Raw genomic sequence first — 288,358 nt, 5'->3', positions numbered from 1 at the left:
TGGAAGCCTGTCTTAAATTTTCATCCACCCCCAAGTTGACTATGCTTTAAATATGCTACATGATCAGGCATCATTCATTCGTTTATTCATTAAGTCAGCCAGTTCACAAACACTCATGCTGTTCTTACTACACAGCTGGTACCATGTTAGATGCTAGGAATTCAGACACGAATAAGACAGAATGCATCTTCTCAGGGACCATCTATGAGAAAAGGACATGTTTAAGCCTGGACTCAGAAGGAAGTCTGTCTGAAGTTTGCTGAGATCGAATCTGCCCACTTAGAAGGACTAGTGTCAACAAAGTGTTAAGGATTTTTCATGGTATCTACAAGGGATTTTTTTTGCGTTATTGAGTACATACTAGGGCCTGGCATTATCCAGGTCTATTACACTCATTAATCTCCAAAGCAACCGTGAGAGAAAAAACACATTATCCCTGTTTCATTGATGAGAAGATCAGAACTCAGAAAATTTAGAACATGTCCAATATTACACAGCTAATAATTAAGTTGCAATGGTGTTTTTTTGTTGTTGTTTTTAAACTTTTTATTATGAACATTTCAAACACAATTTAGCACCTCTCACTGGTCTTCATTAAATATCAACATCCTTCCACTCTTCTTTCATCCATCACCCTCCTTCCAACCCGCCCCCCCATTTTTTTGGCAGAAAAGTATTTTAAGCAAATCCAGGTTGTCATATCACTTCACCTTTATACACTTCTATATGCCCCTGTAATAGATATAAACTCTAAAAAAAGATAAATTCAATATTATTATCATAACAAACAAAATTAACAAATTTCCTTAATAATTGCTTAGTATCATCTAACACTCAACAGGTTCTCACTTTCTCCTGATCATCTTTTTGGAGTGGTTTTTTTTTTTTTTTTTTTTAGCAATTAAGATCTAAAACAGGCTCACACATTGCATTTGGTTATATTATAACTATTAAGGCTCTTTTTCCCTTTGACAATTTTCCTTTCCTCCCTTTTCTCTCATGCCTACTATTTGTTGAGGACATTTTGTTGTTTCTTGTATGGAATTTCCCACATTCTGGTGGGCTGATTACTTCCACTTGATTTTGTTTAACATGTTTCTCTGTCTGCCGTTTGTTTTATAAACTGGCAGGTTAATCTAGGGTGTCATCAGATTCATGTTAATGTGTTTTCTTTACACAACACTTTTCCTTCACAGGTGGTGCCTGTACCTCCTAGTGCACAGAATGTCCAGTCATCTCCTTTCTACAGAAGTCACAGTTGGGAACTGGGGTCAGGTATTGTCAATTGGAGCCATACATGGTAAAAGTTCCCATGAACCTTTCACTGATGAGTTTTTAAGCCATTGATAACCATTGTCCAGTTGATTATTTCATTAGGTGTCACAAACTGCTGATTTCTACGATTCTATCCTTCCTGCTACATCCATTAGTTAGCATTCGTCTATAATAAGAATTTCCCCTTCATCAATGATTTGGTTATCCTGAAATATGTTTCATATCCAAAAGGTAGGCTAAATGCTTGATTCTGACCTGTTATTTATCAAGTTGCAGAGTATTGAGTTGGTACACTACAAAGATGGAACCCAAGACCATGGGACTCTAAACCTTTTAACTTTCCATTTAATTGGAGAATTTAAAATGCTTTAAGGATAAAAGTAAAGTCGGAAAGTCTTAGTTCTTTTTGGCAGTCAGGTGGTTAAAGAGCCAGGATCCTTGAGACTCTTTTGTGTTGCTGTTTCAGGAGAAATGTCAGGGGTCACAAAATGTCACCTGGTTGCACTTCATAGCAGTTACTACCTTTTGCAGGCTGATTAACCAGAGTAATCACCATACACTCTCAGCACTTAGGTGGTCCGCAGTTATGTTTAATTAACAGCTTGGTGTCTGAGGAATATCCATTCATTCCCTCATTCCCTTCACCCATGCTCATGGCCACAAGGGCTAAAATAGCCAGAGAGTGTGTTTGCTTGCGGCATCTGCTTCCAACTCACTTGTGGCAGCAGTAAGGCACTTTTGAAAGAAGAGGGGAATGATATGAGTAAATACAGTATTTCCTCTCCAGTCCCGAGGGGTTTGCCTTTGTCAGCATAAGCAGAAGGTCATAGATTAGAAGTGACTCCATGTTTCTACTGAACTAGGCCGGGCACAGCAGCTGGAACCAAACATGTTTCTGTGCGCCCATGTGAATACCTGAAAATTATTTGTTTTTCCCTGTGCTTCGAAAATGAAAATGATTTAAAAAGCCAGCCACCATTGCCTTTGGAAGGGTTGGGCCCTTCTCCAAACCCTCTTTTCCCCTATATATGCAATGTTTTTACTAATGCTAGATGGGAGGATTGAGTCTGATCCTTGGTCTTCTCAAAGGGATGGCATTGGGTAAGAGAGATATTTAGGATTATAATATTCTAACCTCCCCTACCCCCTTACTGGGAAGCTTAAAGGGAAGAGAAGATTCCTGCCCACAAGTACCTTGAAGAGGAGGAGAGATGGGGTCACTAGAGCAGCCTTAGAAGCTGGCTAATGCCTGCTCTCAGCGTGGTCCTATGGTCTGATCTAGTGGCCCCATATTCTCTGTGGGAGAAAATGTCTTCCCACTAGTGGTGGGTGGGGAGAGATGGGACATGTAGAATCTGCATTATCCAGGCGAGGAGCTCAAAGCTCTTCCCCCACGAACATGCACAGGGAACAGGAGGCCTTGGCCTTGGCACACAGCAGCTACGCCACCTTCAATATTCAGTTACTTCTGTGAAAAATTTTATTCTATATTAGTAAACTTCTCTGTTCTAAAAACACTTATTTTGTTAGTTAATGTTACATAGACTGCCATATTTTTAAAAAATCTGCATATCTGGGATATAGTATTATTTAGTGAGTGTTTGTTGATTGAATGAGTAAAAGAAGCAGTGACAAAAATTAAAACAGGAAACAATCCCAGTTACAGAATAAATGGATTAAATCTCAGTGCTTCTTTTCTAAGGCTTTCCTCTCCCCACAAGGATGTCAGGTTGGGTGGTTTTGGTGGGGGTCCAGGAGAGAGAGAGGGTCACTTTTTGGTCATGTTCTGTGTGCTGTTACTTCTTTGCTAATTCTGTGCTATCTTCCTGGGCCTGACCCCTGTTTCCACCATACACTTAATTTGTATTTGGGCTCAGGCTCCATCTCTACAAATTGAGATTTGGTGGGGCTGTGAGGCTGACTGGTTGGTGGCTATCAGCTCATTCGGCCTCCTGGTTTTTGGTTCTTCAACCATTGCTAAGTTCTGCTTCTAGTTCTATTCTCTGAGTCCCTCCCGCCCACTGTTCCAATGCATAAGGACTAGTTCAGCACTCAATCCTTTATGGAACACAGCAAGCTGGGTCATAGGTGCTCTGTCAACAGAAGACAAGGTGAGCGTGAAGGTTTTTATCTGTTCTATCTAACAAGACCTTCTGGAAAAATCAGTCAGAAACTACTCCCCAGTGGATATTCTGCTGTGATCCCTGTCTGAACCACTGTGGGGCAGACAGTAGAAGATGGAGACATGGGCCAAGTTTAGAATGAAAAGGGGAAATTGGCGGGCACATGAGTACCGACAGTGAGTGGTACCAGGCAGAATACAAGGGAACACTGAACCAGGCCTCTCAGAGCAGACTCCCTGGATCTGAAACAGATTAAAATGCAAATTCACAGCCTGATCCAGCCCTACTCAGGCATCTATATCTAGAAGACAGAACCCAGGCATGCAGGCTTTATTATTACTTTTTAAAATTGATTAACTTTATTTTTTAGAGCAGTTTTAAGTTGACAAAAAATATAAGTGGAAAGTACAGAGTCCCCATATATCCTCTCTTCCTCTGAATTTCCTCTGTTATGAATATCCTGCATTTGTGTGGTGCTTTTGTTCAGATTGATGAGCTAATATTGATATATTATTATAACTAAAGTCTATAGTTTACATTAGAATTGCCTCTTGGTTATACATTCTATAGGTTTTAACAAATTCATAATGTTGTGTATCCACCATTAAATATCATACAGAACAGTTTCACTGCCCTAAAAATCCCCTGTGCTCTGCCTATTCATCTCTCCACTGCCTGCCTCATGCAACCCCTGGCAATGATGGATATTTTTACTATCTCCATAGTTTTGCCTTTTTCAGAATGTCATATAATTGTAATTACATGGTATGTAATACCTTTTCCTACTTAGCAATGTGTATTTGTTTCTTCTGTGTCTTTTTGTGGCCTGATAGCTCATTTCCTTTTATCTATGAATAATATTATGCTGCATGGATGTTAAATACAATATTCACTTATTGAGGAAAGATTGGTTGCTTCCAAGTTTTGGCAATTATGAATAAAGCTGCTATAAACACTTGTGTGCAGGTTTTTGTGTGGATGTAAGTTTTCAACTCATTTGGATAAATAGCTAGGAGTATAATTGCTAGATTGTATAGTAAGAGTATTTTTTGCTTTGTAAGAAACTGCCAAATTATCTTCCAAAGTAGCTGTACTATTTTGCATTTCTACCAGCAATAAATGAGAGTTCCTGTTGATCCACATTCTTGCCAGCATTTGGTATTGTCAGTGTTTTGGATTTTAGCCATTCTAACAGGTGTGTAGTGGTATCTCATTGTTGTTTTAATTTGTAATTCCCTAATAATATTTGATATTGAGCATCTTTTCATATGCTGATTTGTCATCTGCATATCTTTTTTGGTGAGGCATCTGCTCAGATATTCTGCCCACTTTTTAATTTTTTTTTGTTTGTTTTCTTATTGTCAAATTTTGAGTCCTTTGTATATTTTTAATACAAGGTCTTCATTAGATGTGTATTTTGTAAATATTTTCTCCCAGCATATAGCTTGTTTTTTCATTCTCTTAAAGGCTTTAAGAGATTTTTTAGGTGTTTGTGAAGCACTAGGCTGAAGTACTAGGTGCTGCAGGGCTTTAGAACAAAGGGGCAGAGTCATCAAAGATGACATCATAGAGTTGGTACTTTTAGCCACTTGGAACAGTCCTGGCACTCCATAAAACTTATAAAAGTGTTTGTAAGAGGAAATAAAATAGATTAAAACTAAAGAACTAAATCAGGGATATTGTAAGTAGATGGTACTTTAACTGAAACAAAGATGGAGAAGGTATTAGAGATAGGTAGGATGGGATGGAATTCAACTGATTAAGAAAATGTGAGCAAAAGTCACTGCATGAATATAATCAAGGATGTTCTTGGGGCAGGAAGGAAATTATAGGTAAAGTAAAGGAAACTGTTCTTCAGTAGAGAGAAAGAAGGCAAACAGAAAAACAATCAAAACTAAGACCCATGACATATATATGTATATATACTTTATATAGCATGCTTTAAAACTTCAGATGGCTTTTGAAAAACATGAAATTACTTCTTTATTTTGGTATCTATTTTGGTAATTGGCCTAGCACTTTTATCAAGATTATCCCTACCCCTCCACCCTCCAGAGCCGTGAGAATCATGTACTCCTGGAATCACCAGAGTAACACAGAGAAGACAAGGACTGGAGTGGCTTTCAGAACCATCACTGGCATCACAGGACCAAGAACTGTATTATTTCAAGGCCAGCTGAAGGAACAAACATCCAAAGGGTTATAAAGCCATTATGCCTCCATTCCCCAACTTAGTGCCAATTGCCACACACATTCAGCTGCTTTTCAATCTCATAATAAGTTACAATCAATGATAAAAAGGCCATTGTCAAGACTGTCTGAGAGATATTTCTAATGAGTCCTTTGATGCCCATTCATACTTTTTAAAAGCCTCCTGGCAAGGTAAGGTATGTGGGACCTGTTAAAGAGTCCAGTGATAGTTCCCAGATGGATCTTTGTACTGTGAATACCTTGATGCCACTTAAATCTACATGTGTATCTTAACATCCAACATCTCTCATATCAAAATAAGATGTGTGCTGAAGTTCCATAAATGGCATCAAGAAAATGTAGGGAAGGTGAAGGATCTCATCCCTAATTATAGTACACGGAGTTACACAAACCTGAAAAATGAGGACAGGGGATTCAAGCATCACGATACCCCAGACAGGGAAAGGCAGGAAGAAGGAAAAAGCATTAAGTAGTACAGAGGATTTCACTTGAACACATGGGAAAAAGATTATAAACCTGGGTGGTTGAGTGTGGACTCTGTCTGTTAGTCTGGATGTCTCTCAGGGCCCGTTCCAATTCTGTGTGAATATTTCCCCCATCCACCTGACCTTTGCTTTAGAAACTTGTAAGAAATGAAGGAGGAGCAGGGTGCCTTTACTGCACTCTGGAGGTACACACAGAACATTTGGGAGCACACATTGGGAACATTTGTCACATTATTAACAGCTAAGTTTAAAGAAAAGTGAATGTTGTGTTGGAGAAATAAAGTGCCTGCTGATTGCATTTTCTTTCCCATTAATGCCAAATGAACATTTTCCATTTCTCTTGGCTGCTATGAATTCCAAGCTGCGTGTCCTTTTTAAGATCCACAATTAATCACCTGACCCAAAGAGGGCAGGGGGTGAGGGTGGGGAATGAGCAAACCAAGTTGGTAGGAGAACTGAAGCAACAAAGTCTGCAGGGAAACACACCATTACAGCTGTGTGAGATGCATGCCCCATGGGCAGTAATTTCCATTACTTATAGATCTCCATTCTGCTGAGTGGAAACAGCAGGAAAACAAGCAGATGGACTGATATGATTACACGCATTCCTTCACCTGTGCTGACCACAATTTGGGAGACTGAAGTCAGAGAAAGCACACCGTTAGGAATGTGAGTTTCCAAATGATGAAATGTTCATCTGGTTCTTGAAAGAGAAACATGTGTGCCTGGAAGAAGATAAGCACATGTGGATATAGCCCATGGACAACCCTCCATCGCATCATTTAATGCCTCATTATCACATGTCAGCACGGAATGCTAGCACCTGGAAGCATCTCGCCAGTCCCAGCGCATAAAAACTCTATTGGCTTCTTGCTCTTCCTGCTTTCTTCTTTTGCTTCTACCTGTGAAGAGTGGATTGATAGGCATGTATTCAAAGTACTTGTTTAGGGAAACAAAAAAGCCACTTTTTATTTTATTCTATTTTGTCAATATACAATGTGGTTGATTATTGTGGCCAATTACCGAAAACTAACTTCCTCTTCCTTCTCCCCTCTCCCTCCCAACAACCTCCTATCTGTTTGCTTGTCGTATCAATTTCAAGGAATTGTTATTGTTATGTCTTTTTCCCTCCCCCCCCGTTTTTTTGTGTATTTATTTATTTTCAGCTCCCACAAATAGGTGAGAACATGTGATGTTTCTCTTTCTGTGCCTGACTTGTTTCACTTAATATAATTTTCTCTAGGTCCATCCATGTTGTTGCAAATGGCAGTATTTCATTCGTTTTTATAGCTGAGTAGTATTCCATTGTGTAGATATACCACATTTTCCGTATCCACTCATCTGATGATGGGCATTTGGCCTGGTTCCAACTCTTAGCTATTGTAAAGAGTGCTGCAATGAACATTGGAGAACAGGTATACCTTCGACTTGATGATTTCCATTCCTCTGGGTATATTCCCAACAGTGGGATGGCTGGGTCATATGGTAGATCTATCTGCAATTGTTTGAAGAACCTCCATACCATTTTCCATAGAGGCTGCACCATTTTGCAGTCCCACCAACAATGTATGAGATTTACTTTTCCTCCGCAACCTTGCCAGCATTTATTGTTCAGAGTCTTTTGGATATTAGCCTTCCTATCTGGGGTGAGATGGTATCTCAGTGTGGTTTTGATTTGCATTTCCCGGATGCTGAGTGATGTTGAGCATTTTTTCATATGTCTGTTGGCCATTTGTATATCTTCCTTTGAGAAATGCCTATTGAGCTGTTTTGCCCATTTTTTAATTGGGTTGCTTGTTTTCTTCTTGTAAAGTTGTTTGAGTTCCTTATATATTCTGGATATTAATCCTTTGTCAGATATATATTTTGCAAATATTTTCTCCCACTCTGTTGGTTGTCTTTTAACTCTGTTAATTGTTTCTTTTGCTTTGCATAAGCTTTTTAGTTTGATATAATCCCATTTGTTTATTTTTCCTTTGGTTGCCTGTGCTTTTGGGGTCATATTCATGAAGTCTGTGTCCAGTCCTACTTCCTGAAGTGTTTCTCCTATGTTTTCTTTAAGAATTTTTATTGTTTTAGGGTGTATATTTAATTCTTTAATCCATTTTGAGTTGACTTTAGTATATGGTGAAAGGTATGGGTCTAGTTTCATTCTCCTGCATATGGATATCCAGTTATCCCAGCACCATTTGCTGAAGAGGCAGTCTCTTCCCCAGTGTATAGGCTTGGTGCCTTTGTCAAAGATCAGATGGCTGTAGGTGTGTGGGTTGACTTCTGGATTCTCTATACTATTCCATTGATCAGTGTGTCTGTTTTTATGCCACTACCATGCTGTTTTGGTTATTATAGCTTTGTAGTACAGTTTAAAGTCAGGTAGTGTTATGCCTCCAGCTTTATTTTTTTTGCTAAGAATTGCTTTGGCTATGCGTGGTCTTTTGTCATTCCATATAAATGTCTGGATAGTACTTTCCATTTCTCATGAAAATGTCATTGGAATTTTGATGGGGATTGCATTGAATTTGTATATCACTTTGGGTAGTATGGACATTTTCACAATGTTAATTCTTCCAATCCAAGAGCATGGGATATCTTTCCATCTTCTTGTGTCCTCTTTAATTTCTCTCAGCAGTGGTTTGTAGTTCTCATTATAGAGATCTTTCACATCCTTGGTTAACTCAATTCCTAAATATTTTGTTTTTTTGGTGGCTATTGTAAACGGTCAAGCTTTCTTGATTTCTCTTTATGCATGTTCACTATTGGAGAATAGAAATGCTACTGATTTTTGTGTGTTGATTTTGTATCCTGCTACCGTGCTGAAATCATTTATCAACTCCAAGAGTTTTTTTGTAGAGGCTTTAGGCTGTTCGATATACAGGATCATGTCATCTGCAAACAGGGACAGTTTGACTTCATCTCTTCCAATCTGGATGCCCTTTATTTCCTTTTCTTCTCTGATTGCTCTGGCTAGTACGTCCAACACTATGTTGAATAGGAGTGGTGAGAGTGGGCATCCTTGTCTAGTTCCTGTTCTTAAAGGAAAAGCTTTCAGCTTTTCTCCGTTCAGGATGATATTGGCAGTGGGTTTATCATATATGGCTTTAATTATGTTGAGATAATTTCCATCTAAACCTAACTTGAAGAGGGTCTTTATCATGAATGAATGTTGAATTTTATCAAATGCTTTTTCAGCATCTATAGAGATGATCATATGATCCTTGTGTTTGATTTTATTAATATGGTGTATCACATTTATTGATTTGCATATGATGAACCAACCTTGCATCCCTGGGATGAATCCCACTTGACTGTGGTGAATAATTTTGTGTATGTGTTGCTGTATTCTGTTAGCTAGTATTTTATTGAGGATTTTTGCATCTATATTCATCAAGGCCTGTAGTTTTCTTTTTTAGTTGTATCTTTACCTGGTTTTGGTATCAGGATGATGTTTGCTTCATAGAATGAGTTTGGGAGGTTTGCCTCTGTTTCAATCTTTTGGAATAGTTTGTAAGGAATTGGTGTCAATTACTCTTTGAATGTTTGGTATAATTCTGCTGTGAACCCATCTGGTCTTGGGCTTTTCTTTGTTGGGAGCCTTCTGATAACAGCTTCAATCTCCTTTATTGTTATTGGTCTGTTCAGATTTTCTACGTCTTCTTGCCTCAGTTTTGGGAGCTTGTGTGTGTCCAGAAATTTATCCATTTCCTCCAGATTTTCAAATTTGTTGGCATATAGTTGTTTATAGTAGTCTCAAATGATTATATCTGATAAAATAGACTTTAAACTAAAAACCATAAAAAGAGATAATGAGGGACATTACATAATGATAAAAGGATTGATTCATCAAGAAGACATAACAATCATAAATATATACGCACCTAATGTCAGAGCAGCCAGATTTATAAAACAAACTCTATTAGACCTAAAGAAGGAAATAGACACTAATACCATAATAGCAGGGGACCTGAACACTCCACTGTCAATATTGGAAAGATCATCTAGGGAAAGAATCAGCAGAGAAACACAAGATCTAAACAACGTACTAGACCAATTGGACTTGGCAGATATCTACAGAACATTCCATCCAACAACCTCAAAATATTCATTCTTCTCATCAGCACATGGATCATTCTCCATGATAGATCACATACTAGGTCACAAATCAAGTCTCCACAAATTCAAAAAAATTGGAATTATCCCTGTATTTTCTTAGACCACAATGGATTCAAATTAGAAATCAATAACAAATGAAATTCTGGAAACTATACAAACACATGGAAATTAAACAACATTCTACTTTATGACATATGGGTCCAAGAAGAAATCAAACAGGAAATCAAAAAAATTATTGAAACTAATGAAAATAATGATACATCATACCAAATCCTGTGGGATACTGAAAGAGCAGTACTAAGGGGAAATTAATCACATTAAATGCTTACTTCAGAAGAACAGAAGGATGGCAAGTGAACAACCTAACACTTCACCTTAAAGAATTAGAAAAACAAGAACAATCCAAACCCAAAGTTAGCAGATGGAAAGAAATTGTTACGATCAGAGCAGAACTTAATGAAATTGAAACCCAAAAAACAATACAAAAGATCAATGAATCAAAAAGTTGGTTTATTGAAAAGATAAATAAAATTAACAAACCATTTGCATGGCTAACTAAAAAAAGAAGAGAGAAGATCTCAATAACACAAATTAGAAATGAAAAAGGTGATATTACAATTGATACATCTGATAAAAGCCACTTTTGAATTCTAAGTTCACCATTTACTAACACAACTGTGTATCTTAGGGGGAACTTTTTAAAAAAGCACTTTCTTCTTTCTCCTTTTATAAACAGTGTCAGGAAGGATGTTTAAGTTTCTTTTGCTTGCCTTCTAATTAATAATCAACAATATTTTACAATATTTTATTGGGCATCTATTATGGGCAAGTCATTTTGCTAGACCTGGGATATAAAGATAATTAAGGCATAGTTGCTGCACTCAAGGAGCTCCAAATCTAGAGGGAAAGACTAGCCATAGGACCTGACATTAACAAGAGAAGCTGTACTGAAGCTTTTGAGAATGATTTCATAGCCTATTATTCATCCCATAACATACAATAAATAAAAACTGAAAAATTAATCTCATTCAGATCCTTTGTAATGCCTAAAGAGTCACTAATTCATTAAGCAATTAATCAATTCAACAAACACTTATTGAGCATCTACCAAGAGTCAGGACCTCTCATGGAGCTTACATTTATGTTAGTGATAAAGGCGATGAAAAAAAAAGTAGGCTAAGGGGATAGAGAGAGACCGGAGAGAGAGCTATTTTCTATAAAATGATCAGGAAAGGCCTCTTTAATAAGGTGGCACTTGAACAGAGACAGAGTGAAGTGTACAGATATCTGGGGAAACAGCAAGTACAGAGGGTCTGAGGCAGGAATGAGCCAGCCACATTGAAGGGGCAACCAGGAGGCCAGCCCGGCTGTAGAGTAAGGATAAATAAGTAAGGAGGGGAGTGGAAGTGAAGACCTACTGTGCGTGAATGCATGGTCCCATAGGTCCTGGTAAAGATGTTGGATTATATAGAGTGACTAAGAAGCCTGGAAGCAGATGGCAACATACTAAACATTATTTAATATAATGTACAGTAACCACAATAAAATAATACAATTTATGTTTCCAGACCTTATGGTCACGTCGTATAAGAAAAGAGGTTGGCATTTCATGGGGGGTCTTTAAGGGAAGCATGGTCTGATTTTTAATTTACGAAATTACTCCATGTGTTATGTTGGCAATAACCTGGAAAGTGTCAAGGGCAAAGCAGGAAAAGCAGCTAATGAGCCATGGAAACAGTTTTGGTGGAAGATGTTGGTAGCTTGAACTAGAATGGAGACAGTGAGAAGGGCAGATTCCAGATATATTATATAACAGGCAGAGCTGGCAGGACCTGATGATGGACTGTGAGGTGGGATGAGACATAAAAAGAACAATGACTCCAGGCTTTTGTACTGAGAGGCTAGCAGCCGAAAGTGGGCATTTACTGAGATGGGGAGGACAAGGGGAAGGGAGTGTTGGTGGTAGGGTGCTGGGGAGGACGGAAGAATGGGTTTAGGCTCGTATTTTAGAATAGGAAACAAGTGGCATTGTGAGTGGGCAGTTGGATGTATGAGTCTGAAGTCTGAGGCGGGGTGGGGGAACACGAGGATCTGAGAGACCTCAGTGTGGGGTGTTATTTGCAGCCTCAGGGCAGGCTGAGATCCCCTGGGACATAAGTGTAGGTAGAGGAGAGGAATGGGAACTGAGCTCTGGACCACTCCGAAGGGTACGTGTTAGAAAGGTGAGGAGAAATCTGGAAAGATGACTGAGAAGGAGTGAATAGTAAGATAGAAGGACCTCCAAGAGAAAATGGGCTCCTGGATGCTGAGTGTATTAGGTCATATGAGAACCCTTTCGGCCACGCCCCATCATGGCGCTGGCTACCCTTCTCTTCCGCCTTCTCCTTCCAACCAGCGCCACAATACCTTCCTGCAGGCGCGAATCGCACGCCAATCAGCACAGGCTCCCTGCTCCTGGCCCCTTAGCAACGCAATCCATCCAATCCCCGAAAGCCCCGTGTCCTCAGCAAACCTATCAGCTCTCTTCTAACTCTGTAAAAGCAGATGTACCCACTGAATTAAAAAAACCTTCTCCGGCGAGCTGCCTTGCGTTTGCGTCTCATCCTTTAACTGGTGCTGAATTTTATTCAATTCAGAGTGAAGAAAATGTTTCAGGGAGAAAGCATGCAATCTTGGCATGCTGCTGAGAGGCTGACTTAAGTGAAGACTTCACTTTCTTTTTTACCAGCCCTAAAAGTTGGCTTTTATGCCTGAATGTATTATCAGCACCACACTCTGCTGAGTGAGCTAATGGGCCAGCCCCCTGCATGTGTTAAGAGCTAGTGGTAGCTTTCTTTTCTTTCTTTTTTTTAAGAATCAATATTTTCAGTTCTTCATAAAATATTTCATGCTATCTTAGTCTGTTTGGGCTGCTTTAACAAAACACCTTAGACTGGATAATTTATAAACAATAGAAATTTATTTTCTTACAGTTCTGGAAGTCCAAGATCAAAGCACCAGCAGACTCAATGTCTAGTGAGGACTCTCTGCTTCAAAGATGGAGCCTCTTGCTGCTTCCTCATGTGGCAAAAAACAGCTGCCTCATGCCTCTCTTGTAAGGACACTAATACCATTCATGAAGACTCTGCACTCATGACCTAATCACCTCCTAAAGATCCCACCGTTTTATAATATCACATTGGTGATTAATTTTCAACACGTGAACCTTGGAGCAACACAAACATTCAGACCATAGCACATTAAATAGAGAACAAAAAAAGACGAGGTTTGTGTCGAGATAGACTGCTGGGCTGTGGCTAGGCTGTCTCACAAATTACAATGATCTTACAACATTTGTATTTCACATTTATACCTCAGCAAAAAGACAATTTTCTTTATGTCATTGACCTTTGGGTCTGATAACATATAATTGAAAATGCAAAAGTTAAACTCATAAATGCCAGGAACAGACAACAAAGAATTGCAGGGGTTGTGATAGAATAACATGCACAACTTGGGCACAAAAAAATAGAAATAGTCAATTTTACTCTCTATGTGGCTTGTTTATTTATAACTTGCCCTGTTCCAAACTGTAATCTTCCAGCAGGTAAAATCTATGTCTAAAATGCCTATTGTTTGCAGAAACTTAGTCTAAGTGCCTGGGGGTGGAACAAAGATTAAAAAATAAATGGAGGCAGAAAGCTTCTGGTTGACTCACTTTGGTCAATGTGTAGACATTGCACATCTCTCAAGTTTTTAGTTTTTCACTCATATGGTCATTTATATTTTAAACCCTCAGGACAAATCCAGCCCACAGGCAACTTTGTTTGGTGCACACAATGTTGGCTCACATTGAAAAATTGGGAGATTTCACATATACATTCACATTCCTGGTTCCTTTAAAAAAAAAAAACTGGTCTAATAATAGTTTCAAGTATTCTGTTTATTGATTTAAGTTACCTGAGTGTCATTTTATTGATTTAAATTACCCGAGTGAGACTTATAGACAATCGAGTTTTCAATCATTGACTCACAGGATTAATTTATCATATAAATCATTATAACTTGAGTCTCCTTTCGATATGAACCCATGTGGCTCACCCATAAACATTTTTCAAGATTAAAAATTAAGTCTATTTCTGTGTGCTACATTGTTTTGGATGTTAATTTGGATGCTGTAAAAAATCACTTAAATTATTTTTGATATGTCAAAATGAAATGCATATGGCTCTGATAGAGTTAATAAATATTTGTTGCCATATTTTCTAATGTCAAAGAATTGTAAAGAATTGATGTTGACTCACTTTGGTAATATGTCACTCCCATGTTGGACCAACCTTCTAAACCCACCATGCTCCAATCTCTGAAATGTCTTTCATTAGTTAGTTTTGAAGGGGTCCAGAATATGACACACTCAAAATGTGCCCCTTTGGCATGAGGATTATTTTGAGCTGAAGGCAATTGAGAAAAAAGCAGACACACAAACAGCTCTCTGCCCTTTCCCTCTGCCTAAAAGCATAGCATAAATTCCCCTTGTGAAGGTGTCTCTCTTTCCTCTTATGTCAAGAAGAAAACAACTATTATCACTGGAGACAGAGATGCACCAAGATGAGTGTCCATATACAGACCTTACTAAATAAACTTTTTCTACCATTAGTTCTCCCCATATATTTATTTTCCCACAATTTCTACCACCCCTAGAAGCCTAAACCTCTTTTTTCTTTGTCTAGTCACTTCTCCACAATTTATCATCCTTTGGTAAAGTGGTATATAAGCCCCAAGTTTAACCACTTCTTTGAGGTTTTTACTTTTTTCTGTGAAGCCTCCCCCCATGCATGTAAAACATACTAACATCAAATAAAATGTTATCCTTTTCTCCTGTTAACCTGTCCTTTGTCAGTTTAATTCACAGTCCCCAGTGAAAAATCTAAAAGAGTAGAGGAAAAGTTTTTCCTCCCCTAAAGTTCACTCATTCATTTACTCTTGCATTGATGTCTTTTATGTGACAGATGCTTCTAGGGGATGGTAATTAGAAGGAAGTGAATTTTCTTACTTGCCATCATGAATATGATGAATACAAAAGCACGTGATCAAGATTCAGTGGGATAAATCCCTGGAGAGATGTCTGCACAAGGTGAAATGGGATCACAGAGGACAGTGGCTACTAACTTCATTAAATAAAGAGTTATCCAATGTGAATAACTCCTGAGTAGGTTTTTCTTAACTGTTCAATGAATATCATGTACCTTATTTAACTTTCTTACTCTATCCTGTGGTGTGTAGTAGGTCTGCAACACACATTATTCAAGGATATACTTTCTCTCTGCCTATTTCTCTCTCTCTCTCTCTGAATTGTGCAGGAAAAAGGGAGGAGAAAAAGAGGTTGAAAGGATTTATTTTAAGTTGGTTCCCAGAGATGGCTTTATATAATAGCACTAGGGGCTAGTTAGCATAGGACTTACCTGTCTTTAGCTTTGGCATATGCCATAGATCGATCAAGTCATTTTTATTCTATAAATTCAGTATGCATATCTATTAATGAAGTTTTAGTTTAGATTAGCCTTTCTTAACTAGGGCTATTCATATGAATTACAGAACACAGAAAATGATCTGAGTGATGATTTTCTCAATTCTCCCAAGGATGGTATTAAGTTGTGCCATTCTAAATGTATGGGAGAGAAATTAATTTATTCCATATAATGGATGCCTTAAGGTATTAGGGCTTAATTCTCTCAAGAACTCTTCTGAGATCTGCTGTCACTTTTATTTGGTTCATTGCTGTGCTCACCCCCACCCCAGAAGTCCACATTATGAATGAGAAATCTAGGTCATAGGTGTAATTATATATATCACCTCTCTGTGATATAAGCCTCAGATAGTTATACAGTTTGGCCTGTATGGATTACTGCTGCTGAGATCAAGGTTGACATTGTCATAACTTGTGTAGGTTCTATCTCCTTGAAAATTGAAATCTCAGTGGTCTTAGAAGAGTGAGGAAGAACTCTGGTGATCTAATACGATTTTAGGGCTAGACCTCCTGATAGAGAAGTATAAACTTGAACTCAATCCACGCTGCTCTTGCTACACCAGGAAGTCATGGTTTCAAGAGAGCAAATAAAATGACAGTGACAAAGAAAATGGCAGCTACCCATTATTGAGAAATTCTTTTACATATTACCTCATTTAATCCTCGCCAGAACTCCCGAGCTAGTCTTTTTATTCTCCATTTAACAGGTGAGGAAACTCAGAGGAGTTGGGCCACTTGCCCAAGATCCAGGGCTAGTGAGTGGCAGAGGCACGTTGCAAACTAATGTCTCTATAAACTTCATAACCTTATACTGTGCAGCCATTCCTTCATGGCAAGTAGGAGTCAGGTTATACTTCCTAGAGAGGGGGAATGGCAAGAACCAAAGACTCCAGACCTGTCAAGTACTAAGAAGACTGGACAAGCATGGTGATGATGAGGCTGAAGCTTGGAGGGTACAGGAGTATCCAGGGGATATACTCCAGGCACCCTGAGCACAAAGCTTAAGGACAGATCCCCACTTACACCTCCAGCAGCTGATGGCACTGAGTCTGAGGACCGCCTGCTGCCTTGCCTGGAATTGATGCAATGGCCAAGGCAGATGGACAGAAACAGAAGGCTGCAGATCCAAACCCTTATTTGCAGGTTAGTTGGGGAGGGGTTGGCATTGGTGCTGCTGTGATTTTTACCTGTTGGAGAGTGAACCTGTGCTCATATTTTTGGTTTTAAGCATTCACTGAAATAGTATAATGGACCCCGTTGGTGCTCTGTACACCTCCTCACAGATCCATTTTAATGTTTCTACACAATTCGTCCCCAAATTTGGTGAGTTCTTGCCTTATTTTGAGGCTTGTCTTTGGGCCAGTGGAGCAATTCCTGAAGAGAGTCAGAGTGTCTGAAAGTCCACATCCTCCCAGGGCAGCCCAGCTCTCTCACCTTGGTGAGACCGTGCTGGTATAACCTTACATGCTTGAGTTCTCCTGAAGGATCAGCTGAAGCTGCTTCTGCAGGGTGATTGTCTACAATCATTCCTTTTTTTTCCCTAGTTCCTCCTTAATAAGCAGTTTATATGTTGTATGTTTATATATTCAGCCATTTTCAAAACTCATGGAAAGTAGTTTCATGGAAGGACGAGTCTAGGGTTTGGGTCTGGATGAATCTTGCACGAATGTAAACTGAACCACTGCTATGGAGGGCCTCTGGCAAGGTACATTCCCCCTCTGATTGCTTGTTTCATAATGTGTGAAATGCCAATAATGATACTTACATTGGAGGTGTCTGAATTTAATGGGCAAACTATTTAAAGCACCTGTTACTCAATGGTACCACTTTATTAAAACCCTGAACAAATTAGACATTCTAATTCTGGGGCAGTCATGGAGAAACCACATTTAAAATATCGTCTTCATTGTGGTATGTTTTTGCATAGATCTCTCTCATAGGAAAAAAGGAAAACAATCCTCACAGCTCTGGCCTTTACAGAGAGAGGCAGTGCACGCTTGGGGTACAATATTGTTGCTGCCAATTTGTTCTCACCCTCAGGAGGCACTGTGGTGTGTGGACAGAGAAATAAATATTTCTGTTTGTTTCTTCATTTAGTATATGTCAGTCCTGCATTGATCTTGGCTATTTCCCTCAAAGGGATGCATGTAGAAGCAGTTTTCACAGCACAGGTAAATATTAAAGGCATATTTAGTTTCCCACAGTGAGCAAGGCTGAGGAGACAAACGGGCCCATCACTGAAGGATGTGTTGGAAGGTACATTAAGGGCTGACCATCAAAGTGACCCGCATACCTGCCCTAAAAAGTGTGACTTTCAGGACACTCAATGGCCTCTCTTCCTTTGGGCCTTGGCAGTGTGGGTTGGACTGAGCTCCACATCCGTCCTGTTCCTCAAGCCAAAAATGTTTCTTCCCTGACTCGTTATTAAATATTCTACTCATAATAGCACATGGCCGTGATTTTCCTATGTTTTTTAAAGACTGAGAACTTCTTTCTCAGAAGTGGTATGGGCTTTGGGTTGGCACTTCTCTGCCCCAGAGAGAGGCTGTGAAAGCCTTGAGCATTTATTCAATAGGACCCCAACTTTGTCTTGGGATAAGGGATGATTTATTATCTTGTGATCATTCCAGACACCCCACCCTGCTCCCTCTGCCCCCCTGCCTTGGATCACACTATTTTCTCTGCCTGGAACTTCCACCTCTTCCCTTCCCCGTATACCTGTCTCCATTTACGTGGTGATTACCTACTCATATTCCAAGATCCAGTTCTAGCAGCATCTTTTCTAAGTAGGCTTTTCTGACTCCTCTAATTAGTCTCATCCCCCTTTTCTGCTGTCCCCCCAGTCCTTTCCACAGCAGCAACTGCAACCAGATAGTACTGGGGACTGTGATTTCCCAAGAACAAGAATCAAGACTTATTAAGTTTGTGTCATTCAGTGCTGAGCACATAATATGTACTCAATATACATAGGTTAGTAAAGGAAAGTTATAAAGCCATGGAGTATTTATTGAGACATGCTGTGCACAGAGCACTATGTTAGATACTAGAGAGGGCATTGAAGGGATAAAACATGACCCTATATTCCAGAGTTAGAAGCTCCCACAAACTATCATGCCAACTCCACGAGGAGATGGCATTTCTGTCTATTTTGTTCACTGACCTCTCCCTAGAATAGTGTCTAACACATGGTAGGCCCTCAGTGAATATTTTATGAATGAAAGAATGCACTCCGCTTGGTCATAGTTACAGCTCTCACGCGATAGATCCTGTTTTACATTATACCATGAGAAATTTATTGCTTTGGGGGAATCTTGCATGATACCACTACACCAGCGGTGCTGGCAGAAATTTATTGCTTTGGATTGCCGAATCAGGCATCCTCATTTAAAAGGTAAAGTTAGGCCAGCCCTTGGCTCACTCGGGAGAGTGTGGTGCTGATAATACCAAGGCCACGGGTTTGGATCCCTGTATAGGGATGGCCGGTTATCTCACTGGGTGAGTGTGGTGCTGACAACACCAAGTCAAGGGTTAAGATCCCCTTACCAGTCATCTTTAAAAAAAAAAAAATAAAATAAAAATAAATAAATAAGAAAGGTAAACTTCCATGGGAAAATGTGATGGAGATATTTTAAATCTTAGCCTAACCAAACAGAAACAAATAAACCCTTGTTTAAGTTGCTTTTCATAGGTTCTAGTTTGTTAGATGTTTAATAGTACCTGGAGGCTACGGAAAGCTGGTTGCTTTCGAGCTCAGGCACTTTTTGTGAGAAATGCTACCACATGTTAGGTTCTGGTCCATCTAACCATCAACAGCCACTGAAAATATGTGTTGATTGTTTTACTCCAAATTAGGGAGTTAAGTAGAAAATGTCTCCCTGGTTGTATGTCATTTCTGCTCCTTCTGGGTTGGCAGGTACTTTATCACAAGGGTATCCTTGTCTCTTCTTTCTTTGTGTAACCAGGGAGATTGAATAGAGGACACTGAAACCTGTAGTGCATGATGTCAACACAGACTGCCACTGGAATAATTCCTGAAAGGCATTGCAGTTGTCACCAGGGATTTTTCGTGGCAAAGTTTTATAATACTTGGTATCCTAGGACAGTTTTGACTCTAAGGAGCGGTGGTTAATGAATACAAAAGATAATTCTGTTCCACAACTAGGAATCTAACAGGATTAAATTTAGCTGTGATTGAGAACAGCTGAGAAGAAAAAAATAACAAAATGTAGAAACATTGAGACTCTGAGTCTATCTATCTTCCAATGTGCTATTTGTTAATATTACTGTTTAGTGTTATAGAGGTTTCTATTTAGACTTGCAGGGGAAAATTAGTTTTGTATTTTGATCTTAGAAAAAACTGCACTTCTCAGTTCAAACTAGGTGACTTAGATATCTTCGCTCTACAGTGGCAATTTTCTGGAAGAAAAGGAAGGAGAGGAGTTAGGAGAAGCAGGCAGCTGGCATGTGTGGCTGAAGAGGAGATGGAGTCACAGATGGGAGAGGGGCAGAGAGTAGAACCCTGGGACTCCTGAAGAAGAGAAGAGGACAGGTGTTGGCTAAGCATGTTCTGGCAAGTCCTGCCACCTAAACAGCAGAATTGTCACCAGTCTTATTTCCTTTCATGTCAAAAGGGGTATGCATTTAGAGGGGGTGGGTAGGGAGGACGCGACCAGAAAGGAAATTATGACTTAGGGAGTCCGATGGAGTGGCTCAGGCTGCCTAAAGGGCTGATGGGAGCAGGCAGCCCTATATATGCATTCCCAAGTGTCCTTCCTTCCTGCCTATTTCTCCAGCTGCCTGTGCCTGCCCCTGGGGTGTGCAGTTGCTTCCATTAGGATTTCTAGCCAGGAGGGCTATGTATCATTGTAAGATCCTGGAGATGATGGCTCGCAGTTAAGCTGGCCCTGGGGGCTTTGCAGATTTAGTGATTCGCCTTCCTGGAAAGTGTGAGTGTATTAATATTGATGCCCCTGGGAGAAGGTTTATTGAAAAAATGGAATTGTGGGACAGTCATATTTACTCTTCAGCCCATTTGAATCCATGCATTAGAGGATGCATAGGTTGTTTTATTTTTTTTAGCATTGCTTCTTTGTGAGCAAAAGAAAGGAAGTTATGTTCCCTGAAATGAGATCTTGATTTTTTCAGAGCAGAATCAATAGGCTGCCTCCTTTCAGGGGAGATACAAGATGCTGTGATTGGTTTGGACCCTGCTAATCACCAGCACAGTGGATTCACCTTTATCTCTCTCTCATTCTGTCCTGGTGAGGAAAGGCAGTCGTGAGGGGTGAGCCCCAAATCCTCTCTCACTAGCTAAGCCCTCTTCAATCTTTTCCTTCCATTCAAACCAAAAAGTGCTCAACCACCCAGCCCCTCAACAGGGTCTTTATATTGCCTAATGTGAACTCTAAGAGGTGGGGCTTTTTGTCCCTATCTATCTGACGACATGGTAAATCTTGACTTACAGAGCTGGTGAACAGTGAAGGTAGGATTTGAACCTGGGTTTTTCTTACTCAAGAGCCTGTACATTTAGCAAGTACTCTTTCTTGCCCATTTTAAAATTATCAATTCATAATTGATTAATCCAGCCAACTTTTCTGCTTCTGTACTGTACAAAGCAGTGGTTAGGACACAGCCGCAAAGGTTTATTATCCTTGTAGATAACCAGTCTACAGTGGGATATGTTCTTTGAGACAGGTGAGCAAAGAGGGCTGAGGATGTGGGTGTGGGGAGGATGGTTAGGAAGTGTTTCCTACAGGAGACACTGCCTGCTAATCCGTGGGAAGCTCAATGTTCCCTAAGCCTGGCAGACTCCATGACAGCATGTGACAAATTTTCAAAGTGGCAATGCTGTTCTTTCTCATTAGGTATCCAGGTGTTTCAGAGTCGTATTTGTGAGTACAGTGTCATCCTAGGGTCTAACATCCCTGCCTCTGTTTTAGGAGACAGCTTTAGGTGGTGGAAGGAGCATGGCCTTGGAGCAGAATTCCCGATCTTCTTCTGCAGTGGGACCAACAGTGGACATGCCATGGGAGCCAGCGCCTCACTGAGGGAGGCCCACCGCTTGTGCCTGAATTCTGGCTCTCTTACTTACTACAGATGTGACCTCAGGCATGTGCCTTACAAACTCTGTGGCCTCTGCTTCCTCGTTGGTAAAATGGGGCTAATACTATTATATTACAGTATATTTATCCATGTGGTTTATATGAGGAATAGGCTCACTTATATGTAAACTATTTTCAAGGATGCCTAGTGCATAATTATTTCTATATCAGGGTTCATCGTTTCTGTTATTTCTTCCCTGGTAAAACAAGCGTGATAATGCCTTTTTTCATTAGCAGGATTGCAATTGATTGCATACTTTATGGCAGTGATTTTCAACTAAGATCAGTTTTGACCTCAGGGGATCTTTGACGATGTCCAAAAAAATTTTTGATAGTTAAAACTGGGGGCTGGGGTGGTGCTACTGGCATCTAGTAGGTAGAGGCCAGGGAAAGTACTAAACATCCTTAAATGCACAGTATAGATCCTAGAGCAAAGAGTTACCCAGCTCAAATGCCAACAGTGCTGAGGCTGGAGCCGTGTCTTGCAGAATGCTTGTAGCTAAGCACCACTACGTCATAGCACAGAATATAATGGTGCTTTACCTCCTGTTCTCTTCAGTCTGTTCCACTGACTGTCATCTTTCTTCATCAGTGGGCATTCATAGTCAACAACCTCTACTTGGTGGCCCATCTTTTTCTATTTCTTCCTTTAGGAACACACCAGCTGTTGGGCTTTTGTGGTGATGTTGAGATAATGAGCTGCATCATCAAGTGATACTTTTTTCAGTGGCCCCACTTTACAGCTCTCTTTAGAGCTGCCAGAAGATGGATGAGAGCCAGTCCTGGTCTCAGAGTCCCAAGGTCTACATTCATTTAACAGTCATCGTGTCTATTTCTAAAATTCTGAGTTCACCAGGGCATGGGCCCTGCCAATAAGGGGATCCTGGGTGTTGGAGGGAAATCTCTGAAAAGGACAGTCCTTGGTCAGTGGTAGGGAGAGGTGCTCATTCGTGTCTCTTCTCTCCTTGATGAGGATCCCAGCAGTTGAGGGTAGTCGGCGTCATGGGTAGAAGAAAGGAAACAATGAAGACGGGGAGGATCACTTTAGAAACTTTGAGATCTACCTGGGAAAGCTTCCATAGTTACAAGTCCATTTATTATTTAGAGATATATGATTTATCTGAGTTATTATGACAATAGTTTTGGCTCCATTTAAACATCCCCTAAAGCCTGAAGGTTCTGAGATCTACATATGGTATGTTGATAAATGAAAAGAGAAATGATCTTGAGCATCATGATGTTATCCAAAAGTTTCTCAGTGGATCTTCGGTAATTAGATGTGGGTTCACAGGAGGCTTCATTGGCATCAAATATGCCAGTATTAATTGCTGAGTTTTCAAATGATGTCTTGAATTTGTGTGAAATGTAATACAGTCTTAATCCTTATTTTGATGTTTGACTGACCATTTTTTCATTTTCTCAAAGCTCTTTAACTGTCTCTCCTATTTAAAAAATGCCACATGCCTCTCATAGAAGATTTATGATTTTGGAATAAGAAATATAAGTAGGAAGGAATTTTCCTTAAAAGTAACCCAGTATTTTATTTTCAAGATTATAGAGTATTGAGAACTCAGTGTGCCTGTAACCTCATGGCACCTGCATTATATTAAAAAATGTACATTTGATAAAGCCTCGGATATGAACCATGAGTCAGGGCAATTTTTCAAAGCTATTGTGCAGAGTCTTATGACAGCTATAAAGACCTAAATATCAGATTAATAATTGGATTCTGACAAGTTTGCAGTCGCGGCCACACATCATCAGAACTGTTTATTCAGCACCTATCAGGAAAAAAAAAAAAATATCAGAGGATGCTTTCTGTGAGATGTTTGCAAGTAAAAAGAAAAAAAAAAAAAAACCAATCACAATAACAAAAGCAGAAAACAAATGAAGAGAATGTTAAAAGTCCAATTCCAAGTCTTTTGTTGATTGAATATGTTGCATTAGTCTCATTTAGGAAGCGGGAAGTGAGAGTGTCTTGTTTAGGATGTCAGACCTATGTTGAAATTTTGGTTCTGCTTCTTAATGCCTCTGTGACCTTGGGCATTTTATTTAACTTCTGGTTTTAAAACATTTTAAAAAAATATATAAAATGGGATAATAATACCTGTATTAGTCTGTTTCTGTTGCTTATAACAAAATATGCAGAACTGTGTAATTTGTAAAGAAACAATATTTATTGCTTACAGTGTCAGAGGCTGGAAAGTCTAAAGTCCAGGGAACACATCTAGTGAAGGCCTTGGTGGTGGTGTCAGAGTCACAGGGGTCTCACATGGCAGATGGAGCAGAGAGACAGAGAGTAATCTCCTCATTCATTCTCCTTTTAAAGCCACCAGAACTGCACCCATTATTCCAAGAACAGATCAATCCATTCAAAAGGGTACAGTCCTCACAATCTAATCATCTCTTCAAGGCCCCACCTTTCAATTACCATAATAGGATTTCCCACACTCAACAGTTACAGTGGAGATTAAGTTTCAATGAGTTTGGAGGGACATCCAATCCACTGCCATATCCCTGCAGGGATTTTGTAAAGATGAAATGAGATAGTACATGTAGACATCCTTGCACAGGTAACTGGAACATAATAGGTGGCACTTGAGAAATTGTACCAATAGCACCTCTGATGAAAGTAATGTATAATTTATGTGATATTTACAAACACGACATTTTGAAATTTTAATCTTCTTATTTCCTTTTTAGAAATCTTTGGAATTGGGAGAGATTGGAAAAAATTGGAAGTATGACAAATTTCTTGTCACACCCAGCTCAGGTCAATATAGATACTGAACTGTAGGGACTAAAGCTGTCCCAAGAAGACATTAAGGATGTAGTTGCCAGATTTTTAGGTACGTGGCCAGCTAGTGAGAATCTCAGTGTGAGCAGGTGAAACTTTGCTGACCTACCAAAATGCTGACGGATGGAAATGGCTCTACCAGGGAGATAACTTGCATAAATTATATGACCATTGCTCTTCTCTCTTCTTAATTTAAGTTTAAAGATGAAGAAGAAAAATCATATAGAGCATTTCAACTTCTTTGTTTATATTGGTCTTCAGTTCAAATTAAAGGTTGACTGTTGGGCCGAGCCCGTGGCGTACTTGGTAGAGTGCTGCGCTGGCAGCGTGGCGACGCTCCCGCCGCGGGTTCGGATCCTATATAGGACTGACCGGTGCACTCACTGGCTGAGTGCCGGTCACGAAAAAACGACAAAAAAAAAAAAAATAAAAAAAAAAAAAATAAAGGTTGACTGTTTTCAAGTCCTCTGTCACTTCTTACTAAGTGTGTTATTTAGGGTAAGTTACTTAATCCTCAATTACTTAATCTATAAAATGGTGTTAATCAGAGTATCTGTCCCTATGTGTGGTCACTGAAATTAAAGGAAATAATGCATAAGAAGTATGTTCTGACCATTATCACTTACTGTTATTATTATCTCTTCTCCCAGAATTCTTTTCTGTTTGCCCGGGCTCTTCTGGTCGAGTTTTCCTAGGGAGGAGCATTTGAATGGCAGGTGAGCTTGTAAGCCTCTGACTGCTGCTGTGTAATGTCTTAGGTTCAGGAATTCTGCCAGTTCTAGTGATGACCTTGGAGTAAGATAAATAATGAAAGTTTGAAACTGACAGGTGGAGAGACATCTGTAATTAAGCACCTTGTCTTTGAACTCTTGATTGCATCTCTCTCTATATATATATGCATATATATTTATTTATAAAGTATAATTAGGTTAAATATTTCTGGTGATTTTTTAAAACCCTTTGATAGCCATCTTGACTGCAGTTCTTTCTGGAACAAAACTTTTTTGCAACACTTTCTATGGAATTTTTAAAATTCGTGTATTTTAACTTTTGCTTTACGTTAAAAAAAGGTCTCACAATGAAAATACTCACTATGATTTATAGCAAAATGAAAACTTCAGGAATTATAGATGCTTTCATCCTGGGATAACATTTGCTATTTGCTGGGAATGAATGTCAGCCATAAAAAATAGATGGGAGCTCCTTATTTAGTGTTTTCATTTGTTGTAGCAAATCTATCTGTCAGGCGAATTTGACAACAAGATGAGCATTCGCAGTTTGATTCATACAGGAAGAACAGGAGGAACTCTGCAGAGATTGGACTTCAGCCTGGTGTATGAGGGAAATACAGGTTAATAAGGAAATCCAAATAAACCACACTGCCAGAAAACTTATGAGAGAAAAGGGAATGACACTTTAGCCTTCAGCCATGTGATAGTGACATGCATTTTAGAAGATCTCCAGCTTTAAATTTGTACCAGCATGGGACCCCTCTTCCAGTTTTGGTTTTAGGTTATACATTACTTTACATTACTCTGAAAGCTTAGTTTCTTTATGGAGTTCCTTAAAGGCAAAGACCAGTATGGAAGATATTTATTAATCTGTTCAAGGGGACTTCTTGAATACCTACTACATTCTAAGTAAATGCTAGTAGCTGGGAGAGAATAAGATAGTGTCTTTGCTTGAAGGAGTTAGGGATAGGAGACAGAGTAACTCATGTATAAACAAGCTAATGCAAAGAAATATCAGGAGTACTCCAGAAGTAATAGCTTCAGGGGCAGAAAGGAGGAAAGAGAAGGAAGTTGTCATTTCCACTTGTGGGTAAGCATTGTCTATATCAGAAAAGACTTCAGAGAAGAGATCAGATTAGAGTGAAGCTTGAAACATTAGCAGGTGCTGTTACCAAACTGAGGTTCGGCTGTCTGCCTGCTTCAGAAAGAAAGAAAAAAAAAAAAAAAAAGACTCAAAAGTCAAATTGTTGGTGTTAGAAAAGCATATGTAGTCAGCTGAAGGAGATGTCTGGTAGGCTATCCCATCTCAAAGGCTAAGATTTACTGAGATTTTTTAAGGGAGGGGTTGAGGGAATGGAACCTGAGAGGTGAAAAGCGAAAAGCAGGAGAGGAGAGGGTCCGTGTCTATGAGTCAGGTACAAGGTCTTACCAAGGCTGCTTCTACTTTCTGTTATCATCATTGCTGTTATCTCAGAGCCCTGCAAGATTTTGATTTGCTCTCTGGAGTAGAGTCAACTCTTCTGCAAAGTCTTTGCATAGTTTTTCTTCACAGAGCTCTGGTTGACTTGGCTGGTGCCCAAGGTCAAATTCCAGTCATTTGGTCTTTAATCACTTCTCAAAACTCTGTAAGTCTCGAAGAAAATACTGTTAGCTTTGACTAGGTTTGTCAGCCTTGTTCTTCTATTTAACAAACAAGATAAGAAAGTCAGGGGACGGGAAGAAAGAATGGAGAGGAAAAAAAAACTATCCTTTTTAAAATCCCCCCTCCGCTTGCAACCCAGGTGGTTGCAACATGGCCTCAGTCTTGCTCACTCCAACAGTGCTTGTCAGAGCAAAATGGGACAGGTATTCTAGAAAAAAAGGAACATTTGAGCAAAGACACAGGGGTGTGCAACCCATGACCCAAATATTAGGACCCACATTGACTTCATTTGGGCATTCTGATCATGCGCACCTGCTGTAAAATATGTAGAGACCATGTGAGCTTGAGGTGTCCTAGATTTTATTATTTTATTATTTTTATTTTTTTGAGTTGTGCGCATATGCACACAGATGCTTGTATTCTCTTATGCTAGCCCGGTAGCTCTAAATTTAAGCTTGCTTCAGAATAGCCTGGTGGACTTGTTAAAACTCAACACTCCAGAGTTTATGATTTAGTGGCCGCAGTGGAACCAGAGAATTTATATTTTTATTATTTTTTTTGTTTTTCATTTTTATTTATTTATTTATTTTTAATTTATCAATATACAATATAATTGATTTTCATGGCCCATTACCAATTCCTCCCTTTCCCTCTTCCCTCTCGCCCCACCACCCCATCAACATCATATCTGTTCACTTATCTTAACAAGTTCAAGGAATTATTATGATTGTTGTGTCTTTTTTTCCCCATTTATTTGTTTATTTATTTATTTATTTATTTATTTATTTATTTATTTATTTATTTATTTATATGAGCTCCCACATATAAGTGAGAACATGCGGTATTTCTCTTTCTGTTCCTGGCTTATTTCACTTAACTTTATTGTCTCTAGGTTTGTCCGTATTGCTATGAATAATAGTATTTCATTTATTTTTATAGCAGAGTAGCATTCCATTGTGCAGATATTCCACATTTTCCTTATCCACTCATCCAATGATGGGCATTTAGGTTGGCTCCAACTCTTTGCTACTATGAATAGTGCTACAATAAACATGGAAGTTCAGGTATCTCTTTGACATGATGATTTAATTTCCTTTGGGTATATACCCAGCAGTGAGATAGCTGGGTCATATGGCAGATCTATCTGTAGTTGTTTGAGGAACCTCCATACCATTTTCCGTAATGGCTGCACCATTTTACAGTCCCAACAACAGTGTAGGAGAGTTCCCTTTTCTCTGTATCCTTGTCAGCATTTATTATTCTCAGTCTTTTGGATATTAGCCAGACTAACTGGAGTGAGAATATATCTCAGTGTGGTTTTGATTTGCATTTCCTGAATGCCGAGTGATGCTGAGCATTTCTCATGTGTCTGTTAGCCGTTTGTATATCTTCCTTTGAGAAATGCCTACTCAGCTCCTTTGCCTATTTTTTAAATGGGTTCCTTTTTTTTTTTTCTTTCTGTTAAGCTCTTTGAGTTCCTTGTAAATTCTGGATATTAATTCTTTGTCAGAAGCATATTTTGCAAATATTTTCTCTCACTCTGTTTGTTGTCTTTTTGCTTTGTTAATTGTCTCTTTCACTATGCAAAAGCTTTTTAGTTTGATATAATCCCATTTGTTTATTTTTCCTTTGGTTGCCTATGCTTTTGGGGTCAAATTCAAAAAGTCTATGCCCAATTCTACTTCCCGAAGTGTTTCCTCTATGTTTTCTTTTAGGAGTTTTATTGTTTCAGGATGTATATCTAATTATTTAGTCCATTTTGAGTTGATTTTGGTATATGGTGAGAGGTATGGGTCTAGTTTCATTCTTCTGCATATAGATGTTCAATTTTCCCAGAACTATTTATTAAAGAGACAGCCTCTTCCATAGTGTGTGTTCTTGATGCCTTTGTCAAAGATCAGATGGCTGTAGGTGTATGGGCTGATTTCTGGGTTCTTTCTTCTGTCCCATTGGTCTCTGTGTCTGTTTTTATGCTAGTACCATGCTGTTTTGGTTACTATCATTTTGTAGTATAGTTTAAAGCCAGGTAGTGTTATCACTCTGGCTTTATTTTTTTTTTTGCTCAGGATTGCTTTGGCTATTCATGGTCTTTTCTTGTTCCATATGAATGTTAGAATTGTTTTTTCCATTTCTGTAGAGAATGTCATTAGTATTTTGATGAGGATTGTGTTGAATCTGTAGATCACTTTGGGTAGTATGGGCATTTTCACAATGTTAATTCTTCCAATCCAAGAGCATGGGATATCTTTCCATCTCGTGTCCTCTTTCATTTTCTCACCCGTGATATATAGTTCTCATCATAAAGATTTTTCACATCCTTGGTTATCTTTATTCTTAGATATTTTATTTTTTTGTGGCTATCGTAAATGGGCTAGCTTTCATGATTTCTTTTTCTGCTAGCTCATTGTTGGAGTATAAAAATGTTACTGATTTTTGCAAATTGATTTTGTGTCCTGGAGCTTTGCTGGAATCACTTTTCAACTCTTAGAGTTTTTTTGTAGAGTCTTTAGGCTATTCTATACATAGGTTTGTGTCATTTGCAAACAGGGACAATTTGACTTCATCTTTTCCAATCTGGATGCTTTTTATTTCTTTCTCTTTCCTGATTGCTCTGGCTAGTACTTCCAATACGATATTGAACAGGAGTGGCAATAGTGGGCATCCTTGTGTTGTTCCTGTTCTTAGGGAAAAAGCTTTTAAGTTTTCCCCATTCAGGATGATATTGACAGTGGGTTCGTCATATGTGGCTTTAATTATGTTGAGACACTTTTCTTCTATATCTAATTTGTTGAGAGTCTTTATCATGAATGTATGTTGAATTTTGTCAAGTGCTTTTTCAGGATCTATAGAAATAATCATATGATTTTTGTCTTTGATTTTGTTGATGTGGTGTATCACATTTATTAACTTGCATATGTTGAATCATCCTTGTATCCCTGGGATGAATCCCACTTGATCATGGTGTACAATTTTATGTATGTGTTGCTGTATTCTATTAGCTAGTATTTTATTGAGGATTTTTGCATCTATATTCATCAAGGATATTGGCCTGCAGTTTTCTTTTTTTTGTTGTATCTTAGTGTAGTTTTGATATCTGGGTGATGTTTGTTTCAGAGAATGAGTTTGGGAGAATGGCCTCTGTTTCAATTTTTTGGAATAGTTTGTAGAGAATTGGCATTAATTCTTCTTTAAAGGTTTGGTAGAATTCTGCATTGAAGCCATCTGGTCCTGGGCTTTTCTTTGATGGGAAACTGCTGATTAAAGCTTCAGCCTCTTTGATTGTTATTGGTTTTTTCAGGTTTTCTATGTCTTCTTGGTTCAGCTGTGGAGTTTGTGTGTGTCTAGAAATTTGTCCATTTCCTCTAGGTTTTCAAATTTGTTGGTGTATAGTTGTTTATAATAGTCTCTAATGATACTTTGTATTTCTGAGGTATCACTTGTAATATTTCCTTTTTCATTTCTAATTTTTGTCATTTGTGTCTTCTCTCTTCTTTTTTTTAATTGGCCTATCTAATGACTTGTAAATTTTATTAATCTTCTTGAAAAACCAACTTTTTGTTTATTTGATCTTTTGTTTTGTTTTTTGGGTTTCTATTTCACTTAATACTGCTCTGATCTCAATTATTTCTTTCTGCTTACTAATTTTGGGTTTGGATTGTTCTTGCTTTTCTCATTCTTTGAGGTGAAGTATTAGGTTGTTTACTTGCCATCTTTCCATTTTTCTGAAACAAGCATTTGTTGCAATAAATTTCCCTCTTAGTACTGCTTTTGCCCCATAGGTTTTGGTATGATGTGTCGTTTTCATTAGTTTCAATAAATTTTTTGATTTCTTTTTAATTTCTTCTTGGACCCATGTGTCATTAAGTAGAATGTTGTTTAATTTCCATGTATGTGTATAGTTTCCAGAGATTCATTATTTATTGATTTCTAGTTTTAATCCATTGTGGTCTGAAAAATACATGAAATAATTCCAATTTTTTTGAATTTGTTGATGCTTGATTTGTGACCTAACATGTGGTCTATTCTTCAAAATGTTCCATGTGCTGATGAGAAGAATGTACATTCTGTGGTTGTTGGATGAAATGTTCTGTAGATGTTTGCCATGTCCAATTGTCTAAAGCATTGTTTAGATCTTGTGTTTCTCTGTTGATGTTTTGTCTAGATGATCTGTCCAATGTTGAGAATGGAGTGTTCAGGTCCCCTGCTATTATGGTATTAGTGTCTTTCTCTTTCATTAGGTCTAATTGTGTTTGCTTCTTATATCTGGCTTCTCCAATGTTGGGTGCATATATATTTATGATTGTTATGTCTTCTTGCTGGATAGATCCCTTTATAATTATATAGTGGCTTTCTTTATCATTTTTTTATGGTTTTTGGCTTAAAATCTATTTTATCTGATATAAGAATAGCTACTCCAGCTCATTTTTCATTTCTATTTGCATAATGTATCTTTTTCCATTCTTTCACTCTTAGCCTTTGTGTGTCTTTACAGGTGAGGTGAGTCTCTTGAAGACAGCATATTGTTGGGTCCATCTTTTTAATCCAATCAGTCAGTCTGCTGCTGCTCCAGTGGGGCCTCTGCAGCATCTGGGTGGGCCTCTTGGGGGTGGGCTTCTCCTGTCTGGGGTCCCGTGGGGGCTGCCAGGCCTCTGTGGTGGCTAGGTCCTAAATTTTAAAATGCACTGAAAATAAGTAAGGAGTGGCTTGCCTTGCCTTGCATGATAATTATCCTATTTATCCCTTTACAAAATGCCTTTGGTTGGAAACTGCTTTATCAATCTCATAACAGCTTTCCTGAGTGGGGGAGGAGTGGAGGACTATGACATTTAACTGATTGCAAATCAATTGTAAGATGTACGTATTAACATGTGAATAGAAATACATGTCTTAGAGCTGTGGAAGCTTCTCATGCCACCTACCCCAAGTAGGATGCTACCTTGGATGTTTGGTCAGTGGGGCTGATTGCAAGTTTACTGAGTCACTCAGATGACATGGTCCATTTCTTATCAGCATCCCTGGCTTTATTCCTTACCAATTGTAGCAAACTGATCTCTACATCTTGTTTCAGATCTTGAGGTTGTCAGCACCCCCAGGTCTGCCTTTGCTCAGCACCTGCTCTGTGAGAACCCAGGCAGTCACAGCCCTGCACCTTTCCTTTGTTGCTAATCTTTACCTCCATGTTTTACATAGGAAGGCTTAGAGAGACTAAGAAACTCATTCAACACCACATGGCTGGGAAGTGGCAGGCCCACAATTTGGCCCCAGATTGGGAAACTGGTGTTCTTTCTCTCTTCCAGTACTCCTAATGGTGCTGTCCCAAGTAAGGCTACAATACAACCACTCAGTATCTCATTTGTCCTTAGTAATGAAGACATAGACCAGGTTGAAGATAGTCTACTTTTCAAAAAGAATTTTGCACCTGTAAAGCAGTAGCAAACTAGTGAAATATGGGCCGGCCCCATGGCTCACTCGGGAGAGTGCGGTGCTGGAAGCTCCAAGGCCATGGGTTCGGATCCTATATGGGGATGGCCAGTGTGCTCACTGGCTGAGTGCAGTGCAGGCGACACCAAGCCAAGGGTTACAATCCCCTTACCGGTCACAAACAAACAAACAAACAAACAAACAACAAAAAAAAAACAACTAGTGAAATAAACCTGGCAAAGACTAAATTCACAAAGTACATCTATATCAATGCTTTAATTAGGTGCACTCTGAAATACTACAAGGCATATTGTTTTTAAATTGAATTAGAGACAGCCACAAGGGGGAAACTCTTGTGTCTGAATTTGTGTTTGGGTCAAGCAGAACTAAGAAGCTGATAATGATTAACATCTCCTGGAAAAATGTTAACTTTCAGTGAGTTAATAATTAGAGTCTTTAGTAAGCTAGAAAATGTTTGCAATCCTGAGTTTGCATTGTAAAATCATATGTTTTTTCTCCCACTATCTCTCTCTCTGATCTTTCCAGTCTTAGTCCTTGAAACTGTTCTCTGGAACCCCCACTCTAGAGTTTTCAAAACATGTATAATTCTCCTATCCTGCTGGTTGTATTACACAGTCACCTCTTGCTTTTTCTTCTTTTTTTTCCACCTACCTGGTGAACAAAATGAATTTTTCAAAATAAATCTAAAACCTTACCTCTTCTGAGAAGTCTTTCCTGATCCCATCAGGGTAACAAAGCATTACCTGCTTTTCACTCCCCCAACATGACCTAAGGTGATGTTGGGATCATGACATTTAGACGTAAGACAATGCTATGGACTGAATATTTGTATTCTCCCAAATACATATGTTGAAACCCTAATCCTCAGTGTGATGGCATTTGGGGATGGGGCCTTTAGGGGTAATTAGACCATGAGGTGGAGCCCCTATGATGGGATTAGTGCCCTTATAAAAGAGACATGAGAGATGATCTCTCTTCCACTATTTGAGGGTACAGCAAGAAGGCAACTGTCTGCAAACCAGGAAGGAAGCTCTCAGCAGGAACAGAATCAGCTGGCATCTTGATCTTGGACTGTTATCCTCCAAAACTGTGAGAAATAAATTTTGTTGTTTAAGCCACCCAATCTATGGTATTATTATTATTATTTTTGACCGGTAAGGGGATCACAACCCTCAGCACGGTGTTGTCCGCACCATGCTCAGACAGTGAGCCCACCGGCCACCCCTATATAGGATCTGAACCCGCGACCTCGGCGCCACCAGCACCGCACTCTCCCGTGAGCCACAGGGTCGGCCCTATGGTATTTTTTTATGGCAGCCTGAGCTAAGACAGACAGGCTTCATAATATCTCAGAAAGAACTTTGGGTGTAGTGAGAGGCACATGAGTCAACTGGAATCAAATAGATCAAAACCTAAATGTATTGTTGAAGAAATTGTATTGCCAACAAACTATAATCATGGAAAATACAAAACAACACAAAATAATCTCCCTTCCCCAATTAAAAACCTGTTTTCCTGTTTGATCTTCAGGATACTTAATTTGCTGTAGCAAGGAGGATGCTGAGGAAGTTGTGTAGTTCCTAAAGAAGACATACCTTTCAAACCTCCTTTAGATATGGCAAGGAGAATGGTGGAAGGTGGACAGTGGTATTTCTCCTGCAAAATGAAATCAAAGCCTAATCAAGGAGTTACCCTCCCCTCTGAATTGGCTGGATTTCATAACTGGGCCAAAGTGTGTCCTCCATTCTTTCATGTTAAGACTAGGATTATTCTTTAATTTTCTTGACCCTGGTCCATGATTGCTCATTACGAGTGCCTGTGTCTGTGGTGGGTAGGTGACTCTCCACTGGACCGCAAGCCACACATCTCCAGGAGAGCCTGCACCTGGGATGAATGAAGGGCTGGGCTGGGTCTTGGCATTGTCTGCAATGGGAAGGGGTGGGTGTGCTCCGTTGCAATCAGACGGGTGAGCCATGAGGGATATAATGCTAGAAGCTCACCAAGTGCCTTTTCTTTTTCTCCTGGTCATCCAGGAAGACATTTCCTGGACCCCATCAACAAGTACATACTTGTTGAAGTTAGGTGGAACCTTGGGATTGAACTCTGGCCTCTGGAATGTGGGTGGAAGTGGCTGGCCTTTCAGGGCTGGCCCTACAACCTGCTTTCACAGGAGCTTCCACGCTTTCCCTCATCCCCATCTTGAAACTATATTAAAGTCCCATCTATACTAACTCTAATTCAATTGAAATTTAACCTGATGGTTGCTCTGATGATCATTCAACACATATTTATTGAGTACTTACTATGTACTAGGCACTGGAGAAGTATCTATGAAAAGTCACTTTTTCTTCCTTGTAACTACATAACTAATTCCTGTTAATAATCTCAGTACTTATCAGGGTGCCTGGAACATAGTAGGTGCTCAGTATACACGAGCTCATACTTGTTGAATGGATGAATGAAGTTATGTACTAAATTTAAGAAAGCAAGAATTTTTTTTTTCTTTTTTTTTGACTGGTAAGGGGATCACAACCCTCGGCATGGTGTTGTCCTCATCACGCTCAGCCAGTGAGTGCACCGGCCATCCCTATATAGGATCTGAACCAGCGGCGGAGCGCCGCACTCTCCTGAGTGAGCCACGGGGTGGGCCCAAGAAAGCAAGAATTTAATGATTATCTATTGTGTGACAAGAATTGAGCTAAGCACTGTAGGGAAATAATAACTATATTGTTTTAGTCCTCAAAGAGTTAAATATCTTTTTTAAAAAAAGTTCTATTTCACTTTATTCATTCACTTTGTTCCTCAATGGTTTTGAAGCATCTTACATTAAAAGTAAACATAATAGAATAAAATTCAATATCACTAAGAATAAGGATCAGGGAAATAGAAGTTTTAATTGTCAGTCAAGAACAAGAAGAAAACATGAGATCAATAGCAGGCTGTTAACTCTGCACCTGATTCCTGGAGTTGAGCAGCTCAGTCTTTGGGAAGACAAAGTGGAAAATATCCTTCGCTAGAAACCTAATTTTCATCATAAGAGAGGAAAAGCAAAAAGAAGCAAAGCTTTGCACACTGTGAAGTATAAGTAGCTTTTTTTTTTTCAATATCAAAAACTCCCTTTGAACACGAAACTGATACCATTCCATTTTCCATTAACAACTCATTAAAGTTGTATTTATTAGAATTGGGAAGTATATTAGCATTCTTCTTTTTTCAAGCTGAAGTTTATTTAAAATGTGACAAAAATGGCTCTGTAAAATGTTGGTGAAATACTACATGTTTAGGTACACTTGAATCCAATGCAAAATTTTAAGGTATTTACTCCATACTGTAAAAAGGGAAGAAAAAGTGACTTTTCATGGATGCTTCTCCAGTGCCTAGTACAGAGTAAGCACTGAATAGATATGTGTTGAATGATCATTGTAGCTACCATCAGGTTAAATTTCAGTTGAATTAGAGTTGGTTATTTTTTATAGATTGGACTTTATTAAAGTCCCTTTCAATAGGCCTTACATAATAAACTGCATTGATTTTAATAAAATGTGCATTGATTAAGTCAAAATGTCAGTTTTCTGCCCTGAACACAATCTTCCACAGTCATTAAATAACATTATAATTTTATTAAATCATTCTATTTATTTGCTTTAATTAAAAATAGATTTTTATTTGACTTTTTATGTAGGAGGGTACTTGATCAAAATTCAACAAAGAGTTAATCATTTTACTCAAATGTATTCTTTGGATTCTTAAAAAAAAAATCACCTGCAATTATGTTGTCTTGGTAGTCTTACCCAAAATTATAAGTAAAACATATCAATCACTTCACTTTAAATTCCAATTTGGAAAGAATGAAATTCTATTTGCAACAACATGGATGAGCTTGGAGAAACTTATGTTGAATGAAATAAGCAAAGCACAGACAGAAAAATACCGCATGTCCTCACACGTAAGTGGGAGCCAAGAGAGAACGAAGGAAGGAAAGAAAGATCACAGTGATGTGTTGGACTTGCAGAGGGAGAGAGCATTATCTAGGAATACAAAGTGGAGTGGAGGGAGGGGGTGGAGGAGGGTGGTTGGGGATAATTGGGTGAGTGACATGGGATATAATTGCAATTTGTGGTAATGGGCATGCTGCCAGTATGGATCTGGCCATCACATCTTGGGCACTAGTGGTGATAATCAGCTTTGTACCCCAGAATATTCATAACCAATAATAAAAAATTTATGTTTGAGCTGCTAAAAAAAAAAAAATCCAATTTGGGGGTAAGAATTACAAGTGTTTGAAAAGTTACTTTTTTGTGCCAAATCCTTCTTAGCTAGAGTCAGATTCTGAAGGCAAAGTTATAAAGCAGAAGAGGTTGGTCTTTGGAACCCCTTATCTTCCAGCAGTTTTCTTCCCCTTCTTTTTGCTTCTTTTTGCACTGTCAAATTTAATTTTTTTTTCACATGAGAGAATATATGCAAACAAGTATCCCCCAAGATGCTAATGACAGATGAAGTTTTATATGCCCCTTATCCAAGGGTTTTTGTATTTTAATAGGAGGAAATAGGGTTCTTCAGTTACAACCTCATTTCTAACTCTAGACTGGATATGGCTGCCTGACCCACAGTCATGGCACACACACCTGAGACTCGTTAAAACAAAATACTAATGAGCTTGTACCTATGACAGGAAGGCCAGTGGGGCTGACCCTGTCTCTCGTCACTGCTGTGTAGCTGATGGCACCCCAAATGTCATGCCTGCAGGCTTGGCTCAAAGACTAATTATATGATTGAAGCGTATTGTAACTAATTACCTAATTTTGATGAACTGTTTATGTTTAATTTTGTGAATATTCCATGATGAAATGGATGACCTTGTGAAGTGTTCCAGACAAAGGAGTCATAGGTGTGAAGAAATCCTCCAGGTGCTTATAGCCACTACTGGAGGTGAAAAACAAAACAAAATTGAATAATGGTATTTTAACCCTAAATAATAAAAATCTAATAATGAACACCGGTCCATTTCCTTGTTCCCTCCCTTCCCCTCACTTTGGTGTCCCTGTGCTGTTTTACAAGTTTTCTGATTCCTCTTCTCCCAACTAGACTGGGAGCATTTTGGAAATAAGGTCTGTCTTTTATCTTTATCCAATTTGTGCTTATCATAGTGTCTAATTCATGGTAAATGCTCAATCCATACATTTTGATAGATGAATGAATGAATGAATGAAAATCACTCTTCTTTGTGAAAATTTATGTAACATTTTACCCCTTCTGCAAAATAAAAAATATTCTCAGAGGAAGTCAATGTAGTAGAAGAAAAACTTATTCATAGTTAATCTATCTTAAAAAAACTTACGTGACTTACATGCAGTTTTCTTAAAATAAAATAAGACCTGTTACCTCTTCTTATTTTCAGCTGTTTATTGAAGGCTTGTTAGAAAGACAGCATCGAGCTAAGCGATGTGAAGAATTGATGAAAACCACACTACAACATTCTTGTCCAGAAGTGGTCTGTAATCTGGGACAATAAAGCTGGTTTTGGTAACAGTATGTGAAAGCACAAAAGATTCCTGAATATAAAAGTCTTCACAAGCAAGGCTCTGCTAAAAGCCAGATGCAAACCAAATGTGGGCTGGAAGAAGCTTGGGGGGAAACTTCATGAAGGGTGAGGCATTAATTTGTTTTTATCAATGGGTTTCTCATGGGCTCAGGAGAGAGGAGGAAAATAAGTATTGTAGCTGGGGAAAGCAGTATGTGTGAAGTCGATAATGGAAGAGGGCATCTCACTGTGATTGATGGCAACTGAAAACTGGTTTACTGAAAACTGCAGAGAACAATGAGGTTGGAATGTATATTGGAGAGTGTTTGGTTAAGATCATGGGCTTTGGAACATGATAGTCCTCAGTAGGGCCGTGCACAGGAACCAGGCAGATGTTTTTGTGGACTCTGGTCTGTATAAATAATTCGATTTAAAAATGTACCACACCCCAGTCCAATGATTAGAAAACATTAGGCAAACCAAAATTGAACATTCTACAAAATGAAAACAAAGATAGACTGAGCAACTGCCTCACATAGGAGGCTGAGGAGACACACCTAATTGCAATGTGGGGTCCTGGATCAGATCCTAGAACAGAAAAAGAACAGTAGTGGAAATACTCATGAAATCCAAATAAAGTCTGTAGCTTAAGTATATTATATCAATGTTAATTTCTTAGATGTGACAAATGTACCATGGCTCTGTAAGACATTAGGGGAAGTGGGGTGAATGTATCTTTGTAAATTTTCTATAAAACTTATTTGTTGGGAGAATAGAATAATTTAATCAGCCCCCCTCATCTTAGGTCTGGTTGAGGGTGGTGTGGCACATTCTTTGTAAGTAAATTGTGTGTGTGTGGGTGGAGTTAGTGCACATGGGCAGCACCACCACTTGTCTGGCATTGACTGCCTCGAGCGTCCACTCCACACGGCCATGCTCTTGAAACCTATGGCTCCAAGGACTTTTTGGTCAGTTACCTAGCTCATAGACCTGCGTGTGAGGTTTCTGGGGATCCAGCCTGGCATGTGAAGGGTTTGTGACCCAGTCTGGAATGGGCTTGAGGGGTCTGTGATCCCCAGACCCAGTGTTAGCTCAACGATTGGTGTAGTTGGCAGGATTCTGAGCAGGTACAAGCCAAAAGCCCTTGGAAGAAGGAGGAAATGTGGCTACTTTTGAATGTGCTGTGTTCTATGGCCACCTTCCTGTTGACTGGAGCCTGGCTATAGCTCACTATGCTGCAAACTGATCAAGATTTGCTGCAGAAAGCAGAGTTGTTGGAAGCAAGGATGATTATCCTGGAGGACCACATGCAGTGACTGGCCACTGCTGCTTCTCACACCAGGGAAGATGACCAACCCAGTGGTGAGTGAGGGGAGACTGTGTATCTCCAGACATGACCTGTTGTGCACAAGAAATTGAGACATGAGCAGCCTATGGGACCAGATGGACAACCAGTGGGCAATCCACAGGTGACCCAATTCATCACCTATGTCCCATCTACCCAGGATGAATTGGTTGGCTTGGGAAAACAGTAAAGCAGCAGAAACAGGGAGAGCCCCTGGCTGCTGCATCTATGGGACCTAGGGGTGGATGGTGTAATGTGCTTTGGAGAAAATGTAGTAAACACGTTGCATTTGTCTGAAGGCAGAAGGCTCACCAGATGCCACTTAAATCCGATGGCTGGCTGGGTGCTGTATAAACCCAAGAAAGCAGATGGCTCGATGGGTGCCATATAAACCCAAGAAAAGAGTAACTGAGTGAATGCAATTGTTTGAACTGTGGGTGAACACTGCAGAACTGCCCGAGACTGTAAGTGAATAGCCAGTGTAAGCCAAGCTGATTCAAGTAATTCAGGAGCTGAGGATAGGGCAGGTAGATGCTAATAGCCAAGACAATGAAAAGGCCCTGAGGGCATTTCAGAAGTTTGGGAAAATGCCCCTCCCATCACAGAGGCCTAGAGGAACTGAGTTTCTCTGGAAGACAGACCTGGGGCACTGCTGCCCTTGGCAAACTGCTCCCTGCATCCAAGCTGCTCTGGCTGGAGCAATCCTGCCTCAGCACCTCCAAAGAGCAAAAGCCAAAAACCTCGGTGGCATTCACATTGGGTTAAGTTTGCAGGCCAGCAGTATGTGAGGGCAGTGGAGGCATGGCAGCTTCCACCTAGATTTTGGAAGATCTATGAAAAGCCAGCGGACTCAGGTGGAGATGTGCTGCATGTTTGGAGCCACTGTGGAGGTCATCTACGGAGCAATGTGGAGAAGAAAAGTGGGGTCAGAGCTCCTACAGAGAACTCCCACTGAGGAAATGTCTAGTGGAACCAGAATGGTGGGACTGCCACCAGGAGCCCAGAACCGTGGGGCTGCTGGCAGTATGCAGCACCAGTCTGCAGAAGCTGCGGGCACAAGGCAGCTCAATGGGCTGCACTTGGCAGAGCTGTAGGAGTGAGGTTGCCCAATGCTTTAGGGGTCCAGGTGCCCCAGTGTGCTTAACGTTTGCCCTGTTTGGGCTTTGGATTTGTTTGGGGACTGTTTTTCCTTTCTATTCCTCCCTTCTGGAATGGGAATGTGCACCCAATGTCTGTCCCACTGTATCTTGGAAGTAGATAAACTTGTTTTTGATTCTTTACATGTTCACACCTGAAAGGAGTTTTGCCTTTACTCTCAGATGAGTCTTTGGACTTTTGAGTTGGTGCTGCAACAAGCTAAAGACTTTTGGGACTGGGATGGAATGTGTAATATGTGAATGTAAGGGTCATTTATCATTGCTAAGGGAATGTCATGGAATATTCTGAATGCGTAGATTGTATGGTGAGGGACCCTGAAGGGGTGGATTGTTGGGGAAACAGAGTAATTTAATCAGGCTCCCTTGCCTTAGGTCTGGTTTGGGGTGGTGTGGCACATTCTTTGTAAGCAAATTGTGTGTGTATGGGTGGAGTTAGAATGCATGGGCAGTACCGCAACTTGGCTGGTGTTGACTGCCTCGGGCATCTGCTCTGTGTGGCCATGCTTTCTAACCTACGGCTCCAAGGACCTTTTTCGCGGTTACCTAGCTCATAGACCTGCGTGTGAGGGATCTGGTAACTCAGCCTGGCGTGTGAGCGGTCTGGGGACCCAGCTTGGCATGTGAAGGGTTTGTGACCCAGTCTGAAATTGGCTTGAGGGGTATGTGAGCCCCAGACCCAGCACTAGCTCGACACTATTTCAAAGTAAAAAAGTTTATTTTAAAAAGCACATTGTTAGTGCAGTGAAACTATTCTGTATGATAGTATAATGGTGGACATGTGCCATTTTATATGAGAGTACTTCAAAAAGTTCGTGAAAAAACAGAGTGAAAGGATAACGCGAATCTTATTTTTGAATTTTTTGAAGTAAACTGGTATTTGTCAAATCCATAGAATGTACAACACAAAGAGTGCACCCTAATGTAAACTTAAAACTTTGGTTGCTAAGGATGTGCAGATGTTGGTTCAACAACTGCAACAAATGTATCACATTGGTGCAGAATACTGATGATGGGAAAGACTGCATGTATGTGAAGAGTGGGTGTGTGGGAACTCTACTTTCTGCTGAATTTTGCCTTGAACCTAAAATTGCTGTAACAAATAAGCCTATGAAAAACAAAACAAAACAAAACATATTATATTATCGCATATACGGGAGTCATAGATTTGTATGAAAACTCTGTTACATAGTGTGCACCTTACACTGGTAATCCTTACTCCTCCCACTTCCACACGAACTTTTCTGACACCAACCATTTCACTTCTGAATGCTTTTTTTCTCCTCAAGGGGGCGGGCAGCCAGACCCGAGTTTGGTAACAGCACTGGTGTTTGAGAAAAAGAAATGCTTTACTATGAGGTCAACCTGCAAGGAGACAGGAAGCAAGGCTTAAATCTTTCTCTCCAATCTAAGGTCTGGGAATGTTTTAGTGGGTGGGAAGGCAAGGAAGTTTTGAGTTGGCAGAGTTTGATTGGTCAGTGCACTGGAATTTCCTTATTGTAGGACCTCACTCTTCAGAATTAGCTTCGGCGGTTAAGTTTCCAGACTTCTGGTTCTGCTGGCTCGGAACTTTGTTCCTGTAGTTCCCAAGGTCACAAACTTCCTCCCTTGCACATGCTCAGTGGGTTTCCTGCCAAACAACGTGCTAGTACAAAGAAGTGAGAACGGCTGAAACCAGTTATGCAGTTCCACAGGAACTGAGAAACTCTTGAGGAGGGTGGCACTACAAAGCATGGGGTCCCTGAGGAGCCAGGGCTGGGACTGGGGCCCTGCTCTTGCTTGGGTCTAAGGTTGTGATACTGCACCTGTGCTTGTTCCCATCTGCCTCTCACTAGAAGTGAAACCCAGGCAGGTCTCAACCTCACTGGGACTTATTTTCCTCTTGTCTAAGATGGAGATAATAACCTCTCAGGGTTGTTGTGGAGACTGAATAAGATATTTATTGAGACCCTGTGATAAGCATTGGAGAAACAGCAGTGAACCAGTCCCATAGAACTTGCCATTGTAAGATTTATAATGTGTCCAGGAATATCTTACATTCTATGAAGTTAGAACTGTGCTGAGCTGATAATATGCTCTCAATAAATGTAGCACAGAATCGTTGTTGGTCCACCCCAGGGCATATCCCAGGACTGCCCAATTTCTTTTCCATGCTTCAGTGTGTGGCCATAACTTCTCTTATACTTTACCAGGGTGGGAGTGAAAGGATACAGTCCAGGCGAGAGGGGATTTTGCTTGTCTGGCTTAATTTAAGGATTTTAGAGGATCTAGATGAGAAGAACAAAAAAGACTACAAGGCCCTCAGGCAATCTTCCCTAAATATGTCTTTCTTCCAGCTGAGATTTTGTGAGTGATTGGGTAGCAGTGAGTTCAAGGTTTTCCTTGCTGGTGAGTGCTGCTCTTTGCTGTGGCTAGATAAATGACAATATCTCCTCTTGAACAGCATTGGGAGACTGGGGGAGGAGAAGCCATGGGACGAGTGTGTACTCTATATCAATATATATAGCAGCTTCACGTTCAATGAGGAATCCTCCTGGTGCCTTTAAAATAAATTCTATTGATAGAAAAAGCTACTTGAGTGATTTTTCTAGAATGCAAACATTTCTAAAAGCAATGCAAAATTTCATTCTTCTTTCAAGTCTGTTTTCCAGCTTTCCAATATTTTTGTAACCTGAAAAATATATTTAAAAAAATCTCTTCCCAGATATGCTTCTAAAAAGCTGTGTTGAACCCCAGATACTGGTCTTCCTTTGAACAAGTGCTTGCCATATATCCACATGTGATATAACACAATAATTAAATGACAACTGAGTCATAATAGGGGGTTAGCTTTATTTTCTGCTCAGTAGGAATTCTGTCTGAAATTCACTTCCTTCCACATGTAAATGAATATATCACATGCATTTTTATTGAATAACTGAGGCAGAAACCAATTATGTTTGCTCCAGCTATTTACCCATTGTTCCACCATAAAGCATTATCTCCAGGTAGAGAGAGTAAAATTGACATTTGTAGAATAAGTTTAAGTAGAGATGTTAACTTATTGGTGACCAACAGTCCAGTAGGAGTATAAAGCTATTATATGAACAAGATTTCTCTACTTTAATTCTTTGGAAGACAGAATTGTGAGTGGTGGTTGTTATTGGCTAAATTCTGTTCCTCCAAAATTCATATGTGAAGACACAGGTAGAAGGTGGCCATCTACAAGCCCAGGCATGAGTCCTCAGAAGGAAACAACCCTGTTAACAGCTTAATCTTGAACTTCTAATCTTCAGGGCTATGAGACAATAAACCTTTGTTTTCTAAGCCACCCAGACTTTTTTTATGGCAGCCCAAGCTGACAAGTACAATGAATCAGTACTTCATAGTCACACAATACAGTCACTCATTTGGAGACATGAGTGCACCTGGGAATTTCACCTCCTTGACACTTTAGTAGAATCACAAGAACCTGTTTCTTTCTGAGTATATTGCTGCAACAATAGTTACAATGACAACAGTAATGATGATAATCTCAATAGCAACCCCTGCATCTACTACCTATTATGCATTTACTAGGCATTATGCTCTGGGCTTTCCATCCATACCAGAGGAATATCATCATACCACAAAGACATCACAAAGCCTCTCAAAATAGCAGTGGCTCAACACAATGCCTGTCTGTTTCTTGCTCATGCATTGCCTAGGATGGGCTCTCTTGGCTGGGAGGATATCTTGGGAGGCTTCCGTTCAACAGGTCAATCAGAGGCCCCATAAGCTCTCCACCCTTTTTCTTCCCTGCCCTCTCAGAATCCATTTCATTCAGTCAATGGGGAGGGGAGAGGTAGGGGAGAGAGAGAGAGAAAGAGGATTTTGCTGCTCATAGGAGAGTCTTACAACCAGACTTGCAGGTGGAGTTTGCCACTAGCCACTGATCTTCCATTATCCAGAACTACTGAAGAGGCCCACCCAAATGCAAGGGAGCACAGGAAGTGCAGTTGTGGGAGAGGTGAGCAGATTGGGGAACAAACGGCAAGCCTGCCTCTGCCACAACCTCTGAAAGTTTCCTTTCTCTCCAGCTCCTATGCTATGATAACAGCTTGAAAAAGATGAATTTTATTATGCCCCTTTTGCAAATGGAATGAAAATGTAGGTTAGAGAAGGCAAGTAATATTCCTGAGTTCATACAGCTGGTATGTGATAGAGTTGGGAGGAAATCAAGGCCTGAATGTTTCCAAAACCTGTGTTCTTTTCACTATACTCATGTTTAACAAAGTGAATTTTATGGAATACTAATTCCAAGAGATGCTTTGAGAAAACAAAAGTTCTGTGTTTAAAGACAGTTAAAACAAATCACATACCATAGCCCCCTTTTGGATATTTAAAATGGACTTTTGTGTGTTGAAGGATCTGAGAACCCAGACCCAGCCCTTTGAAAGCCCTGGTCATCCCCCGGATATGACAACTAACGAGTTGCTGCACAGCACAGCGGCAGGCCACCAGGACCCTGCTCCAGCACTGAAGGTAGTAGTGTCTGTTCTGACTGATCATTTACAATTTCATTTACTTTTCAGAGCCCCACTTCTTGGACATCACTATTGGCTGTCCAGGGATCCCGATGGCCTGCTCCAAACCCTGCCCGTAGTCCTATCCATACTAATGGAGCCACAGGAATAGTCATGGCACCTGCCAGCCAATCCAGCTGAGCCCCTGACCAGGTGCCCATCCCTGTTGAGAGACGAGGCACCCTTGGTGGTATCCTTGTCACTCCAGTTGGAAATGTCTGGTGTCCACCTGGCCACATGCATCTGTGGCTACTCTCCACTGATACTGTTTCCCTCAAGAAACAATATTATGGCCATTTTTAGTGCTAAGGCTTCAGTATCAAGACAAAGACTTTTGCTCTGAGAGAGCCAAGGATGAACAAAAAGTAAGTGAGTGCGCAGTCTGGAGGCCTTGGCAGTACTGTCTAGGATTCATGAGCTCTACCACATGGGGAAGGGAAACCTCTAGGAGAGAAGGAAAAGAATGGTCGGGCCTGTGGAATGGTTTGTGATAAGGGGATGTGAAGGCTTTGGGTCTCTCTTTTAAGCAATCCTGTAGAAGTTCATCTCCATTTAATGGGAGGAATGCATTAAAACCCACCAAAAGCTGACTTATCACAGGTATTAAAAATACTAGGTTTATTAATAGAGTGAGAGTTAACACTGATATAACACTAGCTCTACGCCAGGCACTTTCTAGATTCATAATTAACTCAGTAGAATATTATAATAATCATCCTCATCCCCTTTTACAGGTGAAAAAAACTGAAGTAGAGAAAGATTATTTAGGACTTAATCATAGGCCCAGAATTTGAGCCCAGGTAGCTTACCATAGAGTCTATATTAATTGTCAAATAACTCTGACACTTCCCAGCCAGGAAGATTAGGCTTGACCTAAATATCAATGACATTCCAATAAATTATTTCTCTGACTTAGGCAATAGTAAAGATAAGGCACATATATAAAAAACTAAGACACTTTTTATTTTAAATTTTAGCCCGTTTGCTATGTTGGGCTATTGTTATTGGCCAGTTACCACTGGTTCAGCAGAAACTGAGAGGATCCAGTAGCAGAATGAATATTGACAGTTTTAAGAGAAAATTTTGACTTCTTAAGAATACATGTGACATAATAACTTAATTCAATGGGAAAGTCATTGCAGTAGTTTAATGTTATTTCCTACATAAAAATATGGTACAGACAATTGCCACCAGTCACAACACAAAAGATAGTGCCAATAGGATCAACATTTTGGAGATTTTTAGAATAATTTGATAAATGATTTATGCTTACACTAAATAGATATATTAGGAAATATTAGTATTATTTACTGTACCACTTGTTAAATATTTTGAATATATATCTATGAGTGCCAAATCTCACAGAAGTAGTTCTGGATGGTCCACACATTGAAAATCATAGTTCCATATCATCTGATGTATTAGGTTGAATAGTGTTCCCCCAATATTCATGTCCAACTGAAACCTCAGAATAGGATGAAGAAATAGGGTCTTTGCAGATGTAATTCGTTAAGATGATGTCATGCTGGATTAAAGTGGGCCCTAAATCCAATGGCTAGTGTCTTTATAAGAGAGACTCAGACACAGAGTGGGTAATACCCTGTGAAAATGGAGGCAGAATCTGGAGTTATAAACCAAGGAATTCCGAGGATTGCTGGCAACCACCAGAAGGTAGAAGAGGCAAGGAAGGAATCTTTGTTAGAGTGTTTGAAGGAAGCATGGTCCTGCTGCCACCTTAATTTTGAACTTAGCTTCCAGCTATGTGAGAGAACATATTCTTTTTTTTAGGCTACCAGTTGTTGTAATTTCTTATGGCTACCCCGGGAAGCTAATATAGCTGCCTCTGCACATCTTACTCATTCTTCAAGTCAAATTCAATTTCTTTCTCTTTTAGAAACCTTCCTACTCCATGCATATCACTTTTCTCTAAACCTTAAGAGGGCTTATTGTCTTAACCATTCCTACTCATCCTTCAAGATTCAGCACAAGCATTACCTTTCCATGAAAATCTTCCCTGAATGCTGTCAATACCTTAATAAGCAAGGGACTTTTGGTCTATGCTCCCGTGGCTCCCAGATTTTATCTTTATCATTGTTCTCAGCATGTTATTTTTATTGTTTGCTTATCTGGGAGCCACTCAAATGCAGAGATTGTGAGTTTCATTTGTGTCTAATGTCATAGACTCTCAGTTATGTGCTTATGTGGGAAGGAAGGCTAGAAGTCAAGGAACTTTGCTCAAATGCACTTGACAATGTTCTTGTGATTCTTGCTTTAAATACTTTTAGCCCTTTCCTTTATTTTCTCAGAGCCTGTGGGCATACAAGAACTATATACTTAATGCAATAATAGGTCATAACTCTGGTTCTTTTAATGCCTGCAGCATCTTCAGAGAAGTTGAAAATATCAGAAATGCTTGCAACATCCCTTTGAGTTTTCCGGTATGGTAATACCTTTCATTTTTATGCTTCTTTTAACTTTTATTTCTTAGTTTTTTGTTCTTTCATTGTTTTAAGTTGCAACATATTATTAAAATTGCATTAAATAATGCTTTCTTTTTTAAAAGTACATTTATTGTTCTTCTTTAACTATGCCTAAATGTCATGTATTATTTCTAAAATTTCTGGTTGCTCCCCCACATCCATACTTAATCTTTAAAAACTTAATCAAAATGTAATTACAATCTTGTTCTGTGTTTACAGTGATATCTGTTGCAGTTTTCTGCCTCTTCTCTGGTAGAGCTTCCTGTGGCTCTGCTGGGATGACTCTAACCCTAGCTCTAGGAATGGCTCCACACTTTCTGGAATTTTGAGCAAAGAAACAGACTGAATCTGTTTGGAGTATATTTGCTTGATCTTGGGTCTCGAATAAACAATCCATTCTTTCCTGTTACTTAGATTTAGCCATGCATTTATACAACAAATATCTGTTCACCACCTACTATGTGCCAGGTTCAGCCTTGGGAATGCTGGTTAAACAAAACAGAAATTCTATGCTCACATGAAACTTACTACAATTGGAGTGTGGGGAGGGAAAAGACACAAAAAATAATTAAGCAAATAAGTGAACAGATTATTTCACATGGTGATTAAGTACCATGAATGCAATAAAAATGTGATGTGCTGTGAAGAAAATAGAACACAGAGCTATGGTAGTTAGTATCTGGTGTGTGGGGGGAGAGGTTCATTTAGACTAGGTGGTTGGAAAGAGATTTCTTAGGGGGCAGCATTAAAGCTGAGACTAAATGATGAAAAAGAGCCAGACAAATAAAGATAGGGAGAACAGCAAGAGCAAAGGAACTAAAATAAGAAAGAAATGGGTATATCTGAAGAAAGGAAGAAAGTGGGGAGTGGTAGGAAACTAAGTTAGAGAAGAAGATGAAGTTAAACTCATGAGAGGGCCTTAAGCCCTGGTAAGGAGGTTAGATTTTATTCTAAGTGCACAGCAATGGAGGAAAATTGGGAAATTACAAACAAGGGAGTGACATGATCTGATTTATGAATAAAATAATTTTTATGTAAAAACTGGATTGGGAGGAGCAAATGTAGGAGCAGTGAGACCAGTTAGGAGGTAATTTCAGCAGTGGAGATGATAGATGATGATGGCCAAGACAGAGTGGTGGCAATAAAGACAGTGAGGAGTGTATAGATTCAGCGTGTTTTGAAATTAAGACTTATGGATGAATGGGCTAAAGTGGGAGAGGAAAAAAAAGAGGGAAAGAGAGAATTAAGGCTTGAAAATATCATTGGATGATGGTGACATTTTCTGAGATGAGAAAGAACAAAGGAAGGAACAGGTTGGGTGGTGAGTGAATTATAAGTTCTGTTTTTAGCCTGTTACATGCGAGATATCTATAAGATGGAGAATGAACAACTTAATGCATGAGTTCTTTGGGGAGATTGATACTGGGGATATAAATTTGTGAGTTTTCAGTATATACATGTTATTTAAAGCCACAAAACTGAATATGTTCACCTAAAGACAGTGTGTAGATAATAGAAAACAGTGAAAGAAACTGGGGTCCCTCTAGCATTTAAAGTGGATTGAGGTGGAGAAGTCAGGGTTAATGCATCAAGAACATATAACAATTATTAACATATAGGCACTTAACAGAAGAGTCCCAAAATGTGTGTGACAAAAAAAAAAAAAAAAAAAAATGGTAGAAATAAAGGGAGAAATAGACAATTGGACAATAATAGTTGGATACTTCAATACTTCACTTCCAATAATGAATAGAACAATTAGACAGAAGATTAACAAAGAAACAGAAGACTTGAACAACACTATAAACCAACTAGACCTGACAGTTATCTATAGAAGACTTGACCCAACAACAGCAGAATAAATTCTTCTTAAGTGTACATGTAATATTCTACAGGATAGACCATATGTTAAGCCATAAAACAAATCTCAATAAATTTAGAACTGACATACAGAGAATGTTCTTCCAGTGTCATAGAATAATATTGGAAATCAGGAACATAAGGAAATTTAGGAAATTCACATACTCATAAATGTGGAAATTAAACACATGCTTCTAAATAATGAGCAAAACAATAGAAACAAATCAACAAACAAAAAGTTCGTTCTTTGAAAAGATCAACAAAATTGACAGAACTTTAGCTAAGCTAGATTGACCAAAAAAAAAAAAAAAAAAAAGACTCAAATTACTAAAATTGGAATAAAAGAGTGGATATTACATAAACAAAAAGGAATTATAATGAAAAAAATGTGAAAAATAAATTGTATGTCAAAAAATTATGCAAACTAGATGAAATAGATAAATTCTAAGAAAGGCTCACACTATCAAAATTGACTTAAGAAGACAGGAAATCTGAATAGACATATAATGAGTAAAGTGGTTTAATTAGCAATAAAAAAAATTTCCACAAAGAAAAGTCTAGGAACAGATGGCTTCCCTGGTGAATTCTACAAAGCACTTAAAAAAGAATGAGTATCTGTCCTTCATGAACTCTTCGAAAAAATAAAATCAGAGAGCACACTTTCTAACTCATTCTATAAGGCCATTGTTACCCTGATATTAATATACACAAAAAAATCACAAGAAAAGAATAGCACTGACCAATATCCCTTATAAATATATATACAAAAATCCTCAACAAAATAATAGGAAACTATATTCAGCAGCATATAAAAAGTGTTGTATACCATAACTAAGTGGGAATTTTTTCCAGGAGTGCAAGTTTGATTTAAAATGCAAAAATCAATCAATGAAATACATGAAGTTAAGAGAACAAAGGGCAAAAACCACATGTTAATCTCAATTGACACAGATAAAGCATATGACAAAATCCAATACCCTTTCATGATAAAAACACCAAACAAACTAGGAATAGAATGAAACTTTGCCAACATGATAAAGAGCATATATGAAAAACCCACAGTTAACATCCTGCTCAGTCATGAGAAACTAAAAGCTTTCCCTGTAAGATCAGGAACCAGACAAGGATATCCATTCTTGCTACTTCAGTTCAATATTGTAGTAGAGGTTCTAGCCCAGGTATTTAGACAAGAATAAAAAAAGGTCCTCCATATTGAAAAGATGTAAAATTATCTGCATTCACAAATGATATGCTCTTGCATAGAGAAAATCCTAAAATAACAGCAATAACAAAAAATCCCATTAGATAAAATAAATGACTTCAGCAAGATTGGAGGACAGGAGATCAATATACAAAAATCAGTTGTATTTCTATATTCTAGCAATGAACAATATAAAAAGGAAACAATTCCACTGAAAGCATCATCAAAAAGAATAAAATGTATAGGAAAAAACTTATCAAAAGTACCATAATTATATACTGATAAAAGAAAATATGATTGGAAAGAATGAGTTCCTAAATAAAATGAGTTTAAAATCCCATATTTATATACTGGAATACTTAGTTAAGATGGAATACTCTTCAAATTCTTCTTCAAATTCAATGCAATCCCTGTCAAAACTTCAACTGGCTTTTTCCCCCTGAGTAATCGACAAGCTGATCCTAAAATTCATATGGAAATGCAAAGAGTACAGAATAGCAAAAGCAGTTTTGTCAGAGAACAAGGTGGAAGGATCACATTTCTCATTTCAAAACTTGCTGCAAAACTACAGTAATCAATACTGTGTTGTACTAGCATAAATGCAGTCATATAGATTGATTAAATAGAATGACTCCAGATATAAAACCTCTTACTTATAGTAAATTGGTTTTTGTCAAGAGTGCTAAAAGAATTAAGTGGCAAAAATAGCCTTTTCAGTAAAAGATGCTGAGACACTGGAATGACATTAGACTGCTACCTCACACCGTATAGAAAAATTAACTCAAGATGGTATTTTTTTAAAAAAACAGGAGGAGCCAAGGGCAGCCCCCTCCACCCAGAAACAGGCAAGAGAGCACACCTGAGGTCCTAGGCAGTAGCTGAGGAAAGACCTCTCCAACTGGAAGCAGGCAAAAGAGTATGTCAAAATACCACCTTTGTGCAGGTGGCCCACTATAGACACTGCCACAGCCACAGCTGTTGCAAAAGTGGCTCAACCCCACAGTAGTCACCACAGCCACTGTGAAGGTGGCTGACTAGATACTCAAATGTATTGACACAAAGAGTCATCAGCAGAGACCAGAAAAAGAAGAGGACATTACTCTCCTCAAAGCCCACTCAAGAGTAATAGAAGTAACTGATTTACCAGATGACCAAACATCAATGTAGAGATACTAGAAACATGAAAACCCAAGAAAATATGACATGACCAAAAGAATACATTTATTCTCAAACACCAGACCTAATAGAGCAGGTAACCCTTAAAATGACTGAAGAGGAATTCTGAGCAATAATCTTAAAGAAACTCACTGAGATACAAGAAGATTACATTAGATATTATAATGAAATGAGAAAAGGAAATCCAGGATATAAAGGAGAAAATTTATAAAGAGATTGATACCTTAGAAAAGAATGTAACTGAACTCATGGAACTGAAAAGATTCACCCTACAAAATAAACAACACAACCAATAGCTTAATCAGCAGGCTAGAACAAGCAGAAGAATTTCTGATCTTGAAGTTAGTCTTTTCAAAATAACTCAGGCAGACCAAAAAAAAAAAAAAAAAAACCCCAAACAAAAAAACCCCAAAATAATTTAAAAAATGAAGAAAATCTAAGAGAACTAGAAGAAAACCTCAAGCAGACAAACATTCAAATCGTTGAGTGTTCCAGAAGGGAAGGAGAAAGAAAAAGGCTTGGAAAACCTGCTCAACAAAATAATGATGGAAAACTTCTCAGGTATAGGGAGAGACATGGGCCTTCAGATCCAGGAGGCTCAAGGATCCCCAAACAGATTCAACCCAGAAAGATCCTCTCTAAGACACATTATAATCAAACTGGCAAAGCTCAAAGACAAAGACACAATCTTAAAATAAGAAAAAGAAAAGCATCAAGTCACTTATAAGGGAGCTTCTATCACACTAACAGCAGACTTCTCAACAGAAACTCTATAGGCCAGAAAAAAATAGGATGATATATTCAAAATACTAAAAGAAAAAAAGCTGCCAGCCAAGAATACTGTACCCAGCAAGGCTATCCTTCAGAAATGAGGGGAAAATAGTATATTTTCCAGACAGACAAAAACTGTGGGAGTTCACCACCACACAACCAGCCCTGCAAGAAATCCTCAAGGGAATCCTGCATCTGGAGGCTGAAAAACAGTAATCACTAAAACAAATACACAAGAAAGAGCAAAACCCACTGGTAGAACAAAAAATGCAAACAAGAAAGAAAGAAACTAAATCTTACCACCACCAAAAACCATAATGACAATGTAATAATGCCCCTGCTTTGTTTCTGATTTTAGTAATTTTAGTCTTCCCTCTTTTTTTCTTGGCCAATCTAGATAAAAGTTTGCAAATTTTGTTGATATTTTAAGGAGTGAACTTTTGGTTTTGTTGATTTCTCTATTGTTTTGAATCCCCTATTTCATACATTTCTCTTGTAACCTTTGTCATTTCATACTTATATTTGCTTCTGGTTTAGTTTCCTCTTTTTCTATTGTCTTAAGGTTCAAGTTTACATTACTGATTTGAGATTTTTCTTATTTTAATATAGGAGTTTACATGTATAAATTTTCCTCTAAGCACTGCATGAGCCCTGTATGCTATAAATTTTGATATGTTCTGCTTTGATTTTTATCACAAAGTACTCTCTAATTTCCCTGAGATTTTTCTTTTTGCACATTGTTTAATTAGAAGAGTGTTGTTTAATTTCCATACATTTGTGAATTTTCTAAATTTCCTTCTATTATTGTGGTCAGAGAGAGAACATATTTTCTATGATCTCAGTCTTTTTAAATGTAGTAAGACTTGTTTTGTGGCCCAAAATAAATAAATTTAAAAAAAAATCAAATCAGGAAAATAACTAATTTGCAAATAAGGTAAAATTTACATCAAGATTAAGAAAACAAGTGATCAGAAGTCTGTGAAAATGATATATAGATCATCAAAAGAAGTAGAAATTATGGGCTGTATTGGCTGGGCTGATGGGATCAGCAACATTTTATGGCCAAAATTGTATTTAATGAGTATGAGATTTTTTTTTCTTGTTTTTCTTAGCTCCTTTTATGAAGGTTCATGTTTTCTGTGCCTCTTCCACACTGTAGAGGAAGTGTTGCCAAATTTCTTTCTTTCTTTTTTTTTTTTTTTTTAAAAAGATGACCGGTAAGGGGATCTTAACCCTTGACTTGGTGTTGTGAGCACCACGCTCAGCCAGTGAGCGAACCGGCCATCCGTATATGGGATCCGAACCCGGGGCCTTGGTGTTATCAGCACCGTACTCTCCCGAGTGAGCCACGGGCCGGCCCGCCAAATTTCTTTCTGTAGGGGCCGGCGGGTGGCTCACTCGGGAGAGTGTGGTGCTGACAACACCAAGTCAAGGGATAAGATCCCCTTACCGGTCATCTTTTAGAAAAAAAAAAAAATTCTTTCTCTAAAGTCCAGGTTGTAAATATATTAGGTCTTCTGGGCCATAGAGTCTCACTCACAATTATTCAACTTTGTTCTTCTGTTGCAAAAGCAGCCATAGACATGTAAATAAATGGCAGTGTTCCGGTAAAACTTTATTGTAGATAGTTAAAAAAACTCCATATGCAAGAGATAATACTATAAAACTCTCATAGTTAATAGCTATGACACCAACAGCACATCCACTGAAGAAAAAAAATAGATAAATTAGACTTTGTAAAAATTTAACTTTTGTGCATCAAAGGCCCTACAAAATTGAAAGGACAACCCACAGAATGGGAAGTAATTTTTGCAAATTATACAACTAATCAGGTTATAGTCCATAATATGTAAAGGATACAACTATGGTAGACAGAATAATACTAAAGATGGCCATGTCCTCATCCCTGGAACCTGTGAATATGTTACATCCCATGGCAAATGGTACTTTGTGACATGAATAAATGAAGGATCTTGAGATGGGGAGATTATCTTGATTATCTGGGTAGATTCAATGTAATCACTATGGTCCTTCTAAGACGGAGGCAGAAATCATATTTGCACTCCTGTGTTTATTTTAGCACTATTTACAATTATCAAGATATGAAATTGGCCTATGTGTCCATCAATAGATTAAATGGATAAAGAAAATGCAGCATATATATATACATATATATATATATATATATGTATATATATACACACAATGGAATACTACTCAGCCATAAAAAAGAGTGAAATCATGTCATTTGTGGCAACGTGGATGAGACCTAAAGACATTATGTTTAATAAGTCAGGCACAAAAAGATAAATACCACACGTTCTCACTTATATGTAGGAGCTAAAAAAAAGTGAATTTATAGAAGTAGAGAATAGACTTGGGGTTACTAGAGGCTGGGAAGGGGAGCGTGGGACAGGACATAGGGAGAGGTTGGTTAGGTTAATGGATACGGAATTACATTTAGACAGAAAAAAAATAAGTTCTAGTATTCAATAGCAGTGCTGAGTGTCTATAATTAACAATGATTTATTATATATTTTCAAATTATTAGAAGAAAGGAGTTCAAATATCCTCATCACAAGTAAATTATAAATGTTTGCAGTGATGTATATGCTAATTAGCCTGATTTGATTCTCACACAGTGTATACATGAACTGAAATATTACTCTGTATCCCATAAATATGTACAATTATGTGACAATTAAAAAATAGAATTGCTAAGTAAAAGTATAAAAATATTCCTGCTAATGTTATACACCAAATCTAGGAGACCCTTAAAATACAGGTATAAGATACATAGACAAAGGAGAAAAAAACTGAAGCAAATACAATACTATTTTGAGACTTGATAAAAATGGGCAGAATTTACATGGATTTTCACTATATTATTTATTACCTCATTTGTTATATATTTTATAGATTTTACAATAGCACTGAATTTTTGAGAAGCATATGAAAATTTATTTGAAGTCAGAGAAACTAGTTCTGGTTCACTGTTCACAGTTTACTGACTATATAAACTTGGTAATATTGATATTTTTAGTATAAAAGGATAATAATATAAGGATTCATGAGGATTAAATGTTTGATATGTGTGAACATTCTGTGCAAACTGGAAAGCATGGATTTAGAATATTATGTATGTAGACACATAGGCAAGGAAAGATTTTGGACCTGGGTGTTTTTCTAATGCTCCAGATAGTGATAGAGACATCATTGCTGCTGCAGAAATGTTATAATAGCACCAAATACAATGCTATACAATCTTTGTTTGACCAACTTATGAACCTAAATATATCTATTCCAAAAAATAATTGAGACATATAGATGCTAATGGCTCTGTGGGTGAGGGCTACAGAATATCTGAATCATCACAGAGTGTTGGTAGAAATACGGATGCTGAAAGTGCTATTGGTGAGGTCTTAGAAAGAAACCAGGAACATATTATCGGAAAATGGAAGAAAAGGGATCCTTGTTATATGGTGACAATAAACTTAGTGGAATTTTATCTTACTATTATGTGAGAAGCAGAACTTGTAGGTGATGAACTGGGTATCTAGCTGAGGATATGTCCAAGCAAAGTGTTGATGGTATGACCTGATTTCTTCTTATTGCTTATATTAAAATGCAAGAGGAGAAAGGTACCTTGAGGTAAGAACTGTTAAGCAAAAAGTAACCAAGACTTGGTGACTCGAGAAATTCTCAGCCTACTCAGATTGCAAAAGACGCTGAAAATAGACAATTCGCTGTCAGGACAGAGTGCTATGCAGAGAAAGCCAAGCATATGGCTGGATAACTTTTTGCTAGCACCTAGAAAGGATTAAGAGGTCAGAGTATTAAAATCACACAGAGCTCTTTGAAGACATTGGGTGTGTGACTCAGACATCTAAACAGAAGCCAGAGATAGAGATAAGATTATCCAAGAGAAATCTGTGGAGGAACCTGTAGTCTAAGGAAGTGAATCTCCAGACACATACAGGAGACCCACGGAGTTCTTGAGAATGTTATACCAGCAGAAACACTGTCAGCTTGGACAAAAGAAGGACAGAGAGAGAATGAAATGAAAGAAGGTTGTCAGACTCCCAAAATTCTATACGCAGGAACCAGGCTGATAAACAACTCCTGATGAAAAATTAAAGATGCCTCATAAGGTGAAGCAACAGGCCCAGAGGGAAAATAGTGGCCTGTTCTTAAGCACCGGCAAAAAGGGATATAGGACTTTTATTTGAGAGTTACAGTATAATGAGTAAAAGCAACAGTAGCAACAGCAGTGGCAGAGAGAAGTGTCATTTACTGAGTGCCCTCCCCGTTCCAGGCACCGTTCATTGTATGTGTGCTTTATACATTGCCTTATTTGATCAAACTACCATTCTGTAAAGTAGGTATTCTCACGCCCATTTAAAAACATGTGTAAATTACAGATTGGAGAGACCAAGAAACTTGCTTACGGTCACAGAGCGGGGGTAAAGCAGGCCGCTTTCAGAAACTGGATTGGGTGCCACTCTGCTGTATTTTCTTCTCATCCTGTAACAGATTAGAGTGACATATTAAAAGTTGCCAAAAAAGTACTAACTCTCAGACCAAAGGGAGATTTGTCAGAAAACTGATTTATGGTATTAACATATGAGAAGGAAAAAAATTATTGACTTGAAGGCAAATTTTAGAAGTTCCTCCTATAAGCACCTCTGTACGGAAGAAATTTTAACTCGGGATTGTGAATATTTAGATTCTCTGCCCCTTCTTAGCTCTTGGACACTCTGTACTCCATAGTATTTAAATATTAGATGCAAAATATCAAATGCCATGCACACCAAAGAGCATGTAATATTAACATCTTCCTTGTAGATTAGCTCCAAACAGAAAACATGGAGAGCACATATGACTAAGGAAAGTGGTCTATAGGAAGATTCCATTTCTAATTCGAGTCACTAAAAATGAAAATCGTGGAATGATATTAGGTGATGTAATGTAGTGGTTAAAGATTTCAGAGGAGGACTGACTTAAGTTCGAATTATGGCTCCATCACTAATCAGCTGTGTAACTATGGGCAACTTGTCTGATATGATAATGAGAACAAATGTGATGTGCTTAGCACAGTATTTTATACATATTAAGCACTCAGTGTAGTTTAGCTATTGTTATTATGATATACCCTAATCACTGCAATTTGGTTAATTTCTGTGAGATGACAAATGAGGTTCTTAAGTTTATAAGATGGAAGAGAAGACCTGGGACTCTAGTAAAATCTTTCTAGGAGTAAACTGCTCTGAATCCCAGGGGACTTCATAAAACAGAATAATTTCAGAAAATAAAAGGAGGCGGGGGAGATGAAAAAGTACTGCTAACTTTTTATGTTATCAGGTAGGATTGTAAAAATTCCATCTAGCAAAACAAAACAAGCGACAAGTAGAATATGCAACCCCCTACTGTCACCTAACCTTACCATTATTTCATAAAAGAAAGGGCATTTCAACCTCAAAATGTAGTAAGAAACTAATCTTGGAATAAAGACTGGTTCTTTAAATGAATTTAGCTTTCTGAAAAACTCACTTAATTTACACTGGTTTTCTTGTTTGATAGAGACCAGTGAAAATGTCATCTTTTTTGGTGCCAGTATGTGGATGAGCATTTAAAAAAGATTGGTAGAGAGCACTTTGACAAGTCTGTTGTCAGCTGACTAGTTGATGTTGCTGGTAGACATGCCAAACTTGCTCCTCTATTTCTATGCAAGATTACACTAAAATTTCTACAGTGCTCTGTTTGTCTTCATATTTTTTGTGGACAAACATCATGTACATAATTTGACTATGCCAGATTGCAGAGAGTTATTGCCAATATTGGGATAGAACAGAATATCACATCAAGAATTTTAGTTTCTCCTTTTACATACCTAACACTTGTTCAGCATATATTATGATGTTCTAGATGCTGTTTCAGGGTTTTATATATATTATTTCATCAAAGCTCCACAGCATTCTCTTTAGTAGGTAAAATTATTATTCTCATTTACAGGTAAGGGGTTCAAGGTATACAGAGGTTAAGTGTCACAATCTAGTATTGAAGCTAGAATTCTATCCTCGATCATCTTACTCCATAACCCAGATCAACTAGTCATCTCTTCATCTGCAGAGCTTGTCATCTTGTGAGGGAGATGAACATGTAATCAGATTATTTCAACAAAATAAAATATTATTAAGACCGAGGCAAGCATAAATTACTTAGGAATGTAGGGAATTAATCCTTGGCCCCTCCTGAGGTTCAAGAAAGGCTTCTTTGAAGAGATTATGCTTGAGTCTAGTCTTGAAGGATGAAGAAAGGAGGAAGGGCATTCCTGAGAGAGGAAACAGAACCAGCGAAGGCATCAAGATATGTGAGGCATTTAGAAACCATGTGGCTATGGGGAGTTTCATGCAGTTCAAGGTTAATAAGCAAAAACAACTTGAAGCAGTTTTTCTTTTATATAACATTAATATTCATATGTAAGTCTTCTGTTATAATGGACTTTGAGGGCCAGGAAACTTTCAAACTTTGCTCTTTCCACTCTTTCCTATAGGGGAATACCTGTAAGCAGAAGGTTGGCTTTAAATGGGTAGATATCTACATAATAGCTTTTCTTTGCTCTTTTCTGTTTGGTTAATTAAGTCAAGCTTTTAACAAGCCTAACCCTAGAACCTAAACTGCCTATAGATGGAAAAGGTAAAAAATATATGTTTTGTCTTATCTGGAGTGTTTATATCAAGAATTTCAAGGTTGGGCATGGTACTTTTGGAACTTCCTGGAGTATAATTATTTCCTATTTGGAATATTAGAGGATGATACGATGCCACTGGAAAGAGCACAAAGCACTCAGTACAAGGGCTAGTGTCTCTCTTGATACTGAGCACCTCTTCCTCCCTTGGCACACCACTGGAAATGTTCACACTGTGGAATTGGGAAGTGTTTTGGACTTAATAAAATGGTTCTTGTGAAGGTATGTTAATATTGGAGCATATAATATATTAATGAAGTCTACTTTCTAGAATAAAGCTTGCTGGGGATTATTACTCTACTTTTATGGCATATGGGAGGTCATGCAGTCAATAACATCTGTTAAAATTCTGTCAAGCAGTAGATCTCTATTTGAACTTAATGAGCTTAGTAGTTAGGGGCCACAGCTAGAAAAAAAGTAAGGGAAATAAAGAAACAGAGCAAAAGAAAGCTAATTCATGCGTGGCTTTGTATGCTATGTTAAGGAGCACAGAAATGGCTGGGAATCATTGGTGGATTTTGAGAAACGGGTCTCAAATGAGCACTTCCAGTTACCTTAGCTCTTGGATACTCTCAGATATGAAACTTAGAATATTCATATGGGTGTGTGCTGGATGGATTAAGGTATCAAAGATGGGAGGAGAGCAGCTGGAAGGCCACTGTAATCATTAGATAATGAAAGAACCTGGACTATAGAGTCACCTAGACCAAGCCTCAAATCCCGAATCTACTCACTAATTGCTCCTTTGAAACCTGAAAAGTTATTTGAATCTTTCTAAGTTTCAGCTGTCTTCCGTATGGAGGAAGGTAAGGGGATCAGACTTGCAGGGTAGTTGTAGGATGTAAGAGATCATTTGAACAGAGTGCCCTATATAGCACCTGTCATATTAAATATATGGCATTATCATATTTTTAGGAAAAAGACACAAACCGTCAAAGTGTTTCTCCTCTACTCTTACTCAGGAGCAATCATCACAGAAGACCAAATTCTATGACAATGTGTGGGGACTTCTCCCTGCCAGCAAAAAGGCAATGAATTCTGCAGCAGACACCGACTGGGTGTTTGGGGTTCCCACAACCCTTTCCCTTGAGTTTGATTAGTTTCCTGAGTGGTTTACAGAACTCAGGAAAACACTTACATTTGCCCATTTATTATAAAGGATATTACAAAGGAGGCAGATGAAGAGACACATGGGGCGAGGTATAGGAGAAGGAGGGTGGAGCTTTTCTGCTTTCCCCGGGCATGCCACCCTCCTGGAGCCTCCACATGTTCAGCTATCTGGAAGCTCCCTGAACCCAGTCCTTTTCGTTTTTTTTTATGGGAGCTTCATTAAGTAGGCATGACTGAAGCATGAACAGCATGTAGGAATGTGATTGGACAAAAAGGATGTGCTCTAACATTAACAGAGTGTGTTGGGAAACCTAGCAAGGCCTGTTTGTTCAGATTCTTCTTGGCCTCTCTGTGCAGCATTCTTTGTGGGTATAGGGTAGGACCTCCTCTTGAATGGGTGTCTTACAATCTACAATCAGATGAGGTAGGTCAGAGAGTTTCTTTTTCTTTTAAAAATTAATTAATTATTTTTTATTGGAACATTGTTGACTCTGCATATCTGTGGGATACAGCATTGAGCATCAATACCTGTGTGCAATATGTGATGTTCAAATTAGCTTAATTAGTATATTCTTCATTATATGATGTAATCAATTTTCACGGCCCTTTACCATTTCCTTCCTCTCCTCCCTTCCCCTCCCTCATTCCCATCTCTGGTAATCTCAGTTCTGTTCTCTTCTTTTGAAAGTTCAATGTACGATTGTGACCATTGTATTTTCTTTCTTTTTAAAATTTATTTGTTATTATTACTTTTTTAGCTCCCCCTTATAAGTGAGGACATACTGTATTTCTCTTTCCGTGCTCCGCCTATTTCATTTAACATAATTTTTTCTATGTTCATCCATGTTGCTGTGAAAGGGAGTATTTCATCCTTTTTTACAGCAGAGTAGTATTGCATTGTATAAATGTAGCTCGTTTTCCTTATCTACTCGTCTGATGATAGACATTTAGGTTGGTTCCAACTCTTGGCTATTTTACATAGAATTGCAATAAACATGGGAGTACACATGTCCCTTTGACATGATGATTTCCATCCCTTTGGGTACATACCCAGCAGTGGGATTGCTGGATCATATGGCAGTTCTATCTGTAGCTGTCTGAGGAAACTCCATACCATTTTCCATAATGGCTGCACTAATTTACAGTCCTACCAACAGTGCAGAAGTGTTCCTCTTTCTCCCCATCCTCACCAGCATTTGTTATTCTCCGTCTTTTTGATAATAGCCAGTCTCACTGGAGTGAGATGATATCTCAATGTGGTTTTGATTTGCATTTCCCTGATGCTGAGCATCTTTTCATTTGTCTGTTGAACATTTGTAAATCTTCATATGAGAAATGCCTATTCAGCTCCTTTGCTCATTTTTTAATCTGGTTACTTATTTTTTTTACTGTTAAGTTGTTTGAGTTCCTTATATATTCTGCATATTAATTCTCTGTTGGATGCATAGTTTGTGAATATTTTTCCCACTCTGTAGGTTGTCTTCTTGCTCTGCTGTTTCTTTTGCTATGCAGAAGCTTTTTAGTTTGATATAATCCCATTTGTTTATTTTTCCTTTTGCTGTTCTTTTAGGGTTGTATTCATAAACTCTTTGTCCAGTCCTACTTCCTGAAATAGGAAGTATTTCCCTATATTTTCTTTTAGGAGTTTTATACTAGAAGGACATATATTTAAGTCTTTAATCCATTTTGAGTTGATTTTGGAATGTGGCAAGAGGTATGGGTCTAGTTTCATTCTTCTACGTATGGATGTCCAGTTTTCTTTATTGCTAGCTCCAAGACAGAAAGGTGGAAAAAGGTTAGAACAAGGCAGTAACCATGGATCAAAATGAAAATAAACATATATAGTATCACACATATCAGGTAAGTTTTTAGGTGTCTATCACACTTTTTTCTATTCATCTGCCATGCTAATGTTAGAAATTTCTTGGAAAACTAATGACATCTTCCTTCGTGCAACTCATATAAAACTCGGAATAAAAATCTCTCCATGTTGAGAGCTCACTGATTAAAATTAATCCTGATCAAGGTACAGATGATTGACAGATCATCTTAACCTGAAAGGGGAAGAGTAAGTCTCTTATGGGAGAGAAATGGGGAATGAACAAGTTTCAGAAATAAGAGGCTCGTTGATGGTGGGCGTGTTGAGAGAATGACAGGCAAACACTTTATGAAAAAGAGTGTCCCTGGTAATTAGATCCATCTGCAGTTTGGCTCAAGCTAAAAATTCTAGTTCTCTCTCCTCATTACCTTTTCTGAGTTTTCAGATTTTATTTCCCCATCAAACAGCACTTTGCACTGGAATGAAATTCTTTGAATGCAATTAAAAAGGGGGTTATGTTATTACTAAGTGATCCTCTGGCTATATTCTCCCCGCCCCCCCCCCCCCCCCACTAGTAGTTTGAAAGGATCCTTAGTCTTCCAGGTGCTTTGAAGTGGCTCTTTGGAGCCAGTAATACCCTTGCAGTCAATTGCATTTATTCAGCGGTGAAGCAATGAGGTCACTGCCATCCTCCAGAATAATGGGTTTATTTGACAGCCTCAGATGTCTATACTTGAACTGAAACACTGCTATTGCTCCATTCGGCAGTGGATTTAATAGGATACCTTTTGGTTAAAACTCTGGAAGAACAACTTTTGGAGATGGAGTGAAGCAGTACATAAGTTGGACTGAACTGATGAGATATGAATTCTTTGACCTCTTTTGTGATCAAAACGAAAATGGATTTTTTTGTATAGTTTTGGGCTGGGAAGCTTTGTTTCCTAAGCCATCAATTTCTTTTTCCTTTTTTCCAAAGTAATTTGGGCACGGAAAGATTTTCAGTGACAGCCACCCACTGGTAGCAGATATAGTTGAGATAAATATAATTTTTATATTTTACAAATTGAAACTGATGTCTTCTCACACTACTTTTATAAATGAAATGTTTCTGCTATGATTTATAATTATTTGAAAACAAAAAGAAGATTAATTTGAACAAAAGGCCAACTACTCATATATTGAGATAAATATATTATATATATATATTTTACAAACTGAAACTGATCTCGTCTCACATTACCTTTTTAAATGAAATGTTTCTGCTATGATTTATAATTATTTGAAAACAAAAAGAAGATTAATTTGAACAAAAGGCAAACTACTCAAATATGGTCAATTTCTCCACATCAGCACAATAGTTCTAATACATGAAAAGGTGGATTAAGAAGTATTTTATTAAAGAAAAGATTAATAAATGGTAATGCATAGGTAGAATGAGCTAAATTATTTCCCTTAAGAAATGTCCTGTGCATAGATAAAATTGGCAGCCACCTAATTCACAGTGAAATTTGAGATGCTCTGATAGATCCCTCTCAAAGGGATCAGAATCCTCAGTCTGTACCCGCCCTTCTCTTCCACAATGCCACAGATTCTCAAACTGGCACCTCTTTTGGGAGAAGGCTTTATGATGCGGGTCAGTGCTTCAACTCCAGCGTCTATTTAAAAACTGTCACCTTGTTGATAGAGACCCAGGCATGGCAGCACACCTCCACTTTTCATCCCCACTGTTCGTGGTAGGACCAAAGGTGGCCAGACACTGCATACCAGAGGTATATGACCCACGAGACCCAGCTCAAGTAGGTAAACTGGGCCCATCAGATTTTCTTGGTGCTCTGAATTGAGATGGGACACAGTGCTTATGAGCAGGACGTCAGGAAGTTTCGCTGGGACCCTGGTGGTTGAACTCCAACATGCAAGCTGAGGAAATAGATAAGGTATTGAACATAGAGGGAGGAAATGGGTAAAGTTGGAGCAGAAGGAGCAGCTATGCAGAGAGCAGCTGGGAATTAGCAAAGGGAGAGCGTACCACCCAGGGGGGAGGGCCAGCACCCAGCATGAGCGCTGTGTCTCCGCTGGGCGCCTGCCCCTATATCCTTCCAATAATCGCATGCTTTTTCTCCCATGACTTAAAATAGGTCTCGATTTTTCACAACATAAAAGCTGAACAAAAACAAATATGGAGTACCTCCAGTTCCAAATATGTTTAAGAAACGTTGACATATTTTGTAAGCGGCCGTTGGTTAATGCACTTAATTAATAAAATGAATGAACTGGTCCTGTAATGGGCCTGAGAGAACAGGGCAGGAGTTGAAAAGGTCCCATAGGAAGGGGAGGTTTGGGGGAGCTCTAATACCCTGCACAGGTTATTCTTCCCAGAGAGCTTTGGGCTGGGGGTCTAAGGAGAGGGGAAAGAAACCTTGAAAACAAAGCTTTTTCTTTTTTTTCCCCCTCAGTAAATTGACTTTCACTCAGTTATGCTTTGGAGTTGTGCTCTCAACTTTCACTGAGGCATCGGAAACTGCTTTCTGAGGCTCACACTTGCATTTCACATTGAGCTGTGGTTCATATTGCCACCTACGACACTGCTTGGGTTATTTTTAAGAAGTTCTATGTAAGAAATTTCTTTCAGAGCTAATGGCTAGGTAGAATTTTTCTCCTCCTTAGGAACTGTCATGATTTATCTTCATGGGCATTGAAAAGCCACTAAAATAATTCTGTTACTGTTTTTATTTTATTTTATTTTATTTTTTACATTGTTATTAATGATAGTCACTGTGCTGTACAAGAGCTGTTTTAATTTTGGTTGTCAGGTAGCTCAGAAGTAAAGCCCTGGAGGACCTTCTGGCTCATATATCTTTATTCTCTTTTTTTTCCCCCAGCGGTAGGCTCCTGGGTTTACTTCTATGTTCACTAGGTTTGACATCAACACATTAACGTTGTAATTCATATTTAAATATTTTATTGCTTGCATTTCTTAAAGCCATATCAGATTGTGAAACTCAGGCTCTTCCCACACTGATGTCTTTGTTCATGCTGCTCCTGCTTCTTCTGCCTGGAAAGGCTTTACCACCTCTCACCTCCATCCCCTCTAGGATAGCACATTTCCTTCAAGACTGACCGCAGGCACCACCACCCAGAATCCCTGTGGATGCCTTCAGAGCAGGCGCCCAGCCCTTCCAATGGCCTGCGCTCACCACGCTGCCTTGCAATACTTTCTTACCTCCCTACCTGCTCTCCCTCCAGACAGCCAGCTCATGGAGGGCAGGACCTGCTCTGCATGGCAAGCAGCCAGCAGCCCATATGTGTTCAGTGAGTGAACTGAACATGCAAAACTTGACAAATAACATGTCAGTTGAAGACTAGCTTCTTGTGAAAGATCATAATTGATGGTGATAGAGTGCTCCGTACAGTCAGGAGGTATTTATGTCTTTTTTACATATTAACTTATTTAATTATGCCCCCCAAAACAGAGAGTGAGTACTACTATTACCTCCTTTTTACGACAGTGGCCCAGAGAGGTTAAAAGACTTTCCCACGTTCACACAGCTAGTGGCAGAGGAGGTAACGGAGTGCAGGTGGTCCGCCACGAGCCTGCTTTCTGACTTGCTCTGCTGGGCTGCCTCTCTGTGTCATCATGTGTGGGTTTAAGCACCAATTTTGACTGCTGTTACCAGAAACTTAAATCCTTCTTTTGATTTGAGTGTTTTAGTCAAGAGACCCTTTTGTGCTCCACACATCATGCTCACTAAACATAGGTGCTAACACTGCCAAAGACTGAGGCCTTTCTCCTCTCTTTTGACTCACTTTGATGCTGCAGCCAAGTTTTTAGATGCAAAGAAAATATAAGTAGATAACCTAGCAGAGTTGCTAACTCAGATAACTGATAAATGAAAGCTGCTATCTTTGTTGTTGTTGTTGTTGTTGTTTTATTATTGTTATTATTATTGTCAGTTCTTTTCTTGCTAAACTGCCATTTTCTGTAGGGAAAGGATTTTTGTCTTACTTACCTCAAACATAGTTGGTGTTTATAAATGTTACCTTGGGTTAGTAGCTCCTGGCAGGTTAGGGGATAGCAAACTTTTATATCTGAGGCCACAGATAGGGTGGTTCTGCTCCTTTATCCAATCAAAAAATATTTATTGAGCAGCTGCTATGTGCCAGGCACTATTCTAGGCTGTGGGGGATCCAAGACAAAAATCCCCATTTTATGGTGTGTGTGTGCTAGTGGAAGGAGACAGAGAATGAAAAGCATAAACAGCTAAATATTCAATTTGTGAGATGTGCTATGGAGAGAACTAAGCAGAGCATGAGAAGAGGGAACACTGGAGGGGTCCCAGTTAAAAGGGGTGACAAAGGAAGAACTCATCAAGAAGGTGACATTTGAGTAACACATGGAGGAGGTAAGATGGGAGTAATGTGGAGTGGAAATCCCCAGTTGTCTTGGAGAGGAAACAGCAAGTAGCAAGTGCAAAGTCTCTGTTTTAGTCCATCTGGGCTGTTATTACAAAAATACTATAGACTGGGTGGCTTAAACAACAGAAATATATTTATCACAGTTCTGGAGGCTGAAGTCCAAGATCAAAGCACTGGCAGAATTGGTGTCTGGTGAAGGCCTGATTTCAGGTTCATAGATGACAACTTCTAGCTGTGTCCTTATATGGTAGAAGAAGCAGGCGCTTCTCTAGAGTTTCTTTCATAAGGGCAGTTTCTTTTCATGAGGGCTCCACCCTCATGATCTATTCACCTCCTAAAGACCCACCTTCTAATACCATCACACTGGGATTAGGTTTCAGTGTATGACTTTTGGGGGCACACAAACATTCAGACTATAGCAGGCTCTGAGGAAGGAGTGGGATGTGCAGGCTTGGAGAACAGCGAGCCAGCCAGTGTGGACCAGTAGAAGGTTTGAGGTATATAAGCAGACGTGAGGGTGGAGGGTGGGGAGTTGCTGGGGGTGGTGCAAATAGGACCTGGCAGGCCATTGTAATGGATTTTGCTTTCCCTTGAAATGACACAGGAGTGTAAAAGGGTAATTGAGGTGATATAACTTATTTCTTTCAACAGGAATAGTCTAACTGCAGTGTAAAGAAATGACTAAAAGATTGGATGGTAGGCAGATAAAGATGGCAAAGACAGAAGCAGAAAGACAAGTCAGAAGGCATTTCAATGACCCATGTCAGGGATGATGCTGGCTCCTTATAGGTTCATTGTGGATGTATTTCAACGGCAGCATGGGCATGCTGATAGATTTGATGTGGAACATAAGATCAAGGGAGGGGTCACAGCCAACTGGGCCTGAGAAACAGAAATGATGGAGTTATGAGATTGAGATGCAGAAGACTGGGAAGAGAGCTCTGTTTGGGACACATTAAGCTTAAGATGCTTATTGGATATTCATGTGAGATGTTAAGCAGGCAAGTGGAAATAGGAGTTCATGGATTTGCCTAGAGAGAAGAGTCATTTGGGAGACATCAGTTTATGAATGGATTTTAATGTTATGAGCCTGATGAGATCATGAAGGAAGGGACTGTACACTCATGTGTCCCTTAATGATGGGGATACATCCCGAGAAATGAGTCGTTAGGTGATTTCATCATTGTGAGAACATCATAGAGTGTACTTACACAAACCTAGATGGTACAGACTAGCACACCTAGGCTACATGGTATAGCTTATGGCTCCCAGGCTACAAACCTGTACAGCATGTTACTGTACTGAATATTGCAGGCAATTGCAATATGATCTTAAGTGTTCCTGAATCTAAACATACCTAAATATAGAAAAGATAATGCATCGCACTATGATATCAGGACGGCTATGACGTCTTTAGGTGATAGGAATTTTTCAGCTCTGTTATAATCTTATGGGACCATGCTGTCTGTCATTGACCAAAATATCATTATGTGGCACATAACTGTATTTAGAAAAGAGAAGATGTCTAAGACTGAGTCAAGGAGATGAGGTGAAATTAGTGAAGATGCAGAAGTTACAGCCAGTGTGGTAGGAGGAAAATCTGGAGAGGGTGGCACTCTGGAAATCAAACTAATTAGCAAAGGCTATCAAAGAGGAGGGAATGATCAACCAGGTAAAATGTGAATTCAGGATGAAGAATTGCCAATTACATTTATTATAGCAATAGAGGGTTCAATGGTGACCTTTGTGAGAACACTTTCTTCTTGACGGATTGTGGACAGAGCTGCTATCCATAAAGAAAGGAGATGGTTAAGTATTAGGAGATCAGGGATCAACACCATGTCTGGAAGGGCCGTACAGTCAAGAGGGAAGCCACCAATCCCAGATTTTGGAGTGTATGGAAACAGAATCTTAACTCGAACAGGTTTATAAACAAGCAAGGATTTCCTGAGAAATTACTTGGAGCATAGTCTGGTGTTTTTAGCTGATCTTTATAGGAAATGGGTGTATCATGTTTGAATGTTTGGAGCCAGTTTATGGGGTGATAGAATGAACACAATCTTTTTCCATTTGAAATGTACAAGCAAATGTGAATATATATATATATATATATATTTATATATATTACATGTGTATATATATATAGTTGTGGATATTTGATCCAAATTTATGTAAAAAATTTTTTTAAGTGATCAGATTAATTATATTGTTGCATTTTAAAATGTCTTAGGGATGCTGTCATTTTATCATTTTAAAAAAATATCCTTTTAGATTTTACCAATCCCCTGTGTTTATAGAAAGTCAATACTGTTTTTGGACTATACACTAATTTCATTTTACAGCATGATGAAATTCTGCTGAATGATTTCACTAGCCCTAAGAAGTGATTTGGTCATTTGGGGTCATTTAGCTGATCTTTATAGGAAATGGGTGTGTTGTGTCAGAAAATGAGCATTAGGCTGAAATACAACAAATCTCTCATTACTTCGTCTTAAACAAGTTAGAGAGTTTTCTGGTTTTACTGCATCTAGTGAACATTTGGGTAAAAAAAAAAGTGTCTGATCCATCCCTTGCAGTGCCAAATTTCATCGCCTTTCCTTCACTGCACAGCTTGTTAAATGTGAACAAGTGCCTTGGATTTCATGGCAGTGTTAAGATTCTCATTTAAATTGCCTTGGAATTTGGTGGCCTGTAATTAATCCAGTCATTGCTAGATATTTTGCACGATATTGTTTATAGAGTTGATACAATACACACATTTGGGCTGCAAGGGCTGCAGATATAGTGAAACGGAGACACAGACTTTTAAAGGTGGTAATGTAAAATCTCCCAGCACAGAACACAGTTTTTGTTATTGTTATTAATGTCATTATTTTTAAACGGCTTACAGAGGAGGAATGTGTTAAGACAGTTAAATACCAGGCTGACTTTGGACTTCATTCTCTGAACTTTGTTCATTATTTTAGGAATTTGAGCATGGAAACAGAATGTTCCTTCTACCCTGGTGGACCTTTGGAGTATTGACAGGAGGAGCTGAGACTGCTGACCAAGAACTGACCTAAGAGGTTTTTAATGTCATCCAGATCAAAACAATAGGCCTAGACCTAGGATAGAAGAAACAAGGGCAATGGCGATGATATAGTAGATGTTATGAGGTTATTTTGTATTTTGTTGTGTTTTTGATTCCGGAAAATAAAAGTATAGCCCAATTCTCTCTTCTCTGGTTTCCAATTCTAGCATTTGTTTTTTTGCTTTCTTTTGGTTAAGTGCTCCAATATTGAATGCATCGTCTGTTTCCTTGAGTTCACTAAATTGATGCTACTTCTCCTTTCTAAAGAGAGGGGCTTATCAACTAAAGCAGCTAGCCATTTCTTTATGCAATTCAGTAATCTGAAAGTTGTCTTAGGCAATCTTAGTTCATTGTATAAATCCATAACCCTTTTACCAAATCCTAGAAATGAGAGGAGACATCATCGAATTCTTTCCTGTGTACTAACTGTATGTGCCTTACTTCATCTGGCTCATCTTATGGTAAAATTGAGATGTCACAACTTTTACTTTGAAAGCTGACCTGGAATAATTGAATATAGCAGAATGAGGTATACAACAATTCCCAGCATACTATTGGCTTGTGTATTGAAAGTAGATATTTAAAATAGTTCTCAGAAAGTCTAAGCCTGAGAGCATTGGCTGGTGATGTATCTTCCACACAAATGTTTGCTTTAAGTAGAAATGGGATTTTGTAAATCAAATTTTTGCGACTACTATGTTAATCTTAAAAATCACATAACTAGATTCCAGTTATAGAAGCCTTGTTTCCTATGCTATGTTTTGCTTAATGTGCAAATAGGCAACAGAGGCGATTATTCCTCTGTAAGTGCTGTTAGCACATGGATAAATGCTCTCATTTTTGCATCTTCTGTCCTTTCTCTGTGCCTGGCCCTTAGGAGGCAGCCAATAAATTAGTGCTGAAACTGTATACTCTCAATAGCAGTCTAATTTGGTATATCAATATGCCATAGGAAAAAAAGCACTTAATGATGATTTACATATTAAGCAAACCATTCATATAGGAATGAAAAGTTCCACATGTACCCATCTATCATTTTCTGAGTCTACTGTGTATGGTAGGCAATAATTACTGCTGTGGTCTTCTGAAATGAATACTGCACTGCGCCCATCCTCCAGGAGTTCACAGCCTGATGGAAGTGACAACTTCATAAATTATTACAAAACATAAAGTGTCACAGTAGAGATGTCAAAGACTTACTGTGGTGTGTCTGGAGGGGGCCTCATCGAGCTTATTTTGATCTAGAAACACAAAAATATAGATTTTTTTTCTTAGAAGGTCATGATACAAACTTTTAGTATTTCTTCCCAGAGAAGTTAAATAAAACCATTCTTAAAATGAATCATAGCAGAGAACCTACACAAAGACAGTGTCATTTACTACCTTACATAAAAAATCATTTCTTCAACAAATAATTATTGAATGCCTACTATGGGCCAGATATTTCTTAAGAAATATTTCTTAAGTAATATTATTACTTGCATTCAGTATATTGAATATATGTTTATATATCTCAGTGTCTCATGTTCAGACTCTCCCACATTAATCAATTCTGGTTTTCAACTCTTACTTTTCCTCTCCCTCCCAAAATAGTATTTTCCACATTATCAGTTTCAACTTTGTATTGGAGCAGAACTTACCAGAATTCAAAAAGGGATGACTGTAAAGAAGGTACAGACTGGTGAATAGTTTATATTCTCAAAGATTTTCCAACCCAGAAATGATAATATTTTTTGGAATAGCAATGGTAGCTGAGCATTGATGAAAACCATAGAAACTCTAGATATCCAGGAACAGCCTCCAGATTCAATAAAGAGGACAATAGGCTCTTCTCATTAAGGGAAGGAGTGGCTATTTGGGAAAGTAAAGTAAAAGAGGTGCTTTGAATAAAACTTTTTGAATTTTTCCATTAACTTAGCTGGTAGCTACTGTCTCCAACAGCCACGAGAGGCCTGGGCAAAAGAGCACCAACAGGGTATCCATCTGCACGGTCCCTTGAGGGTGATTGTGGGCATGGCTTCAATGACACAAACACAATATGAAAGTTTAAGAGATTTTAGTACCTACAGACCCTGGGTGCTGGGAAGAGGAAGATACATGGCACTCTTGGAGGCCACACACATGGAGGCCAGGGAGCACAGGCAGGAAGAGAGAGGAGAAGATGGCAACTATTAGTATATATTGGGCAATAGGATGTCAGTCACTTTAAATTCACAGGCAAATTCCTGAATGGTCTGGGGAGCCCAGTCTGTTAGGCAGGAGAGGTGTCTCTAAGTTCTTATTCTGGCCACAAGCTGGAGCCACTTGGGTGTGATATAGACATGGAAACTGTGTCAAGGGTACAAGAAAGCTAAACCTGCATTCAAAATTGGTGCTGAGAGAAGGCTGGTTAGCACAGTTAGCTAGAGCTCTGTGTTATAACACCAAGGTCAAGGGCTCAGATCCCCATACTGGCCAGCTGCCAAATAAACCAAACCAAACCAAAGCAAAACAAAACAAAATGCAGGAGAAGGCTAATTAAATGTCATCTTTAAAAAAAGATTTAAAAAACCCCTCAAAATGGATGCTGAGATACTGTGAAAGTGTAACCATTCACTACTAGGGGCTGTTGAATTGCTGTAATAGTTACTTAAGAGGAGGGCAACACTGATTTTCAAAAAGTAAACATTTTTTCGTTTTCACAGCTTTCCCATACTCTTTGTTGATGGATAAGAAAAATAAGTTCTAGCTACTTTCTGCCATTTGGGGGAGGTAAAAGTAGGTTAGGCTCAGTAAATTGTAGCTATTATTATTAGAGCCACATTACTACATTTTGTTTGGGGACACTAGCAGAGAAAGAAACTCATATACTTTTGAGAGAAAATTAGTTCTTCCATATGTGGGAAGATGACTTTTCAGTGGAATTCAAGCATAGGAGGGATGGAAGAAAAAAACCCTGAAAACTCACATAAGAAATATGAGTTCTTGTAATGGCACCATAGCTTAGTTGGAGTAACTCTCCTATAAATAATAATTTTAAAATATAGAAAAATATTTGAAAATACAAGTACAGGTATTTGAAAGCTCTCAAGAGCAGACATGGAGAAAGGGGAGTGAGATTTGCAAGTTGGCAGCATTAGGCATGGAGGTGTCCCCACAACTTGCTGCCCTGTACTCAATTTGCATGCAGCTCCAGCTGTGGAAAACTGCTGCCTTATTGGTGTAAGGCATCAGAGGGTAGAGTTTAGGCTGACAGAACAATGACAGAGTTATGAGAGAGTACTTGGAAAATAGCCACAGAGTGTGAACTTCCTGATCTGCTAATAAAGTCCATCCAAATTCTTAGTTGACTGCTGAACTGTGTTTGTAAGGGAGAGACTTGGGCGGGGGCTTTTGTAAAAAATATAGTAGCCAGAGGAGATTTCAGCTGTTTCTCACCAAAGGGGAACCAAAATCTGAATCTAAAGTCCAGCCAAATAAACTATCTTCTAGAGCTAAAGTCATTCTTTAGAAGAACATTAAACATTCAAGGGTATTTACATGTATCATTTATAATGTTCAGATTCAATAAATCAATCACTCAAGATGTTGAGAGTAAGAAAAAAAAAACTCAATTTAAAGAAAAGTCAATAGAAATTGGCCCTGAGATACCCACATGTTACAATTATCAGAAAACAGTATTTGAAGTAGCTACTATAAGTATGTTCAAGAACTTAAGGAAGTTGTATATATAATAAACAAACAGATGGGTAATCTTAGCAGATAAATAGAAACTACAAAGAAAAATACCAAATTGAAATTCTAAAGCTGAAAACGCAGTAACTGAAATGAAAATTTTACTGAAAGGGATTTAACAGCAGAAGAAACTAGTGAACTTGAAGGCAGATCAAGAAAAAATTATCTAATGTAAGATATGAAAAGGAAAAAAAGTGAAGAAACATGAACAGACCATAGAAACCTGTGAGATTACCAAGCAGTGTAACATGTAATTGAATCCCAGAAAGAGAGGCAAAGGGAAATTTAAAAAAATAACAGTTGAAAACTTTTCAAAATAGGTAAAAGATGTCAACTTACAGGTTGACTTATGCTTAATGAATCCTAAACAAGATAAATACAAATAAAAACACCAGGGACATCATAGTTAAACTGCTGAAATCCAAAGATAACCTAACCTTGAAACCGGCTAAAGAAAACTGTCAGGTTACACACAGGAAAAATGATGCATATGATGGCTGACTTTTCATCTGAAACAATGGAGGATAGAAGTAAATGGAACACGTGTTAAAATGCTGAAAGACAAACACTGTCCACACAGAGTTCTATATTCAGCAAAACCACCTTTCAAAAATAAAGATAAAGTGAAGACATTTTCAGATAAACATACACTGAAGAAATTTATTGTCAGTAGATCTATTACATAAGAAATGCTAAAAGAAGTTCTATTCTTCACGCTAAGGAGAGATTACACCAGATGGCAACTTGAATTTGTGTGAGGAACCGAATCACTGCAAAGAGCAAATAGCCAAGCAAATATAAAAAACTAGGAAGTTTTTTGTTTCTTAATTTTTCATTAAAACATATGGCTGCTTAAAGTAACAACTATAACACTGGGGTTTATAATGTTTAAAAGTATAATATGTATGATAATCATAGCACAAAGGATCATGGTGGAAAACTGAACTATGATATTAGAAGGTTTCTACAATTTTTACATGAAGTAGTAACATATTAAGTCCACATAGATTGGCCTATGTTTAAGATACACAGTGTAACTTCTAGTGAAACCACTAAGAAATGATACAAAGAGATTATAGCTAAAATACCAATAAAGGAATCATCATAACATATAATGTATAATACTTGCATGATATAAAAATAACACTTATAAAATTGATAAGGAATGCACTAGAACCCAAGTAAATGAATGAACAAGAAGCATAAAGAAATAATCCACAAAAAAGAAAGTAAAATGGTCAATAAAAATAGGATAGAGGCAATTTATGAAGGAAAAAATTCAGAAGAACTTCCCGAAATCATTAATAACTATGCTGTTACTTGAAAAGATAGCCAGAAATAAATATCTTTGGGAGTCACTTTCTGAAAATCTCTAGAAAGAATAATACCTGACAATGAATTTGATTTTTTTCTTGATTTTTGACATAAATCTATCTTCAAACTTTCAATAAATTCTATTATAATCAAGAATCGTGTGTCAGTATTGTTGGGAGGAATAGTATCATAACTACCACTATCAATGTCATTTCTCCTATTACTTTTCTTAAACTTCTACTACTGTTACAAGTCAGTGCAAACTGAGAGTCTACTCTGTGCCAAGCACTACGCTATGCACTTGACATGTATTTTATTTTATAATCCAGATTCATACCCATTTCATGGATAAAAAAATATGGAGGCTTTGGGGGCTTAAGTGACTTATCCCAATCATACAACTAGTCAGTGGTAGGTGGACTAATTAATCCCTGGCTCTCTGACTTTAATCGTGGTACCAGCATGTGAAAAGTAGGCTAAAAAGAAAGAACAGCTGCCTTAGACTCAAGAGTTGATGATCAGAAGCAAGTGTTAGAAGTTAATGAGAAGGAAAGACCAATACAGACTGAAAGATGTTGAAATATCCAGGCAGCTGTTGTCTGGGTTACAAGAAGAGTTATGATAAATACTGGATACTGATAATTTAAAAAACAAAATTAAGGTAGTATACAAATGTAATTAACAAACCTATGTTTGATCTTACTCATATAAAAATAATTCTGGAATTCAAATTTAGATAGTAAAGCAACCTCTGTGTTTGGACAGAAGGATTACATAGATCTCTACTATTCTCTGGACTTTGTAATATTCAGATTTTCTACATTGAACATGTATTGTTTTATATGGGCAGAAACATATTTCTAAAAGAAATAAAATGAAAGCACCACCATTTCTACCGCTCCAGCAAGAACTGTAAAAGAATAAACATAATTTCATCAAGCTTTAAAGAGTATCTCTCATGGCAACTGCGTCTGAGAATCTGATATCTTCTCTGAGGGAAACTGCTCATTAAACAATTTCCAATAATGTGGTGAAGAAATACAGCAAAGTTATTAAAGAGATGATGGCTCTCTCAGGGTGCAAACACCACAGGGGGCAGAGCCACTCTTTAAATATATTTTCATTTGACTACTGCTCCTACAGACTGAAGCTGTACTACCATACCTAATTTTTAAAATTCCTTTTTAATGGGGGTCATTCTTCTTGCCTTGAAACTGGCTCATTTTATTACTTTGGAGCCTCTGTGGAGCCTGATGATTTTACCCTCTTTTGATACTCACATATGGTTTGGTTTTTGCTAAATCAAAGGATATGGTCTGCATGTGATGAATTTGGGGGCCTGCTAACACCTCATCTGCTTAGTGATTGTTAAAATTACCTACAAGTATATGCTTGTTAATTATACAAATTACAGATAAGGCTTAAAGTACAAAAAACTTGGAAGCAGTCATGCATGGCAGTAAAATCACATTAAAGAATAAATGTCTAACTGTCTACCATCTATCTATCTATCTTTTTATCTCTGTGTCATCTATCCATTTTTCTATCTATGTATGTATAATCTATCTATTATGTGTCTATCTAGAATCTATCTTCTATCCTTTAAACAATCAGAATTGAGGGATTTTAGGAAACCTCATGTTTCTGAAATGAAGATATGCTATGGATGTGGGGTGGGGAATAATAAAACCACAGAGTTTTAGTTATGGACAGAGTATTCTTGTCTCATTGAGTCTATTTGTTTATTAAACAGTTCTGCTCCAGTTTAACCCTAGCCAAAGGAGTTTGGCTTAGTTCAAAGACCATGTAGCCGTATGATTAAAGGCAAGGTATTTAGTCTTTCCCAAGTTCGGTCTCTGTACCTGTAAAATGAATGTCACTTGAACCAACTCTGCCAAGTACTGTGCTATGTATGCACTTGACATGTGTTTTATCCTTTAATCTGCATTCACTCCCATTTCCTAGATGAAAAAATAGGGAGGCTTATTGGTTTGTTACAGGGGTTGAATGAGGGAAGTCTTGTAAAGCACAAGGCACAGGGTCTCGTATCTCATAGGTACTTTGACAAGGTCTCGCACATCAAAACAGCTAACTCACATAATAAATTAGTGGCTGTAACTGTCTAAGTCCCTATTTATTTTCTGCCTGTAAAGATGTGTTCATCCCTTTTTCCCCAGAGAACTTTTACCCTATATTTCAGGTTCACATTTTATCTACTATATGAGTCTTCTACATTCACTTTATGAACACTGATTATTTCCTACCTTCTATTCTATATCTCAGAATTTATGCCCCTTGGTTTGGCTCCATAACATCACTCTATTAGAATTTTGGTCTATTTTGTAAACTTTAGAGTCCAAAGCTTATAGTCTAATTTTATAATTTACTACATGAAAATCCAAGGCACAATATTTAATCTTTGTGTTCTAGTTTCCTCATCTGCAAAGCAGGGAGGGCCTTAATTAAACATACCTTAAGGGCTAATGCAAGGATCAAATAACATGTGTGAAAATACAAAATGTATATATGCACACAGTGGATCATCCACAAGTGCTGGTTGCTATTCTAAATTGTCATCCAAAACTCATATTTTTGAAGCACAGATTATTTCTTATTTTTTGTTTAGATCTAATAGACACCCATTATTGTGAATTGTTTTGGTCATATGGAAACATCCAGTTTCCTACATGTGCTGTTCTTTCTAAGATAAGCATTTTGAAATTTTTTACCTAACTGACTCCTGACTCCACAGGCATCCCTTTCCTCCTTGAAGACTCCTGAGCTCCTTTAGGCTGGGTTTTCATCCACTCCCAAAGCACTAAGTGTTTCTATCATTGTCCTTAATATATTTCATTGCCTATGTACATATTTTCCTCTTCCAGTGAACCAAGAGCCTCTTGAGAAGTAATTTATTTGTCCTTTTATCCCTGGAGGATAGTTCAGGCCATGAAACACATGTGCCCAATGAATATTTGTTGAATGAATAAGTGAAGAAGTGGGAATGGAGAAAGACTCTGGGGAACTGAGTGCTGCCATTGGGCAAAACCTCATGCCACACCCTGAGGACATCTGATTGCCAATGAGTATGTTCAGCATTGAATTAGCCAACATACTGTTGGCATTTTTTCATGATTCTTTTATTCCTCAATTTGTGCCATGTCTCAAACTCTTAGATATGGCAAAAGACATGTCAATAGTTGACTCATTGGTCAGCCATCAAGATGACCTTTGGAAATTTAGCCACAAGAGATAACTTGCCTTTTTTTTGGGGGGGGGGGTAACTGGTTTATGTAACTTACAAATACTGTAATAGTTCGAATATCACTGTATTTGTATGCATGCAGTAGCTGATCTATAAGACATATGGCATTTTGAAATATTGATCTCTTCAGTGCCAGCAAGTAAGAGATATTAGTGTAGCCTGGGATTCCATTTGTAACCATGGGATTAGAGTCAGAGAAGTGGAAAATTGGAATAGACCAAAATTCATGTGAAGTGGAAAGTACAGCTGGCAGGAGTGCTAAAGAAGGAGAATAACAAATAAGGGAAGCATTATTTTAAAAGCTGACTCAACCATCAAATGGGGAAGAGCAGTCAAATGAATAGGCTTTAACTGCCTCATCTTCCTGAGCCTCCAGGTTGGTTTTGCAGACTTAAATTCAGCATAACAGCTGGAAAAGGCAAAACTAAATTGATTTGGAAGCTGGAAAAGGTGGCATCCTGGTGGGTTTACGTCAAGCAAGTAAATGGGAAGATGGATTCAGAAAGAAGTTAATTATGGTCAGGAAAGACTGAAAAAAATAAAAGAACATTTTCTGAAAAGCTTGGAATTATACCTAAACTGGAAATTCAGGTATAAGTTTCTTCCAATGTTATTTGCACTATAAAGTTTTTGTAGAGTCTTACTTTCATGTCCACCTGCAGAACCGATCCTCTTTTCTTTCATCACTTAACTCTTTAGAAGATTCCGTGATAATGCCTTGTACACGTGACTTCATGTGTTTACCGATTTCCTCTGCTTTGGGCAGGGACCAGGTTTTATTTGACTTTGTGCATCCAGAGTCAGAGCATCTAGTACAATAGCCAGGATGTAGGAGCCACTCCATGAATACTTTTTAACTGAGTGGTTGCTGAGTACATCTATAAGGAGTTTAGAAATATTTAGTTCATATCCTTTTCATTGGACCTTTCAAGAATCTTTATCCAAGGATTTATTCCCTATCTTCAGATGGGACTGATTCTTTCTTGATTTCAGGGAAAAAGTAAAACCCAAATATCTCTAAGAAAGAGGAAGTGTACTAGATGAAAGGGGGAAAAAGCTGACTGAAAGGAAATACTTTATGTAATACGTGTAAAATTAGGGAATGGTTTCTTGTAAGCAGTTCTCATCTCCGTGGTTCTGTTTTCTCTAGTAGCCTCTTACCGGTTAGGGTCTACCATGTTCCTGAAATCAAGCCATAAAAGATCATCTACAAGATTCTAAGGAAAGATTTTCATGCTACGTGGCAAAAACAGTAATAATCACCAAATATTTCATTTACTCGTCCACGTTCTCAATCACCTTTCAGGTAGAGAGGGCCATGTGGCTACTTCTGGTCAGTGAGCTATTGGGAGAAGCCCTTTCTCCCTTCCAGGCTGAAGCAGTAAGATGTTCATGTGCAATTTGCTAGTCTTTCTCTCTCCATGTGATAGCAGCAGAAGCAGCTGCATATTACAGATGGTGTTCTAAAATATGTGAGCCTCCCTCAGCCCAGGTCTTTTAGTGTAACGGAACCCCCATCAACTCAACTGGGAAATGCAGCATAAGTTAGAATTAACTTTGTGTGTTAAGTAACTGCAATTTTGGGGTTGCATGCTATAGCAGCATAACCAAGGCTATCCTGACTAATACTCATCAGTAACACATTTTCAGCAATTCTCTTTTACATATGCTTTTCATCTGTACTTTTCTTTTCTGTCAATGTGATCTTGTCTTTTCTATATCTTATATTCTGTAATGGTAAGGAGTTGTTTAAAAATATTATTTGTCATTTTTACGGATTTGGAGTGGGGAAGGTGGCAGGTATTTTTGCTCAGCCAGCAATTTTGAAATAAATAAATAAATAATTGTTATAGTTTTGAGGGTGAAAAATATTATGTAGTTAGAGCAATAATGTAACAAAGCAGGAAAATATGGAGTAATATTGAGTAAATGTGCTCTTCCTTTGTGGCCCAAACACTTGTATATAAGTGAGTCTGCTTTGGCATAATTGGACTCTACCTCTTATCTCTTTGAATCACCATGGTGATTCCTTAGACAATTGCTCTTGGAGATTGCCTCTTTTCCTCTGCTGAGCTCTAAATGAGTTGCAGCAGATAAGAAGTTTCTCAGAAGCAATGCAATTTGAATTTGACCCTGAAGGATATGATACAAGGAACGGGTGGGGAAGCATCCAGGACTTTGAGAAGAAAGATTATAAGGGAGGGGGCTTCGAAATGACCACCTGGGTGGACCGAGGTGGGTGGTATATTTTAGACAGCTATAGAGGAGGTACAGGTTTTGGTGGATCTTATTCTCTTATCAGAAATATGACTCCTCATTAGTTAACCTTGTTAGGTGCTTAATCTTGTGCATTTCCCACTATCAATTTTTTTAGTTTCTGTGTCATGATTAAAATGTGAGAACGTTTCAATTTTTACCAACATATCCGATTTTTAGTCATCTCAGTATGCATACAAAGCCACAAACTCATTTCCCAAGCAATCTCTCTTTATTGGCAAGTATCTTTTACCTTTTTTTTTTTTTTCCCATTACTCTTTTTCTGACTGTTAATACCAGATAGATACAGAGGCTGACGTATAGCAACAAAGTTTCTGGGAAGATCACTCATATTCCTGATAGAACCCTAACAAGATGTTTATCCCCTCATATCTTCATTCATCTGTTTGTTGCACAAGTATTAAATGAGTGTCAGAAATTGTGCCAGGTGTTAAGGATATAAAGAAGAACAGTGTATTCTTTGCCCTCAGAGTACTCATAGTCTTAGAAGGAAAAACAGACTTGTAATATCCTGCAACTCAGTGGGATAATTATATCAGAGTTATGAATAAGAAACAGTAGATGACTTAATTCTTGATAGCTGAAGTTAAAAACTGGCCGGAATTTTATGTATCGACTGATCTTTGTTTTGTCTTACTTGACTTCACTACAACTAAAATATTTTCTTATGGGTTAGTCTGATCCTGACACCTAAAAATAGACTCAACATCTGCCACTACAGGTGCTTAAACCAGCCACATGCCACATGAAACAGGAATTGGGGGACTACTCTCCAAAGAATTTTGGGGCATTACTGTCAAAAAGAAGAGGAGAAGGATGTAAACAGGCACCAAATAGCAAATATCTCCTAGCTGTGGTAAGCCTATCTCAACAGAATTCTAGGAAGCCATGGAACAGAGCAGTTCAGAGGGGAGAAGCTTAGAGTGTAAACTACATATGTCTTGAGGGGCAGAGTAGGTATACGGAGATATGACAGACACTCCCTTTTCCCCTCCAGATCCAATCTGCAGTCTTCTTTCCACCCTGTTTCATTTACAGGAAAATGACTTCTGTGGGCTATTCTAGTCAAGCTCCCTTGCCCCACAACTTCCACAATCAGAAGATGGGCAGGTGGAAGTAGGGAGAGGTTGGAGTATTCATTCCCCAGGCTCCCTCCCCGCTGCGCCTCAAAGATATTGGCTGTGTTCCTCTCCAGAAGTCCATAGCCTTCTGTCCTGTGATCCTCTCCCACAGCTGCACTACCATTACAGTTATGGTTATCACTCTTACCAGGGTCTAGATCCTTTTCCTTCTCTTTGCCCTTTCAGGCTAAGGGGTGGAGCTGCTCCTTGCTGTTTCTGGCCCTGGGGTGCTTCACTATTGCTGTTGACTTCCTTTAACCTTATTCACACTATTTGAGTATTTGAAATATTATTTTGCTTGAGTTGGGTCTGTCTTTTGCTGGGTTCCTTACTGTGGGGTAAGACCTAGGTGCTGGTGCCAAACATTTAGAGATTAGAGAGATTGATGATGGGAAACCACTGGCTCAGGCAGGTGGAATCCCAGTAGGCTTGTGGAACTTATTGAAAGGTAGCAAGGAGCAGGCAACACACACTCAAGCAAGTCAGGGAAGGGCTGGTGCCAAGTAATAGCAGGGCCAATGCATTGGACAAGGCTAGTAATCACTACTCACACTGTATTCTAAGCAATAAAAAATATTTTCACAGGAGTACAGGAGCCAATTCTAACCTTAGGATGGGAGCTTGATAAGGTAAAGTACTGGGGTGCTAGAGAAGTAGTTCTTGTAGGATTGCTGACTAGACAGGGGCTTTAGAGTTATAAACTTCACCACTGATGGGAATAATAACACTTAAAATTTCTAATAAGAGCATTAGCAGTTCTTCTAATTGCTGCATTTCCTTGGTAAGTTATTTAGACCCTTTAAGCCTCAGTTTCCTCATCTATAGACTGGGAATTATGATATCCACTGTGTGTGAAGGCTAATCTTGTAGCAGTCCATGGGAAACATAGTCTTGATACAAACGTGGTGATGGATTTCTGAGCAAATAACTGGGGGTCCTTGGTCCATTATGGCCCTGTAGCCAGAAGTTTGTGAGGTCATTCTCTTGTCTGTCACATGGCAGAAGTCTGATTTTAAGAAATGGTGCACAATCTACAAGCAAAACTAACCACAGGTTGCCTTGGTGCTGTGTGACCTGAGGAACACAGCTGTATGAGTATTAAGGACAAAATCCTTCTCAGAGTTTGGGGCTAAGTCCAGTGGCAAAGACTGAAGGTCTTGCCATATGTCATGTGGATTACATTATGGGGAAAAAACTCAGAAAGACCCCCAAACAAACCAGGAAGCATCTGTGATAAACAGCCTCATCTCTATAAGTATTTAGTAACTCCAAAGGACATTGACAATCTTAATGAGGGAAATAGGCTTTTAAGCATTGCTCAAATCCCAATTAAGCCATCAGAATCATTAAACTCCATATGCCTCCATTAAAGTTCCTATACAAGTATTGTTTTAAGTATTCAGAGTTAGCTTGTTTGTTGCACAAGAAGTTTGGATGACAATCCAAGTAATCAACCCACTAAATTTAGAAATTAGACCTGTGATTTTCTTTTTTGCATTTCTTTCAAGTTTTTATTCCCCCCCCAGAAAATCAATTTTAACAAGATTATATAGAGTTACTTTTAGTGAAGGGTTTTATTGGGAAGGTATTCCCATAAGTACTCTATCTAAGAGGAATAAAGGGCATTGAAAACATAAATTTGTAAACCTATGATATAAGTTACAGATTTATATAAAATAAATAATATTAATATTGTAATGAGAATGGAAAATCCATTGCACATGTGCTATTAGAAGCAGCTCAGCATTAAAATATAACTGACAACAATCCAATTAAGCCAAGTATTTCCTCCTTGGTTTAGGGTTACTTGTTTGAAGCACTCCATGGCTCCATCCTGACTTTTGCATCTGCTCTGACCAGAATTGGTGTCATGGCTTACAATTATTTGCAATTTTATGAAAAATTATAATGCCATATAGCATGCTTTCAAGACATAATGACTATGTATTTGGAGAGTAAAGTGAATTATTAAATCACAGCTTTGAGTATTTCCCTAAAATGATATGTCAGTGAGTCAGTTTGTCAAACTTTGATAAGAAATTGCAGTAGGTAGTGTTGAAATAAGATGAAAGGGGTAATAGACTGGACATATCCCCATGATATCTGCCAAATATTTAATTAACTAGGACCCGAAAATGTGCACCACACCAGCTGGCTCAGGTTTTCTTTTCACTTATACACAGTGGAAAGATCAGTCCAACCAAAAGATTTGTTGGATCCAGTTATCTATGCTGTCATTCTGTGTGTAGCGATGGGTGGTGAAGATGGGGTTGGGGGTGGGGAGAAAAGGGAGTTTAGAATCGAGTGCACTCAATGTTTTAGTCTGACATGTCCTTTTTTCTTTGTTTAGGCTTAGATCTGATGATAATGCAAACTATTTATTTTTGCTAAATTTCCAAAAGGAGGGCTGGCCAGTTAACTCAGTTGGTTAGAGCACAGTGTTATAATACCAAGGTCAAGGGTTTGGATCCCCTACTGGCCAGATGCCCAAAAAATAAATTTCTGAAAGGAGCAAGAAGATTAAAGAGGAAATGAACTTTGGTATTTTGACTGATTGATTTTACTCATCTGATTCATTTGTATTTCTCTAAGAACTTAGTGAGCTACTGCTATATTTCAGGCACTGCAGTATGAAGATGGGTAAGACATGGTTCTTGTTCTTGGTAAGCTTACAGTTTACTAGTGGAAGACACATACTAGGGTACTTCAAAAAGTTCATGAAAAAACAGAAGGAAGAGATAATACACATATTTCCATGAACTTTTTGAAGACCCGTCATATATACATAAATCACTACAGGTAGATTGTCAAGGTGCTATTGCAGAGAGAAATAGAATGTAAAACAAAGAAGTTGCCAGTTTTCGCTGGGAATAGGGGTAGGGTGGCAATGAAGATGTTCTTGGTGAAGGTAACACCTGAGCCAGGGTACAAAGATGGAGCTTTGGAAAAGTCTGGTGTATTTAGTAGCTTCTAGTAGAAGGTCAGCTTGGCCAGAGAAGGACTGCAATGAGAAAAGGGGCTGCAGAGATTAGCAGATCATGGGGGTCTCATTTTACAAGCTCTGGGAAAAGATTTAAAGGCAGGATAGAAACATGGTCAGCATTATATGTTAACAGGTACCCATGGAGAGAAAAGATCTGATGGCATGCATACAATTGCAGATGAGGAGATCAGTGACAAAGATATGGCAGGGGTAGTAACAGCTCTACCACTTACTGATCTCTTAGTATGTGCAAGACATAGTATATGAGTTAACTAATTTAATTCTTACTCTTATCCTGATTGGTAGTTACTGTTAGTATTAATAATAGTTTGTTAAAGAGAGACAGATATTTGGGGGAGGTTAAATAGCTTATCCAAGGGAGGAGAGTGATAGCTGATATGGGACTTAAACTCACACACTTCATCACTGCTTGGTCCTTCCTTCCCCAGGAAGGCATGAGGCTAGCCTGAGCCATGACAAAGCAACAGCAGACAGAATGGAGACAGGACACCATGCAAAGACATTTAGAAGGTGGAATCCAAGACAGCCAATTTAATTGATGCAATATTTTTTTCCCTTTGTAAATACGCCAGGTCATACATTCCAATAGTCCAGAGCTCCAAATTAACTGATTTTGTGACTATTCTTTTTTTTCCTATTAGTACCTTTAAATTTACTGTGGAATAATACACAAGCTCTGTTGAAAGCAGGAGTACCCTTAACTTTTGAAAGCAAAGCAAACCAAACTGAAGCCTTTTAAACTGTCATAGGTCAAGGGCCCCTTGTGCATGTCCTGAGTTCTCACAGAGGTCTGTGTTTATTTCCATCTTAGCATTTACTAGAATGATCTGGTTGCTCCTCTGTATCTTTCCCTAAATTGATGTTTTTCAGGGCAGGAATCATTTTCCAGTTCAGTTCAATTCAACAAACATATATAGAGAGTCTGCCATCCCTTGAGGTAGGTGTTATTTTAGGCTCTGGCATGTATGTACAAGATGTGGTTCTCCCAGACAGCCAGATGGGGAAAGCTGGCACATGATCAGTCAATTCAATGCAGTGGGTGGGAACTCTCATGATGGTATGTATGGGGTCCATGGAGGTAGAGATGAGATATCACATTGTATATGTATGGATCCTGTATCATACTTTGTGTAGGAGGGAGGAGGGGTTTGGGTAGATTACCCAAAGGAGATGATTATAGAGGTGAGTGTTTTAAAGCATAGATTTTATAATTATTTAAGTATCATGAGGCCAACAGATTAGGAGGTAATCATCATTGAAAAGATAGTTTGTAACTCACAGTTCCCAAGAGAAGGGGGGAAATCATGCTATGCAGGGGGGGAAGTACCAGGATCAGTCAGGAGGCAGAGGGAGCTAGAGGAAAATGTGGGCAAGAGCCTTTGTTATGGTTTTTGTGGGAAGAAAAGAGTGAGGCAGGATCCACAAGCATGATTAATACAGTGAGTCTTGGGGTAATGAAAAAAAATTATCCAAGCAAAGAATTGGTCAAGGGTACAACAAGGAGACCAAAAGCTTGAGCAGAGAGGGTGTGAACAACATAGCACAGTGTCTCCTCTGAGTGCCCATAGTTCAAGTTCACTACAATTGCAGGACTAGAGATGGGACTACAGGGAAAAAAACCCGAAGCAAAGTTGGGAGGAGCTTGGATGATCTTCTGGAGGAAGGATGATCAATTAGGCACGGGAAGCAGTTCCAAGAGTATCAGACAGAAGGCTATTGTCATCAGTCTAAGTGAGAGAAGATGGATGTTTAGACCAAGGATATGTCAGTGGAGATGAAAAACAAGTAGTGTGGAAATAAAATAGATAGGACTTAGGTATTGACAATTGGGGCAGGATTCGTTTTGTATTGTATCTCTAGGTCTTGCCATGTAGTAGGTACTCAGATCATATTTGTTAAATAAACTCATTTCTAGTCAAAAAAATACATTATTTTTGCAAGTTCTTACATAAATCACTTTATTCACCAGAAATCATACCCCTGAGATTCATAATGGAGCTTGCATATTTTGTCAAACATCTAAATCTCTTACAATCACTGTTTTTGGCCCCTCTCAAAATATTGAAAACAATTTTGTCCTAATTATCCCAGGTTTACTGAGGGGAATTGTTACAACACATGGATAGCATCACAGAAAGCTTCCGCCTTACAGAATCAGAGAGATGATTTCCCAAGCCAGGTTACACCAGTTCTGACAGCAAGAGAATGTTGGACTCTTCAGTTAATTAGTTTTATGGCATAATGTACTATAAACATGTCTTCTGCTATTTTTTAGGCATTTTCTTTTCATCAGGTTTTTGAGAAATTAGAAACACCCTTGATGTATCTAGTGACTACCCTGGATCCAGGGAGGAAAAGCTGAACCCTTTCTCATGGCTAAAAGACAATGGCATCCACATTTGCCTGCCACTGGCTTTGCAGTCATGTGCTTTGTGACAGTATTGGTTGAGGCTGATGTAATCAGGGTGGAAGACATTTCCGGTTTGTATCTAACTTAATGACTGCACTCTTATGCAGAGACAAAGATATCACATTTTTGATCAGAAAGCTTAATTTTCAGTGAGGTCACTTTTCCTGTTATGATGAAGATTTTACTATATAGAAAAATAGTCTCTTATATAGTAAAAGAATTTTCAGAGGTTATTTTGCTTAATTCTCACAACAGCTCTGGGAAGAACTATTGTATAATGAATTTGATGAAGAGGTAACAACACTGCCTTAGAGAGGTTATGAGCTTGTCCATGGTCCATGGAAAGAATTTAAATCAGATTTATTGGACTTCTAAGCTCATGCCCTTATCACTATGTTATTAAGTTTACTATTGTTATCCTCATCACTGTATTATTATTATTACAAAAGTGATACTTACTGATTATAGAAAATTTGAAAAAAAAAAGACTAAAATCTTACCCATAACCCATTATAAACTTGTTAGTTTATTTTCTTTAGTTTTTTTCCTAACCACCTGAAAAAAAGATTGAAAAAGATTCCAATGTTGCTAAGAATACACTGCATAGGTAATTTTGTATATATAATTTTGAAAAGATTTTAAAAATTTTTTGGGAAGAAAGAAAAAAGTTTAAATGATATGAGAGAGACTGAAAATATGAGGAAACATAAACTGGAAGAAGTGGAAAGAGATATGAAGAATTAAAAAACTTTGCAAACCCAAGAACATGTCAATCATTATAACTTCTTTTGAAATGTTCTTGGAGTCTGAAAGGAATAGCATCCTGTCAGTGCCAATACCCATACTTAGAAGACACCTGTGCCATCACACAGCCAAACTTCCAGAGACTCAGTAAATGCTTATTAGAGTAATTTTCCTGTCTTCCATTTCAGTCAAATATTACTATAACTAGGTTATTGTGACAGTTGTATCTCTTTTTCTAGGTAAGGAAATGGTCACTGGAGAGTAAAGTTGTATTGACTGTACTGGTGAGATTGTAATTAGTTATGAGATGCTAAACTTATCCAATAATTGAACTGTGATAAAACTAGAGAAAAAATTGGATTCTATTATCTTTATTGAGACTCCTTCCAAGTAATATTTTGGGATAGCAATCAGGAGCCAACTACTCCCTGGTGACTGATGAATTTGAACTAAAGTTAAAAAATTATTTTCAAAGAGTTAATTATTATAATCTAATGTTTAGCTTCATTGCTTTGATAAATGGATCACCTTATTTCAGCCATGCAAATTAGCATGTACTTGGGAATGCAGCCAAGGGAGGCATTAGTACTTGAGGAAACATGAGAAGTTCTACATGCCCTTTCTGCTATCCAACTGCCTTTAGGGATGTTTTACTGGTGCGAGTTTTCTTGTTGTAGCTGGATATAGAGTACTGTGATTGTTTAGCGAGAGAAGTCAACACCAAGAACAAATCTATATTATACATGACTAGAATTAGCAGAAATGTGATTTGAACTATGTAGGACTGATCATGAGAGTGTGTAGTCAGGTGGCTTGCTCTGTCCTAAGCTAGAAATGCAGCCTTGTGTGTTGGCAGTAGGTCAGTAAGGCATATTCATCAGAGAAGGCAGAAATCACAGTGGAAGAGTGAAGCCATGTAGGAGACCAGAGAATTGGCCCAATGTAGGAGAAACATTCAAATTCTCTGATTGAGAGTGAAGTTCGTTCAAGAACTAAATATGGGTAATATATCACAAACAAGTACTGCTATGAGATGGCTATAACTTCAAAGAATGTCTTCTGGTTACCTTAGATATCTTTTTTGCTCTAAGTACATGACTCTCACCCCTCTAGGGCCATCTTCATGGAACTTCAGTGTTGGAATATTGGAACCATCTCCAGCCAATGAGCTAAATTTAGGTAATTGAAAGAAGCCCAGATACCCACACTGTTAAGCTGACTAAAGACAGATGAATGACAAATATTTTAAATAATAAATGTGATATTAACACGGCAAAAATAAAACCACAATCACTGGGGTCTAGGAAGTTATTTCAACTAATTTTAAGCAGGCCCTTGGTTAGCTTAATCATTGCCCACCTGGAGTAACAACTTTCCTGTCAGTCCTCCTGCCCCCATTATAGGCTACAGGTTTATTTAAACTCAGATTTTATCTTGTCGTCCAGATGTGACAGCAAAAAGTCTTTGAAACTCTCCTCTTTCCTCCACAATAGCTATTTTTCATTCAGTTTGTTTAGATGACACTTCTTGACATATCTTCTATTATTACTTATATTTCATTATTATTTTAGCCTCTCCTATTTATATCTTACTTCCCTGATTATAATTTTCCTGAGGGCAGAAAACAAGAGTTGAACTTTTTTACGTTTCTCTAACAATACCAAACAGTGCACTGCAGGCCGCCGTTATTCAAGGGAAGGTGGTCAATTGGGTGAGAATCAACAATTACCTTTATTTTTATTTTTTAATTTTAATTTTGTTTTTATTTCTTGAAACATAATTGATTGTACATATCTGTGGGGTGCCAAGTTGAATATCAGTACCTGTATGCAATTTGTGATGCTCAAATCAGGATAATTAGTACATTCAACATTATACAATGTAATCAGTTTTTGTGGCCTTTTACCAATTTCTTGCTAATCCTACTTCTCCTTCCCCTTTTCCAGCTCTGGTGGCCCCAGTTCTGTTCTCTCCTTTTGAAAGTTCAGTGCATTATTGTTATTATTGTATCTTCCTTCCTTGTTTTTTAAATTTATTTTTTTAGCTCCCACTTATGAGTGAGGACATGTGGTATTTCTGTGCCTGGCTTATTTCACTTAACATAATTTTCTCTAAGTTCATCCATGTTTCTGCAAATAGCAGAATTGCATTCTTTTTTATGGCAGAGTAGTATTCCATTGTGTATATATACCACATTTTCCTTATCCAGTCACCTGTCTATGGACATTTAAGTTGGTTCCAACTCTTAGCTATTGTAAGTAGAGCTGCAGTAAACGTGGGAGTGCAGGTATCACTTCGACATGATGATTTCCATTCCTTTGGGTATATAAACAGTGGTGGGATTGCTGGCAGTTGGTGGGTTCTTATTACCACACTCTCATTTTCAGTACAACTTATTTGGAATTTTTTTTCTTTTTGTGTATTATGAAGAAAAAGAGAGAGATCCATGTGTTGTAGAAGACCTGGGACCTGGGGTCAATCCTGTGGCCTATGACATTTTCTACTTCTTTAGTTTATGGGATAATAAAATAATTTATGTGAGAACACTTTATAAACCTTTAGAAGTTGTCACTTTTATTTGATTAAATGTCCAAGAGCTAATGATTGCTTTGTAGAATTTTCAAAAATACATCTATCATTTGTATGATATTGTTTTAAGTTTCTGTTAGTATATTTTGATCTTTATATATCAAGACATTCTGTGTTTGCAGTACTAGAATCAAACAGTGTTAGAGTTAGAAGTGACTGTATGAGTTTGCTAGGGCTGCCATAACAAATACCACAGTCTGGGTGGCTTTATCACAGACATTTAATCTCCCAAAATTCTGGGGACTGGAAGTCCAAGATCAAGGTGTCAGCGAGGTGGGTTTCTCCTGAGGCCTCTCTCCTCGGCTTGCAGACGGCCTCCTTCTTCTGTGTCCTCATATGGTCTTTTCTCTGTGTGTGTGCATTCCTGCTGGTTCTTCCTCTTCTTATAAGGACACCAATCCTATTATTGGATTAGAGCCCCACCATTATGACCTAATTTTACTTTAATTACCTCTTTACAGGCCCTATTTCCAGATATACGCACATTGGAGATTAGGGCTTCAACATATGAATTTGGAGGGAGCACACAGTTCAGCCTGTAACAGTGACTTCATGGCTTAATTTAGTTCCTACATATTGTAAATGAGGAAGCTGAGGTCTGGAAGTGGAAAGTGCCCAGCAAATCAATGACAGAGGCCGGTCAGACAGCTGTGGCCCTGGCTCCAATCACACTATCCTCTTGCATTTCTTTCTCATGTCTTGCTTTTTCCAGCTTCCATTCACTTAGTACACAAGCAAAACATGACACTACAGTGCATTTATTTTCATCCTCAGACTCTCAGAAATATCCTTATAGAGAAATAAATTAAAACATTATCTGGAATATGTTAGTCAATATGAAACTCTTCTGGTCATATTGGTGGTGTTAACATTACCCTCCTTGTTTTTTTTCTGACTTCCAAAGTATAGTGTTTGTGTATGTGTGTGTAGGGGTGTGTGTGTATGTGTGTATGTATGTGTGTATGTGTATATGTCTGTGTTTGTGTGTGGTATGTGTATGTCTGTGTCTGTGTGTGCATGTGTGTGGTGTGTATGCTTGTGCATGTGCATGTGTGGTGTGTGTTTATGTGTATATGTATGTATGTGTCTGTGTGTGTGTACTTATATTATAGAATATCAGATTTGGATATGACCACATATTTTGTTAGCCTTTTTTCACACATAGAAAATATGAAAAGGAGGACAGAAAGACAAAGAAAGGCAGAAATGAGAATGGAGTATGCTCAAGCAATTAAATATTAGTAACCTAAAAAGTAGATATATACGAGATCTTCAAAAATAACTTTTCTAGTTAATGATGATTTAATCTTTGTCTGAACATAGGCATGGGCATTGGGATTGGGGTGGGTGAATCCTCGTGTGGATTGCTGGCTGTACATGGCTCGTCCATATCCTCATTCATGGGAAGCTAGTGCTCCCTGTGCAGCTGAGCTTTCTGCTGCCTCCCCCAAGCCCTTCAGGCCACATGGAAGGTGACCCTAAGAAACTTGACCTTCTTGTTCTAACTCACATAAGCTATTTCCATTCCTCTCTTCATATATAAGATGAAACTATAGAAAAGGCATGGTAATGCTGTGAAAGTGAAGTATAACTTTGAACAGAAACTGTGATGGATTACTAGTTGCCCATATATTTGTTCTCCCCTTTTCAGTAAAGGAGGTCTCCTTCAAAAACAAACAAACAATAAACAAACAAACAAAAAACAGAGCTTGCGGATGTCTAGAGTTAAGACTGAGTTTCTCATCCAACTTTGCAGCTAAGCACACAGATGTGACTAATTTCTGGCAAAGAGAGAAAAACGGTTATTTTCCCTGTCTTTATTTTAGATGGCAGGAACCCAGAAAGAATCAATGGAACTCAAACAATCCTTTTGAGTGGACAAAATATACATTTATGTAAAAAGGGCGCAGCATAAAAGAGATTGTGGTCAATTGATTTTCAGGGAAAGAGAATTTGATCATATACTTGATTCTACTAGCAGGTTAGGGTCATCTCTAGTTTCAGCAAAAGCTCCTTTTGAAGATCTCACTTCCATTTGTCTCTGGTTTGTTTAACACAGCACTGAGCATTTACTTGATACCAAATAAATTAATAAATTTATTGTACCTAATGTTTTTAGGTACTTAATACTTTCAGGATCATTTGAAATAATCTTCAATGCACTAAAAACTTTCTTAAAATGCTTTGAATGCTCAAGCTCTGGCCATTCCATCGGCATTCCTGCCAGCAGGATAAAAAATAAGGCAAAAAAGGTGCCCTCCCTCTAAAAAAATTACTGCAAATTGTGAACAATGCTTTTCCACTGATGATTGAAAAGCACACTTTTTGACCCTATCATAATTTTTGATATTCAAATTGTCCTTCATTAATGTTGAACATCATTGTAAAGTACATGCAGTATTTCACTGGAGAATAACAGACATTAAATTCCCCTAAAACTCTTTGCATCTTTTTTACTTAAAAGCAGCATTTTTGCAAACTACATCACTGTGCTACAAAATAATACTTTTCCCTCCTCTATAATTGAATAAGTAGTGTAACATGTGAACATACTTGAAGTTTTGAATAGTACTAGTTGATGTGGAATTAGACTTTGATATTTGTGTTTGTAATTAGGCCTGAGATTAGCAAACCAACAATGACTAAGCTCCAACATTAATATAGAAAAGACAAGGTAGAGAAGTGATGCTCAAAATAATTAGTTTTTCTTTTTTTTTTCTGCATCCAGGTGTTGAACTTTGTTCTCCTCTTTTCTGTCTCCACAGGAGGGGCAGCCTGCTATAAGTAGTGGCAGCAAGATGTCATCTCCCACTGAGAGACACATGTACCACTTAGCAATGAGAAAGATGCACTAGCTAAGGTGGGCATTTCCACTATGAGTTTGTTTGTTCATATCTAAATATATCCCACATCTGCACAAGTACTGGAGACTCTCTCAGCATGTCTTAGCTGCAGTCTTGGTAAGACTTTCTGTTGAGCCAAATAGGAGATACCCTTGACGTGAAGTTGAAAATCCACATTGATGATACTTCACACAAAATAAACACTTATGTGCAAATAAGGTTGGTTCATCATGTAAATCTCATACAATTTTTTCGTAGTACAAAAAGAGTAAGTCAGGAAGGATAGTTTGGGGGATCCTGAGATTCAAGTTAGGAAATGTTTACTTAATTTGGTGGACTCCAGGGAGAGATCATAGTTTTTAAAGACATGAATGCTTCAAGAGATGCACATGAGAAATCCTGAACTGGCAGAGGAGTTTAGGATGGGCTGCAGGTTGGGCTGACCCAAAAGAGGACAGTAGCTCTAATAGGGGCTGTGAGAAACCCAGTTGACCCAGGACTTGCTCATATCCTTTTTATGACATATGTTGGAAAGCAGTTTTAGTGGAGTTGTGGAAGAGGGAAATATAGATGAAAAAGTCCTTGAGGAATGAGTGTGATGTTGGAGGTGTAATGTGCCATAAGATGCTCTTGGAGGTAGCCTGGAAAAGCTCGGAATTTAAGGGACACGGAGAGGAGAGAACCTGACCATGCAATTCCATGATGAGGTGAGAATGGATGGGAATTAGAGGATAGGAGGATAGGGTATATCTTTCTCAATAGATTTTAGACCTCTCAAAGAGAGAGAAGAGTGATGAAAGAGAACTAGGGAACGTGAAATGAAGGGGAACATGAGGCCGAAGAATCATATTTGTAGATTGATGGGAAGAAACCCAAGGGGACTCGAAGAAAACAGTCAGACCATGATGGGAGAGCTGGCAGAAGAGATGGGCGTGCCCCAGAAGAGGAGGACTAGCCATAGATGAAAACAGACGTGCCTCTTTGCCTGAAACATGGGTGGGGGCACAAAGGACTGGATAGGAAGATATAGGCACCATGCGAGGTCAAGAGGAGGGATGCTGACAGACCTGGATGGGATGGGGTGAGGAAGTGGAAAGAGGACCACGTTATCAATGCAGTTTGGACTTTCTAAGAGAGTGAACAAGGATCAAGACTCCAAGAGAGATTGACACGAGGAGAAGAAAGCTCAGATGGAGTGTCCTCCAGCATTAGTAAAGAACAAGATTCAGCCATTTCCTAGTAATTCTTGGGACAGTGGGAGCGTGAATGACCAGGGAAAGTGGAGAAGGTTTAAAAGTCACAACAAGATGGTGACAGGGAATCAAAACAAAAGCCATCCAAACCAGGTATTGCAACTTTATGTTAGTCAGAGAGATGTGACTTGTGATACTTTTGGAAATTGGCATTTATAATAGGTAATGGGAATTACTTTGTTAATCACTGTGGAACATCACTAGTCGAATTTATTCGCTCAACAAATATTGAATATTTATTTTGTACAAGACACTTTTCCAAGTATGGGGCGTTCAACAGAGTGTAGAAAACAGTCATGAATCACAAGGATATTATAGCCTAGAGCTGGCAGAAGACTATGGTATGACAGGAGTCGTTATGTAGGCCATGGGGGCAGAAGGCACTGAATCCCATCTTGGAGGTAGAGACTGTGAAAGGAATGTGTAGTATAAAAAGAAGCCTGAGGGTAATAAGCAGATCATTTACAATAGATCCAGGCCCCACGAAATCCAGTCAAAGGGTCTTAGAAGAGGCCTGGAGTATAGTTGCTGGACTTAGAGGGGAGCTGGAAAAGAGATAGAGTGAGGAAGATGGTGTCCTGTTTAATTTTATGTGTCAACTTGACTGAGCTAGGGGATACCCAGATAGCTAGTAAGACATTATTTTGATGTCTGACTGTGATGATATTTTTGAAGATTAGCATTTGAATTAATAGAAAAAGATGACCTTCACCACTGAGGGTTGACATCATCCAATCTACTGAAGGCCCAGATAGAGCAAAAAGGTAGAGGAAGGGTGAATTCTCCCTCTTTTCTTAAGTTGGGGCATCCAACTTCTCCTGACCTCAGACATCAGAGCTCCTGGTTCCTGGGCATTCAAACTCTAGGACTTACACCAGTGATCCCCTCCCTCCCACACACATCCTCCTCAGGCCTTTGGCCTCATACTGGGAGTTACACCATTGGCTCCCCTGGTTCTAAGGCCTTTGAACTTGAACTGGATTATACCACTGGCTTTCCTGGCTCTCCACCTTGCACACAGCATATCGCGGGACTTCTTGGCCTCCATAATCTCATGAGCCAATTCTCATAGTAAATCCTCTGTTATATCTCTCTTATGTATCTCTATAGATTCTTTTGGTTCTGTTTCTCTACAGAACCCTAACTAATACACTTGGGTCATACAGAGTAGTTTGTCCCCACACCGGGGAAGGGCTGGGGTAAGCTGGAAAAGCATGTCAGCAATGACAGGGAGATTGCTCTGTGGACAGGAATTGGGAAATAGAGAAAGTTAAAGGAATGTATCTGGCCTCCTGGTTGCTTTTGGTGAATGGGGGCTGGGGCAAATGAAAAGTTAGCTCTGGTTTCCTTCCTGGCTCCCCAGGAGGGTGGACTTTGTTAAAACAAAAAGAGCCCAGATCTTGGAGTCATACCTAGGCTGAGACCATGGTGTCACATCCACTTTCTTGAACCTCCAAGTCCTCATCTGTAAGATTATTATACCACTTAACTTTTGAAGTTGTTTTAAGGATCAAACAAGATAATTTATAAAAAAAAATTCTTGGTAAACTTTAGCTTGAAAAACCATTATTATTTGACCTAAAGATGCTTCCTGGAGCATTCACAAGCAGAGAAACAGGCAGGCTGTTACCAGCTGTCAAACCAGCTTTTCACCACAGCGTTTCTTCCCCCAACGAGAGTGGGGAATCATTAGCCCATCCCTGGATTCCAGACCATCAAAGAACCTAACCACTTTGTTTATCTCTGAGACAGCATTCATATAATGGGTTTTCAACACTTGTTGTCTATGACTTAAAAGCTTTACAAATTCACATCTCAAACAGGAACCAAGGCGTAGTTGACAAGCATCTGTGAGACCAGCAGGAGGGAACTGGGCATTTCTGATCTGAGAAGAAACACTTTGGGGTGCATCACACCGTGGCAAGCCTAATCCAATACTAATTAGAATTTAATGATTTTTCAGGAGCATCCAAGAGTTTCAGCCGTCTATAATCACGACATGCTTGTGCTGTAACTCTGTTTTTCTCTAGAATTTGCTTTTCTGTCTCTTCTTCCTTACGCCCTTTCCTCTCTCCCACCTCTTACATACCCTCACTCCAAACTCACCCTCAGTTTCAGGTCCAAGGTTCTTTAAAAATACTACTTTTAAAAAAAGTAGGTACTTGATAGTCTTAAGCAACTTATATAAATTCAGAGTTGGAATTGAATCTAGGTGTTTCCAAATCTTTGGGCATTAACCACCAGGCTATATCATGTAGGAAACATGGTTCATTTCTATACAAACCAGGAGCTTGAACCATATGCAGTTCTGGCTTACTTCTGGTTCTTTTTAGGTATATATAGTATGTTGTTTGCCCCCACTCCATTTTCTGATTTAAAAAATGGGATATAATACCAGTTTGAGCTGGTTCACTCATTTTAGAAAACTTTAGTTTATTAATTGATCAATTGGTTGTTGCATTCATTCACTTACTCCACAAGTATTTACTCATGCAACATACACTTTTGCTAGGTAGACATGGAGAAGCATTGTAAGACTTACCTGAAACTCAAAAAGCTTGCAGTCCAGGTGGTAAGGGTGCTTTCCAGGAGGAAGGGTAGAGCCCAGAGAAAGGATGTCAGTGCTGCTATGGTCTGAATGTTTGTGTCACCCCCAGAATTCATATGTTGCCATCCTAACCCCTAAGGTGATGATATTTGGAGGTGGGGGGCTTTGGGGAGCTGATTAGGTCATGGGGGTAGAACCCTCATGAATGGGATTCCTGACCTTATAAAAAGAAACCCCTAGAGAGACCCTTCACCCCTTTCATCACATAAAGACACAGTGAGAAGGTGCTATGAACCAAAAAGTGGGCCCTCATCAGATACCCCAATCTGCCAATGCCTTAATCTTGGGCTTCCCTGCCTCCAGAAATTGGAGATACAAATGTCTGTTGTTTATAAGCTGCCCTGTTTATGGTATTTTGTTATAGCAGACTGAATGAACTAAGACAAGTGGTGATTGTCAGGTCTGGCACAGGGGTACTGATGCTCAGGCTAAGTCCTGAGGACAAGTGAGAGTTGCTGGTTCAGAAGCGGCTGGGTGGGACACATGGCAGGCAGAGTCCACAGCATGTGCAAAATCTGGGAGGAGAGGATCTGCTTGGTATGTTGAAGCTAGACTACAGAACAGATTTACAGGGGTCATAAGTGGGGGTCCCACTGGGAAGATTCTTCAGTTCTATGCTGAGAAACTTGAACTTTTATCCCATACGCAATAGTAAGCTACTGATGGATTATTAATATTGGGATGACACAGAGAGGTTTTCATGGTGGGATGTTCACTTTGGCAGAAATGGGTAGAACACACCAGGGGGTGGGGGGAATTAACACAAGTATTAAGTCATTTTAAGATTCATGAAATGAGTGTGATTGGTACTAACACCAGGGTTTGAAAGAATTCTGAGAGCCCTTTTCCCAAAATATCTCCTTTAGAGCCACCTGAATTTCTTTACTGAAATTTTCTTTAAAAAGCACATTTTTGTAGATGAAAGAATTTTCTTTAAACAAAGTGATGCTCAGGATGGGTTCCAGGACTATCATTCACATCTTAGTATAAATGTGTCTCCCAAGTTTAGGTGATGTCATGGCTTGATGAGATTTGAGTTTTAGGAGTGTGAAGATATGGATAGAACTATTTTTGGAGCCCACGTCACCGAGAAGAGAATGTGCTGGAATCTGAACAGTAGAGGACAGGATAAAGGTGTATATGCTGAAGCAGGCCGAGTGGTGAGAAAGGGCCCAGGGTCCAGACAGATCTCACCCACAGGGAATTTCTCCCCAGATTTGACCCTGCTTGGTTAAAATGACCTGTTGGGATGAATTTCATTACCACTGGGAATTTCATTAGCATTTTCAGAAAGTTCCCCACTGGAAACTCAGGACAGGGAATTACATTCTGGGGAGGTGACCAGGCAGTGCTGTCTTTTTAGGGTCCTGAATGTTCACTCACAGCAGCTATAAGTAATGGCCTTACCTGATCTGTCTCTGAATTAAAGCTATCTCCCAAGTGAAGCTGGGCAAATGATCATTCACCTCTCTCATGATAGAGGCTTCCCCTTTGGGCCCTGTAAGGATTATATGGACCAGGTTTACCTACAAGGTTTACCTCTAAGTTCAAAGAAATTTAACAGTGTAGAAAATGTGCACTGGATGCTTTCCAAGAGCTTGTCTTGTACCTATGACACAAGTAGGTGTCACATAGCGTTCATGTGGCCTTTCCCAACAGATAGTCAACCAGCATTTTGTGCACTCATAAACTCAAAGAATTAATATGGAACTGTTTTAAGCTAAGTTGATATACATTGCAACCTAACCAAATCATCAGATGAGTTGTACTGGTTTTTCTTAACAATCAATCAGTTCATTCAGTTGAATGAATTAGTCAATTAATTTATACATACATTCAATAAATATTTATTGGGCCCTTTCTTCATGCCAGGAACTTAGAAATATATTAGTAATCCTTCTGTATTATTCTAAAAACAATTTTACAGTAATTAACTTCATTCCGTTGTTCAACAATAATTTATCACTGCCTGCCATGTAAACAGTGAGGTTATTCTTGAGTCTTCTGATCAAGAACCGTAAGTCTGGTGGGACATGTGCAGGACTGCTCTAGTGCAAGAGAGACAACAGAGAGTGACAGTGGGGAGTGCAGGTGGAGTGGTGCAGGCATGCTGGTGAGGGAAGCACTGCTTGCAAGTGAGGGAGTCAGGCTAGGGTGCGTGAAGGGAGACCGTGAAGCATGTGAGTATCTTGACATGTAGTGAAAAGGAAGAAGATTCTCTGTGGGAGGCCAGTAGAAGAAAAGGTTGGAAAGAAGGGATTGGATAGGAGAGCAGCGAGTGTTTTCAATGCTCTTGCTGTAGCATGTAGGAACAGGAGGAACAGGAATGAGATTGGACAAGTGCACTGCAGAAATTCCGGGCTGAAGTGTTTGGATTTCACACAAATTTTTCAGAAGGAAAATGGTTTGGCTAAAGCTATACTTCATGAAATTTAGTCTAGTAAGGGACATCTGAAGCCCTGAGACTAGAAGGGATGTGAGTGGAGTGAGTAGAGACCCTTGCAGATGCCTTCGTTTTTCAGGGTTGAAGAGGGTAAAGCAGGGTTTTCCAGTTTTGGCACTGCTGACAGTCTGGGTAGAATAGTTCTTTGTCATGCAAGGCTGTTCTGTATCTTGTAGAATGTTTAACAGCATTTACCCCTGGATGTGAGCAGTACTCCTCCCAGTTGTGACAACCTCCACCCTGTGGGCCAAAATTGGTCCCATTGAGGACCACTGGAGCAAAGGATCCAGAAATAATCCAAGATGTTTGAAGTAAATAATGAAGCTAAGATTCAAACCCGGGACCTACTACATGTAAAAGGCCTTTTCCATTGACCAGCATTGCATCTCATGCCCTCACACCCATCCCCCGATATGCACATATGTGCACACACATGAACACGCACACACACACACACACACAAACCCACATACATAAGTATATGCATAGACACAAACAAACACAATTTTATGGGGGTATGTCAAAAAGTTCATGAAAAATTAGAATTAAAGATAATACAAATCTTTCCATAAACTTTTTGAAGTACCTTTGTACACATGTATACACAAGTACACACATGATACGCACACCTACACATGCATATGTACACACAAGTCCACACACTTACACACACAGATATAACCTAGACTAAACTGAAACCTACAAGCACTAGGCAGCTGGGTGGGAGTGGGTGTGGGTCTGGAGTATAAGCAGGAGAGGCGGGGGTGCAAAGCTGGATGGGGCTCTGCTTTGGGGCTTTCCCTCTTCTCTTAACCAGTCCTAACCCCTGATAAAGGAGGACAGAGAGCATGGCAGCTTGTGTCAGTGACGATGGGATCGGCAAAGAGAAGGCAGTAGCCCAGACCTGGCCATGTCAGGGTTGGCCAGGCATGACTGAATCCTCTTTGTTGCCACCTGCCCTTTGTCATGGCCTGTGCTGTGGACTCAGGGTGCCAGAGAGGGATGGTGGAAAAAGAGTTTGGGAGTGTTTATATCTTATCTGACCCCTTTCTAGATCTCTGATTCTAGAAAACAGCTTCTGCTCAAGTTCTCTGAGCCTCTGTTTCCTTGTCTGTTAAATGGAGATAACACAGTTGTATTCCCACATGAGTTAGGGTATTATAAAGAGCCTGATAGCACCAGTCATAGTATAGGAACTTGGTAAATAATAATTACTTCATTATTATTACTGCTGCAAGCTTAAATGTTCACATTATATCTAAGATTATTTATATAATAAGCAGTCTGGACTCATCAAGAGGATAGACATGGAACATCTCTAAGTTTATGTGTTTATGCAACTATCATTTCCCTAGGTTAGTTTTTATTGGATATAGCTTGTCTGCATTTCTTAACTTACTTGAATTCTGAGCGTTGAATTTCTACTTGTAAGACAACCCTTATTTCATACTATAGTTAACAATATATTACCTATCCCAAAGTTTCTAGGTTATTAGTGAAAACCTTATATCTGACTGACCAAATTAAATGTGGTTTCCCCTGTGTTACACTGACCCAAATAGTGGAGTTTAAAATACATTGAAGTTAATATCTGACAGTATGCCTATAAAATTGACTAAAATTAAATCTTATATGAGCTTTTATAACTCTCACATTTCTCATATATAAACATATAATTATGTGCAGTTTTGTGTAACATATGTGTACACACACACACAATCACACACAAATGTGCACATTTAGTGTTGCCATCATTCCGTTTACTCATCTTGCAATCTTATCCACAATCAAATATTTTTAGCATGAATTGTCCAACACAATCCACTATTTCTATTGTCCTTTGCCTTGCTCAAGTGGGAAAAAGACTGTTATTTTCTTGCATTACTTTTTCAAGAGCCATATTTAGACTTTTTGCATGTTAATTGCCATATTTGATTTGCTCAGGTTGATTTATAAGGTGATGAGCTTTTAAAGACATTTCCCAGAAGGTGCTTGTTTCATCGGACTCAGTTTTGCTGCTCAACCATGGGTGTTTTTGTTACCCAAGGCCATGATTATTGTTAGTTTTATTAATTGGTTGATGCATAGAAATTTATTTTGAATAAATATTGCCATCTTATTGTACCATGTCTTTTTTTTAGGTATTTTATTAATTACAATCTTATTTCATTCCCACTAACAAAAGAAGATAAGAAAGTCTATTAAAAATTAAACTTTGAACAAAGATTTCAGAGTCATCAATATGTATGGGATAATTGCTTTCCAAAAGTATCAGTGGATTGCTTTTATAACTTCCCCCCTCATTTCTGCAGAAGCATGATTGTTATGACCTTGGAATTATCCTTAAAGATACTTTTCCTTACCTATACTTTTCCAAGTACTTTGGTAGATGATAGAAAGCAGTTACTGTTACTATTTTTATTGAAAGTGCTTGGAAGTCAGACATACTTGCATTTAATCCTGGATTCATCACTTGTAAACCGGGTGGACTTGGGAACTTACTCAGCATCTGTGAGCCCTGTATCTCTCACCTGTGAAATAGCGGTAATACTGCCTCCTTCATCTGGTGCCTGGAGTGCTGAATGTGCCTGCAGAAAAAACACACAAGGGTGCCAGCAAATCAGAATTGTGTGAGTGATCAAGACTGTCAAATTCCTTTCATCTCAGGTAGACACTTTCCTGTAACAATAATTTGCTCTTCCTCTTTCTAAAATGATTCCTCAACACTTCCCTTCGCTGGTCCATTCCTGCTCTCCACTTGAGCCCTTGCCTCACACTTTGATGACAAAAGAGAAGCACCAGTTGATGAGCCCTCATCACTCCTCTGCTCAGTCTCCTGCTGCACCTGCCTCTGCCCTCAGGCTCTCTTGCCCTCTCCTGTTGACGTGGGTGACAGGGGGCCACAAGCAACACGTCCACTTGCGGCCTGGCCTGGGCTTTTTCCCCCACACATGAGGAGTCTGCTTCTGCAGCCATTCCCCTCTCTCCTACATCTTTCGTTTCTTCTCTATGGATTGTTACCATTAATGTAAAAATGAGCTCTCGTATAATCTCATGGGAATAAACCCTTCAGTGATTCAATATCACTCTTTATCTATTGCTTCATTTCTCTCTTTTCCTTTTCAACAAATCTTCTCAAACGAGTTGCTACTCTTGTTGCTCTTCGCTCACTTATGTTCTCTCATTTCTCCTCACTTGGCTTGTATCCTCACCACTCTGCTCTGACTGCTGGGTCAAGAGCACCCTTAACTTCCTTCTGGCCAAGTCCAATGACCATTTTTGCCCTTATCCTCCGTGACTGTCAGCAGCAATGGACACAGTGAACCACCCCCTTCTGAAACACTCTGCTCCTTTCCGTTATGGCCCTACGCTGTCCTAGTTTTCTTTATATCACATTGGACCTTCTCCACTCACTGCTTCTTGAAAGTAGGGCTGTCTTCTCAGTCCCTGCCACTGGCTTGTCTTTCTCTGCCAGCCCTCGGAATGTCAAAATATCTAAGAGCATTGAGAATGATGTGGTAAAATGTTGGAGTCTCTCTTGATTCCTCTCTTCTGACCACATCCAGTCTATCACTGAACACTCTAATGGTTCTGTAGTATATCTGACATCTATCTACTTCTTTCCACCTCCAAACCACCATCATCTCCTAGTGGACAACTGCAACCACATCCGAATGGGGCTGCCTGCCTCTATTTTGCTTCCTTGAAATGGATTCCCCTACTACACAGCCAGAATGATCTTTTAAAAACATAAAGCGTAGTATTTTCTCCATTACACAGAATCCATCTATAGCTTTCCATGGCCCTTGGAATATCATTCATTCTTCTTATCATGGTCTATACGTCTGAGTTCTCCCTTTATCTTGTACCACTCAATCCTCACCACCAAATTCTCAAACTCACCAAACTTGTTAAGTTTTGACCTTTGCATCAACTTGTTTACCCATAAATTTGGGATCTCAAGATGTTATAATTAGTTACTCTCTCTTTAAATAAGTCCTCTTCCCAATTCTGTTTGGAAACATAGTTTTGAATTGTACTTTGGGGTAATGATGGGAAATTGGCACTTGGTTTGTTTGAAGTCAAGATTCATTTTGTTGGAAGCTTTTTGATATTGTACAGTGTAGCCTAGAAGGCATGAGCTATGCAGGTGTTACAGTAGAAAGAGATCTAAGAGGAATACAGTAAGAAACAAGATGTTGAAAGCATAATTTGAAGATAATTCCACAAGATCCTTTCACCGAGGCAGATAATTTAAAGAGAAAATTCTCAATAGAGACCAAACTATTCTATTTTGAATACTGCAGAAGCCTATTATAAGAGGCTTTCTAACTTTTTAAGGGTACAGAAGGAAAACAATATAAAGAGTTATATAAATTTGTTTTAAATTTAATTCTAAATTAAGTATTTTAAATATTTTTGTGATTTGGCAAGTAAAATATACATTTGAAATTATTTTCTTGTTATTTTTCAACACAATTAGATCTTATACTCATTGTTCTGCACTTACATTTTTCACTTAAAACATATCATGGACATCTTTCCCATTTAATATGTAAAAAATAACTTATTTTTAAGGCTGCAAAACATTTAATAAAATGTAAGTATCAATTTATTAACAACGTTTCTAATCATGTGGTATTTAGGTTATTTCTAGTTGTTTTGCTATTATAAACAGTGCTATAATAAACATATTTAGATACATACCTCCTTTGGTTACTGAATTTTTTCTTTATATAGAATTGGTTCCTAAAATGAAGATTTCTGAATCACTGGTTTTGAAATTATGCATCTCTAACATTTTTACCATTTCGATTTGTGAAAGTTGCATTTTGTTTAATTTGCATTTCCACAATTACTGGTGAAGTTTAGCATTTGTTCATTCAACAAATATTTACTGAACACCTGCTATGTGCCGAATGATGTTCTCAAGCAGGCTTGTATTGGCTCATAACAGCTGATTGGACATGACTTTTTCCAACTCCATGTTCAGTGACATTGTTAATTTGTTTGCTAGAAATCTGCCATGGTGAGAGACTTCATACCTTGTAATCAACAAATGCTATCCACCCCCAGCCTCTGTAAACATTTAGTACACCATTGTATGTGCCAGACTCTGTTCTAGGCAATTTGGATACATGAGTGATCAAAAAAACAAAAGTTCCCGCTGTCATAAAGCTTACATTCTTGGATGGTTGAGAGACAGGTGATTGAGGAAATAAACAAATTAATAAACAAATTATATAGTAAGAAGATGATAATATTATGAAAAAAAAAGTGGAGATTAATAAGGGAAAAAAATCGAAGAGATAAAGGGCCTGCAGGCTTTGTAAAGCCTTTGCCTTCCACTCTGAGTGAAATGGGAGCCATTGCCAGTGCTGTGAACTGGATGTTTGTGTCCCTCTCCCAAAATTCACATGTTGAAATGAAGGAGACCCAAGAAAGCTCTTTAGCCTTTTCCACCATGTGAGGGCAACACAAGGAGAAGTCAGCATTTGCTACCAGAGAGAGGCCCTCACCAGCCTTCAACCTTGCTGGCACCACAGTCTCACACTTCCAGCCTCCAGAACTGAGAGAAATGCCTGTTGTGCATAAGCCACTCAGTCTGTGGTACTTTGTTGTAGCAGCCTGAAGAGACTAACAGCCAGGTTTTGAGCTGAGTAGTAACTTGACCTTACTTAGGAAGAACACACTTTAAGTTTATGGGTATTTTGAATTTTTACTTTTGAGAATTGTCTGCTTATATTCTTTACAGATATATCAATTGGATCAGTTTAATTTTGCTTATCAATTTGCAAGAACTCTTTCTGTATTAGATATAACTATTCTGTTCTTGCCATATGCTCTTGCAAATACTTTCTCTTAGGCTGTAGTTCATCTTTTGATTTTGTTTATAGTTTCTATGTTCTACTTTTATATAATTATGCAGCAAATATGTGAGTAATTTCCTTTGTGTTGCTTATCTACTCACGATGACATCTTTACACTGATATTATAAAACTATTTTCATTTTAATATTTTTAGAATTAATATTTTTGTTTTGTTTTTTTACAATAAGATTTTTAAACCATCCATCATTTATTTTTGTGACACAGGAAATTCACTTAAATTTCTTCTAGTTCAGGGGTTGGCATACTATGGTCAAAGTTGTCTATCTACTGTCCATTTTTCTAGATAAAGTTTTACTGGAACACAGCTATGCCTGTCTGTTTACATGTCATCCATGGCTCTTTTCTTTTTCCAATGGCAGAGTATTTGAGAAAAAGACAGTATGGACTGCAAATCTGAAAGTATTTACTCTCTGGCTATTTATAGAAAAATGTTCCTTTTAGCTAATGGATAGACAATTGTTTCAATGTCACTATTTAAAATAATTTTCTTATTAATTAAAATATCATGTTTATATGCATTAATTTCAAATTATGCATTTTGTTTTATACCAGTACTCTTTTGCTCACTCATCTGTCTATTTCTGTGTCAATACCACTCTTATAATAACCTTTGTGTAGATTTAAAACTTTTAAAAGCAAATTATGTTTCACTATTTGCTTTTCAAATTTTTCTAGGAAATTCTCATGCATTTATTTTACCACATAAACTTTGGAAAAAATTTCCAGTTCAAAAATTGTGATCCTTATTGCCATTATAGTAAGGTGAAATATTATTTTTTATAAAATTGGCAATATGGTGATATTAAAAGTGTTCCAATCCAGGAAAACAATATGTATCTATTTACTCAAGCTTTAGTTTATATCCTTTTATAAAATTTTGTAGCTCTCTTCATATAGGCTCAGTAATCTTAAGTTAAATTTAATCTATGATGTTTTGTAGTTTTTACTATTTCTGTAAATAGGATTTTCCTTTGTGCATGCCTATTTCCAACATGGAATTGTTAGCATTAAAATCTGTCTAGTCAAGTTGTATGCAGCCACCCTGAGAAATTGTTTTGTTATTTCAAATATGTTTTTAGTAGTTTTTTTGTGTGTTTCTAGGCAAACCATCAATGAAAATATTTTTGTTTAGTGACTATTGGAATAGCTACTGTTCCTGTTTTTTAAATCATCATGAGTCTCACATTTCACCATTTTGCTATTTTTTTTTGTTGGATATTGTTAATTAGACTTTGCTATGTTTGGAGAGTTTCTTCTACTCCTATTTTCTAAATTTTATTAAATACTATTTTAGTACCTGTTGGTATAATTACATATTTTCTGCTTTTTTCTCTTTAATTTATCGGTATAAGTTTTATTGATAAATTTGCTTGATATTGAGGCAGTAGCCATGAAGTACAGTTTAGTCAGTTAACAATGTGACATTATGAAATAAAGTGCTATGTTTAGTTTGATTATAACTTATTAGAAATTTTACATTTATTTTTATAAGTGTAACTGGTTATAGTTTTCTATAACATCTTTATCAAATTTTGATATCTTTGTCTCTGTCTCGGGGGTTTTTAAAGAATTAAAGAATATTTTCTCTGACCTATGTCCCCCTCCAAATTCATATTTTGAAGTCCTAACCCTCAGTGTGACTGAATTTGAAGATAGGGCCTATAAGGAGATAAGTAAGTTTTAATGAGGCCATGACTGAGGGACCCAGATCCTATAGGATTAATGTCTAGTGTCCTTATAAGAAAAGACACCAGACCTTCCCCTTCCCCCCGCCCTCCACCCGGTTCCACCCTTAGTGCATTCACAAGAAAGACCATGTGAGGACACAGCAAGTAGGCGGCCATCTGCCAGGCAGGAAAAGAACTCTTGCCAGAAAATGAATCTGCCAGAACCTTAATCTTGGACTTCCAGCCTCCATAACGGTGAGAAAATAAATTTCTGTTGTCTAATCTATCTAGTCCGTGGCATTTCGTTACGGCAGGCTGAGCAGACTCAGACTGTCATGTTGTGCTATTGCTGCTACTGATGTGTAGACGGGTAGCTAAAACTCAGCTACATAACCTTCTGTATATTGTACCTTTTTAAGTGGTAGACCCTTATACTTATTTTTTTCCTAAAAGAGATTAATCTTAGACATTTATATTTTCATAAAAATATCAATTTTCTTTAAAATGATCAATTTACATTTTATAGAATTGAATATTTACTCTTTTTTTAAATTTATTTTTATTTTTTATTATTTTTTATTTTTTAAATTTTCTTTTGTCGATATACATGGTGGCTGATTATTGCTCCCCATCACCAAAACCGACTATTTACTCTTTTATGACTGGTACTTTTTTATGCCGTGGAGCTCTCTCTTTCTTGGTATTACATATTTTAACGTTCTTTCTTTCTGTTTTGGTCAGGGTTGCCAAAAAGTTATAGATCTTTTTCCTCTTTTCCTGCACTCCCATGTTTATTGCAGCACTATTTACAATAACCAAGAGTTGGAACCAGCCTAAATGCCCATCATCAGATGAGTGGATGAAGAAAATTTGGTATATCTATCTACACAATGGAATACCACTCTGCTATAAAAAAAAAAGAAATACTACCATTCGCAGACACATGGATGGACTTAGAGAAAATTATATTAAGTGAAATAAGCCAGGCATAGAAGGAGAAATACCACATGTTCTCACTTATTTGTGGGAGCTAGTATAAATAAATAAGTAAAAAAACAAATGAATGGCTGGGGGAAGAAGACACAACAATCACAACTCCTTCATTTTGTTAAGACTTGTGAACAGATATGATGTTGATGGGGGGGGAAGACGGAGGGAGGAAAAGGAAGAATTGATAAAGGGACATGAAAATCAACTATATTGTATATTGATAAATTAAAAGAAAAAAATAATTAAAAAAATAAACATAAAATAAAATAAATAAATAAAAGGGTTAGGCTTTATAAAACTTACTATTATTTTGTTTGCTATCTCATTAATTTCAAGTTTATCTTTATTAATTCCTTTTCCTAGATTATAGTAGTTTCTTGTATTTTTTTTCTTTTTTCCTTTCCTCCTCTTTTTTAATAGCAACACTGTTACTAATTAGTATTTTCAGGACTACGAATTGTCCTCTGACCACTATGTCATAAAGCAATCTCTTCTTTTTAAAATTTTTATTCCTGGGCTGGCCGCGTGGCTCACTTGGGAGAGTGCGGCACTAGGAGCACAGTGGCGCTCGCGCCACGGGTTCGGATCCTATATAGGGATGGCCGGTGCGCTCACTGGCTGAGTGCCATGCGGAAGACACCAAGCCAAGGGTTGTGATCCCATTATGCATCACAAAAGAATAAAATAAAATTTTTATTCCTGCCTTGCTCAGGCTCTGGAGCACATTTTATTTTTTTAATGAATAAATAAATGAAAAAATTTGTAAATTCACCTTTGAGCCTGAGTTTTTAAAAAGAATATTTCTTAATTTTCAAGCAGTAAATTTCTTTTGGCTATATGTTTTTTGAGGATTTCTAGGTTTCTTTTGTTAAAAGAATGCAGACTTTAAAATTTCTTTCTAGCATCTACTACTGTTTTTCCATGCTGCAAACAACGTGATTTTTCTTTTAAACACTCTGAGCACATAACAAAAAAATAGATTATTCTCCATCCTTCCCATTAATATTGATCTGTTCCTCCTTTTGGATGAGGAGCCTGTCAGCACAGGCAGGGGAGGGGAGGGCCATTTTCTGGAGTGTTCTAGAGATGGCCAGGTTTGCATGCTGTGCTTTCTCACTAGGCTCATCAGGAGCAGCCTCTTTGGTCCTAGGTGTTCTATGCCCAATAATGTAATCCTTTCAATATCACTGGTGTCCCTGATCCAAGGGTTTTGCCATGAGCCAGTGGGTGGCCATCAGGCCTCTAAGCCACTGAGGCACTTTACCCTAGAGGGGAACCATTTCTTAAGTCACCCATGGATCTGTAGTGTCCTAGGAGTCCTTGACCATCTCTCCTCACTGAGATGCCATGGACCAGCACCTTCCTCCCCAGACTGTAGCAGGCAGCCTTAGGGTGGAGTCAGCTCAGTAAAGCAGGCAGGTGGAGGGTAACAGGTAACTGAGCTTTACCTGCCATCTTCTTGCTAGGGCGATTTAAACAGAGGGTTTTCTCCTTTGGGGACATTCCAGTTGTTCTCCTCCTCTTCCTCCTTTTCCTTTTGTGACATACTAACCTGCCTTTATTGACTGTTTATCTCACTCTTACTCTGGTTAGTTAACCTGCCTGGGTTACCACTTATAAACTGTGTGACCATGAGTTTGATATTGAACTCTTCTTGGCTTCAGCATCATCATTTCTGTTTCTGTTGTTGTGAGAAGTAGTGGTAATATTTGCCAAGTGATGAGCAAGGTTCATAACAGGGGCTGTTGATACTATCACTATTGTTATCAATTACTTAGTTATTGCTTTGGAAGTTTACCTCAGTTGGCCTCTCTCAGTAATTTAGTTAGCCCTAATAATAAAGGGATCCATACCTCTCTTTGACCTTGCAGATGCTGTTCAACATTCCAGATTGAATATGTTGATGCAGGAGGGGGACCAGCTGAGTTCATCTTGGCTGCTGGCTTCAGTTCCTTGACCAAAAAAAATCCTCCCCAAAACCCAACCTGTCATGAAAACTGTCTACAGAGGTCATTTAGAAAAACAATGCTACAAACAATGTCACGAAACGGGTACTATTTAAATTCTGGCTTGGCCAGAGTTAGAGATGCAGTGTTATTTCAGCAATTTCAGCAGGCCCAGGAGTGCAAATATATTGTAATTAAAGGCTTCCAGTAACAGCCCTGTCAAGTCCTTGTGTGTATCACATTTGGCACATGTTTTAAAGCCGAGAGCGATATTAAATAGACCATCTGTTGGTTTTCATTAGGTTTCCTCTCATCAACAGCACTATTAAATATAACTGAATCCATTTAAAAAAAAATCCCTGACATCTGTGCTTTCAATTGGAACATTGATCAATATTAATAACAGTGCTACTTCACCTGAATTTATTATTAATGAAAAGTTAAATACAGCATAAATATGAATGTTTGCCCTACAACACTTTTAATACTACTTATCCAAACAAAGCCAGAGAAAGCACCCTGTCTCATGAGTAGATGAAAGTGCCTGAACACGGTGTTCCACTGAATCCCACTCATGGTCAACATACCTGCAGCATCTGGACATGCAGATTTCTCTCCAGCAACTCCTTCCCTGCAAACTTTACCTGACAGAGCCTTACTATCCTTCTGGAACCAGCGTAGGCATGACCTCCTCTTAGAAGCCTTTTTCATCCTCATCCGTATTGATTCATTTTTTTTCTTTCTCTTCCTCCGCTCTTTGTATATGTCTCTCTCCATCAGATTTCACTCTTTCACGTTTGTCTCTCCAGGAAGAGTGGAATCATGTCTTGTATCTTAACATTAAGCCTTTTGCATAGCAAGTGCTCAGTTGATATTAAACAGTAAATTAATAAGTGAAAGAAAGAAGTGGAATTCTATTAGAAGGAGTAGAAAAATTTGGCTAAATTCAATATTTCGTGAAGACTTGTATTTTTTTTTGCAGTACACAAACAAGGAGCATGACAAACCTAGAAGGATTTATAGGACGAGCCCAGATATTAACTCTTAAGTGAAGAGTCTACCTTCTTTCTCGTTTCTTTTCTTCCTCTCTTGCCCTACAAACCCGGCCCCATGTGCAGACTTACCTATTGTCATGTTTTCCCTCTTTGTGGGTCTCAATGATGTTTTGGTTCACTGGAGAGAGAATGTAGATATGTGCATCTGTACTTTCTCAGTCTGCTTTGGTTCCAGAACCTCTCACAGCATAGCACCTTAACAAGCTGAGAGTATTTACTATGTAAAAGCTATCTGCTATTTATATACATGCTCTTTCTTAGAGTGCAAAGTGTTTAGAAATGTGTCTAGTACTTAAGAGATGCACAATAAAAAGGTAATTGCTATTATTTCATTATTATTATTGCTGTTTTTTCATACATTAACACCTACTATGTACACAGAATTTGATGAAAAATCACCATGTAGATGCAACCCAAAACCTAAAAAATTTATAATCAATATGGGAGATTTAAGGCTTAGATTTTTGAAAGTCTCTTTAGTGATTCAACACAGTGTATGATACAGAGTAAATCAGAACACTTAACAGTAAGTGATAAGAGTTTTCAATGGAGGGGAGGACAGCTTATAGCTGAGTGGTTAGGGAAACCCCATGGATTTAGTCTATACATTGGCCTACTTCAAATCCACTGGAGAAAAAGAAGGAAGGAAAACCCCACAAGTTTCTAAATAAAATTCAGGGTGTCTCATATGGGAGATACCAAAAGTTTGGTAAGGAATGTAGAAATAAAAATGTCCATGCAAGCTGGTGCTAGACAGAGAGGGCTGAGAAGTGCTTCTGGACTTTGTGTCACATGCAGCTGGAAGACTAAGGGAGGAGCCTCCTGTTACCAGTCACCCACAGTGAGGTTCTCCCTTTGAACAAGTAACACTGCTGAAAATAAAGCAAAGCCATATGTCTGATTTGGTAACAGGTATTAACTGGAAAACTAGAAACAAAATAATTTTTAAACATCTTATATATTAATGGTTAATACTAGCCTCCTTTCTGTTTGGGGCTCAGGTGTGGATTTTCTATTTATTTGCTGTCTCAGGTAGTGCCCTTCATTATTTGATGTGTTTCTCAGCAGGATCTAAAAATGTTTCCTTGGCATGTTAATCAGGCAGCCAAGACACCCCTATAGTCAATACGAAATTCCCTGATGATACCTGGCATTGATCAAAGGTAACACTTAAATGTTTCTGTGGACCATGTTGGGCACACAATCACAAATACCCTTACTACTTCATAAAAGGGAATATGTTACATGGTTTCTAATAAACCTTCTTCTTCTCTGAAGGAGATATTGATTTAAAGAAAAAGCTATTGATGGAAGAATGTCTAAGTTATTTTAGTTGCTTTTATCATGATTTTTGGAGCTATGTTTGTTTGGTTGTGTTCTTATAACACCAGACTAAGATTAACTTTGATAATATATATTTTCAGTTTAGAACCATAAAGTCATATTCTAGTTTGAATTTGTGTTAATTATTCAGATAATTGGGATAAAAAGATTTTTAGACTCTACTGACCGACTTTTCCTGGGTAATCACTAAACACCAAATTTCCCTTTGTTTGTGTATGGAAAGGGAGATTTCCTGAGATCCAAAACGGATACCTTTGCCAATTTATTTTTATTTTTTAGATTTAACATTTAAAACTTTATTTAATTAAAACACATATTAAGAAAGTCAAACTGCAAACCACAGAATCAGAGATGATAAGTACACTAAAGGACCTATAATTGGAATATATTTTTATGTATTTTTAAAAACTCTTAAAATAAAAAAAAACAAAACAGACAAGTGATATTTTTAATGGAAAAAACAACGTGAATTCTCAAAAGAGGATGTCCAGAGAGCCAATGAATATATATAAACTTGTTTAACATTATTAGTAAGCAGGAAATTACAGATAAAATCACATTGTCATACCTTTACACACCCATCGCCATGGCTAAAATAAAAACTATAGTCAATACCAACCACTGGTGAGAATGTGAAAAATAGGAATTCTCACATATGTGAGTGTAAATTGGTACAGTCATTATGAAAAACTGTTTTGGGTTATCTAATAAGCTAAATAGTAATACCCCATTATGCAGCAATTCTGCATCTAGATGATATATATATATATATATATATATATATACACACACAATAGAAATGCCTATGTATGTTCAACAAAGATATGTATAAGAATGTTCGCACAAGCACTATTATGCATAGCTCCAAACTAGTAATACAAATATATGAATAATACATTTTTTATATTCATACTATACAGCAATAAAAATTAATGAATTATTTTTGCATGCAAAGCATGGATAAAATACAAAATTATAAAGTTGAATGACAAAAACCAGACATAATTATTTATATATTGCTTGACTGCATTTAAAGTTTAGGAAAACTAAGCTATACTTGTGTATCAGAATTTGAGATACTGATTACATTTGGGGAGGGGGAGTTGTGTAGTGACCTGTGGAAAGCATGAAGAGAGATTTTGGAATGCTGGTATATTCATTTCACTGTCTGGGTAGTGGTTATATGGGTGTGTTTACTTCATGATAATTAATCAAGATGTACAATTATGATTTGTACAAAATGTCCAATACCTTTGCCAGTTTAGGCTTGTGTAGAATGAAGGTGAATTGGGTCTGCTAGGCGTCTGCTTATATGGGTTTTGAGAACTGCAAGAAAGAACAATGAACTTGAACCTTACAGACAGGCACACAGCCCACTCCCTGGGTGAAAATCCCCAAGCCTTTAAGGAATAACAGGGGTACTCTTATGTCAATAGTTCTTAAGCAAGTACACACATCAACCTCAACAGGGAGTATTTTTAAATGCAGATTTCAGGATTCTAAATCCACATTCTAAGCCTGTAGGTCTAGGGATGAGAGAACAGACACTCTTCTAACAGGGTGCCATGGATTGGTAATGACTAACTACATTGCTCAGGCCAGGACTAAATGTGAAAAGGGCTTTTTTTTCTGAGTGGGAGAGAGTCAGGGCTCATGAACTTGGGAGAGCTGGTGGTGGAGCACGAGTCCCCACTGTGACCATCCATGGTGCCTCCTGTCCCTGCTCCCTCTGAAACACATTGGAGTGCTAGAAATGTCTCTCAAAGGCAAGTGGAGAAGCAGACTTTCTGAACTTCCTGAGAATCTCTCCCTGGAGGAGGACCTTTGGCTCTGGGAGCCAGTGGAACAGGCTTGGGAGGGCTGGAGTTCTAAGGATCTGGCCCCCGAGGTGAGCATCCACCACTGTGTCTAACTGCTTTCTAGCTGCCAAGGTATTTTAACTGGAATCAACGGTCAGTCAGTATTGAAAGACATCAAACCAATGCAAACCAAAATGTATACTTTCACCCTTTTAATAAGAAAATTAAAAACTCAGAACAATTTTGGTAAGTGTATTATGAGATAATCACACACATACAGTGATAACAATAGGTACCAGATGCTTAATGTTCATACTCTTCATCCAGTAATTCCAACTCTAGGATTCTATCCCAGGGTGTAATTCAAAATACAAATATTTATGTAGGAAGATGGTCACCAAAGTGTTATTCATAATACTGGAAAAACGGAAATGACCTGAATGTTCTAAATAGTTTGGCAAATTAAGGAGAGCTATATGAGAAAATATCAAACAACTACTAAAAATATTTATGAAAATTATGAAATGAGAAATGGCTCTTGATATAATGCTGAGTGAGAACAAGTGGCATATAAAAAGATGCTCTAAACTGCAACATATACACACGCACACAAGGATCAACGACTAGAAGGAAATATGCTAAAATGTCAGCAGTGGGATTGCTCTCCTCAAGTGTGGCATGGTGACTCCTCACCCTGTGTCTCACCTGACTGTTCTTCAGAGAAGCTGTCCCTCAGCATTCTCTCTACAGTAACTTCTCTCCACCCTTATTTTCTTCTTTCTGTATATTTAGCTGTAAAAGAGATCTTGCTTTCAAGAAACTTTCCATTTATTTATCCACTACCATTTACCTGCTTTATCCACGACCACTTACCTGGTGGCTGGTCTGGGCTGGTCCCAGAGCAGTAGACACTCAATTAACTAGCATTTTTATATCGCATTAGCTGATGGCATCTGTCCCCTCTCTCCCTATTCATTATATATTAGGTGTGTATAAATATACATGTGTATGTATGATTTTCCACTCAATTCCATAGTGTCTGATGATATTCCACATTTGAAATTTGAGATTTACTCCTCTACTTTTCCCCTCAGCTTTTTTAAAAATGTAAACCCCTCTGATAAACACTGGATGGGATAGGGTAATACACTGTATAGTTACTCATAATTTAGTAGGAAGTATTTTCTCAGTGTTTCTCTCTTGGTGAGTGGTATTAGGCTATTAAAGAAATGTTCCCTCGGGTGATGCAGGGAAGGGATCGTATTGGAACCCAAGTTAGCCCCAGTGGCCTCAGATATGACTGGACCCTGCCAGGGGCAGCCAAACAGCTCTGAGATGTGTGACCAATCAGGCATACAGAACAGGTCAGAGCAGACATTTCCTGTCTCACCTTGGGCCTAGGGCCAACCCTGACTTTAGATGTTTCTGAAAGAGAAGGGGGGTAGTGTGTATGTGTGTGTGTGTGTTGGCGGGGGGGAAACAGAGAGAGAGAAGCTGTGACCTGACTGACAGAAGCTCAATATCATAAAGAAAAATTGTTTTGAAATAAGTACATCCCTAGTTGTTATTTCTACTTACTAAAAGTATCCAGTCTTACTAATATGATCATTTATTTTTCTCAAGCCAGTTTAAAATTCCCTTTTTGCAATTTGGATTCTTACTCCAGAAAAGATGCCAATCCAATCTCATGCAACTCAGTCCCACGGGAGCCTTCTGATTTCCTTCCGGAAGCCAAGCACGAAAGGCTCGCTTTGGTTTGGTTCCTAGCTTACATTTACTATAGAAACACGAGGGCAAACAAATTAGTGTACGTGAATAAGCCCTAGTTTCCTCTCGCCCTTCTCTTTTCCCCTCCCTCCTTTTTTCCTTCTTTCTCGGCCTTAACCTCTTTCCTTTCCCTTTTCAATTCTCAAGTTGTAACGAAGATTTACATTGAAGCAGATGAGCAAAACAGATTGGATACATTAACCTTGAAGCTTCTTTGCCTCTGAAATTAGCATCAACTCTGGCTGTGAATGACTGTTGATTCCTATGTTAAAGGAAGCTGTGATTTCTTGAAAATTAGTGGGACATTATGAGCATCTGAAATCTGCAGGGGGGCCTATGACTTACATTTCTTGGACAAATATTTCATGGCATAAAATCGACACATACAGAAAACATTGATTTGAAGTCCTCAAACTGGTGGGCACACCAGTGTTGGTGCTTAATACCTGTTTTACTTCTTTAATGAAAGAGCTCACATGTTAATTAGGCTGGACCATACAGATGATTCATTTATTCCCTGCTAGAAGGCAGGGCAGGTTTCTTGCCAAAGAGGAAAGAGGAGTTTACAGTTGCCTGCCGCCTCGTCACCACAAAAACCTTCTGCCTTCTACAAGACCCATAGCTTATCTTCTATTCCCAAGATTTCTTAGTAGTTATATATCCATCTCTTATAATGCTTTATATCTCACCTAGTTTCTGCAATAATTGCCTAATGGGCTTTTCTCCCTCCAGTTCTCTCATTTGCCATGGACAGTCCTGGTTTATGCCTGTTGTCCTGGCATAATTATTAAAATTATCTCCATTTACTCTCAAGTATATCTTGGCTTGGATGATAATGGTATGATCAGTCTTCCTGATTCGAGCCAGACCCACTTCCTCAACCTCATCCCTCACTTTGTTTATCTTGCTCCCCGCACTTTCTTTTGCTCCTTTGGAGCACTCCATGCTTTTCTGGGCCTTTGAACATATCTCCTTTAGCCTGGCAAACTGTCTTCTTCAACCTTCCTATTTCATTATCTTCAAAACCTGCTTCTGAAGCTTTCTTGACCTTCCCAATCTAAGTCAGGGCTCAGTGTTAAAAAGATTCTTAGCATTGTCACAGTTATAATTCTACAATTATTCGCATGATTATTTCATCGTTGTTGACTCCTACATTAGATTCTATCAACTCCATAATATATATGAAGAAAAAATATTTTAGAGGCATTAAAACTTTGGTGTGTGGTAACTGAACAGATATGAAGAATCCAGTTCTGCTTAACTACAATACTTATGGAGAGAAGAGCTCTATAGGATGCTTGGGGTGGGTCTCTCTATCCAGTTTTTCTTATAGGATCATACTTGGCTGGTAGGTGTGGGTTATGGCTGAGGACATAGAACTAGTAGAAATCAAATCCTTTTGAAAGGGGTATCTGGAGCGACTATAAATTGAAGGCAAATTATCTTAGATTAACTGATGGGTTTTAAGATTTGGTTTTCTTCTTTTTGGTGCCCTGATGAGTGACTTTGCCTCTATAAAAATATTTATTAACAATGAAAACATGGGTCATATTTTTTGCATGACTGGATCTTCATTTGAAGGGATCCCTATCCCTTACACAAACCAATGATTTTTTACCCCTTTGGATAGAAGAGAAAAGAAGACATCCAAAGAGGTTAAGGTGATGCCCAGATGTCCTGTGGAACTGAGTTCAGGTTGGTTGCCCTGTATTTTTGGACTTGAGGTCTTACTCATAATACAATTCTATATAATGTTACCTGGACCACATAGGGAAAGTCAAGGGTACTATGCAACTCACCCAGAATACAGACTTGGTTATAACAGACAATTGCTGCTACTGCTGAGGTAAATATCTTTCTTTACCTCCTCTGCTACTCATTCAACCAGAGGGTCCATAATGCATAAGAAGGTATGAAGGGATCAGTTGAGAGAACATACAGGTAGCAATTTGAGAAATGATCAATTATTTTCAAACCAACTCATATGCCATACTCAAGTCACAAGTCTGTTACATATCAACATTAATATGTATTATAAACTGACTATTTTGTTTCCCCACATTTATATGAGGAAGCTCTAACTCCCACTGTTATGGTATTAGGAGGTGGGGCCTTAGGAGGTAATTAGGTCTAGATGAGATCACGGTGGTGAGGCCTCATGATAGGATTAGTGCCCTTATAAAAAAAGGAAGAGACACTACAGTTTCGTCTCTCTGTCAAGTGAGCATTCAGCAGAAGGCAGCCATCAGCATGCCAGAAGGCGGACCTCACCAGAACCTGACCAGGCTGGCACTTTTATCTTGGACATCTCAGCCCCCATAACTGTGAGAAATAACTGTCTGTCTTTAAGTCACCAGTCTATGGTACTTTATTTAGGCAGCTTGAGGTGACTAAGAAACACTTCGAAAATAGTTCGGATGTTAAACATAATTAAAAAATTTCTATGATCTCTCAGGGAAGATGGCAGACATTTAGGATTTGCTGATAAAAGATCTTTAGTAGTTAAATAAGCAGGTGGAGAGAAACATATATTTATAAGAAGGACACAGAGGTGACCAGACAATTAAAAATACTTCTGTAGATGGGCAACTGTTAATAAAAGGGAGCTCAAATCTGCTGTGGAGTCCCACTTCTATTTCCTTTATAAGTCTTTATTAGGAAGGGCTTAAAGTTAAGTTTCTGGCTGACAGTAATGCTGGCCTGAAATATCTTCTAGTTCCTTTCAGTATTAAAAGTAATTTCCATCAAGATTTTCAAGTTCAAGGAACCCTTGAAATTGGTCAACTAGAAAAATGTACAGTTTTGAGTAGAGTGACTTTGCATTCCTTACTACCTGGGGAATGTCTTTATTCTGTCCTTGTTGTTTCTCTCTTCGTGGCACACATATCCTCAGCCGCTACTAACAGGCCTTTGAAGAAGAGAGCTTCTGGTGCTAGAAATGAGGAGATGGATTTGCCCTGATGTGTAAAACTTGGTGTGGAAGAAGTAAGTGGGGGAATTATAATCAACTTTAACCAAATAAACTCTCTGAGACTAAGGCAGCTGTATGTTCAGCAAACTCTGTTTCCTGTTCCTCCTGGGCACCTGGTTGGACATCATTTGCCAGCCTCCCTTGCTTTTAGGTAAGGCCCTGTGATTGAATTCTGACCAATAGAACATGGGACAATATGAGGTATGCCATTTCTAGGCCTGTCCCATAATACTTTTATACATGCAATTTTTCATTCTCCATTTGCTTGGAAAGTATTTGGAATGACTGGCAAACTTGACCAAATTCAGCACTCAGAATCCCAACATTCCTCTTGACCTGCTTGTACAGTCAATCAGAAGTGCTGGTCTACTTTTCTCCCACCTGATTTTAAACACCCTTACTCATGATACTGGATTCTGCTGTTAGTAAGAGCATAAATTGATACAGCATTGTGGGAGATAATTCTCCATGGACTTTTGCATTTTTGTAAATTTTGTGAGCAGAGGTGCTGATAGCTTCTGTTTCAGACTATCTTTTCAAGAACATTTGTAGAGCTGGGTGCCTTGGAAGATATAGTGCCTACCTCTGGGGCAGAGGATAGATCTGTTTACTGTCCAGGATAATAAAGATAATGTGTCTCTCTGGCTCACAGGTTGAGCAGGTTTGATTATAGACCCTTTAAGAGACTGAGGTTTCCTAAGCTCATGGTTTCTTGGCTGTGATGGAAATCATTCCATACACAGCATTTACTTAGGGTTTTTTGCCTTGCTCTGTGGCTTTAGGAGGCAAGAAGAATCAACACTATCTTAGTCCATTTGGACTGCTTTGACAGAATACCACAGACTGGGTAGCTTGCAGACAACAGATTTTTTTCTTCTCACAGTTTTGGAGGCTGAGAAGCTCAAGATCAAGGTGCCAGCAGATTTGTGTCTGATGAGGACTCACTTCCTGGTTTGTAGACAGCACCTTCTTGCTGAGTCCTCACATGGAAGGGATGAAGCCTCTTTTATAAGGGTGCTAATCCCATTCACGAGGGCTGTGTCCTCATGATCGAATCACCTCCCAAAGGCCCCACCTCTTAATATTACCACCTTGGGGATTATGAATTTGGGCGGACACAAGCATTCAGGCCATAGCAAACATGAACATGAAACATACTCTCTGCTACAACATGAGCAACAAAGTCCTCTCTCTGACACAGAAGCCTCATATCTTCTGCCAGCATACATGAAACTGTGTCAGCCTGACTTATTGGCAGGGTAAAATCTCAGACTTTTCATAGTTTTTGACATTTGTCAAGAGCATACATATAAATGTCCATCTGCATATTTTAAATCCTTTGATATTGCAACTTCACATGTAGAATGCTATCCTGCAGAAAAAGTTGTGCAACTACATTCAAATACGAATACAATGGTGTATATTTCAGGGCTGTGTCTGATGATAAGAAATTAAAAAAGAACTTGAACATCCAAGAGTAGGAATATTCTTAATATAACGACATGCATCCACATTCCGTATTACAATTCAGCAACTAGAAATGAGGGGCTTCTGTATATGCCGGCATAGACTGTTTTCGTAATTCATTCTTTTATGAAAGAAAAGCAAGTCATCCAATGGTAACTGAATTATAACCTTTTTTTTTATTCTTTTTTTACTCATCAGACATTTGTTGAGCATCTACTAGATGTCAGGATAAATGGTGATATATTACAGGCAACACTAACAAGGTCCCAACATTCATGTCATGGGGAAATCAGAGAGGAAACAATAAAAACAACAAATAAGGTAATTGCAGTGCTGTGAAGGAAATATTAAAGATAATGTGTGAGAAATTCAGGGAATCCACTTTAGATGGGATGAAGGAAAGAATCTGTAGTTTCAGAGAGGGGTTCTGAGGAGGTAGCATTTGTGTTGAAATCTCAAGTTTGAGAATAAGAGAGCCAAGAAGCAGTCTGGGGAAGATCTTTCAAGTCAGGGACCCAGAGTAAATAGATTTATTTATTTATTTTTTAATGTCTGAGGACCAGAAAGTAACCCATGATAGTCAAAATATACTGATCAGGAGGGAGAATGATGATCTCTAGGACCATGGTACAATATTTGGATGCGGCAGGAGATCACTTTGGGACAGTGCCAGGGCCTGGTTTTCTTACTTAGAAGATCATTCTGTGTAGAGAATGGACTTTGAGATATTCTCTCTCTGTCTTTGTCTCTCCCTGTATGCATATGTATATGTTTATGTACACACATACATATACACATGTGTATATGAATATATATGTATACATGTACATATTTCATGTAGAAGTTCTCAAATATTAACCAAATAACAGCTCATGGGTTTGAGGGCAAAGTCAGGAAAACTTTGCTGCATAAACAATATAAGAAAAAAACATTGTGCATGCTAGTAAAAAAAAGATGGGAAAGGACAGAATTTTTGGAGCCAGGTTATATACAAGACCAAGATATAATTTTCCTTCCATAGGTGCTATCAAATTATCTGAAAAAAATTGAGCCAATTCATTTATGGACCTGTGCCAAGGTGAGCCCAGCAGAACTGTGTGGCTAGAGGCGGCCCCTCCCCCCTTCTTGGGCCTGGAGGGAGTCCCCGGCCACACACTCCTACCTGCAAAGGTGAGCCCAGCAGAACCACGTGGTGCTTGGGGCTCATTCTATGACCACAGATTCTGGAACATGACCCATGGTGATTTAACATAAATGCCACCACACCTACTGTCAAGCAAAGACAATTCACCTTCACAGTAGCAACCAGGGCCATTCCACAGCCAACATCAGTGTAATAAAAGAAGCAAACCCTCTGCCAAATGACCAAACATCAACGAAAAAATACTAGAAGTACAAACAAATGAGAAGAAATGACACCACCAAAAGAATACAGTAATGCTCCAAAGTCAGATTCCATGCAACGGGGAATCCTTGAAATGTCTGAAAAGGAATTCCGAGCAATGATGTTAAGAAAACTTGAAGAAATAAAGGAAGACTCAATTAGAGAACACAATGAAACAAGAAAAAATATCCAGAATATGAAGGAGGAAATCTACAAAGAGTTTCTTTATCAACAGAGGTGACTTTAGTATTGTTTAGAAAGTAACTGTGTGTGTATGCATGTACATATTAACAAACACCCATTGGTTTCTGATTTAGGAATATTCATTGCCATCTCTAAAGCGAGATTAAATGAGAAAAAAGGAACCACAAAGAGTATAGTCATGGAATCTTGTCTTGGAGGAGCTTATAACTTGCAAGCTGAAATAAAAACAGAGGCATAAAATGACCTGGTGCAGGAAACAATTATGAGATCTTCTGATAAACTCTGGCAAAGATGGTAAAGACTTTAAAGGGTGCAACATAGAAATTCAATGTTTTCCTTATTTTCAGTAAACAAAGAAATCCATATATATTTTCTTTCATAAATACATAATTCTAGCAATTCTTTTTTATAGCATTTTCCACTAAACCATCTTTCACTTTGATGACAGAATTATAGTGGGACACAAAATTACTTATTGATAGAGACCTCATTTATACTTCTACAAGCTTCCTACTTAGAGTGCACCTTGTCTTTGACCTAAATATTGCATGGCTATCGATAGCTATCCTATGAGACATCTCACTAATCTATTTACTGAAATTTCATTACCCCTAACACAATCATAGGCACACCTGCTCACACTCTCATTCCCAATCTGAATTGGTGACTCATCGGGGAAGTGTCCTGTTCTTTTTTTAAGCATTATATTAACAAACAGAAGACTGAAATCAAAACAAAATTTAACTAAGTACCATGGAAGTAAATTGGCTGATCACCAAAGCTTGAATGTACAAAGCCAGTATACGTGGTAGCTTTTGGCCAGCCCAATGATAAAGACAGACAACTCTATAGGGCTAAATACTGATTTAGTATTTTCCTATGATGTTGAAAGTAGGGCCTAACTATTTTGAGGAACCACGCTAACAACTGTGAGAATCTTGGAATTTATTCATGGATTCATTAGAAAAACAACTGACCATCTTTTATGTGACAGTCAATGTACAGCATGGATAAAATGTATTTTTTATTTGTATCTTTTCTAGAGTTTAATCATCTTTTATTTGGTTTTCTGCAATGTTAGATATGGCCCACTTAGTTTTTCAAAAATTTATAGGTCCTCAAAAAGTACCGTGAAATTATATCTCCCTCCAAGGTTTGCATTTGACTTTTGCTTGGCTACTTGGAATTCACAGCAACTCATGTTGCATTCAAATAACATATTTCCTATTGTTTTAGGCAGAGTGATTTATAGCAGTGTGTATGGGAAGGTTTGATTTTTGACATACTTAACACTGATGAATTAGGTGAAATGTTTCTCCAGCATGAGTTTCTGTCCAAGCTTCCTTTTGAATTGAAGCCTGAGTTCTCTCCGGTCAAATGAAAGAAGAAGGAGTGGGTGATTAAAACATGAGAGGGATGTGGAACACAGTTCTTAGACTATGTAAAGATTCTACCCAGGTGTGACTGTGGCATCTCTACTGTATCTTGTCTCGGCACATTTCTTTTCCCCACTTTTGTCAGTTCACCACTGGTTCTCCCTGGATTGTAGGAGGAGGTTAACAATTTTGTTTACTTTCCCAGGAAAGAAGAGGACACTGCAGCTCCTGCCCTTAAAGCTTTTGAAGGAAGTGCTCCTTACCTGCTGTGGTGTGGCTCGGAATAGACCACGGCTAAAGTAAGCACAGGTGTTTTTGTTGACCTCGTAGGAGGATGTGCATATTTCTCTTGGCTTCTCTTGACCAAAGTCAAGAATGTTCACCGAATTCATGTATAAGAAGTCATTTATTTTAGGAGTTTCAGGTAGACCTTCCCATAGGGTCCAAAAATCCCTTGTGATATCATAAAACCTTTCTCCTTTCTTGTTTTCCACTACTGATTCCAAGAGGTAAGCCTTCACATCTGACTCCTTTCTGAGAGATCTACTCAGTTCTCTGTGACTTTCTGAACTCAGAGAGAAGACGGGTGACCTGACCCTAGCCTTACACAGTCCTAGATGCTCCATAGCACACAGTTTCTTGTCGCAAGTTCAGGATGGTTTCTATAACACAATGCATCTTAAATTTCCAAGTGATTCAGGATCACCTATTAAGAATCTCAGGTTTGGGTTCATTATCACCAGAAATCATGATCTTGTAAATCTGGGGCAGGACCCATGAAACTGCTGTAGCAATAAACATCTATGGTCATTGTGGTGCAAGTGGCCTTGAGTTCACACTTGGAGAAAGAATGAGCTATGATGACAAACACTGGCTTGTGAATTGACAAATCTGGTTGAAATTCTAGTCCTACAACTAATAGGAGCATGACTTTGGATATTTTAATCTTACTAAGCAGAATCTCCTTAAAATTAGATAGAACAAGATTTGTATCCTAGCTCATACATTTCCTGTTGATTTTTAGTGTTACTTAATTTCTCCAAGCCCATAGTAACATGTGTATGGATACAAGGAACAGTTCATTCTGGGGAATCTTACAAGTGAAGAATCAACAAGAAGAGGCATGTGGTTGCCCAGAGCTCTTGGCTTTCTGCAGAGATGCCTGCAGGCCTAGAGCTTGTTGAACCCTCTGTGACTGTGCTCTTGGGAAGGAACCCTGCTTTCTATTGTGCTCCTTTTAATGGGATAAGCATGAGAACGATCTTAACAGTGTTGACACTGGACTAACAGTGAGGTACAATGCTCTGTGAGTTCCCCCGGTGTTGTATGTAACTACAATGTAATAATAGCCTAGGTGCCAGCTATATAGGGGAGTAGTGAGAAATGCCGCTTTCTCAGTACTTGGAGACTTAGGGAGCACTTGGAGGAAATGCTGCATCTTCTTGGGTGAGGACTGCATTTCCTGTTCCATATAGCTCATTGCTGGACAATTCAGATATAGCTCCCAGGGAACTTTCCAGATAGACTCCACACTATCTCACAAGGCTTCTGGAGCATCGAATGGAGTAATATATAAATGAACCTAATTCTCTCCTGATCCACAGTATGCACCCAATGTTGGTATCTCTATCATTGTATATACTTCATTCTTATTGTGTACTCTATAGGGCCAGGGACTCTTAAAAACTGCATGTTTTATACTCCTCTGTCCCAAATTGGCTAATTGGTTCTATTATAATTGTTGTTGTTGATGTTTTTGTTGTTATTAATGCCATTAATCTAAGTTGAAACATTATTGTAGATTCTGTTTTTCTTCTCCTGGGGGAAATTCAGTCTAAGTGAGACAATTATTTTTTCTCCTCTTAGGTTGAAGCCTATTATAATTCTAACAATTTTCCATAGACTTTTTCACATTTAAATTGTTATAAGCTTTATGTGAATAGCTGAACTGCCAAACTGGCTTTTAGGGAAAGAAGGGGCTGAATTTCACAAATCTTTATTATTTAAAATAGTATTATTTGGAAAACTTGCTCTGAAATTGTTTTAATATAACCCATCATTCATGTTTGCAAATATTTGTACATGAGGCTTTGTGAGCTCACACGGAATTATATATAATACATAACATTAATATGTACAATTCATAATACTGTAAATTCAAATTTTAATATTATAAATTATATATATAGTACATGTGTGAATGCATTGCATAAATATGCTTTAATAGTGCTGTATGATTATAAAATGAGTGCTATATTAGAAGTTGTTTTGTTTATCTTCAGTTCCTGAGAATCTCCCTATTGTTTAGGGAGCCATAGTTGAAGTTACTCAAATCATTCTGAAGACTTCCATCCTGTCTCTCAGAGGGACTCATTCAACACTTTAGGGAATTACCAAGGGCCCTGTTCATTCAAGCCCTTTGCTTGTTTTTCCAGAAAACACTGAGTCCTGATCAAGGGAAAAACAGGAAAAAGGATAAAGGGAGAATTTCCGGTACTAGAGAGTAGCATGACATAGATCAAATCCTTCATCTTCCGCCATCACACAGAAGCACATTTCTACATACATTCTTTGCACATAGAGGGAGGGAGCAGGAGAACCCCAAAGCATCCAACTCCCCTTCCAAATGAAACTATCTCTAACCATGTGCTATTGCTAAAATTGTGTCTCAATATCTTTACTGTTTTATCCCCCTTTTTTATTCTTTCGCCAGTTATTTTCCTAAAACAAAGTCTAACCAGGTTGTATTTCTTACCAAAACCTTCCCTGTATTCCATTTCTTACAGAACATAGATTTAAATTCTTTAGCGTGGAATTCATTCCCTTCATAATTTGGTCCAACAGAACCCTTGAATCCCAATTCTATGCTATGGTCTGAATGTTGATGTTCTTCAAAATTTATATGTTGGAACCTAACCGCCATGGTGATGGTATTAAGAAGTGGGGCCTTTGGAAGGTAATTAGGTCTGCCCTCATGAATAAAATTAGTGCCCTTATACAAGGGCTTGAGAACAGTGTTTGTCTCTTTTTACCCCTTCCACCTTGTGAAGACACAGCAAGAAGAGCCATTTCAGAGGCAAAGAACAGACCCTCACCAGACGCTGAGTCTGCTGGTGCCTTGATCGTGGATGTCCCAGCCTACAGAACCAAGAGGAATAAGTTTCTGTTCTTTTTAAACTACCTAGTCTAAGGTGTTTTGTTATAACAGCAGGAAGGGACTAAGACATCACTGTGCCCTTTCATAGTCCCTCCATTCTAGTGAAACGGAGCTACATACTCGTTCCATACACATCGCACTCTTTCACACTTAACGTTGCTGTGTAGTGTTCTTTCAATTGACAATAAACACGACCTGCTCACCACGTTCCTTTATGGTTGTTCAATGGTTACTTTTTCTGAAGTTTCTCCAACTCTCCTATAGATGCCAACCTCTCTGTCCTCTGTTCTCCCTTAGGCATTGCTGGCCCCTCTACCACAGAACTGACAAGCTGATGCATGCTGTCTGCATGTCAGTTGCCTGGCAGGAGCTGTGCTGCCTTTGTTACCAACTCCATACCCTGCTGAGTCCAGCACATGGACTTGCATAGAGATCAAAGAAGGAAAAAGCACGGATTACAATGCATTTTAATTATTTAATTATTCAATGCATTGAATGCTTTAAGAATCCTCAGCTCCTTGGACCTACTAGTGCATCTGGTACTATGCTAGGAGCTGAGCAACAAAAGAAGAAATAAAGGAGAACAAAAGAAAATAAGATACTTAATAAACCAATCAAGTACACTGCATAAACTTTATTCCTTAAGGAACTTGAGAATGCTGCATTGTTTGAACGTTGAAGAGAAAATTAGGCAAAGTTTGAGAGAATATATATTATGGTCTTATTTGCTGTTTATTATGTAGATGGATTTATGGGTCTAGTTCATCTTGAAAATGTGATAATTGAGCACTATTTTATTGATATTCAGCAGGCATCAGTATGTAGCGGGAAGAGCTTGAGTTCTAGAATCAGACGGTATTGGGTTAAAATGTTGCCTTCATGCCTAAATCACCGTGTGGTTTCAGAAGTATCTTCTAATTGAACTACAATTTCCTCATCTCTAAGATAAGGATAGTGGTAACTAGCTAAAAATTAAAATAATGCATGCCAAGTGCCTCGCACATGAACACTGACATTTTAAAATATTATTATTAATGGTTACAACAATATAAGACTCATGCAAATTTTACTGAGTGTCTATAGTGCCTTTAACTTTTGCAGTGTGTTTTTCCTTAAGAGTCTCTAAAGAATCAGTCTCTTTCTCATATATATATTTCACAATGTCTCCATATATAGAAACTCAATAAAAGTTTGTTAAATATCCAGAGAACCATCATCATTTTTGATTTGGACATTTTTTATTATCCAGAAAGAATCAGTGAGCAGGGATAATTGAAGAATTTATTATCCACCCTCACCCCTAGCAACCCCACCCTCCACACTGCCCCTCAGTAGGGCTTGGAGCATGTAGATATTTGAATCAATGCACAATTATTATACCCAAGGTATAATCTATCTACCAAAATTTTTCACATCACTTAAGGTGCTGATTGACATTTATGAGGATATTAATATAAATTTGAATAAATTGCTAATAAACTGCTACTATGAGACTAAAAATGTACACGAAGTCAGAAACATTTAAGGTTCAGCAGCAACTAAGTTGTACTAACTGAAACCGGAAGGGAAATTATCCTTTTGTCGTTTGACATTTTGAAATCCATTGACTTTTATCTCACTTGCAACAGTATTATGGTTTTATTTTATATGCTTTCTTGCTCCATTCCCAGCTGGTTTTTTCTTCCTCTTGACTTCCGGAGGACAGGTTAGGCCTGCCTCTGATCTCGCTGTTGCGCGTTGCCATGCACGTTGTTGGTTGGAGCAGCACAGATACTTGTTTAGACCCGCGGGACGTGGCATCAGCTGGAATGGTGTTCAGGCGTCCTGATATTTGCGTATATCTGCAAGAGCGAAACGACTAACACAAGGGGATTTTTAAGTGAAGGAGATGAGGGGTTGACGAGAGAATCGTCACAGAATGATCACAGGAAGGGGCACCATGTTGTTGGAAAGAAATCGTTTTAGCAAGCACTATCTATGGCGAACAGCGCCAAGTCCTTCATGTCAAAAACATGTTAAAGGCAGATGCTCTTTTAGGACCACAAAACATGCCGATCAAATCTGGCTATATTCGGGGCTCTGGCTCTTCAGCCAATGCAGTAATGGTGTCTGGTTGCTTCTTTTTTTTTTTTTTTTTCCAACCTTCTGGACACTTTGTTCAGATAAAAATTTATTTATTTTTAATTCCAGTAAAAATGAGTGTCTCTGGCTAAACCCAGGCAGGGGTTCTGATGCACTCTGCTGGCCGGTTTTGGTCCCCTACATCACTGTGTCCGCGAGAGACTCCCCAGGAATCTCGGGGCTCCTGGGCTAGGAGGGAACTGCTGCCTCACAGGAAGGGGTGCAGATGCAGGCTCCTCTCTGATCCTCCTGGCTCAGTTGGCCTCTTCTGACATCATTCTGCCCCTCTCACTCCTCACAGCCCTGCTGGGTAAGGACCTTGGTGAGCTTTGGCTGTATCCTAGACACACCTTGACTCATGAGCCTCTTCTCATCCTGCTCTCTGTCTAGAATGTTCTTTCCTGCTTCATCTGCCTAGCCTCCTTATGTTACAACATCTTCCAAGATCTCACTCAACTGTCTCTCCTTTGAACCCCCCTAGATCACTCTCCCCTGTGGAAGCTGGTCCAGGTCTGCTGTGCTCTTCCTTAGCTTTATATAGCCCTACAGGCAGGCTGAGTGGCTACCTTCCCTTCCAAACTTTGTTTCTCTAGGTTGGAGGGCTTTCTCCATGGGAGGAATAGGGATTTCTTTTTCTGACGTAAGAAGATGTTACCAGATTGATCTGATGGCCAATGTTCCAAAAGAAATGACCTCAAAAGCAGAAGACAGGCTCCACTCCCTCTATTTTGCTGCTGGCATCCTAGCCCAGTTAGAAAATACAGCTCACTGTGCAAAACAGCAGGCAGGGCCAGGGACCAGTTCCTGTCTCCTAGCTGGACAAGTGGCCTGGGACTTCCCTTTGGCTCTTCATTTGACTGGTTCCTGCTGTGTGGGAGGTGACCAAGACCCTCCGTGAATGAGGACATTTACTGCATTTTGTGGAAAGAACTTTTTCTGTAGGTTGTGTCCAAAAATTAGACATGGAGGCAGGTAGCTGAAAATCTGACTTTGGCTTCTGGTCCAAACCCCATTTCCAATCCAACTTCATCAGAGAACCCTCTACATTGGTCGTTACAGGCCTCACCCAACACTTTAATACAGCCTAAACTGAACTTAGATCCCAATGGGCTCTTTTGCTTGTTTTCAACTAAGTTGGAGCTTCAGGAGAGTACACGTGAGTGATTGGCACCTACAATCTCTTGAGATGATCTCTTGAGATGCCTAACTCTTCTCTCCAATAAATATTTTTTGATAGAAGGTATTCAATAAATATTTTTAGACTCATTCACTGACTGATAACTGGAAACAAAGAAATCACTGATTCTCCTTACAACTTCCTGAGATCTCAATGTGTGTGTGTGTGTGTGTGTGTGTGTGTGTGTGTGTGTGCGCGCGCGCGCGCATGCATTTCTACAGTCTGAGACAAACTATGAATGCGTAATGCAGATTTTATAGCCTATATTAATTTTCCATGCATGGCCGGGCCTTTCTATTTTCCCCTAGTTGGGAAGCTGCATCGGAACATGTGATGCAGTGTTTTGTCTTGGGTTAGGCTCCACAGGGCAATACAGTGTGGAGGTTCAGAGCATAGTTGCAGTGCTCTCTGGGCTTGAATCTAGCTCTACCATTTACTAGCCATGTGATATTGGGCAAGTTATTCACCTCATTAAGATTAAATTAGGTAATCCTGAAAATGCACTTAGAATAATGCTAGTACTCAATAAATATTAGTCAATATTATCAAGAACATTGATGTTATTTTTATCTGAATTTCTAATGAGTATAGTCTTCCAATTTTTTGCATGTATAATATTTGAATTGTCTTAATGTCACCATAATATAATATTGTACTACAAATGTAGGCAATGATAATAAAAAAAAATACATTTGTATAAATTAGGCAATTCTCTGGGTCTTTAATGCCCTTCCCTCTTTCACCAATGCACTTTCTTTAAATGCATGGTTAAAAAAATTACAGATATCCTGCTTTTATTTATCCAGAGCCATGGAAATGAATGGCATTATGGGGCTGAGAGTATTACTACTATAGTAGATGTCAGAGAGAGGACATTACATTGAAGCTAATGGTCTTCACTAACAGTAAAAGATGTATGCTCCAAGTACCTGAAGGAAGACCTCCTACAGTAAAATAGGAGCTGTTCATCAGCTAAGCCTTTCAGGTATCATTTAATTTGAGAAGTGGGAGAAATTAAATTATTCTAGGAAGGGCAATGAGAATCCCATCGAAAGTAATGGAATAAAATATTGATTTAATTCAGGGCTGCATGCAGACTGAGTTATGCCATGTTCCCAAAGGCAAGGCATAGGCAAGGAGCACAGCCTGTCTATATTTATTTACTCTTGTAACTATAAGGCATTATCTATTCCTTGCCACCACTGAAGGACACCAATAGCAAGGGGATAATATTTAAAATAAACGTTTTAGAGGTTACATAGTGAAAAGGAATTATGGCTGAGTTCTGTAGAAAAAAGAACTCTATTTGAGAGTCTGAAGATGTGATTATGGATGAGGAGCTTAGTATTTCTGGATTTCAGATCCTCATGTACAAATGAGGAATTTCTGCTTGAATGATGGCTGCTAAGGTACTTGCCAGCTTAAATGTTTTGCATTCTACAATTCTGTTATAATTAGAAAAAAGTTAACTTGAGGTTAGGAAAAGAAAAAAATGGGTCTAAGTGAATGAAAAAGAATAGATATATGTACTTTATAACCCAACCTTGGGAAAAAGAAAGTATATTTTTGTAGTTGTCTCCTTCAATGCTGACATTAATTAATAAAGATCTGTAAATCCTTAATCTTCTCACCTATAGATTAGGCAAAATAATTTCTATTTCTTAGAGTGTTTGTGATGATGAAGACTAACTGAGATTGCACATGTAAAGCATTTAGCACAACATCCAATAAACATGATCATTAGTTACTGCTATTGTGCGAATAAAGGAGGGTGAGCAAGTATGCTAGAGTACACTGGCAGAAGCTGTCCCGGGTAGACTTAAGCCATCTAATTCTACTGGCTGAGGGGAGGGTCATGGGGAGACATTCTGTTGGGTGTGGAGCATTTCCTCTTACTTATTCCAAACAAAGTTATTAGAGGTTGCCCAGACTTTTCCTATCTCGAACATTCAAATTGTTCTGTCTCAGAATGACACTGGAAGGTTAGTATCAACACTACGATTTTATGGCTTTATCATTAGAACTTTGTCCCTGTATTTATTATTGCATACATTATGTTGTACTAGGAAAGCATAAACACCTCAAGCATTACTCCATTAAAGAATATTCCTTTTTTTTTTTTAACCTAAAGCAAAATATAAGGGGGCAACTAGGAGAAGCAGTAAGAATTTTAGCTTTTCAAAAGAGAACAATAGTTGCCTTTAAGAGTCTTGGCAAATTAAGTAGACAAGCACCTCCAGTTTCTCAGTTCTTCATCCTTTTCTCACTTAGTGGCCACTGTTCCTCTTTTCCCAAACACTCTACTTTCAGATAGCAGGACTCCTCATGTAAAACAAAGAAAATATGTGGTTTGCAAGAACGCAGTGAGAATCTCAGTGGGAAGAACAAAATCGGCGGAAATTTAATTCTTCTGTGTGAGGCTCACTCTTCATCCTCCTCTTTCACTGTGTCTGTGTTTGTAGTTAGGTGGCTTTCCAGGGCTTCCTGCTTTGGAACTTCTTTGAATGACCACAGAAGGGGCTGGGGTCAGGAGGGAGAGAGAAAGGATCTCAGGTCTTGAGTGTTGCTGAGTCCTCAGTCCAACCTCACTGCCACCTTTGGATTCCCCACACTGCAATGTTTTCTGCACCCAGAGATGATCACTTTTCCCTGAGCAGGTGAGAGAGGACCCCAGAATGGTGGACATCCTCTGTGCTTGTGTGTGTGTGTGTGTGTGTTTTCCTTGAGCTTCTGAGTCAGGTGGCAAGCTGGGGGAAGTCAGAAACAAATAAATCTTGAAATTTTCCTTTAAGTGGAATTTTCTACCTGTCTCAGGATTTAATTCACACTACAAAAAAGTGCTTTGACACCACAGTTCAAGGCATAAAGAAGGAAGCAAGGTAGACTTACAGAAGGGACTTTTGCACTAGGGCAGAGGAAACAGTCCCAGGTGCCTTGGAAATTTCAGCTTCTCACACTACTCACTGCTAGTCTCCCTAAAAATACAATTGCCTAGACTTTCATCAGCATGCTCAGTCAAGTCAGTAAATACATCCCTTAGCCATTTATTAATCCATATTAAATAAGTGAATGACTCTAGTCTGTCTTTGCATAGCTCATAAGCTATTGAGGGATATAAAGTGTTTATTCAGCAAACAATTATTAAGCTCTAAGAGATAATTATATATGAAATTTTGAGATCAGAGTTTCCCCAAGGGTGTTCTATGGAGCGTTGTCCAGTAGAATGCTCTTATCAAAGTAAATGGTGGTGATGGTAGGGGGAGGAGGGGTAATGTTATAGTTTCATTGCATGTTAGAATATTAATACTCCCTGGAGATGGGTGGGGAGAAAAAAGACTTTATAATTGTTCAACTCAGGATTTTCAAAAGTCTCTCTTCGCAGAGCACATTTTTTTCTCACTGTATTAGGTAATGTTATGAAGAATCAATATTTGTTAGAAAATACTGACCATTGACTTAAGAAATTTGTTCTATTGATACAGTTGCTGAAAGAATTTGTAGACTCAAGCAACTATTGCATTCTTATTCATTCTTCATGAAACCAGGGCTTAATAAATGTGGTATTTGGCATTATCAAAAGAAAGGGCAGAGGGTTTGTTGAATTGAGCACTTCTGGATCCTGAGAAAGTGTCTTGGGGAGGTGGAGGAGTCCTGAAATTTTCCTGTAATGACCAGTACAAAGCCTTTCTTTCAAGACTGTCTTTGTTAGTTTCTGAGAGAAATTTCAGATTCTTTGGGTAGCTTTTCTAAAGGACTGAGTTTTAAGATTTTGTGTAAATATTTTCATTTAAACCTAAGACTAGAAATAACCAATTAAAGAATTGTGACAATGTGACTGTTCACTTTGTTCACTTTAATTTATAAATTAATTAATTAAACAATTACTGAGCATACTGCTCTGTATTAGGCTTATGCTAGCCACTGAAGAGGCAGAGATGAGCCATCAGACTCATACTATAACTAATGCAGAAGCCTCTGAAGTTTATGTCTAAGTACCCTGTACCACCTTTTGGGAGATAAAATCTACCAAGTCCTGTCTGTTGTTTTTCAGAATGTTTTTGATGCATCCCATTTGCTCTAAGTCATAACCACCAGTGTTGGCCAGGTATATGTCAAAATGCTTGCAATAGACTTTCCCGTTTCACGACATTTCATTACAATAGACCTGCCCCTTTCACTCTACTCATGGCTCCTGGATTAATTGTTCTGAGAGAGTGATTTTCTGTTATTGTCAGAAAGGTAGGCATAGGAATGATTAGCATTTACAAAAACTTTTTGTCTTAATCTTGAAGAGGTTTGGATGTAGAGCAATCTCACTCAAGTTAAGAATCCTTGCCAACAGAAGCTGTAAGATTTAAGTACCAAATGGCACAATTCCACTAACTTAGCCCCAAGGAAAATAACTTGTCACTTTTGTGTCCCAATTCCTTCTATATCACCTAAGAAAGAATCTTTAAAAAATCACTTTAAGAGGAGAGTATAAATAGGACATATGTTTGTAATTTGATAGGGAACACACTAATTCATTGTCAATAAAAGAAACATCTCCATTTACATATGTATTTGAAAGATTTAAAAATATCTCTTTTACCCAAATAAATGTTCTCACAAACAATTAAAATTCATTTGTATCTGTCTAAAGTGAAAGAATTGCCAAAATGACTCTTTGGTGATTCTAATCAAATCAGTATGAAAAGCTAACTTGTAAATGTCTGCAGGATAAAAGGAAAATCTCCAACCTTGAAGAAACAATGAGTGCAAAATGATTAAGTCACAGAGATAAAGAAAAAAAAAAAACACAAAATACTGCATTTCAGAACATGGTATATAGCTTTTCTTCATTTCCATAGTACTGAATAATGATTGCCTTTTATAAGCAGATGTGTTTGAAAACTCATTTATCATAAGCAAGAGTGGAATTATGAAAGGGATCATGGATTTCACATCCTAATCTTTAGAAAACAAGTACAGATTCATCTTTGTTTCTCCCTTCAGGAATCAATCACATACTCTCTGGGTTTATATGTGGGAAAAAAAGTCTCCTTCTGACATGGGGACCTGCCTATCATCTTGATAAAAGTGCAAAGGAGATTTCCCTGAAAGTGCTATGCCTCCCCCGCTCCCCACACTCCAGTTGAGCTAACTGGGTTCTTTATAAGGAAGGGGAGGAGAAGTTAGCCAAAAGTACCAGGGGACCAGCCCATAGGAAGAGTTGTAAAAGGTGGCAAAAGGAATTCACTTCACTAATAGCCTTGGCTGTTGTCTGATGGGTTAAATCCCAAATTTCTTGTTGTAGCACTCAAGACCCTTTGAAAATTTAATCTGCCTAAATTTCTTTCCTTTCCTTCTTCTACCTGCCTGGTATTCCTGCCAGGCACAATAGTCCATGCTCTTATTGCCTCCATGCTTTTGCTCAGATGGTTTCTTTTGCCTTGAATGTCATTACCTACACATCAAAGGCTTATACAGTGAAAATGTGCAGAGACTTCAGTAAATCATAGGTCTGGGATGTAAAAAACTGGAGTTCAGGACCTGCTAACATAGAGAAGCTCGGGTAGACACTATAGGCTTTGGTTTGGGATCTTGCAAGGGGTACTAGCAAGAATAAAAGTAAACAACAACAATAAAAATAGACCAAGTTCCACAAACACTAACACTCAGTACTAAATCATCTAAATTCTTAACAGGACTAAAGATAACTAATTGCATCCCAAGGGCCACAGATATCCTCTCTGAGGAATGATAGCATCATCTAGAGACTCAAATTCTATTTAAAATTTTCCATACAAAAGAACAGCCAGTTTATCAGCAATTGCTCAACAATGTTAGATTATCTTAAAGAAGTATTGTCATGTTCTATATTGAGAATGGTACTGTGCACCTGTTTAAAATGAGATTTCATCCTTTAGAAAAATATACCAAAAAAAAAAAAAAAAAATTACCGGGCATACCATAAAGGAAGATAAGCTGACTAAAAATTGAGAAATTCTAGAGACAGAGTAACAATGTATTCAAAATAATACAAGATAGACACCCAAATTCCTGCAGAGAACTGGAATCTATTTAAAAAATCAAAAGAAAAACCTTCTTCAACTAAGAAATATGCTAACTGAAATTAAGAATTGAATAGATGGCTCAAACTGAGGAATGGGTACATCTGCAAGGAAAGAAGATAGGCCAACAGACAATATACAGTGTAAAATATAAAGCACAGAGACATAGAAGGGTAAAAACCAGAAGACAGTAAGGCACATAAGCAACATACGTGTAACTGGCATTTCAGAAAGAGAGAAAAAAAAAAAAAAGAGGAGAAAAGAAGTAATAACTGAAGATATAAATGGCTGAGCATTTTCTAAAGTTAAGAAAAAATACCAGCCCACATATTAAAGAATTTCTACAAACCTCAAGTAGGAAAAGAATTAATACTGAAATTCAAGAAGAAAGAGAAAATCTTAAAAGAAGTCAGAGAAAAAAAAGACACGTTACCCTCCAAAAAGCAACAATAAAAATGAGAGGTACTTCTCAGGAAAAAAAGAAAAAAAAAAAGGAAAAATGATGTAATGATGGCTTCAAAATAATTAAAGATAATAACTGACAAAGAATTTAATGCACATCAAAAAAAAAAGTTATCCCTAATGAAAGTGAAATCAAAACACTTTTAAACAAACACCACTAGAGATAATTTGGCAGCAATAAATCTTCTGAAACTACTGAAACACCAAAGAGATTTTGTCAAGAAAAAACCCAGCATTTTTATACTCCACTTATGAACTAGTAGAAAAAGAAATCAAGAAAGCAAGCTCATTTACAATAATCACCCCCCAGAATAAAATATCTAGGTATCAATTTAACCAAGGAGGTGAAAGATTTCTACAATGGGAACTACAAAACATTACTGAAAGAAGTTAAAGAGGACACAAAAAGATGGAAAGACAGTCGATGTTCTTGGATGGGAAGAATTAACATCGTGAAAATGTCCATACTACACAAAGTGATCTACAGATTCAATGCAATCCCCATCAAAATACCAATGACATTCTTCAGAGAAATAGAAAAAACTATATGGATATTCATTTGGAACAACAAAAGACCCTGAATAGCCAAAGAAATACTAAGCAAAAATAATTAAATGAATAAAGCTGGAAGCATAACACTATCCAACTTCAAATTATATTACAAAGGTATTGTAACCACAACAGCATGGTACTGGAATAAAAAACTGAGTGTTGGATCAATGGAACATAATAGAAAACCTGGAAGTCAATGCACATTCTTACAGCCAACTGATCTTTGACAAAGGCAGCAAGAACATATATTGTGGAAAAGGCTGTCTCTTCAATAAATGGTGCTGGAAAAATTGGACCTCTATATGCAGAAAAATGAAATTGAACCTGTACCTACCACCATATACCAAGATCAACTCAGAATAGATTAAGGACTTAAATTTAAGACCCAAAGCCATAAAATTACTAAAGGAAAACACAGGGGAAACACTCCAGAGAATAGGACTGGGCAAAGACTTTATGAATAAGACTTCAAAAGCACAGGAAACAAAAGAAAAAATAAATAAATGGGATTATATTAAACTAAAAAGCTTTTACACAGCAAAGGAAACAAAAGAGCAGAAAGACAACCTATGGAATGGGAGAAAATATTTGCAAACTATACATCCAGCAAGGTAGTAATATCCAGAATAAACTAAGAACTCAAACAACTATACAGTAAAAAAAAAAAAAAAAAAAAAAAAAAAAAAAAAAAATCCAATCAAAAAATAGGCAAAGGAGCTGAATACACATTTTTCAAAGGAAAACATATAAATGGCCAACAGGTATATGAAAAAATGTTCAGCATCATAGTTATCAGAGAAATGCAAATCAAAACCACATTGAGATATCATCTCACTCCGCTTAGACTGACCATTATTAAAATGACTGAGAATAACAAATGCTAGTGAGGATGCAGAGAAAGGGAACTCTTCTACATTGTTGGTAGGACTGTAAACTAGTACAGCCATTGTGGAAAACAGTATGGAGGTTTCTCAAACAACTTTACACAGAACTACCGTATGATCCAGCAATTCCACTACTGAGCATATATACAAAGGACTGGAAATCATTATGGTGAAGGGATACTTGCACTCCCATGTTCACTGCAGCTCTATTCACAATATGCAAAATATGGAACCAGACTAAGTGTCCATCAACAGATAACTGGATAAAGAAAATGTGGTATATGTACACAATGGAATAAGAATGAAATTCTGCCATTTGCAGCAACATAGATGAATCTGGAGAAAATTATGTTAAGTGAAATAAGCCAGACAAAGAAACAGAAATACCACATGTTCTCACTCATAACTGGCTGCTAGGAAGGAAGGGAGGGAGGGAGGGATGGAGGGAAGGAGGGAAGAAGGAAATAATGAAGGAAAGAAAGAAAGAAAAGACCACAACAATACATTGAACTTTCAGAAGGAGAGAACAAACCTAATGATACTAGAGATTGAGGGGGTAGTGGGGAGGGAGTTTGGGAAGTGATAGGTCAAACAAAGGGCATAAAGAAATATAACAATTTGTAAGAATGAATATGCTAATAATAAATTTAAAAATTTAATGAAAAATGCATTAATTAAGGTACAATAAACTCTTTTTGAAGTGGGAAATTTTTTAGCTCTTTACCGTAAAAAGAAAAACCATGTAGAAATGAGTAAGATAAAAAAATTTTAAAAAACCCCAATAGTTAGGGTAAATATGCAATAGATTAATCTAAATAAATATTGGCTGTGTAAAATAAAAATCATGGGGTTTTACATATACAAATAATTAAAATATATTCAATCATAGCACTAAAGGAGGTAGATTAAAGAAATAAATGGAATTACAATATTTTGATTTAAGTGTTTTAATGTCTTATGCTTTTTTAAAAATAAAAATACTAATTTTATTAATTCAAGTGGACATATATACTCTATAGTTTAACTCAGAAACAATTCAGAAAATGAGTTTATATGTACTCAAGTATATGTATAAACTCTAATTTAAGAACTCAAAAAAAAATCTTAAAAAACAACTCAACTGTTTAAGAATTTATAACATACATATAAATAGAAAAAAATGCCACTGCCAGGCAGGAGCCACACTTCCTCACCAGCTGGCCTTGCTATGTGTGGGACACCTGCCATAGTCACATGTAGTGTGGCTGCTGCTACCATAGCCATTGCACCAGCCAGATAGACTGGGTGCAGAATCCCCACCCTATCCATCACATCAGCCAGACTGGCAGTAGGTGCAACTCCTTGACAACACTGAAGCAGAAGCCAGCCTAGCTGGGTGCAGGATCCTGCCTGCTACTGCCTGCTACTGCCTCCTACTGCCTGCACCACTGCTTCTGCCACTGCCACTGCTGGCAGTCACACATACTGCTATCACCACCGCTACATCACTCAGACTGGCCAAAAGCCAGACTCACCTCCATCACCATGCACTGACACAAGAAGGGTCACAAACGAGTATACCAGAAAGAGGTAAGTTAGGGCAGACCAACACCCCAGTGACACAATTCACAGGGGGAATTTCATGCCTTGTACAGTGAGCACAATTGCCTTCTCCCAGGGAGAGTCATGCATACAGAAACCTGGGGAATACAGAAACCTAGGATAACTAAATAGTTTACAGAAGAAAATTCCCAGCCACCATCAGTCCAGCCCCCAACAAAAGGAAATAAGAACCCAGGAGAAGCTGTGGCCTTCAGGAACAAGGAAAGACAAACCTTGTCCAGGGTCACTCATTCAAACTGAGGAGATCCAGTACACCCCAGTGTACCCATCAGGGTCATGGGACACTAGCTGGGGAGCCAACAAGCCCACATATGTCCTCTCACCCTAGCCAAAAAGTGACAAGGATCACAGGAACGTTGTCCAACATCTTGAGAGCTAGCCCACGTCTCATCATCCCTGCTAACCTCAACAAGAAATCACTAAGTACCCCAGTGGTATTCACACACAACCCCAACATTGTATATGGCAGAACTATCCACACAGAGACTGCACTCCTGAGTCCACTCAGAATCAATACTAATACACCCTACTCAACAATCAATGTAAAACACATCTATAGGAGGAAATCTCTTCTGAAAGCCCATGTCAGAGTAATAGAAGAAGCAACTGCTCAACTAGATTACTAGAAATCAATGTAGAGAGACTAGAAATATGAAAAAACAAGGAAATAAGAATCACAATAGTTCTCAAATACCAGAAACTGTAGAGCCGGAAAACCTTGAAATGACTGAAAAGGAATTTTGAGTAACAACCTCAAACAAATGTGGTAGAAAGACTCAGTTAGACAAAGCAATGAAACAAGGAAAACAATCCAGGACCTGAAGGATGAAATTTACACAGAGATAAATTCCATAAAAAAGAATGTAGCAGAACTCCTGAAACTCAAAGACTCATTCGATGAAATAAAAATTACAATTGAGATTGTAAGCAGCAGGCTAGAAAAAGTGGAGGAAAGAATTTCTGATCTTGAGAACAGTCTTTTTGTAATAACCCAATCAATCAAGCAAACAAATAAAAATAAAATAAATTAAAAAATTTAAAAGAAGGATTTTTTAAAAAATGAAGAGAATTCAGAGAGCTAGCAGACTACCTTAAGTGCACAAACATTCAAATCATGGGTTTTCTAGAAGGGGAAGAGAAAGGAAAAGGCATTGATAAGATATTAAATGAAATAATTGCAGAAAACTTACAAGGTTGTGGTAGAGATATAGACTTCCAGATCCAAGAGGCCCAAAGGTCCCCAAACAGATTCAACTCAAAAAAGTCCTCTTCAAGACACATTGAAGTCAAACTGGTACAAATCAAAGACAAAAGGAGAATCCTAAAAACAGCAATAGGAAAGTGTCAAGTAGCCTATAAGAGAAGCCCCATTAGGCTAACAGCAGACTTCTCAACAAAACTCTACAGGCCAGAAGAAAAAGGGATGATATATTCAAAGTACTAAAAGAAAAAAAAATGCCAAAAATGAATACTTTACCTAGAAAGGCTATCCTTCAGAAATGAAGGTTAAATAGTGTATTTCTCAGAGAAACAAAAGCTGCAGGAGTTCACCATCACACAATCAGTTCTACAAGAAATCATTAAGGAAGTTCTGCACCTGGAGCCCCCCAAATGATCATCAACACCATGAATACAATGGAAAGAACAAACATATCTGGTAGAACAGATATGCAAAGGAGAAAGAGAAAGAAAATATACCATACCACTAAAAAAAAAAAAAAAGAAAGAAAACTGAAGAAAAACAGTAAAAGGGAAAGAAAGGAACAAAAGATAATTAAATCAACCATAGGAAAAGCAATTACATGACAGGATTAAGACAGTACCTCTCAAAACAACACTAAATGTAAATGTATTAAATTCCTCATTCAAAAGACCCTGACAGACTGATTGGATTAAAACACTAGACCCAACTATATGCTGTCTTCAAGAGATCCATCTCACTAGTAAAGATGCACACAGACTAATAGTGAAGGGATGGAAAAAGACATACCACACAAATGGAAACCAAAAATGAGCAGGAATAGGTATTCTTATGTTGAAAAAAATAGGCTTTAAACCAAAAACCATAAAAAGAGACAAAGAAGGCCATCATATAATGATAAAAGGATCTATTCAGCAAGAAGACATAACAATCATAAATATATATGCACCCAACATTGTAGTGCCCAGATATATAAGCAAACACTATCACACATAAAGAGATAGACCCTAAGATGATAATAGTTGGGGACCTGAAAACAGCTTTCTTAGCATTGGGTATTGGACAGATCATCTAGGAAACAAATCAAGAGAGAAACACAGGATTTAAACTACACCTTAGACCAATTGGACTTGGCAGATATCTACAGAACATTTCATGCAAAAACTACAGAATATGCATTCTTCTCATTAGCACATGGAACATTCTACAGGACAGACCACATGGTAGGTCACAAATCAAGTCTCAACAAATTTTAAAAAATTGAAATCATTTCAAGTATCTTTTCAGACCACAATGGATTAAAACTAGAAATCAATAAGAAAACAAAACTCTGGAAATTATACAAATACATGGAAATTAAACAACATGCTTCTGAATGACCCATGGGTCCAAGAAGAAATTAAACAAGAAATCAAAAAAAATTATTGACACTAATGAAAATGAAGACTCATCCTACCAAAGCCTGTGGGATACAGCAAAAGCAACAGTAAGAGGGAAGTTTATTGCAATAAATGGGTACATCAAAAATAGAGAGTTTTCAAATAAATGATCTAATGTTACAATTCATAGAACTAGAATAACAAGAACAATCCATCCCCCAAATTAGTAGATGAAAAGAAACAATTATGACCAGAGCAGAACTAAATGAAATAGAGACCCCCAAAATGATACAAAAGATCAATGAAATAAACAGTTGCTATTTTGAGAAGATAAACAAAATAGGCAAACCATTAGCAAGGCTAACTAAAAAAAGAAGGGAGAAGACCCAAATAACAAAAATCAGAAAGGAAATAGGAGACATTACAACTGATACACAAAAATACAAAGAATCCTTAGAGAATATCACAAACAACTATATTAAATTTTAAAATTTTAAAATTTTAAAATCTGGAAGAAATGGATAAATTTCTGGACACATACAAATACCAAGACTGAACCATGAAGACATGGAAAACCTGAACAGACCAGTAACAAGCAATGAGATTGAAGCAGTAATCAGTAGTCTCCCAGCAAAGAAAAGCCCAGGACTGAATGACTTTACTGCTGAATTCTACTAAACCTTGAAAGAAGAATTAATAGCAATTCTCTACAAACTATTACAAATAATTGAAACAGAAGCCATTCTTCCAAACTCATTCTATGAGACCAGCCTCACCCTGATACCAAAACCAGACTAAGACACAGCAAAAAAAAAAAAAAAAAAAAAAAAAAAAAAAAAAACCAAAACAAAAAAACCTGCAGGCCAATATCTTCAATGAACATATATGCAAAAATTCTCAACAAAGATATTAGCAATCAGAATGTAGCAACACATCAAAAAAATTATACACAATGGTCAAGTTGTATTCGTCCCAGAGATGCAAAGATGGTTCAACAAATACACATCAATAAGTGTGATACATCATATCAACAAAAACAAGGTCAAAAACCAACTAATCTTTGACAAAGGAAACAGGAACATACACTGGGTAAAAGACTGCCTCTTCAATAAATGGTGCTGGGAACATTGGACATCCATATTCAGAAAAATGAAACTGAACATGTACCTCTCACCATATACCAAAATCAACTCAAAATGGATTAAGGACTTAGATATAAGACGTGAAACTATAAAACTCCACAATGATAAAATAAGGGAAACACTTCAGGATATAAGAATGGGCAAAGACTTTATGAATATGATCCCCAAAACACAGGCAACAAAAGAAAAAATAAACAATGTGGGATTGTATCAAATCAAAAGCTTATGTACAGTGAAAGAAACAATTAACTGAGTGAAAGACAACCTACAGAATAGGAGAAAATATTTGCAAGCTATGCACCTGACAACTGATTAATATCCAGAATATACAAAGAACTGAAACAAATCAGCTGTAAGAAAACAAGCCACCCAATTAAAAAATGGGCAAAGGAGCTGGATAGACATTTCTCATATGAAGATATACAAATGGCCAACAGATACATGAATAAATGATCAACATAAGTCAGCATCAGGGAAAAATCAAAACACACAAAATCAATAATATATATATATATGTATGAAATAATTCAATAAGAACAAAACAAATGCCCTAAGAGATAAATTTTCCCAACACAAATAGGTGATTATAAGAAGAAATAGGACTTAATTTAAGATCCATGGTAAAATTCTATTATGATATAAGAAAGGAGGACTTCTCAATATTACCTTTACATCCAAAGCATAATATTTGGACAGAATTGTGTTGAAAGACAAGTAGAAATAGAGAATAATGGCCCCAAATGGATGTAAACAGTGTAGGGGAGAATTTAATTTCTCCAATGAGTTCCAGTTTCCTGACCTTGGACAAATTTCTTCTCAGATACTGAGACACCTTCCAAGTGAGGATTTTGAGCTCTTGGTGGTGGTATTTGAAGGACTTTGGTGAACCTAAGAAATAGGGAGACTGAATTGATATCAGCATCAGGGATAATTTTCATACAATCTGAACTGATTGAAATAAGATTACTTCCTTCTCTTTCAGAAAGTTGTGAGCAGCACAGCATTTGTAATACATGTACCAGGATTTGAATTGCAACAGCTGTTTGTGCTTGCTGAGCCTGAAAATAACTTATACCATCTGAGAAGACTTCAAACTATTTATCTATCAGCTATTGCACAATTTGTTGTTATACAGTAAAGAATTTATTATTGTTGTTGCTGCTGTTAATGGTATTTTTAGGGTTTTCTGTATTTGAAATTGTTGGATCTCCATTATCTTTAGTGCCCGAATCTCTGCTTTCTCCTCTTTCCTTCCCACAGACGTGGCCTAAGGTACATGTGGCTCATCAGTGACAGTCAGACATCCTTGTATTGAGTGACCTATTCTATCCATTCTTCTTTCCCCCTCTTTTTTTTTTAGAAGCAGCATCTGATTTATTTATTTATTTATTTACAATGTGGTTGGTTACTGTTGCCCATTACCGAAACCTCCCTCCCTCCTCCCTCTCCCCCCTCCCACTCAACAATGTCCTTTCTGTTTGCTTGTCATACCAACTTCAAGCAATTGTAGTTGTTATGTTTTTATATCAAACTAAAGAGCTTCTGCACAGCAAAAGAAACAATTAACAGAGTAAAAAGACAACCAACAGAGTGGGAGAAAATATTTGCAAAATATACATCTGACAAAGGATTAATATCCAGCATATACAAGGAACTCAAAAAACTTTACAAGGAAAAGCAAGCAACCCAATTAAAAAATGGACTAAAGAGCTAAGTAGGCATTTCTCTAAGGAAGATATACAAATGGCCAACAGACATATGAAAAAATGCTCAACATCACTCAGCATCTGGGAAATGCAAATCAAAACCACACTGAGATACCATCTCACCCCAGTTAGGATGGCTAATATCCAAAAGACTCTGAATGACAAATGCTGGCAAGGTTGCAGAGAGAAAGGAACTCTCATACATTGTTGGTGGGACTGCAAAATGGTGCAGCCTCTATGGAAAATGGTATGGAGGTTCCTCAAACAATTGCAGATAGATCTGCCATATGGCCCAGCTATCCCACTGCTGGGAATATACCCAGAGGAATGGAAATCAGCAAGTTGAAGGTATACCTGTTCCCCAGTGTTCATCGCAGCACTCTTTACAATAGCCAAGAGTTGGAATCAGCCCAAATGTCCATCATCGGATGAGTGGATACGGAAAAAGTGGTATATCTACACAATGGAATACTACTCAGCTATAAAAATGAATGAAATACTGCCATTTGCAACAACATGGATGAACCTTGAGAGAATTATATTAAGTGAAACAAGTCAGGCACAGAAAGAGAAATACAACATGTACTCACTTATTGGTGGGAGCTAAAAATAAATAAATAAATGCACACACACACACACACACACACACACACACACACACACACACACACACACACACACACACACCGGGGGTGGGGGGGGAAGAAAACATAACAACTACAATTTCCTCCTCTTTTCTGTTGGTTCAGTTCAATAAAGTTAACTCCTATTTTGATGTTTTAAGATACATTTAAAACAAACTTCTAATATTTATTCCTCTGGTGAAATAAAATGTTATCAGAGAAGTAACAATTTAGCTTAAGAAAATCCATCCTAGTCTTGTTAAAAAAATGCAATAACAGAAATAATTAATTATTCCAAAAAATGGGACAAGCAACAAAAGATGATGAAATACAGAACATTGGGATGAATAGAGAAAACTTGTAAAATTGTAGAAATAAAGGAATATGTTAGAAATTACATTAAATGTAACCAAAGTATTCTAATTAAAAGACAAAGATGAGAATGTCAGAATGAATTAAAAAAAAACCACTATTCTACTTAGAAGAGTCAGCTTAAATATAAAAATATTTAAAAACTGAAAGTAAAAAGATGAAAAGAGATATAGGATAAAAATAATAACCAAAAGAAAGCTAGTGTAGATATATCAATGTCAGATAAAGAAGACTTTATGAAATAAAGTATCTCTAGAGATCAAAGTGACATTCCATCTTGATGAATGATCAGTCTATCAGAAATACATAAAAATTAGACTTAAAAAGAGAAATTGAGAAATCCACAATCATACTGGGGAATTTTAATGCAACGCTTCTCATAATCTGGTAGAACAAGTAGACAAATTTGAATTTATAAACACTGTGAACAATGGCAAGATGCATATTGTTTTCTTAGTCCCACAGAAAGATAATAACCAAGACTGAACATATGTAGGGCCCTAAAGCAATATCAGCAAGTTCCAAAGAATTGAAATCTCACAGAGTATGTTCTTTGACCACAGTGAAACTAATGTAAAAATAAATAACAAAAAGAAATCTAAATTTTTTCCCCAAAATTATGCAGGTTAAACAAGACACTTTCAAACAAGTCAAGGATAAAAGAAGAAATTACAATGAAAATTAAAACAAATTCTAAAAACATGAGATGCAGCAAAAGCTGTGCTTAATGGGAAATTTATATCACATATTAGAGAAACTTAAAGTCTGAAAATTTACAACTTAATATACAGTTCAAGAGGTTAGAAAAAATAACAGAAAATTAAAATCAAAGAAAGCAGATAGAAAAAATATTAAATATAAGAAATTTTAAAAAGAAATACTATAGAGAGGATGTACAAAAACAGACAATGGTAACATGAAAAGATATAATTGGTTCAGTAGGTGTAATACTGTAAGGATTAATCAAGAAGAAAATTGAGAAGGCACAAATTACTGACATCCTGCATATATAATTAGACAATACAAAAAAAGTGAATGAATACCAATAGATTTTAAAAGTTAGTTAAAATTAAAAAAAAATCCTTTAAATCACAATTTACAAAACTGAGCTTAAAAAAATAGAAAATCTGAATAGTCCAAAATCTATTTAAGTAATTTAATCCATAATTTCCATCTCAGATACTTCACTGGTTAAATTTTTTAAATTTTTGAATAAAAATAATACCAATTAGTCCTCCTGAGGACTAAAAAAGTGAAACACTTTCCAATTCCTTTTATGAATTAGCATAAACTTCTAATCAAAATTTGACAAGGACATTACAAGAAAGAAAATTTAAAGGCCAATCTTTCCTTTGAAAAGAGATGCAAAAATCCTAGACAAAATGTTAGCAAATTGAATCCAGTTATATAATAAATTAATACACTATATCCAAGTTGATTTATTGCAAGAATAAAAAATTTGTGTAGCATTTATGAATTAATACAATTCACTAAATTAATGAATTAAAGGACTAACTACATAAACATTTAAAAAATTGCATAAAAATTATTTGATAAAGTTAACACTCTTCATGACAAAAAAATCTTAGCTAACCAGAAAGGCAAGAAAATTTAAAAATTTGTTACATGGTACCAAAAAAACCCCATTAGCAAACATTTTATTTCATAGTGAGATTGGGAAAGAGTAGAAAGTTCACTATTGCCACCTATTATATTCAACTTTGTGCAGGAGTTCCTAGACAGGGAAATAAGGTAAGGAAAATAAGCAAGCAGTATAATATTTGGAATATAATAAATAACTTGTATTATTTACCTATGGTATTATTTTACATATAGAAAACAGAAAAGAATATAGAGATAGATAACTAAAAGTTGTAAGCACATTTAGAAAATTTACTGAATTTAAGGGCCTTAAACAAAGACAATTAAATTTTATTTTATTTATTTATTTTTTAATTTAAATTTTATTATTTTAATTTATCAATATACAATATAATTGATTTTCACTTTCCACCCTTAATGTCATATCTGTTCACTTAATAAAATCCAGGAATTGTTGTGATTGCTGCGTCTTCCTTCCTCCCGCACTGTTTGTTTGTACATTTACTTATTGATTTTTATTAGCTCCCACAAATAAGTGAGAACATGTGGTATTTCTCTTTCTGTGCCTGGCTTATATCTCTTAATATAATTTTCTCTAAGTCCAGCCATGTTGCTGGAAATGGTAGTATTTCTTTTTCTTTTTTTTTTTTTTAATAGCAGAGTAGTATTCCACTGTAGATATACCACTTTTTCCTTATCCACTCATATGATTATGGGCATTTAAGCTGGTTCTATCTCTTGGCTATTGTAAATAGTGCTGCAGTAAACATGGGAGTACAGGCATACCTTCAACATGATGATTTCCATTCCTCTGGGTACATATCCAGCAGTGGAATAGCTGGGTCATATGGTAGATCTATCTATAATTGTTTTAGAAACCTCCATACCATTTTCCATAAAGGCTTCACCATTTTGCAGTCCCACCAACCGTGTAGGAGTTTCTTTTTCTCCACATCCTCGTCACCATTTGTCTTTCTGTCTTTTGGATATTAGCCATCCTAACTGGAATGAGATGGTATCTCAAAGTGGTTTTGATTTGCATTTCCCAAATGCTGAGTGATGTTGAGCATTTTTTCATGTGTCTGTTGGCCATTCTTATATCTTCCTTTGAGAAATGTCTATTCAGCTCCTTTGCCCAATTTTTAATTGGGTTACTTGTTTTATTGCTGTTAAGTTGTTTGAGTTCCTTGTATATTCTGGTTATTAATCTTTTGTCAGATGTATATTTTGCAAATATTTTCTCCTACTCTGTCAGTTGTTTTTTTGCTCTGTTAATTATTTCTTCTGCTGTGCAGAAACTTTTTAGTCTGATATAATCCCATTTGTTTATTTTTCCTTTGGTTGCCTGTGCTTTTACTTCCTGGAGTGTTTCCCCTATGTTTTCTTTTCAGAGTTTTATTGTTTCAGGATGTATATTTAATTATTTAATAAATTTTGAGTTGATTTTGGTATATGGTGAGAGGTATGGGTCAAGTTTCATTCTCCTACATATGTATGTTCAATTTTCCCAGCACTGTTTACTGAAGAAGCAGTCTCTTCATTGTGTGGTCTTGGAGACTTTGTCAAAAATCAGATGGCTGGGCTGAGCCCGTGGCGCACTCGGGAGAGTGCAGCGTTGGGAGCGCGGCGACGCTCCCGCCGTGGGTTCGGATCCTATATAGGACCAGCCGGTGCACTCACTGGCTGAGTGCTGGTCACGAAAAAGACAAAAAAAAAAAAAAAAAAATCAGATGGCTGTAAGTGCATGGGTTGATTTCTGGTTTCTCTAGTCTGTTCTTTGTCCATGTGCCTGTTTTTATGCCAGTACCATGCTGTTTTGTTTACGGTAGCTTTGTAGTATTGTTTAAAGTCAGGTAGTGTTATGCCTCTGGCTTTATTATTATTATTATTTGCTCAGGATTGCTTTGGCTATTTGTGGTCTTTTGTTCTTCCACATTAATGTTAGGATTGCTTTTTTTCCAATTCTGAGAAAAATGTCATTGTAATTTTGATGGAGATTCTGTTGAATCTGTAGATCACTTTGGATATAATGGACATTTTCACAATGTTAATTCTTCCAATCCAAGAGCATGGGATATCTTTCCATCTTGTGTCCTCCTTAATTTCTGTCAACAGTGGTTTGTAGTTCTTGTCATAGAGATTTTTCACATCCTTGGTTAAATTTATTCCTAGGTATTTTATTTTTTTGGTGGCTATTGTCAATGGGATAGCTTTCTTGACTTCTTTTTCTTCCAGTTACTTGTTAGAATATAGAAATGCTTCTGATTTTTGCATGTTGATTTTGTATCCTGCAACTTTGCTGAAGTCATTTATTAACTCTAAGAGTTTTTTATTGTAATGTCTTTAGGCTGTTCTATATATAGTATCATGTCATCTGCAAATAGGGACAGTTTGACCTCATCTTTTCCAATCTGGATGCCCTTTATTTCCTTCTCTTCCCTGACTACTCTGGCTAGTACTTCCAATGCTCTGTTGAATAGGAGTGGAGAAAGTAGGGATTCTTATCTAGCGCCTGTTCTTTTTTTTTTTTTTTTGACCGGTAAGGGGATCGAAACCCTTGGCTTGGTGTCGTCCGCACCATGCTCAGCCAGTGAGTGCACTAGCCTTCCTTATATAGGACCCGAACCCATGGCCATGGCACTATCAGCACTGCACTCTCCCAAGTGAACCACAGGGCCAGCCCTCTAATTCTTGTTCTTAAGGGAAAAGCTTTCAATTTTTCTCCATTCAGGATAATATTGGCAGTGGGTTTTTCATATATGGCTTTAATTGTGTTGAGATATTTCTTTCTATACCCAAATTATAGACAGTCTTAATCATGAATGAATGTTGAATTTTGTCAAATGCTTTTTCAGTGTCTATAGAGACGATCATAGGTTTTTGTATTTGACTTTACTGATGTGATGTATCACATTTATTGATTTGCATATGTTGAACCAAACTTGCATCCCTCGGGTGAATCCTACTTGATCACGGTGTATAAATTTATGTATGTGTTGTTTTATTCTATTAGCTAGTATTTTTATTGAGGATGTCTTCATCTATATTCATCAACAAAATGGCCTGTAGTTTTCTTTTTTTGTTGTATCTTTGGTTTTGGTATCAGGGTGAGGTTTGTCTCAGAGAATGAGTTTGGGAGAAAGGCCTCTGCTTCAATTTTTTGGAATAGTTTGTAGAGAATTGGTACTAATTCTTCTTTAAAGGTTTGATAGAATTCTGCAGTAAAGACATCTGGTCCTGGGCTTTTCTTTGTTGGGAGACTACTAAGAGCTTCAATCTCTTTGATTGCTATTGGTCTGTTCAGATTTTCTATGTCTTCTTGGCTCAGTCTTGGTAGTTTGTTTGTGTCCAAAAATTTATGCATTTTCTCCAGATTTTCAAATTTGTTGACATATAGTTTTTTATAGTAGTCTCTAATGATTCCTTATATTTCTGAAGTATCATTTGTAATGTCACCATTTTCATTTCTAATTTTTGTTATTTATGTCTTCTCTCTTCTTTTTCTGCATAGACTTGCTAATGGTTTGTCAATTTTATTTATCTTTTCAAAAAACCAACTTTTTGTTTCATTGATCTGTTGCATCATTTTTTGGATTTCTATTTCATTTAGCTCTGCTCTGACCTTAATTATTTCTTTCCATCTACTAACTTTGGGTTTGGATTGTTCTTATTTTTCTAATTCTTTAAGGTGAAGTGTTAGGTTGTTCACTTGCCATCTTTCCATTCTTCTGAAGTAAGCATTTAGTGCAATAAATTTCCCCCTTAGTACTTCTTTTGCAGTATTCCACAGCTTTTGTCATGATGTGTCATTATTTTCATCAGTTTCAATAAATTTTTTTATTCCTCATTTGATTTCTTCTTGGACCCATATGTCATTAAGAAGAATATTGTTTAATTTCTATGTATTCGTACACTTTCCAGAGTTTTGTTTGTTATTGTCTTCTATTTTTAATCCATTGTGGTCTGAAAAAATACATGGAATAATTCCAATTTTTTTGAATTTGTTGAGAGTTGATTCATGACCTAACATGTGGTTTATCTTGGAGAATGTTCCATGTGATGAAGAGAAGAATGAATACTCTGACATTGTTCAATGAAATGTTCTGTAGATATCTGCCAAGTCCGGTTGGTCTAAAGTATTATTTAGGTCTTGTGTTTCTCTGTTGATTCTTTGCTTCTATGATCCATCCATTGTTGAGAGTGGGGTGTTCAGATCTCCAACTTTTATGGTATTAGTGTCTATCTCTTACTTTAGGTCTAATAATGTCTGCTTTATAAATCTGCCTGCTCTGATGTTGGTTGCATAAATATTTATGATTTTTATGTCTTCTTTTTGGATAGATCCTTTTATCATTATATAGTGGCTTTCTTTATCTTTTCATATGGTTTTTGGCTGAAGTCTGCTTTATTTGACATGAGAATAGCTACTACAGATCTTTTTTTTATTTCTGTTTGAAAAGTATATCTTTTTCCATCCTTTCACTCTTAGTCTATGTGTGTCTTTACAGGTGTGGTTGGTCTCTTTAAGGCAGCCCACAAGTAAAATAAAATATTAGCAATAAAGAGAGAAAAAAAAAGTTTATCCACTACTCCAAGAAACTAACAAACATAGAAGACAATCCATAAATCAGAAAGAAAGTAAAAAGAACAAAAGATATTTAAAATATCCAAACAAAAAACAGTATAATGCCAGGAGTAAATAAATACCTTTCAATACTGACTCAACATAAAAGATTTGAATTACCCAGTCAAAGCACAAAGACTGACTGATTGGATTAGGAAGATGGACAATCACATATTTTATATATCCCTAATCTAAAAGAATATATATTGTTGCTTTGCCCCCCATGAATTTGTCACCCCACTTCCCCTGGGTGTTGGAGATGCAAAGGATTACTCAAAGCCCATCTCTTCTGAGCAGTGAGAGACCCCAAAGTGGTTAATCTTCTCGGGACCCTCCAGCAAGAGGCATCCCTTCCTCAGGAAATTAACCTTGGATTAGAGTTCTCTTCCTACATTTATTCTCCAGACCAGGAAGTTACAGGAAGAGAACATAGGTGGGTTATAGTTTAACAATATAGGCTGGTAACTTTCAGTGAAACAAGTCAGATGACATTCCATTAGACAATTAAGTGGTCCATCAACAAAGGCCTGATCTTAACAAACATTCCTTCTCCCTCCAGCAATTTTCCAGTATCTTTATATAACAATCAGTAACTAGTGTGTCCTTGACCCAGCAACTTTGCTGTGCCACAAATCTTTATCTTATGCTAGAGACTTTATAGCCTGAGGAAAATTTCCAGTCTTCCACAAGGTCAATATTTGAAACTGCGAGGCTTTGGAAAACCAGGCCCTGTGAAGTACATTTTTTTAATAGTATATTCCACAATATATATTTTTAAAATAATGACATTTACACTTCAAGCAATATTCACTTCTTGGGAATAAATCTAAAAAAATGATATTTAATACCCGTGTACTAGTAAGCCACAAGATATTACTTAGGGAAATTTAAAATACCTAAATCAAATGTAGGGATATACCATGTTCATGAACTGAAAGATTATAAAGATGTCAATTTTCCCTAAATTGGTCTATAAATTCAAAACCATAATCAAAATCCTAGTAAGTGTTTTGGTGGAAATTAACAAGCTAATTCTAAAATTCATATGGGAATATACCTGACAAAAAATCCAAGACAGTCTTGAAGAAGAAAAAGTAACCATTGATTCCCAAGTTTTACTCTAAATCTACAATACTTAAAAGAATATGATATCAGTGAAGAGGCAGACAAGCAGATTACTTAAACAGAATAGAGAATCTAGACATGTATACTAATTTTTATGATAAAGGTGGTGCTGTAGAACAGTGGAGAATAATAGACTTTTTAATAAATGGCGACAGGTCAGTTGAATATCCATATGTTTAAAAATAAGAACATTCACTTTTATCTCACACCTTATGCAAAAGTAGCAGTTTTGTTGTAGGTCTACATTTAAAACTTAGAATAATAAAAATTCTAAAAGACATTAACTTTTTTACAATAAGGTAGGCAAAGTTTTTTGATTAGGATGCTAATATAGTAAAGATAAAGTAATATGTTTAGAAATGCACCATATTGAGTTTAAGAACTCCTTTGCATCAAAATATATCACTGAAAGAGTGAAAAAGCAAGAATCATTGTGGGAAAAGTATTTTCAACACAAATAACCAACTAAGGACAACATTCAGAATATATAAAAACCCTCTATAAATCAATAAGAAAATGATAGAAAACCCAGTAGAAAACTGGGCAAAAGTCTTGAAAAGGCACTTGACAAAAGAGGGCATCTAAATGGACAATAAGTATATGAAAAGATGCTCAACATCATTGATCATCAGGTAAATGCAGTTAAATAAGAATGGGATGCTTCTATATACCTATGAGAGTGGCTTACAAAAAAGCAAACAAACAAAAGACCGATCATGCTATGTGTTGGGACAAGTAGAATTTCCAAATATCACTTGTGGGAGAACAACATAGAAAAATCACTTGAAAAACTGGCTAAACATGTTCATTCCTAAAAACTAAACAATTCCAGTTCTGAATATATGTCCAAGAGAAAGTAGTGCATATGTTTATCACAAGACATGTACAGGAAAGTGTATAGAAACCTCATTCATAATAGGACAAAACTGAGAAAAAACTGAATGCCCATTACCAGTAGAGTAGAGAAATAAATTATGACATTTTCAAATCAATGCAAAGGAATGCCCTATAGCAATTAGAACAAACTATAACTCCTTGAAAAAGCATGCATGAATCTCCGAAATGTTGTTTTGCACAAAATAAGCCAGACAGAAAAGAGTAAGTACTATACGAGTCCATTTACATAAGTATAAAAGTAGGCAAAAGTAATAAGTACTGTTATGAGTCAGAAAAGTGGCTACCTTTGCATGGAGATTGGATTACTCAGGCATCAAATGCTCTTCTGAAGCACATATAATGTTCTTTTAAAAATCTGAGTGCTAGTTACACAGGTGTGTGCACTTTGTATAAATTGCTTGGAATGTACACTTGTGGTCTGCATAGAACAACCATGCAGACTATATGCTAGGCCGTAAAACATGTCTCAAGAAATTTAAAATGATTGAAATCGCACAAGGTGTATTCTCTAACTATAATGGAATAGTTAGAAATTAATAACAGAAATTTGGAAGCTTCACAAAATGTGAAAATTAAACAATACACTCCTAAATAACAAATGGATAAAAATAAATCACAAAGAAAATGAGAATAATTTTTGATGAATGAAAACAAAACAAATACACGAAAGTTTATGAAATGTAAAGCTGTGCTCACAGGGAAACTTATAGCTGTAAATGCCTATATTAGAAGTGAGAAAGATCTAAGATCAATAATCTGACCTACCACCTTAAGGAAATAGAAAAAGAAGAGACAATTTAACCCAAATCAAGCAGAAGAAAGACATCATTAAAGATCAGAGTGGAAATACATAAAGATTAGAAAGACAACATAGAATATGAATACAACCAAAAGTTGGTTCTTTGAAAACGACAAAAAAAATTGACAAACCTTTAGTTGGAATGACCAAAAGAAGATGAGAAAAGATTAAAATGACTAAAATCAGGGATGAAAGAGAGGACATTACTAACAATCTGACAGAAATAAGAAGTATTACAGGGAAATGCCATGCACAATTGTATGCTAATAGTATGCCAATATATCAGATAATGTAGATGAAATAGACACTTTCCTAGAAAAGCATGAACTATTAAGACTTATGAAAAAGTAGAGAATCTAAATAGAGCTATAACAAGTAAAGAGATTAAATGACTAATTGAATTACTTTCAACCAAGAAAGTCAGTACACAAATGGCTCTACTGGCGAATTCTACCAAACAGTGAAATAAGAATTAACACCAATTGTTCCTAATTCTCTCAAAATATAGATGAGGAGGAAACACTTGATTTGTCCTATGAGGTCAGTAGTATATCTGAAAGTCAGATAAAAATATCACAAGAAATGAAAACTATGGACTAATATCCCTTATAAATATAGATGCAAAAATCTCAACAAAATACTAACAAGCTTTATCTAATACCATGTAAAAAAGACTATACACCATAGCAAAATGGGATTTATTCAGGAATTCAGTTTGTTCAACATACAAAAATTAATCAATATAATACTCCACACTAACAGAGTGAAGGACAAAAAAAAAAAAAAAAAAAAAAAAAAACAACCCACAAAACTACGTGATCATCTCAATCAAGCAATAAATTGTTTTGACAAAATTCAATACATGTGATTTTAACATTCAACAAACTAGGAAAAGGAACTTTCTCAATCTGACAAAGGGCTTCTATGAAAAACCCATAGCCAGTATTGTACATAATGGGGAAAGGCTGAAAGCTTTCCTCCTAAGATCAGAAATAAGACAGGGATGTTCACACTCACCACTTCTATTTAACATCTTGCTGAAGGTTCTAACCATGGCAACTAGACAAGAAAAACAAACAAATTACATCCATATTGGGAGAGAAGAAATACAATAATTGCTGATATCATAATCTAATATAGAAAACCCTAAAGAATACACACCTACACACACAACTGCTAGAGCTAATAAACAAATTCACTGATGTTGCAGAATACAAGAGCAATATACAAATATCAGTTGTAATTTTCAACAATAGCAATGAATAACCCCCAAATAAAAATAAATAAAAACAATTCTATTTACAATAGTATCAAAAGGAATACAGTGCTTAGAGACACATTTAATCAAAGAAGTCAAGATTTGTACAACAATAAATACAAAACATTGTGAAAGAAATCAAAGACCTAAATAAATGGAAATACATCCTGTATTCATGGATTAGAAGACTTAATATTTTCAAGATGACAGTAGTTCCCAAATTGATCTATATAGGTTCAATGCAATCCCCATGAGAATTCCAACTATCTTGTTTGCAGTAGCAGACAACCTAAAATTCTTATGGAAATGCAAGGGACTCTGAAAACTCAATACAATTTTGAAAAAGAAAAACAAAGTTGGAGAACTTACACTTTCCATTTTCAAAACTACTGTAAACTGCAGTAATTAAGAGAGTGTGGTAGTAGCAGAAGAATAGACATACTGATCAATTAATTGGTTTGATAGTCCACAAATAAACCCATATATCTATGGTCAATAGATTTTCAACAATGGTGAAAAGATCATTTAATGGCAAAAGAAAGAATAGCTAAAAAGCAGAAACAAGCTGAATGTCCATCACCTGATGCAAGGATAATGAAGTATGACTCATGCTGCAACCTAGATGAACCTTAAAACCTTTATGCTACATGACAGAAGCCAGACACAAAAGGCCACATGTATTATTCCATTTATATGAAATATCCAGATTAGGGAAATTCATAGAAACAAAAAGTAGATTATTGGTTGCCAGGGGATGGGGAGAGGGGGGAATTGGGAGTGATTGGTAATAGGTACTGGGTTTCTTTTGGGGGTTATGGAAATATTCTGGAATTAAATAGCAGTGACAACTGCATAATGTTGTGAATGTGCTAAAAGCCACTGAATTTAAGACTTTAAAGGGTAAATTTTATGTTATGTGAATTATAAATCAATTAGAAATGTAAAAATAATTATATGGTGGGTCATGTAGTTCTCCCGTGCAGGTCTAAGTACTTTACCTGCATTAACTCTTTAAATCACAATAACAATCCTGTAAGGTTATGGCTCTATTTTTGTCCCATTTTACTTATGGGGAAATGAATCATAAAAAGCACAGAGAGGTTAAAAAATTTGCCCAAAGTCACACGGTTAATGAGTATTGAGACAGAACTTGAAGATGGACAGATCAATTTCATAGTCTATTCTACTTTCAGTTACTGATGGCCACTCCAGGACAGCATAGTGCTGAGTGCTTTATGGTACTTTATTTGTTCTTAACAAGAACTAACTATATGAAGAAATTATCATTGCACACTCCTAAGAGAGGAGATAAGTGAGATCAAATAGTGGTAACCTTGCCTAAGTTTGTACCCCCACTAAGATACAGCTATTCCTAGACACTGAAACAAGATTGAGCAAATGGCTACTATGTGGAGATTGTTAGACTTTTTTTTATACCCAGAATATTCAAATCCTTCCTGTTTTCTTGCATGTTAAACCTTACTGTGTTTATGTGCCTATCAATTTACCTGACTCCAGAAGACCCACCCCCTTGCTAAATAAATTTACATTATTAAACAGAGCAGGGAGACGTTTTAAAATGAAAGTAGTTTTGTAAGCTGCTGATAAGGAGCCTGGACACAGAAAGTGGTTTTGCATTAAACTACTTAGTTTTATCTAAGTCAGGCAGGAGGGTGGTGGCAGCACATTTACTGGAGAAGCCAATCAATCCTTCCAATGTAATTTGTCAAGAAACTTCATTTTAAGACAGTTCCCAGCCTAATCATGTCTGTTAATTCAACCTTGTGGTATATGAGCTCAGGTCTGCTAACAAAGAAAAAGGCAGCGATAAGGTATTTAATCATAAATGACTGAGATGCAGTGATAAGTTTTGGATTTGTTAAGGATAAGAGAATCCCAAGAAACTCAGAAGTAAAAGATTGGGTAGGAGAGGACTGCCATTGAAAAGATAGTTTGTTATTCACAGTTCCCACGAGGAGGAAGCAGGCCATGCCACTCAAGAGGAAGTGCATGGGGAGTACCAGGGCCAGTCAGGATGCAAAGGGCATGAGGAGAAAATGTGGCAAGAGCCTCTACTATGGCTTCTGCGGGAAGGAAAGGGTGAGGCAGGGTCAGCAGGCCCAGGTTTGGTCAATTCAAATAATTTCAGCAGGCTCTGAGGTGTAGGGGCTGTCTCTAATTACCTGGTACATGGGCTTGGGGTGATTACAGTAGCAGGATGGTGACCCAGAGTGAAAGCCCTATAAAGGAGGTGGTTGGCTTGCATATGAAAGGTACAATCCCAGGCGAGCTATGTGCTATCTCCAAGAATTGGTTACCCCTGTAAAGGTAGTTTCTCCAAGGTCAACAAAGCATCAGATACAGAAGGTCATAGCATCAAATGCAGAAACGAGAAGACATGGTTATTACAAGGTCACATCCTACAATGAGAACAATATGGGATTTGGAGTATGAATCCAAATTCTGGGTCTGATTGGTAGGAGATACATGACCTTATACAAGTTACTCTACTTCTGTGAGCCTGTTATCCCACTGGCGAAATAGACCTGCTTTATAGGGTAGTCTTGATGTTTAAATGATACGATGTACGTAAGTTTCCTAATGCAGTAGTGGTTCCAGGACAAGTGATTGGAGCAACTGTATCACTTTGGTTGCTATATTATAAACAGACTGTGCTGAGAATAAAAGTAGATTATTCTCAGGAGATGATCATGATAATCCAAGAATGGGTGGGGCATGGGTTACAGGATGGTGATAATGACAGCATGTTGGATGAATTTTTGAAGGTAAAGAGGCAGGATTTGCTGTCAGATCAGATTTGGGGGTATTAGAGGAAGGATGAGTAAAGGAAGACCCTAAGGGTTTTGGCTTGAGCAACCAGAAGGACGGAGTTGCCATTAACAGAGATGGAAGATTGTGGGACAACATGGTTGGTATATGGGGGCATGGGGTCATGGAACAGAAGCAGCTTTAGACAAATTGAACTGGAAATGCCTGTTAGATATCCAAATGGAGATGCCGTCAAAGCAGGTGGAAGTACACATTTGGAGTACATGGAGGAGCTCTAGATTGGAAGTATAAATTTTAAAGACATTTGCATATAAACTATATTTGAGACTCGATGGGATAATAAAGGAGGTGAACATAGAGAAGGTAAAAAATGGGCTTTGAGAACTCTCTGTGCACAATCCTCAGCTCTAACCTGTTTTAAAGGTCAAGGTATCAAGAAAAGCTAAAACTTATCAGCTTTCACATTAGTTGAAAGTCGACATCTTTGATGACAGGTTTGAGCAAGATCTCGAAAGAAATGGGAGCACAGATATGCCTCTGGTCAGGAAAGAGCAGGGAGAGGAAAAAAAATGTTAAGGGAGAAGGAAGGTACTGGAGAAAACCTGGATCCTGAACTCTTCTGTGATCCGATTGGGAATGACATAAGGCATGAATTTAACAAGGACTGGCTCATCATCAGGACCAACTTGGACAGGGATAGCTTGCTAATAATTTTAACACTGATCTAATTCAATGTAAATTTAGTCATGCCATAAATACTTGCTAGTGAATAAATATTTGTTCTGCATTAGCTCTGTTCTAAAAAGTGTGCTAGGTGTTGAGGATGAAAAAATGAATAACGATCAACACTGTTCAGTTGAGACATGGTCACTTAAATATAAGGAATGGACACAGACAGGAAGACCACAGGACAAGGTACCTAAGCTTGCCTGGTACAGTTAGAAAGTTCTGCAAAACAGGTATGACTTGAAGTGAGACTTGGAGGCGAGTACTATGAGTTTATCAGTCATAGGCTTTTCCTTGACTTTTTTCTTTTGTTATGTGAACCCTGACAGTCTATAATCCCATCTTCCCAGATGACCCAGAAGAACAGTAGAGAAACTCAGGTTAAAAAGCGCTCACAAACATTTACTGAATGTTTGCTTTAGGTCGAGCATGGACACTAGAAATATCAGGTTAAATAATCCACGAGCACTGCCCTCAAAGAACTTATGCTCTACAGCAGTAATTCTCAAACTTTAGGATAAATCAGAATTATCTGGAGAGCTGTTAAAAATAGATCTCTGCCCCCAGCCCCTGAGTTGTTGATTCACTAGGTATGGGGTAAGACTCAATTTTTGTTTTTAGCAAATCTTCAGGTAAGGAGATGCTATTAGTCTGGCCACCATTTTGAAAACTGCTGATCTCTGGAGGAAATGGGAAGCTAAGCGGATCAGTGATTACAATCAGTGTGATGCACACATAAAGCAGCAGATAAGGTTTGTGACAGCTCCACTTGGAATATGGAAGTGAAAATCAGTGCACAGAGCCATCTTTGCTCTACGTCCCTGGGGATTCTCTGCTGACGTATTACAGCCTTCCTTAATGATGTGTCTTACAGAGAAGTATCAAAACTGGCTCCTGTGAATCCTCTCATCTAAATAGTTTTCATGTTTACTGCCAGTGCTCAAAGTCTTAGCTATAAGCTGAGTACATCTGGATTCTGATTGATTTCATTAAAAGAAAAAATAAGAAACACATTTAATTCATGGTGGATGAAGGCAATTAAAATAGAAAGTCAGGCACTTTACAAAATCTACAGATTACCAAGAATACAAGTGGATAGTGGAATCAGGAAGGATGACTGATTTATGTGTTTCTATAGAAAAAAGAGTTTTTAAGAATATGCAACCAATTGACCTTTAATGAATCAGTATTGTTCTATGAGTGTCAAAATATTTTTAAAAATCTCTTGAGCTACCCCTCTGTATGTAGCATGATGGGAGATGACGAAAATAACAGCAACTCGGGGGGTGGCCTATGGTCTCATATAGATTGCAGTACTGTTAAATGAATAAAAAGATCATGTCATACCTATTCATTCATGCAAAAATTTATTTTGCCTCTACTTTGTAATGGAAATTGGGTTACATGCTGAGAATACCAACATACAGTAACATAAAACTACCATAACTTTATGTAGTGGGTACTATTATCATTCCCATTATACATATGAGGAAACTGAGGCAGAGCAGAGCCAAGTAACTTCCTCAAAGCCATGGAGTTAGTGAGTAGTGGAGTTAGTATTTAAACCCAGGAAGCCTGGGCTCTTAACTATTGTACTATACCTGCCTCAGAAAACATACATGGGGTAACTGATTATGGAGCTATGTTCACCTGTATTCGGATTTCTTTTCTGGTGATGGGGAAGCACTTACTTGAAAGAAGGTCTTTTGTTTTGTCTAGTCAGACTCTTGGGAATAATTTACTGAGAGTATTTGTTCTTTATCACTGTGTAACAAATTGTCCCAAAATTTAGGGACTTAAAATAACAAACATGTATGATCTCACAGTTTCTGTTAGTCAGGAATCTAGACATGACTGATCTAGGTGCCTCTGACTCAGGGTCTCTCACAAGATTGCAGTCAAGGTATTAGTGGGCACTGTGGTCTCACTGAGAGCTGGATCCAGGGAGGATCTTCCTCAAGCTCACTCAAGTATTGTGGGAATGATTCAGTTCCCCATATGGTGCTGGAAAAAGGGCCTCAGTTCCTCAGTGGCTTATGGTCACAGGCCTCCCTCGGGGGGAGGGGGAGGAGGGGGGGAGAGAGAGAGAGAGAGAGAGAGAGAGAGAGAGAGAGAGCGCGAGCACCCCTAGACAAAGCCACAGTATTTTTGTAACCTAATCTCAGCCATGATGTCCTATAACTTCTGCCATATTTCATTCATTAGAAGCAAGTCAGTAAGTCTAGCCCATGCTCAAAAGAAAGGAAGTGCAGGAGGATGTGAGTCTGGGGAGGGAAGGATCATTGGGACCACCCTGAAGCCTGCCTATCACAGTGTACACTGCTACTTCCTTCAGAGGACTTGGTACAATTTGTTGGCCAGAAAACAAGGAGCTGTTTTGACAAACTTTCTGGATCCCTGAGAAAACTCACAGGGAGAAGAGTGAAGGGGGTGGAGTCCCAGATATTCTTAGCCAGGCCCTCCATGTACTTGGCTGCCATTTGAAATAAACATGTCATGTCAGCAGGCATGGGAGATGAGCAGAGAGTGTCTGAGGTATGGAGCCGGTGGAGGCATTCTAAAAGTCACATCTATCAGGGTCTCATGGAGGTTCTATTAATCCTACAGAAAAGCCACAGGGTCTGGCTTTTCATAGAGAGAGAGGTGAGCCACAGCTGTCTCGCAATCCCACTTGGGTGCCCTTGCTGACATTCTACACAATGCACTCAAGTCACTCAGTTGTTTGTCCTAACTTTGCATTTGTGTTTGTAAACTCATACTAAATCCCGAAAGGATAAAGAGGCATAGAGTTAAAATGCAATTTGAAATTCTCTATTGAGAATTGAGTAGGTTCACTGGGGCTTCTTAAGAAGACTTTGTCAGCCATAGAAGCTGACTCTTCTGAGTTTTTGGCTTCAGAAGGGTCTGGCTAAATTTTGAGGCTTACTCAGCCTATTATATATAGAGGGAGCAGTATGGTTAAGAACACGTTCCATACTTCTGGACATGTTGAAAGAGCACTCAGGACATTATTTTATTTAACATGTTAAACACTATGTGTGGCCAGAGTTATCATCATTTGGAGAATGACGGAAGTGAGGTTTGGGAGGTTAGGTCACCTGCTCAAGGCCATTCTGGCTACGGGGGCAGAGGAAGCTGCTAACTCACGGTGTACTTTTATTCCCCACCGAAGAAATAATTGCAAAAGCAATAACAGGCAAGCAAGCAAAAGCAAAAAACTTCATACCCTAGGGTTGCTTGTACTTAGAGGTTAAGGCTTATGTTTCTCTACCTTTCTTGATACCCAGTACTGTTGCTGGTATAGGTGTTGGGGCTGGCACTGTATTAACCAAAACAGTCAATGTATTGAGGGAAATAAATCAAAGGCTTTGGAACATGGGACATTCAAGTTCAAATTACAACTTCTCTTTCTACTACCTTTGCGAGCTTGGTGAACTTACTAAAACTCTCTGAACTTCAATTTCTTTATCTGTAAGGGACACAAAGAATTATTACATATTGTAGATGAATAAGCTAACAATCCTAATTTGACCATCACATGTTGTACAATACTATTGATAGTCAAATTTGTGCCCCATAAATATGTATAATCAATTATCTTTCAATAACAAATAAATTGGAAAATTTTAAAAAATGGTGTTAAAAGTGCCCATCAGTGTGTGATACTTAGTGAAAGTGTTCGACAAAAGAAAGTTGCTTCCTTGACTTGGAGTATGAGATGGTCAAATGTTTGGTGCTTGTATGAGGGTTTGCTAGATTCCTTCATCAAAGGGAAGTGTATAAACTGTGTTATGATCTTATGTAGCCTTATATCTTTAATAGAAATTGTTAAGTTCAGGTTTAGCTATTAAAGTTGATCTTTGTGTGAAATGTCGATAAAATTACTTCTCTTTGAAATGTGTTTCCATCAGACTATTATCCCCCAAACATGGCTAGGCATTGATGAGGGACTCCACTATGGCAGAGTTTCCAGCAGCAATGTGGAAGAAAAGGCCACTGAGTGAGAAGCGGAGAAACTCATTATAGCCCACTTGAGAACACCTTCATTATTCCTTGACGTTACTGAATGTCATTGTATGAGGAAAATCACCCTACCATTTTAAAGAAATTTTATGTGCAGTTAAAAATCTAAGGAGCATTTGAAAAATGTAGACCTGTGAAGACTAAGAAAAAGAATGCAAGATTCAGTTACATGGTATACCTTAAAGTGAATGTTTTAGGAACAGAAAGACCCAAATTACATCTAATACACAGATTCAACTAGGAGGAAATCGAACATCCCTCGGGTTTTCATGCAAGCTGAATGGACATTGATAGATTTGTTTTCCTTTCAGATTAAATTGAACTGACATGACAGTAGTTTACCAGCTTCTGATCTTGAAAGCTACATTTTTTTTTTCTTAACTAAATTTCTCGTTTAGATTCCTTAGCTTTCGAGCAGCTTGGAAAGTGGTATGTTGGAGTCTGAGAAAGTTTGGGGGAAATTATTTACTTAGAAAATTTTTAGAGAAAAATAAACTTTGGCAAACTCTACCTTCCCTGTGGTGAAGTGGCATCTGGCAAGTGGACCCTTCACTGGGCTTGAACATTTTCTCTCAGGCTCAAATGCCCCAAAGATATGCAAAATAACTTTTCAGCAATTTTTCATAACTTGACAAGATAAATATTATCAGGACTGAATATGAACATTTGTGCAAATGAGGCTGGCTTTTAAAGAATGAAGATCATGCGTAGGCGTGTTAAGTAGATGGCAGTGTTGGCTGTTAATGTGCTGAGAGCTTGATTTTCATTTAACATCTGTAGACATAATCTCATCTTTAGGGTTAGCTGGCTTAAGAAAAGATACTTATGCTAAGTTACAGCTCAAGAAAATATTTCAGTTTCATGCATTGACATATCTAGACATGGCAGAGATGTCCACAAAAGTGTAGACTGAATGCTATTCTTCATGTGTGATTACAGCATTCCTAAGGACAGAGGTTGCAGATCATTCAATTGTACAAGTTTTTGCTTATATTTCAAAGTACAGCAAGAACCTAAGTCTTATGCCTTATGCATGGCTGGGCACTGCAGTTTTGGAATAGATTTTCTCAATCTCACCACTGTTGATATTTTGGATTGGTTACTTCTGTGTTGAGGAATCCTGTGCATCCAATGGTATTTAGCAGCATCTCTGGCTTTACTCACAAGATGTCATTTGAAATTCCACCTCCCCCCATGGCTATCAAAACATCTCCAAGCATTGTTGAACATGCTCTGGAGTCAAAATGACCAAGATGAAAACCACTATTCTTGAGAATATCTACCATGCCCCCAGATATTTTTCTTTACTCTCTTATCTCAGAATCTGACACTGTTTTCTTCCTCTTCCACCACCACCATCATCATCATCATCATCATGCTATTTCACTCTTATGCTTGGGACACTGAATGCTGATGTTTTATACACAACAAATACCTACCAAGCATAGATTGAAACCTTGGGTATGTGTCAGAGACTGATGGGTGAGAAGCCTGAAAAGTAGATGGAAGCAGGCAGGAAGCACCAGGAAGACTCTTGAATGCCATGGTAAGTGGAAATACACACACACACACACACACACACACACACACACACACACACACACACACACACACACACACACACACACAGACATGTATATGTATATATAGCAACAGATAAGGCAAGACTATAGCCCTTACAATAGTTTTAACCTAGCTGGAGAAATTGTGTGTTCATATGGAGACAGACAACAAAAGGCAACCTGGCCCATGTACCAAATGACTGGCAGAGACAGTGAAAACGAGATGCATACATCAAAAAGAAAGAATACACTTCATCATTTGAGTTTATTAAAAGGCAATCCAGGTGGGGAAGTGAGATTTTAAAAGGCAAACTAAGAGTACCATGTATTTTTGTGGAAAGTGTTTAACATGGTTGACATATCTGAAGGGAGCAGAAAGTCTGGGTATAAGAATAGGTGGATGAATTAGCTTTCTACTGCTGCTATAACAAATTACCACAAATTTAGCAATTTAAAACAACATCCATTTATCATTGCACAGTTCTGAAGTTAGAAGTGCAGTTTAGCTTGGCTGGTTCCTCTGCTCTGCATTTCACAACGCCACAGTGAATGCGTCGGTTGGCGTGGGCTCTTATTGAGTGGTTATGGGAAGATATTGCTGCCAAGCTCAGCCAGGTTACCGGCAGAATCCAGTTCCTTGCAGCTGTAGGATTGAGCTCCTCTTCTTCTTGCTGTCTCAGCTCAGGACTGCCCTTAGCTTCTGGAGGCCTCTCTCTGGTCCTTGCATGGGGGGTGCTGCACATCAGAGGTGCGATAGCATGTCATCTCCTTCTCATGCCTGGAATCTCTCTGACTTCTTTCTGCCACATCTCTTCTGCTTTTAGCCAGAGAAAGTTTTCTGTTTTCAAGGGGCTCATATGATTAGATTGGTCCTACCCAAATAATTCTCAAGGTCTATAACCTTAATCACACCACGTAAGGTAACATATTCACAGGTTCCAGAGATCAGGTGTAGATATTTTTGTGTGGAGAAAGGGCATTATTCTGCCTTCCAGAGAAAATGACTGAAGAAAGCAGGAGTGGGCCATAGACAGCAGGATAATACAAGGGAACTTGATAAACAGTGGGGCTCTGTTGAAAGCATTTGTGCAAAGAGCATTTTTAAGTAAACTTTTTATCTTGGATTAATTTTAGATTTAACAAAAAATTATGAGAAGAGTTCAGAGAGTTTCTACATACCCCTCACCTTGTTTTCCTCATTATCATCTTATGTTACATGGTATATTTGTCAGAACTAAGAAATCAATATTGGTATATTACTACTAATGAAGCTCCAGTCTTTATTTGGATTTCGCTAGTTTTTCCATTAATGTCCTCTTTCTATTCCAAGATCAAACCCAGGGTACCTGCATTGCATTTAATTGTCATACTTCCCCAGTTTCTGGTGGTCTGTGACAGTTTCTCAGTCTTAACTTGTTTTTCAAGATTGTGACAGTCTTAAGGAGTGCTGGCCAAGTATTCTACAGAATTTCTCCCAGTGTCTGATGTTTTTCTCATGATTAGACTGTGGTGAAGGACTTTTCTGGTAACATTTTATGATGGGGTCACGATATCCACATGACATATCTGGTGATGTTAGCTTTCATCACATGGTTAAAGTAGTATGTGCCGGGTTTCTCCACTATAAAGTTACTATTTTTCCTTTTCTCCTAATAAAGACGATTTTACAAATGATTTATTTTGGCATTCTGGGTTGGAGGGACTTGAAGTGAAAGGAGGAAGTTGTATTAGAAAACAGTCATAATCTGAGTGTGTGTTTATGTAGGTATGAATGAGAGAGATAGCTGTAGAGAAAAAAAGAGAGGGAGAAAGAGGAGATATGAAGAAAATTCAATAGAACCTAGTGATTATCTTGAAGGAGAGAGTCAAGAATGGTTTCAAAGTGTTAAGAATGCACAGTAAAATGAATGACAATATCAGTGATGATAAGGTCTAGGTGGGAAGGTAAACTTGGATAATAACTTTAGTTTTACTTGGATTATTTCAGTTTCAGACAACAACATTGTTCTTATCTGTAGGGTTATCCAGGAAACAGTTAAAAATGTGGAATTGAATGTCATAAGGAAGGCCAAGGTTAAAGGGAGAGCCTGTTTGCAATAAAATACCATTAAGATGGAAAAGTTATTTCAGAGGTCTTGAAACATGTTCATTCCCTAATCACTGCAATATATTCAAGGGAACCAACCTTCCATGCCAGACATTTCTTCAGATATTCTTATTGCAGCTTTTCATTATGGTTTCAGAATAAAAGCAAACTGAGGTCAAATATCAGATCCCTGCAGGGAGATAACCTGAGCCCTTTGTCTGATGGAATCTCAGCACCTGACAGCTCACTGCTCTTCAGGGAAATCCAGGGCAGCTGCTTTCCTTAATATTCAAATTTTAGCACTTTGGATGGAGCCAGGTTCTTTGTGGCTACCCATCTCTCTCCTCTCCAGTGATCCAGCAAACTGAGTTCTCTGCTGGCAGCCCTGACTGACTCCTCGAGTTTTAAGACCCATGAGGGAAGAAGTTATGTATAACATTTCTCATGCTTTGCAAAGTACTTGGCATGGAACTGGAGGCATACCATAACATTGTGGGAAAACATGAACTTGAAAGTTAGATAGCCTTGAAGTCAAAACCTTGCTCTGTCACTTAGAGTTAAGCAACTAGGCCACTTACACATCCTTTGGAGCTGCAGATTTCTCCTCTGAAATATTGGGAAAATAGTGTACATGCCTCATAGAGAGGTTGTAAAAATTATTTGTGGTAATGTATTGAAGCTCCTAGTACAGATCTGGACATAGCACATATTTGATAAAGGTTAATAATAACAGACACATATGTTGCAATATGTGATGCTAATTTTATTCATTTAATCCCCAGAACAGCCTAATAAGATAAGAAGGTCAGTGTTATTCCCAGTTTATGGATAGGAAACTGAAGTAAAGACTGGTAAAATGACTTGACCCATGTCAGTCAGGAAGAGCAAAGATGGGATTAAAACCTGGACAGTCTGGCTTCTGAATCTTAGCTCTTAAGCATTATAGTATTCCATTATTATGCACATAGTATTGATTAAATAATACAATGATTACATAATAGTAATCAATGATAGCTATTGTTATTGTTAATAAAGCTTCTTGAAGTTTTTGTTAATGTGGGAGAAAACTAGAATATTGGCTATACTCACTTTTACTTAACAATATTTTAGCTGTTCTAGTGAATGCAATAAGAAAAATGAAACATGTAAATAATAATAAAAAAAACCCCAATCATTTTTAAAAGATGCTGGCTTTCTAGCATGAAAACCCAAGATAACAATAAGTAGAAAAATAGCCAGTTACCAAAAGAAAAGTTCAAATTTAAAAGCTTTCCTGTATGGAAGTTGTATTAGACAGTGTTCTTGGGCATTTATGAAGGCTCACACACATATTTAGAAATTGATGCTGTCTGTTGTCTGAGAGTGAGCAGAGATTGGTCACCAGAATGCCTACCCAGAGCCTCTCCAATATGATAGCTTCAAAACCAACTTTGAAAACCATTTTCCATTAAGCCTTCACCAATAATCTCCTTGAGTCCCATCACATTTCTACTAAGAGTCTTCTCAAGGCTCTTCTAGCATCTTCCCAGTACCCAATCCTAAAGCCAATGCTATATGCTTTAGGTTTTAGTTGTGAAAGCACCCCACTTCTGGTACCAAATTCTTTTTCACTCCCAATTCTGGATAACAGATTACCACAAAATTAGTTGTGCACAGCAACCATTTTATTTTGCTTACAGCTTTGTGGGTCAGGAATTTGGGAAAGCCCTGGCAGAGCAGTTCTTATTTGGTTTTTCCAGGCAGCTTCAGTCAAGCATTAGCTAGGAAGACAGTTATCAGAAAGCTTAAATGGTCTGTATGTTAAAGATGTGGTGGTTACAAGGCTGGCAGTTTTTCTCACTATCAGCTGAGGACTCAGCTCTTTCTGTCAATATGACTTCTCTAGCAAGGTGGTCTCAAAGTAGTTGTACTTCTTGCATAGTGTCTGGCTTCCCTCAGAATGACCACCCAAGAGAATCAATAGAAAGCTGTTATGACCTTTTCTGACCTATTCATGGGAGACACATAGCTTCACTTCCACCTTACTTTATTTTTTGAAGTGGTCAAATGCCTCCTAGATTCTGAGAGAGGACACAGGCCCCACTTATTGAAAGAAGATCTGTCCAAGAATTTGGGGCAGTGTTTTAAATTGTCATCAGATTCAGGAAATTCTCACCTTAGCCTAATTTATGAAGTTTTTAGTCATCATGAGACAATATCATCATCATGTACCAAAATATGTTTTAAGAGGAGTACTAACAAATAAATTTATCATGTTAAATACTTATATGAGAAAATATTGTCTTATATAAAGAAAATATATAAGAAAAAATTAATTAATGAGTTATTTCTCCATTTTGAGAAGTTAATAAAAAAGAGAAAGTAAGAAAATTCAATGAAAGAAAAGGGAAAGATGTAATAAATCTGAAAGTGTATATTCATTTAGAAGAAATTAAAGGAACACAGAGAAAATTAACAAATCTAAACACTGCTTCTTTGAAAATACTAGACAGGCTTCTGGCAATTTTGATCAAGTGAAAATAACACAGTGAATGGAAAGGGAGACAGAGTTTGGGTCAAAGAAGAGACTAAAAGATTACATAACAAAAAATTATGGCAGTAAATTAAAAAAAATAAATTAATTGTAACTTCAGATACCATACTCATTCCTCCAGCTTCTGGGAGTGTTGAGGGCTCACAGATTCCAGTGGACTCCCTCTCTGGGACTTGCTCTTGGCTGAAAAAGCCAGCTTGGCAAAAGTCATGCTCCCTTCTCAGGAGAATCTCACTTCTAATAGTTTGTTGATACACAGTATAAGTAATTGGCTCCCTAGTCCAATTTGGGACAATTCTGAAGGATATCCAAGCTGAAGAGTGTCCTAGAGGATTGGTTGAAATCTCTGCTATGGCTACATTGCATTTTAATTTCTCCCTCTGCTCAATTCTGTTTTCTTTACTCCCCCAACAGGTTTTGAACCTGAAAGCTGCCCTCAATAAACTTCTCATACACTAATCTCTTCTTTAGAGGCTGCTCTCTGGAAAACTCAACCTGTGACATAGACCTAGAGCCCTAGAATTCTACTTAAGGGTTTTCATTGTGGTTTTTGACAAGGGATATTTTGAAAGAAATAGTTGAACAGGTGAGGCAAAACTAATTTGCCTTGTACCTCCTCTCTGTTTCTCACAGATCTTTAAAGGTGGGACTTATCACACATCAGAGAAAGAGTGGAGGAAAATAGGTGTAAGAGGGCCCTGGTGTCACCTTATCATTTCTAGGGGTTCTCCATGTATCAATTTTATCTCCAAACTGTTAATACCTCTTAATTAACTGTTAATTACCTCTTTGCCTACATTACTTGCAAGTAATCAACTAAGTTAGCTTAAGCTATAAGAGAATTTATTTGTTTATATAAACAAGAATTCATGAAGTAGTTTTAAAAGTTGGAAATTTTGATGAAAAGATAATACAGAGACAGGGATGGGAAGGTAAACAGAGAGAGAGAGAGAGAGAGAGAGAGAGAGTGACAGAGAGACCGAGAGACCGAGAGTACAGACTACACAGAGGCTATATGTGTAATAATGGCCTAATGACCACGGGCACATATTCCAAGTTGAACAATGACAAGAAAAAAAAAAAAAAGGATTCTTTCTCAGTGTTTACAGTTTACATTAGTCTCTGGGGAGCTCACTGATTAGCTCTTCTTGGATCATATACGATCTATATGTACCGTATGATTGGTTAGGCCTGGGTGATTGTGTCCCTGTAGCTAGAATAAGGGGTTGGTGCCAGAGTTAGATTTAGGAAACAGTGATCGATAGCCAGATCATACCAAATTAAGTTCAGGAGGAGGTTTCCAACTCAAGTATTGTATTACCAGAAACAGAGGAAAACATTAGCGACCACAGTGAATTTGTGGTTGTGAGATTGTAAGAGGCTTAGTCAGTCTTTGCAGCCAACTGTTGCAGAGCCATATCCATGCTGTTCTGAATTCTCTAAGTTAGACAAATTATTAGTTTCCCTCAGGAAAAGAGTCCCTGTGAATCCTGAAGGAGTTGTCACTAAAACTTAGGATGTGAAGCATGTGGATTCAAATGGAACAAGGGTGAACTGTAGTTGATGTCATGTCGCATTGCCTAGACTCCCCATTACAAGATGGGGGTCACTGGGGGGAACCTCTGCCCCTGCAGTGAGTCTCAGGGATGGGATGTAAATAATGTTTATCTCTCTCCTACACCACTTTTAAGTTTCCCTCACCATTGTTTATCACTATGCTGGTCTGAGTGCTTTACCTGGTAGAGGGACCAGATCTATGTTCCTGAGCCCCTGGCCACCATGCTTTTCTTGGGTTTCTGATGCTGTGCCTTTTGTATGTAATGTCAAAAGTGGACAAGGGGTCTTAAGAGATAGCAATTGAATCACCCGGGGAATACAGGTGCTCTTCCATACCTTTTTTATATTAGAACAACCTTCTGTCAATCAGAGCAACTTATCCTATAAGGATGTTGAATCTTCTCCTTGTCAGCTAGTTTCTTGGCCAGAAGAGCCAGAAGTGACCAACCAGCAACTGTCACTTGAATTTAGTAGGATTCTAGCTGTGACATCTGGTAGAATTTTTTTTTCTCATCTAGGAAGCAGTACATCTAAAACACAGGGCCCAGAGTTGTGGAAATGGGAGGCACAAGTTCACCAAGTGGGCAACTCAGAATAATGGTGAACGAAGCTCCTCTTGCTTTCATGCCTTGGTTTTACCCAAGTTGTGATTCTCCTATTGTGTCTCACCATAAATTCCACAGGGTATCTTTCCCCACCATAGATAACTCTATTGTAGCCTTGTGAGACCCTAGAGGCCCAGGCAAACTGATGCCTCCACAGAAGCTGTGAGATATTAAATGTAATGAACCACAGCCTGGAGTTGCCGCAGAGTCCTTTCCTGCTCTAGGTCTGTGAGGGTCAGTGTATGTGGCAACTCTGCCGGGCTCTAGTCCCCAGTTTTGCAACCAAACACTAATCTAGGTGTTGCTAAGAAGGTATTCTGCAGATGTGATTGACATTTACAATCAGTTGGTGGGACTGGTTGAAATAAGTTGAAAGTGATTAAGAGCAGAGCTGAGATTTTCCTGAGGAAGAAGAAATTCCACCTGTGGATAGCAGCTTTGGATCCTGCAAAAGAATTTCCAGGATGAGCCTCTAGATGGTCTATTCTATGGATTTCAGACATTCTTAGGCAGACCCACAATTTTGTAAGTCAATTCCTTGCAGCAAGTTGTGTGCGTGTGTGTGTATGTGTGTGTATTGGCACATACACATGCATGCATATGTATGTGTCTCTGGATGCACACACACACACACACAAACACACTGATGTATGTATGTATGTCATCCTGGTCTGCTTTTCTGATGGAAACCTGACTGACAGAATGTTCTACTAAAATCTGGCAGCTTTTGGTTGTTCCAGAGACCATCCTTTTCCAATAAGAGCCCTAAATGTTATAGTAGATCTGGTAAGGTGAAAAATTCAACCTTTTGAGCTCTGTTACTATTATAACTAAATCTTGGGCTCCAGCCTCAGCTTTTTCTTCTCTTCTATTGAAGGAGATGAGATTCTCTTTATAGGCTTTGAGGGAGACCATCTGGCCTTAGTCTTTGGTTAGACATTAATCACCTTCATTCTTTCTTTCACTGTCAATCTTCAAAGTGTTCATTGCCTGCAACAACATCCATCTAGTTCCATAGCCTTCATGCTTACCAATTCTCAAATATTTCTCAATCGTCTGGTACATTGCATACTGTCTTAGTTCATTTTGTGTTGCTATAACAGAATACCACAGATTCGATAGTTTATAAAGAAAAGAAATTTATTTTTTACAGTTCTGGAGGCTGGGAAGTCCAAGATCGTGGCCCTGGCATCTTGTGAGGGTCTTATTGCTGGTAGGGACTCTCTGCAGAGTCCTGAGGCAGTACAGGGCTTCACATGAGAGGGGGCTCATGAAAGATGGCCAAACTGGTTTTTATAACAGACCCACTCTCCTCATAACCAATCCACTCCCTTGATCAGTTAATCCATTAACCCATGAATGGATTAATTAATTCATGAGGGCAGAGTCCTCACAGCCCAATCACCTCTCAAAGGCCTTACCTCTCAACACTGCTGCATTGATTAAGTTTCTGACACATGACTTTTGCGGTACACATCCAAACCATAGCACATATATCAGTGCTTTCTCTAACCCTGGTATACCATCCCAGTTAATAACTGGGGAATGTTTTCATAATTGCCCTGCTACTACATGCTAAGGACTATCTATACTCCAATTATTGTAATTTTGGGAGTCTTCGTTGCCTGCCAGCTTGCAGATTATCTAGCTCAGCTCCAAAATCTCATTTTAGATTCTTTCCTCTTGGACCACTGCTGGTGCCACTTGTCATAAGTTGGGTTCCCTGAGAAACAGAGACTAATATGGGAATTTGCAAGCAGGAATTTCTTATGGAAATGCTTTCAGAATCCACACATGTGGAGGAACAAAGCCAGCAGGATTGGACAGAGTGGTACAGTACCAATAAAAATGTTAGTCCTATATGAAGTTATGGAGCTAGGTTAGCCCTCTAGCACTGTCTGAGATTGGACAAGGGGGCCAGGTGTTTATAACCCTTCATTGAACAGTCATTCAATGTGCCCCTAAACCCAAGGAAGGGGCACAACTTGTGAGAAACAGTTCTCTTCAGCTGAGTGCAAGCAACAGAGAGGGACTCATCTGAAAGCTGTTGGCTACTAAAACTCCCAGCAGTAGGAGAATGAGGGTTTCGGTCATGGACAGGGCTTCTGGGAGGTACCCCATGATATCCACTACAGCCTAGTATCAAGGCCTATTGCTATGCAAAACAATATACTACACTGAGATCCACATACATGGATCACATCTTTTAAAATGTCTCAGTGCTGGTTATTGGGAGTTCATAGAAATATAGTAGCCTTGAAGTTGACTGGGGTTTTAAAGTTTGTCTATTGCCAGACAAACACACAATCTTGCCAAGCAGGGATATATGTTTTCTCAATTTCTAAGGCAACTCCAAGATTCCTACAATTTTGCCTACAGGAAGTGGTCTCCTATGGTGATAGAACTTTTAGAATGTAACTTGTTTACATGCCTCTGTCTGGCATGATGAGGAAGGAAAAGGTGTCAGAGAACAGAAGTGGGGCAGCCAGGTTGACTGACCATGGCTCTTGTTCCATCACTACTCTTCTTGTCTAGGAGTATGTGACATGTGCTATGGATCAAGGACCTCCCTGTACTATTCCTTTTTCTCTGCTTTCTAAATGTGAGTGTTTGGGCTTGTTATCTTACTTTCCTTTCACTTTTAAGTTGGCATGTTTTAGATGATGAAAGTGATCATTTATTGTATTCATAGACCGTGTAATATTGAAATAGGATTTCAATAGGCATAGGGACAGAATGAATATCCTTTTTATTTGAAGCTCAAAGGATTCATGACATGAAATGAGTAGGTGCCATCTGGAACTGACTTTGGGCTATAACCCACTGGAAAGTGTTGAGCATTATTTTAATTGTACATAGATACTTGTAATTTGTTAGGTGGAATTGATTCTTTGAGAGAAAGGGTGCATACGTGATTGCTGGAGAGAAAGCACTGATGATCATTTGGGCACCTGAGTCCAGGTATACTCGAATCACCTCTAAATCCAGGCTCTTGGTTACATGAGGATGTAAACTTTTCCTTTAGCTCAAGTTAGTTTTCGATGGTTTCTACCCCTCGTAACCTAAAGTGTCCTGACTAAAAAGATCATCACTCATATGTTTACTATGCCAATGACCTTTTATCAGCTGTTTTTCTCTTCCAGTTTTTCTTGATGTTTCCCCAGGATAATTGGTCCCTGGTCCCTGTAGCCCTCTCTTCACTTGACCTCTGTTATGCTTTCCTTACATCTCAGACACTCTCCTCTTTTACTGCACAAGAAGTAGAATCAGGAGTTCTGAGCTTGGTCCCATTTCTGCCATCACTTTACTGTACATCCATAGGTAAGTTACCTTACTTCTCCAGGCTTTATTTTCTCATCTCTCAAATGAGAATTTGGTACAAAATTACTCCTGAGCTACAGAATTCAGTTTTAAAGTCCTGTAATTTTTATAACAAGGGGAACTGGGGAGAAGAAACTGTGCATTTAGAAGTTGCATAAACTTTAGCATATGCTTGATTCAAATGCAGATGCACTCAGATGAAATAATTTTTAATTTATCTTTTTACTGTTGGGTAAGGTCATGATGCTCTATAAAATTGCATTTTTTTTCCAGAAAGAAAGAAAGAGGCCTCTTTTAAAAATCTGTAAAGGATTCCATAATGCCCAGTGTTATTGTTGCTTAAATTTCAATTACCAGGGATGCATTCTGCACATCTTTATTCTTCACATTTCAACATGTCATCTCCTCTAAGTGGAACCAATTGCATTAAAGCAGTCATGAAACTATAGTCATCCTCCCCCCTTCACTGAAAATGTAATCATAAAGATTTTAAATGCACATATTCATTTTCCTCCCCTTCAACCAAGCAAGTACACCTCGTCAGTATTCACTGCAAAAGTGATTATCAGGTCTCTGTCTATGAAAATCTTAATGGAAAAATTAGATACACAACAGACTCCTGCTAAACTAAGTATCTGATTTTATTACTTGGAAAGACAGTTGATGTTCATTTTTGCATCTGCCACTGAAAATCCTTCTGGTTTTGTTATTTTTCTTTGTCTCCATTCTTTTCTTCCATTGCGTGTGTGTGAGTGTGTGTGTGAATTAGAGAAAGGAGAAGGGAAGCATTTCCCAGATACTTAAGCTAATACTGTACCAAATATTTAAACTTCAGAATTTCAAGATAATATATACAGACACCAAAAGGGTTTAACTTACGTTCAAGAATCTTTCATTCCTTTATTTGTTACAAATCAAATTAAATCTGACTGCAAGTGCCTATTTTTCAAAGTCAATAAGATATTCAACACCTTTTTGTTGTGAAGAACTCTTAGCCTATTGAGAATTATTTCAGAACCCCTAAGGACCACCACATTCCAGAACATTTAGTTCAAATCCTCTGGCCTTCTGTCCCCAGTGGCCAGCAGGGATATAATTGTCTAAATCTGCATGGCTTCTTGAAGTTGACAGGATTATTATTTCTTTATCAAACTGTATCTTGTACAGTAAAATTATCAATGAGGCTAAGAGCCTTACCTTCTCATGTCTAGCGTTTTCACCATGTAGTCTTGTTATCAGAAATCCTACCATCTTTTCTGGGTGCTGAATTGGGAGCAAGGTAATTGACCCTTTTGCCTGTAGGATCTCTTCCCTCCCTCTCCGGCTTCCCAGTCTGGGAAGAAGTTAAAAACAAATTTATAACTGTAATATCTGTATCTATCTTTCTGTCTGTCTATCAATGAACTTTGACTACATGGAAGCTTTAAAGCCCTTCCTTTCTAGGCTTTAAAAACAGTGGCCAGCAAGGGTTTTCTTTCCAGAGTTTGGAAACTTCTGCTTTGAGCCTAGATAGATAAAAGCAATCAATAACCCTCTCAGACAGAGGACTGATCATGTTTTTTGGGAAAGAGGAGTGACCATTTCTATTACTATTTAATACAGTGTAGTGGACAAGAAGAAAGACTATTCCCAACTGTGTTTAAATCCCACTCGTCCACTTAGTTATGTGACTGTAGGCTAATTACTTAAATTCTCTTCGCATGTTTTCTTATTTATAAGGATTTATTAGTACCTAACTTTTGGAGTTGCTATGAAGGTTAAATGAGTTATTATTTGGAAAAGGCATAGAAAGTTGTCAGGAGCCCAGTGAGCACTACAAGAATGTTTCTTATTATTATTCACATTCTAAGCCTGCCTTTTCTAAACTGAGCAGCTAATGTAGAAATCAACAACATGGTCTTCAGAATCAGAGATTTAAATCTTGATTCTATCAATTTTGAATCTTGGGGGAAGCCATGTAATCTCTCAGCTTTGGTTTTCTCTTCTAGAAAATGCAGCTATTGGTATCATAGTGTAGTTGTAAGCATTAAAAAAAAAATGATGTTTGTGAATCCCCTAGTAGAAAGCTTAAAAAAATGCCTAACCATTGACCACAGAGGGAATTTATTTCCTCCTTTGATTAGGCACTGTGCAACTCTATTATCACATCTTTGCCAAATGTCATCTTGCTTTATGTTTCTTCTGGATCTCTGACCTCTCATTTTCCTGATCACATGGCTAGATAAAAAGTAGGCATTCAACTTGGTATAATCCCTTGTTAATTTAGTTAACCCAGCTGAGATGGCTGAAGCAGGTCTAGATTATCTTTCAATTGCTTTCCCCTGTCATCAGAAGAAATGCACCATCTGTAGGCCAGATCTGGCTGCAGGACTCAGCCCCCGGGCTACATTCATTTTTCATGAAGTGTAGTCTCTCTGGGAGGGTGTTAGTTCTTGCCATGGATGCTCTGCCTCGAGCCAAGCATCCAGGCTGCCTGAATGGAAGCAGATGCAGCTTGCTTGGCCTGGAGGAGTCATCAGGAGGGCCCCCAAGTTGCTGGGGAGGATGCATCTGGTGCCCTTGTTGGGCCAAGTTTAACACATGGACCTGTTAGCAATATTAATGACTGTCCTCAAATGAGCTCAGCCAATTGTCATGTATATTCAACAATCTTCCAAGTCACTCTGTGTGGCAAAGCTGAGTGGGAGGAGTAAGCAATGTGCTCTTTACAGAAATATTGTCTATTCTTTGAGGACCAGGAGGAGCTCAGCTTACATCCATCAGCTTTGTGTTTACTTATTTAATTTTTTAGTCAGTCGATCAACTGCCAAAACTTACAGTTCCTGTACTGGATGCCCATCCTTGGCCTCAGAACTTACTTTGAGGAGAAGAACTGTTTACTCCAGCATGCTGATTCAGCAAACAATCTTTCATTTAACAGATAGTTATCAAAGAGTGACTATGTGCCAAGCATTAGTGATATGGCATTGGATTGGGCTGTAAGTGAAGAAAGCAGAGAAAACAATGCAGCCTTAAACAGTCATAGGACATTTCACAGAGGAGGGAGGGATTGTGCATCGATTAAAGGATGGGACAGAATGAGACAGCTATTATCTTTCCTGCTTTGGCCCCTTTACATTAACCTAGCCTACCAGTACAAAGCGTCAGAAGCAAACATCTTTTATGGGGGCCCATTTTCTGTCTCGGTACTTTTCAGTCTGCTTATTAGTTGTAGCTGGACCTGTGATTTGAGTGTAAGAATATATTTCCCAAACCTAAGTTGATGTTTGGAGGCTGTGGTAATCATTAGGGCTGATGGTAAATACTGTGTCCTGGATCTCTTCTTTCTAAGCACATGGTAGAGTTAAATTTTCTTCCCCATTTGAAATTATGTGTGGCCATGTGACTAACTTTGGCAAATGAAGTTTGAATGGGAGTGAACTGTGTTATTTCTAGATGGATTGAGAGTCCATGTATTATTCTCCACGTCCCCTTCTCCTGCCACATCATTCAAGCACATGTAGTAATGGAGCCCCCGTTAGTGTGCACCCTGAATGACAGAGCCACTGGACCATCTATACTAGCTAGTGTGAGGGAGAAACACATGTTCAATGTGTTAAGTCACACAGATTTGAAGGCGTTTGTTACTGGGGCATGACCCAGCTCAGCCTGCCTAAACTGGAAGTAGAAGACAAACACCAGTTACAACAGGGGCCAGTCTAGTGAAGGGCACACAAGATGACTACCTACCCACGAGGACAGGGGAGTCTCAGAGTCCCTCAAAAAAAATCATCTCCCCTACCACATGGTCACAAATCCCCAGTGATTCCTACTTCCTGTATCTCCTTCAAGTTATATAAAAACTCTTCTGTTAGAGTGCAGATATGATCCCTTATTGTAGCTGATTAGGTGGCCTTACAGACTGAGTTTGCCAGCTGTGTTTCTTTCTAGCCCAGTGCTGCTCACTCTGCTTTTGCGTAGGATCTGTGGTCTAATGCTACAGTCAGATACGCTGTGACTCAGCTTTTCCCCTCCTTCAACGTCAACGTGAAGAAGTTGATGAGAGTAATTTTCTTAAATAAAAAATTCCTTCGTGAATCAGATTTAAATCTTTTACCTGCTTCTACTGTTCATTGGTAGTAATGTGTAGTCCCAAATTCCATATTTAATTTTTTTTAATTACAATCATTTTAATCTCACATTCCTCAAAGTGTCATGGAAAGAAGAGGGAGATATGTAGGGCATCTGTGACCATAGTCATCCTGTGAAATATTAGATTATTACTCATTTCTGTTCCCCAGTTAAGGGATTTACAAACCTGGCTGTGCATGTCCATGTTAAAAATGGAGGAAACAAAAAATTCCATGGAGTTGTAGCACGAGCAGACCAGAAGTAGCCCACAGATGGGTCTTCGAGATTCAGAGCTTTAAACCGTTTGCTTTCACTAGTGTGCACTTGCCAGTGAGATAGGGAATGGGAAAAGGAGAGGGGAGAAAAGCGAATGGAGCTTGCATTCCGTAGTTAAAGCAGAGTTCTGACTCCCGGTTGAGAAGAGAAGGCAGAGTGTGGTACAAGGGAAAGGGTATTTGGCTTGGTATCAGGCGAGAAGGGAGACAGTCTATGTCCTCTGAGCTTCGCTGTCATGATAGAGAACCGAGGCCACCTGTATCCACATAACTTCACTATTTGTTCCAGGAAATTCTTGCTTAGAAAGATAAGGGTGTAAACCAGTAAATAACTTCCCTGCTGCTTCAGGGAGTTTCTGCAAACCATCCTGTCTAGGCAAATAGTTTTCTCATCAGCTCATCTTTCCAACCTAGTCTATTTCTCAGACTCGCTTCACGACTCCACCTTATTGTGCCAGACCCAATGAAAATCAATTCCCTACCTTGAAAGATCTGTCCTAAACTACTTCAGCCCAGACCCCCGCACTCTATAAATATCCTCCCAACCTCCTCCTTATGGCACAATACTGAGGTTTTTAAAAAAAATAGTATTTCCCTTTATGGCATTGAGTAAGATGTGGTGAAATACAGATTAGCATCATATGTTCTTCCAAGTCGCATATAACCTTCTCCTTGGTTTAAAAATAAAAAAGCTGTCTCTGAATATTTGCCCAAAATTGGCAACATGCATTCTAAACAGCAAATTTATTTTCTCTCACATATTTATTTATGCTTGCTAATTAGCTAGTCCAGTAGCAACTGCACAGGGATTCTGGTTGTGTTGATGATACATTTAAACAAATTAAAAGAAAACAAATGTGCAAGTTTTGGCCAAGGAACCCAAGTTTCAAAGTGAGACTGCTTTGCATCTTCTCTCAAGGGAAATTCAAACAGCTGTGTAAAGAGAAGTATAACTAGTACAAAGGGGAATTGTATAGTCTCATGTGCTGGTGCTCTCTACTTAAATTATTATTTTCGGTTTCACTGGTGTCAAAGAAGTAGATTATTTTTGCTGTCATTGATGATCCTATCCACATGAAATGCAAAGATGAATATATGGTATTTAGACTTTCTTTGTCAAAGCTTTGGCTATAATACAATTTTGTTTGCAAATGAAGACTCTGCTTTTTGGGTTTTGTCCACTCTAAAATTAATTGGTCCTTTTTATAACTATATCTGGCTTATCTTACACTTCAACAGACGGCAAGGCTACATTTCTGCTAACTCTCACATTGCAATTGTTTTTGCAAATCAGATCCATCTCCAATGGACTGAGCACAAGTTTTAGCATCTTGCTATTTAAACACAAAAGGGGGAAAGAAATATCCCTCCCACCCCAGCAACAAATGCATAATACTTAATGAGTATCTACCATGGGCAGGGGACTCATTCCATGAGTCCTCACAATAGCCCTATGAATTAGGTACTGTGATTAGCCTTCTTTTAAGATGAGAAAATGTAAGCAGAGAGGGTTTAAGTAAATTGTCCTGTAACAGCAGCTAAGATGGTGAACTGGGTTGAGATTTCTGCCCCCTGTCCTGACAACCTGTGCACCTGACTGTACTCTCTATTATAGCCCTGAATTAATGCACACCAGAACTTATCCTGCTAAACAAACCCGAACTATCTGCATTGGGATTGCTCTACTGTTTTTTTCTGAAGAGGTGGGAAATGGAATGGTTTTCATTTTATTTTATGTAACCAAAGAGGTGATTTCTTTCAAATAAAGGGGTGACCTGTTGACAGGCACTTGGAAGCTTTAACTTTTGCAATTGTCACCTATTACAGGCTCCAAAATTTCTTGTGAATATGTGAACAAAGTTGAGCTTCACTTATTAATTAGGTAGGAGGTGCTCAGTTTCCCTGGGGTTGGGTTTCAGGCCACTTCCCTAGGTCTCAGACCACTCTCCCCTAGCACTCAAGTCCCTTCTCTGAGTCCTGAGCTACCATTACTTGTTGCACCTATTTTTGGCACCAACACCTGGAGACTGAGACAGCAGGAGGCAGCCTTATATAATTCCGGGGGTAATTCCAGTGGCTGAGCATGCTCAGTAGAAAGGAGTTTATCACTTGAATGACCTCCCACTAGAGGTGGTAGAGAGCACCTAGAATATTCTAAGTGTATCTGGTGGAATTTGATCAATGTGCATGCTCCAAAGAGAACAACTGAGCACTTTGTTACATAGCCTATTACATAATTGGGAACTACTCCCTTAGCTGAATATTCACTAGATAGCATGAATATGTATAGATAGCCATACTGTAAAAGTAAAATCCAGGAAGAAGGTGGAGCTATTGCTCATTCTCTCTGGAGCCAGCCTACACTTCACCCGTGAGGTACATACACTTTACTTTTTGTGTTAAACTTACCTTTAGCAGGCTGATGTTCAATCTGGAACCAGCCTGCACTTTGTAAAGGGTGTATTTCTTACTTTTGTATTAAACTTGCTGCAGCAGCTGCTCAGTCTCTGGAGCTAGGCTGCACTTTGCCTGTGAAGTCTGCATTTCTCATTCTTTACCTTAAACCTGTATTCACTTTTTACTCCATACCTGCTCTTGAATTCTTTCCTGTGGCAGAGTCAAGAACCTGGTAGAGGATGGAGTGGGTTGAGGTTGGCCATCGGACCTCCCCAAACCCTCTCTTCCAGTATCACTAAGAGTGCTCCCCTTATCCTCTTGGGTCCCAAAGTCATCTAGACCAGAATCACCACTAAGCTTTCTGTCACTTTGACTCTCCTTATAAAGGCTGCATATCAGCTCACTCATACTAGTCCTTCTTCCAGGTCCTTTCATGCCTCAAATTGGCAGTCTATTGCCATATTCTGGAACGTTTTCTCCCTCTCTGCACCATTTTTCCATGAGAAGATTCTGTATCTCTTTCCTTATTTCCAAAATGGTGTGCCTAGTGGTTTTATATATGCCATAGGTTGAATGTCCCCCAAAAGTTCATGTGTTAGAAATGACCCCAGTTGTAACAGTGTTAAGAAGGTGGGAAATCCAATTATGGCAATTGAAAGGTGGGGTCTTTTAAGAGGTAATTAGATTGTGAGGACTGTACCCTCACGAATGGATTAATCCATTGATCATTTAACAGGTGATGATGAGTGTGGTTCTGATGGCTTTAAAAGAATAGAGCAAGTGAGGATGTTAGCTCTCTCTTGCTCAGCCAGTTCTTGCCATGTGATACCCTGGTTGTCATGGGACTCTGTAGAGTTCTCAGTAAGAAGTCCCTCACCAGATATGTCCCCTGGACCATGGACTTCCCAGCCTCTGAAACTATAAGAAATAAATTTCATTTCTCTATAAATCACCCAGTTCCAGATATTTTGTTATAAGCAACAGAAATGGACTAATACAATGTACTTTTCCAATTCAATTTTTTTGTATAGTATAAGATTAATCTATTTCTTTTCCTTATATTAGATCACTTGTCCACTGGCACAATAAAGGTGAAAGAAAGATGAGAGTGAATTAATATTACAAGTGAGATTGTAGTAAAATCTGAAAATCTTTAATAAGAAAATGGAAATTTTATTATTATATTTTATAACTGAAAGTATTTTTCTGGTGGCTCAGATGCTCTAGGAGAGAGTTGGAAGTTGGTCTACTTTTAATGTGTACCTATTTAGTCTTCCTAATAAATCACTGTACAACACACCATGGTTCTCATCCTCCCCCTACACCCAGCTTAATTTGCAAAATACAAAGATGCATGCTTCATCTGTGGGTGAATGAGTCTGTTTAATTGGCAAGTTGTCATGACTTTTTGTAATTATGAAGTTTTAACTATGTAAAAAAAAAAGACAAATGGTACATTATAGTAACATCATTTGTCATTTGGTGTAACGATGATCTCTGAATTATAAGTGCTGTGTGCACAAATGCATCTGTTATTTCTTCATGACAAATAGGATGATCAAAACCTCTAATAGATTGTACTGTTTTTTTTCTGACAGGTTTATTCATTCTGTTTTCTGTGTTTAGAAAATCCACTCCCACTCATCAGCTTCTACTAGCACCCAAAGCAGGGATACAGAACCAAGACAGAACCAACCAAGCTTTGCTTTGGAAAGCAGACCAAAGCGAAACTGTAATCATGACTGGAGCATGGAGTGCACTTACAGGAAATTTGAGGGCGAAAATTGGATTATTGAAGCCACCTTTTACTTTCTAGCAAGTCTTCCCTGGGTAACCTTGTCTTCTCCAGCTAAACGAAGGCACACAGGGGTCATGTGAGTGGGTTTCACACTGGTTGTTGAGCAAAGACACAAACTTCATCTGCAGCCTATGGATGTATGTTTTTCCGTCAGGGTTAACTCTGCTATTTGAGGCAACTGACAAGTATGTGTGTATAGTACGCATGCATATGCCTTAATCATGTATTTCATAAAAGTATCAAAATAGGGACCATAATAACAAGAAACAAAAATCAAAATAGTTTTTTCTGAGGGGCAGATTTTGGGAGAGAGAGAAGACAGGAGGACAATGAAGAGCACTTACATTTATTTTCCTGTGTCCTACTTCAATTAAGAAAAGGAAAGGAAAAGAAGGAAAGAGAAAAGGAATAGAACAGTTATTACGCCTGGTGAAATATATTGAAATAGAATATTATACTCATGCTAGATGTTTGTTTCACTTCTTCTGCATTTTCTTTCCCCCATCGTCCATTAGAACTTAGATGGATTTCCATTTTTGTGGAGTTCTTTTTCCCTTTCTTTGGGATGAGCTGTGGGAAGGCTGAGTTTTGCCCAATCACGGAGAATGAGCTTACTTTACAGCAGTGAGAAGATTCTATTAAGCATGATTAGCTCTATGTGAAAATAAGATCAACATATCCCCTCTGTGAATGCATTCTTAGAAAACCTCATAAACAGCTGTCTGATTTTCAAAGAAAATATTACAAAAGGCGGAAGCTACATCAACATCTTAATATAAGTAAGAGTATGCTTATAGATCATTAACTACTTAAGAGTGTGAAAAGAGGGAAATTACAGCTAAGTGTTAGGAACCACTGTTTATTAAAGTTCATTCAGCAAAGAGGATAAAATATTCTGGAATTATAATGAAAGTCAACAAGTAAATTTAATTTGACAATCAAAGTATAATTTTCCAGCCAGATTTTACTAGGAAATAGGCTTTGTATAGTAAAGCATCCTTTTATTAAAAACGAGAATCAGTAGGTGATTATTATTCATTGTGCTATGACATCCATCTCTTCAGAATTTATAACTATAATTAATCTTATCCTCATTAACATTAAGGTTGCAATTTAAAATACCATGTTGGCCAAATGCAATGTAGTATCCTGGATTTGATCCTGGAACACATAAAGAGCCTTAGTAGAAAAACTGGTGAAATCTTAATAAAGTCTACAGTTCTATTAACAGTAATATACTAGTGTTGGTTTCTTAGTTTTGACAAATGTACCATAGGGGATTGAAGATGCAATACTTTTCCTCAATCTTCATAAGGGTCACAGTCAACACTCCTATAACAAAAGACAGGATAACAAGAGAAAAGCATAAGATATTTATTTAATCAAAGTTTTGCATCACATGGGAGGCTTCAGAAATGAAGACCCAAAGACACAGAAAAAAATTGTTTTTATGCTTAGGTTTGATGAAGAATGGACAGCTGCGTTGGAATGTGATTGGGCAAAAGGATATGATCTAACAGCAATAGACTGAGAGTAGTTGGGGCAAGGGGAGACGCAACAAGGCCTGTCTGCTCAGGTTCTCTCTGTGTAGCATTCCTTCCCCTGGGTTTGGGGCAGGACCTTTCTGTAATGAAGGTCTTCAAGGGAGAAGGGAGAGGGTGACCTTCCTTGGTTTTATGGCTTGCTTTGGGGAAGAGGGGTTCTAGTTTCTATATCCTGACTTGAGGAAGAAGAACACTAATTTCTATAAATTTCTCCAGGGGGAGAAAGAGGAGCAGGAGACAAGAGAACCAGAATTCATAAAAATCTTGCTTCTGAGCCCTTCCAATCTCCTTCAGTTCAAAGTACTCAGCCTTAGCATGGGGTATGGTGTTCTGAGCTCCGACAATACCATGGCAATGTAAAATGTAACACTAGTGGGAACTGGGTGAAGGATATATGGTAACTGTGTACTATCTTTGTAAATTTTCTGTAAACCTAAAATTATCCCCAAACTTCAAGTTTATTAAATAATTCTATTTGTGGGACTGAGGCTTAGGCTAAATGTTTAATCAAGTAGGCTGAACTTGAAAACTTTCTTTTTTTCATTGTTTGTTCTTGAAAATCTTAAATCAAAATGTCTGGGATTTATCTTCACCTGATAACTATATTTGACTATTTTTAAAGTGAGGATTGAATGTCTTAAAACTCTTATTATTTTTTTCAGGTCTCTTTTCTGATTGCTACACGTGTAGTTTGGTAAGAATGCAGTGTGACCTCGATGAGCCTTCCTTTGTAGTCATGTCCTCTCTATCTAGTACCAGTTCTTACTTTGTCCCGCTAGTTATCTTTCCCAGTGTAGATCGTTGTGTATATCATTTCCTCTGTGAGGTCTCCCCAGCAACTCCCTGCCTCATTTTGTATAAGTCTATCCTTTTTTGACTGTACACCATCTCTCCTTTGTATGTATACCATTGGAGCTCAGCCGCGAACCTGGCCCATAATTGGAGATCCACAAATGTCTGCAGGATGTAACCTTTTTGAGGAAAAGCATGTCCGTGCCCAGTTGGTAAGCCAATCCTGTTTCTTATAAAAGTGCTAGCTGTATTTCCAATTCATTGATGTTTTATTTAGTAGGTTCTGAAGTTTTATTGAATAATGGGTTATATTGATTTCCAAAGTAATGTAATGTGACTTTTGTTTTTAATGTAGTTTTAGATTAGATTTTGCCTGGAACTCGTTTTCTGAAAAGATTCCATTTCTTCAAAGGTCCCAACATCTGGTAATTTTAGATTTTTCAAAGTGATCAATATAGGTATCAGGGAAATAATTTTATCTTCAGAAAAGGCTTATCTGTATTTTTTGAAATAATAAATGAATTTGGGATGCAAGGAATTTTTTTTACTTGTTTATATTTTTATTCTAACCATCATTATTGAACTGCCCAGTTTTTTATAATTTATTAAAAAGTGATAGTGGACAGATAAGGATCCTCCTGGCTGACCTCACATTCAAGTGTGTGCATGTGTGTGTATTTGTGTGTGCGTTGGTGTTTATGTTTGGTGGGCGGTTGCAGGCGGTAAGTAAACAAGAGAAATGTACTGGGTGATGGTCAGGATCGGGGAAAGGGTGAGGCTACATATACTGGTGTGACTGGAGATGATTCTTTAGGAAGAAATTTTTGAGCTTAGCTTTGAAGGAGTCAAAAGAGTTGGGCTTCTGAAGAGAAAGGGGCTGACATTCCAGGCAGACAGAACAATTGCAAAGGTCCTGAGACAGGAACGAGTCTGAACAGGGCTCACAGGTAAGAACAAAAGACTGAGTGGCTGCAATTTAGTAACCACAGGAGAGAGTAGTACAGTCAAAAATTGGAGTAGATGGCAGGATGCTTTGCTCTGTTTGCATGGACCACGTAAGCAGAAGATCTTGTTCTTTTTTGTGGTGAATTCTATGAAGGATCCAGAGAAAAGCAAAATACATTTTCTTTCCCCAAGGAGCTCAGAGTCTAGCTGGATTAGTAGAAAGTGCATAAGTAACTATAATATACACAATGTTTGAGAACTGCCCTTAGAGGTATACAAAGTGGTGTGGGAGCTCACAGAGAAAAGGAGTCTTCAAAGCTGGGGGACAACCAGGCACACTTCATGGAATCAGTAGCACTTAGTTTGACTTTGAAAGTGGGGTTGGCCCTTACCATATCCAATATGCGTCAGACAGTGTCAAGCATTAGATATATAAAGAAGAGTAAGACATGGTTCTTGCTGTGTTATTCTCCATTAAGATACAGGCAGAAAAAGATAATACAATGTGGCAAAGGAAACCACAATGACATGTACAAGCTATTGTGGCCACGTGTGTTTGTCTGTCAAGCAGCATGCAAATGAGTTCCCTCCCTGCTTAAGGTCAAATGTGTCACCCCAAAGTTCATGCGTTGGAAACTCAATCCTCACTGTAACAGTGTTAAGAGAATAGGAAATCCAATTATCCAATTATAGTAATTGAAAGGTGGGGCCTTTTAAAGGTGATTGGATCTGAGGACCATGCCCTGGCGAATGGATTGATCCACTTGTGGAGTAATGAGTTGATGGTTTAATGGGTGGTCATGGATGTGGTTCTGATGGCTTTATAAGGACAGTGAATGAACAGGTTAGCTGTCTTGCTCAGCCATTCACCATGTGATACCTGCGTCGCTGTAGAAGAGGGGCCTCACTAGATGTGCCCCTTGAACTGTAGACTTCCCAGCCTCTTAAACTGTAAAAAAAAAAAATTTCATTTGTTTATAAGTAACCTAGTTTCAGGTATTCTGTCATAAGCAACAGAAACAGACTAATACACTCCCACAAAGAGAGAAAGTCAAGGACCAGGTAAAATATTCAGGTGTGGAAATGGTGTGAAGGAAGCACAGAAATAAGAAAGTGCTGAGCACTGGAGGAAGATTTGAAGGGTAAGACGACAAGGGTCACACTTGTGGGCCATTTCTGCTCATAGCATTTGTACTATAAAGGCAGACTTCCCATACTGCATTTTATGAATTTACTTGCTCGTCCTCATTATCAGGTGTGCTTTGCACATGGCGGGCATTTAATATCATTTTGTTAACTGATAAATAAGACAACATATGAACTTTACCATCTGCCTCAAGGCTTCAATGGTTTGTAGTTACAGCACTGCCATCTGAGTGATTTTTCAATATTTCTCCTCACTAATTAGTTTTATGAAGCATTGCCAGGTGGCCAGTTCAACTGTCTTAGGACTCCTGAGCATATCTGAAACACAGGCAATCCTACGGTAAGGATTTTGACAAAATGCCGTAAAACAGGTTTCAGACTTTACTTAGGTAGACCACACAAAAAAACTGAGAATCTCTGGGCAAAATAGATTATCCCAGCCTTGTTGATATTCCCTTTATGTTAGTTTTAAATTCCCAAGTTTTCTGGAATCCCCTGGAAGTGCCGTGGCTGTGAATCAGTCAGGAGCATTCTCTCACTTCGAACTCTAAAGGGCCTGTCCTCTCCTCTGCTGGTTCCAGCCTTGTTCCTCTGGTTACCTGGTGAGGCATCTTAGTTCCCTTTTTAGGAGAAGCTTCACACCCTCTGTAAACTCTGCCTGCTGTGCATTTTACATAGGGTGACCTGCACATCACCAAGGTGCTTTCAAACAGACCTCGGAGGGTTGAGGAACTTGGTGGTTTTCTCTGGTGGTTGTCATCTTGTCTCTTGCCTTTTATTATTTCTTCCTGTCTTCTTTAGCAATTTATCATCAGTAGTATTTGATCTGGGCACACATATCCCTACAGGCATAGGAATATTTTCCAGGAAGCATGGATAGCTCTAAGAAAATCAATTTCTAGATCCTCAGCTTCCATCTGTACTCTTCCCCAAGATTATTCTGTTCATTTGTCAGTTCTCCTTTCTGCATTTCTTTTTCTTAATTGCTCTTTTTCTACTTGACAAGGAACAGGGACAAAAAGGCAAGCATCTCTCTCTCATCTATCAGACCCTGGTGTAAAACCCTCCACAAAAGGACAACTCAAGAATGTTTCCCTCCCAAGGAGGGCTTTGTTTCTGCTAGAAAGCACACCCAGGCAAGGCACCATGCCACGGCTAGCTAGTTAACACCTAAGAATTAAAACTCAGTAGTGAGAAGCTCATGGAGGAGATGCATATTAACAAGTTGATTTAATTTAAAAAATGATGTCAGATTTTTTTTCTCTCAGAAATTAAGCCTCTTTGATTGGTTTGGCAGTGAGGACTGGAATTTTCCACAAATTGAATGAACTAACTGCAGATTTTAATCAAATTATACTTAAAGCATTGTAAAACATGTATTACACTGGAAAACACATCTTTTTTAATTATTAGAATTATGACAAAATTTTCAGATGTCAACTTAAAAATATGGAAGATCTCCATGGGTTTCATGATTTTCCCATGGGACACAGGAATGAAATAGCTCTCTCTGCTCATTGTCCTGTCCCTACTCAGTGATCATTCTTCTTCTCTTTATATGAGTATTTCCTCTATCAGTCTCAGCAGCAGTTTCTCAACACCTGTATATGAGATAGAAATAAAATTATTTTTTTAAAAAAGATTTCAGTACTTAGAATACCACAGTGAACTTGTTCATCTGGAATATTATACATTTATAAGTTCTTTGTGCAGATGGAATAAAGTTGTTTCCATGGCTCTCTAACATATCCTGGCATGATCTACTTTTACAGACATTATACTTAAGGTATTCTGTCTGCATCTTCAAGGAACCAAAGCCTAAGGGAATGAAGTGGCTGCATAAACTACTGGATTATTAATGAGCCTGTAGCTCAGCAGAAAGATAATTAAGAGTTTATTCAGAGGAAGATCCAATTCAGGGCAGGAGCCCGGGTGATGGGAGCATACACTTAGCCCTTAAGTCATGAAAAAAGGCTTCCGTAAAATTCAGTTCCTTCTGGATGAAAGCAAATCCAGATTCAAGTCAGTTGTCAGGAAGTATCCTAGCCTAAAGGGAAAGTTACTTTTAATGTATGTCTTGTAATATTTATACCCAAGTGTCAAAGGAAAGTTGTATAGCCTGGGGATTAATTCAGTCATATGCTTGACATGAAACATAGCCCCCAGGAATGTCCTTGTCTGCTGAGATCTGCTGAAGTGGACACACCTTCCCCTCTGTCCAGAAATGTGACAAATGAACTCTTGAGATCATAAGACTTGCTAAGATGGGACAGGCATCATAGATTTACATATTTTTTCCTTCTTTGAACTTTGGAACTAGAAATGCACAAAAGAAAATTATCTTAATAGTGAAAAAAGTAGCTAGCCTAGCAGGACCAAGACAAATGAATGGCATATCAGGGAACAACAACTTTGCCCAGCTTCAAGCCAATGTGGTATGATGTAAAATGGAACGGCTGAGGATTGTGGAATGTGCTCAGAGAAGCAAAGATGTAAGAAATTCATGAGAAGTGATGAACAGAGGCTTAGGCAAAGAGAGAGGGAGAGGAAGAGAGAAAGAGGGGGTTTACTTAGAATAATAAAAATGCTAGTACAAATGTGTGTAATAAAACATATATTACAAATATATGTGGGAGGAATACAAATATGACTAAAAAATGTGTAGGAGATCAGACTCTAGAAAGACTGTGGAGATTTTGCTAAAGTAGGAAGCTAACAATTTTGAAGGTCATAGAATAGATAGTCAAAATGAGAGACAGAATAGCCCTGTGATGACAGTATCATCCAGTGCAGGGGTCGGCAAACTATGGTCCATGGGTCACTCTGGCCAATGGCCTGATTTTGTATAGCCTAGGAGCTATAAATGGTTTCTACATATTTAGATGGTTAAAAACAAATTAAAAGAAAAATAATATTTTGTGAAATGTAAAAATTATGTGAATTTCAAATTTTGATGTCCATAACCAAAGTTTAACTGGAACACAGCCATATTTATTTGTGTATGCATTATCTACAATAGCATTTGAGTAGTTATGACAGGGCCATATGACCTGTAAAGCCTAAAATATTTATTTTCTGATCCTTTACAGAAAAACATTTCCAACTACTGGTCTAGCGAAATTATGTTGGGCTTTCAGCCAGACACACATTTTGGTTCTTTTACTTTTCCCTTGTCTGTCACCTGGGTTGGTTAAACTCTTGGCTTTAGATTTATCATCTATAAATGGATAAGTGGACCTATGTGATGATTGGAAATAGTAAAAATATGTTCATTAATTTGGCAGAAATTGTTGTTTTTAAATGTTTTTATTTATTATTAACATATTCATTCTTACAAATTATGGCATTTCTTTATGCCCTGTGCCCGGCCTATCACTTTTCAAACCCCCTCCCTCCCACCTCCCCCATCTCTAGTATCCTTAGGTTTGTTCTCTCCTTCTGAAAGTTCAACAAATTGTTGTGGTTTTTTCTTTCTTTCTTTCCTTCATTCTTTCCTTCTTTCCTCCCTCCCTGCCTCCCTCCCTCCTTTCCTAGTAGCCAGTTATAAGTGAGGACATTTGGTATTTCTCTTTCTTTGTCTGGCTTATTTTACTTAACATAATTTTCTCCAGACTTATCCATGTTGCTGAATATAGCAGAATTTCATTCTTGTTTATGGCTGAGTAGTATTCCATGATGTATACAAACCACATTTTCTTTTTAAATTTTATTTTAACTTCTCAATATACATTGTAGTTGATTTTTGTGACCCTTTAACCATTTCTCTTTCCCCCTCCCTCTCTCCACTCCCCCCAACACTACATCGTATCTGTTCACTTGTGTTAATGAGTTTGAGGAATTGCTGTGATTGTTGTGTCTTCTTCCCCCCCAACTCTTTTTTTTGTTTGTGTTTATTTATTTATTTTTAGCTCCCACAAATAATTGGGAACATGTGGTATTTCTCTTTCTGTGCCAGACTTGTTTCACTTAATATAATTTTCTCTAAGTCCATCCATGTTGTTGTGAATTATATCACATTTTCTTTATCCAGTCATCCACTGATGGACACTTAGGTTGGTTCCATTTCTTGGCTATTGTAAATAAGGCTGCAATGAACATGGGAGTGCAGGTATTCCTTAGATGTGATGATTTCTATTCCAATGGATATATGCCCAGTAGTGGGATTGCTGGATCATATGGTAGCTGTATCTGTAATTGCTTGAGAAACCTCCATACTGTTTTCCATAATGGCTGTGCTAGTTTACAGTCCCACCAAATTGTTAAAAGTAGCTATTAGACACAAATAACCTGTAATCCTCCTACCTAAGATTAATCTCTTCCACTTTACTTTGGATTCTATTTCCTCTCCCTGTTTTTTCAGGAATTATAAATTATTGAATATTCCCTACCTCTTATAATACACATCTCCTTCTGAAGTTAGCACACCACACTGACTTAAAAAAATTTTTTTTTAAACCCAAAATGCATCAAAAATCATTTTTTAAAAAAAATTCTAAAATAATCTTTTCGTTCAAGCTCTCTTCTCTTTCTAAACACAGGCTTAGTTACCTTTTCCTTCCCCTTTACCATCCATCTTTCACATTTGTTATCTTTATTTCTTTACCTTCTGTTCTCTCTTCACTCACATCTCTCTTGTGAAATCCTAATCAGTTGGTCAACATTTATTTGCATTTCACTAAATTCTCATGAAAAATTTTAGTCTTCATGAGTCTTGACGTTTTGTCAGCAGTTGGTCTGGCTGATCACTTCCTCCATGTTGGCACTCTTTCCTGTTGGACCAACCCTGCCTGGCTCCTCTGTTTCACTGACATCTCTTATCCCTCTCTTCCTGGCCATTAAACATTGCATATCCTGGAGACACCTTCTACATTTACTCTTTTGTCTCTCTCTTTCTCACTGTCTCTGTCTCCGTCTTTCTCTCTCCTGTGGTGTCAATAGCACTCATTAATTCGGCTATAATATGTACAACACATGCCTCATGTACCAAACCTCTCTTCCACTGAGTGCTTCCTTGACATCTCTTGAATATCTCAAAAGCTCCTTGTATTTGTTTGTCTCTGTCATTTATAGGAAAATAACTGGAACTGGGTAATCTATAAGGAAATAACATTTGTTTTTTAACAGTTTCAGAGGCTGGGAAGTCCAAAGTCCAGGGAACACATCTGGTGAGGGCCTTGGTGGTGGTTGCTCTACAGTGACTCAGGGTATCACAGGGTGAAAATGGCTGAGCAAGAGACAGCTAAGCTTCTCAGTTGCTCTCCTTTTAAAGCCATCAGAACCATACCCATTAATGCGTGAATGGATCATTCATGAGAGTACAGTTCTCACAATCACCTCTTTAAAGCCCCACCTTTCAAGTACTATAATAGGATTTCCCACCCTCCTAACACTGTCACAGTGGGGATTAAGTTTCTAATACATTGAACTTTTGGGGGATGTATTGAACCTAAACCATTCCCTTAAACTCAACTATCATTTGAACAGCACAAGATGAAAACAGCTTATAAGCATGAATCTCTTGAAACACGAGAGAGACTGTGTCATTTCCTTTTGAGGGCAAAGGACAGAACCAGAATGGTGTTTTAGAATGAAAAAGATGTTGTCAGTTAGGCTTTTGGGCACTTAAGTTCAGTCAATAACCCTATGTCTTTGACGTTATGTAAAATGTGAGATGTACTATACCACTTTTAATAGTGTTGTCCTACTCTCTGGTCAAATGTTGTACAGCAAATAGTTTGAAGTAGAAGAAAAGGATTTGGAAAATCAGGAGTATTTAATCACATGAAGGAATGATCAAGGGAAGGAGTAAGGTGTTGGAGAAGACGTGAGCATTTTCTTCAACGCACAAATGCATCAGCCACCACCCTCTCCATTCTTCTGGTCCTTAGGTCTAGGTATACATTTTTAAAAAACAAATATTAAGTTTCTCTTAGGACTTTAATATGTAGAAAATTTGTGTAAACTAATAAGAACTGACTCCTTTCCTCAGGTTTTGTAATCTGATTCAAATATGGTAGGTAGAAGATTTTCTCTTTCAAGGAGTATGCAAAGGGTCTTCAAAAAGTTAATGGAAATATTCGTATTATCTTTTAATCCTGTTTTCCCACAAATTTTTGAAGCACCCTCATCCTCTGCTGCATGAATTTGGATTTGGCCCAGAAACTCATTCTGCAGTTATTGAAAGAACTGTTTCATTTTCTGAAGTTTAAATTTCTTGCAATACATTACTAGTACCCACTCCAGCTTATAAACAAATGATTTTATTTTATTTTTAAAAAGTTGGTTCTGTACAACCCCAATTCCAAGTTCTTTTTATTTTTCATTTTTTTGGTGACTGACTGATCAAACCCCAGACGTTGGTGTTATTAGCACCACGCTCTAACCAACTGAGCTAACCAGCCGCCTCACTCCCAATTCTATACTGCTCCATATTTTATTTCTCTTCATTGTTATTTAATGCATGTCCTTCCTTCCATTTCATTGTTCTTTCTTACAGTTATTTACATTTCTATATCTATGAACTTTACAGAGTACTGTGTTTTTGTGTGTGGGGCGGATGACGGTGCATTTACTAACTTACTGAAGGGTGATTGTAATTCTGATTTTTTTTCACTTATAATGTTTTGGAGATCCATTCATGTTAATATATTTAGACATAATTCATCCCTTAGATTATTATATTATATTCCACCATTTGCATGTGATAGTTAAAAAATATCATTCCCATTTAAGCAGCTTTCCACTCATCATCACAAATCAGACTGTGATAAATAACCACGTACATAGCTTTCTATTTTTGAAATGAGGGGTTTTACGAGGGTATATGCCAGGGAGTAAAATTTCTGTAAGATGATATATATCTTAACTTAAACAAATATTTCCAAATACATGTGAAAAATTACTGCACCAGTTTTCACTACCATTAGGATTAGGTGAGGGTCTTATTCATCATCATCATTTTTACTTGTATATTTTTTGCCAATCTGGTTTCTTGTATAGTGGTTCCTCATTGTTACTTTTAAATGAATTTCTTAATTAGTGAGGTGGAACTTTTTAAAATATATTCTTAGTTGCCATTTGGGTTTCACCATTATCGAATTGCCTGCTTATCTCCTTTGCTTGAATTTTTAAAAAATACGGTTGCCTTCTTTTTTCTCTGTAAATAATTTATACGATATACATATAAACAATACCACCATCTGACATGTACTCTTTATGATTTCTCAGTAGAAAGGATGACAAATATCTTATCTGTGTGAGTTATCTATCCCTTAATTGCATTTATGTTTCTGCTTAAGCAGAAGCATGTTATTTTTAACTGCATCACTGAAGTATAATTGATGTACAATAAACTGCACATCAAATTTAACTATTTTTTCTTTTGTTGCTTTTCTTTCTGGTGTCATATTTAAGAATCAATTGCCAAATCTGAAGTTATGCATTTTTACCCCTATGTTTCCTTCTATTAATTTTACAAATTTTGCTCTTATATTAGCTCTTTTATCAATTTTGAGTTAGTTTTTTGCATATGATGGCAGGTGGTATCTAACTTTTTTCTTTTGCATGTGGGTAGAAAGTTGTCCCAGTACTGTTTGTTGATTAGACTCTTTTTTCCCCATTAAATGTTCTTGGCACTGTTACAAAAAAATTTATTGATGTATTTTTTTTTTTTTTTTTACTTTCAATTTTATTCCATTGATCTGTATGTCCACCTACCTTGTTTCCAGTACTACACTGTCTTGATTACTGTGGCCTTGTAGTAATTTTGAACTTGGAAAGTGTGAGTTCCTCAAATTTATCTTTTTTTTTTTTCAAGATTGTTTTGTTATTACAGATACCTTGCAATTCCATATGAATTTTAGAGTCAGATTGTCAATTTCTACAAAGAATACAGCTAGGATTCTGACAGGAATTGTTTTTCATTTGTCGATAAATTTGGGGAGTATTGCTATCTTAGCAATATCAAGCCTTCTGTCTATGAGCATGAGAAATTTTCTCATTTCTTTAGACCTTTTAGAAATTCCTTCCAACAATATTTTTAGTTTTCAGTGTATATGTCGTATACTTTTTTCTTAAATTTATTCCTAAGTATCCTTTTTGATGTTATTGAAAATGATATTTTTTAAATATAATTTTTGGAATCTTCATTTAAAGCATATAGAAATACTGTTCATTTGTGTATATTGATCTTGTATCCTGCAAACTTGATGAGTTCTAATAGAGTTTTAGTTGATTGCTTAAAATTTTCTACATACATTATCACGTGATCTGTAAATAGAGATAGTTTTACATCTCTTTTTTTTCACAATCTGAATATCTTTTAATTGCTTTTTTTTCTATCCTGGCTAGAACATCCAGTACAATGTTGAATAGAAATGGCAGGAGTGGACATTTTTTGTCTTGTTCCTGATCTTACTAGGAGAGCGTCCAGATTTTCATTGTAAGGTGTGATATCACCTGTAAGTCTTTTGTAGATGGCATGTATCAGGTTGAGAAAGTTCCCTTCTGTTCCTAGTTTATTTAGTGTTAATATCATGAACGTGTGTTATATTTCATTAATATATTCTCTGCATCTATTAATGATCATATGTTTTAAAATTTTTATTCTATTCCCATGATTTTCAGATGTTAAACCATCCTTACATCCTTGGGATGAATTCCACTTTGTGATAACATATAATTATTTTTATATGTTGCTGGATTTGGTTTGCTAATATTTTGTCAAAGATTTCTGTGTTCTCTATTTATAAGAGATATTGGTTTGCAGTTTTCTTTTCTCATAATATATTTGAGTAGTTTTGGTATCAGAATTATACTGGCTTCATATATTGAGTTAGGAAGTGTTTCTTCCTTTTTTATTTTTTGGAAGAGTTTGTGAAAAATTGGTGTTAGTTCTTTAAGTGTTTGGTAGAAATAACCAGGGAAGCAATCTGTACGTAGGATTTGCTTTGGGGTATGCTTTTGATTACTGATTTAGTATTTTTAATTGTTATTGGTTTATCCAGATTGGCTATTTCTTCTTGAATCAGTTTCAGTAGAATGTCTTTAGGAATTTGCCCAATTCATCTAAGTTATCTAATTCATAGGCATAAAAATGTTAGTAGTGTTTCTTTATAATTCTTTTTATTTCTGTGAGGTTATTAGTAATGTCCTCTCTTTCATTTCTGACTCTAGTAATTTGAGTCTTTGTACTTTTTTCCTTGGTCACTCTAGTTAAAATTTGACAATTCTGTTGATCTATTCAAATAACCAGCTTTTGATTTCATTAATTTTTCTTGTTTTTTGATTCTCTCCTTTATTAATTTCTCCTCTATTTTTTACTCTTTTCTTTTAAATTTGCTTTTGGTTTAATTTTCTCTTCTTTTTCCTCTGAAGGTGGGAGATCAGGTTATCGATTTGAGCTCTTTTTCTGTTTTTTAATATACGTATTTTAGAGGTATGTTATTCTCTAAGCACTGCTTTGGTTACATCACAAATTTTGGTATGTTGTATTTTTATTATCATTCATCTTGAGAGAGCACCACAAATATACCTTAGCATAAGGGCAGCCAGGGGCCGAGCCCGTGGCGCACTCGGTAGAGTGCTGCGCTGGGAGCGCGGCGACGCTCCCGCCGCGGGTTCGGATCCTATATAAGAATGACCAGTGCACTCACTGGCTGAGTGCCGGTCACGAAAAAACGACAAACAAAATAAAAAAAATAAAATAAAATTTAAAAAAAAAAAAAAAAAAAAAAAAAAAAAAAATAAGGGCAGCCAGGTTAGAGCTTAATGCTTAGAAAAGAATTCTGCTTAAACGATGGACAATCACTGCGGTGTGCAGGAATAATGAAACAAGACCATAACTCAGTAACTTGCAAAACTAACAGTCTTGGTTGAAATTACAGATGTTTTGGGAAGGAAATAAAGTAAGAGCCAAGAAGCCTGCCTCCAGGATTCACAGGACTGAGCACAAGGACAGAGGTTAAAACATGTTGATCTGCATGTACTCCCGGATCCTACTTTTGTGGCATTTTTCAATATACTTCTCCCTTTGTCCTTTTGTTTTATATAATCCCTCCCACTAGTAACCTAAGACTCTGTGACAGTTTTACTTTAAGTGTCTCCTCAGACATCTGATAATAAATCTTCCTTACTTGCTCCAACATTTGAGACCAATGAGTTTTTTTTTTTTATTTCTGAGTGGAGAGCAGCTGAACTTGGACACCAGTAACACTCTCATTAGTATCTTCTAATTTCCCACTCAATGTTTTCTTTGACCTATTCAGGAGAATGTTGTTTAGTTTTTACATACTTATTAGTTTCTCAAATTTCCTTCTGTTATTAATTTCTTATTTTATTCCATTGTAATAAGAGAATTTATTCTGTATAACTTTTTATATTTATGGAAATTGTTTTATGCACTAGCATATTGCTATAGTTTGAATGTCCCCCTCCCCCCAAGCTCATGTTGGAGCCCGATCCCCACTGTAACAGTGTCAAGAGGGTGAGAAATTCAACTATTTGAAAAGTGAGACATTTAAGAGGTAGATGGATCATGAGGACAATGTCCTCATGAATGGATTAATGGATAAATAGTTTGATGTGTTATCAGCAAGTGGACTGGTAGATTTACAAGGAGAGGAATAAAGCATGTGGATACACGGTTGCTCAGCCTATTGCTGTGTGATACTCAGCACTGCCCCCCCCCCCAAAAGGAGGCTCTCACTAGATGTGCCCCTCAACCTTGAACTTTCCAGCTTCCAAAGCTATAAGAAATAAATTTTGTTTTCTGATAAATTACTGAGTTTTAGGTATTCTGTTATAAGCAACAGAAAACTGACTAATACACATGTGGTCTTTTGGAGAATGTCCCATGTGCACTTGAGTTGGAGAGGAAGCCTGCTGGTGTCCACGAGTTCTTTTGAAAATGTTATTTTTTTATGTCAAATATCGCCAACAATTTCTTATTCATAACAGTGTGTTCTTACCTCAAGTTTGCAGATGACCTTTTTATATTTCTGAAATACTAATAATGCTTGTTTTAAATCCCTCCTCGAACTGCCACATTGTACTTGCCTCTTCTGTTGTAGACAGGTCTCTTTTTGCCTTTTTTCCCTCAGGTTTGAGCTTCATCAACACCATGTAACTGTTTTGCCTCAAGCTCAGTTTCCATTCTCTGAGACTGTTGGCTGTGTGGACTTGTCCTCTTCTCGGTAAAATTGGGGGCTGAAAATCAAGACATATGGGTTGAATTAAGTACTGTACTATGGGCTTAAACATCTCACTTTTTTTCATGGCATTTTTTGTACCCAGGGCCTCTTCCATCTATGTCCCAACATGCTACTCTTGTTTGATGACACCCACCCTTAGTTTCAATTGTCTGGCTAAAGAAAAGGGGGGTAGATATACACTAGCTGTTCTAATGTGCACCTGTTCTTTTCTTAGCCTAATTCTGACGGTATTTTACTGCTTTCAGGTGACACTACTGCTCTCTCAGCAGGGACATGGAGAAGGTGGGCTTTTAGGTGACAGCACACCCATGTACTTGGTTGTATGATTTACTACTCTGAATGTATGTATGATCAACGAAGTAATTAATGTCATCACATAACATCAGAGAGGCTCCAATCAGCTCTTGCTCAGGGTACTCTGTCATAAGGAAAAGGGTGTAGCTCCAAATTTTTACACGTTTCCTGCTCCAGCTGGGCCCAGGCCCTGTTTGGGGATGCTGGCCCCTAGCTCTGTCCTATTCCCGCCCACCATTCTTCCTTCTATTGAGATACAACCATCTTCAGTCTTCCACGTATTCCTCTTTGTTCCTGTTTGCATCCATTGTGATACCCTGTGCTTTTTTCTAATGTCTCCAGGCATGGTGCAAGGGACAGTGCAAGGGGTGGTAGCATAGTTTTCCATCTTGATCCAGATTGGAACTCTTTCTTTAATATACTCTGATAAACTTGAATCTCGCCTTTCACTTATACCTTCTCCTTTCATTGACATAATGGATGATAAGAGTTTGATTTCTAATCTCTCCGTGGGAGGTGATACTTTTAAAGAGACTAATTTATCCAAAGGGAGGGAAAAATACAATGGTGTAAAATTTTAGGCACATAAGCAAGGCAGACCTATTATTGTGGGATAAATGTGACTTCTAAATCTCATAATATAAGAGAATATCTACAGCATTTGCTGGTAAGATCATTCTTCCATAACATAAAATGACATCTAAGGGAAAGGAGTATTCTTCTTGTTCTTTATGTTGGACATTTAAAAAATAAATAAATAAGGACAATCTTATTTTTTAAATTTATTTTTTTATTAGAATATTTATTGTACAAATCATGCTTATTCTTTATGCCCCTTATTCAATGTCTCCCCTTCCTCCCTCTTACCCCTCACCCCCCTCCAATAACCACAGATTTGTTTTCTCCATCTGATAGATCAACTGTTCTTCTGTTGGTTTGTTGCCTAGATGATCTGTCCAGTACTGAGACAGGTGTGATCAAGTCCTCCCCTATTATTGTAAAGCAGATGTTTCTTCTATTACTCCAGAGTGTGCTCTGTGGAGAGAGAGGACCTCTTCTTTTTTTCTGGTCTCTGCTGGTGCCTCTTCTTGTGTCAATGCAGTTGAGAGTCTGGCGTGCCATATGCACAGTGGCTGTGACTGCTGCTATAGAGACTAACTGCTTTTGTGGCAGCCATGGCAATTGCAGTGGCTATGATGGGCTATCCATGTGGAAATGATGTTTTTGGTTGTGTCTGGGTTCAGCTTCCCCTGGCTCCATGCCTCATTCTAAGATGCTGTGGAGCAGTTGGGGGAGAAGGGGAGAGAGGAAGGGGTAGAAAATAGGGTCAGAGTAGGAGGAAGGAGGGGGTGTGTGATTGACTCCCAAGGCACCCCCCTCATTTTGTCAGGGAAGACCAGGGGGCTTCTAGCAGCAGTTCAGTTATTACTGGAATGAATACAGGTGTCAGAGGGTGTGGCTGAAGCCCTCAGTCCCCCACTGCCCCAGCTTGGGAGCCCAGGGTGTTTCTGGTGTCAGCTTTGTCAGCTTAGTGTCATCACTGGGCTGGCTGCAGATGTCGGGGGGACATGACTGAGGTCCTCAGCCCCCTATCTCCTCAGCTTGGGAGCTTGGGGTGCTTCCTGCGGCAGCTTGGTGGTCATCACTGGGCTGTTTGTGAATGTCAGGGGGATGTGGGTGAGGCCCTTGGCACCCAACCTCCCCGGCTCAGGAGTGCAGGGGGTTTCCAGTCCTTCTAGGTTTTATTGGTGTTATTTGGTGGTATTAGATCTTTACTAGTTAATATCTAACTTTGTCTCTGATCTGTGGGTATTTTGTTTTTTCTTTCAGTTCTCTGTTGGATTATGCACTGTTCCCACCACTTAAATTCTGGACTGGAACTAATTTGTTGTCCTTTGCTTACTTCTAAAGTGGAGGAACTTCCTGTGGGGACTAGTACTTGAGCCCTGTAGTTGAGGCAAATTGCTTCATTGCTGCCAATTCCCTGTGGACGGCTTTTTGTGCAGCTCAGGTTTTAATGGTTGACTTCGTAGGTACTTCTGGGTTTTGTGAACTCTGGTATCCCTGGGTTGTGTGGAAACTCTGGTCTGGATCTGAGATCTTTCAGCAAACTGCTCCCTCTGCAGTTCTATATTCCTGACCAACCTTCACTGAGTGGTCCTGTGCAGCTTCTGAGTGGCTCCTTTTTTCTGCTGTCTGTGGCCCCGTGCTCCTATGTGGGTCCATGGGAACCCTCTTAGTGGTCTTGATGGCCTGGGGGTCACCAAGGCCCTCCTCTCCTCTGTCGTCTCCAAGCACCTTCATACGAAGGGCACAGCTGCGGCTTTTGCCAGCTCTTGCTCCATGTGCTCAGCAGTGCCAGCCTTGAAGTGTCTGGGGCTCAAAATGGTGGGAACAATCCTTTCTTTTTCTCATTGTGTCTTCTCCTGCCTTTATGAACTCCAGAGATCTCTCCTTCTCTTCCCCAGAGCTCTAGCGGCCCCAGCTTGGCTGTCATTGCTTTTTATTTATTTATTTATTTATTTGACTGGTAAGGTGTTATCTGTACCACGCTTAGCCAGTGAGCGCACCGGCCATCCCTATATAGGATCCGAACCCATGGCCTTGGCTCTACCAGCGCCGCACTCTCCTGAGTGAGCCATGGGGCCGGCCCTGTCATTGCTTTTAAATAGTTTTAAATTGGTTGATTTGTGGAAGAGTGTGATGCTGGGACCATCTTTTCTGCCATGTCGACTGGAAGCCCTAGGAAAATCTTCTTGTAAACCCTGAAGAACATCTGACAAGGGCAGAGATAATCAAAGATCTTTGATTATAAGGGTGAACTAAAATGTGAAGCCGGAAAAAGTTAATATGCTTGTAATATAATACTAGAGAATATTATAAAGAACATAAAATGTGTTATTTCTTATTCTCATTGTCGATTTACTTTAAAAAAATTATTCCCCTTGTTGCTGATATTTAAAGTCAGCTCCTTTGGTAAACTATTAAAATAAATGCAATATAGAAATGAATTCAATGACTTTTTGTTTTGCCAAATCAAAGTCTGTTTGATTTTCAAGTTTTACATTAAGTTGAAGATGCAAGTAGCGTTAGTCAAATGATATGAAGATTTGCAGGACATTTGGTGATGGCAGTTTTGTCAAAGTTTTTGTGAGTTTTTCTTTCTTAATTCTTGTCCATATATGTGAGCACACACTTAGTATGTTATATCAGGCAGTGTAAACATAAGCCTCATATAAATTACTTTATTCTTTGTCATCTCTCATTTGCAGTTTAACTCACTCTAACCTGTCACATGAGGGCTTACTCAGTGAAATTAGTTTACTAACTCACTTTATCTCAAGTTTGCTTTCCAGCTCCATTAATTTGTTCATGAGAGTTTTAGGCAAGAATACTTTTTGACCCTGTTTACCTACCTTGTAGTCATGTCTTAAAGTCTCCTTTCCTCCCTTCCTCAGAAACTACCACATCACTCTAACTCTAACTCATTGTGATATTATCCTCATTTCATTTTCCATAATTTTGTATGTTCATTCTCAAGCTCCATCACTGACATCACAGACTTCTGTACCTATGGTGGGGAGCCTGTGGTCTACATGATCCTGCTGGGTTGAAAGGGTTGTGGTAAAAGGAAGACAGTAAAGGACAGCTTGAAGGAGCACCTTTTGATTAACATAAAGCCAAACCAGTGATCAATCAAATGGAAAAGACTGAGGGATAATGTCTTGGGACAAAATTGGAGGTAAGAGAAACAAGAAAGAAAAGATAGAATATTGGTGCAATTAGAACAATACAGGTAATTCAGATTAATTTAGAAACTGTGATCTAACATCCCATATATTTTATTGTATAACATTTGTTACTTACACATGTAATTGTGGCCTGTTGCCCAAGTCCATTCTGCCTCCCTAGGCCTATGGGGCCTGAATTGGAAGGGTTGGCTTCTGCAATATCTTCAAGGCCTTTTTCCCCTTCTCTTGATAATCCCTTTCCTTTGTACTGATCTTAGCACCATTACATTTTTCTTCTGAAAATTCTCTCTGCTTCTCTACCACATGGTCAGGCTGCAAACTTTCCAAATCTTTACACTTTGCTTCCCTTTTAAATTCTGGCTATATGTCATGCCTTTGCCACCATAACCCAGAGTAGGCTGTTAGAAGTAACAATGCAGCTTCCTTAATGCTTTGCTGCTTAGAAATTTTTTCCATCAAATACTCTGTTTAACATCTCCTAAGTTTCAACTTCCATGAAGTTCTAGGGCATGGACACAATGCAGCCAAGTTCCTTGCCAGTACATAGCAAGGGTGATTTTTTCCCCAGTTTCCAATAATTTTATTCTTATTTCTATCTGGGACCTCCTTACAATGGTCTTTATAGTCCATATTTCCATAAACATTCTGGTTACCGCCCTTTAACCAGTCTCTAAAACATTCCAAACCTTCTCTGTTTCTTTTTTTTTTTTTTCTGTCTTCTAAACTCCCACCAGCGACTAGGCTTTTTCTACCCTACTCCTCCAAATTTTTCCATCCTCTCTTCAACACTAGTTTTACAGACACTTCCACATTTTCAAGTATTTGTTATAAGCTTCACCCCACTTCTCTGGTACCAGTTTTCTGTATTAGTACATTTCTGTTGCTTATAACTAAATACATGGAACTGGGTGATTTATAAAGAAAAAAAAAATATTTGCCTACAATTTCAGAGGCTGGGAAGTCCGTGGTCCAGGGAACATATATCTAATGAGGGTCTTTGTGGTGGTGACAGTGACAGCAGGGTATCACATTGCAAAATGGTGGAGCAGAGAGAAAAAGACAGACTTTCTTCTCTCTTCTTTTAAAGCCCTCACAACCATGCTGCAGACCACCATTTTCAGTCCATTCACTACTGCACAGTCCTACAATCCAATCACCTCTTCAAGGTTCCACCTTTCAATTACTATAATAGGGTTTCCCACCCTTTTAACAGTCACAGTAGGGGCTAAGTTTCTAGTACATAAAATTTCAAGCTTTAATGAGTTTTGGCAGGGCATAATTCAATCCACTACAGCCTCTGATTGTTTCATATTTGTTAATGTACCAGGGATCTAAAAAGTCCCTGGTGTTCAGACCCAGAGTCAATATGGTAGGGAACCACACAGAGTGTGTATACAAGAAGAGATAATTAATGTTCTACCAGAAGAGTGTTATATGGAGTTATAATGATAATAACTACAACAAAAGTACAAACCTTCATAATTATCACAAGAAATATATGTCACTCTCCTCAAAAAGCAAGGAGACCAGATTTTAAAATATATTTTAAACTTATAGAAACAGAAAGTATAATATCAAATGTGAGGTAGAGCAAAAATTAATCATACCTGTCATAGTAATAAATTTAAATTGGCTAAATATCCCTATTAAAAGATAAAAATGTTCAAACTGCATCACATAGCAAACCCAATTCTATGTTGTATAACAGAAAATGATTCAAGAAAGTAGACAATATAAGATGGGTAAAAATATGCCAGAGAAATTTGAAAATAAAATTTAAAATTAACTTAAAAAAATTTAAGAGGCAGGAGCCAAAGGCAGCCTCCCCACCTGACAGAGGACAGGAGCGTACCTGGAGACCTAGGCAGCAGCAGAAGGCAAACTCTCCCACTCAATAGAAGGCAGGAACATGCCACAAACACCACTTTCACATGGGTCATACACCACGGTCACTGCCACAGCCATTGCTGCCACAATGGTGGCTCACCACCATAGTAGCAATCACAGCCACTGTGCAGATGGCCCAACACCCACTTGAGTGCATTGCCACAAGGAGAGCCACCATTGGAACCCAGAAAAAGAGGAGGAAGTCTCAAATCCTTAAAGTCCACTCCAGATTAATAGAAGAAGCAACTGCTCTACCAGATGACCTGACATCAATGTAGATTTACTAGAAATGTGACAAAACAAGAAACTATGACAACACCAAAGGAATATAGTAATTCTCAAGTAGCAGGCCCCATAGAGCAGGAAAACACTTAAAGTAACTAAAAAGGAATTCCAAGTGAAAATCTTAAGAAAACTCAATGAGATATAGAAGACTCAGTTACACAACACAGTGAAAGAAAAAAAAATATATATCCAGGATATGAAGGAGAAAATTTACAAAGACATTAGTACCTTAAAAAAAGAGTGTAGCAGAGCTCCTGGAACTGAAGGAGTCATTCAGTGAAATAAAAAAAAAAAAAAAAAAACCCTAGAGTTTAAGCAGAAGGTTAGAGCAAGCAGAAGAAAGAATTTCTGATCTTGAAGGTGGTATTTTCAAAATAACCCAGACAGATATAAAAAAGTAAAAAAGAATTTGAAAAAAATGAAGAAGATCTAAGAGAGCTATCAGACAACCTTAAGTGCACAAACATCTGAATCATGGGTGTTCCAGAAGTAGAAGAGAAAGGAAAAGGCACTGAAAACCCATTCAATAAAATAATAATGGGAAACTTCCCAGATATAGGAAGAAACACAAAACCTCAGATTCGGGAGGCTCAAAAATCCCCAAATAGATTTAATGCAGAAAGATCATCTTTAAGATACATTACAGTCAAACTGGCAAAACTCAAAGACGAAGAGAGAATCCTAAAAGCAGTAAGAGAAAAGTGTCAAGTCACTTATAAGGGAGCCCCACCAGACTACCAGCAAACTTCTCAACAGAAATGCTACAAGCCAGAAGAAAATGGGATGATATATTCAAAATACTAAAATTTAAAAAAACAAATAAACTGCCAGACAAGAATACAATAACCAGCAAGGCTCTCCTCAGAAAGGAAGGAGAAATAGTGTATTTCCCAGACAAAACCTGTGAAATTGGACCTGGCAGATACCTACAGAATGTTTCATCTAACGACTACAGAATATGCATTCATTTAATCAGCATATGGAACATCCTCTAGGATAGATCACATGTTAGGTTACAAATCAAACCTTAACAAAAGGAAAATAAAATTGAAATCATTTCAAGTTTCTTTTCAGACCACAATGGATTAAAACTAGAAATCAATAACAAGCAAAACTCTGGAAACAAACACATGGACATTAAACAATATGCTCCTGAATGTCCTATGGGTCCAAATAGAAATTAATCAAGAAATCAAAAAATATCTTGAAACTAATGAAAATAAAGATATATTATACCAAAAACCTGTGGGATACTGCAAAAGCAGTACTAAGAAATAAGTTTATTGCAAAAAATGCTTACATCAAAAAAATACAAAGGTTTCAAATAAACAACCTAATGTTACAACTCAAAGAACTAGAAAAATGAGAACTATCTAACCCCAAAATTAGTAGATGGAAAGAAATAAGTAAGATCAGAGTAGAACTAAATGAAATAGAGACCCCAAAAATGATATGAAAGATCAACAAAACAAAAAGTTGATTTATTGAGAAGATAAGCAATAGACAAACTGTTAGCTAGACTAACTAAAAAAAAGAACCAAGTAACAAAAATCAGAAATGGAAAAGGAAACATTACAACTAATACCACAGTAATACAAAGAATCATTAGAGACTATTATAATAAACAACAATACACCAACAAATTTGAAAACCTGGAGGAAATGGATAAACTCCTGGACATATAAAAAGACTGAACCAAGAAGAAATAGAAAACCTGAACAGACCAATAACAAGCAATGAGATTTAAGCAGTAATCCACAGGCTCCCGACAAAGAAAAGCCCAGGACCAGATGACTTTACTGCCGAATAGCACCAAATCTTTAAAGAAGAATTAATACCAATTATCTTCAAACTATTCCAAAAAATTTGAAACAGAGGCCGTTCTCCAAAACTCATTCTCAGAGGCCAACATCACCCCATACAAAAACCAAACAAAGTTACAACCAAAAGGGAAAACTACAGGTCTGCATCTTTGATAAACATAGAAGCAAAAATCCTCAACAAAATATTGGTAAATGAAACACAAAAAAACATTAAAAAAATTATACACCATGATCAAGTGGGATTCCTTCCAGGAATGCAAGGATGATTCAACATACAGAAGTCCATAAATGTGATACATGACATCAACAAAATCAAGGACAAAAAACATATGATTATCTCAATAGATGCAGAAAAAGCATTTGATAAAATTCAACATCCTTTCATGATAAAGACTCACAGAAAATTAAGTATGGAAAGAAAGTATTTAAACACACTAAAAGCTATTCATGACAAAGCCAAGACCAGTATCATCCTGAATGGAAAAAAGCTGAATATTTCTTTTTTAAGAACAGGTACGAGACAAGGATTCCCATTCTCACAACTTCTATTTAACATAGTATTAGAAGAACAAGCCAGAATACTCAGGCAAGAGAAAGAAAGAAAGGTCATGCATATTGTAAAAGACAAAGTCAAACTGTCCCTGTTTGCAAATGACATGATTCTATATACAGAAAAACCTAAAGACTACAAAAAACTCTTAGGACTGATAAACAATTTCAGTAAATTTCCAGGCTACAAAATCAACATGCAAAAATTGGTAACGTTTTTATGCCCCAATAACTAACTACCAGAAAAAGAAATCAAGAAAGCAGGCCAATTTACAATGATCACCAAAAAAATAAAATGTCTAGGAATCAATCTAACCAAGGAGGTCAAAGATCTCTACAACCAGAAATACAAATCACTGCTGAGAGAATTTAAAGAGGACATGAAAAGATGGTAAGAAATCTCTTGGACTGGAAAAGTAAACAGTGGAAAATATCCATACTAGCAAAGTGATCTATAAATTCAATGCAATCCCCATCAAAATACCAATGACATTCTTTGCAGAAACAGAAAAACAATCCTAACATTCATATGGAGCAACAAAAGATGCCAAATAGCCAAAGCAAACCTGCATAAATTAATAAATAAAGACAGAGGTATTATACTGACCATCATCAAATTATACTACAAAGCTATAGTAACTGAAACAACATGGTACTGGCATATAAACAGACATTGGAGCAATGGAACAGAATAGAGAACCCCAAATCAACTCACATACTTATAGCCAACTGATCTTTGATAAAGGCAATAAGAACATACATTGGGGGAAAGACTGACGCTTCAATAAGTGGTGCTGGGAAAACTGGACATCCATATGTAGAAGAATGAACCTAGACCCATTTCTCTCACCATATACTGAAATGAACACAAAATCAATTAAAAAATTAAATATAAAACCTAAAAATATAAAACTCCTAAAAGAAAACATAGGGGAAACATTTCAGAAAGTAGTAGGACTGGGCAATGACTTTATGAATATGACCCCAAAAAGCACAGGCATCAAAAGGAAAAATAAACAAATGTGATTATATCAAACTAAAACGCTTCTGCACAGCTAAGCAAACAATCAACAGAGTGAAAAGAGAAACTACAGAATGGGTGAAAATATTTTCAAACTATGCATCCAAAAAGGGATTAATATCCAGAATATGTAGGGAACTAAAACAACTTAACTGTAAAAAGACAAGTAACCTGATTAAAAAATAAGCAAGACACTAAATAGTCATTTCTCAAAGGAAGATATACGAATGGCCAACAGACACATGAAAAAATGCTGAATGTGACTTAGTATCTGGGAAATGCAAATCAAAACCACACTGATATATCATCTCACACCAGTTAGACTGGCTATTATCATAAAGACAGAGAATAACAAATGCTGACAAGGATGCAGAGAAAGGGGAACACTTGTACACTGTTGGTGGCACTGTAAATTAGTGCAGCCATTATGGAAAACAGTATGGAGTTTCCTCAAACAACTCCAGATAGAACTGTCATACTGTCCAGCAATCCCACTGCTGGGTATATACACAAAGAAATAAAAATCATCATGTCAAAGGGATACCTACACTCCCATGTTTATTGCAGATCTATTTATAATAGCTAAGAGTTGGAATCAACCTAAACATCTATTGATGGATGTCTGGATAAGGAAAATGTGATATATATACACCCAAAAGAATACTACTCTGCCATGAAAAAGAATGAAATTCTACCAATCACAGAAACATGGATGAACTTAGGGAAAATTATGTTAAGTGAAATAAGCCAAGCAGAGAAGATAAATACTGTATGTCTTTGTTCATAACTGGGATCTAAAAACAAAACAAACAAACAAACAAAAAATAAATAAAAAGCATGAAAAATACAACAATCACAATAACACATTGAAATTTCAAAAACAGAGAACTGAACAGAGGCCACCAGAGGTTTTAAAGGAGGATTTGCCGGTGCACTCACTGGCTGAGTGCCGGTCACGAAAAAACGACAAAAAAAAAATAAATAAATAAATAAAGGAGGATTTGGAGGGGGATTTAGTGAGACATTGGTAAATGATCACAAAAATGATTACATTGTATAATGTTAAATATACTAATTATCCTGATTTGAGCATCACATATTGCACACAGGTACTGATATTCAATGCTGTACACCACAGACAATGTACAATCAATTATGTTTCAATTAAAAACATTAAAAGTAAGTTGTAATCTTAAAATTTCAGGGAACATAGAATTAAACAAGACAACAAAAACATTTCATTATACCATGAGACTCAATTTATAATAAAGATAACATAGTGCTAATCACTTATGCACCAAGAGCACTGCCATACCAATTTTTAAAGCAGAAGTTATTGATAATACAAAGAAAAATCAAGAGAAAAACATAAAGGTAGAACTTTTTGATTCATTTCCTTCAATCCATAGCATAGCAGGTGGAGAAAATATAATTAAGTCTGTGAAAGGTCTAATTAAGGTATATCTTAAACAAATCACAACATGTTATATAAAAATAGATAGTATATTTTCATTTCAGGTCATTTCACAGAAAATAACTACATACTAAGCTTAAAACTTGCAAAATAAAAATATACAGAAAATTTTGTTATAATTAAAAAAACTAGATTAATAAACTAGGTAAAAAAGTCCACTTGAAATTAAAAATAAATTAATAAATATGTTAATTTAGTTTTTAGCTAAACAATTTGAAATTGAGTTGCAGACTTTATCATACTTCACACTTAATTAATTCATATCTCAGGAATAAGAAATTTTCTTTAAAACTATACCATTATCACACTTGAGAAAATTAACAATAATGTCATAATGTCATGTAATATGCATTCCTTATTCAAATCCCCCTGTCCCAAAAATGCTTTTGATGGCTTTTTAAAAAATTCAGGATCCTATGAAGTTTTGCTCATTTCATTTAGTTGGTATCACTTAAATTTTACTTTTAATGTATGAATAGGTGGTAAGTCCACATGCTTTAAAATTTTAAATTTACAAAGAACATACAATGAAAACTCTCATTCTAATTCTGTTTTTCAGTTTCCTAATTCTACTTTCCTCAGGCTACCAATATAATCACTTAAGAGAGTCTTTCTCTCTCTCCCGCCAGATATGAATATGTTTCTCACATGTATTTTTACCTTTTTTTTTGCTCAAATGGTTGCATGTTAATCAAGCAAGGGAGAGAAATCATATTATTAATTCATAGAGGCCCCCCCCAAATTGATCAAATTAAAAATTGCTTTCCAAAAAATAAATCTCCAGGTCTATATAGTTTCACTGGAGAATTCTACCAAATGCTTGATGGAGATTTAATGCCAATTTTACATAAATTATCTCCCTGATAATAAAAGATTTTATGAGCCTGTGACACCAAAACCAGACCAAGATAGAACAACAACAAAAATGACTACAAACCAATATCCTTCATTACTATGTATGCAAAAATCTTTAATAAAATATTAGCAAATACAATTTCACAATGTGAATGGTCTTCAAAAAGTTTGTGGGATGATTTGTATTATCTTTTATTTTTATTTTTCCACTATCCTTTTGAAGTACGCTTGTATATAAGAAGAATTATACACCACAAGCAAATGTAATCTATTTTAGGGATGCAAAGCTGATTTAGTATTTGAAAATCAAAAATGTAATCCACCATATTAACAGACCAAAAAAGAAAAGTCACATGATTATATCCATCAATACAGACAAAAATATTTGACAAAAGTCAATGCTCATCTATGACAAAAATCTCAGAATAATAGAAACAAGGGAAACATTCTCAACTTGGTAAAGAGTATATTAAAACCAAAACAAAAAGCCCTATAGCTAACATTATACTTAGTGGAGAAAGACTGAATATTTACCCCTAAGATCAGAAGCAAAAGATCTTGGTAAAAGTAAATACATGGGCAATTATAAAAGCTAATATTATTGTAACTTTGAGTTGTAACTTCCCATTTTGTTTTTTATATGATTCAAGGGACAGGTAGATTTTTAAAAAATACAATTATTCTAAAAGCTAAAATTACTGAGTTTTGTTTGTAGTTCCACTTTTGTTTTCTACATGATTTAAGAGACCAGTGCATAAAAAACCCAACTACTAGTCTATATTCTTTAACACACATTGCATATTTACAAAAGTTCTAGTCAGAGCAATTAGGGGGGAAAAAGACATTCAAATTGGAAAGGAAGAAGTAAAATTATCTCTCTTCACAGATGATATGATCTTACATATAGAAAACCTAGATACTCAAAAAACCCGACAGAAATAATAAATTCATCAAAGTAACAGAATAAAAAATCAACACACAGAACTCAGTTGCATAGCTATACCCCAACAATAGACAATCCAAAAAGGAAAAGAAAAAAAAAATTCATAGTAGCATCAAAAAGAACAAACAATAAGCTAGGATTTAACTTAATCAAGGAGGTGGAAAATGTACAATGAAAACACAAAACATTGCTGAAAGAAATTAAGGACATAAATAAATACAAAAACATCCCAGGTTCATGGATTGGAAGACAATATTAGTAAAATGTCAGTCCTATCTTATCTCATTTAAAATCTCAAAAACATTTTTGTGCAGAAATAGAAAAGTCCATCCTAAAATTCATGTGAAATCTCAAGAGACCCAGAATAGTCAAAACAATCTTAAAAAAGAACAAAGTTAAGATCTTACCCCTCATAATTTCAAGACTAACTAGATAGAATATAATAGAAAGCCGGAAAATATATCCTTGAATATATGGTTAAATGATTTTCAACAAGGAAGCCAAGACCATTCAATTGGATAGAACAGTCTTTCCCACAAAAAAAAAAAAAAAAAAAAAAAAAAAAAAAAAAAAATTAGATACCACATGTAAAAGAATGGACTCTTACCTAACACCATATTCAAAAAATAAATCAAAAATGGTTAAAAGATCTAAACATAAGAACTACAACTATAAAACTCCTGGAAAAAAAATAAGGCAAAAGATTTACAAATCAGATTTGTAGTGATTTCTTGGGTATGACATCAAAAACACGGGCAACAAAAGAAAAATACAAACCCCCCAAAATAGATTTCATGAAAATTAAACACTTTGTACATCTAAAAGCACTATCAATAGAGTGAAAAAGAGCAACTCATATAATTGGGGAAAATATCTACAAATCATACATAGGTTAAGGTATTAATATCCAGAATAAATAAAAAACTCAAAAAACACAACAATCATAAGGCAAACAACCCAATTGAAAAACGGGCAAAGAACTTGAATAGATATTTCTTCAAAGAAGATATACAAATGGCCAAGAAGCTCATGAGAAGATTGTCACTTATGAGAAGAATGTCACTAATCAGTAGGGAAATTTATATCAAAACCACGATAAGACACCACTTCATTAGGATGGCTACTATGAAAAAAATAGAAAATAACAAGTGAGGAGGTGGAGAAATTGAAATGCTTGCACCCTGTTAGTGGGAATGTAAAATGGCACAGTTGCTGTGGAAAATAGTACTGGTTCCTCAAAAAATTAGAAATAGATCACACTATCATTCAGCAATTTTACTTCTGGGTTTACAGCCAAAAATATTAAAAGCAGGTTTTCAAAGAAATATTTATATACCTATGTTCATAGAAGCATTATTCACAATAGCCCAAAGCTGGAAGCAACCCAATCTTCAATTGATAGATGAATGGATAAGTGAAATGTGGTATGTACACGCAATGGAGTACTATTTACCCTTAAAAAAGAAATATATTCTGATACATGCTACAATCTGGATGAACCTTGGAGATATTATGCTGAATGAAATGGGCTAATCACAAAAAAAAGACAAATTCTGTATGATTCCTCTTATACAAGACAGCTGGAGTAGTCAAATTCGTTGAGACAGAAATTATAATGGTGGGTGCCAGGGACTGAGGAGAGGGAGGAATGGTGAATTGTTTAATGGGTACAAACTGTCAGCTTTCCAAGATGAAAAGAGTGCTGGCGATGAATGGCGGTGATGGTTGTGCAACAATATTAATATACTTAACGCCACTGAGCTGTACACTTAATAATGGTTAAGGTGGTGAATTTTATGTTGTGCATATTTTACCACAATAAAAAACATTTAAAAATACAAACATGGGGAGTTATGATTAAATGGGTACAGCATTTCGGTTTTGCAATATGAAAATAGTTCTAGAGATGAATGATTGTAATAGTTGTGCAACAATGTGACAATACTTAATACCACTGAAATGTACACTTAAAAATGATTAGAACTGCAAATTTTTTGCTGCGTATATTTTATCACAATAAATATTACAAAAAAAATCACATGAAACCTTTATGTTATAAGACCAAAGTTTAAAGCAAGTGGCTAGGATAAATCCTTTGGCCATGTCAGGATGTGTTTGCTTTACACCAAATTCAAGGCGAGTAGGAAGCACAATAAGAGAGCAATGGGTACTTCTTTTCCCTTTCACTTTAAGAAATATGTGGGATGAGATGTGGATGTTAACACACATTTCAGTCTTATTAGAAGTAGCATTAATCATTCTCATATAACACACGCTGAAAATGTGCTTTCCTTTGCCAGAAGTACTACATGAGAAACCTTGTTAATGTCGAACCTGGGAATTTTGTGTAGTAATTTAGAAACTTTTAATCATTTTATAGAAAATATGAAATTCCTGAAAACAACCTACTATCACCAAATAAATTCTAAGAAAATCATGGTGGAGATATACAAAAGTAAAGTCATTTCAAAGTTCAATAGGACTCCAGAACTTTTCAAGCTTATTTAAAAGTGCATGTTTATTAAAAAAAATTGGGTGCAATGATCCAAAAAGTAGAAAGTGGGAAAAATTTTCATAGTTTCACCGTTCAAACACAATCACAGTTGCATTTTTATGTACCTCTTTCTAGAATATTTCTCTGCATTTTTAAGTTGTCTTAAATGTACTATAAAGTATAGAATTGTTTTCAGCTTTTTCATTTAATGTAATTAGCATTTCTCACAAGCTTTTATTTCAGAGACTGTGACATGTGTGGTCATTTTTTTTTTTTTTTTAAATTAAGAGAGTACTAGGCATCCAGTGTTCCAAACCATTCTATATGCTGAGAAAGGAACAAGAAGAATCAAAGTCAAGAATTAGGGAGCTTTGAATTTACAATGCAGATGAGCAGAGGAGGATACAAATCCAAGGGGAATTTCCTGAAGGCAATATCTTTAATATTAGCAAGCAGGGTTAATGAGTCTTTCCCACTGTACTTTCTAATTCAAGTCTGTATTTATTCTTTTATCCTCTGTTCTAAAATCTTCCAAAGCTCTTAACTGATGTGATGGTGAGACCTGAACTGACGTAATCTCACTTGGGAGCAAATTTGATCTGAAGAGATGTGAGCCTATTTATTTTTTTATTTTTTTATTTTTTTTTTGTGAGCCTATTTATTGATGCCAGTACATGTAGCATGAATATTAACAGATTTCTTGAGGAAACATCATGTATTTGCTCATTAGGTGCTACCATAGACAAAGGGCATTATACATTATATGTCATATAAACACAACATTATGTTTTCTTAAAATTGAAAAGTTGTGAATTCCAAAACAAATCTGGTCTAAAGGTTTGAAATAGGAGAATGTGAGCCTGCAACAATCTCTACCATGACCCTCATCTAAGTGAAGTGCAGTGCTCACATGTCATCCTTGATGGACTCTGAACTTCATGAAGTAGAGACTTACTTTCATCTTTGTATCCTCAGTACCTTGTGCATCATGGATGCTCAGTTAATGACTGCTGCGGCCAACTGTACTTGACAGAGGAATGGGGCACTGGAGCATAAATAGCCAGCACAAGCAGATGAATCGTAGTACACTGTTTCTTAGCCTTCAGATTCTCAGGGGTCATCCTATGATGGTATTTAAGGGCACACCCATCACTATCTTGTACACGTTTTGTTTTCTCCTGAGGTTAAACCACAGCCAACATTTGTGATTTTTAATGTCAACGTAGTAGCAGCGTTGAAGGATGTAAAATTCTTAAACACTTTCATAATTTACCATATTTCTAGATGACTGTATTATCTGGATGGACAACCATTATATTTTGGACTTTCGCTTTTTTTTTTTTTTTACTATCTTTTGAATCCACAACTATAAACAGGGACTCACGTTTAAATAATCTTTTATTTTGTTTCAAGGTCACCATAGCTAGAGAATTCTTTCCAAATGTAAGCCTGTTTTTTTTTTTTTTTTTACAAATACAAGCACTTATCTCCTTTGATTAAGTCCAAAATTCCCTTTCATTTCAGTATTTACAAGTTTTCCAAGGTTCCAGAAGCTTTATTTATTTCCTTCTGTATATTGACAAACCACTTTCTTCAAACTCTGAGCTCTTTGAAGAGATGGACTTAGTTCCAGTATTCAGAATTCTACTTGATATAAGTAGTGCTCAGTAATTTTTGGTCAAAGTTTTAAAAGTTATTGTCACCGTTCTTTTAGCTTATATTCATAAACTTCTGATGAATGGAAAGCAAAGCAATAGCCAGAATATTTACATATTTTGAATATTTATATAAATATTAAATATTTATAGCCAGAAGGACCTCAGGTACTATTCAGCTCCACTTTCCTCCTTAACCATATGGGTAAGAAGTGAGGTGTAAGTGACTGGCAGAACAAGGTGTAAAGTTGAGACCTGGTGCCCAGCCTGTTGCCCTCTTGTTTTGGTCTTGCTTCAGGTTAAGCTTGAAATGGCATTAGGCCCTAGATGAGTGAGTCCCTTGCACAGAGTGGACACTCATAAAACATCTATTAATTGAAGTGTTGCCATGAAAAAACAGACAACTAGTGAAAGGAAATGCCCGGATGTATAGGAAACACATTGTAGAATAGAGCCGCACTCTAGGTAATCATGGTCACATTCCTTTAAGTCATAAACTATGCTTTGAAAACTAGTTTAGACTACATTCAAGCTCCTTAAAGAGATGGTAATGTATATAAAAATTTTATTATATTTATTTATAATTTATAACATTATAAATTTATAATATTGTTCATCTTTTAGGGCCTGAAGGTGAGCAGGGAAGAGTCATTTGGAGTCATTCTTATATTTGTTCCTTATACAGAATACATACATTTTTCTGGCTGCTTTTTTTAAAGACTTTTTTTGTAAACATTTTTTTATCAACAGTTTTCAGCAAATTGCTTATAATATACCTTAGTGTAGTTTTCTTTGTTCATTTTGCTAGGAGTTCATTGAGAATCTTTGAATCTTAGAATCTTAGGGCTTATTGTTTTTATTAAATTTGGGAAATTTTCAGCCATTGTTTCTCCAAATATTTTTCTGCTCCTTCCCCCCATTGAGGACTCCAATTATATTAGTCTGCTTGAAATTGTCCCACAGTTCATTGCTCTATCCCTTTTTGTTCCCCAGTCATGTTTTCTTTCTGTGTTTTATTTTGGATAGTTTCTATTGCTGTGTCTTCAAGTTTACTAGCCTTTTATTTTGTAATGTCTAATCTGCTGTTGATCCTATCAAGTGTATTTTTAATCTCAGACCTTATGGTTTGCACCTCTAGAAGTTCTTGATCTCTTTTATGTCTTCCTGACCTTTTCTTAACATATTTAATCTTTTCTCTAGCTTCTTGAACATATACAATATAGTTATAATAATTTTTATTGTCCTTGCCTACCAATTCTATCATCTGTGTCACTTCTGGGTTAGTTTTGATTGACTGATTTTTCTCATAATTGTGGGTCACAGTTTCCTGATTCTGTGCATGCCTGAAATTTTTTAATCGAATAGCTGACATTGTAAATTTTACTTTGTTTGGCATTAAATATTTTGTGTTTCTATATATATTCATTAGCTCTATTGTGGGATGCAGTTATGTTACTTGGAAACTGGTTTATCCTTTCATATCTTACTTTTAAACTTTGTTGGGCAAAACTAAAATGGTGTTTAGTCTAGGATGAATTTTGCCTATGACTAAGGCAAAATCTTTCTAAGTACTTTACCCACTTTCCCTTGAATTATGAAGATTTCTTCTCTGGTGGAGAAAATCAGAATTATTCTCAGACCTTCAGGTGAGCTCCAGGTATTGGTCCTATAATTTTTTGGGGGGGGGGGAGGGGAGTGCAGTTCTTTCCTTGGCCACAGTATTTTCCCCACACATATGCCCTGATCTGCATATGGAACCCTCTGCACGTTTCTGTAACACTCTCTGAGTACAAATCCATCCTTTCTCATACTCCGCATTGTGAACTGCAGCTTCCTTGGCCTCCCCAGACTAGCAACTCCATCTCCTCAATTCAGGGACACTTCTTGTCTTCACCTGGGTTCCTTATATTTGTCTTGTGATCTTGAAATTCTCTCTAAGCAAAAAGTTGGTGAATGTTTTGGCCCACCTTGTTTGTTTCCCAGGGGTTACTGTCTTTTGATACCTGATGTCCTTTGCTTTGAAAAACATTTAGTCCACATGTTGTATCCAGTGTCTTAGTTGTTTCTGGCCGGAAGGTAAATCCAATCTCTGTTACTCCATCATTTCAGAAGTGGACATCTAAAAGGAGTATTTAGAATAAAATAATATATCAATTTGGTTGGATCACAGAGAATGTGAAGAAAAGCAGTTGGGCTTAGATATACTTTTAGAAAGATATTTTGGAAGAAGCTCTCAAATAGATCTAAAGTTAGCACCAAAAAGGAAGTGTTTCACTTGGTAAAGCCAGGGTAATCTCCCTGCCGTTAGTGAGCATAGGTACAGCTGCATACTAGATTAACTGACCAGCAGGCACTGAGCTGGGCGACTGACCTGTGAAGTCACAGAAGGCAGGGAGAACAGCCAGCAGACACTGACCACAGCCCAGCCATGAAATGAAGTTACATAGACCCCGAGTGGAGGTGAGAATACAGGAATGCAGAAGAATAATCAAGAGAATGACAGATCATTCACAGGTGGCCAGAGTAAGGAAGAGATGGGAGGTGGAGATGGCTGTGTGGTCTGATTCTAGCTAACCAAGAGGATGATGAGCTGTTAAGAAGAACTAGACATGCAGGATGAAGAATAGGTATGGAGAAGAGATAAGTTATTTGTATATCGTTAAATTTAATTATTTAGGGCTTTGAGACCAAGACAATCAAATGACTTACCCAAAGGCACACTTTCCACCGGTGAGAAAAGAATATAACCTCCTTTTTCCTAGTTCATGGTATTTTTTCGCTCCTTAGTCATTTGTTCTGATTGACAATTGCTTAACTTCTTCCTTGTGTCTACCTTGAATTTTTTTTAAGTAAAGCAAATCCATGTTTTTATTTTTTCATGTTCTTCCCTCAGCATGAAGATAGATCCCTTACCTAATGAAAATTATTAATTGATACTTTGTATTATTTTCCTTGGCTAAACAGGCTGATCTACTTTTTAAAAAATCTTTTTCTGTGCATAATATCTGGTTGAAACTACTTTGAATAAACTATGCCTTTGCCATTAGTGAGGGTCATTATTGCACTTTGAAATTTCATTTCAGAATCTAAATGCTTACAAATTGATTTGATCTAGTTTCAATGAATTGTTACTGATCAGTCTGAGCACATAATACCAATTACCTTGTGTGATCAGGCAGTGCTAGGGAGTAAACCCATGTAGCCAGAGGTAGAGCCAGGACTTGTGTGTTCTCAACCCCTTAGCTTCTCCTTTTCTCCCACATTCTGTCTCTCACAGCCATGTCTTTTAGACTCTGTGCTAAAATTTATTTTAGGTTTCAGCACAAATGGATGAGGGCTTCCACTTGAAATTTGAACTTCTATAGAATGCACATTATTTTAAAAAATCTTTCACATATTGTGGAACCCACAATAAGAAAAAGGTAATATTGTCCGCATAGTGATAGCAATGAGAAAACTGAGTCCAGGAATGTTCCAGCAACTCATCAGAGGTCATATCACTAGGCCATGACAGAAGAAGAATTCATGTAGCTAGTTTCTAATCCAGGGGTTCCCCCCATCCCCGGTATGTCATTAAATCCAGAGTCATTTCATTTTGAGTTTATTTGATCATCTGCACCTCTATTTAAATCTTTCCAAGGACTCTCCACAATTAACCATGTCAAATTTCGAATATAGTGAAAACCTTCAAGAGTCTTACATCTATTTTGCTTCCACTTTTCCATGCAATCATTTGTATGTGGGGGCACGTGTGAGTGCGGGTGTGAATGTGTGTGTGTGTGCACTTGTGAGTGTGTATGTGATGTGTACAAGCATATGTGAGAGTGTGAGTGCATGGGCACATGTGAGTGTGTGTGTGAGCATGTGAATATGTGTGCATGTGTGTTGGTAAAGAGGGGGCAGAGTTGTTACTGTCCTTGTGATTTCTCCTCAATCCTCAGAGTCTGGGAAAAGCAAAATGACTCTAGGGTTCAGAGGGCAGTTTGCCATCCTGGGGTCCACCTAAGTTTGCACCATTTGCTTACTAGTTGATATAATTAAATGATCAAAGAACACTCGCTATGATTTGCCATTGTCCAGCATCCCCAGACTCATCCCTTATGTCCCTTGGACTCAAAACTCTGATATTGCCGAAAACTGCTGGAAGCTTCCCCTACCAGCCATGCCACTTTTTTTCTGTGTTTGCCTGAAATATTTTTCCCTCTGCCTTTGTTCACCTAATAATTCTTATTCACCTTATAATTCTTATTCCTCCTTGTTTCCTTTGGGGGAATAACTCTTTTTCTTCACATGCATTCCTGGTGGGCTGTAAGTCAAGGTTCTCTATCTTCCTCCAGGCATCATGTGGAAACTCTTGAGTAGAGAGACGTAAAGAAGGAAAAGCTGCTGATGCTCATTCACCCAGCAGTGGTTTCCTGATGAGATAGCCAAGTTCCCAGCATGTCCTGATTGCATTCTTGTCTCATACCTGCTGCTGTCGCCTTACCAACAGTTCTACAAACCACAGAGAGTTAGTGTCCACCAAGTATCCCATGTGCTCCCCTACATTTCCCATCCAGTTTTGTAGCTGCTTTGGGGCCATGCGACTGGCTCTGGCCAGTGGACTGTGAGAAGATGTGACATGTGCAGCTTCTGGGACAAGCAGTTAAGAACCAGTCTGCCTCTTCTGTCCTTCTCTGCATTTGAAGTCACTTCGAGGCAAAACTACAAGATGGAAACAGCCTAAATTCCTAGGTCACTGTTTTGCAGATTCCCCACTGTTATGACATGAACAGTAATCAAACCTCTGTTGAGTTCAGCCACTGTGATTTAGGGGGATTGGTCTTGCAGTGTCGAGTGTTAAATACTCCAAATAATACAACCACTCACTATTTTCTGTTCACATCATTTCCTGTTTTAGTTACTCAAAGTCAATTTCTTTTGCTTGTACCTAAGAACCTAGATTGACACACCATCCATTCTGCACAAAAATTAAGACATACCTATGATTATTTGTTTATGGCTTTGCTTCTCTCAATGGACTGTGAGCAACTTAAAGGCAGGGAGTTTTTTTTTTTTTTTTTTTCAATTTTGTATTGCTAGTGACTAGCAGAGTGCTTGGTACAGAAAGGGTCTCAGCTTAGGCTTGTAAAAAGAATAAATTATTTTTTTCTTGGTTTATTTCATTCGATTTTCATTTGGCTGGATAAAAATAATGTTTTGACCCTTTGGGATAAAAACAGGCTGGGCTTACTTTCCAGCTGAGCCACATGTTGACTTCCACCAAGCTGCTGAACATTTCTGATCCTCTAATTCCTTACCTATAAAGTGGACACAAGCCCATTTCCAACTCCATTGGTAAGATTAAAAAATGCTCAGCATAGTACCTGATTCATAGTAAAACTGAATAAACTGTAGCTATTTTTGCTTTTATTGTGGTAATGGTCATGATTCTTTTATTTAATCCACTTTTGTTTCCCTTAATTACTGATACAAATACAGTCTAGTTGGCAAGAGAATCTAACAGATTTTTTCTTAGACCTTCTTGTTTGTATCTAATTCTCATTTGTTTTCCTAAAAAAGTGCTACTTTCCTCACGTTCTCTTGTCTTCTACACTGTTACGCTCTTCTAAGATGGATCCTCTCTTGATGTCAGTAAATAGCAAGTCCTCAGGACCCTTTTTCATGACAAGTGAGAACTCATTTTATTCTTCCCATGAAGTCTTTATTATAAATAGTTTGGAGATTTTGTAAATGAGGAAAGACAATCTTTTCGATGTCTGAAGGCGAAGTACTGTCTGTTTCCCACACATCAGCTTCCCAACAGCTAACCTGCTGGCAGCACTAACTGATGAGTGGCTCACATTCAGCAAAGTGACCAGAAGTAATGACTCAAATTCAACAGAGGTCAGAAACGATCAGAAATTATGATTCCTTGGCAGCTGCTCCATGTTCAATATTAACTGCTTTAGCAAACCTCTCCCTTACTCTTGTGGCCAGATGTAACAGAGCATGAAAAAAAAATGTAATGAAACAAAAACATCCCCCCCTTCTCATACCTGCTGCCCTGCTCCCCACAGTAAGTGCAAGTCACAAAGAAAGGGATTTAAATGAGCTGAGAGACCTCACTGAGTTCTGCTGGGTCAGATGCAGTACATTTGCACACCTATGGGAGCTTGCTTTGCTAATACACTTGTGCCATAAATTACTCTGGAGGAAATCACTTCATTATTCATGACTTAAACTTTCCTGTTGCAAAATGGTGATCTATGTCATGTACTGTTGCATTACTAAGTCACTTATTCTTTTGTCATACAAACTCCCTGAGCTGTGACAAGGGGTGGGGCAGGCTCCTCACAGCTGGCAATCTTTAATGCTGTCCAGGAGCAGCTTTCTTCAGACTGCAGTGTGCTGGAGAATTTATGAAATGGCTCTCAGGGAAGACGTCTGCCAATGATGGTAAATTGATGATCACTATCTAAACATTTAGCAGCCCTTCATCAGTTACGATGTGGCTATCTTTAACCTGCTTTCCTTAACTGATAGCATTTCATGCTTTTTGAAATGAATTTGGAATTATGGGAGAGGGCAAAGCCTGTCTCATAGAATCTACCACAATAAAATTCATTTTCTTTTTATTTTCCATTATCTTAGTGTTCTGAAACCAACTTTCCATGAAGATATGCTCCAATGTTTTTGAAGAGGTTATTGGGACTCAGAAAACAATACCCAAAATGAAGGCTTCAGAAGCAGCCTCAGAAGCAAAGTTTCTCTCTGACCTTCTCCAGCCCTCCTGTCTCTCACCCCATATTTTTCCCAGAGGCAGACCATAGGGACCAGAATCCCTCTTCCCCAAGGCAGGTAAAGAAACCAGAACCCCTTTTTTTCCAAAGTCAGCTATAAAGCCTAACCTCCCCCACATTTCTGTGTAACAGCTGGCCATAAAGAAATTAAGACCCTTATTCCAGGACCCTTACAGTCCTGCCCCATACCCAGGAGAAAGGAACTCTGCATAGAGAGGGCAAGAAGAATCTGAACAAGCAGGCCTTGTTCTGAACACTCAGTCTATTAGCGTTAGATCATCCCCTCTGTCCAATCACATCTGCAAAGCTATCCCTGCTTCAGAGAACATAAGCATAAAAATGATCAGTTTTCCCTGTATCTTTGGGTCTTCATTTGGAAGGCTCTCATGTCATATCAAATGGTAATCAAATAAATTTGTTACACGTTTCTGTTGTTAACCTATCTTTTGTTATACACGTGTTGGCCGTAACCTTTATGATGTGGAAGAAAGGGATCATCCCCCTTTTGCCCATACACGATCTTTTTAATTTTGGTAATAGAAAGGATGGCCTTTGAGGCTAATATCAGCCTGAAGGCAAAACAAATATGTGACAAAAGTAAACCTCAGTCACTCCTCTGGTGTTTAGCTGTTAAGGTGCCAAGCATCCATTTGTATAATGGCATAATAAATTGTCTTCTTCCCCTTCTGGATTGATTAAAATTGTCAGATGCGTTGGTGTAGCAGGACATAGTCAATGGAATATTTTTAATTTTAGGCACTACAATGTTTCTACCTACCTCTGAATCAAAGAATTATCAAAATTTACTGATGCCTTATGTTAACACAGAAACAGCGCACTGGACTGGAAGCCTCATGGTAAGAAACTGAGGGTGAAAAATGTGGTTCATTGTTTTGTTGCTCTTTTGCATTTTCTTTTCTTTCTTTCTTCTTTCTCTCTCTCTCTTTTTTCTTTTTTTTCCCTCACTCAGTTCTCCTTTTACTGGGACCTTTGGCAGAAGCAGGTTGAGGAGAAGTAAGTCAACCCTGTTTTTCCACAGACCTATTTTCAGCCTGAAGTTGGGATGGACATTTTAACATTTAGTCACTCTTATGTTTGTGGGAGATTACATTTAATCCTCAAAATTATTTCTATTTTGCTGTTGAGAAAATGGATTTTCAGAGAAATTAATGAATTCTTCAAGATCAAGATAGATCTGTTTCCCAAACGTCTTCTCTCCCCTCTACACTCATCCAACTCCTAATACTACATATAAATTATTGGGCTTTCAAATAAGTATGAGACGAGTGCTTTTTAATTTAATACTGTTAGTATTAAGATTAATTTTAATACTGGTTAATCTATGATTAGTGAACGGGTAGATCCAGCTATTGTGAGACCTGAAGCTTGCTCAAATTTGGGATCTCTTTTTAACAAAAATAATACGAAAAATTATAAACTCAAAGTTAGGTTCAGAGCCTTGAATGGAGCCTATCAAGTGTGGTGCACTGAAAATTAATCTTATTGCCTGCATGGAAAATCTACCTGTGAATACATGCCAAGAAAAGAGATAAAAATATTTCCAAGTATGTTTCATGTTGTCCAGGATTCCTTCAGGTGAACCATTGCAGTTGCGGGTGGTTCCATCTGCGGAGTCTCAGTCAAGCAGTTACTACAACCGCCAGTCATTGTGTCTGTCTCACAGGTGACCCTGGCTGTGTGCTGTGTTTCATTAAAGTAGAAGGAAGGAGCTGGCCTTTGGAAGGAGCCAGAGTTTTTGCTAAAGGAACCAGTACTCCCATTGAAGAAATTTGAATCTTTTTGTAAGAGTTAATCATCTGGTTACAAACTCATTCCAGCATTTAAGATCATGCTTCAAAGTAGTTCCAGTTCCTGAAGTTTCATGTCATTTAAAATAAAACAAACAACAAAAACAAAACTAATTTAAAATGATTCAAAATCTTCTGGGTTAAAGTAAGCCCTTTAGAACAGTGGCTTTCAAACTTTTCAATGAACACAGTCAGAGAGAGAATGCATTTTAGATCATGATACACCTATGTGTATGTATGTATCATATACGTGTACATATACACATACATATAAGGGTATGTATGTATATATAATACATACACTAAATTCTAGTAACTTCTAGTTTATTTTATTCTATTCTAGTTTTTTAAAAAAAATTCTGGTTCTTAAAAATTCCTGATTTAGAATATACAAAATTTTAGGAAAGATTTAATGGTCTTTAAAAAAAATCATTATTCCTCTTCTGTTGATTGCTGATTGAAGCATTTCACATAATCTTCATATGATGTACTAGCTAGCAAGATCAGTAAACTGGCAGAATGGGTAATGTGAGGTAGCTTGAGGCTTTCTCTGCTTGGTTACCTTTCTTTCTACCGTCCCCCAATTTCAAACTATCCTCCATCCTCTGTCTTAGTGCCCTTTTCTTCTCCCAGGGAAGGTATATTCTAAGCCTTATCTCTGTAGAATGAAAGTCTTAGTATTTTTCATTAAGACTTTACTAAGTAGGAGAAGGAATTTGAGACAGAAGGCGGCATTCCTACAGTACCAGAAATATATTCCTACAGCATTTGAAATACCACTATTATGCTGCTACCCAATCTTCCTGTGCATGACGAAGACCAGATTCAGCATGCTCATTGTATTTGGAAGACAAGGGAGCAAGGGACTGATACTATTCTAGTCCACTCCCATTCTAGGTCTACTAGTAGTACTACCAAATATACGTGTTACAGTGGCCTGGGTACTATGCCAGCCACATTACCTATATGTCCATGACAAATCTGAAAGGTAGAAATCATTACCTGTCCTTGACTGAAGCATATTCAACTCTCAGAAATGCTAAGTGCAATATTCCATGGTTCCTCTCCAAGTACAACAGGAGATTTGAACCCAGGTCTACTCTGTAACTCTGCCTTAGAACAGGAGCTAAAATGGTTGTCTGTACAGGAGAGAGTTTACGTTGTGCTCCAGCGATTGGCAGGGAATAAAAATCTGTCCTATGCATGAACTAATATAATGCTTTCAATCAAACTAATTGGATAACTGTAGATGAAAAGCCTATTAAATCGAACCCCCAAACATTAAAAAAAAAAAATATATATATATATAATTTATTTCTTCCTTTAGATGTGCTCCTTGAATTGGAGGCAGTTGGCAAAACGTTCACAACCATGTTGTCTCTTGTAAACCTTCTCACTTTCATTTTCACTTTTTATTCCTCTTTTGGCTAGCTTGTAAGTCATTCTAAGAAGCCACCAGTGTCTCTACTTTTGTTCCCAGGTTTGTTAAAGAGTGGCAATACATTAAAATGAACAATATTTAGCTCTTTGAAAGTCCACAACCTGAAATAAAAAGAACATTATTTTAAAAAATAAGCACCTTAGCAGTTTGGAGTTACATTTAGACGAGAGGTGTGAGTTCTCCATTTCTTGTATCTCCATGTGGCACACCACAGCAGTACAAGGAAATCATCAGGGGCAGGCTGTTGTAGGGGCCAAAGGAAAACATTACCTTTAAAGATTCGTTAATAAAAATCACTGACACATTTAGACCAGGTGAAGAAAAGGCAAAACAAATTTTACTATTTAATGTGCTGGAGGAAGGCAAAGCATGGAGAAATTGCAAGAGGGCAATGTCTGCCAAATCCACTCGGATACAGAGGTTATATACTCATTTCCACAAGGAAAGAAGAGATGGGGGTGTAGGAGTACATGATTCTTAGTGGGGTGTAATGGGCCTGGAGAGCATACAATGGCCTGGAACGAAGTCTTTTTGGACCCAGAGCAGACAATGACTGGTAAATGATTCTCTTCGAAATACTGAATGGGACTGAAATAGAAGACAATAGTCTCTGACAAAAGTTAGTCTAGGTGTGTTGACAGACTCCAGTCTTCCTTCCTGTGGTATGAATTAAGCTAATGAAAACTCAGGGAAAGGACCGGAGGTAATTGTCTTCTTCTTTGGTGGGTCTGGACTTTAGGCAGATAAAGGAATGAGCTTTATCCTGTGCTTTGGAGAGTGACGGAGGATTGGAGGGGGAGGCCAGACAGATATTGAGGCTGCTTCTTTATTTTGGCATGACAAAGCACCATATTTTGGGGTTACAGCTTTCTTCACTCCAATACTGTCATCTGGTAAATGAGATGGTGATAAAGCCCAGGTAGCTGTGTCCAACAGCTGTTCATTTAGTCAAGAAGTGACAGTCACTTCCATACAGGCTTCCATACACATAAAATATTACTCAGGATTACAATTCAGGAATACTTTAGAAATGGCCAAAATATGAATACAAAAATGAGATTTTCTCAAGGTTTTATTTAAAACTTGTGATAGAATTGAAATAAAAGTTCAACTCTTTTTAATTTGGAAAGGAAACATATCTCTTCATATGCAGAAGCTATTTAAATGAGAAGGTTTAATTGGATTTTGGAAAATGCCATTTTCTCCAATCAAAAATAATTCATTTAACTTAATTTTAAGCACCTGGAACATTTGTAATAATAATATGAATGTTTGGCCTAGGAGATTAAAGAGGAATAAAAGAAGACAAAGAGACAGAGACAATGTAGGAAGAAAAGTAAATAAAGAAAGAAACTTGGAGATTAAGAAGCCTTAGGAATATTTGAATCAATATAACAATAAAGCCATCCAAGGAAGACAAATGATGGATAAATTATTACATTTTAACCTTCAAAGTTAGAAAGGTCAAAGGGTGACAATAAATACACATAATTTATAGAGAAAAATATGAGAAGAGGTTTTTCAAATATATTAATTAAACAATAATTTACTGAGTGATTATAAACTCCCATGTAATCTGCTAGGCATTGATAATATTAAAATGAAATCCCTGGGCTAGGATCTCACAAAGTTTATTATCTAGTGAGGAGACAGATAAGAAAATAAATTACTGAAATGCAATGTGTTAAATCCTTTAGAAGATGTATGTAAAATTCAATAGGGATATTTTCATAGTTATCAATTTTGTCAACTTCACAGTTGAACCCTTATGAGAAACTGCTGGGAGACAATTCTCATTGGATTTCTGGTGTTCCTGCATGGTCCAGCCTTTCTGAGCAAAAGCCATGTGTGAATAGGAAGTAGCCTTGGAAGCTAGAGACAATGTACCCTCCAGAGAGAGAGGTATAGAGTCATTCACCCTGCGAGGGTCCCTGGGTAGTGAAGTTAAAGCCCTCTTCTCCCTTTCTCAGGAGACGTTTGCTTACAGTACAGGGTAAGAAGTCTAGAGATGCCTTTCTCTTCTGCTCTAGAGGACAGTTACTGACATTTCAGGGTAATTAGAAATTTCTCTCTCTAGTTGATAGGGTGGGCAGATATGCAAACAGATCCATTGCAGCTCAGACTCCTAATTTTGTGCTTCCTCTCCTTAGGTGTGTGTACCCCACCACATGTGACCAACATCATGCCCTCTCTGTGCTGCCCTGAAGGTAGGGGGAGCCTGGGCAAGGTGCTGCTCTGGCTGCTGTTTTTCATGGGAATAGTAACCCATGTCTTTCTGTGTTTCTTTGACCCAATAATCTTGAGGTCTCACACATGGCCAGTGTGTGTCGGTCTATGTGTGTGTGTGTGTGTCTGTGTGTGTGTATATATGTTTATATTTATATTGTTAGCCAACAATATATTTCACGTTTACTCATTGTTAAGAGAAAGCTATTGTTATGGGTTGAATTGCATTCCCACCAAATATCATACGCCTAGGTTTTAACCACTAGTATCTCAGAATGTGACCCTATTTGGAAACAGAATTATTACAGATGTAATTAGTTAAGATGAGGTCATTAGGATGAGCTTTAATCCAAATGACTGGTGTTCCTATGAAAAGGAGGAAATCTGGACAAAGAAAAACACAGGGAGAACACCATGAGAAGATGAAAACAGAAATCAGAGTAATGCTTCTTCAAGCCAAGTGATGCCAAAGATTGATTGCCGCAAACCACCAGAACCATCTCTAGTAGAGACACACGGAACAGCCTTCAGAAGGAACCAACCTTAGCCTCCAGAACTGTGAAAACGGAGAATATACATTTCTGGTGTCTATGCCACCTAGTTTGTGGTACTTTGTTATGGCAGTCCTAGCAAACATACATTTTTCAGTACCTATTTTACGTAGTTGTTTTCAGATATGTAACCCATGTTCCCAAAGGAAGTAATGAGGTTCACTCACTAAACAATTGAAGTGCCTCCTGCCACAACCAAATGGTGGACACATCTCGTTATACTTGCCTCTGCCCTCAACCTTCAATCAATGGAAATCTTACCCTGTTCAGAGGCTGACTCTGTCCCCACCTGGCTGAATGTTTGGCAGATGTCTGGCTGGAAGAAGCCTCAGGTCCTTCATGTAATGCAAGTCCAATGTGTTTAATATATGTCTACTTGGTCTGTCTGTCTGTTTCTCTCTCTCTCTCTCTCTCTGTTTTTTCTACTAGGAGACTTACCATTAATTCACTATTGCTGGCAAGAGAGTAAATTGTAAATAGTTCTGGGAAAGTATGTCAAAAGCTCTGAACCAGGAGTTAGTCTGTGGTGAGTTTGAACTCCAGTTTGGCTGCTCCGTTGCTACCCAGGTAACTCACTTACCCTATATAGGCCTCATTGTCCCTGTGCAAAACAGATTTAACAATGCTGTTATATCCATTTCTGACAGTTGTGCAGTGACTCAAAAGAGATGATGCATATGAAAATGTTCATGCTATACAGATATGATACTTTTTAAAATTTAATTATCATTTTGATATTTTTAAATTAAAAGGGAATGTTTGATTCTTAGTCTTTTTTAACTTCTCATAGCGTTTGACATTGTCGGCCTCTTCTTCTTTCTTGAAACTCTCTCTTCTCTGGATTTCTGTGACATAATACGCTCCCGGTTTCATTCTGCCTCTTTGATTATTCCTCTTGGCCACATTCATAAGCTCACCCTTTTCTATGTGGACATTGATATTAAACACTGAAGTTTTGCAGGCTTGTCCTTAGGTTATTGTCCCTGTGCATTTTCTCTGCGCTAGCCTATCCATCCATACAAATCATTACCCTTGCCTTGATAACTTGCAAATGGATATCTAACTGTCCACTTCAAACCTTTTAAAAATATTATTTAAGACACCTAAAACTCAAAATATCCCAAAAGAAAATTATGATGTTTCTAATTATACCTTGTATTCCTTCAGTGTTTATATATCCACTGAGGCCAACAAGTCTCTCCTGTTACAAACCTAGAAGTCTAAGTATCCTGTTCTTCATTCCTCATATCCATTCCATCACAGTCTGGTAGATATTAAAATCTGTATCACTTAAGATGCTTTAGTTACATGTAACAGAAACATATGTTAATTTAAATTTATTTAAAGTTAAAGTATTTTTTAATGTCAAATAATAAGAAACCTTAGTATAAGAAACATACAGGGTTGGTTAAGTCAGAACCACTATTTTTTCCTACTTTTCTCTTTGCTGTCATTAACACATCGTCTGTCTTGTCCTCAGGCTATTTCTATTACAGTTGTAAGATTGCTGCAGCACGTTTCGGTTTTACATATAGATTCGACAATGCCCGGTGGAAAAAAAAAAGACTATCTCTTTTTAAGAATGCAGAAACATTTCCCCAGAAGGCTCCCAGTGGCCTCTTTCTTACATATCATTTTCCTGAATTATATTACATGCCCATGCCTAAATCAATTACTGGCAAGGGAACTGGAACCAGCTTACCCTGAAGCACAGAGGAGGGAAAGCACCTAAACAAAATCCAGTCTTTGTTGGCAAAGACAATATAGAAAGTAGACATAGGAAAAGAACAGTATTTTTTGCATCACTTCCTAAATATCTCTAAAAATGCTCATTCTTTTCATCTCAATTCCAAACAGTTGAGACATTACTGCTGCTTTCTAAGAGAGGGAGTTCTTGTGGAATGGGTCTTCTCCAACCAAAAGCAGTGGTCTTGATAGCCACACTCACAAGATATAATAAGCTTTATCCTGCACACAATTTATGTAGCATTAAGAGAGCATATAAGACAGGCAATAATGCAGCGTTAAGGATCATAACCTCCAGGCACCGCTTTCAGTTTCTCAGCATTGCCGTACACTTGGCAGGAGTGTTTCATGAGAGATGATGCTGAGAGACTATGGATGCTTTTCCTTCAGGGAAGCCATCAACTGTAGCATCTTTAACATTTTATTCCTTGCAAAGCACATAGATCTGTCAGGAATAAGTAAGTAGCACCCATGACCAGTTCAGCGGCATCTCGTCAAGTATGAGCTCAGTGCACCATTTTAGATCCAGCTGTTTGGCTCAGTACTTAGCAAGCTCAGCAGGGCACCATATGTGGCAGCACATTCCTTGAGTCAGAATTGCAGGGAAGACTTAAACATGCATCGAATTTTTAGTTGTTCATTGGTCTAGAGCAGGGTTTCTCAACCTTAGCACTTGTCTTAATCCATTTTCTATTGCTATGCCTGAAAACCTGAGATAGACAATTTAAAAACAAAAGAAATTTATTTCTTATAGTTCTGGAAGCTGATCCCAGCTTCCCTCCAAGGTTGAGGGTCCACATCTCATGAAGGCCTCCTTGCTGCCGTTTCGAGATAGTGCAGGGCATCCCATGGTAAGAGGGCTGATTGTACTAGCTCAGATCTTTCTTCCTTTTCTTGTAAACCCATCTGTCCCACTCCCACAATATCCTATTAATCCATTAGCTCATTAATCCACTGATCCATTAATGCATTAATCCATTTATACATTTTAATTGAAACATAATAGATTGTACATATCTGTGGTATACAGCATTGAATATCAATACCTGTGTGCAATATGTGATGCTCAAACCAGTATAATTAGTATATTCAACATTACACATTGTAATCATTGTGGCCATCTACAAATTTCTTTCTAACTTCCCCTCTTCTTCCCCATTTCCCACATCTGTTGGCCCCAGGTCTGTTCTCTCTTTTGAGAGTTCAATGAATTATTATCATTGCTGTATCTTTCTTTCATTCTTTTGTTATTTATTTATTTATTTTCTTAGCTCCCACTTATGAATGAGGACATGAAGTATTTCTCTTTCTGTGCCTGGCTTACTTCACTTAACATAAAGTTCATCCATGTTGCTGCAAATGGCAGAATTTCATTCTTTTTCATGACAGACTTTTATTCCTTTATGCATATATATTGTATTTTCCTTATCCAGTCATCTGTCAATGGACATTTAAGTTGGTTCCAACTCATGGCTATTGTAAATAGAGCTGCAATAAACATGGGAATGCAGGTATCCCTTCAACATGATGATTTACATTCCTTTGTGTGTATACCCAGCAGTGCGATTGCTGGATCTTATGGCAGTTCTGTCTGTGGTTGTTTGGGGGAAACTCCATACAGTTTTCCATAAGGGCTGCAATAATTTACAGTCCCACCAACAGTGTAGGAGTGTTCCCCTCTCTCTGTATCCTCACCAGCATTTGTTACTCTTTCTTGTTGATAATAGCCAGTCTAACTGGGGTGAGATGATATCTCCATGTGGTTTTGATGTGCGTTTCACTGAGGCTTAGTGATGTTGAACATTTTTTCATGTGCCTGTTGTCCATTTGTATGTCTTCCTTTCAGAAATGCCTATTCAGCTCCTTTGCCCATTTTTTAATCAGGTTACTTGGTTTTTTACTGTTAAGATTTTGTCCTTGTATGTTCTGAATATTAATCCTTTATTGGATGCACAGTATGCAGATATTTTCTCCCATTCTTTAGGTTGTCTTTTCTGTCTGTTAATTGTTTCTTTTGCTGTGCAGAAGCTTTTAAGTTTGATACATCCCATTTGTTTATTTTTTCTTTTGTTGGCTGTGCTTTTGGAGTCTTACAAAGTCTTAGCCAAGTCCTCTATTCTAAAGTGTTTCCCATATTTTTTTCTTTTAGTAGTTTTATAGTTCCCTGTCTTATATTTAAGTCCTTAATCCATTTTGAGTTGATTTTGATATATGGCAAGATGTACATGTCTAGTATCATTCTTCTACATATGGATGTCCAGTTGCCCTAGCACCATGTATTAAAGAAGCAGTCTTTCCCTCAGTGTATGCTCTTGTTGCCTCTGTCAAATATCAGTTGGCTGTAAGTGTGTGAGTTGATTTTTTAGGTTCTCTATTCTGTTCCATTTCTCCAAGCATCTGTTTATATGCCAGTACCATGCTATTTGGGTTACTATATTTTGGAGTATAATTTGAGGTCAGGGAGTGATATGCCTCCAGTTTTATTTTTTTGCTCAGGATTGCTTTGGCTATTCGGGGTCTTTTGTTGTTCCATATGAATGTTAGGATTGATTTTTTCTATTTCTGTGAAGAATGTCATTGGTAGATGGGGATTGCATTGAATTTGTAGATTGCTTTGGGTAGTATGGACATTTTCACAATGTTAATTCTTCCAATTCAAGAGCATGGGATGTCTTTCCATCTTTTTGTGTCCACTTTGATTTCTTTCAACAGTGATTTATAGTTCTGATTGTAGAGAACTTTAACCTCCTTGGTTAAATTAATTCCTAGGTTTGTTTTTTTTTTTTTTTTTTTTTGGTGACTATTGTAAACGGGTTTGCTTTCTTGATTTCTTTTTCTGCTAAGTAGTTATTGGAGTTTAAAAATGTTACTGCTTTTTGCATGTTGAGTTTGTATCCTGCAACTTTATTGAAATTGTTTATCAGTCCTAAGAATTTTCTGTAGAGTCTAGGTTTTCCTCTGTATAGGATCATGTCATCTGCAAGCAGGGATAGTTTGACTTTATATTTTCCATTCTGGATGCCTTCTTTTTCTTTCTTTTGCCTGATTGCTCTGGATAGTACTTCCAATACTCTGTTAAGAAGGGTGATGATAGTGGGCATCCTTGTCTTGTTCCTGTCCTTAAGGAAAAAGCTTTCAGCTTTTCTCCATTCAGGATGACATTGGTCCTGGATTTGTCATGTATGGCTTTTATTGTGCTGAGATAGTTTCCTTCTATATCTAATTTTCTGAGTCTTTATCTTGAAAGGATGCTGAATTTTGTCATATGTTTTTACTGCATCTATTGAGATAATCATATAGTTTTTGTCCTTGATTTTGTTGATGTGATGTATCACATTTATCGACTTTCATATGTTGAACCATCCTTGCATCCCTGGGATGATTCCCACTTGATTATGGTGCATAATTTTTTGTATGTGTAGCTGTATTCTATTTGCTAATATTTTGTTCAGGATTTTTGCATCTATGTTCATCAAAAATATTGGCCTATAGTTTTTTTGTTGTATTTTTTCTGGTTTTTGCATCAGGGTAATGCTGGCCTCTTAGAATAATTTGGGAGAATGGCTTCTTTACAATTATATGTAATAGTTTGACAAGAATTAGTATTAATTCCTCTTTAAAGCCTTGGTAAAATGCAGCAGTAAAGCCATCAGGTCCTGGGCTTTTTCTTTTTGGGGAGACTGCTTATTTCTGCTTCAATCCCATTGCTTGTTATTGGTCTATACAAGTTTTCTGTTTCTTCTTGGTTCAGTTCTGGTAGTTTGTATGTGTCCAGAAATTTATTAATTTCCTCCAGGTTTTCAAATATGTTGGCATATAGTGGTTTGTAATAGTTTCTAATGATTCTTTTTATTTTTGTGGTATCAGTTGTAATGTTTCCTCTTTCATTTCTGATTTTTGTTATTTGGGTGTTTTATCTTCTTTTCCTGGTTAGCCTACCTAACAGCCTATTTTGTCTGTCTTCTCAAAAAATCATTTGTGTGTGTGTCATTTATCTTTTGTATCATTTTTTGGGTCTGTGTTTCATTTAGTTCTGCTCTGATCTTAATTATTTCTTTCCACCAACTAATTTTTGAATTGGATTATTTTCTAGTTCTTTGAGGTATGGCATTAGGTTGTTTATTTGAAATCTTTCTATTATTTTGTTGTAAGCATTTATTTAGTAAACTTCTCTCTTAGTATTGCTTTTGCAGTATGATGTGTTTTTATTTTCATTAATTTCAATAAAGTTTTTGATTTCTTGTTTAATTTCTTCTTAGACCCATAGGTCATTTAGGAGCATGTTATTTAATTTCCTTGTATTTGTATAGTTTCCAGAGTTTCTCTTGTTGTTGATTTCTAGCTTTAATCATTGTGGTCTGAAAAGATACTAGAAATGATTTCAATTTTTTTGAATTTGTTGAGACTTGATATGTGACCTCACATGAGGTCTATCATGAAGAATGTTTCATATGCTGATGAGAAAAATATTTATTCTTTTGTTGGTGAATGGATTGTATGTAGATGTCCATCAGGTCCAAATCATTTAAAGTGTAGTTTAAATCCTTTGTTTCTCAGTTGATTTGTTGCCTAGACTATTTGTCCAGTGCTGAGAGAGGGATATTCAGTTCCCCAACTATTATCATATTAGGGTCAATCTCTTTCTTTAGGTCCAATAGTGTTTGCTTTACATATCTAGGTGCTCCAGTGTTGAGTGCATATATATTTATAATTATTATGTCTTCTTGCTGGATAGATCCCTTTATTATTATTATAATATAATGACCTTTTATTGTCTCTTTTCATTGCTTCTGGTTTAGAGTCTATTTTATCTGATATAAGAATAATTATTCCTGCCCGTTTTTGGTTTCCATATGTGTGATATATATTTTTCCATCCCTTCATTATTAGTCTGTTTGTGACTTTACAGGTGAGGTGAGTCTCTTGTAGACAGCACATAGTTGGGTCTAGCTCTTGAATCCAATCAGCCAGTCAGTGTCTTTTGAATGGGGAAATTTCATCTATTTACATTTAGTAACAATTGAAATGTATTGTCTTACTTTTGGCATTTTATTGATTTTCATTTGGATGTTTTAAATATCTTTTGTTTCTTTTTTCCCTTTTATTGTTTGTCTTTGTTTTTTGTTGGTTTTTGGACGTGGTAAGATACAGTTTATTTCTTTTTCTCATTTGCATTTTTGTGATGCCAGTGGGTTTTGTTATTTCTTTTCTATACATGGCGGTGATTATCCTTTTTCAGATTCCAGATAAAGTACTCCCTTGAGGATTTCTTGTAGGGTTGGTCATGTGATGATGAACTCATGCTTTTTTTTTTTTTTTTTTGTCTAGGAAATACACTATTCTACCCTATTTCTGAAAGATAGCCTTGTTGGGTATAGTACTCTTGGCTAGCTGTTTTTTGTTTTAATATTTCAAATATATTGTACCCATTCTCTTTTGTCCTGTACAATGTCTGTTGAGAAGTCTGCTCTTATCCTGATGGAGACTCCTTTATAGGTGACTTGATGCTTTTTTCTTACTGTTTTTAGGATTCTCTCTTTGTCTTTGAGTTTTGTCAGTTTGACTATGATGTGTCTCAGAGAGGACCTTTGTAGATTTAATGTGTTTGGGAATCTTTGAGTCTCCTGGATCTGAAGGTCCATGTCTTTCCCTATACTTAGGAAGCTTTCTTCTATTATTTTTTAAATTATGTTTTTAATGCCTTTCCTTTTCTCCTCCTCTTCTGGAACATACATGATTCAATGTCTGTACACTTACGGTTGTCTGCTAGATCTGAAGCTCTCTTAAATTTTTTTCACTTTTTTGATTTTTTTTTTTTTGTATGCTTGTTTTATTTTAAAAAGACTATCTTCAAGATCAGAAATTTTCTTGTGATTGCTCTAGTCTGCTACTTAAGCTCTGGTTGTACTTTGTTGAATGAATCTTTCAGTTCCAGGAGTTCAGCTACATTCATTTTTAAGGTATTAATCTCTGTAAATTTTCTCCTTCAGATGGATAGTTTTTCTCATTTCATTGTGTCATCTAAGTCTTCTTGTATCTCATTGTGTTTCCTTACAATTGTTGTTTGGAATTCCTATTTAGTCATTTCAAGGGTTTTTTGCTCTATTGGGTCTGGTACATGAGAATTATTGTATTGTTTTGTTGGTGTCATATTTTTCTGTTTTTTATTTTTATTTTTAATTTTTGATTTCTAGTATCTCTTTGTTGATGTCTGGTTATCTGGTACAGCAGTTCCTTCTTCTATTGCTGTAGAGTGGGCTTTGAGGAGAGAGACTTCCTCCTGTAGATATGCTTTATGTTGTCCATCGAGCAGGGTGTTTTAATGTTGGTTCTGGGTAGATGCAGTAGTTTAGTCTCTGTGTTGGTACTTCGGTCATACTGAATGTCAGGGTTGCATGTGAGTGCCTCAATGGCCTAGGCACATTTCTTGCTTAGGTTCATACACTGTTTTGGGTTGTTGAGGATGTGGGTGAGCTCTCGAGTTCTTGAGAGAAGTTCCTAGGTGCCCTGTCATTCTTTGGCTGGGTGGATGACCCTGGGTAGGCTTGTTGGCACCCTGGCTAGCATCCCATAATTCATGTGTGCACTGAGATATTTTGGAGTTCCTGAGTTTGAATAGGTGACCCTGGGTAAGGTTTTTCTTTCCTTCTTCTTACAGGCAGAGGTTCCTGCTTGGTCCTTGCTTTCCCTGGTTGGGGGATAGGTTGTTGGTGGTTGAGAATTTTCTTCCTTACTCTATTTGGCTGTCCTGAATTTCTGCACTCTCTGGAGATTCCATGTGTCTCTCTACAAATCAAGGCAATTGCATGGGCTGTACATGTACCTCCCACTCCCAGGTGCACTACCTCAGGGGCAGCATAATTCTTTCTGTGAGCTGGGCCACTGGGTCACAGGTCTGCATTCACCTCTTTCCCCAGGCGACCCTTCTTGTGTCAATGCAGTTGAGTGTTTGGTGGGCTGCCCTCACAGTGGTAGTGGTTACTGCTGTAGGCTTTGTGGCAGTGGTGGCTATGGGGGTGGCTGTGGCATACAACCCATGTGTTGGCAGTGTTTGTAGCAGTGGCAGAATGCCTGTGTGATGATGCCGTGCACTCCTGCCAGCTGTTGTCTGGTGCTTCCCTTGTCTCCTGAGGTCTCCACTCTCTAGCCAGCTGTCAGTGGATGCTCAGATTATTCCATTTATAAAGGCAGAGCCCTCACAACCCAATCACTTCTCAAAGACCCCACCTCTTAATACTGCCACATTGGGGATTAGTTTCAATATGAGTTTGAAAGGAGACAAACATTCAAACCATAGCCGCACTATTGACACTTGGTTAAGAGAATTCTTTTTGGTGGGGGTGCTGCCCTATGCACTGTAGGGTGTTTAGCAACATCTTTGGCCTCTCCCCACTAGACACCAGTAGGAGCTCCTCAGTTATGATAATGCAAACTGTTTCGAGACATTGCAAAATGTCCCCTTGAGCAAAATCACACCCAATTGAGAACCACTGTGGTAGAGCAAAGGCTACAGAGTGGCTGCTAGGCTGTTCCTTCTAGCATAATTGCATTCTATACCCTCTTGAAATAAGTCATGGCTCAAGTGACTTGTTTTTCCAATGGGATGTTGGCAAAACTTATGGGGTCACTTCTGTGAGAAAGTACTTAAAAACAGTGTATAATTCTCCAGTCTCTCCTTTCTGCTTAGGATTTGTGTAAGCACTTGCAGATGTAGAATTGCCATGAGGTCAAGGAAGCCTGAAGTACTATGCCTGGAGCACAGCTATGCTGAATAGTCTCCTGGACCCATAGCAGACACTCAATCAATGATAAATATACCCTTGTTTATTTGTTTTAATGCCACTGAAATTTGGGGGTTGTTTGTTACTTTAGCGTAAACCTATGCTAATGGGTATAATGAACTACTTCAAAGTATCACCATCATATTTTAGCTGTTCAGACAGCTCAGTAGTCTCCAAACTGGTCTTCCATACACATACTTGTTCTCCTCTAATGTAGTAGTCATACTGCCAAATATGTTCTTTTAAAAATTCAAATATGATTATGCCATCTCTCGGATTATAACCACTTATTGACTTCAATAACTTTCCATTATGTTTAGGATAAAGTCCATATATATATATTTTTTGTTTGTTTGTTTTTTTGACCAGTAAGGGGATTGCAACCATTTGCATGGTGTGGTCCACACCACACTCAGCCAGTGAGCTGCACCGGCCATCCCTATATAGGATCCGAACCCGCGGCCTCGGCACTACCAGCGCTGCACTCTCCCAAATGAGCCACGGGGCTGGCCCAGGATAAAATCCATATTGCTAGTATAATCTAAAAGGCCCTGCATAATCTGGCCTCTTGCTTTGTCTCCAGGCTCATTTTATGGATTATTTTTTCTCAGTCTCCTTATTCCAGAAATACTAACTTTTAGTTCTTGGGAATTTCAGACCCCATCACCCTTCCCTGTTACCTGAGTTTTGCATAAACTGTATCCCTCCCCTCCATGCCTAGTTAACCTTGACTCTTTTGAAGAAAGCTTGAATCCATTATCAGTTATTTAGAGATGGACTCCTGGACCTTCCCAACAGAGCAAAATCTTCCAATTTCATAATACGGTATACTTCCCTCTATAGCAAATTTTCTGTTGTAATTTTTGCCTCAACTTGTGAGAGTATATGGTTAATGTCTATGCTCTCCACTAGACTGCAAGCACCTTCAGGTCAGAGGTAATTTTTGTTCATCATTGTTTCCCCTAGCATGTCCTCCAAGACATGACACGTAATAGATTCCCATCTACAACAGACAATAAAAAATAGATGATTAAATGCTTCTAAATAACTGATAGTCACACTGGTAGGAAAGAATTGTTCAAACCCTGATGTTTCACTTAATCTTCCATATAGTTTCTAGTTATGCAAATAAGATTGTTTTTAAAGCTATAAATCTGTCATATTGCTTGAATGTCTGAATGGATTTGTAGACCTGTAGACGTTTAAGGGAGCACTCGCCTGAAATAATCAACTGGAACCATGAACTTCTTTTATTTACAAGAACAAACGAAATGCAACCTTATTCAATACTCTGCTATAATTGAAGTAGAGAATATAGCAATTCTGGACTTGTTGAATTATTAATAATCATTACGTGTAGCTGGAGAGTAGAGGTTGGAAATACATGACTATGTTCCTTGTCTTTGCTCATCTATTTTGTTTAAGAACAATGCTTCTGGTGGTGGGGGGCCTTGGGCCTTGGCCACAAACCCCTGACAACTGTACCAGCCCAGTGATGACCACTGAGCCACTGCCAGAAACAGCCCAGGCTCCCAAGCCAGGGCGGTGGGGGATGAGAGTTTCAGACACACCCCCTGACATCTGCAACCAGCCCAGCAATGACCACTGAGCTGCCACTGGAAGCCCCCTGGTCTCCTCTGCAGGGTGAGGTGGTTGCCATGGACCCTAACCACATCCCCCCTTCCTCCTTCTCCCACCATATTTTCTTCCCCTTTTCTCTCTCCCCCTCCCCCACAACTGCTCTGCAACCTCTTATAATGTAAAAAAATAGTAACATTAATAAATAAATAAACTTAAAAAAACCAACGCCTCATATCAGATAATTTCTTTAAATAGTAAAATCACTTTCATTCCAGCTAATTCTCACAACAACACTGGTGGAGTTAGGACAGGGAATATATCTTCATTGCGCTAAAGAGTAACTATGGCACAGAGAAGTTAAAAGATTTAAATAATTCAAATGTCTAAGTGATTTTAGTAGAGCCAAGATATAGCCCAGGTTTCCTGGTCTCCCATCTTTGGATTACATGATTACTTATATATCTGTGGATATTTGTGATAGGAGAAATTTGTGGCTGGCAAAAGAGGGATAAGAGAAGGAAGATAGAAATGAAGTCATGAAAACCTTGAACTTCACATTATTTTCCATTTACTAAAAGCTGCAAAAACAATATATTTAGTAAAATGACATTGTCCAATGCAAGTAATGTTTACCTGATGATTAATTTCCAGTTAGGAAACATTCATTAAGTGTTACCTTAGCTAATAGTGTGATTATTATCATTATAATTATTTACCAAAACATAATTCCAAGAAACATTTCAAGATTACCTCTGCTGCTATTCTAATTATTTTCTTATACAATAATTTTGCGTAAGATATTTCAGAGAAGAATGAGAAATAATAAAAAGAAAATGTATCTAGTAGTTATTTGCATCCAAGAAAACCAACCGAGTCCTGTGGCTCTGTAGAAAGACCCTGAGGTTGTCCTCTCTTAAGGGAGGACCAGTTGGATGAGATTGTATCCTTTCTTAATGCAATTTTAGTGTAACCATGGCTTTTCAGATAATGTTTATTCCCTGTCCAAAGTTCTCATTTTTTCAGTAAGTTTCCATAAGTAACCCCTCATTTTGTTTGTTTCTTCCTGTCTGCCCTTTAAGATAACTCTTCTGGCATAGAAGTCACGAGCTATGTGCCTAATGCTTCTTTTCAGGCTCGTTGAGTTTAGCTTGGCCCAACAAATCCTACAGACATCTGTACTGAGCCTGACCTTTAACATCAGAGGGTCAAGGGCTCTGCCTCCAGATCCTGTTAACTTTGCTATCTTCTAGACATGTAGATGGCCTGAGCCAAGCACAGATCACTAAAGAACTCCTTCAAACCCTTCAACCAATCATAGTCCCCCCATGCCTCCCACTGCCCTTAACCACTTCCCATAAAATGTACCATCATCCTCCTTCAAGGGAAGTCTCATTCATCTGAGATGCTAATCTCCTGCCTTCTAACATTGGCTGCCTTGCGATTAAATCTTTCTCTACTGCAAAGGGCAAATGGGTCCCACTTGGTTTGATAACATTAGGTAGTTTGTGATATTTACAAGTAATGTAAGTTTCAGCGTGGGAGAAAGTTAACTGGAAGTAAAACATGGTAGAATTCCAGTAATGGACCCTTGATGATGGAACTGGTTGACTGTACTGGAGAACATGGTCAAATATGTACAGCAGAAGTGTTGGGTCACAATGACCAGAATTTGATGCCTGATGCTGCCATTTATGGCTGTGTTCAGGTGAATCCCCTAAGGTGTCTGAGGCTCAGGGAGCTCATCTGTCAATGGGCCTAAGAATAACCAAAAAGATATAATGTATGCAAGGAGCTGAGCACTGTGATTGTTGCTCTTCTACGACTCCACAGTGCTGCAGGAGCCCTGCCAACATAGTGAATGAGCTGACACTACAGCATCTTCTATCCTGTATAACACAGTCACCCTGAGTCTCCATCACAGCCTGTGCTGAAGGAATGAACAGACAGCCACTTCACTCAGTGCATAGGAGTCCCCTTGTAGCTACAACAGGGCACTGCCAGAGCCCATGGAATGGGCCGAGCACAAGAATTATGGGATGAGGCAAAGGGCAGATAGGACTGTGCAAAACATTGCCTAAACTTCTCTTTTGTGGTTGTTTTAGGCTTTTCTGTACAAAGATTTATTTTCTCTCTTTGTCCAGCCATTATGGTTTATAACCCACTCATCTCTGCCCAGACAACTCTCTCTGTCAACATGGTCTCAGCAGACTTCATATGAGCTACCTGAAAGCCAGCCAAATATGCTCCCACATTCTGAATACTATATATGTGGGATGAGTGTAGCAGATGTTTCTTGCAAAAAATACCTAGCATTATCAGGGCACTTCTTATGCTTAAAGAGTTCAAATCTCTGAGGAAACATTACCTATGACTAGGAAAAATACCATTCCAATATAGACTAGATGGACAAAGTGACCTACAGAAATATCCTATCCATTCACTGACGTCATTCCCAAAGACCTCATATCCCAAGAAACCAATCAAGGAAGGGGAAGGAGGTAGGCAGTAGCTTTAATTGTGCTCTTTCCTTGATTTTGGCCTTTTGTCAGAATCTTCACAGATTTCTTCTGTAAGGTAAATGCTGGGCATAGACTTGTCTCCCTTCCCCATACATACCAGAGTTCCCTCTCCCCACTGGGAAACTACCCCTGACCAAAGTAGTTACCCAAGGAAAGGCATGTCTCCTTTAAGGCAAACAAAAGACAGTAGGAAGCAGGAGACCTGAGTAAATTAATTAGTATGTAAATGTAGTTAGCACACTAATGTTAAACTACTCTGGTGCCAGCAGGGTAGCAAATAAGTTAACTTATCTACTCAGCCAGATCTCCTGGGCTCTGAGTTGGGTGAGGGCCTATACATAAGCATGCAAATGATTTATACCACTCTTTAGATCTGTATACTATATAACTTGTATGTACCCCATGGCAGTGCAGGTTTCTAGCTGACCGGCCACCATCAGCACTCCCGGTTAGTCTAATAAACTGATGTCTCTACCTATTGGGCTGGGTGAGTTCTTTGGAATAGGAGAACACTACGTGAGTGCCCTTTCAGATTCGGGGCTCCCACAATGCATCCTCCAACTTAATAAACATAAAAACAATGTCACATAAGCCTTAGTATCTTTGTTTTTTTTAACTGCAAAGAAAACAAGATTAAACAAAGAAGAATTTTGGTTTAATATTTTGTGAATATTCAGATTTTTATATTTTATTTAATTTAATCATTTAAGAGATAAAGTTTTGATTTCTATCCCAACTTACTTTTTAGCTTACGTGTGTTTAGCACCAAGTTTTTTTCATAGTTGAATAAAGCACACGTTATTTTTCAGCAAATTAGAATATTTTATTTAAAGTTTTAATTCATATTTCTATTTAATTTTAAGTCACATGAAAATCATAATCTTTCTGCATTAAAATAAACCTTATCTATCATTTAATCCAGTCTTCTTCCCACAGGAACTCCCTCCTGAAATGTGGCATCCGGGTGTGCTTGTCCACTTCTGGTCACTGGAAAGAGAGAGCCCAGATAATTTTTCATTAGTCTATTGGGTGGTCTTAGTCCTGTACTCCAGATCTGAACGATACAACAACTTCCTTTTTCCACACCCAATAGAACTAAAAGTGAGAATTCTTACCTTATTTCAGTGACAGTATTAGTTAAATAATTGACAGTGTTCTAACATACCTGATAACATCACATGTTTAACCTAAAAATGATATTCTGGAGAGAGGTTTGCGGGGGGGGCGGGGGGGAGAAAGAGAGAAGTTTGAGGGGTCAGGAAGCAAAATGAAGAAGTGACCCATGTGCTAAATCTTTGTTTCTGACTTTCTATTATTGCTTTTATTGATTTCAGAATGAGCATCTTATTCCCTTTTGTTTTTTCTGTTTTCCTGCAGTCTTCTTTTTAGTATTGTACTGAATTTGAATTTGAATTTCCAATGGGAAACAGTCATTTGTACACAAGGAGCTGGGTGCCTGGGGCAGGAGGGGGTGGTCCCAGAATATAATTGCAGGGCTGCTGGCTCAGAAGACTGAGAGGTAGAAATCCCTGGACTTTCTGTTAGCATTAAGAAAAAAACAGCATCTGAAAAAAAAGGTCAAATCTCCAAACTGGCTTCAGAAAGTATCCTTAGAGAAATTCCTCCCAATACAGCAAGAATTAAAACTCAAACTGAGAAAAATAGCAAAAGCAGCAGTAATTCTCCAAGGGAAGCCAGACTGGAGCCACAAATCAAAGCAATATTAGAAAATGCTACAAAAATAAGAAAGAAACATAGCAAGACAGCAGAAGGGGGACAGGGGACTGTGTGTTTTCCTTTTTGTTGGGCACACAAGCTGGGAGTGTGTGCTTTGAAAACTTCCCAAGAGATCACACAAGAAATTATAGACTACAGAGCAATTGGTTGAGAAGAAAGGTCTGGGGTGAATGGTGGAGGCTCTTAGATCTGGGTCTCAGCTTTAACCCTGCCACAGCCTGCATCTGACACCATCTTCCTCCTCCTGCAGCAGAGGGGCTGCCAGTCCAGTTGCCACGGGTTTCTGTGGTGGATGCCCGCCCCTACCCTTATGTATGCTGCTCTGGAGGTCCTTGGACAGTTCTGCTATGAGTAGAGAAGTAGTAGCCCACCAAGTGGGGAGCCCAGCATTGCATGCAAGGAGGAATGCCTATTTATTTATTAATTAAAAAAAAAATTTTATTGAATGTATTTAAGGTATACAACATGATATTTTGATGTACAAATACTTGCACATAGTGAAATAATTGCTATAGTCAAGGATATTTTTTTTTAAAAATAAACATAAATCAGAGAACTTAGAGAAAATTATGTTAAGTGAAATAAGCCAGGCATAGAAAGAGAAATACCACATGTCCTCACTTGTAAGTGGGAGCTATCCCCCATCTGTAGTATCTTTAGGTTTATTTTCCCCTTCTGAAAGTTCAACATATTGTTTTGATCTTTTCCTCTCTCTCTCTCTCTCTCTTTCTTTTCTTTCACACCCAGTTATAAGTGAGAACATGTGGTATTTCTCTTTCCTTGTCTGTTTTCACTTAACACAATGTCAACAGTCTTATGCCTCTTTCCATTCAGACTTCTGCTGCCATTTCTGCTCATTTGTTGAGTGGTGCTCAAGGGGCATGGGCAATTTTAGGATCCAGCTAAGGTAAGGTTGAGTCAGAAACACATTTAGTTTGGTTTATTTATAGTCATTCAGCTGTCACTTCAGTATATAGTCTAGAAGTGGCTTCTAGGAGTGCTCTAATCACTCACCATGCCAAATCAACCAGAATCATGACAAAAGGCATGGGGCCAGAGGTATATCATAAAATGAAGGTATCATTGCATGCCAGGAAAGAAGTGTATATGTAGCTCATGGGAAACAAGGTTTGATATATGAGTTGCTGGAAGCCACTCTAGGGAAATTCTCCCAAATCTCATAGTTCATATAACAAATAACCTTGATATATTTTTCCCCAAACTTGAAAGCAATCCTAAAAATTTACACAGTATTACCAATAACAGCTTGTTCATCTAAAAGAAACTTTTCTAAATGATCAAAAAATAAGAAACGTAGATCAAGTTGCTAGAAGCAGTACTGAACTATCTTTCCACTCTCTTTATGGATAGTCATAATACAAAATCAATGTTATACAAAAAAGGCAATCAAAGAATTTGCAACTTCAAATCTAGAGAAAAGATATTATAGAAATACATCAGTTAATTAATCAAAACAGTATGTTCCTTTTCTGTATTTTATGATGATTATGATATTTGATCATTTTTTAATAATTTGTGTTGTGTATGGAATTTTTATCATTCCCATTCAAACTAATTTTGTATTTGGAGTTTTGTATTCTTTTTCACAGAAAGCACAGCTCAAATTGCTAAGCTTTTGGCCCCACAAATCCCCCACCTGCCTTTGCTTCTTTCATTGCACTTAACTATAACTGTGTCGTCTTTTACTTGATTACATGTCTCTGTTGCCTCCTGGGTGGCAAGGACTAAATCTAATTATTTCTAATATCCACAGCACCTAATGTAATAAGACCTAGCTGTTGTTCAGTATATTGTTGTTGACTGAAAATCTAACTGATGGCTATTGCAAAGGAAGTTGAGAAGGATGATGCTATGCCTCAGATAGGAACACTAAGGCAACACGGAGACCTGAAGTGGTGCTTTCCCTCCCCAGCCTCCTAGACACTCCTAAGGCCCTACTACCCCTTTATAGCACTAAAGGGCAGGAGCAACAGTAGCACACCGGGCAGCCATGCAGGAGAAAAAACCACTGTAGAGCTGGGGAATCTGACCTGATGTTTGTGTTTGAGCCACATTTGATGCCTCCCAGAACACCCAAATTAGGTTTGCACTGTGTGTTCATAGAGATTGTAGGTTCCATCCCACTCAGCAGAATCGGGCTCAGGGTGGGGGAGCTGGGTACCTATAGAGTGAATACCTCAAATAGAACACTTTTCAGAGAAGCAGCACACTCAGGCGGGAAGGTATGAAGGGGTGCTCAGTAACTGCTCCTGAAAACCCCCTGGCTGCTCTCACTAGTAAGCAGAGAAATCTGCATATACCAGACTAAAATTATATATAAAGCCCATAGATACTTGATGTTTATACAAGGCACGTGTTATGTGTTAATTTTTTCAATATTATTATAGTAAAAGACTTAGTAATATTGGGGTAGGGGAAAAATCCTACCTTTCTCCTTAGGTAGGGTTGCCAGATAAAATACATAACCCCAATTAAATTTGAATTTCAGATAAATAATGAATCATTTTTATTGTAAATATGTTCCTCATATTTCATGGAGCATGTTTCATACTAAAAGAAATTGTTTATCTAAAATTCAAATTTTTGGCAACCCTGCTAGGAGCTAAATGTCTGCCCTGCTAAGAGGTTTTTAAATGTGTGAACAGGGTACCTGGTGAAGATAAATGATGATCACCCCAATGTAACACCACCCTTAGAGGGCAAGGATCACCCTTAATATTCATTCGTTTCCTTAAATATATATGCACCTCATATTCTAGTTAATTTTTAACTATAGCATTAAGGTCTATATAACATTATATATATAAAATATATATTACATATGTATTATATAAAATTATGTATAATTAAATATTATGTATAATATATTAAGGTATATGTAACATTACAGTATATAGGTAACCCTTAAGTGTGGAATGGGGGAAGGAACAACCACAAGAAAAGATCAACACGCAATGTCTCCAATTTAAAATCCAGGAGACCTTGCTGTCTCTAAGAGAATGAATCTAAGTATCCCAAAATTGTTCTTTGAAAAAATATTCCCGGGTGAGTCCAGGAGAGATGTGTGGCATGGGAGACCCCCCCCCCACCTTGGACCCAGAGCGGAGCCCCAGCCAACATGGCCTGCCCCACTGAGGTGAGCTCAGGAGAGATGTGTGGTGCTGGGGGCTCATTCTACTGCCACAGATTCTGGAAAAGGACCCAAGGTGGTTTAACATAACCATCACCACATCAACTGTCAAGCAAAGATAATTCACCACCACAGTAGCAGCCAGGGGTTCTCCACAGCCAACCTTAGTGTAATAGAAGAACACCCTCTAACAAATGAACAAACCTCAATGAAAAAATACTAGAACCACAAATAAAGAAGAAGATATGACACCACCAAAAGAATACAGTAATGCTCAAATTTCAGACTTCATGGAACAGGGAATCCTTGGAATGTCTGAAAAAGAATTTTGAGCAATGATCTTAAGAAAACTTGAAGAAATAAAAGAAGGCTCAATTAGAGAAAATGAGGAAACAAGAAAAAAATATCCAGAATATGAAAGAGGAAATCTACAGAGATTAATACCTTAAAGAAGAGTGTAGCAGAACTTCTAGAAATGAAGGATTCATTCAATGAAATAAAAAATACAACAGAGAGCTTGAGAGGCAGGGTAGAGCAAGCAGAAGAAAGAATTTCAGATCTTGAAGATGGTCTTTCTGAAATAACTCAGGCATACACACACACACAAAAAAAAAAAAAAAAAGGAAAAAAGAACTAAAATATGAGGAAAATCTAAGAAAGATAGCAGACAACCTCAAGTGCTCTAACATCTGAATTGTGGGTATACCAGAAGGGGAGGAGAAAGGAAAATGTATTGAAAACCTGTTCAAGGAAATAGTAACAGAAAACTTCCCAGGTGTAAGGAGAGATACAGACTTTCAGATCCAGGAAGCTCAAAGGTCCCCAAACAAATTCAACCACAAAAGATCCTCCCCAAGACACATTATAGTTAAATTTGCAAAGCTCAAAGACAAAGAGAGAATTCTAAAAGCAGCAAGAGAAAAGTGTCAACTCTCTTACAGGGGAACCCCCAGCAGATTAACAGGAGACTTCTCAACTAAAACCCTACAGGCCAAAACAAACTGGAATGACATATTCAAAATACTAAAAGAAAAGAATTGTCAGCCAAGAATTCTTTACCCAGCAAGACTCTCCTTCAGAAATGAGGGTGAAATAGTGTATTTCCCAGGCAAACGAAAGTTGTGGGAGTTCGTCACCACATGACCAGCCCTGCAAGAAATTCTCAAGGGAGTCATTCACCTGGAATCTGAATTATGATGACCACTACCACAAATACACAAGAAAGAGCAAAATCCACCATTAAAACAAGAATGCCAGCAAGAAAGAGAAAGAAGCTAAATCATCCCACCTTAGATTTCCAACTCACATTGAAGAAGAGAAATAAAAGGGGAAATAATGATCAAAAGATACTTAAATCATCAAAACAAGAAGCAATTAAATGACAGGAACTAAACAATGCTTGCAACTACCTTAAATGTGAATGGATTAAACTCCCCATTCAAAAGACACAAACTGACTGATTGCATTATAAAGCTAGACCCAAGTATATGCTGTGTTCAAGAGACCCACCTCACCTGTAGAGACACACACAGACTAAAAGTGAAGGGGTGGAAAAAGGTATACCATGCAAATGGAAACCAAACATGAGTAGGAATAGCTATTCTTATATCAGACAAAATAGACTTTAAATCCAAAAACATAAAAAGAGACAAAGAAGGTCAGTATATAATGACAAAAGGATCTATACAGCTTAAAGACATAACAATCATAAATATACATGCACCCAATACTGGAGCACCCAGATATATAAAGCAAACACTCTTAGTACTTAAGAAAGAAATAGTCCCTACTACAGTAATAGTGGGTGATCTGAATACCATTCTGTCAGTATGAGACAGATTTCCAGGCAACAAGTCAACAAAGAGACATAGGATTTTATCTACACATTAGAACAATTGGATCTGGCAGATGTATACAAAACATTTCACCCAACTATTAAAGAATATAATTTCTTCTCATCAGCTCATGGAACATTTTCCAGGATAGACCACATATTAGGTCACAAATCTAGTCTCAGCAAATTAAAAAAAATTGAAATCATTCCAAAAATCTTTTCAGACCACAATGGACTAAAACTGGAAATTAATAATAAGCAAAACTCTGGAAACTAGAAAAATCCATGGAAACTAAATAATAGGCTCCTGAATGACCTATAGGTCCAAGAAGAAATTAAATGGGAAATCAAAAAAATTTATTGAAACTAAGAAAAATAAAGATACATCATACCAAAACCTATGGGATACTGTGAAAGCAGTACTTAGAGGCAAATTTATTGCAATAAATGTTTACATCAAAAGAATGGAAAGACTTCAAGTAAATGACCTATCACTACATCTCAAAGAACTTGAAAAACAACAACAATCCAAACCTAAAGGTAGTAGACAGAAAGAAATAATTAAGATCAGAGTAGACTAAATGAAATAGAGACCCAAAAATACAATAGAAAAGATCAACAAAACAAAAAGTTTGTTTTTCGAGAAGATAAATAAAATACACAAGCCATTAGCTAGGTTAACAAAAAAAAAGAAGAGAGAAGACACAAATAATAAAAATCAGAAATGAAAAGGGAGACATTACAACTGATACCACAGAAATATGAAGAATCATTAGAGACTATTATAAACAACTGTATGACAACAAATTTGAAAATCTGGAAGATATGGATAAGTTTCTAAACACATGCAAACTACCCATACTGAACCAAAAAGAGATAGAAAACCTGAACAGGCTATTAACAAGCAATGAGATTGAAGTGGTAATCAGCAATCTTCCAACAAAGAAAAGTCCTGGTCTGGATGACTTTACAGCTGAATTCTATCAAACTGTTAAAAAACAGTTAATATCAATTCTCCTTAAACTATTCCAAACAATGAAACAGAAGCTACTCTCCCAAACTCATTCTGAGGCCAATATAACTCTGATACCAAAACCAGATAAAGACACACCAAAAAAAGAAAATTACAGGCCAATATCCTTAATGAACATAGATGCAAAAATCCTCAACAAAATACTAGCAATTAGAATACAGCAATACATTTAAAAAGTTATACACTATTATCAAGTGGGATTCATCCCAGGGATGCAAGATGCTTAAACATACGAAAGTCAATAAATGTGATACATCACATCAACAAGCTCAAGGACAAAGACCATATGATCATTACAATAGATGCTGAAAAAGCATTTGACAAAATTCAACATTACTTCATGATAAAGACTCTCAACAATTTGGGTATAGGAGGAAAATATCTTAACGCAATAAAAGCCATTTATGACAAGCCCACCACCAGTATTATTCTGAATGGGGAAAAATTGAAGGCCTTCCCCTTAAGAACAGGAACAAGACAGGGATGCCCACTCTTACCACTTCTATTCAACATAGTACTGGAAGTACTAGCTTGAGCAATTAGGCAAGAGAAAGAAATAAAGGGAATCCAGATTGGAAAAGATGAAGTCAAACTTTCCTTATTTGCAGATAACATGATACTGTATATAGAAAAACCTAAAGACTATTTAAGAAAACTCCTAGACCTGGTTAATAACTTCAGTAATGTTGTAGGATACAATATAAATGTCCCCAAATCAGTAGCATTTATATACTCAAATAACAAATTAATAGAAAGAGAAATAAGGAAAGTAAGCCCATTTACAATTTTCAACAAAAAAATACTTTACCTAGGGATCAATTTAACCAAAGAGGCGAAAGACCTCTACAATGAGAATTACAAACCAATTCTGGAAAGAAATTAAAGAAGACACAAAAAGATGGAACGATATTCCATGCTCTTGGATTGGAAGAATTAACTTTGTGAAAATGTCTATACTACCCAAAGCGATCTACAGATTGAATGCAATCCCCATCAAAATACCAATGACATCCTTCCCAAAAATGGAAAAAGCAATCTTGCCTTTCATATAGAAAAACAAAAGACCCCAAATAACCAAAGCAATTCTGAGCAAAAAAACCCCAAAAAACAAAAAAACAAAAAACAAAAAAACAAAGCCAGAGGCATAACTCTGCCTGACTTCAAATGATACTACAAAGCTGTTATAACCAAAACAGCATGGTACTGGTATAAAAATAGACATTCAGACCAATGGAGTAGAATTGAGAACCCAGAAATCACTCCTCAGGCTTAAAGCAATCCAATACTGGACAAATGCAACAAGAATCTACATTGGGGAAAAGACTGCCTCTTCAACAAGTGCTGCTGGGAAAACCAGATATACATATGCAGAAGAAAGAAACTAGATATGCACCTCTCACCATACACTAAAATCAGCTCAAAATGGATTAAAGACTTAAGTATAAGACCTGAACCTGTACAATTACTAAGGGAAAATATCAGGGAAACACTTCAGGAACTAGATCTTTGCACAGACTTCATGAACACGAGCCTGAAAGCACAAGCAGCAAAATAAAAGATAAACAAATGGGATTATATCAAACTAAAAAGCTTCTGTACAGCAAAGGAAATAATCGACAGATTGAAATGACAACCTACAGAATAGAAGAAAAATTCTGCGAACTGTGCATACAACGAGGGATTAATATCTATAATATACAAGGAACTCAAGCAATTAAACAGTAAAAAAATAAATGACCCAATTAAAAAATGGGCAAAGGAGCTGAATAGACATTTTTCAAAGGAAGACATACAAATGGCCAACGGGCACATGAAAAAATGCTCAACATCATTAGTTATCAGGGAAATGCAAATTAAAACTACATTAAGATACCACCTCACTCCAGTTAGACTGGCTATAATCAAAAAGATGGTGAATAACAAATGCTGGCGAGGGTGTGGAGAGAAGGGAACACTCCTGTACTGTTGGTTGGACTGTAAATTAGTACTACCACTATGGAAAACAGTATGGAGCTTTCTTAAACAATTACAGATAGATCTTCCATATGACCCAGCAATCCCTCTTCTGGGTATATATCCAGAGGAATGGAAATCATCATGTCAAAGGGATACCTGTACTCCCATGTTCATCGCAGTCCTGTTTACAATATTCAAGACATGGAACTAACCTAAATATCCATCAATGGGTGATTGGATAAGGAAACTGTGGTATATATATATACCATGGATTACTACTTGGCTATAAAAACAGAATGAAATTCTCCTATTTGCAACAACATGGATGAACCTGGAGAAACTTATGGTGAGTGAAATAAGGAAAGCACATAGGGATAAATACTGCATGTACTCACTGAAATGTGGGAGCTAAGAGAGAAAGAGAGAAGGAAAGAAAGCCCACAGTGGTGCACTGGACTTGCAGAGGGAGAGAACATTTCTTGGGCTACAAAGTGGAGTGGGGGGAAAGGGGGAAGGGGAAGGAGGTTGGGGATAATTGGGTGGGGTACGCAGGGTAATTTGTGGTAATGGGTATGCTCCCAGATTGAATCTGGCCTTCACATCTTGGGCACAAGGGGTGTCAATCAGCTTTGTATCTCATGAATATTCATAATCAATTAAAACAAAAAAGAAAAAATATTCCTTCTTTTGATGTGGCTATATACTAGTACAGAGCATTACAGAGTTGCTCCCAATTAGATGTTTCACTGATGAGAGAAGATAGGGTGACTGAATATGCAAGTGTGCTTTTTGCATTGTGATTAGCAATATTTTAGATACAGTGTATACTAGAAAAATGATGCTCTTGAGGGCATATAGAGTCAAGTCTTGGCTCTGTCTCCTACAGACCCCGGGCAACCCCTGGTGCCTCAGTCTTCTCATTTGTAATTTGGGTTGAAAACGATAACTGTATCAACAAGTTCTAAGTGAAGATAAAATAACATATTCCATGAAAGTATTTTATTCAGGACCAGGGACATAACCATGTTCATTATGTATTAGTGATATTAGGCATCAAGCCAGAAGTAGAAAGGAAGGGTGAGTCATTATATAAAAGCACAAAGAGAGGAGCTGGAAAGAGGAAACCTTGGGAGAGATTATAGAAGATGCTCCGGTTTGGAGGTCAAAGACACAGGGCAATAGGGAATCAAAACCCTGTCAAAAGCTGGGGGGGTGGAAGTACAGGGGTTACTGCTGGGTGCTGAATAACATGTGAGAGGACGAGGAGGGTCCTACAGAAAAAATAACCAGTCTATAGAAAAGACCACTGAGGGATGTATTTGGGAACAAATGGTAGAAAAATCAACAGCTTTACCTCCTTCTGGAGGAAGGAGATAAGTTTCTTCCTGAAATTAAATGTAATTTCACATAGAATATTTAGCTTAATATTGGTCACAGAGTTGGTGATCAACAAACACTACTCTCTGTCACCCAATCAATTTCCCTTTAAGAGCATAAGTTTGGACCCAGAAACTAGAAGGAAATGGAAACGAAAAATACACACATAGCACGGTTTGGAGTTTTTAACCTATTTCAGGTGAAGTGAACAGAGGTGGTTGAATTGAGTATTGCAATGGATTGTATGGACTGAAGTAGGCAGAGTGGGAAAAAGGGGTCCTAAAGGAAAAGAAAATGAGGAAGCCAGGGCTCAGGACCTCACTCACCTTCAGAGTCAGGTGGCCTCTGCCCACTTTGCTTCCTCATCTCACAGAGGTTCTTCCTAATCACCCAAGGACAAGATGGGGTGTTGGCTCCTTCCCCCTCAGAGGCCATTTGAAGGGGGTTCTTTAAGGAATAGTTTTTAATTGCAATGTGCCTGAATGGATTTTGTGTTTAGTCAGGCATATCTTCTCACGCAGAATTCCTTCCCTTCAGCAGTGGCAGCTCACCCATTTACCAGCATTATGGCAATTTTCCCTTCACCGGAAATCTCCCTAAGTGTCTACTTAGGAAGCTCTTTGTTTGATGTGGTTGACATGTTAATAGGAACAGCTCTGGGTTCTCTGCAGTAGTGAACACTGAAAGCCGAAGAAAATTTGAGAGAAGCTGGCAGGAGCATTCCATATTCCAGGTCCTGTTGTTGATTGCTAAGTGGAAAACAAAAGGATTCAGAGCAATAATTAAAAAGTTTGAACATAAAGTCTCATGTATGCTAGAATTGAAGAGGCTGGATTAACCAGCTACTTTGAATAAGTGCAGCGTTTAGAGCTATGTAGGAGCAGCTGGCTCATATTTGGGTCCTCTAAGGCCCTTTGTACAGTCAATAATTAGGAGTTTGCTCATTCCTACATTTACACCAAGGCAGAAGCTCATTTACTAAGTTTATTAATGAATCACCTTGAACAAGGGACTTTGGGGGATAAGTAAAACATAGGAGCTTACAGTCAAATAAAGGACACAAACTAATACATGATAAAATAAAGGACACAAACTAATACATGATAAAATAAAGGGCTATTTGGATTTCTGTGACAGCCAGGCCAGTTTGAGTTGGGTGGGTTCGGGGGTGGGGGGAGGGAGGGAGGGAGAGAGAGAGAGAGAGAGATTGAACAAAATAGTTGGATTGATTTCTATCTATGTTTGGCAATAATCTTGGTCCATTTTCCTTCTGTCTCTCCAGTTTAGAAATAAAAACAGGTTGTTTTCTACATCCTACTCCAAGAAAGGAAATGTCAATCACATGGAATTTTTTCCTAGAGCATGTGGATGAAGTTGGGTTGAGATGTGGATCCTCGCAGTTGCCAGTTACTTGTAGATTCAAGTGTAGAAAATCCAGTGCAATGTTTGTGTTTGTCAGCATTTCATATCTCCCAACATGGAAGCAGATTAAAGGGTGTTTTTTTTTGAAATCTCTTTCATAAAGAAAGAGATTAAATGAATTACCTCCTCAGGCAACCAATCATCTCCCTTGCTCTAAGCCACCTAAAGCCCTACCACAGGGGAAATAATGTCCTGTATTTTTTATTAAGGAAACTCTTTTGTTTCAAGGGAAAAGGCCAGAAATACAGAAAATGGAGACTGGTAGACTTACTAAAATGCATATTTTCTAGTCTGCCTCCACCTGGGGATAAACAGGGTCAGAAGAATGGTAACAAGACAGAACGTGGTCTCTGCCTTCATTCATGTTGCAGCAACTGAAGCATCTTTGGCTTTAGAAATCTCCAAGGGATATCAAATGTACTTCCACATGTTGCATCCCTTGTGTTTTTCCCTGTTATGTTCTGGCTGCCACTCTGATGTCTTCCATGGTATCCTTCCCCAAACTCATGCATTCATACTTCAATGACTGTTGTCCTCTGTCATCATTCCATGAATCAGGCTTCTAGTCTTATTCTTTATGTCCACATGCTGCAAAGTCTCCATTTTCTGGAAAAAGTTGTCATCTCTACTTGTGGTATGATCCCATTTTATAGGCAAAACAATAGTGTGCTCAGAGCTTTATAAAGTTTTACAATAAAAGGCTTTTTCAGTTTCTACATAGGTTTTTCATATGTCTCTCACTATATTCCTCTGGCAGAGGTCTGCAGAAGCTGTGACAAAGAACAATCTGGTTGACACACAACATACTGTAAATTAAGTATCTCTGCTGACCCAGACCCATCGTCAACTCAGTATACAAAATCTCACTTACCACTGGTTGAGTTCTTTTCCAGGAAGAGTATTATTTTCTCCTATAAATAGTTCTGTAGTGACCTGCCTTGCTGCTAGATTGTTAGGCATGCTACAAGTTTTAGAATGTGTGGCTAGTGTACAGCTTAAAACATTCCCTTAGACTTAATACGTTAGGATGAACTGCTCTTTGTAACTTTCTCCAAAATAAGTACCCTTTGGTGGCAGGAAAATAAAAGATACTCTTGATTTACCTGATTTACAGTTTAGAAACAGAAAAATAAATCAATCGATAATTTTAAAATATAGGATGAATAATAAGAATCACCAGGCTCTTGTTGGTCTGTTTGCTAGGAGCTCTAGAGCTCTTTGGGAATTTTGCCATAAAATTACAGAGCAAAGAAAAAGAAAACACATTTATGTTGCATATTTAGTAAGTAATTTAATTATTGAGACACACCTGTAATGTACTATTATTCCTATTATACATGAGGAAACAAGTTCACAGCAAATGATGGGGTATCCAAGACGCAAATCTAGGCCTATCTTACTCCAAAGCTCATTATTTTTTTCTGACATGATATACAGTTTAGTCTTTTAAAATCACTGAACTGAGCTGCTGGAATTTTAAGGCCATCAACACCAAGTTTTAGATATTAAGCCACAAAAATAAATACATTTAAGGGAAAACAGGGAGGTGTAATTTCAAATATAGTATGATAAAATCCTACAGTGCTGCTGTCTAATTCAAGACCTTTAAGGTGTCCACTGGACTTAAGACAGGCGGTCTGGCTCTAGAATCTGTGCCAATACATGTGAAGCTACAGCAGAGTGAATTTCTGCAAATGGTAGATCTATTAATTTATTTACCAGGAACTCCTCTCTTATGAAAGGAGAGCAAAGGATGGAAAATTCCAGGAGTAAATATGGTAGTCCTTTTGGAGTTTCTATAATCTCCCTTTACATGATTTGGGTGTATGCTCAATTTTCCTATTTGTTGTGCTGACTGTTACACGCCCCCCCCCCCCCCCCCCAGATAGCTGTGAGCTACCCATGATCAGTTATCACTGACAGGAGTGCTCCCCCAAACCCATCCGTGTGTCTTCAGAAGACAAGGAGAGAAAGGTAAATGAAGTTGCCTTCATTGATTGGAAAGAACGTGGACTTGGGAGTCAGACGTGGTTTCAGGTCTTAGCCTGTCCTTATTTGCTCTTTAATCTTGAGCAAGTTACTTAACCTTTATGTATCTCACTTTTATTGAGTGTAATATGGAGTATTAACCTCTATTTCATAATGTTGGTCTTAAATTATATAATAGAGCTGAAAAGGGGAGCCACTGACAAAATTGGCCCTGTGAATCACGATACCTTTGTGAACAGAGTCTGGAAAAATCACCATTTGTAATTACAAGCAGTTTCGTTTTCATGGAGGTGGAAACTTCAAAATTTTTATTGTTTTTTGCTTGGTTTTGTTTTGTTTGTTTTGCTGTAGGAAAGTAACAGAAAGGGCCATTTAGAAAGAAAAAGAAAATATTGTTTTACTGAAGGAAAGCTCAAAAGTCACTATGAATCAGAATGCAGATGCTTTAAGCTAAGAAAGTGCTCTTTTGGTAAAAATTGTAAAATACAGTTTAATCAGTAGTATATACGAGCATGCCCAGAATTTTGTTTTTTTGAGAAATTTTGAGAAAAGTATTTCTTTTCTCTTTTGCTTATGTTACCTACTGTGTTTACACACAGTTTTCTTGTTGCTTCTTAGCTTATCAACAGTTCACTGTGGGTAACGAGGAAATTAGAACAGCACTATACAAGGCCATAGCAGACATTATCATTTATTACCTAATATTTTAGATCTTATTCTATTCAATTAATTTTAAAAAATCCATTTACAGCTTAGAGTCCTAATTGGGAATTTTTCTTAGTTCATTGCATCATATTTTCATCTAGATTGGATTTGCCATTTATTTTTGTATCCGATGTTCCTTTTTGAATCTTTTTTTTTTTCTGTACTGTTTTCATAGTTGTATTTTACCTTCTAAAAGCTCTGATAATGCAGCCCATCTATTTTTCACTTTTGACTGTAATCCATACTTCATCTGATCACTTTTTATTGTAAATGCATTAGGTGTATGGAACGTAGGCAGAGTAGAGAGAACTCGGCTGCAGTTGTGTGCAACATTTGTTGGAGAATTTGGGCTCTGTTGTAAGTTTTTCTAAAAGTCCTGCCAATCCAGTTTATTCTACCCAGAAATGTGTGTGTGCATAAGTTTCTGTGTGGGTGTGTGTCTGTGGGAGTGTGTGTAATAAAGGTATATAACCTGGACTTGTTTCCCTCAGTCCATCATGGGGACCTGAAAAATTAAAAAATTTGACTGTGGTTTCCTACTTTTTTTTTTTAAAGGCTTTTAAGATGAATATATAATAATCGCACATATTTATAGGGCGAATGTGATAATTTTATACTTGTATACAATGTAGTGATCAAATCAGGGTAATTAGGATATCTATCACTCATATATTTATAATTTCTTCGTGTTAGGAACATTCTAAATCTTCTAACTACTTTGAAACATACAAGTTATTATAAACTATAGTCTCCCTACTGTCCTCTTGAACTCTAGAACTTATTTAATTGTATTTTAGTACCCACTAATCAACCTTTCTTCATTCCTCCTCAACCCCTCCCCCCCGAACCCTTCCCAGCCTCTAGTAACTGCTAGTCTATTCTCAACCTCCATGAAATCTAGTTCACATTTACAAGTGAAAACATGCAATATTTATCTTTATGTGTCTGGCTTATTTTACTTAACACAATGTCCTCCAGGCTCATCAATAGTGCTGCAAATAACAGGATTTTATTCTTTTTTATGGTCAAATAATATTCCAGTCTGTATATATACCACATTTTCTTTATCCATCTGTTGATGGACACTTGAGTTGATTCCACATCTTGGCTATTATGAATAGTGCTTCAATAAATATGGGGGTGCAGATATCTCTTCAATATACTGATTTTCTTTCCTTTGTATGTATAACCAGCAGTGGGATTACTGGATCATATGGTATTTCTGTTTTTAGCTTTTTAAGACATATTCACACTATTTTCCATAATGGCTGGATTAGTTTACATTTTCACCAACATTGTACAAGATTTCTCTTTTCTCTACATCCTCTCTAGTATCTGTTTTTTGTTTTTTTTTTCTTTTTGATAGTAGCCATTTTAACTGGGGTAAGATGATATCTCATTGTGATTTTGATTTTGATTTCCCTGGTGATTAATGATGCATAGCATTTTTGCATAGACTTTTTGTCCATTTGTATGTCTTCTTTTGAGAAATGTCTATTCAGATCATTTGCCCATTTTTAAATTGAATTGTTTATTTTTTGCTGTTGAATTGCTTGAGTTCTTTGTATATTCTGGTTATAACCCCTTGCTGGAGGGGTAGTTTGCAAATATTTTCTCCCATTCTGTAGGTTGTCTTTTCACTCTGCTGATAGTTTCCTTTGCTGTGCAGATGCTTTTTGGTTTGATATAATCTCATTTGTCTGTGTTTGCTTTTGTTGCCTGCACTTTTGAGGCCTTACCTGAAAAATCATTGTCTAGACTAATTTCCTGTAGGTTTTCCTCAATGTTTTCTTCTAATAGTTTCACAGATTCAGGTATAACAATCAAGTCTTTAATCCATTTTGAGTTGATTTTGGTATATGGTGACAGATAAAGGTCTAGTTTCATTCATCTGCCTATGAATATCCAGTTAGCCCAGCAAAATTTATTGAAGAGATTGTCCTATCCCCAGTACATGTTCTTGGTGCCTTTGTCAAAAATGAGTTGACTATAAATGCATGGATTTACTTCTGGGTTCTCTATTATGTTCCATTGGCCCATATGTCTGTTTTTTGCCACTGCTATGCTGTTTTGTTTAGTATAGCTTTATAGTATATTTTGAAGTCAGGCAATGTAACGTTGACAACTTTGTTCTTTTTGCTCAGGATTGCTTTGGCCAATCAGGATATTTTTGGTTGATAAGATGCTGGGTCAATTAGTAGGGTTTCATAGTATTAAGAAAAATGTTCAAATTTTCTGTTTTTTTTTTTTTTTTTTTTTTTTTTTTTTTTTTTACAACTTCAATTTAGTTCTCTCTGAATTGGAGATATTAGTCAAATTTCTCAGGTTTTGTCAGATGTCTCTTCTGTCCATAGAATATCTTTTGGAAGTGGAAGTGGTACTGAAATCTGGTCTAAGCCACACTCTTACCTCATGTGTCTTACTTTATTCATAAAATTTTAAAGTTTAAAAAATAATATTATATGCCTTTTCCTAGTTAATTTTTACCAGTGATATTTTTCTAAAATTCATTTTATATTGGGAAGAGATTCTGTGACAGTTTCATTCTGCAGTGTTTACCCACGAGTTACATATATATATATATATATATATATATATATATATATAGAAAGCAAATAGTAAGTTAATATATAGATAGTTGGATAAGGAGAACAACTTAAATATTCCATGATAAGCTAAGTAAATTATAGTATAACTGTGTTATAAATCAAAATACAGCCATCAAAACCTTATATAGATTTTAAAAAGTAACATAGGAAATGCTTAAGTTAAAAATGTGAAATGTTAAAGTAGTACATATAGACAAGAATAATCTTAGCTATGTCAAAAATACAGAGTTTATGTTTCAAGAAGCCTACTAAACATATGTGTTTATGTCTTCTTCATCCAAAAATCCCATCGAAATGACAGAAGAATTATAAATATAGCAATAAATCACAAGCAACATGGCAGTGATATATACCCCAGGAAAGGAGCCTCCTCCACATCAAAATAGTGTAAAAATTTTACAAATCTAAAAAAATGCATGAAATTAGATGACCACAAAACCCACTGGAGTTGCTGAATGATCCTGACAATCATCATAAATTGTGTGAATACAGTTACTATCCAAAACTTCGCTTTTTAGGAATTTATAATAGTTCCCTATACATTCTTCCAGCAAATATTAGCTCCTCTGCCTGACATTTAAAGTCTTCTAGGATTTGGTCCAACCTTCATTCAATTATGTTATCCTTTTCTTCTCAGTAGGACTCTTCAGTTATAATTAGGCTGAAATTCTATTTGCTTTTCCACTCCTTCCTAACTACTGCCTATTGTCCTTTTATCTCCTGAATGTGCTCACGTTATTTCTTCAGCAGCTGTCCCTCCTACGCTCACCATTATACAAATCTTCCCTATTTTTGAGGTTCAAAGAATAAAGTTTTCTCTGATCTCAGAGATCCATAAGTAATTAATTCCCTTCTATGAATTTATACCTATGGTGCCAAGTTTGGTGATTACAGGTTTGATCCTTTTTTTCTCCCCCACAGGAATTATTTATATGTGAAGTCTTCTGAGGCCTTATATTTTCTTGTTTATCTCACGATACATACCTCCAGGGCATGGACACAAGAGATGCTGAACAGATTCTAAATTCTTTGTAGTTCTCTGGGCACATCATGGTATCATCCACCTCTGGACTTTGATTCATACCATTTCTTTTTCCTAAAATATCATCTCCTGCCTTAACTTTCTTAATTAAATACCATCTTTCCTTATACAGGAATCTGCTTGACTCTCAGTTAATCTTTGTGCTACTTCTGTATTATGGCATTTTCTTCAAACAGAGCACAGATCACATATAATTTTTGCATCTTTTTCTCTTTTATACTAGAACATGTGAAGTAGGCAGAATTCTCAGATAGTTAATCCAAATTCCCCAACCCCTGGGGAATATAATTGTATAACTGCCTCCCCTTGAGTGTGGGTGAGTTCTGAGAATATGTCAGGTTATTACTCCCCTTATTAGGTTACTAATAAATTGGATTTGAGTAAATTAAGAGGGAGATTATCTAAGATGTCCTGATTTTATCAGGTGAGTTTGAGGGACTGAGTCCTTCCTGAAGTCAGAGATTTGAAAGTTGAGAGTGTGTGAGCACCTACAAAGGGGGCCACAGGGTGGGGACCTCAGAGTGGCCTCTAGGAGCTGAGAACAGTGTCTGACTGACAGTTTGCAAGCCAGGAGACCTCAGTCCTACAACCACAAGGAAATAAATTCTGGAGCCAATCTAGAAAGTTAGTAAACAGATCTTCTACCTGTAAAGCTGCCAGATGAAGGTGCTGTAGGCAGACACCTTGCTGTCAGCCTTGGGAGACCCTGAAGGGAGGACTAAGCTAAAACATGTAGGACTCCTGACCCTCGCAAACTGTGGGGTAACAAATATGTTTTGTTTCAAGCTGCTAAGTTTGTGGTGACCTGTTATACCAAAATAGAAAAATGAATATAACATAAGTGTTTTGTGGTTTAGTTTCTTGGGAAGCAGATTCTGAAGTGGAGATTTGTGTCCAGGAAGTTTATTGGGGGAGCTCTGGGCATTAATGCCATGGAGGAATGCTGGAAGCAAGGTTGAGTAGAGGTAGAAGTTGGGCTATGCTGCAGTCATGCTGACAACCTCAATCTGTTCTGTCAGGAGCTCTGAATCTGCAATGGCCCTCCAGAGTTGACCTGAGTTGGTTTGAGTAGACCCGGACTTTATCTCCCCTCTCTGGCCAGTCTTGATGCAGGATGCCCCCAGGACTGGAACATGACCTTGGGCAAGGCAACTGTCTTAAACTAAATGCAGCTCCTAGACTAGGTTGACAGCTGAGGTCAACTGGAAGAATGTCCTGGGAAGTATAGCACAGCAGCCACCATAGTTAACTTCTTGAGTGAAGCAACCATGCCCCTTTTTCTGTATTGCCTTCAGCTAGCAAGTGCCCAGTACAGACAGGTCTGCAGTGCATCTTTTGGTAAACTCTCCTGGTTGAAATACCCCTTCTTTATTAATAATAGGTACACTATACACTGGCAGTATTTATTTTATGGTTCCAGTTAGTAGGTTTTTATTTAACAAACAATTATTGCCCATTTATTATGTACTGGCCCACTTTTAGGTAGTTGGAATAAGGCAGTATACAAAACAGGCAAAGATCCCTGCCCTCACAGATGAGCAAAAACAATACAAATAATAAATTATATATGTATACACACACACACAAATGTACACACTCCTACATATATAAATGCATATATAATATGTGTGTGTGTGTGTGTGTGTGTGTGTGTGTGTGTGTGTGTGTGTGTGTGTGTGTGTGTGTGTGAAATTTGTTAGAAGGTGATATGCGCAATGAGGAAAAAGAACTACAGATCGTGGTAAAGGGTATCAGGATTGTTGGAGTGGATCACATGGACCAGGTTGCAATTTTAAATAGGATGGTGAAGGTGAATCTCATTGAGCAGGATTTGAACAAAGACCTGGAAACGGTGAAGGGGACAGTCATTCCAGATGAAGGAGCAACCAACATAAAAATCATCAGGGAGGATTTTGTGAGTGTGTTTGAAAATATCAAGTCTGCTGGGGCACTGTGGTAGAAAGAGAAAGTGAAGGGACAGTGTAAGAGAGGTGAGGCTGGAGAAGAAATGGGAGGCCAAGTCATTTAAGGCCTTATGGGCATTGGGAACTTTGGGTTTTATGCTGCATAACTGAGTGGATTTAAGAGAGAACACTCATTGTATGTTCAGGCTATGCCATGCACTGAGGTAAGCACTTTATCTGTGTTTTTCTGTGTATTCTCAGTTCTCACAAGAACCCTATGTACAAGATAGTATTATTAATACTCGTATTTCGTTAATGAGCACACTTAGTCTTAAAGAAGGTGATGAACTCACTCAAGGCCACACAGATGGTAAATTATGAGAACTGTATTGAGGCTGTGTGATTCCTGTGTATTTAATCATAGCATTATCCTGAATCTCAGTTGAATGACCTTCTATTTGTTTTTGCAGCATCAAACTATCTGAAATGATGTAGGCATGTAATTCAAACTCACACAACTGTGCAAAGGCTTAACTGGTGCTATGGTCTGAATGTTTGTGTCCCCTCCAAATTCATATGTTGAAATCCTACCCTCTAAGGTGATGGTATTAGGAGTTGGGGGCCTTTTGGAAGTGGTTAGGTCATGGGGGCAGAATCTTTAGGAATGGGAGTAGTGCCCTTTTTAAAAGAGGCCTGAAAGAGACCTCTCGCCCCTTCCACTATGTGAGGAAACAGCAAGAAGGCACCACCTATGAATCAGAAATTGGGCCCTCATGAGACACTGAATTGCCAGTGCCTTGATCTGTGACTTTGCAGCCTCCAGAACTGTGAGAAATAAATTTCTGTTGTTTATAAACCACTCAATTTATAGTATTTTGTTATAGAAGCCTGAATGAAGTAAGACAATTGGTAAGAAGTGAGCACCTTCTCAGCTACTAGAAAGTACATTTATATTCAACTGAGAAAATTTATCCACTCATTACTTGGCCATATTATTTCCATACAACACACATTTGCTGTGTTTCCACGTTGCAAGCTGGGTTCTCAGAAAGGTCTTTGGGATCAACCGCTGTGAAAGGGAGGAAGGAAAAGGGGAGTAGACAGAGAAGGAGATGCAATGCAGACGCTGACTGCCTCAGCTGTCTCACCGGAAGCTGGGGGCTCGAGCAGCTCTCTGCTGGGATTTTATTCTCCCACATAAATCAATCATCAGTTGTAAGTATCTCAAAGGACATCTGGGGCACCACACCTTACCACATCTACTACAATATACTATGCAAAAAACATTTTCTGATTACCCTGGATGCTTCAAGGGAAATAGAAGCAGAACTCTGAGGATGGTCTTGCTGATGTTAAAAAAGTAGCTTCATTTCATGGCAAAAGACGCAAATTCCCTGACATGCCCCTTATATTTGATGTGTAGAAACACATTTAGCACGAGTCTGTAAAGTTAATGAGATTTTTACTATCCTACTGCAGCTGTAACTTTTTAACAATCTAAAAAGATTCACAAATGATTCTTTTTGAGGGGGATGACCCAGACTTGTGAAGTCACACATATTGGGGATGTGTGTGTGTGTGTGTGTGTGTGTGTGTGTGTATGTGTGTGTGTGTGTGTGTGTGTGTTTTAAAAGAGATGAATAGACAAGAGGAGAGATAGTGTATGGGAATATATTACTTTTCTCACATTTTTCTCCCTCTTTCATGCTCATCCTGCTCTTTACCCTTTCATGGTTGCTGAGGGTCTACTTAGTCATCTGCTGCCAGGACAAATGTTCGAGTGTCAAAGGCGTTATCTCATTGAAGCTGAGCTGCTGCTGACAGTTAAGATGTTACTATTGTACCTGTCAGCTGTGATGAGCCCAAAATGGAGCCCAGCTTAGAATCACTCTTATTCCCAGATTTTTCTTTTATTTTCTCTCCTGAAGAGAGAGGAGTGATATCTTTTGCATTATATGGGTTTATTTTTTTAAAGTCTCCAAGTAAGCCAATCTTAACGTACAAAGAAATTCCTCTGCTTTCCACAGTTCGTAAGCAAGGAATTTAGAATGCCTCCCCAACATTTTATCTATCTCTTTACCTAAGAAAGGCACTATTCCTACTTGGTTTATAAGAAAAAAAAAAAAAAGCAACAATCTCATCTATGAATTAGCATACTAGTATGACTGTGAGTATGTGATTATACAAAGGTGCTAATTTGTATAGCCTTATTTCCTGAGAAAGCAGTAACTAGAATTCTTATATAAACTCTCTGTGACTTTTATGCATGTTAGGAAAATTAAGCATACATATTTACAGAATACTGAAAACCTGATAAACCCACATGCCTTACTTTTATACAACTTTCCTTATCTCAGAACTGTCCATTCAAAAATCCTACAGTATGCCTCCTATCACTCATTGAAAGTGCAGAAACAAGCCTAGCTCTTAGCTATACAAAGGACTTGAAAACCTGGCAATTGTCACTGACACTAAACTCTCTAAGATGTTTTAAAGCAAGGACTTTCAAGTTAACCTTATCCACTATTTAACACCATAGAAGGCAACATGGATTCTCCAATCTCTGAGATTGTTAGGAGATAAGGGCTTCTAGAACCTTATCACCCAATCACAGAATCAAAGATGTGCTCAGCTAAGATTCATTGAGTGACAAATCCTTTACTCATGTGGCTGACAATATTAGTTTACAGGAAGCAGAGAAAATACTAAGGAAAAAAAAAATCTCTTGATGATTCACAATTAACTAGGATACACAGAGGCAATAGGTACCCTGGGAGGAGTTTATGTTTGCCCATTAACTGAAGCATTTATTTACTCAATAATCAAACATTTATTGAAACATATTGAGCTGCAAGAATTAAGGATTCAGATATTAAAAACTGAGACCCTGCTTTGGCTACAAGGATTTACAGAAAAAGAAGTGAATTTATAATGCAATAGAATGAAGCCATCCTAGAAGTACACTCAGAGAAACAGGTGAAGAAATGGGCAGAAATCATGCTCAGACTAGCAGATATGAAGGAAGTTTTTGGTTTTTTTAAAGGAATTTCATGTGACCTCAGGCTTGAAATTATGAGTATGAATAAGCCAGGAGGCCCAGAAACAGGCATCTGTGAGGTGGTAGAGGCAATGGGTTGGGTTGCATAAATGAGAGAAGGAAATGCATATGCAGAGTAGCCCAGTGGCTGGACTGGGAAATCATAAGCAATTCAAGACAGCAGGGATGAAGTAATGAGGCTGGAAATAGAGGCTGAACTGGAGGAGGAAGGCAAGGGACAGATTGTCCTGGCCTTGTCTGCCCTGCTATGGAGTTTGGACTTTATCTTGAAGACAATGGGGAACCACTGATGGCTAAGCAGGGAAACTCCATGAACATTTCTGCTTTAGAGCTGGGAATTACATGCAGGGATTTCAAATTCATGAAATTAAGTTAGATGTTGAGACCAGCATGTTTTGTGTACTGGGTCACAAAGTAAGTTTTTATTACTGAGGGTTGGGTCAAAATAATTTGAGAAGTAGTGTTTTAGAAAGATCTTTCAGGCAGCTGAGAGCAGGGAGAACAGTTGAAAGATTATTTTATAAGCATGCTGATAAAAGTTTAAAGAAGATGGCTCTTCAGAATTGTGGGAAGGTGGGAGAGAATGTTGTGTCATTCCTGTGATATCTCAGAGGTAGGCAAAGCCACCAAACTCTCCGTTTTACAGATTTGCAATAGGAAACTAAAATGCCTATGACCTCCCGAGTAGAACAGCTTCCTCCATGTATCCAGTGCCGCTTTGTGTTTCCTCCACCTGAGGTGATGTTGTCCAATATCTATGTGAAAACCCCTTTATTGAAAGGACAGCTAAAATGCTGCTTTTCCCATGAAATTCCCATGTAGAAAAAACCTAATATCAATCCTTTCTTCCCTTTCACTGCCTGCACAGCTATTTATGCAACGTGTCCCATAAGTCACTTTCTATTGCATGACCTTGTTGTATGGTCTTCAGGGTAATCAACGCTATTTGCAAATAGCTTCTTTAAGTGTTTTTCTTCTCATTTCTTCTCTCTCTTTTCTGTTCTAGAATGTAAAACCCTTGAAGGCAAGGGTCTTGTTCACTTTCTTCAAGGCTAGGAGAGGGGCTGACATTGAGGAGAGACTGAATAAAAAGTTCCTGAATGAAGAATGAATGAACCAACCTCTTACTAACCTGAAAGTAACTTGAGGCAGAATTGGCATGCTGATCTTGCAGTGTACCTGATTCAGCATTTACTGCATTATCACACTCCACCATCTTCATCCTGGTTGACGAGTCTCCACTCCACCAAACTGCTTTTTTAAACAGCAGGGCCGAGTGATGTTGAACATTTTTTCATATGTCTGTTGGCCATTTGTATATCTTCCTTAGAGAAATGCCTACTTAGCTCTTTTGCCCATTTTTTAATTGGCTTGCTTGTTTTCTTCTTGTAAAGTTGTTTGAGTTCCTTATATATTCTGGATATTAATCCTTTGTCAGATGTATATTTTGCAAATATTTTCTCCCACTCTGTTGGTTGTCTTTTAACTCTGTTAATTGTTTCTTTTGCTGTGCGGAAGCTTTTTAGTTTGATATAATCCCATTTGTTTATTTTTCCTTTGGTTGCCCGTGCATTTGGGGTCATATTCATGAAGTCTGTGCCCAGTCCGGGAAATGCAAATCAAAACCACACTGAGATACCATCTAACCCCAGTTAGGATGGCTAAAATCCAAAAGACTCTGAACGATAAATGCTGGCGAGGTTGCGGAGAAAAAGGAACTCTCATACACTGTTGGTGGGACTGCAAAATGGTGCAGCCTCTATGGAAAATGGTATGGAGGTTCCTCAAACAATTGCAGATAGATCTACCATACGACCCAGCTATCCCACTGTTGGGAATATACCCAGAGGAATGGAAATCATCAAGTCGAAGGTATACCTGTTCCCCAATGTTCATCGCAGCACTCTTTACAATAGCCAAGAGTTGGAACCAGCCCAAATGTCCATCATCAGATGAGTGGATACGGAAAATGTGGTACATCTACACAATGGAATACTACTCAGCTATGAAAACGAATGAAATACTGCCATTTGCAACAACATGGATGGACCTCGAGAGAATTATATTAAGTGAAACAAGTCAGGCACAGAAAGAGAAATACCACATGTTCTCACTTATTGGTGGGAGCTAAAAATTAATATATAAATTCACACACACACACACACACACACACACACACACACACACACACAGAAAACCGGGGGGGGGGGGGAGAAGATTTAACAACCACAATTACTTGAAGTTGATACGACAAGCAAACAGAAAGGACATTGTTGGGGGGGAGGGGGGGAGGGAGAAGGGAGGGAGGTTTTGGTGATGGGGAGCAATAATCAGCCACAATGTATATCGACAAAATAAAATTTAAAAAATAAAATAAATAAAATAAACAGCAGGGCCAAAAAGAGTGAGATTCAATGTTAAGTAGAAGCCATTTTGAAACTTTACTTTGACTAGAAATGAATTGCAGTGATATTTTTACTTTCTGCTGAATGGTTATGCACACAATATGTATTTCACCTGCATTATGTTTGCAAAATACCAGTGTCTTTTATTCTACCACTTTAGAAAGTTTTTCAAGTACAAATTTAATCTGTCAGTGTCTGGGTGAGGGGGGAGAAAAAGGACACACACATTTCAGAGTTTCCCAAACGGGTCATGTTGGCAATGGTTCCATGAATTCCGTCGCTGTAATCTTTGGGAAGGTTTCCAATGTCTTACCCACTTATTTTTTTGTCCTGTTTATTTTTAAGGAGCAAGCCAAAATCAAGCGGAAAACATTAATTATAGGCTGTGGCTTTCTTCTGAATTGAAATAATTACTAATATATTACCGTTTTACCAAACATCTCACGATGCTCTTGTTTTTAAGGATGACACAACACTTCCTAATTTAAAAGTCAAACAAACCTAGCATTTATCTAGTTATTACACAACTCTGCTGCTTAACCCTTTGTACTCTCCCTGTTGAATGTATTTGGAAGGCCTCTGCTACCTTTCACCTGGTTCAGCAAGGCACTAGCAACACAAAGGAATCCCAGGAGAGTCGGACTCCTACTAAATCCATAGACTTTTTAGCATTAAGATACAAGTATCTATAGTGAGATGCTCATGCTACTGGCTGGTGGAAAGATTTAAATGATTGCTATAACCAGACCATGCACAATTACCTGAATCTTATTTTGGATTGATTGCTTATAAGTGGTGTCATAATATGGTTAAGAAAGGGAAAAAAAAATTGCTGAAATCAGGATGCATGGATTCTTTTTTTTTTTTTTTTTTTAAGCATAGTATTTATTGAGCCAATATGACAATTGCAACTGGGGAAGCACATAGGTCAGGTTGCCCTGAGAGATGTGCTCTGAAGGGGTCTGGCAGAGGGATGCATGGATTCCAATTACTGTTCTGCTATAAATTAGTTGTGCCACAATTAAAGGATTCTAAAACAAAACAAAACAACAATAACAAATACATGTAGGATAAATGTAGTTGAATCAGAGGAATTATAGACAAATTTGAAATTAAATTCTATTTTAGCATTTGCCATCTTTGTAAGACTGGGGAAGTTCCTGCACCTATCAGAGACTCACTTTTCTCATATGTGAAGAGGTGCACCAGGAAATCGTTAGAATTCACTGAGATATGTTATGTAAAACTCCTAGGAAAAATACTGGGGATTCAATATTTTGTGTAACTAAATTCAGGTGAACTGAAACACTACTGGAGCTAATTTTGGAGAAGGTGATCAAGATCCAGAAGTGGTGGGAAAAGAGTCTTTAACAGGGAGTGCTTGGAGGAACTGGGAAGGTGCATCATGGATTAGAGAAGGCAGCACATCAAAAAGAGAAGTGGATTGAGAATTGGGAGTGTGATTTATCCACTCAGCACTGCCACTAAATATGTATGCCATGCAAGGCTGGTGGCTGTCCCACACTGGACCTAATTTTTCTTGATTTATGAAATGAGAAGGTTGAAGCAGATGACCTTTAAAGTTTCTTTTTGCTCTAACAATGACCTGAATGTATGGATAAACTGGGCAGCTACTTGCTGACTTTTTAAAGCATTAATATATTGTAGAAGAAACAGGCTTAATTAAGTGCTGCTATGGCAGGTAGAAATAGTCATGAAAGTTAGACTGAGAAAGAGTATTTGCTCAACTTAAAAAAAAAAAGCCCTTCTAATAATTAGAATTATTTAGGAATAGAAAAGCTGCCTTGTAAGGTACTAAGCTTCAGTTCTGAAATTATTAAGCCTGTGTATGTGCTCAGATACTATCCTTCTATTTAGAATACCCTTCCTCCCACAGTTTTACTTAGCCAATTCATATTAAGACCCAACTAAGTTGCTACTTTTTTAGGGGAAACTCCTAGGATCTCTCCTTCTGTTGAAGTCACCCCTTTTATGTTCCCTCAAGCTTTTGTGATTATCTCTATTGTTTTGACCAATCTTGGGGTAAAGATGTAATTACAACACAATTCATCATGATGAGAAATTTGAAACTCTCCAAAAAGAGGAATAGCTGAAAAATCATGGAATATCCATGTGATGAGATACGTCACAGTTATCTAAAATTCTATCCATAAAAATATTATTTTCAGATATGAAATTATGTTACTTTATAATGTTGCCTGAGAAAAACAAAGTACAAACCTGCACATATAAGTGTATCTCAATTGCCTTAAATGTTCCTGTAAATACTTGAAGAGAAGGGTACAAATTAAAATACTAACTCATTCTTTCAAAGTGGGCAAATCTTATGGGTAAATGTTAATTTTTTCTCTACATTCTTCTATGTTTTCATATTTTCTCAAATAAGTGTTTACTTTCATAATAAGAAAAGTTGTTAAAATTGAAAAGCAGTACATTATATTTTGAAAGCCATGAAAATAGTTGATATTCATGTTGCTCCTAATGTCTGAAATATGATCAAATTTCTGGGATCCATGCTGTAGATAGGAATGAAAATGTGTCATGCATGATTTCTGATTAACAGTCCTTCTGTTTTGCAAACTTCTTTACTCTTTATCTTCATGCAGTACCTAGTTTCATAGACTACTGCAGGAAAGTTGAGCCACACATACAATAAAACAACATAGGCCAGAGAAATGCAGCCTGCCTAAATGGGATAGTTGGGGCAGGAAAAATGTTGCTTATATTCTTTCAGATGCCTTCATGTTATCTTCCCCAGCTGTGGCCAAAATGCTGGACAGATTGTTTGGCTTGCTGATTTGGACTTCCAGCCACTTCTCTGTCATTTCTTTCAGTTTTAATTCTGCCCTGACCTAAGCTTATAACTAGGGCTCTTGGCATGACAGAGGCCAGGGTCCTGCTGATTATGGCATAACATAGCTCTGAGGTAGACTCTAGGAAGACGAAGAGCCATTCCACACCAGGGTGCTATGGCCAAAGGGAGGATTTGGATTCATAGTGAGCAGGTGACTCAGGTCAGGTGCCTGGAATAAACTAGAAAAAGTCAACTTTGTGAAAGTGAGGCTCAAGCTATTCATTTTGTTTACTATCCATCAACCAACAAACACTGAGAAATATTTTACAGTATCCCAGGTTCAATGCTAGGCACCAGGGTTACAGAAAGGTAAATAAGCCACAAGGAGCTCCTCAGCAATAGCAGGAAACAGACATATGCAGAATCAATTGCAATGTCGAGTAATGTGCACAATAACATAGTTATATACTCAGTAGCAGGCAGTGTATGTGTGAATTTGTCTTTAAATTCAGGCAGATATAAAGAACTGAGTTTTAAGACTGAGTGAGAATTTACTAAAAAACATGAGGAAAGGGAAGAAGGTTTTTAGGTTGATGAAAGTGCCTGTGTAGAGCTTCAGACTTATGAACAGGTATATGTGGTAGGAGATCAATTCATTCCATTTATTAATATTTAGTGAGAGCCAATGCATCTTATGGATTGTACTGGGAACTGTTTTAGGCAATGAGAATCAGTTTCTCAAATTGAGCTTATGTTGTATGAGGGGAGGGGAAAATAAACCTATTAATGACTAAAACTGAAATACTTACTCTTCCCTCAAGGGGGTGAAGCATAATTCCCCACCTCCAAGGAGTAGGCAGCACACGGTGTCTTTCTCTCAAAGAGCACAGAATGGAAGGTGTGGGAGGAGATTCATTTCACAGTGGAAGACACAACAAACACTGCCTCTGCCAGATGATTGAGGTCAACATCAACAGTCATACATCACATGGGTAGTGTTTACCCTCGGTATGATGTGATGAAGATGACACTTCACCTCTGTGATTTTTTCTGCCCAAAATATGTAACCCCAATCTAATCATAAGAACATTAGACAAATTCCAACAGGGAGACAGTTTTAAAAATACATGATCAGTATTTAAAAGTCATCGAAAACAAGTAAGGTAAGAGAAATTATCACAGCCAAGAGGAGACTAAGGAGATGTGACAACTGAATGTAATGTGTTGTCCTAGATGAAATCCTGGAAGAGAAAGAAGACATTAAATAAAAACTAAGAAAATCTGAAGTATAGACTTTACTTAATAATACTGCATTGATATTGTTTCATTAATTGTGACATAATAATATATGTTAGTAATAATAGGGAAAACTGAGTGTAGAGAATATGGAGACTTTCTATACCATCCTCAATTTTTTTTGTAAATTTAAAACAGTTTTGTAAAAACTATAATACAAGATCAGTTGACGATAAATGCTATGAAACATAGCAAAAAAAGGGGTTAGAAAGGACTGGGAAGCAAGGTGCTAATTTTGGAAGGGGTTGTAAGGGAGGCTTGCATGAGCAGGTGATATTTGAAAAGAGGCCAAAATGAAGAAAGAACAAGCATGCCAGCAGATGGGCTAGCAGGTGCAAAGGCCCTGAAACTGAAACATGGGTGTGTTTGAAGAATGGCAAACAGGCAAATGTGGATAGAGTGCAGTGAGCTAGTGGGAGTGTCACAAGATGAGGTTAGAGAGAGAGCTGAGGCTAGATTATGTAAAACTTTGGGGGCCATAAGAGGGGATTTAGATTTTAATTGAAGAGAGATTGAACAGTGTTACATAATTTATCTTTTATATTCATAAGATTTCCCCCACTGTTGCATGGACCATAGACAACAGAAGGCAGAGAGGAAACAGGAGAGCATTTAGGAATCTATTACAGTGGAATAGATGAAAAATGACAGTTACCTGGGCAGGATGGCAGCAGAGGCATTGGTTAGAAGCAGTCAGGATTTAGATGTATTTTGAAGAAACATGGTATGCTGATATGTTAGAAAGAGTAAGGGAAATAGAAAAAAAATTAAGGATGCTCTAAAATAGTTTAGGCAATTGGGTGGATGTTGGATAAGGTGGGTAAAACTTGGGGATCATAGATAGGAGGGGTAACCCAAGAATTCAAATTGTGAGATGCATATTAGGATTTCAACCAGAGATTCAAAGAGGCAACTGCATAGATGATTTTGGAGAGAAAGGAAAAGACAAGAGCTGAAGTATACACTTAATTATCAGTTTATATTAATATTTTATCAAACATGAACGGGAATTCACATAGGGAATGATTTTAAGAGGTGTCTGAAGACAGAGCCTTTTAGAACGCCAACATTTAGTGGTTAGGAAGAAGATAATTTAACAAATGTACCTTTCATTGATGTAGAATTAAAACCAGGAGTGACTGTATTTTAGAAGCCATATGCAAAAGTTATTTCAAACTGTGTCAAACTATATGAAGAGTTGATTAAGATCAGGGCTAGCAATTGACTATTGAATTAACTCCCTTGACAAAAGCAGTGTAGGGTAATGATGGGGATTAAAGACATGATTGGATTGGGTTCTAAGACAGATTGAGGGGTGATAAAATGAAAAGTTAGTTAAGCAACATATACTGTGATTTTGTCAAAAAGACGAAAAAAAATGTTATGGTGGCTGGTGAAGGGCATATGGAATCAAGGGAAATTCTTTTTTTCTATTGGGTATTTATTAAGCATAATTTCAAGTTGATCAGAATGATATAATAGAGAAAGAATAGTTGACGGCATGGAAGAAAATGGAGAAAAGTGCAGGAACAAAGCACTTAAAAGGCAAGAATAAATGGGATCTAGGTCACAGGGGGAGGGATCTACTTAGATAAAGGTCTGAGTTCATTCACTATATGAAAAGAGTGGGGGTGGTAGAGGATTACAGATGGGGTTGATAGATTTAGTGGCCTGAGGTTGAAGACATTCTCTGATTGCATCTATTTTCTCAGAAAAATGAGAAGCAGGTCACCAGCTGAAAATGAGGAAGAAAAAGCAATAATTCTGGTATTTTAAGGAGTGAAGAAAAGGTGAGAAATAGTTGTTTTGAAGAGTAGAAGAGTGAATTGGCTGAGCAAATATAATAGTTTTCCTGGACAGAGTTTAGATCCTAAATTTAAAGTAAATCCAGTCAGCATGTACTATGATTTTCTCCAGCCTCAGTGAGCTGCATGGGTGCAGGACAGAATAGTAAAAGTTAGATTTAAACCAGGATGGGAATTTTTTAATAGAGGAATATCAGGCAAGGAAGAGAATGACATATGCAAGGAGTGATGAAAATAACAATAGACCTACCATAGACTCTGAACAGGAATAGAAAGATAGAGACAAACTAAGGGAAGACAGAAAGTGCAAAGTGAATATGTTAATGGAATCAAGGTCCTACATGAAGAGTTGTTGGAGTACTGGATTGGGAAATCTTGAGGATGCAGGATGGGAGAGTAAGTGTTGCTATGCAGAAGACCGAATGCTTGAGTGGAACTTCTAGTGGTGTTTGAGTTACGGGGAAGGACAAAGCCCGAGGAAGAAGGGTGGGATGTAAGACAGGATGACTGGAGGAGAAGAGGACAAAGTATTGAGAAGCCAGAGTAGTAGATGAATTTTTAGTGGTCAAGAATGATGACTGGAGTCATAAGCAGTGGAGAAACCAAGAGTCAATTCACGTGCTCAAATCTTGCAAAAGTAAGAGGGATTGATCGGAAGGATAGGTAATTGCAACAAAGAAAACAAAGTGAACTGGAATAATCCAAGAGCATCCACATGAAAGAAACTGTGTGGTTTGGGGGGAGGAATAATCAGATTTTTGAAGGTGGCAACAGAGTTCAAGGAGTACACTTACTGTCGGTGCAATGGAATAAGAAGTCTGTGGCCTCCTGAGAAGGCTATAGGGGAGCATGACCTCAGGGGAGAGCCAGGTTTAGAACAGAAGGTGAAAGGAATATTCAGTGAAGTGGTCAAATTTATAATATGGGGTTTTACTCTTCCTAAAGTTTAAATTCTAGAGGAAGTATTTTGAGGAGGGCAGGGATTTGAGTTTGAATCAGATTAGAGGATTTACAGAGCAGTAGATGGAAGAACAAGTCTTGACTGATTGTAGTAATAGAGATGAAAAAGCCCTTCTGCTAATGTTCTCTTAGGCAGAGGGGGGACGATCAATTCAAATATTCATCTCCTGAATGGGAAAGGTCACTTGGGCAATTTGTAGTGGTGCAGCAGGCAGTGTTGGATGAAGAGACAGTCAAGCTCTTTGGGCCTCCAGTAAATCCAGCTGTGGACATGTTGACCCCAAGAAATGAGACTGGGACAACAAGCTGAAGTCATGAAAGAACTTTGCATTTAGTCTGTATGCATTAGGGTGCTGTAGTGGATTGAATGATAACCTCTCCCTCCCCTTCCACCAGTGATGTATCCATACCCACAGAACCTGTAATTGTGACTTTATATGGGAAAAGTATCTTTGCAGATGTAATTAAGTTGAGGATTTTGATATGAGTTCATCCTGGATTAGTATAGGCCCTAAATCCAATGACATATTCTTACAAGAGAAGAAAAGGAAAAAACGACACAGACATGCAGAGAAGAATGCTTTGTAAAGATGGAGGCAGAGATTGGAATTATGCAGCTACAAGCCAAACATTCCAAGGATTTCCAGCAGCCACCAGAATCTACGAGAGGCATGGAACAGATCTCTCTCAATGCCCAGAAGGAACCAACCGAACACATTGATTTCACTTTCTATCCATTAGAATTGTGAGAGAAAAAAACTTCTGTGCTTTCAAGCCACCAAATTTGTGGTAATTTGTTATGGCAATCCTAAAGAACTAATACAGGTGCCTAAGTAAGGAATAACTCAGTCACATACATGAACACACATGGCTGCTCAGACTTTCGAAGCAGACAATTCTCAAAGAGATCTGTGTCCATCACAGCCTGGGATCTCCTCAGCCTGGAGAGATTGTTGAGCTGATGGAAAAACATAGTAATTGCAGTATGGAGTACTATTTTAATACTGTGTTAGAAATGATTTTATGTTAATAAATGAATGAGGAAAGAGATTGGAATGAATGAATTGCATGAGAGAAAAAAAATTGCATGTCAAAGAGAACAGACCAAACATTTCAGTAGATGAGCTAACCCAAGGACAATTCTCTGGAGCTGGGAGGACTCTTTCATCATGAGAACAGCAAGAACTCACTGACCAATATGTTTTGGAAGATCAAAGGAGGTATTTTGCTCTAACCTGACTTCGTGCCTTGATCTAGGATTGCTCCTAACAATACATCACAGAGGACAAAATAACGAGTTACTGTAGAAATCCTCTTGGACCCTTTCCTTTTGCTCTTTTGTCTTTATGTATATTCTGGTAGTTTCCCCCAGGACATGGAGAAATTTCCTCATTTTCACTCTGTGGGACAGATTGCCATTGATCTCTGACTTTTCTGTCTATGCCACCTGGAGTAGCTCAATGACTAGAGTAGCTCTAGTTTCCCAATGACAGCCTGTTCTTGGCCCACCTGGTGGATATTTCCTCTGGCTTCTCCAAGGCAGGTGATGAACTGTTGCATTATTTATTTGTATATTGATTTAATCAATGTTTGACCTTGCACTTTCTGCCAAGCATTTTCTTAGATGTGGGAGTCTAGAAATTGAGAAACACAATTGCCTTTTAAACACATAAATGTTATTTAAGAAAGTAAAGCAAAATAAGGGACAAGACAAAAGAGAATGATATTTTGAATAGGATGACCAGGGACAAATGGTAAAGGAATGACATTAGAGCCTGGACATACTAATTACCATGCATGTGGGGAAAAACGTTCCAGGTAGGGAGAAGAACAAATGGAAAGCTCTTGGATAGGATGAACCTGGCATATATGAGTAAAAATGTCAGGGAGGATGATGTTGACTAAGTCAGGAGCAGAGATGAGGCTAGAGAGATTGAGTTTTATTCTAAGTGCTATTATTTTAAATAAGAGTAGAGTGGTAAAGACGACCACAAAAACTGATTTATATGTTCAGAGTATCACACTGGCTTCAGGTTGGAGAAGAGACCATAGAAGCCAAGAGTGGATTCTGCTGAACAATTTAGGAGGCTTCCTCAGTAGGTGAGATGAGAGACAATAGTGGCTGGGGCAAGGGTGACAGTGGAGGCAGTGCCGAAGAGCAAGTGCATTCAAGGTGTGTTTGAGGGTAGAGTCAACAGAATGTGCCGATGGATTTAAAAATGTGTAGAAAAGGGAGAAATCAAGGGTGACTCTCGGGCTTTTGACTGAACAATTTAATGAATATTGATGCTATTTATTGAGATGAGGAAGATTGGAGAAGAATTATGTTGAGAAAGAAGGTAGGAAAGAAACAGTTCTGTTTTTAGCTGTTTAAGTTTGCAGTGTGTTTCAGATGCTTACGTGAGACTTTGTGTAGGCAGATAGAAATATGAATCTGCTGCTCAGGAGAAAGATTGAAGCTGGAGTTACAATTACGGTGTGTAAAGCCATGAATAAAGATGAGCTCACCCAGGGAGTGCGTGGAAGACGAAATTTCCATGCTGGCATGGAGAGATAACAAAGAGGCCTGAAAAATCTTCAAAGTGTAAGACAAAAAATGTGCTGTTGCAACCCAAAGTGTCCCCTTGTGTAGGAGGAATGGACACAGGACCTATGGAATGATGTCAAAGGCACCATCAAAAACTGTATTAATATTAAATTGAAACTGTCTTTTTTTTTCCTCTTCCAATGGCGATTAAGAAATATATTAAAAATGGATAACCCATGTGCATTTGTTTTTTATTATAAACACCTCTTCCTGAGATTCTATGTTAAGAAACATTCGGGGAGGGGCACAATTTTTAAAAGAGAAGGTGAGATTATCATGTCCTTTTATTAGGTCAGCATCAAGAAACAGTTTGAGTTTTGTATGACAGAAATGGGAAAATTTAATGAGAAAATTTTAAAGGAAATTTGAGATAAGAAATCAAAGCTCAAGAATATGGTCAAGGCTGAAGATATGAATTTAGGTGTCATCCATATGTAAGTGAGTTTTGAAACCATGACAGTGTACACGTTTTCCAGGAGAGAAGCCTGACCAGAGAAGAAGGGGCAGGGCACAAAACTGTGTCCTTGTGCAAAGAAAACGCTCTTATTTAGCTGTTAAAGGTATAGAACACAGAAACGTCATTCCAAGGGAGCTCAATGCCCAGCATGTGGTAGGTCTCAAGTATTTTTCCAATTAATGAAAGAATGGAATGAAAGAAGGTGTAGTTGAGAGGAAGAGAAAGAAACCTGAGCAGAAATCTAAGAAATAGAGATACAGAAGCAGAGCCAAGTTAGAACAATGTCAATGAAACCAGCAGAGTAGAGAATATTAAGAATTCAGAAGTTGTTCAGAGTATCAAATGAGGGTGAGAAATTCAATTAACAATGAACAAATACCCATGGTTTGTTGTTGACCTCGTGGGCAATTTTAACAGTGCCATAGAAGGTGAGGAAATACTGCAGAGCAATAAGTCTAGGGAGCAAAGTGAGGGTGAGTCTCTGAAGTCTTCCTGGAAGAAGTAATACTAGGATCTAGCCTTAAATGACTAGTAGCAGTTTCTCGGGAAAAGGAGGAGAGGACTCAAAATATTAATTACTATCTTTCAAGCACTTTGTGTTCCTCCTCAGCTAATCCTTGACAGCTCTATGCAATATGATTCTCACTCATAAATACTATTTTATACTAGCTAAAAAGAATTTCACATCAGTCAACTAATAATAATGACTACACAATTTTTTTTGAGCACTTATGAAGGGCAGACCCTGTGTAAAGTACTATGTTAGATACAAAGGTGTGAGAGACACTGTCCTTTTCTCAAAGTATTTATTCTATTTTTTTGCAGATAGAATAAAATTAAGGTCCTGTGTGTTGTATTATGTGCACAGAGATAAAAGGCATAAGGTGTGCCTTTGAGGAATTCAAAGTCTAGTAGGACTTAGGCATACATGTAAATAAGCAATTATGGTTTCTCATGATAAGTGATATAATAGCATACTGTGGGAACAAGAGGAAGGACACCTAACCCAGAACAAGTGAGGGGTCATGGAAAGCCTAGAAGAACAGGTAAACTTTGAATGCAGTCTTAACAGGGGACTCTATCTAGGAAGTTATCCAGGTGAAATTATCTAGGAGAAGTAGAATGTCCTACAAGGGTTAATGCAAAGATCTAAGGTAATAATCTGCATTCGAGTGTTTAGAGTAAATACCTGAAAAATAACATATGAAGGTGAGAGTGATGAAAGAAAAGGCTAGAAAGAGTGAATTTGGGCTAGAAAATAGTACTTTTAGATTGTCCAGAAAAGTGTCGCCTTTCTAACCTTTTAGCAATTCCATATTTCTTAGCAAGCCTTTAAATAACATTATCTTTATTAATAGTTTCTACAAAACCACTAGTATGCTGGAGTTCTGCTTCAGCACATCTGGATCCCAAATGGTTATCATTAGTCATTTCAAAGCCTTAGCTTATATTATTTATGACTTGCTCGAATAAACACAATATTACTACATGGAATTTAATCTGAATTTTTGTCAGTGATTACTATTCAATATGCAGCCTCTAATCTCCTCTGCACTCCATACTGCTTAATGAGTACTCATTCAACCAGAATTTATTGAGCACTTTCTACATGTCCAGAACTGTGCCAGGTGCCTAACAGCAGTGTTTCTCAACCTTTTATATCCATATTTCCTTCTACTGAAAAGTAAATATTATCCTTTCCTTTAATGTCAATTGGAATGTCAAAATTAGCTTAAATTAAAAACAATACTTGTAAAAAAAATAATTTTGATCTAGAGAGGCTCAGGGTCCTTTGTTGCCTCATATGATAATAATAGAAAGACAAGGACTTGCATGCTTGTTAAAAATTTCTCTACTCTAAATGTATGTATTTATTTAACCAATTTTTGTTGAATGTCAACTGTGTGCTGGGCACCGATCATATTTGGGATGCATCAATGAATGCAACAAATAAAAATAAACCTGAAATATAGCTTGTATTCTAGGAGGTTCAGACAGTAATAGACACAAACAATGGATAAGTAAATATATAAAATATTCTAAGGTGATACGTACAATGGGAAAAATAGGAGAGTTTAAAAGAGATAGGAGAGCTGAGGGTGGGGAAGTGGTTGCAATTTCAAAAGGGAGGTAATACAGAAAATTGGTAACAGAAATGGGTGTAACTTATAATAAATACTTGAAAATGTGGAAGCAGCTTTGGAACTGGATGTTAGGCAAAGACTGGAGGAATTTGGAGGACTCAGAAGAAGACAAAAAGACAAGGGAAAGTTTGAAATGTCTTAGAGACTGGTTATGTGGTGGTGAGCAGAATGCTGATGGAAATATGGACAGTAAAGACCATTCTAAGGAGATCTCAGATGTAAATGAGATGGGACTTATTGGAAACTGGGGCAAAGATCATCCTTGCTGTGAACTGGCAAGGAACTTGGCCGCATTGTGTCCATGCCCTAGGACTTTATGGAAGTTGGGACTTAAGAGTTATGAACTAGAGTATTTGATGGAAGAAATTTCTAAGCAGCCAAAGCATTAAGGAAGCTGAATGGCTACTTATAACAGCCTATGCTGAGTTGTAACAGAAAAGGCATGGTGTAAAGCCAGAATTTAAAAGGAAAGCAGAGCAAGTAAAGATTTGGAAAATTTGCAGCCTGTCCATGTGGTAGAGAAGCAGAGAGCATTTTCAGAAGAAAAATGTAATAGTGCTAAGAAGATTAATACAAAAGAAAGGAGTTAAGAAGGAGGAAAAGGTCCTGAAGGCATTGCAGAAGTCTGTGGGGTCAACCCTTCCATTTCAGGCCCAAATACCCAGGGAGACTGTATGATCTTGGGGAAGAGGGCTGACGTGCCCTCTGTGGGGTTGCTGCCCAGGAACACCTTGGGATGCTGCTTCTCATACCCCTGCTGCTCCAGCCATGGCTAAATTGGCCTTAGGTGTGGCTAGATGTGCAGCTTTGGAAAAATACAAACTGGAAGCCTTGGCGGCTTCCACATGGTGATAGATTTCCAGGCCTGCAGAATGCCAGAGCTGTAGAGGCTTGGGAGCCTCCACCCCAATTGCAAAGGATGTATGGAAAAGCCTGGGGGTCCAGGAAGAGATCTGTCACAGGGATGGAGTCACTGCAGACAGCCTTCACTAGAGCAAAGCTGTGCAGATATGTGGGGTCAGAGTTGCAGCAGAAAAGCCCCATCAGTGTCATGCCTGGTGGAGCTGTGAGAGTGGGACCTCCTTGGAGACCCCAGACCTGTTGAGCTACCAGAATGGAAAACCAGCCTGGGAGAGCTGAAGTGTGGCCTGAGACCAGGAAAACCAAAGAAGTGGAGCTTTCTGAGGACTTGGGGACCCAAACCTCACACCAGCATGCAGTGGACATTGAACATGGAGCCAAGGTAAATGTTTCACCAGTTTTGAGATTTAATGCCTGCCCTGCTAGGTTTTGGACTTCTTTGGGACCTCTTACTCCTTTCTTTTGGCCTATTTCTCCTTTTTGGAATGGGAATATGTACCCTATGTTTGTCCCACCATTGCATCTTGTAAGTAGATAACTTATTTTGAATTCACAGATGGGACTTTGAACTTTGGACTTTTGAGAGGAAATAAATTAAGACTTTGGGGACAGAACGAATGTATCTGTATGTGAAAAGGACATGGGTTTTATTGGGGGGGGTCAGGGGTGGAATGCGGTAGACTAGATGCCTCTCCAACTTTATTGGAGCTTAAATCCCCATTGCAACTATTGAGAGTAGGAAATCCTATCATGGTATTTGGAAGGTGGGGCCTTGAAGAAGTGATTTAGATTGCAGGACCATGCCTAGTGCATGGATTTAAAATGGTGGTCATGGGCATGGTTTGGAGGGCTTTAAAAGGAGAGTGAATGAGGAGGTTAGTCTCTGTGTTCTCTCTGCTCCACCATTTTCACAATGTGATACCCTGCCATCACTGTCACCACCACCAAGACTCTCACTGGATTGGTTCCCTGGACTTGGACCTCCCAGACTCTGAAACTGTAAGCAATAAATTTTGTTTTCTTTATAAATCACTGTGTATTTTGTTATTAGCAACAGAAACAGACTAATACAGGAGGTCAGCACTGGATTTATTGAGCAGGTAACATTTGGACAAAGACTTGAAAGAGGTTTATATGGTTTCAAAGTGTCCGCCAAAATTCATGTGCTGGAAAGTTATTTCCCAATGCAACAATGTTGGGAAGTGGGGCCTGATAAGAGGTGATTGGGTCATGAGGGCTCTGCCCTCATAAATGATTAATGTCATTACTGTGGGAATGGATTAGTTATTGCAAGAGTGGGCTTGTTATAAAAGCAAGTTTAACTCTCTTTTCCTTTTTGCTTCTCAATCTCTTCCCCTTCACCTTCCAGCCTTCTTCCATGAGATGATGTAGCAAGAAGGCCCTCACAAGATGCTGGCACCTTGATATTGAACTTCCTAGACTCCAAAATTGTAAGAAAGAAATTTATTTTCTATATAATTTACCCAGTCTGTGGTATTTTGCTATAACTGTACAAAACAGACTAAGACAGGGATTAAATATAGTACGATCCCTGGTAAGCCTAGAGTGGGTGGGGTAAGTTCAGCCAGCATGGAAGGAGAGATGGTCAGAGAAGTCAAATTGTTGGCAGGGTATGTGAGTGTATGGGTAGGGGTGTGTCCGAGGAGGGGGGCAAGAGAGGGAGAGAGAGAGAGGGAGAGAGAGAGAGAGAATGAGAACACTAGTGAGTTAGCTAAGCAAAGGTTACTTTCCTATTTGAGTCTAGGATGCTGCTGGGTCATTGTTAGTGCAAATAATGGCCTCAAAGTTTCACGTGGAAGATCACAGGACAATGGAATCAAAAGCTCCTCTAGGAATACTTCTACCAAGACAGGGAATTGGTTAATTAAGCTCACAGGTGGATACAGAGGTAGCTATAGAAGGACCTAGAATCACACTACCTTGGTTTAAGTCCTGGCTCTACCACTGCCAGGTTGGATGCACATTACCTAATTGTCTATGTTTCATTTTCTTAGGTGAAAAAAGGTAACAATCTTTCCATCATAGTGATGCTGTGAGAATTCAGTGAGATGATATATGTAAAACACTCAGAGGTTGTGAGACTGGAGATGGCTGATACATCCATGTCTGACACGTACAGTGCTCTCAGTAGATATCACTTGAGAAAAGCGTTATATTGTTATTGCTGAGAAAAGTGTTTTATTCATGTATTTCACAGAATAGGAAAATATCTTCTGCAGAAAGAATAGATGAGATTTGATACTTTTCTTCAAATCATTTTCAGGAGCTTTGTCCTTGAGAGTCTCATCAATCTGAGAAGATGAGGAAATGTGTTAGTACCAATTCACAGTGTCCATAGATATATTTTGGCTATAAATGGTTGAAGTATATTATAATGAGCATAGGTATTGGTATTTGTCCCTAAGGTTTTATGTTTAATGTATTCAAAGCTTCAAATGTATGCTTTTATATGCTGAACATAACTATAAAATATAATTTGGGGAAGTTTGGAGCAAATGATGGTTTTAACACTTTGCTTAAAATAGCTTATCTCCAGTTGACCACTTACAGCCCTACAAGTGGAAGAGCTTTGTGATTGATCTTTATATATGCACAGAGAAAGGCTATATTTTTATCTTTAATGTACTTGCCTTTAATGTTTTTAATTGACAGCCATCATAGCAAGACTGAAGGCCTCTTGGGATTAGTAGGCAGAGTTTTCATTGTCACAAGTAGGTAGAGAATGATGGAGGTACTTCTTAAAATTGAAGTACATCCGTGAATGCATGGTTAAATGAGTTGTATTTGTTTTGTTTTCCTTTTTCTTCCCCCCCCTCCCTTTTTTTAAAAGAAATCCTGACTACACACTGCTCTGTGAGCATGGCTGACTCACAGAACATGCCCTTGTCATTAACTTTCTACTCAACTCTTCCACTCCAGGACATTTGACATAGCTTTAAAAAAATCAGCATTCTTTTAGTAGTTTCTTAGGCTACAGAAAGCATCAGTTCTTCTGCACATATTCAAGCATAATTTCTGTTCTCACTAGAGGCTTTAAACTAAAAGCAATATATTTGAAAAACATTGTTAATCTCTTTGGAGATTACCAATCTGGCACTTAACTGAAATTTCCTCCAAAATTTATAATCCAAGAAATTTTTTCCAAAGCAGTTAGTCTGCAAATTTTATAGGTTCTCCAATGTGTTTTAAATTTTAAAAAATTCATTCCTGTTTCATACAAATTTTTCTTAGTCTCGGTGAATTCCTGACACTTTTTAAGTCCAGTATTAGTCCTAACTTCATGTTTAGGGAAAATGCTTTGCAGTAAACCAAGCTAATAAAGCAATCAAATAAACTTTAAAAAATCTGTTTAGAAAAGGTAATGATAAATATTATTTTACTTAAATAATTTTTAAGTCAAGAGAGCTTGGCTCAGGTTTAAGACATACAACACACAGAAGAATTTCTATATTGTACAGAATTTCTAAATTGTAAAGGATAGTTCTTTTACAATACGTATTCAGTAGTGCCCCTTATCCACAGGCCATATGTTCCAAGACCCCCAGTAAATGCCTGAAACTGCTGGTCATACTGAACTCTATATATACTATATTTTTTTCTATACATTCATATCTATGATAAAGTTGAATTTTTAAATTAAGCAGAGTAAGTGATTAACAACAATGACTAATAATACAACAGAACAATTATAACAATATACTGTAATGAAAGTTATGCAAATGTAGTTTTCTCTCTCAAAATATATTAATATTTTTGGACCTTAGTTGACCATGGGAAACTGAAACCATGGAAAACAAAACCACAGATAAGGAAGAACTACTGTGAATAAATATAAACTAGGAATGTCCTGGAGATTGGCATTGGCCTTGATATTTGACCAAAATCTGGAATTTAGCTTCTACTTTGCCTTCAAAAGAGTGACTAGCCAAATGTCTACTTCAATGTAATTTTGATTCTGTGATCAAACATATTACAGTTTAGTCACACTAAAGTCATTATTACTATCAATAACACATCTATTTGCATTTTTAATTCCTAAATATTATTTTTCAGATATAGGAAAACTTCTATCTATAATTTGGAGTGAACATTTCTCTCCCTGCTTTATATATGGAAAATCTCCCACTTAGTTGAAGTATAAACGTATATTTACTATTCTAAGTACAAAATGTTGTAAAAATAACTAATATTAATTGTGAAGAATGTTAATTTTATATTAAAAACCAATAAAGAATTCATCAGCGAAGCCATTTGGTCCTGGGCTTTTGTTTCTTGAGAGGTTTTTGACTACTGATTCTATCTTCTTATTCACTTTTGTTCTGCTCAGATTTTCTATTTCCTCATGATTCAGTCTTGGTATATTGTAAGTTTCTAGGAATTTATCCATTTCTTCTAGACTATCCAATCTATTGGAGTATAATTTTTCATAGTAATGTCTTATAATCTTTTTTATTTCTGTAGCCTCAGTTGTAATGTCTCCTCTTTAATTTTTGATTTTATTTATTTTTGTCTTTTTTTTTTCTTAGTCAAGCTAAGGGTTTATGAATTTTATCTTTTTAAAAAACCAACTCTTATTTTTGTTGACTTTTTTATCGCTTTCCTTTTCTCTACTTAATTTCTGCTGTAATCTTTATTATTTCCTTTCTTCTACTAACTTTGAACTTACTTGGTTCTTGTTTTTCCAGTTCATTGAGGCTTAAAGTTAAGTTGTTTATTTGAGGTCTTTCTTCTATTTATTATAGGCTTTTATTACTATAAAATTCCCTTATACCTACTTTTTTCTGAATTTCATAAATTTTGGTATATTTGTTTTTATTTTCATTTGTCTTAAAATATTTCCTAAATTCCATTTTGATTTCTTTCTTGTCCCATTGGTTTGTGTTTTGTTTAATTTCCACATGTTTGTGAATTATTCTAGTTTTTTTCTATTAATAATTTCTGGTTTCATTTCACTGAGGTTGAAAATATACTTGTCATAATTTGAATCTTCTTGAATTTTATTAATACTTATTTTGTGAGTTATTTTGGAGAATGTCATATGTGTACCTGGGAAGAATGTGTTTTCTGCTGCTACTGAGTGGAATGCTCTGTTAATGTCTGTTGGGTCCACTTGGTCTATAGCATTGCTTAGAAAGAATGCCACTGATGCTTCTTAAACTTTTCCAAAAAATTAAAGAAAATGGACTATTTCCAAACTCATTTTATGAGGCCAGCATTACCCTGATACAAAAGCAAGATGAAGACACTACTAGAAAAGGTCAGTATCCCTAATGAACATAGATGCATAAATCCTTAACAAAATATCAGCAAACTGAATTCAACAGCATTTTAAAAGGATTATACACCATGACCAAGTCAGATTTATTCTTGAAAAGTAAAGATAGTTCAACACAGGCAAATCAATTAATGTGTTACACCACTTTAACAGAGTAAAGGATAAAAATCATATGATCTCCTTAATAGATGGGGGAGAAAAGGATTTGACAAAATTCAGTACGCTTTCATGATAAAAATTGGCAACAAAACAGGTATACAGAGAATGTACTTCAACATAATAAAAACCATGTATGACAGGCCCACAACTAACATCATATACAATAATGAAAAACTGAAAGCTTTTCCTCTAAGATCAGGGAGCAAGGCAAGATTCCCATCTTGCCACTTCTATTCAATATAATACTGGAAGTCTTAGCAAGAGCAGTTAGACAATAGAAACAGATAAAAGGCATTCAAATTAGAAAGGAAGAAATAAAATTATCTCTTCTTGCAAATGGCATGATCTTATGTAGAAAACCCTAAAGACTCCACAAAACAATTCATTAGAATTAATAAGCAAATTCAATAATATTGTAGTATACAAAATCAACCTACACAAATCCCATTTACAATAGGATTAAAAAATACTTAAGATTAAATTTAAACAAGGATAGGAAAAACTTGTGAACTGAAAACTACAAAACAATGATGAAAGAAATTAAAAAGAAGTAAATACATGAAAGGACATTCCATGTTCATAATTAGATTTCAAAATGTATTATAAAGCCACAGAAACTAAAACAGTATGATACTGGCAAAAAACCAGACATATGTATTAATGGAACAGAATAGAAAGCCCAGAAATCAACTTGTGACTATATAGTTGACTGATCTTTGACAAAGTTGTCAAAAATGCACAACTGGAAAGAACAGTCTCTTCAACAAATAATGTTGGACAAACTGCATAGCCACATGCAAAAGAATGAAATTGGACTGTTATCTTACACTATACTCAAAAATCAACTACAAAATAGATTAAAAATTTACATGTGAAACTATAAAATTCTTAGAAGAAAACTTAGGGGAAAAGTTTCATGACACTGGTCTAGGCAATGATGTCTTGCATATTATACCAAAAGAACAAGCAACAAAAGCAAAATTAGACAAATGGGATTGTATTGAATGAAAAAGCTTCTGCACAGCAAAGGAAACAATCAACAGAGTGAAAAGACA

This window comes from Cynocephalus volans, chromosome 1 (assembly GCF_027409185.1).
Source record: "Cynocephalus volans isolate mCynVol1 chromosome 1, mCynVol1.pri, whole genome shotgun sequence".
Lineage (NCBI taxonomy): Eukaryota > Metazoa > Chordata > Mammalia > Dermoptera > Cynocephalidae > Cynocephalus > Cynocephalus volans.
Note: the sequence above shows the minus strand (reverse complement) of the source record.